We start from the raw sequence: 257,018 nt of genomic DNA, 5'->3' as shown, positions 1-257,018 counted from the left end.
ATGAATTCAAGGCTATTTTGTTAAGACAACAAATGCTGCACTCAACTTCTCCAAGTGCGTTAACATTTAGATATAACTATAGTTAAATTAGTTGCATTTTTTATTGTAAACGCATTTTGAATTGTTTTAAATGCTTTTTTTTTCAATCATCTGATGAGCAGATATGTATTTACATTAATATAAAAATTGACGTCATGGTACCCTGGAGACGGAACTCTTCGTTTTCGTCTTCAAGCCGAGGCCGCCAACCCAAAAGATGAGTGAACGGACTCAAATTAACAGCAGGCTACAACTGGAGAAGAGTTGCAAAGCATAGATAACAGAGGAAAAAAGGCCTTTGTCAGTTACACCGAACTCCGAGATGTAGTCAATTATTTATAAGCCATTATATTCCATAACTCTATATTAAAATCATAGAGTTATGGAATATAATGGCTTATAATTATATACATAAGCCTGCGTCACTTGAAAAATACAAAAATACTACAATTCCAATGTTTGGCATAGATTAGGTAAACTAGAATCTAAAACAACGAGACACGCTTTGAATTTTACAGATAAAAGCAAAAATACTGCTAAAAGCCTTATTTTGAATTTAAAAAATGAGATTCCTACATGGGACTCAAAATCAACCGTAATAATTTATTTCGTTTTTATAATTTAGCCTAAAACTAAATTCGTAATCACTAAATCTGACACAGTTCTCGGACTACATTTTTATTTCAAAACCTTATTAATGTTCATGCTTAGGCAATATATATTTCCCTTTTAAAACATAAAAAATAAAATACATGTTTGTATGCTGTTAACAATAGGTTTCCAATATGCGCCTACGCATCAAATGTCAGATCACCTGTAAAGGCGGGTGAAAAGCTCGAAAGGCGAAGGCTCTATAGTTATTAGTTGTAGTCTTGACCAATCGGAATTAAAGGGCGTGGCGATGCGCGCGCGCCGCCCGCTTGTCATCTTGTTGTCAGTGTAAACGCAGCTGCCGTTTCGTCAATACGCACATCGCATTCTTTTTCTTATAGACGTTTTGTCGTGTTTAACTGTATTTGATAGAACAATTCGAACTGCCGGTGAAGGAGATGTTTTAGTGAAGTGGTCTAGTGACATTTATAGTTGAATTTTTCAAAATGATGATGGATCAAGCCCATTTTAGTGAATACTTGCTGAGACAGCAAATGCTGCACGCAGCTTCCCTAAGTGGATTGCGTAAGTAATAAACATAATATATTTAAAACATGTCCTCATGTCATTCATTATCCAGCAACTGCTGGATATTTATGCTGGACATTTTGAAGATTCCACATAACTATGTGGAATCTTCAAAATGTCAAAAGATGATAGTTTGTAACGGAATGTAATTTGTAACTTCAATTTTTTATATTAGGTACTATGTAGGTTAGGATTGTAAATATACAATTGTAAATATACATACTTTTTTTTCTTTTCAATGTTATGTTTAATTAGATGAATAAAATATTAAGGTTAATAAAATATATAATTCTTTGTTTGTATTATAAAAATACTACCTATTACTCACTCTTATGTTTTGTCTTTATCACTCTCGTGCAATAAAATAAATAAGCAAGACAGAATATTTTTTAGCCAACGCCTTAAGAATGTTCATGTATAAGACTGTATGATTATTATATTATAGAAGAATATGTCTAATTTTGACAACTCATTATAAAATATAGGCACAAGTAAATAGGCACGTAAATCGCATGACAATACTAGTAGAAACAGAATAATAATAATACTGGAAGAAATTAATGATTGGTACATACAAATGGAGCGGCGCGCGTTGATGTCTTTTCTACTAAAGCTGAGTGATAGTATTACAATGCTAAAAACAAATTAATGCGAATATTTCTATACAAATATGCTATAGATGTAACGCTGGCAATTTTATTATTTAAAAATCATGGAAATAAATGTATCCAAGTGTTCTTCCTTGTTAAAAACAAAAACTACTTCGACTGGACCAATTCGAGTAGTTTCAATTATTTTTTTCCGTGTGTATGTATTTAACTATGTAGCTACTAAAAAACTAGGTTAAAGAATTAAATTGAAACGAAGTTCTAGGGATCAGCTAGCACTATAACTATACAGGTATTATTTGTGATGAAATAACTATTAAAATAGAATAAAATGTTTTGCATGGCTTCAGTAAAACTTTATTGTTTGCTGACATGATAAGTGAACCATTTCTTGGTAGTTTTAATATTTCTATATTATTGTATTATTATATAAATTGCTAAATAATCATATACAATCAGTGACATTACAGGATATTAAAATAGTCATCCCTAACTCATTCTCTAGGTCTAATAATTTACTATCTTTATATCTTATATATACTTACTTGTAAATGTCTAATAGCATGATAATGATGTTCATAGTTTTCTTGCTTCCGCAGTAGTAAGTTTTAAAATTAACAACAACCTACATCTATTGTACAAGCTCGAAACAAAATATTCTTAATAGTTTAGCTTTTGATGCGTAATTAACTAAGTACATAATCTTCGACAAATTCGATTAGGTAACAGCAATTATATGAAATGATATTGACAGTGTCATAATTTACGTCCAAGTTATCAGTGCCGTTTAATCATAATTACTTTACTTTCTATTAAAATTGCATCCATCAATGATTCGTTTGGTCACGCATTTATCGATTAAAATGCAATTCACTTGTTTCGATTCACGGCAAAACAATTCTTCCTATAATTCCCGGCATCCTGTTATGAGGTGAGCAAAAATAATTTTCTATGTCGTTACTTAAGTTCAAACTTATACCTGCTACGGAGAATCCAGTCACGTTATATATTTGTATCAAAATTTAAAGATAGTTTTTTGTGTTTATAATTAAGTCAAATATATTATGTTTTTCTTTTTTCTTGTTTTGGACTGGGGAATATTACTCGAAATCACAAAGGCCTAAGCACTATTATGACAAAGACGTATGATATTCAATTATTACACAAAAATCAAATATTTATACATTTGATCTATGATATATATGTTACTAGCAGACTCGGCCAAGCGTTGCTGTGGCTAAGGTTTTTGTTATATTACATAGTAGTAAACTATTCAAGGGAAATGGTTCGAGAACGTATGTGAAACGTTGGTCCTTTAAACACAGCGCCATCTGTTAAAATTGTATTAAATAATAAACAAATATTTGCTATAAAATAATATTGCGGATATAAATTTAGATGTAAGCTATCTTATCTTTTAAGTTTATTTATTTATTTATAAATAAAAAAAATGAAGTTAGATCAAACTGCACACAGTGTGCAAATTTGGTTGATAAACAACGTGACACGTAATTTATATATATTAAGATGAACAAAATGATATCTGTAGATATATTCTAACAGTATTTTCATGTTCAATTTCAAAGTTTTATACCGTGACTGCGCGAAAAGACCTGACTCGCAATATGAAGGTCATCAAATCAAATTGTACCGGTCAAAAGCCAGAGAGAATTGGCAATGGTTTAATACTGTTTGATTGCTTCCTACGTGAATCATAGATTAAAGGCACCGCGCATTTTGCAAACGCTTATTTGCGTATGACAAAATCTTATATTTTGATCATGGCTCGATTTTCACTTTGGATTATAAAAAAATGAATTATTTTTATATTTTAATTACACGAACAATATAATAGTAATATCAATTAATAAAAGAGAAGACAAATTCCAAATTTGTTTATTAATTTAATAAGAAATAATCAGCGATTATTAATTGCACTGGTACTCCACTTGGAAATGATTTTAAGTATTTATATATTTAAAATATAAATACTGCTGTTTTATTTAATACTATAAAATTTGTTGTCTAATTTTTCACAATTAAGTGTCTTAATATGGACTAAGAAAGAAACCAAAATATATATAAGATCACAGGTATAATTTATTGGCTCAAAAAAGTTATTGTCAAAGTCTCTACAGAGGCACTTACCATATTTTGACCTCATGCAACTAAATAACTGTAATTTCCTTTTAACATAATGCTATGATTAAGGAAATGCTCTAGTAAAGCTCTTGTGAGGAATTATATAACTTAACCTATTTTAATAAATAAGTAATTAATAATTATTATGTAATTCCATTTTATGTTCCATCCCAAGCATGATGAATGCCATGGATTTTTGAGCCTTAATAATTATGTCAATCCCAACCGATATTAGTTTAATTTTTTTATGTTATAGATAAGATATATAAAGAATAATATAAGAATATATATAAGAATAAACTATCCGACGGAAAAAAGTAATTTAATCTAATAATATAACACGTTTTTTTTATATCTGTATTATTCATTATTTATTAATATTCAGTTAATCACTTTAATTATAAGAAGCAAAAAGGGAAATGAAACAAAGATAAATAAGAATGATACCGAAGAGAAGACATAAGAGGGGATGTCAAGAAAGAAGATGAGCAAATTGCGTACCAAAGATATGGAGGAGGCTAGACCTATGCGGCTGCCAAGATAGCAAAATTAAAAATAAGGGAGGCCTATGTCACAGGACAACCTGACCATAAAAGTGGTTGTTAATGAAATGTTATCATTTGTTTTTTTCTTACCAATTATAGGTTTATAACCGGTCAGAGAATTAAGGCTTTTTTTATTTATTATAATGACTTTAATACTTGTTTAATAATTTTTCGGTATTATTATTATTATGGGATATATCTATGATATTTTTTTAATTAATATTGTCAATATATTACAACAATTAACCAAAAACTAACATATAACTTATCATTGTATTTTTTTATAGAACACAGAGTAGGCGCAGACGCAGAACCGCCTGTATGTGAAGCCAGACTACTGAATGGTGATCTGTGGAGACGGTTTCATGATATAGGCACTGAAATGATCATTACCAAAGGCGGACGGTAAGTTTATAACCCTTTTTAAATATTATTACAATTGACATCATCACCCAAGACAATTAGGTATTATTTAGTTAAGTGTTTTAATACATATTTTTTTATTAATTTTTTTTCCGTTCTATGTTTCGTAACTTAGAAACTTAAAACTTAAACCCTTTTGTATATATTATATAATCCATATACGATGACATTTATTTGTCCATTTTTAATACATTTTAATATAGTAGGTACTCATGAATCAGTTATTTGAAATAATTGTATCAAAAAATATAAAATTCTTCCTGTTTTAGATTAAACATAGATAAAGATGTAGCTTTCATATCATGCAAAAATTAAATATACATACTTTTTATAAAGCTTTTCGAAAAAAACATTAATTTTGTGTGTGCAAAAGTTCAACATTTTTAGTTAAATGTTGATAATTAAAATTATGAAATGACGAGAAATGTAATTGTAATCTAAATTCCATTTGTAATTAGTAACACATTTCATAACCAAAATCCGAGATTAAGATTAATATAATGATTTACATTCAGATTTAATAGTAACACATATTTTTAATACTAAAACAAAGTACCTACATCCTTTTGGTTAACAATTATACAACCAGTTCATAATTAGTCAATTTATACAACAGTACCTTGTAAAATTGTATAAACTCATTTATTTTAACAAATAAAAGAACATTTTGTCTAAACATATTTAATATCGCTATAATTACTATCTAATGTCACATTCACATGCATAAAAATCTATCTATTAATCTTAAACTATTTGTTATAATCATCTGAACAGTCTTTACAGTTACTAATTAAAATTATAAATGGACAATCATAAAAATTGTTGTCTAATTTATCACAATTAAGTGTCTAAATATAGACTGAAAAAGAAACCATAATATATATAAGATCACAGGTATTATTTATAATTAGTAATAAATCGGTATTATATGCAAAAGTATGTAAATTTGATAAATGTTTAAGAGTGATGCGCCGAAAAGAAAAAAATCTGACTTGTACTGTGTACTTTTTTAAATTAAGAATAACATATCTATTTGTAAAAAGCAATCAAATAAAGCAGCTGTCATAAAATAGCCTCCAGCACAATCTTAAAACATGTTGGTTATCCGCCATTAATTTCAAAATACCAACAAAAACTTAACGAAAAGCCATTAGGGCTGCCGAATCTGACGCGGGGCTTGTTAACGGACAATTTGGGAGTATGGCCGGACCTCCATCATAGACAAAACAAACAGCTGCCTCGACAGCAATTTGTGCATTTCTCTAAATGGTCGAGCACAAATTACACCTTATTATAAGCTTGTTTGCTTTACGACTGTACCCCTACAATTATTTTTTTTCATCGATAATGTTAAGCGAACACAGAAATTACACAGTCGTGGCAATCTCGGCGCCTTCGACGTTTCCTGCTCTCAGGAGGGCGTTTGTAGGCCCATCTGTCTCCGACTGATAAGACTCGTTCACAACCGCAATGACAAATCGCAATTTTCATTGGAAGGAATCCTTTCGCATTAAATTGCAGCAATTATCGGTCAACGATAGCGACAAAACGTGCAGTTTGCAGGACTCAAAGATCCGGTGAACTAATTAAATGTACTCCGAGAAGTGCATGAGTTTTTGCAGTTGAATAACGCACATGCGCGGTGGATGTTGTGTGGCAATGCTTTGTTGTAGCGACGCACGAACCGAGCTTTTTTACGCGTAATTAGCCGCTCGTCTTAAGCCCTGTCATATTCTACACGTTTTTTTTCAAATCGCTGCCGGCGGACCACCGCGCTGGACGCCAGAATTTCGATAATTTACCGCTTTATTCGTGAATCTCGTTAACTGCGTGCGCCCGCGCCGGTCCAGAGGTCACTTTTGTTTGTTTTGTATTGATGATCCCGGCCCAGGGGCGCGTCGGCGCCGCTCGTGGCGCCACATCTCGAAATGGGTCAAAAATATTCAACTCTTATTAAACTAGGTACACGCACATGAAATTGAGTTATTCCATTCGAAGATCACGCACACATTTGGTGTTAAACAGCTTAAATTGTTGCGAGCTTTTCGATGTTGTTTGATTAAACTGCTGGTCTGGGGGGAGGGTTCTATAAAGCTTGAGTCGTAAATAGAAAGCGCAAACAATGAAATTTGGGCGGTTCGTTTGTGCAACGTGGCTCGTATATAGGCAGTGTTAACACCTGCCGATACAGCGGCCATGCGCACGACTTATATACAAAGAATATAGAGTTTTCTCACCTGCTAACAACAAATATGTAAACTTCAACATAACATGACATCGTAAGATAGACATCTCGGTTCCAATTAAAACGGCAATTGTTAACGCCCTTATAAAAAGTTGACATTTAAGACCCTGTTCTATGCATACTTGTTGGTGGTAACACATTTAAGAATAATGGGTAGCTACAAGTCACGTAGCCATACAAGATAAGTAAAATGGCTCAATAACTTTAATAAGTTAAAGAGATCTATCCGGCTATATTATTACGCAGGGATCAATTATCTACATCATAACTAATTGACAACAACTTTATTCGGTGGTAATTTAAATTAAATTATGTTGCAAGTTTACCTCGTTACTTTTTAATATTTTCATTATATCATTATTAATTACTTAACAGCAAACTGGAATAATGTTAATTATTAGCTAAACAAAAACTAAACTGATTCTTTGAAGCCGTTTTTAGTGAACTTATTATCTCAAATGTCGCATTTACATAATCTGAAATATGGTCTATCCATCTAAATAAATAATCTTGTCTGCAATAATAAACCACAAAACTGTAACACGTTCCATCTGCTATCAGAGATAATACAAACCCTCAATAATCGTTGTACAAACAAACAAATGCTTTGACTAGTGCCTTTTTTCAAAAAAGGAACGAAATATGACAAATGGGCGAGGCGCGCCGGCGCAGAACGCTCGCGTGTCGTCGCGCGGACCTCCCGCCATTTTAAAAACAAACAGACAGTATAAAAACTCGTTATTTATTCCCGTGTTATTCAGTGGGAAGGGAGCGCCCAAATTCGCTTAAAAAAATCATAAGTTATAATTAAATTCCTGAGATGTTCTCTACCGTCGTGGTTAATGCAAGTACCGACTATATGTTAGAAGCAGGCGGCTCCAATCGCTTTAACTTTTATCGATGTAGAGTTTTATGAGATTGGGGAGATTCGATGATATCGCTGAGATCTATCTACAGAATCACGTTCATAACATACGCTTGCCGCTTGTCTTAACATAAATACCGATTAATTGATTTGATATGTGTCGTAATTAAAATGGGTGCTTAGAGCGCGGGATTCGGCGCCGGCGCCTCAAAGCGTCTCTTCCAGCATTCCTTTTGTTTTACCATAGGTCGTTTGTCGCCTGCTTGCTGAGTGGGTATCCGCCTTCCCTGTCTGCCACATTGGCAAAGGAACGAGTGCGAGAGAGAGGTGCGCGGGCGCCGACCTCCTGCGGTGCCGTCGGCCGCCCGCCGCGTGCTCCGCCCAGCGCATGCAGCACTAATAATCAGATTATGACAGCCAACTCTCAAGTGCTCAATACTTCTACTCGTCACTCTTCACTGTCTCCTGAAAAATTGACAGCAGACATCCACATGCCCATTCCTGATCAGTTGATAATTGGATGAGCTGTCTTTCGCCAAGGATATAGTGCAGTTATACCCTCAATCTAAGAGAATATATATTCTAATCAAGAAATAATTAAAATATTTTTTTTAAAATCCAGACGCAACTTCATCTGAATAATAAAAATACTCAAATGGTACGGCACGTAGACAGATAAAAATCGTTGAAACATTTAGTCTTTGAGAACGCTAAATTGCTTAATTTTACTTCACGCAATCACTATAAAATCCTAATATCCGTAAAACGAAGTTGTTTGTGCGACTTGGGAGAATTGATTGTGACCGTTTACAGTAATAAAGGCTTAGATGACGTAAGATTGTCGTTGAGACAAAAGCGTAACGTCATTGTAGGTAATTGATAATTCCGTGAAGGGGCAAGAATCTAAAGCACGCGCCGAACGACGACGCCACCGAATGATCATATCGCGACGTCCCATAGGAAAACGAATTCAATCCCGATTAGCCGGTAAAAGCAACGTAGATTGCTAGGTCATTAAGCAAGCTGACTTAACAGTTGTCTCAACGCACCCGCAATGTATACATAAATCATACAAAAAAATATTGTCAAGAATTTTGATATTGCATCGTCATCACCGCTCCCGTGGCTAAAACAATCGACTGAAGTAAAAAAACTAATACGTGAAGAAGAAATTGAATTGAGAACTAAAAAATGTGGTCCGCGTCATCTCTGAGCGGCGCATGATTCATTTTTTGCTAGCTCGGTCTGATGATAATTTCTCATTAGGTTATAACATTTTTGTCAGTCGAAACGTCGTAAATTCCTCGAATAATTTAGGGAAGAAAGTGGTCGTGTGTTTTGTTTTTATGGCGCCAACAGGCAGCCGGCTTAGATCGGTATCTCTCGATACAAGCGTTTAACCCATGTTACGTGGAAGTTCGGGATTCTCACGGACCAAACGGCGGGCGATCATTTGCTAACGACATGTAATTCACCAGAATAAAACGATTTACATATTTCTTTGTATCGTTCGTAGAAGAACTGTATTTGGGCAATTTATGTATTAATTAATAAATAATGCGCTTTAATACGAATCGGTGTCAATATAAAAGCAGACAATTCGAAAGGGCAGATATTCATTAAAACGTCATGCCTGCATAACTTAAATGGACAATTAAAAGGCGTCTAAAAAGTTGTATTCTAACAATGTATGTCTGCCTCGTCCTCTCTTGTCATTAGCAGTGTGTACAAAACATTCTGTCATTCTAAAACATAAATATTTCATATTCGCTATCCTAAATATCTAGTAATTTTTTTTGCCTGGCTTACATATATAAATTATAGTGTTTTTTTAATAATACAGTGCATACCTTTATAAATATTCTTGAATGGATTAAAGTTACTATTATTAGGTTTAAAGACATTTAATCTCATAATAGGCATACACTTACATGAGAACACTTATATGCTAACGTTACAATTTGAAAAAAAAAAGAAAAAAAGAAACTTGGTAGAACTTGGATGAACTTTCATTTCTTATTATTTGTTTTTAATTTGTTACTGTTATTATGTTATGTATGTTATGTATTGATTTATGTTATTTAAAAAACTCTTTGTATGACACATCTAAATAAACTTCCTCTAATGAAAATGGTAATATTAATTATATTTTATATAATCCGACACACCGAGCTGTTCGAAATAGATTTTTTATATAAATTAAATAAATTGGTATATTTTTCTTTCATCTCGTTTTAAACTTTGCATAATATATATGTTTAAATAAAAATGGTAATGTCAACGACACTGACACTCCCATTTTTAAATTTTAAGCAACATGTGATGTTATCAGACTCATAATATGTTTAAATTATTATAATTTGCGTTCAGCAAATCATAAATTCGTTCTGAATATTCCATGCATGGAACGTCAGGTCAGGGTGTCTTACACAACTTTTAGATGTAACACTAAGAATACTTTAATCACGGAACAATTGTAATCTTGTCACCCAAAACTCCCAAGAATGGGGACTAGCGTTAGATCAATTTTGTCACAACCATATTTTTATCACGAAGAATGTTTTATTATCCGATTTAGAACATGCTGTATTCTCCACAAATATAATTTGTTATTCATATACCAACAAGTTACAAACAAAGCCAGTAATGATAATTCCCTTAGTACCATGGAGAGCCACCCGCGCGCGAGATACCATCAGAGGACCCATCGCGACATCACGCTATGATCTGTATCAGCAATGCTACTGAAGCATTCAACCCTTTTACGCGTACAAACAAAAATGAACCCTACCATATAACAATAAAGTTCAAAGTTCCGCTCTATACACCGTATGGCCTAACTTAAAAATGGGTGAACGAGCGCAATACAGCACGATTTTTTAATAAAAGTGTCAGTCGGGTGTCGTTGTTACCCACTCGTTAAGGTTGTGAGAATACCGTTCGTGATAAGTCATGCTGCACAAAAGCGTGACATAAATGTTTATAGCTCACAAGAACTTGACCTTTGAGAGATGGCATCATATGGTAAAACTGCCATCAAACTTCGAGTGAGGAACTACTTTTTTTTATTTTGCAGACACCAGCAAAGGTTCTTGAACAAGGTTTGACTATGGTACAATTCAGAAACAATTTAAACGTGAGCCAACTTAATTCAAAGGAATCTTGTTTTTTTTTTTCTCAAATTGTAACGTTAGCATATAAGTGTTCTCATGTAAGTGGCTAATGTCTATTATGAGAATAAATGTCTTCAAACCTAATCTTGCATATCGTTTTTAGACCTGTTTATACTAAGTTCTAGAACACGATTGTTTCCTGGCAAAGTTTCGTACTTCCATCTCTTGGACTTTTAACTTATAAGCCTTTCTTAGCTGACTGAGCTTTGATACATTATATACCTGACTCGCTCAGTGGACAGGATTGAGTGTGTACTATTTTATTCTCACGAAGTAAATTTCTTTGAAATATGTATTTCAATGTCAACTTGGTATGATGTCGCAACATATCCACTAATTACTGTGACAGGGGCGGTGCGTTTGAGTCCAACACATTACGCAACCTTGGCGCGATTCCTCGTATGACTGATCATTTACGCTTGGGATAAGCGAATAGCGAGATGGATCTTTTATTCTTCCCACTGTACATTGTCAACATTCGTGACAACGTAATTAATAAACGAATTATGAAAGAAAAAAAACAATATTTATTCCGATTGTTAAACGTATTGTTTGTCATATTTATTTATTTATTTAGTAATCCTACTGCTAACATAAATTATAAATAATAACAAACAAATACACTGAAAATATAGCCATAGATGGAATACATGATACATTTTACATACTATAAAAAGATTTAGAAAAGGGAACAAATAAAAAGTATTTAATACATTTAACTAATTGTGATTTAATTTATTTAACTAAGCCTAAATTGGCTGTCTTATGATGGTTTAAAAGTGTGGGTATGTACGTGATGGTGTGTATGTGGGGTGTGCTCATGATGTAGGTGATTTAGCGCTACGGATATTTGGGAGCTGTACAAGTTCATGTTTGTATAGTGACATAACTAGTGACAAATCTCAATAGATTTTGACTCAATGAGTAAGACTGATGTATTAGAAGCGCTGACTTGAGCCACACACGCCGAATTAATATCAATTAACACACACGAACTTAATTGTGAATCGAGTGCGGTTCGCGTGCGGCGGCCTCTTTGTCGGCACAGCCCTCCTGCGAGTATAATTCGCGAGTATCTCTTCCTTGAAATGTTTCCTAAAATACAAGCGTTCCAAGATCCGATGAATAATGAACCCCGGTACATACGTTTGTAATTAGTCCTCAGGGTTCTAGGTATTGCGGTATCACGGTACGGTAACCGCAGATCCTGCACTTGATGGATTTGCTAATCACACTATTCTTTAAGACTGACTTTTCTTGTATGCTTTCATCTTTTAATTATCATTTAAACTCCCGTGAGGATTCGTGGTAAATATTGTGAACGATAAAATTGATATAAGAATACTAAGACGCGTGTGAACATTTGACTTTCGAAGAAAATATACAATATAATGCCACTACATCATCTCAAATAAAATTAATTGTGGCTCACTTATAAAATTTGCAAATTGCATTTCTATATTCCTATTTACCTGACGTGTAATCATGCTTTCTTTCACGTTGCTCACATCAACACCAGCTATGCAAAAACTTCAGTTTTGTATAGCGCAGCCCGGACATAGAATTACTCTAAATCACCTGCAATATGAGCACACCCATATACACACATACACACCCTCACACAGAACAGCCAAATTAGGTATTACATATTTAATATTTTTTTTACATTTTCCTATCGTAAATTTTTCCTTTTTCCTTTTTATATATATCTTTAGCTATATGATTAGTATGATTGATTTTTGATGTATATAATTTATTTTATCAGTAGGATAACGAAATAAATAAATAAAATGAAGACCCCTAACATAACAAACAGATATAGAATACAAAGTATGTACATCTTAACATTTGAGAAAGAATAAATTAATACAAATGAAAAGTTAATTGAAGATATCAGTTACCAATTAGAAAAGTCATAATAAAAACTAGCTACTATCTTCAAGATCGCCGTTTTAGATAAAATCACCGTTTACATGTGACCATCAATTCTTTCTTATATCGCAGCTTTGACAGGATTATAATTAGAAACTGTCCGTCCTTATGGTTTGTCGTTTTTAATGTCGCTAGTCTGGTCCCATACTGTGCTCGCATTTCATTAAGTTGCGAGTTAAAAAATTGGGAGCTCTCATAAAACTGTTTGATTTATGCGAAGACGGCAGCCTAACGATCGCCGCCTTCGCCACCGATATTTCTGATATCATTTTTATTCATTTTCTCTGCGGGAAAAAGATGATACTACAAAAGCATAGTGAAATACAATAATAATATTGACTTATAATATTTATATACAAGTAGGTGATCCTTTTGTGACTGACACATGTCGGGTTTTTGTTAGAAGACATGTGAGTTTGTTTACATGGAAAGAGAAATACATTGAGGCAGCTCTTAGAACCAGGCCAGGTTTCAGACCAGGGTTAAATCCACTAACCAACCAAACACCAACACTGCTGCTTTATACACACATTGATAAATAATCTTTATGGTACAATAACAATTAATTTTAAAAGATATCTTAAATTAGATTAGATTACTTACCGAGCTTTTAATTCAGAAAACCAAATACGGAAAACTAATTAATTGTCACAATTTTTTTATGAACACCAAGAACCTTGACTCATGAAATAAAATAAAATAAAAATATATTTTTTTTATTCCATATATAGTAGTGTCATGATATAAGTAACTGTTAAGCACATTGAATGATATATGACATAAAATGATATGTATAGACTACAAAAGATCTCTTAAAAGCAATAAGGGTGCAAATTGCCCTCCTTTTTATTTAATTATATCAACTGTAATAACGAACTTTTAATAAATAATTATTCCTGCATCTCGTTCAATAATATTAAAACTAAAATACTTTTTTATTTAACGGAACATATTTTCATACCCAGTAAACGAGCCTAGTACTTCAACTACTATAAATGAAAATCCATCATAAAAGTAGTAACATAGTAGTCTTAAGAGGAACGTAGTTACACATTCAATGCAATGATCAAAATGCTAGTATTGATTATCTTAACGACCTGTTGTGCGCATTGGACGGCGTCAAAAGGCGAATAATAGACTTTAGATGCGGCGGCGAGATAAGCTTTGTCCTATGGCGGTCCCGTACTAACTGTCAACTAAATTACTGAAGGATTGCCAGCCGGTATCGTCTGTTGCAATTTAAGCCGCTTTGTGCAACTGCACCGGCGCCGAATCGACAATGTATACATTGAAATGTAATTAAAAATTGCGATTGAGTTTCACTGAAACGTTCGAATTTTAAATTTTATTTACACGTTTATAGCTTGTTGAGAAAGGGTTGAGATTAGTCGGATAAAATTTTTGATATTCGATGCGTTCGTGCCAAAGTTTGGGTAAAAGGCGCCGGCATGACAGTAAAAAGATTTAATTTCCGCACGTCGGTGTTTGGGGTAGTTGTAAATTTGGTGATTGGCACATAAACATGTCAGGCAGGTGCGCCGCGTCGCCACGGGGATTCTTTGTGCCATCACGCCCATCGGACAATCATTCGTCACAAGAGCAACTAGCTTCGACGTCTAGTTTCGGTTCTAATAAGTCTCCAGTAAAATGCAAGCATTATTTTACAAATTTTTAGTAGAATAACAAAGTAGTAGTAGCTTTGATACCTATTGTTAAATTGTGACTAAATGTTTTAATAACTTTAAATACTAATTATAGTTTTAGGTGTCCGCGTTGCAGTCATCTAGTTAAGGAGTGTATAGAAAATTAAACATATACAGTAGCTAATATTTAATAAAACCTCTACATAGTTTAGCAATAGCAATATTCAAGATATTCCTTCGCTTAATTAAATACTGAGCATTGGCTGTATATTTTTTGCGACGACTCGGTCTAAGTTGCCAATAAAAACTATAGCAGATATCTAAAAAAAATTGAATATATAGAAGCTCATTTCATTGCCACCTGCAGCCTCGGCAAAAAGCTTCCAATAAAATAAGTTTTTGTCACGATCGTTATGATTGAAACCGCTGGCGCTGATTTTAAACAAAGGACGACAGATAGAGGTGGCCATCAATATGCTAATACCGATTTACTCAACCCGGGCGATACTTTTTTGTTTCCCAACCCAAATTGGTTTATTTGTATTGTTAAGAACGGCTCTCGATGTGAACTCTATTTGTATTCACCCAACATGTGGAGTGGATTTGCTTTTTGTCCAAAATAAACGAGCGTTTGTAAAAATTTTACGAATAAACTCTGGAACAATCCGTGTGAACCACCCTTTACATGTTCGTATAGACAGCTTCATTGATGATATTGGTATTTGCTGATTCATTAACATGTTTCATATTAGCAACGCACTTACCAGCCAACATCCATGCCCGTTTAGTTGCGATACTCGATTCACGCTTGTGTGCTTACATAAGATTGTAATTGAAAATTACTGCCGATGTTCAAAGCACGCGCCTTGTATACTCGAAGTTCAGCCTTTGAACTAGCCGCCTTCCTACTGCTAATCATTATACTTTTTAATTGGATTCAAACCGTTAGCCGATGATTTTTGAGTGCGATGGCCAGAAATCCGTTTTCAAATTATAAAGCCAAAGTTACATAGCTCTCTTGTGTCAACATTTCTATAACGTTGTAATGCTAATCACAGTCAAAACACACTGGATGGATCTCGCTGCGATTCTCACGGCGGCTCACAGGCCGTAGTGAACAATTTGACACATCCAGGTGTCCAATTTTTTATGCACCCACACAATGGAGGTGGATTTGTTTACCCAGGCTCACATCTGGGCGGACCAAAAAACCGGCTGGACCTCTCGTATGAACGCTAATGAGCTCGGCTTAAACACACATTCCTCTCTTTAACCTCTCGAGAATTAGCGTGTAAGCTTCTTTTGTAAAGCAACAGATGCCACAACAAGAGGTCGCTTGTCGCATTAACGAGTTTTAACATTGAACTTGACGATAAAATACACATCAAATCAACTGTTAAGATAATTAGTCCTTGTGGGGTAGGTTAGGGATGTTTATGACAACGTCAATACAGAGACAGTGTTCAAAGCAATGTTTATGAAAGAACGTTATTAATTTTGTGGTTGACTGATAAGGCGGTGATAGAATAAAGCAGCGGAAAGAGAAACGTTCCATTTCACGTTACAATAAATTGTTATGTTTACACATGTTTGGATATTTAACAGTCGTTTTTAATAAGCGGATACGATTGTATAAAATCGCAGTTCGTTTAACATTTCGAGTGCGGATGCGAGAGCGGATGTTAGGGTTTCTTCCCGCGCTGTTAGCGCCTCCGTGCGGCAATTGGCAAGTTGTTACCGATTTATGGCCCACTCTAAACTTTATACAACGCGATTTTGGTGGTCCCATTGTATTCCACTAAGTCCCTTCCCGCCGCAGCGCAGTCATCACAGCTTAGCGCGCCCTCGAATGCCTTTTATGGCGTTGTTTTATAGTCTCCTTATTTCATTTGCATTTGTAAACGGTATCGTTAAATAATATTCGGACATTACATTTATGGCTGTTACAATATCGTTAATTCGAAAATTAAAATTTTGACACTTTTATATCCAATACCGAAATGTAATGAAAGTCGGCTAATTTACGAGTCACGTTCATAACTGCGCTTACTCAAACGTTCTCTGAGATAATAAAAGTTTTAAAACAACTCGAAACCCTAAATGTTACAGTACAATAAATAACATTCGAAGAGAAATCGGCCCGTTTCTTAGATTACCGATATGGTTTAAAATTTTTAAGAGGATTGCGATAACAAACTGTTATTATCATATTTAATTAGTTAAGCGGCTCGGAATGTGAGTTACACGGCAGCAAAATGCGAAGGGAATTGCGTACATTAAGGATATCTTAAACCGGCATTTAAGAGGTCTTTTTCTGAGCTGTAATAGGCTTTTAAAGAGGTGCATGGGGGTTTTCGCATAAATTGCACGTCCATCGTCACCTTTGTCGGCGGCTTCAAAGCTGATATAACTGACGTGATGTGATAAGAGCCGTCGAACGGTAGCCGGGGATTTGTCGACGTACGGTCAACATGCGCCCGCGTCGATAGTGGGCAAGTATTGTAAGTACATATTTGTGTTTGTTCCCAGCGTTTGTACGGAGGATTGTAAATATTGTCGATGGATAAGGGTTTTGGATTCTCTTAACATAAACACGCTGGCATATTAAACCTTGCATATTTATTTTATTGGCAGAGTTTGTTTGGTTTTTTCTCGATATTAAATTAATCTGAAGTGGTAGCTATCAATTTCAAGCTCATGATAATATGTCAATTAAAGTGATTGCAATACTATTGAATACAATGTTGTAACTATTTTAAATTGTTTCAGAGTGTAGTTTACGCAACCAGTACTCTGGTTGGGCCCTTTATCCAATCGATACAATCCACACCGCAACGTAAGTCAGTAGCCGACGTCGTAAAGTTTAAATGGAGGCTAATTTAGTGTTCTGTTAATTGTGTCCCTGTGTCGGCTTCTTATCGGAGTGCATTAGCGCGCCCGGCGGCCCCAAGATACCACTGTTATGACGGATGGACTGGCGCAGCCACTGATAAATGACATTAGGTTTATGTGCAAGACAAATTATGGCGTATAATCTAGCCGCGTGCCATCCAGTATGACGTTTCTACTTATGTTTGGTAATGAAAGATTACGTTCAATATTATGACCTACAAAACTAAGGTAGACTAAAAAGTTAGTTTGTAGTTGTATTTATTATGCAAATATTTGGTTCAACGGAATTGATATACATCATAGACAGTTTAGTTAATGTGGAGGTAATATGTGTGACATTTTAAGGCTTAATTTCGGCTCTGTACATCGAGAGCAAACTGCCGCGGCTAATAAAAGTCGCAGTCAGTAATTAAATAGTCTAACGTTAACTAAATGAAAAGTAATTATTATACCATCCACAGCGATTTTCTAATGTAACATATTAATATATTGTTTTATAAAATATATAAATATATTAAAATATAGTTACACAAGTCAAGAATAAGTTTTCCGCAAAGACTTCAAACTTATTTGCACCGGATTCCTGACTTCAGTTAAGCTTTAATTCTTCAAAGTAAGTTTTCAAATAAGCTTCAAACCTCTCATCCGAACAAAAACCCCATCGAAATTCAAATCGACTCAATTCGCTCATTCAAAGTTCACATAAGTTTATCTATAGTATCCATTAATGAGTTAGATTAATATTAGTAGCACGTCGGTGTAATCTGCGCCGGCGCCGTGATTTCAACCCTAACGGGTGCCAAAAGCTCGTTGACCAACACTTTTACTCCCATCAAATGCTTTTATAATCACGATAAAACCTAACAGAGTGGCATTGTCCACTATCGTCTCATAGCCGCCGTAATTTTATTATCGTCTTCTTTGTTCGTGCGCGGTTCATTTTACGGTGCAAAGTTATCTTTTATTGACTGTTAAGTGCTTGTTTTTAATTTTATTTTGTTTATTCAAATTCAAAGGTGGAAAGGAATGTCAACCGTGTACCGAGCTAGCTTAATTTATAGGTTAGAAAATAAGTGACGCCAAATTATCGAATTAGTTTTTGGCGTTCTATCGAATTAGTGGTAACTGTTCAGGTAGAATAATGTAGTGGAATAAATAAATAAATGCTTAGCATTAAATTCGTGTCATAAAAAAGTTATTGGCACAAACTCCTTCATAGATATAACTTGTAATATTTATTGATTGTGTATGGAGTTATTACAATGTAAAATAATAAGGGCAGAAATTAATTTTATTTATTTTATAGTATGGTTTGAAAAAGAAGTTGTTTCTAATTATAAAATCAATATTAAATACATTACATGCACAATATATATTATATTATATGATGATAAAATTAATATAATACTTAAATACTATTAATATTAATTTAATTATCAGTTCTTTTACTTATAACTACTTTGTTTCAGGCGTATGTTCCCTTCGCTTCGTGTGTCTCTGAACGGCCTGGACCCTCGTGAAGAGTACTGTGTATTACTAGAGTTATCCCTCGTCGGTCGACGCCGTTGGCGTTGGGCGGGCGGCGCTTGGGCGGCTGCAGGTGGCGCTGAACCTCAATCACCAAGAAGACTGATGCTCCATCCTGATTCACCAGCCCCTGGACACCATTGGACGGCGAACCCGATCTCATTTAGCAAACTTAAACTTACAAATAACACCATGGATGCACAGGGTCATGTAAGTATTTTTTAACTTACAATAAAGTATTGCTTTGGTAACAGAAACTGGTAACATTTACTGCAATAGTATATATAATATATAACTCCATATATATGGAAATAGATTAATAGATATCAAGGCAAGATTGCCTTAGACCCAAAAAGTCGCCTATCGGGAAAAGGCTGACTACAGGCAAGTATATTTACTACGTACCTATTTGATTGACAGAAATTAAACAGACACAGAAATTTCAGGCCTGAATTTAAAATAGGTTGCGGCGTCACTGATTTATTTTCATCATACACATACGTATAAGAGTATTTTCACGTGTAAGTCAGTATTGTAAAATTCCTTATGAGAAATAACTACATAAAGTTGTTACAGGATATCACTGTTAAATAATTGTTAGTTTGTACATGCAAACTAACAATTTAACGATACAGGTGGTCTTACGTAGTATTTGTAATAATATAATTTGTATGGACCACCGCCTCTGCTGAGCTTGTCATAATTACAGCTTACCTCCAATTTTTCACTGTTACATAAAGCAGTTTATTTTTATTCCACTCCATACTTGTCTTTCACATACAATGGAAACGCCTACCTGACCACTTCCACTATAATTGAAACCTGCCTTTTATCAAATTTTAACTCTGTCTCTCTGTAAATAAAGGCCAATTTTAATGAATATAAACAATTTACAGTTACTAATACTGGTGAAACATGAAATTTGTTCTTTTCGTGATAATGTCATAATCAAAGTTCAATCATTTTGAGATTAAATTTGTTTGTAAAAAAAAATAATTTGAGCTTTTAGTTTCGTTAAACGTTGATCAAGATTAAAGACGTTAGTATTGTAGTGAATTTTTATGTTTAAAGTATTTTTATACAATCTTCACACACATTGCACGAACATTGCACACATACGTATTCTAAAATAAACTTAGCAAAAGACATAAAATACCTATTAGAAAAAAAACTTGTTAAAATGTTATAGTTTTGAATTATAAATTTTTGAACAGTTTAAAATAAACATACAATATTAATAATTTTAAATACATTTGACCAGATAAAGCCTATATTATTATATGTTATTACTTATTATTGTGTAAGTTACAATATGTTCTAAATATTATATTGGTAGGCTTGCTTCATTATATTTATCAAATTCTTAAAAATTTATATACCTACACACATCACCGCAACAAAACCTTCCTATTTGAACAGAAAAAACATCATTGCGTCATTTTTTTTTGTTTTTATTTATTGATAAAAAGCTTGCCAACGCTTGGCACATTGTTACATCGCTAAAAAAATCACAAAATACAATTTTTAATGTGACAAGCACTTATAGGTAAATATGACATACACAAAGAGATCTAATATTAAACAAAACTCTTCTTTAAACATCAACTTCTGTTCTCTATAGCAACTTCACGATAACAATTTAAAATAGTTTTCTTGGTTTAATCTGCAATTTTAAATAAAGCGTTTCATACATGCAAACATTTAACTCTATAATACAAAAAAGTTAAAAACCATTAAAACACTCACTACCATTTATAATAGAGAAAATAAGGCATCATTTGTCTATCAAAATAAATAGCCCTGTTCATGGCTATTAACTCGTGAAGGAAAGGGAACTATTATGACAGGTCAGGAAAAAACACTGCACGCTTGGATGACTCGAACTTCTATTGAACATATCATACACACATTTTTTGAGGTTTGCAATGTTTAACATCATTTCAAACTGTATTGGAGTTGGACATAAAAAACATAACTACTTTTCTTACATGACTCAATGTCTGATCACTATGTTTGCTTTGGATCCAGTAATCTATAGTTTTGCTGTTAAGTTTTTTAGGAGTTGTATATGTTTCGGTCACTATTTAAGGAGTGTGTAGGAACTTAAACATAAACAGTAGTTTATATTTTATTGTGCGCGTGTCATAGACAGATCAAAAATCATTTATTTATATAGGTAACACAATGTACACTTATGAACGTTAAAAAATATATATGCATTAAATGCTTCTAATTTTACATTTACTGCCAGTTCTCAAATCAAGGGCGTAAAACGGAAGAGAACAACTGGCAAAACGGAAGAACAACCTTACCGATTGTTTGCTACACTCTGTCTCAATGCAAAACGTGTGCTACACATACACCCCTACAGTTTCAATCAAAAACAGTTATACATTAAGATTATATTAATCATATTTTTACAATAAATTAACATAACAATACTGACATTTTAGCCCAAAATTAATTGTTTAAACTATATTTAAAGAAAACACTTTTTTAACGGTATGAAGTTTTGTATTATTGAAAACTTCAATCCGTTAAAAAAGTGTTTTCTTTAAATGTGTAAAAGTTATGTTAATAAATATATATTATTATATTTAATAAGTAATTGCGAAAGAATACAAATCTTTATTAATTACCTCCCCGTGTTTAGTAGGAAATGGTTAAGTAAAACCTTCTCACGGTAGGCATTTCAAAATCATATCGTTATCAGCGTATGCCTTGTAAGGCACTGCAGGCGGCATCGCAAAGTACCCACAACAATAGGCAAGCTACCGAAGCCTCGTCGCATGGAAATATACGCATCGCTTGCGCACTTGAGATTTCGCCACCTGTAATAAAAAGGGATCCATTGTTCCCGTCAGCTACCTCATTGTTTGCTTTTTAACGCAACATCAAAGATACCTTTGTGGTAGTACTACCTAATTTTATTGCGGATTATGTTGCGAAGAAAGGATAACTGTAATTTTGTTGTCTATAATACAATCCCTTAGAAAAACTTGCTTAATTAAGTTTTACTGTGAATTTAGTACTTACTGATAACGTATCTAAATTTAATCCTTTAATGATTAATTTGAATTTTCTCGTGTGATTTTTTTTATAAATAAATTAATTCAATTCCGTAGAACGTCAAAACCTACATCTTGGCCCAACATCTGCGTCGTAGAAGGCTTTGTACATTTCAGAATATTAACATTTTCCAAATTCAAAGTTGAAACGAGTACTTAAATATAAATTGCAATTTATATTATTGTAAGTTATTCATAAAATACAGTTTCTAATCTACTGTCTCTTCATCACAGTGTCATCATAATTTGATAGAAAGAGTCGTAAGATTTGAATAAGGGGAAGTAAATGATTAATGACAACATTACATAAGGGAAATTGCATTTAACTATTTATTACAATGAATTATTAAGGCCTGTCGAATACTAAAAATAAAAAAAAGATTTAAAAAGGGTCTTACATTGCCAACCCCTTTTCAAAAAAATGAAGGGATGTTTGTTCAACACATTAAACATTATCGCTACAAACATCGACGACCCGTGTCAATCCAGGAGGAAATACATGTTTTACACGAATCTTATCTTTATCTTGTTGTGGTAATTTACATTAATTTTCGTGTTCCATACAGTAAACAGGTTTAACTAAAGTTTCTATATAGATAATTACATATGTATATTTATGTTGCCTTAATAATTAACAAATTATATTATTCCCTAAATTAATGATAATGAGATTGTCCTTAATAAAGGGTATCAGTAGTAACTTATAAAATAATAAGTGTTATCATGTATTAAAAGATTTTCACAATTCATCGCTTCAAAATAAGTAAGTGTATAATCGATTCTACGGATTCCGCGATTCATTTAAACAATTTAGATTTAATAAAAAACAAGCTTACTAACTCAAACAAACTCAACTAGAAAATATGACTCAAATTACGAGGTTGATTTTGATATAATATACTAATTTTATCTATAAAATAAGGCACGGCTAATATAGTGTAAATTTTCGTTTTTCGCAATACATTGGCGAACCAAATAGTTAGCCTCTTGTCCATGTGTACAAAACTTTTTATAATCTAACAAAAAATTGTTGCTCTATTCTGTGCCCTGTCTCCATAGATTGTTAAAAACTTAATAAATATTTCATGAAATTCTTTACCTGATTAAATATTTAAAATATTACAAATTTCTAACTACTAAAATGCTCACTTATCAGATACTTCAATCGATTTTGATTGAACGTATGTCGGTTTGATGGACGAGAACAAAAACGTGAAGAAACGTTATTATGTCGGTTCAATATCATTCCCATAGTTTGTCAAAATCGAAATGTATCTCACGTTTGTATATACATACATGAAATTCTCTGTCTCTTTTCTATGAACACTAGCGATCGGCTGATTTAAAAAAAAGTTTACCACTGAAGCAATTTTTTAAATTGGTCAAGTAGGTCAATTTATGTAATACAAATCTTTCGTGATTAGTGTAATTGATACATACTGAGCTATGTTGGCCTAGTTATGTCTAATTTTATGTTGTTTGTTTTCTTACTGATTTGATAAAGCAATAATTATATAACTAAAGGTTTTTATAACAAGATCCTGACGCTTATGCCCCCATTAGTTTACAGGACAACTTATGTAATTATTAAATATTATATTTATCCTTACAAACAAACAGTTTAATGTTTCGGTTTCTAACCATAGTTAATTATTGTAGCATTTCATTCTATATTTGCATCTTTTATTTCTTAAATTCGATTGGCGCAAAAAGAATCTCGAACGCCTTTAAAAATATATGACATCGCACTATGAAACAGGAAAATATTAAATAATGACTTAATTACACGTAATATAAGTTATTACGAGTTAATTAAATTATATATTTCCCCAATAGTGCCTTATAAAGTTTTATTTAATTGTAGATGTAATAAGTGCAGTATTTATCTTTCGTTTTTTTATGGATCAACACGTTTATACAAATATCATTTTCATGGTAAATAAAACTCCATTAACGTAATACGTGAATTTTGTTAGTTAAACTGCTAGAAGTTTCGAAAGCTGCACTACAATAGTGCTTAGTGGAAAACCAAAGACAACGTACGGAAATATCCCTTTATTAAAAAAAACCGTAATACCCCTTAATCATAGATGAAAATCAATGTAACTATACATTTTGGTTTCTACTTAGTAACTTGCCTAATACAGATAATGTTCTTAACAACGCTTTTTTTTATAACTGATTTTGACTGTATTAAAATCATAACTAAATAGCTGATGTAGGTGATATGTTGATAATGTTGATAATGTTGATAATGATACCAAATTTCTATGTTAATGTGCTAACCGAACTTATCATAAGAAAAATCATATTTCTAAAAGACAAAGCATGTTCCAAATAATTCACACATATAAACGCTGATAAATCTCATCCCTTTAATTAAGTACAAAACAAAAAGCGAGCGGTATCCGGGACCACAACCGATGTCAAATCTGTGATCACGTTTATTTCGGCTTTCTTTATTAGGAATAATTGCGTTAACTGCTATAATTAAATTAATTAGACCCACAAAAACAAATGATTAATGTTCTGTACATGACACTATACATGTTAGTTTTTGGAGTGTCACAAATATGTTATCACCATCGTTACTCGGAAGATGTTCAAGTGAATGTGCACGGCATTCGACGTTGATGGCAGAATTTCTTTGAAACATGTCTAATAAATTTTAATTGCTCTGATTTGCCGATACTTGAATTTATTGCGAGTATTGATTTTATTCTCTTCGATTAAATTCTTACAATATGTCGGCTGTTTATGTTACATCCACCGAACTATGGTGAAAGTCAAGTAGGCTACTTCACAGTTAATTTGGTAAACTACGGCTGCAAATCATATAAATAAAACTTAAAAATTTTTTTATCGTTTTGCGTCATTTATTTATTTTAAAAAAATTACTGCTGCTATTTTATAGTCATGGGTATCATTTATTTAAATTTAAACTATTTAGAACAACGGAATGCAAACTCGCTTACATATATATACTATAAATAATAATTGTAACCGTTTTGTTTAGTTAATTTACCGAATAGCCGTGTTGGTATGTTATGGTTTCATTAAATGCCACTAAAAAATTCCATTCTAACTTTTGTAGCTCTGTTAACTGCCGTAAAAGGAGGAACACACATCTGCCTAGTTTCAGACTAAATAGTTCGTCATAACGGACTGGACTAGCTCACGATATTGCCATATAAGCTTAATTTTCAATTAACACTAGCGGTTGAAATGGTCTTATAACTTGTGTGTTGCCATATAAGGGTGAGAAAAAAGTCCCAATATAATTAGTATGTGATAAATTTTCCGCTACAACATATGTTATTCCACATCTTCTAGGTAGTATTTAAAAGAGTATTTATATTTTATACGCGAAAACGCTAACTTGCTTTAGTTGAAAACTCAATTCTACAGGTCAATTTTGGCGCGGTGATTTTTTTCAAATTGTTACTGTTTTTACGCAACCAAATATTATTTAAATGGTTTCGATTACCCCGATGACGGAACAGATCAGTACAATCATAATATTATAGGACCTGGATGACCGTGCTAGCTCGGTATTTTTTTTTATAAATCGTGTTTTTTGGAAATATTATTTAAGTACGAATTACATATTATGAAATTATGAAATATGAATATAATTATCAACAACAAGAACAAGACATCCTGGTAGTCTTGCGAACGGATGGCGTAGTTTTGCTCTTTCGCGAATTTTGTAAACGTTTTTGACATTCACAAGCATGCCTTAGGTCGCATCTGGACTGAATAAATGAATTTTGATTTTGATTTTTTTGATCGAATAAAGATAATTATATTCATGTTTAAGTTTTAATTTGACTGACATCTTTAAACGAGCAATTCTATATATTGATAAAACACAAATAAAATAACATTTTCTAGAAATGATTCCTAGCTAAATCGATTTATCGCCCCCGAAACCCTCTGAATACTAAATTTCATGAAAAACGTTGGAGCCGATTCCGAGATTCCAATTATATATATATATATATACAAGAATTGTTCGTTTAAAGATATACCGTTATAAAAAACTGTTCAAAAGATGTACAAGAACTACTAATACAGTAGTTCCTACAATATAACCATATTTCAAACAGTAGTTAAAGAGAAAGCATAAAAAGTGAAAAATATAAACCAGAACCCTTTTCCGCATGGAGTGGTTTCGGCGCCTACGCAGGTAGCTTTTTTCAAGCACCAGATAAAAGTGCGTCTGTCGCCAATGTTTTTTAACTATTTGAAAATATTACCAAACGAAAATAAATAAAGCATTTCTCATACATACCTACGCGTATTCTCTTCGTACTTAAACAACTTAACTTAGTTTATAAGGTATAAGCACGCAAATACTATTAATATTAATTGATAATTATTGTTTTACAAGTTTTTTCTCGTGAATTTGTTGCATGTAAAAATATCTATGTAAAGAAAACTGGGGTATTTATTCAAATCAATCTTAATTTTGGTTTTAAGTCGATTATATCTAATATTATAGTATATAGATATTATAAAGTTGTATTTTTTAAATTGTATAATGTATCTATATATACTCAGTCGGTTTTGATGGTAGTGTTATCATCCTTGGAAGACGCAAAAGGGCCTAGAAATTTGTGTAACCTGTAGAACATACAACTATACATATATATTATGTTTTAAATTGATACCCACTTCGTCGTCGTCGAACGAACGTCAACGCAGCACCAGTACCAGCACAAAATACCACAACTGAGCGTTCGTCAAGGCAGTTTTCCCAGCACTATGTAGAACCACTGAAGTAATTCCAAAACAAATTCGACTTCCATAAAAGTAACAATTTTTAAAAGGCCGGCAACGAACTTGGGAGTATTCTGGCATTGTGAGTGTCCATGGGCATTATCACTTAACATCAGATGAGCCTTCTGCCTCCCCTTTCATCCTGAATCCCAAACATAATAATGTGGTGTTCAATAACGCTATGTAAAACACAGCTTTCATGCCTGTCCTTTTGCACGTAGCGGGTGGGGGCTGCTCTTCCTTCGCGCCGGAGCCGTTCAAAAGCCAACAGACAAGACTAGACCACGTGGAAAGTGGGGTGCTCTGATAAGGGTTGTACTAACTATAATATTCTTACAGATGGTTCTAACGTCGATGCATAAGTACCGACCGAGGGTCCTGGTGGTTCGGGCTCGTGATGCCGCAGCCCTGGCGTGGGGAGCTCCTCATGCCTCCTTTTCATTCCCTGAGACTGAATTCATAGCTGTTACAGCTTACCAGGTAAATTATTATGTGACTATTGGATAAATATATATCATTTACCTTTTATGTTTTAATTGTATAAAGATACGATGAATAAAAGGCCTGTATCACAGGTATATATTGTAAAAGAAACTAAGTAAAATTATTAATTATTATACTTATGTTTTTATATTATATATTGCTTACATTGCGTAAGTTACTTAGATTTAACGGAGGAATATAGAAATAATTTGCTATTAGCAAATATATTGCTGACTTGAAAATGCACTAACGTTAATACAAACACAACCAACGCGTCTGAAGACGTTGATTTAATACTTAAAAAGGCAGTTATCTAAAATTACGTTATGTGATATCTAGAAAACCGGGGAAGACCCAGGTTGTATTATCGATACAATCTTATTTCTTCCCAGAAACCGTACTACGTTTCTGGGAATACAATTCGCAGTTATGACGCACAGATTTTTTCAACAAGGCGCCACTACCAAACTAGCAAAAAATTGCGACGCCGTCGAGTGGTCAATAGAAACAAAAGGGAACTAATTTAAAATCTCAGCGGTGTGTTTGTTCATGAAATATTGGCTGTGTTATCAGATAACGAATTGGACACACTACAGTTTTAACGGAGAATCTAATAACGACCATTTTTTGTCTGTCTGAAAGTGTGAATAATGTGTGATTATGAATCATAAAACAACTGAACTCTATCCAAAAACATTTTTTTTTTCATGTTTAATTTATTTTTAGTAAAATTCAATACAGTTTAACATTTAATATATAAACTATGAATAATCACAATATTATTTGCCAGAAAAGTTAATAAAAAACTTTTATGTATAACTAGTGGTTTCTTTTGCCTGATTCATAATTTTGTCTAAAAAATAAAGAAGAAACTTCAGTAATTGAACTTAAATAATTATGTAGATTTGTACTTGGGAGATTGTTATACCTCTTCACCAAAAGGCGCCCCGCTGTTTGTTTTCTTACTACGTCCATGCTTTTGGCGCTCGGCGCAGCGTGTCCTATTCTTGCATAATCCATCGTTCAGTAATTAGGTCGAGTCGGCGTCTTTACTCCCGCGGCGTATTTAATGTTGACTGCATCGAGGCGCGAAGGGCTTCTCGCCATTTATAATTACAATTACAGCCGGCAGCTTTGTGGGATAATCCTGGAATTGTCCAAGTAACGGGACGCCGTCTGGACAATGGTCGGCAGTGTATCATAGCGCATTATAACGCATAAGTGGACGTTGCGACTGATGTATTGTTACGAATTAAGGACGAATTAGAAAAAGACCTTTGTGATCACCGGCAGCGGCTATTCGACGGCGTAGCTAGGTGGCAGACTGTATTGTCACACAGAGGGATAATGCTATGTTTCATTTCTTAACTCGTACTCGCTAGCGCTTTGAAATGCAAATGAAACAGTAGTAATACTAAATAGTTTTTTATAAGAAAATTCTAGCAAATAATATTCTGAATATTCATAGTTTATTTAGTTTAAAACTTCACTCATTTGAATACATCATATAAAGTGATCATTCTCCTGATGTAACTAATTAATCAAAGGTTGATAATGTTAGCGTCACTGAAGGAGTTATTTTCCAAATATGCCTTCCAACTGCAAACAACAACAAATCATTCTATAACTGTTTGTTAATCATATAATCCCGCCATTTGCACCCGATAACTAAACTAAATTTGCTCAGACCCCTAATTATACATAAAAAAAAACTGGCGACAGTCGCAAATATGAAATATTCAGCAAAAAGCTAGTCGCGTGACGTCACGGGCGACAGGGCGGGCTCAGGGCGGCGTCTGGGCTCTTGCGGTACTTCAGTTATTCGTCCGACTTGAGATGCATGAGAGCTAATAACAGGCTTTTAGCACACTCTGTTATCGGCTGGCCGTGTTATCTGGTAGTGCGATGAGCAAGCGCACCCGCCGGCGCCGCCTTATCGAGGCATGTAAACAATCATTTACGAGTGACTTCACGTCAGGACACTGTTTGCGGTCAAGATTTGGCTGGGATAACCCGAAGTGCCAAATTTACAACGTATAATTTTTTTATTGGAGTTAGATTAGACGTGAACTGAAAAATTTAAAGCATAACCTTTCAGTAAATATATTTTAATATAAATTTACGATTTACGAAAATTGTGCGTGTACAAACTTTCTAAATGGTTTGTTAAGGGAAACGTCACATCAAATATTTAAAAGGGATGAAGTAGCAATCAAAACCATGTGACAAACAGAAGTCATATCGGATTTCGTTCTGCACTAGCTTTGCGTTTTGGCGCCATAACGTATCGCAACGGGCGGGCGGCTAAGGCGACACGCCATACCATGCTAATTGGCCTGTCGCCAACCACACATGCGCAACAATTATCCCTTACAAGCTATTAGTAACATGTATGCGGAAACGGATGTTTAAATTGCCATCGCGAGATAAGATATACCCAGACGCAGAAGCCTTAAGTTTAAGAAGATTATTCCAAACTAAATGAACGAAAAAATAATTTCTGTTAATATTTGAAACATTTAATAGACAAATATCATTCATGTGTTAGATTAAGCGAAAGAGGTTGTATATTAATGAGATTACATAAAGGAATAAACACATACACATACAATATACAGTCAATATACTGAATAAATAGGACTTAATATTAATTGACTGTTGGAAATGGCTCTAGTTCCATTAGAAACTGTAATGCAATATAATTGCTGATAATTTCCTCTATTTCATAATACTAATTACTCGACGCAAAAAATACAACTAATCAAGTCAGTTATAACTCATTACTAATTCTTGACATTAAATTTCCGTTACTAAAAAGTTAAATGTTTGGCATCGTATTTCAATAATTTAACTGCGATGTTTTAAGATTCTAAAAGCGTCTAGACAGATGTAATTAACAAAAATTTTATATCGCGTCAATTTTCTATGAATGATTTAATAAAATACCATAACATTCTATCGAAATAATTGTTGCCTTTTGCCTATTACCGCTAAAGTGAAATATGTTTTTGAGGAAACAAAATAGTAAAAATGACGCTTGTCTCAGGAACATTTTAATTTAAATAAATAAATCTTATTGGCTTAGTAGGTACTATTAGGTTAATGTATTTCAGTAAATAAAAAAATACGTTAATCAATTATTCATCACATAGATAGCGAATACATAACTTTTTTACAAATACATATAAAAATTATAGTCGCCATAAAATTCAATTCCTATCTTTCTCTACCAAATGTTATTAAAACCGTTAGTGACAGTTATACTTTACATACGTAGACATAGTTAGCTGCAAGTTATGTAATTAATAATTATTTATTTGTTCACAGAACGATCGCATAACAAAATTGAAGATCGACAACAACCCATTCGCCAAAGGTTTTCGCGCGTGTGGACAATCGAAATGCAAGAGGAAAACCTCAGACCCAGAAACCGGATCAGAACCAAATGAGTCTCCCGAGCCAAAACGACCTTGTTCTGACGCCGCATCATCGTGTTCTGAAGAGGGTAGCCTTAGATCTACGTCACCTCGATCGCCTCCTCTCATCGACTCTCCAGCTCCCTTGATTCGTCAAACACCAGACTTTACACCTCCATTCTACCCCGAATTACCATATATGCCGCTACATATGCCCGTACCACTTGGCATGTGGCCAAGTGGACCGACTAACCCATTTCTGCCATCGTGGAGTCCACCTCAAGCACCAGTTCCTAGGATACCATCACCTCCAGAACCAGCCCCCTGTCGACGAGTAAAGAGCTTCACAATTAGTGCTTTGCTCGGTGAAGGCTGAATCTGAAGTTAATATAACGGGAATTACATGCAATGTTTAGTCAGCTGTGACTGACACTTCTGTGAACTTTATGTACATAAAGTATAAATAATATTGGCTTACTGTCTAGTATTAATGCCATAAGTCAGTCCTTTTGTCTCTCGGAAATTAAGTGTATTTTGTTATTTATTTGACAGGCCATAATGTTCGAATATCTTTAAAATACTTTTAAATTTTAATGAAAATAGCAAAATATAGGTTAATTTTAGAGTTTAAGAGTTTGTAGTGAAGATAAATTATAAAATATTTAAGTATAATGTATACTTACTTATAAAAGTCTACCTCGTAGTTCGAAATCATGTAATAATAATGGTTTTGTGATAGTTGTGCCTTAATTATGTAAAAATATTACTTTATGCTAGAATTTAAGTTTAATACTGAAATCTCACTGTTAGATTAAGAACAAATGTATGTATCGCGGAAATATAAATAATGTACATATGTCTTATAAGCTATTTAAATATTACCGTTAATAAATATGTTTATACAGATTAAGGAGGTTTTTTTACACATACAGCTAATTTTGCCACAAATGCCACTGTATCTTCTTACCTCTGTAACAACCAGCCCTGGTGCTAAGTCTTGCTCAGAATACCGGCACTATTTCCAATAATACAACTAAAAATCAAATCCATTTAACTGAATGATCAATGAAATGAATGAGTTGACTGAATTGGAATCTCTCAGAACAAGACCTCCTGGTAGTTTTGCACTTTCGCGAATTTTGTAAACGTTTTTGACATTCATAAGCATGCCTTAAGTCGCATCTAATTTGAATAAATAAATTTTGATTTGATTTTACGGGATTAACTGCATGGCATGACTATACTATGCAGCGTGTATAGGTAATTGCCATATTTAAATATTAGATATTCAACTTATTTAAAGAAGAATATATAATTATATCTGATTCATTAGTTAACATCCGGTAACAGTTTTTTTTTATATTTCTTCTAGCTGACCCGGCAAACGACGTTTTGCCATGGATATTATTTCTAGAAAGCATCTTTTTAGTTTAATAAAATAAACTATCTAGTATTATAAAAACAGGGGTTGATCATAGAGGGGGATCGTGAAAATTATGTGTTACGTATTTCTATATGTTGTATCTAAAAAATAATAATACAGAATTGTTTAAAAAAACAAAGAATTGAGGTCTCGTCCCATAACAATAAAGGTTTGAAATATAGATAGTAGCGGATTGCCAGACTGACTGAGTAAGAGTCGTTTCGGAGGAGTAAGTGCAACGAACATTGTGACACGAGAATTTTATATATAGATTAAGCGGAGAAAGGTAGGCAGTCCCCTATATGTAACATTTAATGACTAGATAACCCAGGGAATTTCGTATCAGTTGTTAAAAGATGTCAAACATTCAAATACCTTTTTTTTTAAATATTCGAGGTGGAAATGCATTTGCGCATTTCCTGCCCTAGAAAGATGCAGGGAAACATTCAAATACCTACAGATTTGCACGAACTTAAAAATATGAAGGAATATAATAAAAAACAAGACTTCAAATGTTTTAAATCTAGAATCGAATTGTATTGGGTTATAGGGAAACGTGTATGGTCATCAAAATCGAATCGGTACTTTTCGAGATCCGTTAATTTTTATAATCATAGCTTCTGATAAAATGCAAATCTCTAAGTTGCGTATAAAATATAAGAATACAGAGCATGACTATCGGTTAATAATTATTTATTTCTGAACCATTATAATGTTATAGCTGTCTTCAAAAAAATATTTGATTTTTTAACAATGCTAGAAGTGCCATCTAGTGAGTCATTAATTAAGTATACATACAATGTTTCGTTTAAACGTAGTAAGTATTGACTACGCTTCATAGGTGGCGTGGTGACAAATTTAAGTTAATTTATATAATAAAATATGACCACAGATTTCAGTTGTGAATAATTTTGAATAAAATAAAAAGGCTTTTATTACAGATTTAATATTGGAAATTGTCACAATAGCCACATTTTAATGTACATCAAAAAATCATTAATCCCCAATCAAGTGAACTGCAAAATAGAGGTAGTTTGTTCAAATTGTCAAATCCGTGAAATGATTATTTTAGAACTTGAGAATTTCTAATGGAACATAAATATACAAACACTTTTAAGATATATTTGGTACTATGATTCAGAGTTAAGTCATAGATTGGCTACGTCTTGACTCTAGAATCTTACTCATACAATCAACAACTAAATTGTACACAATACAAGTTGTGATGTAAAACAAGGCTGCAAGTGTAACATCTAAATGATTTCATAAACCTAAAATTATTAACAAAATATTTTTTTAACATAATTAAAGTCTATGATTCAATGTTTTGTTGAAGTACTCAAACTATTTAATATGATGTTCACATACAATTGCTTTTACTATGTAGAATACAATGAGTAATACATATTATGGTTATGACACAAGGCTACAGGAAAATCATCCCATTGCCATACCCTTGAGCACAAATTGTAGTTTTCCAATTACTATTCTTTAGGTATTATGCACTTTTAAGGCAGATAAATGTTTTTATTACAAATGAAAGTGTGCTCTACAACATACATATTATTTACACAAAACATTTGACAAATTATACAGATATTTGAATTTCTTACTCATGAACTTGTCTTAATTATCTAATATAAATATTCTTTGACTATCCGGCTACAAGGTTTTGTAATTCCGCAGTTAACTCTGAAGGGTCTATATTCACTTTAGCATTGGACGCTTGCACATTTGATTCTCTATTGCAAGCTTTTTTATGCACAAACCAATGCAGACGCTGGCATTCTCTATCACAATATTGCACTGTTTTACATTTCGAACATTTTTTTGCTGGCGTTTCTTCACCACAAGTACTACAATAAGGAACAGTGTCAATAAACCCTCGCTGGCCATTGATAGTACAATTAATCACCGAAAAGGCAGGTGGTGGGGCTTTACTTGTCAAAGAAGTAACCATCTGATGAAATGTTGTACATTCTCTGTATGGAAACTCCCGAACACAATCTTTAAGGAATGCATCCATCAAATCTAATGAATATCCATCCTTTCCTGGTTTTAAGAGCTTTTTAGTAAAAATTTCTACTATGTCATGCTTCTTTTCACTCTCTGAGATAGGTTTTTGTTTATCACGGATATTGCTTATTTCTCTTAAAATATAAGCGAGGTAGTGATATTTAAATGCCATGACTTCATTGGTTTCACTGCCTCTTGTCATTTCCTTTTTACAAAGCATCTCAAGGACCTTGCTTACTTTCTCAGCATTGTCTAACAGACAGGAAGCATGTTGTAAGTTAAGAGCTAATCTAACTGGATGAATATTGACACCAAGAACAAATTTATGCAGAGGTTCAACAAGTAAAGCTGGTAGATAGGGTTCAGTCTGTTGACCTTGAGGAGTTGAAAAGTAAGATATTTCATTACGCGGTATGAAGTTATTAATAGTTGCCACAGTATGATGGTTTCCTACAAAAGCCGCCATCTGAGCTGCCGTGCGCCCAACAGAATTAGTAGAATTGGGTTTAGACCCCGCATCTAATAGGAGCTTACATACTTCTGAATTCCCAGATAACGCTCCAAAATGAAGAGCCGTATAATTGTATTCGTGGTTACCACAATTGACATCCGCACCCTGTAATTTATGGGGTTATTTTATCAATACTATACTATCATTACAATAGCAAAATATGTATTGTTAAACGATCATTACTTACCCTATCGAGGAGCAATTGTACCATATCCTTGCACCCCTTATATGCAGCGTGCTGGAGGGCAGTCATACCATTTTCGTCTAAAAAATCGACACTGCCCTTGTGTTGAGCAAGTATATTCTTAAATTCCGTTAAATCTCCTTGTGCAATAACAGTGAATATTGTTTTTTCAGGAACGTTTGGATCGTCGTTTTTGTTGTCCATTTTAATTAATGAATTACGTTTAAACTACTGGGAAACTGGGATTTTTAACAAATTGATACGAGTTTCCAGACAAACCTCAATCACATAGCACATCCACGGTTCACACTTCACAGCACAGATAACTCTTAAACTCAGTAGTCTGTATTCACAGAATGGCAAAATCTGAACACAGAAAAACAAAAATGAAAGTAAAGCGAAAAGTCGTTGGTATTACTGTCAATTGTCAAATCCCACAGATGAGTGGCAAACATTCTGAATCTGAATTTCTCGTGGCATTTAGATCCAATCCGCATCAAAACTCGCATCGCATTTAGAATCGGATGGATGTATACGATAGTATATTGTACCGCAGTGGATCCATTCAAATCTTTATAAATATCGGTTACTCAAAGTACAATCAAGATCTTTAGTTTTATTTAAGTTTAATAGCTATTATAATAAATGTAGTTGAAATATCGGTACTTTACGCTTATTTATACTTGTATTGGTGACTGATTAAACCTCATACAGTTATTTGATCACCTTACTTTATGTTAAGTTTGTTTGTTTTGTGAAGACTGCTCTAAAAAGTTTTTGAGTTGGAAGCGTTGCTTTTCTGGATATTACTAATTATTGGCGTTAAGGCCTTTACAGCTCAGCTCGGGCTGTTTTGGCAAACATAGCTCGGCCGCAATGGGGCCCACGTTTTTTGAAGTTTTCTTTATTTAAACAGTTGAAAAATAAATTAATTTTGGCCTACATTAGCTTCGGGTGTTGCAGGGTCAATAATGAAACATCAAGGAGTACAAACAAATTTATTCACTAAATCAATTGTCACAATGGCTGGTATGACAATAGATTATAAATATGTATTATTAAGATAAATGTATAACATCTTAACACCAAATTCTACTCATTCTACTATAAAATGGATACAATTTTAGCCAACTATAAAGCTTGTCTTTGCAAAGCGATTTAAGTGATTAAAGTTATCCTTATTAATTTAACACGTAGAGAAAAAGTTATATACGAATATTTAAAACGGTAGAGAAAAATCCTACAATAAAGTTATATTCATCAGCTACACATCAAACGTTTAACTGCGACGTGTGGAGACAACCTTATCAAATAATGGAAGATCCATTGATACGAATCATTTTACACTTAAACATACATAAAACATAGTAATACATTTCATCAGTCCGCATTGCCCATCGCGGAGTGAGGAATTGTAAAGTAACATAATTTAAGTACTAAAAATGGAACACCACCAAACAGCTTACCACAACACCGAGAGAGAAAAATTCTAAGCTATAGCGAATATACTTTTAATATTTTTTTCTTACTAATCTCTACTTCTATTAAAATGATTATAATAACCATATTGTGGGTATATGAACTTTGCACAACATCAAGTACGACATAAATATTCCTTTAAGGTAAATATAGGCTTAAGATATAAATCTTCTACATTTACTATTATCTACACAGCATTCCATATTCCAAATCGAATATTCTAAAGTTTTAAAATCAACAATAGTTACAACTAGGTTTTAAGCAACTTCAACTGCCTCGTCTTAAAATATTAATTTATCTTAAGAAACAGCATTACACTTAAAATGTTAAATATGTGAACTATCCCTATTGCAAGACTACAGAAGAGTATTGACAACAATTTTCTTCAATTTTTATTTCAACATTTTAATTCTATTCTTTATGACGATCGAGAATCGCGACGCTTCCAATGACTGATGACTCTTTTAATATTTTGACATTTATGTATGCATAATATAATTCTTGTCTGGGGTCCAGTGTACAGTTACGTGTAGAACTAAATTGTGAACTTCGTACTATTTCTAATTGTTCCAGCTTCAACCTTACGCTCAGAAGTATATTTAATTACACTTACATATATTTACGACGGTTTGTTGGCGGTTGAATGGCGCAAACCACCGCATTAAATTATTTACTTAGTACGCTTAAAATTTTCTACATTAAGCCAGTTATAATTACTGCAATATTATTGAGTAGCTACTAGCTACTGGATATTCAAAATAATGATTACATTAACTAAGTTGCCCTAGTTTTTACTACTTTCTAATCTTATAATAAAACTTACTTTAAATAGCCCGCGCTATTCTGAGAACTCTGAAAACATCTGTCAAAATTCTATTCAAAGCAATTACCTACAGCTTGACATGACATTGCTCAAGGTCTATGGCTTGAGATATACATAAAAACCCGCCCGAAAAGAACTTCCTACTGTAATAATATAAGCTATTGAATGAAATTAACATTTAAACATAGTAGACGTCGAAGGAGAGTTGGGCTCACACAGGTGCCGGCTGTGAGCCATTGGGGGTGGTCGCTGGTGGGGTAGTGGGGGTGGTGACAGCTGACGTCAAACGGACCCCGCCGCTCTCGGAAACAACTACCCCATTGTGTACAGCGCGCTGCGAGTCCGCGTACGGGGTTGTCAAAATGTGAAGACGCTGTTGAAGATAAGTGTCAAAATGTACATAAGCTTCTCTGAAAAGGTATAAGGTAAAGGTATTCAAAAGGTTCAGTTTTAATGATATGCATAAAAAAATGCTTTGGAGCCATTGGATTATATTATTATATTTTAGATTTTTTATTACTTAAAGATGACAACTAACTAACAAATTTTCTTGAAATACACAACTTAAAATAATTAAATTAAAAAGAAGCCTAGATAAGAAACTAACACATTAGGTACGTATGAAACATATATATACGAACACAAGTGTATTCATCACAGATACAAAGAAATAAATACCTCGAAAAAGGTTCCTTTGGTCGTCAAAATTTTATATATGGCAACAGTCGGGATGCAAATGACACTTGAGCCAGCTATAGCCCATCCGAGAGCGTTAGCCCACCATGGATATATATAGCCTTCGTACTGCAAAGGTTCGTAATCCAAAAGCCCATACACCGTGATAAACAGGAGAAATGCAGGTGCAATAAATCGCCAGCAGATTCGCCAATAAAGGCCAGGTTTAAAGCCGATCATGTCTTGAATATCTTCGCAGAATCTTTCAGTACCTGTATTATTTATTTATAGTCAATGTTTTTAATATAAAATAAAATTTAAACAGTCTTTTGGATCCTCTGCTCCAAGGATCTCTAGGTTTATTTCATAGACAATTTGTATGTACAAATATTTCTACCTTCACCATTCTCTTAACGAAAATTTAATTTTAATACAAAATTACCGTAAATCCATGACACGGCAATTGCTTCAAAGAAAACAGCGACCAGCATAGAATACCCCGCGGCATATCGATCCAAAAGTTGAAAGAAGTAGAAGCCACCTTTAGTGCACGAAGTTAGACCCACAAAGAAATATAACGTGAAGAGGCAGGCCACAAATATCTCCCTGTGACGACCAATTGGGGGATATTCGTCACTCAATGCCGTTATAATCGCTTCCGAACCACCAAACTGTAGATCAAAGAATATTGTTTTGAAATTTTCTTTGATGTCCTAGCCTAGAACTTCGAGTTGGTGGTTATACACCAATTGACTGAGATATAAATGAATATACAGCCTTATTTAAGACTTGATTAGCTAAAGTAAAACCTTATTTACTAAAAAGTAATCTATTATAAGAAAGTTTCCAACACAATTTAGGTTCAAACAGTATATTCGATCCCGTACTTATGAATAATACTTAGCAATAATAATAAAAAAAATTAGTTAAACGTGAAAAAACGTTTCGTAGACTTTGGTTTACTTTGTCCATTTAATTTCTCTTATGGGTATTAATCAAAAGTGTAATTTAAATGCCCGATTTGATTAATAAAAACATAAGGCAGCACTTGTGTGAGTTTCCGATTTGATATTCATTTGAAGGTTCAACACGCACACAATTATTAATTACAATTTTAGATAACTCTAATGACACTTTTATAAGTAGGTATCGATACTAACAAAAAATATATATCAAACAAAACTATTGAAAACTAATTTAAATGTTTAGTAATTAACTATTCAGTTTGAATAAAATTTAAGAAAAATATTCAGTCGAGATATTCGGTAAGTTGACTTTAAATCTGAAACTATCTTAAAGGAGGATTTAACTCTACCTTAAAGGATGTAAATCAATGAAAAGTACTTACAGAGCTATCCAAACCCAAAGTTAGCAACATCATGAAAAATATTAACGCCCAAAATGTAGATCCTGGCATAGTTGCTATAGCTGCCGGGTAAACGACGAATACAAGGCCGGGCCCCTCGGTTGCCACATCCTGGACATCTTTACCAGTAGTATAAGCCATGTAACCCAAAACGCTGAATATGACGAAACCAGCCACGAAAGAGGTGCAAGAGTTTATAACGCTCGTCAAAATGGCATCCCTGGAAAATTTGTCAGTCATAAAAAGATGAAGCAGAACTGAATTTCTTGAAAATTTATAGAAACTTGCATTGCCCTGTACATAAAATAACTGAGCGTTATCATGGATTTGGGTTAGACCTGTGACGATTGACGGTTGACGTTTTGGTAAAAATCATAAAAAAATTGTCATCTATTGTGATTGAACCGTGAAAAAAATATTTTAAACTTTTTATATTGGTATCACTTTGAGTAATACAAATTCTTCTCGAAATTCAGCAGTTTTTGGTGAGTTTATCTATAAATTTTAATTCTAAAACTATATCTAGGAAAACTTTGACCTAAGTCATAGATAACCATATTGGTTTCTAAGAATTCTAGACTCCAGTAAAGTAATGAAAAATAGAAGAAATAATATCAAAGTTAATTAATTTAATAACAATTAAAAACTATGATTATATATATATTATATAGTAATTATGAGTAATACTTGTAAACGTTGTTGTGATATTTATTGTACGATGCATATGCCAATAGCACTCCAAAACCCGGACCCAAAGAAAAAAAGACTTGCGTGGCAGCGTCTACCCACACCTGAAATAATATTCTAATTACTGTTAATTCTTTCACATGATTCAACTCTTTATAGATCATTCAAATTCATACAATAACCATTATTAGCAATGTTACGTTACTTATTATTTATCGTGAATTAGACCCTCATAGAAACACTGATAACCTATTTGATTACACTAAAATATAGATAGAAAAAATTTACGAAAATTTTTTATTACTCAATGCAGCCTTAGTTCCCATATTCCGTATCTCAGGACAGCAGTGAAATAACTGTTAATTAGGTACTCGTAGTATATTTGACTAGAAGTTGGCTACTTTGGTTTAAAATTCGTTGAAAACTTTTAAACCAGGAAAATATTAGTAATTTCGGTATAAAATTGTGTTTATATAATTAGTGATTTTAATGATTATTTATACATCATATCTGATATCATACCTGTGGCTGTCCTATTGCTTCAAAATTAGGACTCAAATAATACGCAATTCCTGTCGCTGAACCGGGAAGAGTAATCCCTCGTACCAAGAGAATTAGCAACACAGCATATGGAAATAGTGCCGTAAACCAAACTACCTACAATAAATTAGTTGATTATTTGATACTAAAGCAAGTATTCTAATATGAGTTAATATAGGTTTAAAAAAGTAATATGAACGATGACCTAAATTACGGCAAATGCTGCTCGGATTACTTATTAACAGGGGCGGATCTAGTTAAGAGCTTTTTGGGCCCCCGTTGATACAAAGAGTTGGAGACTCTTCTGAAAACGAATAGGCTATATTTTAAAAAGCAAAACAAATATCCGAAATTTTTAAAAATTGGAATCTCTGAGATTAATCAAGGTGCGATGCGCGACTATCGAACGAGTATCTTCCCCGTCATAGCCCGTAGCCCCACAAATTCACGATCCGCCCATGTTTATTAAAAACTAAACCATGATCCGGCGCGTCATATGCGAGTACGACTTTGCGTCATGACTCTTCTTTTAAGTTCTTGTACATTATTAGAATCTTAAAGAAATCTGAGAAATATTGTGAAGTTGACCTAATTATGCTTTTTTAATTAAGCTGTGCAATGCTGAAACTTAGATTACGATATGTAAGTTTAGATTTTGCTTGCATGTAGCTAATAAAATATGTACTTACTTTGCCAGACGTACTAATACCTTTCCATAAGGAAAAGTAGCAAATAATATAAACAGCCAGCAAACATAAAGCCATATCCCATTTAATCGCTCCCAGATCGTGAAGCCCTTCACTGTCTTGTAGTTCCAGTATTGCCCGACTAAAAAAATAATTTGTTTTAGTGCAAAATTTTCCTAAAATATTTACCTTTGCCTTATGGCATATACATATTTATATGATTTGCCCGATGAGTTTGTCAGAGTGGATTTTTAGATTTAACAACAGCTGAGGTCGTCTTCTTATTCGCTACGCTCTTGACAGAGCGGTCTTGATCGCTATGTGGTATAAGGCGCAGATGTGATGCGCTTTGTCGTTCCGCCATAGTTGCCTATTGGAGGTACAATAGGTAACAACTGAGGTATGGAAATATTAAATAAATATCTTACTTGAAATATTCTGATGCTGCTGATGTGAATGGTGTAGCTTGAGGTGCCAGGGATGAGCTATTACGAACCCGGCTTGCATTTGCTGACTCCCAGTTGGCTTCGAACTAAAAATATCCTTAATTGAAATCATATTGATTACATATTTCAAAAATTTCGCTTTTATTATTTCGAAAAGTAGATTTATTCAATTATTTTATTGAGTCATAGGTTCTATTTCCGTAAATATAACAATTGTTTCGGTATCATAATCGGTCTTTTATCGTGTGCTACATATTTTTTTATAATTTTTAATATATCCAACTTACTGGTTGACAAGCCGGTGTGTTCCATTCATTATCGCAGTTGGTCCATGGTAGCATGGTAGTGAAAGAGGCGAAGAAAAAACGAAGAGCCCAAGCGATGATGACGTTGTAGTAGAAGTCGACGTAGAAAGCAATCAAAACCACGGCGTAACCTATGCCTACATAACAAATTTGATACTCATATTAATGGAAATTGTAAATAATAAATGGCTCAAATATATATGTATTTTCTTTAACTATCATTGTCATCCCTTTGGAGTAGTGGGGTTCAAGTGCACAGGCATTAAAATATTTAAGTTAACGCCCTGGTAGATACCGGCGACCCCTCGCTCAGGAGGAACTACTGCCAGCATTATAGGTACACAGGTCCAAACTTTGTAAATTTGTTTTAATTTTCTATTTATCGATTTGTAATTATTATAATAATTATTACTACGTGTAGTAAGTTCTCTTTAATTATAAAAAAATGTTTATTAACAACTGTATTTATTCATGTACATTATCAAACATATTTGTCTAGTTATAAAGCAAATGTTTTAATAACTAGACCAATACAAATTATCATAGTTAAAAGAAATTGACAAACAATTATAAAATTAAAAAGTAAAGTATGCCAGGACGGTAGTAAGTGGAGATACGTGATCTCTACCTCTCTTCGGGAATATGGCGAGGTGACATTAACAAATACATTAATTAATTACATTTAACTTGAATTTCACACATATAAAACTTTTTCTGTTCATCTACTTATACCGGAATATGGTCGCACCACATATTTTGGACTATTTACAACACTAAAGTAAATTCTGAGTTGAGGGAAATAATAGCAGTGGACACAGAAATACCTGCGAAGGTTTTTGATTGGTGAGTAAAATGAACGAGATTTTATAGAAGACGACGGAGACATGATATTTTATTTATTCTATATGTTAGACTTTTCTGTTACGTAATGATTACGTATTCAAATAATGAGAAAAAAATTATTTCCTAACTTATAACTAAATTCCCCGTTACAAAGTTGCAATAAAAAAAATGTTATTCTATTATTTCCAGACCATTAGATTCTATCCCTCTAAAATCATATCATACGCCACTCAGCGCAAGACGTGACAATCGAGTCAAATAAAATCATTGAACGTAAGCCTTGCAAATCTGCGCCTTTGAAAATCGTATGGCAGCGGCGAGCACTTAAGGGGGGTTGAAATGATGTCAATTATGACGTAGGTACGAGTAAGTGCTTGGGAATTACGGTCCACATATATCTAAAATTATTATATTAGGACTAGTGTACGAAGGCGACGTTGTCTGTAGGATTGGAATAAAGCGTAAATATATAAATAATTGCTTCAGTTTAATACACTTAAAAAGTGTAAATTAGGTGGAGAAGAAGAAGCGCATGAGGTGTACGAGAGGTTTTTGTGGAAGTGTTGTGAATAGTTTAGTTCAGAAAAAGAATTATTTATGATATCAAGAATATAACTATAATTTACTTTATAATTTATAGTTCTATCTAAGTTTATAATATAAGGTTGTAATATTTTTCTTATTAGTCTTAACAACGCAATTTTCCGTAAACACTTTTCGTGGATAATAATATTTATGAAATTTTGTTTTAACTTACCCTTAAATAACGGAACGAGCCTGCCCCAGCAAGTAATAGCGCCTTTGCGATGGAACTGACCCAAAGCCAGCTCCATGTAGAAAAGCGGAATGCCCCCAACCACCAACATGATGCAGTACGGAACCAAGAAAGCCCCTAAAATAAGGAAAAACAGGAAAGAGTGAACCAACTAACTGCCCAGCGAAGATTTAACAAATTTAGTATGTAATAAGGGATCCCAAGCTTTCAGAAAATCGGATTGTTATTATAATTTAATTGAAAATAATTAAACGAATAAATTCATTCAGATCATTAGATACTATTATTGTCAATCTTAAATTACTATTGTTCCAGGAGTTGAACCTAAAACTGTTGGCGAAGTAAGAGACTATGTTCTAAGTTCGCTGTAATAGTCGCAATAGATTATACTAAAAACGAAAGTCTAAAGAAATCCTCTAGGGTGATAGAGGATTAAAAATAATATAAAACCAGCCAGTAATAAAATTAATATTTTCTACAAAAAAAGTAAATCCTCTTAAGGTTAAAACTTCATTCATTCTATGATCATGGGTCGCAATTCTCGGGACAATAATTTCATATTGACGGGAGGGCGAAGCAAATTGCGATAATTGGCCTTTTAAGACTCGCATTCCGAGCTTTTATGAAACTTGAGACATTTTACAATAGTCACGACTCTCTCTATTTTACTTCCATTGTCGTTGATAATGTAGTCAATTACTATAAAAATATTCCCGGACCTATTTGACGTTTTGTCGCAGCAGTCTGTCACACTTATACAATTGAAGCCTGCACTATAAGTTAGATATATCTACGTTTATCACATATAAACTTCATAGTAAAAATAAAATACGTTTATTTTGGAACATAAGATCATCATGGTATCACTTATTCCACGTCATTTAATTCGAACCTGTTGGTATCCTGACATGACTCCTCGGCAAAGAAGATAAAGTGTTGGCCGATAGAGTAGTATTCAACTCATATAAATATTTTTTCGATTAATCTTAGCTACAGACCTGTTAAAAGGATCAGTAGCTATTTTGTGTGAAGAATTTTTCAATATACAATAACGAAACACGCACATAGCTTTGCGTTCATGTAATATACTCATACATACATACATATTTCAGGACATTAATATTTATAGATATATAAACAAAATCATAAAGTACCATATGATTGTATACCATATAAAATTAAATTACATACTAGAAGATCTAGAAATAAAATCAATCAAATGAGATATCGAGCCATATAATTCAAGTAAACTATAGTAATTTCTGTCCTACATTTGTGAAATGAGATGCTTCCGTTAAGGACCAATCAGGGGCAATTTGCAATTTTAACACCTACATATTTTCATATAAAGCGTCTGTCTCGCAAATAACTTTTAAAGGTCCCTTAATATTTTAAAAGACTATTATCACCCATGTAGTATAGTAATAGAAAAAATAAATAAAACCTGGAAATTATCAAGAAAAAACAATTTTTAACTGCTATATAATATGTTAAAGCAAGTTTTAATACTGTGAAACCATTGTCTGTGTGAGGTATATATTTCAATTTCAAAGCCTCTATTTTAACTAATATAAGAGAAAGTTTTCAAAAATATTTAGATATGAATATAAAAAAATATTCTTTAAGAAGGTTTTGTTGCACAGCAATCCTCTTGTATATCTTGCCTTTGTGGCACAAAGGCCTCTTTATATTGCTTGCTATCTCTGGCAAGTTTTTGCCATAGAAACGGCGGCTTTAGTCATCAGCCCACCTTCCCATGGTCACATGGTGCACATTGTCTTCCTCTCCTCCGTGACTCTTTTAGACCAGCTCTCTGGCCTCTGAGCAAGTGTCCTGTCCATCTCCATTTCAGCCTTTTGGTTTTGGTCATTTCGTTTTCCAGTTGGTGATCCTACCTTCGTGTGTGCATTTTTTTATATTATTTAAAGATCGAACAGAGATCGCAATTCAGCGAACTTGTCTAAAATTATACAAAGATTGTATTACAATAGTTTCAAGTTACAATGGAGTAACAGAAAGTCCTGCTTTAATTTCAAATCTTGGTTGCGCTATCGCTTATAAATCAAGTAGTATCTGAAGGGGAGAAAATGGCAAGGATTTACTTTATTGCCGGATGCAACAGGTCGAGAATAAAGAGGATCTCCGCCTAAGTCGACCAAAGTGTCTTAAAAGTTCCCCGCACTTAACTCGGGTTGAGTTATGCCTTATTTTATGTCACGGTTCTCACATGGTTGGAGCTTTTGTCGTTGAATTGTGGGGATTTTCCTTTAAAGATAAGAATTTAGCGTATTCTAAATTTAAATTCAAGTCTTGACATACATAACATATTGATTATAAATTTCCTTTAAATTATTAAAGTCAAAAAATTGGTGTGATCCCCAATAAACATACATTTTACTTTAATAGAGGTCTCAATAAGATATTAGATAGTCACAAAGACAAATAAAACAAACTTATTATTGTCTTTGGTCATATTATGTAACCTCTTTGTTATATTTTTGGTTAAATTAATAAAATTTTGTATCTGTGAATTTCGTACGTTGCTCTATTAATCTAGTTATTAACAATAAATTTCTTTTTAAAATTCAATTTATCATCCAAATATTCTTGTAATAGAATCTCAACGCAATTCCCCAGTGTAACAAGTACCGGTATCCAGATGATTGGGTATTATGAGATTTCCTTCGGAACTGAATTAAATCCGCAAGGGTCCGATACTTATCGATATTGTTTCCATTTCAAGTGGAAATTAGTTTATTGAAGTATTTAAGGTTCGCTAAATAAAAGTTTCAAATTTTTCACTTCATTTGTTTTATCGTAAGTTAGTTACTAAGTTAACTTACAATCGAATCGTGAATTACATCTTTAATATGTATGTCAATTGTCAGTCCTATTTGATTGATTTAATAAAGTACTCTTTTGTTTTGTCATTTATAATTTCGCTTACATTAATTACGATACAATAATAATTTTACTTGTAATATTTATTAAATTGTAAACACCCCTAAATAAACCTACATAACCCCTAATGTTTTATGTTGTACCTACAAAAGAGATTATTTGAAATATTTCAAGTACCTAGTATAAAATTTCAATTTTGGATTTTTGGTTATGTATTTTGTTTTATATAAATTGTATAGAATAGTGCGTTTTTAAAGAAAAAAAATCGCATGTAGCTCCTAAAACTTCCCAAGGCTTCTTGATTCCCCCAACATTTGGAGGGAAAACCTCAATTTTAGAAAAATTTAGGGTTAGCCGTGATATATTTTTCTCCAAAGTAAAAGTTATTTATTTGATTGTTTCGTTTACGTTGAAATGAGTAGAAACCTTATATAGATTCAAATAAGCAATAAGCAGCAGTTTCAATATTGAATACCTATACAAATAAATACATATTACATTTTATTCAGACAAATTAAATCTTCTATTAAGGCATTTGCCATACGCAAATCCTCAATTCACTAAAGATGTGTCAAGTGCTTCACCTGACGATTTGATTTGGCTGTCTCTAGACAAGTAATTCGCAACCTCTTTGGTGCCACGCCTTTCTTAAATTCTTATGACCTCCGAATCTAAAATAATTTTTATTATTAAAAAAAATAATTGGTCACTTAAGATTGGTTAATGTTAGGTTTTAGGAAGAAATTACTAGAAAATTGTTAACGAAAAACGGTAAGTAAACTTTAAAATGTAATGAAAAACTGCAAATCAATACCCAAATAATTTTAATAAATTTCCGTATACAATCAAATGGCTCCCCTGTGGGGCGTAGACCCTACCTTCCGAAGCACTGCTCTAGACTATTCTAAAGCATTTGAAACAGGTAAATAATATAATAAATACGTATTTAATCTCAAGATTTCCTTTACAATAAAAAAAATAAAGGTGATATTATGACAATCAATTTTCCGTTAATGAAAGTCAAATCGTGAATGCGAGTTCGGTTACTGACGCGTGACTGATGTATGTGACCCTTTCGTATGATGAAGGGGCACAATCAATTAACGACCACGCCGACCTTTACTACATTCGAAATTGGTTTTTAATAAATGGCACTAGCCAAAGTCTGACTATATTATGTGTATGAAATAAGGTCGAAATAAAAATAATCCAAAATCATAATTTCTTCTAAAAAAATTCTAGTGTAATTCGATTCAACACGGTTTTTAAGGCATTTTATGCCGCGCACCACCAATATACGGAATCACTAGCCCAATGAAATATTTCCGAAGTAATTCGACTTAGAGTCCTTCAAGAAAAGAACGTTCCAATTCTTAAAAGACCTACAAGGCACTCGCGATCCCTCTGGCATTGAGTCAGGTGATAATATGTAGCAGGCATTCAGTGTTCCCGTATTCCGTCCGTAACATCAGATCATAAAAAGTGAAGATATGCGAGCTCAAATTCACAAACTTAATATTAACGACAATTAAATGTCCGAATCAGTGTAAATTAAAATATAATATCCTAACACTTGTTTAGGTTGAGGTTATTTCACAAAAACTTGTCATACATCGTATGTGACAAAAAGATATATGACAAAAAGTCCGACTAAAAATGATTGCAGGATAAAATGTACATAACACCAACACAAGGAACAAAGTTAAACGGTCCAGTGCTTCGCGAAATTGAATTATTCACAGCTAAAGGCGACGTCACAGGCAAAGACCACGATAAATAAATTTCCGGTGCGATCTCCGTCACAGGCCTTCAAGGATTATAATATCGCTATATAATTAGATCTCGTGCCGATCGGACCTCCTCTCTCCATTACCTTATTACCCTCCCATTATTGCGTTACTAATTTTCCTGCACGTCGACAACTAACGAAGTTTCGGAGCGCGCTTTGATTGTCAATTACATCTTGGACGGCAAAGGGACAAAGTGGAGGAAAGGGATGTAATTAGTATTGGAAAGTTTGTTTTTGAAGATGTGAGTTCCAAATAGGCCAATGAGTTTAGTGCGTACCGACCGTTTCTATATTTTGCTTCTAATTGAATACCTACACGAAATAAACGGGCCAAGATGTGTGGAGTCAACTTTAAAACTTTTTATATTTAATTAATATTATCACTCAGGTAAAAAAAATTTTCAACTATACACGGTCGTCTATTTAACCATTGAAATTGATATAATACATACATATTTATACTCTAGTTTTTTTCAGTATGATTCACAGCGAGAAATTCCTTACATTTTTTTATAATTTTATATTTAGCATTTACTTGTAACTATTCCATCTATTTTATCTCCCTTCTAAAGGAAAATGTAATTCCCAAACGCGTTTAACAATTACTTAATTATTTAATTACTTTATTCTTTTATTTCTTCTCTCAGACTCTCTCTTATTACTCATAGTGTTTCATTAAGTTAACACCAAGTTTGTGTGTAAGAATCTCTTTATAAATAATCTCTCTCTCTCTCGTCTAAATTCTTGATATTAATTAACAGATAGAATAATTAGATGTCTGTTTTACAACAGTCTACCACCAACTTAGGCTTTTAACTTGGGTTTAAGTTTTCATTTTGTTTATTTATTACTGTTATTTTTTATCCTTTAATTTTTGTTATTATTAATTTTTAACTTTTATCTTTTAGTGTTATTATTATTATTTTATTTTTGTTTAATTTGTGGTCGTTTGTTTAGTTTCTTTTCTTTGATATATTGCTTATGTTCTAATGTAATTGACATGTGTGTTAAATTTGTGATGTCATATTTTCTTCTATTTTTAGGCATACATATTGTTTTAGAATGTATATATAAATAAAAGAGCAAATATAGCTATTGCGTCACGCAAAAGCGTAGCAGGAGTAACACGTAGCAGAACTTCTCTTCATGTCAATGATCGTGACTTTGGCCCCGCTCTCGATCATATGGCAATTGCATAAATCGAGCATACATTTTCCTTGCACACGGTATCTCCATTACCTTGAACTAGAGCTTAAATCCGAGGGAAATATTTCGTGTTCAATTAGTACAATGAGCGCTCTCAAGCAACAGAGGCTTAGAAACAAGAAGCTGTCGGTCGGTCATTAGACTTCAAGGGCACTATACACGTCCTGCATGCAATCAGAATGTACTGCAAGGTATAGGTATTGTTCACAATATACCTAAATAAAACCGACATTTTAAGAATAGAAAGATGTACATTAGTATTTGTACTTTTGGTATTCATCAAACAATGTGTTTCTCAAATACGAGGTAAATACCAGTATTCTTAAACAAACAAATTTTTCCTCGTATTTAGCTTAGTAGCTATTTTTTTTGTTTTGGCTGGACTTTTGATCTTAATAATTGATTTCAAAAATGAGTACATATTTATAGTTCGTATATTACGAAAAAATATAGTTTATGGCTCCAAATTATTGATCATTTTCAGAAATGAACAACACCAGTTTGTCCAAGTTTGTTTGTTGATTAAAAAAAATGAGTTTGAATTTGTTCAAACGTTGTTTGTTAGATAAAAGGAATATTTTTAATAGATAAGTTTATTTTTTAATAAAGCTGGATAAAAATAATTGTTCCTTATTGTACTCTCGGTTTCGTCATATAGTAGGTATATCAAATATTTTTACAAAATCAGCTGAATTATTTACTATTATTATTAATTTAATTAAGTTTAATTTTGTTAAGTATTATCAGTTATTAATCTCACCCCATATCTAATACGTATTACATCGATGTATTTTATAAAGTAGTCAGTCAGTAAATAGACTGTAAAAGTCCCAGTAGAGTTACTGATATCAAAGTGAACACGACTCAAACTAGCAATGAAGCGACAATTAGCGTGGCAAGTGGTGGCGAGAGGCACTTATCTAAGGTCGTTTCACTCGCTTGTACCGACCCTTAGTAGTGTCTGCTTCTACTGAAATGTATTAAGTATTTCCATAGGAAATTCGGACATTTTATATAAAAGACTTTGATTCGAGTCGTCCCACTGTTTTTGATTTAGGTAAATTATATATTTTTTTTAAATTTGTAATTAATGTCTAGTTACAGTGTTATGTTCGTAATCACATTCAAAGAAAATAAACGCTAACTATGGAGAAACATCATCATCGGACGTCGAGGCAGAAATTCCACCCGTATCACCTCGACGTCCACCGTTCCACAACTGCGCGTTTTTCTAGGCAGTTTTTGCCGCGCACCACCACTTTGTGGAACCAGCTGCCGACTGAAGTATTTCCGAACCAATTCGACTGAGGGTCCTTCAAGAAAAGAGCGTACCAATTCTTAAAAGGCAGGCAACGCACTCGCGAGACCTCTGGCATTAAGAGTGTCCATCAATCCGGTATCACTTATCATCAGGTGAGCCTCCTGCCCGTTTGCCCCCTGTTCTATATAGAGAAACGTATCTACTCATAACAATGTATTTTAAGGAAACACAAAATGTACGAGTATTTAGAAAAAAACGTAATTGATTGTCGACGCTGTAATGGTAATTAAAAACTGCAAAAAAACAAATGGAAATTCCTATAGCTTCATGTAAACGAAAAGTTTAATATGTTAAATATATCTATTATCTTCAGTTACGTAACCAATTTTTTTTATTCAATACTTTCGCACTGTATTCTACTTATGATTACTATTCGAAGTATTCTCTTGAACTAATAAGCTTACCTCCTCCATTCTTGTAGCAGAGGTAAGGGAATCGCCAGACGTTTGCGAGGTCGACAGCGAAGCCGATGACAGAGAGCAGGAAGTCTACCTTCTTGCCCCATGTCTCGCGCTCGCCGCCCGCCGGAGTCGGCGTCTTCAGAGACATTCTAGAGGAAGACACGCCGCCACAACCTGGAAAAAAAGATCATGTCAACTTTGAACCGGTGATATTAAATTGGCTCACCCCATAAATGGAGTTTTGATACATTTTCTGTGTGTAATTATATTTAGATAGGAAGTTAGCGCGTCCCGAAATATCCATCCGCCATGAGGTCCACATTATTAGGTACTTCCAAAAATTACTTATCGTATTATTTATATCGAAATCGTATTATAGAGAACACATAACATTGTCTACTCCATGAAAAAGTCGTCTTAAAGTCAGGATGCAAACCTACATTATAGGTTTTAAACAGTATTTACTAGCATTGAATAACATCAAGAGCAGTGTTGGCGCAGTGGCATCAGCGTGCGACTATCATTTCTGAAGTCGTAGGTTCGATCCCCGGCTGTGCACCAATGGACTTTATTTCTATATGCGCATTCAACATTCGCTCGAACGGTGAAACTGAAAAACGTAGAAAAACATCGTTTGGAAACCGGCATACGTTACACCTAAAAAATCGACGGCGTGCGTCAGGCACCTACTTGCCTATTAGACTGACAATGTCATGAAACCAATACAGATATCTGAGGCACTGATGTCCTTTTTTGAAGTAACATCATGTTTTTATTAATAACCAAGCCTTAATCATTAATTCCATAAACCTTCAATTGTTTTCAAAATTGTGTGCACAATTCTTTGTGTCAACCCTTAAATAACTCTCATTGACTAAGACGATTGTATCACACAACCAAAGACAATAAAAGTAAACGAAAATATCGAAAAATCAGGCGCAGGAAGCTTTATCCCTGCAAGATAGTTAAAACTGCAAGCGCCGTTTTAATTTGGTGTACCCGTGAAAAACTTATAATTTCTCTATATTATTAGCCAATACGAACATATAATTTTGGAAAAATTTGGTACCGAACCCAGAAGAAAGTGCCGTACCGTCGAATAAATCAATCGATTAAATGCTCTGTAATTTATGGCCACAGTATTTCTTTTCTGGGAAACATATTTCAAGAAGTGTTATTTTCCATTCCTGACCGATCTAATATAATTTAATTACCGCTTCAACCGTTAATAACCCACAATTGTTCCCGAAATAATCATGGTCCTCTCCATTAGCGGTGTTGGAGTGGAGTGACAAATGTACCGGGATGACTGAGGACCCTCAATGAACTGACCTCTGGCTAGGGTTGCCAGTTTTATAATTGAATTGCAGCGTAGGTAAAAAAAATCACTCATATTTCCAATCCAAAAATAGGTTTATCCATTTTTCAGTAGGAAATCTATTCTATATAAATATATAATCTTTATTTTAGATTTTTTTGTGGTTTTTATATAGTTAATACAAAAAGCAAATCACAGTTGTCTAATATAAATTCACATGATTGGAACAATCTACCTGTGGTAGCTACGAGTTTATTATCCAATATGTTCTTTAAATGTGTTCTTTGTAAGGAATAAAATAGTGAATGTTAATAATCCTTTACCAGGCATAAAAGAAAATTGGATAAAAACTAACAACCCTATATCCCAAAATGTAAATCGTCGAGTACATGTCATCGCCAACCCGATTTCGAAACAGCCTTCTCATGGAGCACTTCTATCGCGTTCGTTAATTGGATTTATTCTGCATTATACACATTTTCATCGGAATTTTTATTTATACTGTCTAAACCAACCATACCACTGTCTTTTATTGGCCCGTTAATTATATTGTTATTTACATATCAGTTACTCAATGACGTTCAAAATATATTTATTAACCAATTTTTTCTGGTTAAATACGTAATTTCGTTCAGTTAAAAAAATGGATTGATAAAAGAATATTTATTTATTTATATTAAAAAAATCTGCATATTCCTAAGATTGAATACTTCTCGTGCTTAATATATTTTTAGAGTACAAATTCATTCTCTTTTATATTATTTGAGCATTATTTGCTTAAAATAAAATAAAAAGTTTAATAAAATTTGTAATCGATAAAATATACTATGTTTTTGTCAGAAATTCGTGGTTGTAACTGAAAATAAAAAATTTTCTGTGATAATACTTTATTTTAATTATAAACGATTTAATTTTTAGAACGAAGTGTCAAACAGCATATCAACATCGCTACATCCACTATCGTCGAACCAAACGTAAAGCCAAATTTGTTTAATTCGTAAAGTTATAATTTTGTAGTAAGCAGTCATTATTATTTTAATTACAATGTAAATTAAAAAGTCAAAATATATTTTAGTTTTTTAAAAAACTCAATGACTCAGCTTTGGAGCGATATGAAACATTTTTTTTTATAAACACCACTGGTTTATAGGTGTGTGTTTTTGGAGCCACAAAACATTGTTAGTACCTATAATAAATGACCTACCATGATGAATTTATGATAAAGAACCACCACCCAATCTTTTCAACCTTCCCAATTAAATTTACTTTATTACTACTTTTTTCACGATAGCAAATTATTTGTGTATTATCTGAATGGGTATAAATTGTGTATTATAAGTACACAGTACTTAAAATCAGTAATTGCAAGTTTTTAATTCCCAAAAATATTGATTTATCCTTTATTATAAAAATAATTGAATACAATTGATTTTAAAAATAGTTCAGTAAGACGAGTAACCTAAAAACAGAAATATATATACCCTTCAGGTCTGGGACTAAGCTATCTTTAACCGTTTCATGATCTATATTTTATAGGCAAGAAGGTGATCATTCTTCTGTATACACGCCGTCAACTCTTCGGGTCTAATGCCAGTTTCGTCACAATACTATTCTTCACCGTACGACTAAGTATTAAATGCGCACATGGACATTAAGTCCATTGGTGAACAGCCGGGGCTCGAACTAACGACTTTAGTTATTAGAGTCGCACGCTGAAAACACTAGGCCAACAATGACATAAGAGTATCCTAAACTGTAAGTAAAATTGTACACCAATCTGCAAAACTTGATACAAGTAAAAAAACTTACGTGCGGTTCGGCGGCCGCGCCATCTCCAAGCGCCGCGCTTCGCTGCCGATGGAACAGTGACACTCGCATCCCGCGATCCAGGTTCCTCTATCCAGAGGGCGTGCCCAACGAGACCACGCCTAGCATTTTATCGGAGCTTTATACATTTGCTTAATATGCTCCATTTCAATGATCTAGACATCACAATTACGCTTTAAAGCAGAAATAGCTTCGGTTTTGTTTCAACAAAAGAGTTACAATAAGAGCATTGCAAATTGCAACATTGCAACTTTTTTTTAATGGACCTACAACAATATGCGGTAATGATATGTAATAATAAACGAGTCTTGTTTTAATTAAAGAAGTGTCGCTGGTCGTGTCCACATGTTTTAAGGACGACACCGCTTTTTATATTTTCGTATGTAAGTTAATGTTGACATGTGTTTGTCCTAATTTTGTGGTTCAAAAAATAAATAAAAATAAAAGTATATTTCATGACGTAAACGATAAATTTCGCGCTAAGTTTGACTCCTGTATGTCAAGAAGGATGTATTTTGAAATACTTAAGTAGTTACTCGATAGTTTGTCTAAGACTCGAGTCTGTTTCGGGTTTGAGAAACAATGAAAAAATAGATTTTTTTATGTAATGAGGCTCACCTCGTGTTAAGTGACACCGCTGTCCAAGGACGCTTACATTGCCAAAAGGCTCACAAGTATGTTGCTGTCCTTTTAAAATTGGTATGCTCTTTTCTAAACAATAGATATTTAGAAACTAGTGTTATAAAATAAAAGTTAGAGGGCATTTACTAAAGATCCAAACATTATTCGTCTCAGAAGCTAAGCTAAGAATTTCAAATAAATTCTTTAAAAATAACTACTTTTCCCATATCTAACCCTTTTACGATTCACGACAACATGCTGGCAGGCCCTTGCTTGAATCAGTAAATTATAAAAATATCAGTAAATTTCACAATTTTATGTCGTCGCACGAATATAATGATTATTTATTTAAACGAAAAAAATTGAAATACAAGGATTCGTCAAGTTTTGTTTTGTTTGTATTTAAAGTCACGCACCCATAACCATTTACGCTTATAATGGCTTTTAATATTGGTACTTAAGGTTTATTTTAGCTTTATTTTAATTAATAATTTTAAAACTATAATTCAGCTTGATTAATGGCTCTATTCCTAATTTACAACAGCAATGGAGTAAGAAAATTCAAATTAATTACTTGTTTCATACGTCCCAAAATATTGTAAAATACAAGACTTTTCTATTGTAATAAATATATACCGTTTGATTCTGTTCACATTTAGTTAAATTATCGATGGGCGGGTCTTAATATGGGCGTGGTATGCTTTATAACTCCAACCACTTCACAGATGTGATAACGAACATATGATTAAAATGTATCTATAGAACCAATGCTACTTTAACCTTTATAAAATCACACCCTGAATCCTTGATCTATTTTATCTACTGTTCTACAATTGCGCTCTTAGAATTCGGGTTGTGCTATACAAACTGGGACGACTGGAGTAAAAGGCAGCAACGGCAACTTGCGAGGCAATGTGAGCGTCTATGGGCAGTGTCACAACATCAGGTGAGCATCCTGCCCGTTTGCCCCAGTTATTTTATTAAATTAAAAAACCACTTTGTACCCTGCGCTCTATGACTATCAACATCAGTCAGATATATATCGATCTCGGGGCAGAAAGAGCAAAATATTCAAGGCGCCCTCTGGACTCCCAATATCCACGCTGTCCACTACATTCTATAAATAGATTGCGAAAACGTCTTTGCTCTGTCTTACTGAGTCTAAAATATCCTCTGCGGGGTATGGTTTAGAAATTTGTGCCTTGGGCGGGAGTTTTCATGTCAGAGAGGATGTCTGAGAGGATGTCTGTTCTCGTCGCCTCGGGTCGCTTGAAGAAACGGAAATCTATCTACCTTCCTGGCTGCGTGTAGATTGCTATGACTATCCGCGATTCTAAGCGTGCCTATATTCGTTCCGTTCCTTATCACATTGGAAATGCCGTCTCCTCGATCACATTCAAACGGCTACAGCTTCCCTGTTTGAAAGGTTCCAGCCGCTTTGGATACTCTGGATGCCGTTGCTGACTCTGTTACCGAGGTGGTCCTGCATGGTATGGAACTGTTAATTCCAATCTCTACGGCATCGGTGCCGTAGAGATTGGAATTAACAGTTGGGCTGTGACAAGTCCCAGCCTAACGCTCTTGTAAGGGATCCTCCTCGGAAGTGACATTGCTTTAAAGCTTAAGCAGAAGCGTCGTCATCTTGAGATGCAATAGGTTCTTACTCTAAAACTAAAAATTCAGCCTTCAGTCCCTTTAAACGGGAGATTGCTAAGACAAATTCAGAATACATTGCCAGATGAGGAGAGAAATTAGCCTTCCTCCTTTGTGGGACTCGAGCCATTTGGTCTCTTGCCAAGTTCAAGGAAATGTCAATCAGACCTCCGTTCCACCACTGCACAGGGTAGATGACTCGTTGGCCCAACTAACATAACTAAGCTTGAGTTTTAATTTAAGGTTTTTTGGTCTCTCCTATCGTTCATTAAGTAGGAGGGTTGGTAGTGTTTCGTATGAAAGTAAATTACTTATTAAAATTTTCAGTCCTGTGTTTCAGACTAGTCTTACCACTGAGAGGCCGGCCGGAAGGAACCTGAAGGCTGTTTCTTCAGCCTGATAAGTTGTATCTATCCTTAGCGATTGGAATATAGCGCATTTGTAACCGGAAATGTTGATAATCAAAAGTCAATCTTTTATATGATTACAAAATTTGCTAAGCTTTGAATGATATCGCTTGCATGGGGGAACAAATTCATTTTTTTTTATTTATTACTAGGTTACTACTTCATACTTGGTGGCAAATCACGTGTTGGGTGCAAGAAATTGCAACCCTACTGTAAAGACTTCTAAGGCGATGTCAATGTATTGGAAGATGGGAGCTGCAGCAGCCAGTCACGGGGTCTCTTGGTAGAATGCTTACGCGACCCCAAGTTACCCCAACAGCGATGTGATTGGGAGGGGTTTAGTGAGTAGGGCTTTTAGAGCGAGTCCTTGACTCTGTGCAGAAATGCATTTCCCTCAATAAAAAAAATGATACTACTTCATAAAAAAAAAATCAGTGGTGCTACAACCTTTTTAGGTCTGGGCCTCAGATTTCTGTATCTGTTTCATGATCATTTGTTAATGTAACAGGCAAGTAGGTGGTCACCGACTTGTGCCTGACGCACGCCGTCGACTATTAGGATCTAAGGTATGCCCATTTCATCACGATGTTATCCATCACCGTTTGAGCGAATGTTGTAGCAATACCTACATAACATTTACATATATTAAGTATCTATCAAATAACTGTATTTTTATCCTATTTGACAATTTAAAAATGTTGCTAAATATTTTGTGTTAATAGTAAAAAAATAACTAAATGAACAAAACAGTAATTTATCTAATACTAAAGAGAAAACGCGTTTTACGATTGTTTCACTGTTAAAACGGACGACACAATGTCTACAAACTAATAATGTATTTGCATTCTTTTCGCGGTAATATTATAACGGGTATATTATATTATGTATTACTACTTTTTATTTGTTTTTGTAGCTCTCTATTTCAGGAAAGTTAAATTAGGTAAACGGGTTTTCCGAATTAAGATAGTATCATGTTGTTTTTAATTAAAATATTTTGCAAAAGTTCTAAAGTTAATTACAGTTAACCAAGGAAGTCAAAAATAAGAAAATAGTAAAACAATCGTAAATCTGCTTAACAATTTTGTTCCCCGGGGCAAGCGACATACTATGTCTATCTAATTATAACTATTTATCCTCGAACTACATACAATTTTAGCTAAATGAGGTAAATTTTTCTAAATAAATGTTTGTGAAATTATAACAAAAGGACAAGAACAGGTTTTAATCTCCTTAATTTTAAAAATGATTAATTTATGTTGAATTTTCTCGAATTTCTAAAATATAAAGTTGTATCTTGTAAAAGATCGGGCAAAATGTTTTGTCTATATTCATTACATGTGGTAATTATTATCAGTACTATAAAACGTAAACATGTTATTTAAAAACATTTTTTTTCATTTCAACGTTTTATACACCTAAATTCTAATGTAATAAACTTATATAAATATAACTTATAAATATTTGTTTAGTTATTAAGTTCAAAAGAATACGCATTCTTAAAAATACTAAAAAATAGGTCATTTAACTAATATTAAAACAGAAATTATACATACAATGAAAAAAATATGAGAATAATAATTATATAATATTTAGTATTTACATGTGTATAGAATATAGATACGACAAAATTGATAGTAAAAAATTTAGATTACCATAAATTAAATTTTGGTGTTGTCAACACTAAAATCGGTATACCTATTTTTGATTGGTGTAGATTATAACACTTTTTAGTTTTAACCAATACTGTCAAACCAAGCATACAGCGTCAAAATGTCGTCAAAGTTGTAATCGTAGCAATAATATTCTGCGTATTTATTTATCGTTAGCGTGCGGGCTTATTGTGTATTAGTTTATAAATAACGCTCAATTTTTAACCAGATAAAACTGCGCAATTTATAAACAGGTATGTTTCTCCCAAATTTAAATTTAATACTTTCTCTTGGGACAGCTGATGATAGCTTGATATTTTTTATTTGTAAATAAAACATAATCTAAACCAGTTTATGTTGAGTTCCGTGCTAAAAAAACAATCAATTTAAGTGTGTCTTTTTTGTTGTTCAAAATATATTAGCGTCAAACAAATCATACTCAAAGCATTCAAATTAAATGGGCGTATTGTATTTAATACGTAGCTAATTGTTACAGTTATGGGCGACGAATCTGATCCTTGTGAGTGCTTGTGGAATCATGAGTTGGCAATGCGAAGGCTTATTTTTATGGTAAGTCGTAGTAGAACCAATTTCTCCTATTCATTATAGTTGTGATTAAAAAAGAAATAACTTGCAATATCTGAAATCAACATCTTTTACAATTTGTATAGTAAAAATATTCTGTACCCTCACATATATATGTGTGTATATATATATATAAACATGTTTCCTTATCACTTGTATTTCAATTATTTACAGAAACAATTATTTCGCAGCTATAAAGTAGTTTAATGTTATCAAATGTATTAACAAACCTAATCACTTAGCACTTAAATAATTTTAAGTTGTACAATGTTTTATAAAATATGTGTCTAAAGCATTCTTTATTATATTATACTTCCAATCATTTTGAAGAACAGAATATTTGTAACATTCAATCATTTGTCATGCTGAAATATTTTCCTTTATTAAATTAAAAATCGCTTTATAGCTCAGGCAAGGCCAATCATACTGTACAGATGGCGAGTGTCTGGATGAAATGCCATCATTGCCGCAACCAGAAAATGCAGCAATCAATTACACATTTATGTTCATGATGATGGCTATGGCAATTGTTTTGTATGTCTTACGCCCACAGCGCAACCAAATTCAGGATACTGCCAAGCCCGCTCCTAACCCTCGTGTAAGATAAACAAAATTTATTATAATAATAATATTAACAGTTTTAAAAGCTAATCATTTATATCAACTTTAAGGCAAAAACTATGTTTATTCTAGTCAGGTCTGGCTATCTGCACCAAGCTGTAGTGCATACATCTTCATATGCTGCAACTGAAAATAAAACTTGTAAAATGTTTTAATGAAATGTAGATCAATATTATCTTTTCAATGTTATATAATACTGGTTAACACACATCATTGACATGTTAGGGAAGTTGAATAATAAATAATTATTCTATTGTGTTGTTTAAAGTGGCAGATGTTCTCACCTTGAACTTAATTAATTTCCTAGCCTTGTCAGCATTTGGATTTCTGTGTTTTAAATTTCTTTTATATTACTTATTTGTTAATATTTTTTTTATCTGATAATTATAGTCTCTTTCAACATTAGAAAATTGAAAATAAGTTTTTGTATTTTAATACTTGGAATTATGCATAATATAGTATTTTTTCAGGACAATGATGGAGCACCACCAGCACCACCCAGAATTTAATGCATTGACAAAATACATCAAGTGTGTATCATGTGTACCATCAAAATAATATGTATCATATATAACAGTTGAACTTATAAAGATAATTAACATCCATTGTAATAAGTATAAGTAATTAATGTAAGTGTTAGACAAAACTCGAATAGGACTCTCTGAGGAAAAGAAACATCTTGCCTGTAATTAAAGTATTCAATTTCATATCATTCCATGTCTATCGCATAGTTTATTTGTCACAAAATAGTGTAATTGGTGCTAAGACTTGAAAAGACAAATATTAACAATTTCACAACTTATGACCAATTGTGGTTGTTCACAAATAAATCTTAATCATCACAATCATTAACCAACAATATGGTTGGTATAGATCTGCAAAAATTATCTTACTTTACTATATTTTTTTTATGCACTTTTTGCAAGAGTTGCACTGTTTTTTCTTATTTATAAAACAAGACGGTTTAAGATACATTCTTCAAACTTGTGATATTTTATATTTTTATTTTAGAAATTTCATGGGTATGGGTTTAGTTCAATATTACTTTAAAACTTATTGCATTATACATTCTTTGACTAAGCATATATTTTGAGATTGTATTTGGAAAAATAAAAGTGATATATAAAGAAGCTTTGTTTGATTACAACCTGTATGGGAATGTTAAAGTTACTATTTCATATATTGTTAATATTAGGTCTTTATAAATTGGAGATGAGTATAAAATTTTTAAATAAGTAAGTCTGTAAAAGCGTTTTGTACTGCTCTGAGGTGTTGAATTTAACAATACTTTTTTTATAAAATTAGAAATCAGTTGGGTTTGGGGGGTCTGGTAAGGAGGGTGGCAGAGAGCTTCCAGCTTTAACTTTACAAATATTTTGCGTTGGTCTAAAGCCGGCAGTACACATGGGGCCAATGTGTTGGGCAAAAATGATGGAAACCAGGATTCCTGTTCACACATTGGCTTACTGATCATTCTGCATTGACGCTTCAAAGATGGACTTACAAGTTCTTGCAGCCGCGGCAATATATTTATACAGTGCATTTAATTATTACGTACATGTGCACCAAAGTAGAGTGACTAAGAGAAATGGCGCAAAAGAAGGTGGTGGATGATGACTATTCATCGGAATAGAACGAGGTACATATATGTGTTATTAGTTATTACTGATATACAGGCTTATAATAATTTTGCAAAAAGTTAGAAGGTCAGTGTCACATTTACAATAGGTAACTTTCTCTATGCAGTCCATGTATGAACTGAACAAGACACCAACGTGTGAACGCTGTTTGCGGAGCGCGCCAAGATCCTTTGATGTGTGCACTAAAAACCGACACTATTCGGATGGCCTGCCAATGTTGGCGCCAACTAGACCAATTAAGCCAACATACCGCCAAGTAGCTCTCTACACATTGGCCCCATGTGTACAGCCGGCTTAACGTGAAGTGTCGATTAGCGCTATGCATACTTCGACGTAAATTTCGCTTTTAGTCGATTAGTTCGTGTGGCAACCACTAATCAGAGAACTTTTTATCTTTCTCATTTTACGCAGGTGCTTAATGTTGTATTTGGTTCAAACTCAAAAGCCCACAGCCGGAGATTGAGTTGCATCCGCTTCCCTTTATCGCCATTAGTCCGCGACTCGTTCAACTCATTTTTTTTAGACTGGAACCATTAAAGGACCATGTTTGTGTGTGTGAGAATTGTGCACGCATGGTTCCGTGCGTGTCGTTAAAGTTTGTATTGATTGCGCAGCGTTAGAATCTATGTAAGTACTCATAAATTTTCAGTTTAAAGAGGCGCTAAAAACTACCACATTATTAAAAGCAAATGACTAAATTTGAATTTGGCACGAATCCGTAAATAATAAAAGTAGACACTGGTTATAGAATCTTCAAATACATATCAATAAATTTGATTAATACATTATTAACTGTCAACGTTATTATCATTTTAATGCAAAGACAAAAAATACTTTTCATTTTAATTGTTTACCTTTTAATTATATAGATTCTGAATAAAACTACAAATGTGTAAAACTATATTTATTTTTAAAAATGTACTTCTGGAAGATACCATATACATAGTAATGGTAAGTCATAATTTTATATAATTTTTGCATTGTAAAAAAAAAATACACCATTATTACAATAGTAACTTCGGCTTAATTGTGTAACCACCCCTTATTGAGAGGTGGTAGACCCAAATCATGACTCTTGTATTCTATCCACTTCACTTTTGACTTTTTTTAATAGGCTACAAATTTTTTTGTATTTACCTACTGAATTCGGAAGATTTTCAAAGTTGATAATGTCACAAATGTCTTTCGCGAACTTATCGTCACTTGGTAATTTCATGAATGGAGATGCAATGTTCAAGACTGGTGTACCATAAAGTGTTTCCTTGACTTTGCCAGTTTTTACTTCGGGCATACTTGATTCTGATGGTGTAGGAACTTCATCAGCTGGTTCAATTGTTGTTTCTTCAGCATGTGCAGTTTGTGGTTTCTCTATTATGTTACTGATATCCTGTTTAGAAGCTTTATCTTCGTTATCTGATTCCAAGAGAATACACTCTTCTACTATTTCCACACTTTCATCTGCAGTACTCAGCGAGATATTTTCAACAATAACCTCTTTAGACATCTCGGTGTCGGTACCAGAGTCGTTCGCAATTTCAGCACTCTTAATAGCATCTAACAGTTGCTGTTTTTCAGCTTCTAAATCATCAATGGAGGGGCTATTCCTACCACTCAATGGTAATGTTTCCTACGAAAACAGAATCACTAGTAAATAGTTTTATTTATAAAAATCTGAAGACCATATATCATTGCGATTTGCAGTCCTGAGGTCGGAGGTTCGATCCCAAGCTTTGCACCAATGGACTTTCTTTCTATGTGCGCATGTGTGACTTAAACTTTGTTGGAAATCATGGCACAGGCCTTAGACCCAAAAACGGCGTTCGTCAGGCACAGGAGTTTGATCATCTACTTGCCAATTAAATTAACAAATGATCTTAAAACAGATTCTGATATCTGAAACCCAGACCTAGCACCACTGTTTTTTTTTTAATATTTTGTTAACATAAAAATATATTAGCTTTATGAGTTGCAAGACAAATTCTTTAGGGACAAACAGCACAGATGAAAAAAAACAGACCAAACACCAAAAAAATTTGTTCTCAACTTACATTTAATAATATAAAAAAAGAAATTACTTACGTCATCATCATCTATTGTTATCAAATCATCTTCAGGCATAGGTATATCTGGCACCAGCATCACTTCAACTATTTCTATGTCATCCGTTGATTTATTGTCTGAATTATTCTCTGTGGTGGATTTAGATGTTTCTCCAACAGATTGCTTCTTTGATATGGATTCTTTTGATTCTACTGATTTAGAATTTGGAAATTCTGAACCAATTGTTGCAGGATTTTTTAATTTTTCTGAATTTAAAGATTTTTTTTCCGGTGTTTTGGACTTCACAGGCTCTGAAGATTTTGTAGGGGTTTGGGTAACTGATGGTTTAGGACTAGAAGGCAATTCCGGAGGGGGTGGAGGTGGAGATGGTCGGTACGGAGGTTCATCGTCAGGTAGTGGTGGTACAGATGGAAATTCTGCCATTTCTGTAATGAAAAAATACTTTTTATTATAATATGATAATTGAAGCGGCTATTTTATAGTTAGTACATAATAAATTAATTAACAAACAATACATCATAAGTAAAACTTCGAGAGCAAAATGTAATTTTATTTTTAATAACACTTTCCACTATCAAATAATATATTGTTAAATTTCACAAATAATTATGACAACGAACTTGTGAGCCTTCTGGCAGAAATCGGCCCTTGTGTGGTGGTATCACTTCACACCATTCACCTTTTTAGTCCCTTTTTCATAAACTACTTTCAATAAAATTTGTTTTGCAGAACACCAGTTTGGTGTTTATAAATGTGTATAATATAATCCTAATATGTATTACATTTATGGAAAAGCACAGTTTGAATTTATATTGTTTATCTGTGTATACGCAGTATTTGACCAAGGTAAGGCGATATGAGTTATGATCTTCTTTTTAATTTAATTTTTAGAAAACTTACCATCACCACTATCTAGCTCCATTTCTGCTTGCCCTTCTTGAGAATTGTTTGCAGATGAAGGAAAGAATGTGAGTTTCTTCCGTTTGTATGCCTTCATTGCATTTGGTGCTAATCTTTGCAACATTATAAATTTACTATCTTGTTCCGACAATGGTGGGAGGCCATATAAATGTGATTCCTAAAATAAATGTGATACCAAAAAAAAATTTATTGTAACAAAATAAATTATCTATAGCAACATTATTTATTTGTATACATATAATCATATTATATATACATATACATTTATATCTGTTGATAATGAACAATACAATAAAAAACATACTATTGTAATTGATATGAAAAAGTAATTTTAACATTTAATTCCTAAGCATTTTGAATTAACAATGCAAAGTTCAAATAAAAACATACTATTTCTATAGTATGTTTTTATTTGATTATTATTATGTACATCCATAGATACATTCACACAAGTTTTGTAAACCAATGTTTACAAAACAATTTTTTTAATTTCTCCCTTTAAGCCTACATACATATAGCATAGTAACATACAATAATAATAACTTACCTCAATATATGTAGAACTTGTGGGAACATTGAATCCTGGAAAGTCATAAATTTTTTTAATGTCATAACGGTCTTTTGTTCCTGGTTCAAAAACTTCACCATCTTCTTCTCCAGGATCGAGTATTCGTGTTCCCTGAAAAAAAAAATTATTTACAACAACCATTAGTGGTTATATATATATACATATCTACCTTTAATTACTATTAGTTACAAGGTCTGTGCAGTGTACACACCTAAACATACAATTTTGGATAACTTTCTACTTTCTATAAATAATAAAAAATATATGTTAATGTTATTTAAATAATCTTTATTTCTTCTCTCACATATACATACAAGGTTATTATGATTAAACTAAGATGATAACATTCGAGTGACAGATAGCCAGCCTCTCCACCACCAGACCGGAACACATACAATCAGGTCAATTTCATAAGATACAATACATAGAAGAAAATAAGTAAATGCTAAAAGAAAACATTGCAAACGGAGTTGTAAAAATAAAGTGTGTGTGTGTGTGTGTGTGTGTTCGTGTGTGCGCGTGTTGTGTTTCTATATGTGTGTGTGTCTGCGTGTATGTTTATATTTGAAACTTTAGTGCAGAGAACTGTTGGTTTTGATGTAATAACTTAAGATAGTGGTAAAGTTGGTTGAAAATATTGATCAAACACTCATTGGAAGGATCTACAATCAATTGCAAAGGCTTATTGCAATAAATTTAAAAGATATGGATGTCTTATGTTCTTGCTAAAAAGTACATGAAATCAGTAACTTTACCGTGGAATCAAACATATTGATGCCCGATGGTAAGATCTTAGCTTCTTCCATCCAACCACATGGATACCCTAGAAGCCTCATTCTGTAAATATACAAGGGAAGCTCATATCTCTTGATACCCAATGCATGACGCAGCTGTCCTGAAATTCTTCCAGGAATGAGGTGGCCATATTTTTGCTCATCTTCAACATGATAACGTCTGTAAAATGATAAATGTGGTTTACTATTACATAAAATCTTAAGTCAGAATGCCACTTCCTTATGAAAATCACACATTGACAGGGGCAGTAAAGAAAGGCGCTTATAAACACTCCATCAAAGTATTCACGTGACGCAATAATTAACAAATATATAAATGTTATATTCTCACCCAAGTTTAACACCTAAGTTTCTTCTTTTCTCTGCAATTCGAGAATGATTTCTAGGCTTTCTACAATCTTTTAATTGGTGTTCTCCATCACAGTTAAAACATGTAAACCTTGGCCGCGTAGCTTGTGTCTCATTTACTTTTAAGTCATCTTCTTGGATATTGGATATTAACTGTGAGGCCTTAAAAAGTAAATATTTATAATAAGAGGAAACTTCATTTATTGTAAATTATATTTAGTATAGGATACCTATCTTAAGAATTTACCTGTTTATACATAGGTACATCAGTGTTGCCCCTACAAGGGGCCGTGTCCACAAAAAATAAGTTATCATTGTACGAAGGTACTTCAGTTTTGTTTTCTGTACTCTCCGTTGGCCAAATATCTAACTCAGGTTCAGTATCACTATCTATAATTAGGCCCTCATTATCATGTTCTTTAATTAAGTCTAACATAAAGTTTTTAATTTTACTTTTATATAATTTTGCAAACCTTTTATCTCTAAATTGAATGCTTATTAATGGTGTTTTATGCTCAGATTCCACTATACTTAAATCACTGTTGGAGGCTGATGAATCTATTTGAATATCTTCATTAAAAATTATTGTGTTAGGGTGTTCTTTCTTGTCTTTAGTTTGACCTGAACCATTTCTAGTACTCATATTTCTGTAATTTGAATTACTCTTTAAAACATTCCTGTCACTTTTCCCTCCATTTTGTGGTGTTATTTTTATAAAATGTTCATGAACTTTATCAGCATCTTCAGTAAATTTTTTACTAGAAGTGATTTCTTGAACCACCTGCTGTCCCGTATTTGGTTTTGAAATCTTTGTTTTTGAGTTTTTATGCTCGTCATCGCTACTTCCAGATAAATCCTCATTATCCAGCTCGTATATAATATCCTTCATACCTGCTTTCCGTTTCGCCATATCAATAATATTTACATAAATAATTCATTTAAACACTAAAGTTAAATAAACACACTTAAATATTGTATAGCATTCCTGCAAATATTTTAATTGTTGACATACTTAATCTATATTTCCAAAAAATAATTCATTCATTTTTTTTTTCAATTTATCCCTAATGGGAATAATTCATTCATTTGTATTTTGTCAGATTTGATCCAAGCACCGACAATCCAAATGCCATAGCATGTTAATGTTTACTGGTCATAGATTTAGTCTGTGGAGAATCTAGTAAAGACAAGACGCTTTAATTTATCATGTAATAAATGGAGTAAAGGACAATACTAGTTTCTTTCACAAGAATATTTCTACAATTAATACTCCATACATTTTTTATGTGACAAATTTTGTTGTATTGAATTTGTAAAGTTTTTAAACAGGTCGACTCGAAAGATAGATCAGTTTTATAAAACTTTTATTAATTATAGGGAAATACAATACTTTTCTGTAAGACATATTTTAAATCAACTTGACAACATGACAACTTTACTACATTTTTCTTATAATAGGTTTGTTGTCAAGGCAACTTCTTTTATGCCAGTATTTATATACTTCACCAGTATATACATACTTCACAGAATTGAACTCATTAATTTTTTAATGAGTTTTCTGCTTCTAGACCCCATATCTCTCTGGTAGTGTTGGTTTATATTTGAAAGTTCATGTTTCACAGATTTTTAATTATTTATTTATTTAACACCTTATTAACCTTTAGTTCTCCACCTCCTCAGACACAAATTAGTCGATAGTTCCCATTCTTTTTTCTTTTTTTTTATAGAACAGGGGGCAAACGGGCAGGAGGCTCACCTGATATTAAGTGATACTGCCGCCCATTGACACTCTCAATGCTTGTATAATGCCCATTCTTGTTAATTGTGTTTTGATTTCAAATAGAAAATAAAGATAAATAATAAAAGAATTTGAATAGAACAATAAAATCTTTAACTTGGCTGTTTTAAGTATGTTGGATGGAAAAAGAAAACGACACGAACACATTTAATCCATATAGTGCTGCGAATGCCAGGTTGGAGGTATATACATATCAGGCAGCGTACATATATATATATATATGTATATGTACGCTGCCAACTTGCATAGAAGAAACAACATGTTCCTTGGCTGCAAAAAAACGTGATATTGTACAACGCTTTTGAAATCGGTCAAGAGACTAGGCCCCTTATGAAATGTGGATTTCTGTATTTTTTAGCATATTACAAGAGTATAATTATAGCATCTTCCTAGAAGTTTTGTTCTTCCGGTAAAGTTATTAACTTATGCAGGCTACAGGTTCTCTGTCGAAAGGGTTCAACCATCTTTGTCTTAGCCTCTGACACGTGACACTTGACACATTAGCGATTAAGCGAATCTGAGTTCTAGCCTCTAGGTTATGTTTATTTATTATAAAATTAGTAGTTTCTGCTAAAATCATGTCACTGTTAAAAATTATTCGAATTAATACAAAACATATTTTTACTAAACAAAATGAAACCCATACACTCTATATTTCAAAAAGAAAATTAAGCATAGTACCTTCAGTCTACGGTTTGTATTTACGATGTCTTTCAAAATTCTAAATTTCAACGAGGATATTATCGTTTTATGTGTTTCCTGTGTTTTATAGATCAAGAAAATCCTGCTCCAAAGTTTTTTTCGTCTGGAATACAAGTACTGTTAAAAAGATTGACTAGACCAGAGTTTTCCAAAGTGTTTCGTAAACGCACTAATAACAATACCGCAGTTCTCAAAACGCCCGTTTACAAATTTCTTACTGACGAAGAGCTCAACGTAGAGAAAGAAACGGCTAAGACAAACGCCGATCGCTTGTTGCAAATGCCTCCAGTAGTAAAGGTAATTTTTTAAATTTCTTCTTTCCAGTTTACATCTTAAACAGAAGATTTATTTTCAAACTTTCTGCCCTAGGACATATAAACCAAACTCTTGAATCATTTAATAAGACTGAATAGTTGGTTCAGTTATCTTTATCTTTGTTATAGTTACATGACCAAACAAATGATGTCCTCTCAAAAGACCCAGCACTAGTTGGGTATGATAATTCAACATACATGTTTACAGACATTACCTTTGGTGTTGCTAATGAGCACAGGATTATTGTACAGAGGTATGTAGTCTCTCACGTATTTGAATAAATAGGACTTATATTACAGTACTTGGAAAATATACAGAATAAATAGTAAATAATTCATTTTGACATAATAATAAAAATGACCAATCTTACAAAATAAAATAGATTAATACCTGTTATTATTAAATATAATAAGCTTTTTAATTTTTTAGAAACCCTGATGGTACTTTAGAAAGTTGTGATCGAGACACTAGAAAGAGGCTCAATCAGGTAATTTTTTAAGTGGATAAATTGTGATCTTTTTTTTTTGCATTAGTTTATTAATTTTATACAGCCTCTCTCTATATACAGGCTCTCATAATCTTATTTTACCTGTGTGTTTATGTCTTAGTCTTATATTCTTTTATGAAAATCAATTAGAAATATATTAAAATAATATTATGTTTTCCAATTATTCTACAGATCTATTTCCCGATGCAAGGTCGTAAGATTAGAGAACCAAAAGTTTTCTCTGAACCTGAAAAGTTAAACAATTTATTGGAGGGTGAAAAATATGAGTATATTCTTGATAGAGCTTGTGTGCAATATGAGCCAGATGAACGCAAGTATCAAGAGATCACCAGTATTACTTATCAACATATTGATTTGCATAGCAAGTTTAATTTTATCAGGTAATTTTGTTTCATTGAAAATTCAAAAATTCATAGGTACTATATAACAGTCTTGCTTATATTGGCCGTGGTTTCATTTTCTCAAATAATCTAAATAGGTTTGTTGACTTTCCTTTACATTGAACTATGAATAATAATAAAAAATCAAATGTCTCTTCAGATCAACTCGTCACTTCGGACCAATGGTCTTTTACTTAACATGGCATCAAAGCATGGATCGCCTTATGTTGGAATTAGTCCAAAGTGGTGCAGTACGGGAAGCTGTTCTGTTAGCAGCACTGAGACAGGCCATACACAATGATCTTAGCAATGGAGAAGACTATAATGCTTTGGTCTCGGAGGTATGGCACTTTTACATACAATTTATTTTTCATAAAGCAAATATTAGTATTTATTACAATCCATTATTTTTTATAAGATGTAACTATACATCATTGTCGCAAATTATAATTTGAAATTAATCAGGCTATGGTTAATTCAATACTATAATATAGTACATATTATGTATTGTGTTATATTTGATTTTTTTTTTTTATATATTGTATATGATATATATTTCTTACAACAAGGGTTTTTTTCAAAATAGTATAACATCAAGACAAATTAACAAGTAAAAATGGAACAGGAAATTAAATATAATTTTATACTCTCTTTGCCACTCATTCACTCAAAAAATTTGAGATAAACCTTGTATGTCTGTGTATTTTGCTCTTATCACTATATGGGTAATTGTGTTTTCTAGATTTTACCAAGACCGATACAGCTAACCAAACCAGAGATTCTTTCGGAGGAAGATATAGCATTGGATACAAAGTGTACTGAATTGGTTGATGCCTATATTAATACATTATCAACTATGAAGAGTCAACAAGCACTTGCTTTACAGGGCTTTAGAGAATATTATCAGCAATTAGTAGACCTTAGTAGGGGCTTAAAGAAGGCTCATGGTAATGCATAAATTATATGCTTAAATAAATATTAGAGTAAGGAGTTGTGTTTTATTAGAATATTTTAGGAGTGTTTATTATAATAATAGTATTTTATCTTAATGATTGAATATAGTTTCTGTTTTAAAATAAGGTTTTCGTTTTGTCTTCTTTGTTACCTGTTAATAACCGATTGATATGAATAGTGTTTGTTTTTAGTTTGGGTGGTGTCTGACAGTATGGACCCACCTTTATATTATGTATGTTTTGTTACAAACTAAAACGTATTTTTTTACTGTAGAAGGGTAAGTGAAGGTAAGACAACAAATCCTCTATAACACCAATTTTAACTTATTTGAGTGCTGGCATTTTTATTAAAACCACCAGAATCTAAGGTTCCAAACCACAGTAGAAGTTAGCCGCCCATAGCTAGTGGAGTGCGTAAATTTGGATAATTTTTGCGTCGTGATTTTTCGTTTAATCTTACCCCGTGTACAGTTACTTTAATTAGAAGATAGGTGCGACCGTTTCATAGGAATAATTATAGCTCCCTGTTCTTATTTACGAAATCACATCAAATTATTTAGGAAATATCTCAACTTTCCATCTTTACTCAAAAAAGAAATTACGGGGTAAGATAAATATACTAAGGTTTCGATTTTACTGCATTCCCAAGTATCATACAATTTTTTTTTAACTTTATTTCATAAGTTTATTATTTTAATTATCTCTTTATTATTTTTCATTGCTTACCTGCCATGCCCCTGCGAATATGTCATTGACAAACATGCAATGTTGACACGGTCAAAAACTGTACTTAAAGGCTTTGAAATGTCTTATATGTTTTTGTAATTTATTTTAATTTATAATGCCATTTTACCATCACCCAAGAAATTTTACGCCATTATCAAAAGCAGCTGAGAGAAAAGCTGTTAAAAATGGACTACATCACAGTATATTTACATCGAGATTCGATCGATACGTAGGTGACTGGAATAACGATTTAAAACAAGGTAATAGGTGTTTTATTAATTAAAACATATCTTAATACAGAAAACAAACATGTACCTTTGAAACTATTCGAGATTTCTTAATTACAGTTCCCAAGCCGGTAATATTCAGAGATTATGTTTCACAGGTAAAGGCTTATTCCTGACATACACTGGAAAATTATACGAAGGCGATTGGTTCAAAGGATTTCGGTATAGTTTGCATAATGCTCACTAGTATAACATACCTAGGCATTTCTTCTTCTTCTTATTTTTTCATACAAATATACATTAACTATGGTAGATATGTAAGTTTATATCTTAAGTATTTTAGTGCTGGTTTTAGAGCTAAGAGTTCAGTATTACTCTTAGATATACCTATGCAATGTTTAGTTAAAGCGCAAGCAAAATGAAAATGACTTTCTTAATATGATAAAGATTCATTGATAAAAGTAGTTAAATAATGTAACACAATATAAAACATAATCTGTAAAAAAATTATATATAATAGCTACGAAAAATTATATAGATACTATAAAAAAATAATTTTATTCTTAATAATAATCCAGTCTGTAGCCGTCTTTGCCACACACATTTACATTTGTGCCGGTAATCATTAATTTCAAATTGCGATGCTGATGATTTTAATTTCGATGAAGTTCTCACAATAGCAGCCCTACTGCTATAGCTGCTACTACAGTCACTATTCCTTTGATCATATTAATCCTTTTACAATTGACAGACACGGCTACGGTACCCTTAGTAATAAATTATCAAACGGGACATATAATCTAGAATATAGGGGAGAGTGGGTAAGGGGTAAACCAGAAGGCGCTGGCTGGAGGTACTACGAGAACGGTAATGTTTACTTTGGGTTTTGGAGACGAGGCCAACGTCACGGCTACGGAAAGATGTGGTATTCAGATGGAACATTTTACGTTGGCTATTGGAATATGAGTAAGAAGGAAGGATTGGGAATGTTTGTTCAAGGTACATAGTCCCTTAGCACGAAGAATACTCAAAATGATATATCTCAAGTAACGGTATACATTTAACACTATACATGTTTATATAACTAGTAGGCCGTAGTAGGTTTTTGTATAGAATTGGTCCATAACGGTTGTAGGTATATAGCAAAATTAGGAATCGTATTTAGATAAAGATCATAGCTAACGCGAATCATGTATTAGGTACCTCTCAATTATTCAGTCTAGACAAGACAAAGATAAGACAGACAGGTATTTTTTGCCTTAGATATGAAATTTATATGCTAACAATAAGTATATAGGTATACGATAAATGTAATACTTAATGTATTTTAGAAACACGGTTATATATTAAGGCCTGTTATCGCGGTAAGTAGGCCGTTTCGTTAGACAACATATCAAGGGCTTAATCCCACTAAGCCCATTCAATAAATACAATTATTAATCTAGGTTTATAACTTAAAAAGTGCAGTGTTGGCCTAGTATTTTCAGCGTGCGACTCTTATACCTGAGGTCGTAGGTTCGATCCCCGGCTGTGCACCAATGGACTTTCTATGTGCACATTAAACATTTGCTCGAACGGTGAAGAAAAACATCGTAAGGAAACGTCTTAGACTCAAAACTCAGTCTTGCCTATTAGATTTAAAAATGATCATGAAACAGACTCAGAAATCTGAGGCCAAAACCGAAAGAGGTTGTAGCGCCACTGATTTGTTTATAACTGAAAATAACATCTGTATGAGAATATCTCCACTATCTTATAATTTACTTTTAATCTGAAGAGTAATTGCACTTTCTTCAAGAGGTGCGAATGATAACTATTGACTAACACTATGACGTAACTTGTTTTTAGTAAATGGTAACCGTTATGAGGGCAACTGGCATCAAGATATGAAAAACGGAATTGGCCGTTTCTACCACCTTCACGCTGGACAGTTGCAGGAAGGATGCTGGCAGGACAACATTTGTGTTATGTCTAAGATGTCAGATATAGAGATTCGACAGTTTTGTTACTTTCCTTCTGAATATCCTATACCACCTGTAAGTACCTTGTGCAAAAATAAGCACACAGGCTTAGTGCTTTTATTATTTATTTCTTGTAAATCGTACATATATAGTGAGTGTAGACTGTATGGAGAGTTTCTGGCCCATTTTTCCATATGAAACTACCTTTAAGCAGGGGCAACTAGTCATTTTTTTAAGTGAAATGTTGACATTAATTGTAAGTGCCTTTTTAATAGGCCTAATTGAAATAAATGATTTTACTGCTAAGTACGTGTAGCCGTTTATTTATTTGTTATATATATAAATAAATATGTTTATTATATTATAAACATATACGCGAAGTTATGTGTAAATTTTAAAATAATCCCTAAACCATACATTCAATTATGTACATGGTTTAAAAAAATAACACAGCTTATACATTCCATGTAAGTGTTCCTCTTGATATTTCCAGGAAACTTTACGAGAGTCAAAGAAAGTACTTGAGGACAGCGAGTTCTGGCTGAAACAAAAGATAGGGAACATAGACAATAAATTAAAATTTTGTATTGATAAAATGTAATTTATTAAAAATCTACGTCAGATCATCAAAATTTTAACATTTTTATAAAAATTATAAGTACATTTAAAAATCGACTCACTAACATTTTCATTCCGACTTTTACTGTTTTATCACATCATTGTAATAGTTAGCTCTATTAAGTTAACAAAGCGGTTAAGTAAATTTAGGTAGGTACTATTACAACTACGGAAAAGACTAGAGAAGTCGAGAGTTAACAAAGTCATACTTTGGGTTAATTTTCGACTCATAGTCATAGATAACAAAGATCCGATGCATGCTACGTAAAGCGTACGAAAACAGTTGCTACAATTAGCTTTATATTCATTAGCTATGCTTTAGCATAAGATAATAGGTACCGGTAAAGGGTTGCGATTCATTTGAATTGCAAAACTTGCTTTTTTAATATATATGGTATAACCAATATTATGATAGGTTTACCTACAAAGATAATAGTGGTCCAATTAAATTAATTTTAGACGATGCTTTTAAGGAATGGTAAGGTACTTTTAAATCTTTTTAACGGCAAAACTACACAGCTTTAAGCAAAAAAAGTGCTCTTTAGTATTAAAAATTGGTGTTTTTTATGCGAGTATCACAAAAATACACTGGCCATATCAAAATACGTTTATTTTAATACAATTTTACCATTCTTTTTTTTAATTATACAATCTTCCTGCTGTGCACGAGCATCAGGAAGAATTAGAATAAATAAATGTAACGTAACGTCATGAAGTCGTATTAACCTACAACTTTATTTTTCTTACTAATATATCGCCCCACTTTCTCAATATCATTATTTCTGTAATGGAGTATTATGGCTATAATTAAACATAGTCAATTCAGGTATCGTATCATGTGTTGTATGATACAACACATGATACGAAAAATGAGGTCGCAATACACGATACAACTTGTATCGTGTATTGCGACCTCATTTCTTATGTTTCAAGGTCAGTATATTGTACAAGGCCGTTTGACGTAAATTTGAAGTTTGACATTAAACATAATTTCTTTTACTGTTAGATTTCTTAAAAATATAAATCCAAGGAATTTTTACCCCACACTTGCAAATTCAAGCATAATATGACGAAACATGTAAATGATTTATTATGTTTATCTTTTTTACAAAAAATAAGAATATATTACGTACAATTCATTTAATTTATTTTGAGTCATAATATATAAATTAAAATTAGTTTAATAAGATTATCACTAAAATTTGGTTGTAGATTAACTATTAATTATGATATATTAAGTAAAATTTTAGGATTGAATAAGGTATTATTAATTTAAAAGGAATTTGTTATGTATTAAGTCAAATATTGCTTCTTTAATAGAGAGATGCAAGAGATTCAGTTTAATTAGATAGGTAATAGAGAAGGTATAACAATTTCACAAAAGTGGCTGTGTGTTTTTGGTTATTAAACCAAAAGAATATATAATATAATCTAGTACAACCACTAATTGGCAACTTAAGTTTTAAGTACAATTTAAGTATATTTTTTGACCTACTGTAAATAGTAACAAACTATAGATTATAACATTCCCATATAAAAATACAAAATCACACAACTCGGGCCTGATCAAACAATGGCATGTTATTCATTCGGGAGTCTTGATCACCTAGTTCTATTTGTTCTTTCAAAAATTCTAATTCCTTTATACCACAGTTGACAACTTCATATTTATGTGTTGCTAATGACATGTAAAAGTGTATGGCGAATGCCAAAAAAACTATCATTACTGGAATTAGAAGAACACAGGCGGACCAGGCGGCTGTGGGGCTCAAATCATAGAACTTCACCCAGCATAGAATAGCAATTTCTACTAAGAATAAGATAAGACCTAACAATGTTGAAAAGGCCCATGCAATCTCTATATACCAATGTAATCTCTCGTGGGGAGATTCGTGAACTAAGGATATACTGTGGAGGTTGCCAATAGCTTCAATGTTTGGTAAAATACATGTGCTGATCATCAAAGCCAGCATGTGGACTGCTACCAACAATGTAGTACAAACTGTGAATGCTACCAACATACCAGCGGGAATTGTTGTTGGCGTATTTAATTGGACCTCAACCATTGCCACCTGAAAAAAAATATCTTTAGCAAGGTTTGTGTGTGTAAAAACTGTTTCAAGATAGGTCAATTTAAATTAATTATATATAGTCATATATGCTTTTAAGAATTGTAATTGATCAAATATAGATCAAATTACTAAAGTGAATAATATAGCTACCAATTTTCCTCTCAATTTCTACATTAAATATTCTATTGTATATCCAGTGTTTTGTAGCTCCTGCCCTTATTATTAAACATAGGACTTAGTAAAAAAAGTACTGCTGTATTCTCTTTCACACTATAATTTACCATTGCAAATCCAGATAAGAGTGCTGATGTTTTGCTGGAAGCCTTAAGTTTAGCTCGACTGAGCTGTAACTTCCTCCAAGAGAGATACGCTGGCGTGTGTAGGGCGTCATCAGCATTTATAGCGCCCTCGTTCGCCATCACGCACTTATGCTGTAAAATATAACAGAAAAATTATGAGTCAGTCAAACAAAAAGTATCTTGATATATCATATAGAAAATGACCCTTGTGTTGCAAGGTTATATAAAGGCTTGAACTTCTTATTATTTTTTGCTTCATTGGGTTTTATATCATCCTTAGTATACCATAACAGTGTGTAAAACCAACCCATGATCATGATGAATATACCCCTTAATTTTTTCTTTTCCAAATAATATATGCTTTATTAAGCAGCTTTTATTATTATAATATAATCAAGTTAAATTTATGTCAACCATTAAGAGGGTCAACACACTAAGTAACAGAATATAAATTTAAAAACAACTTTTCATAAACAATGATGTATTGTTAACATGGCAGTAACCACATAGTTTTAAACTGATTATGTTTGAGAAAACATTTATTAAAAGAATTAGCTAGAGCCATGATGCCATTTACAAAAAGAAAACCTTGTTACACTCTGCAAATTTTAAGAAAATAAAAAAAATCTGTAAAACTAATAAATTTACAGAACCAAAACAAAAAAAAAGTTGCCAAACACAAATAATTATTCTGAAATGACAAGCTGTATGAGGCCAATTTAATAAATTAAAATTCATAAATATCGATTATAGATGAATAATTAGTCATACCTATCCAAAAAGCCACTTAATCATATAGTTTACAGAGAGACAGAATTATATGAAAAGGCTATGACTTATTAAATTTCAATATTTGTATAATATTGAAATTCATTTCAAGCACATAAGTCAAATGATAATAGATTAAGTTGAAGCTGTAATTATAATAAATAACATGAATACATGAACATTGTACTTAACTTATTTATTAACCATATAATTTTTAAAAATATTATAAACAATTGTATACATAAATTAACACAAAACCAGCTTAAACACCATTGTGAACCACAAGCAGATGATTAAAAAAAGGCTAACAAAACTTTAAATAAGATTATTTACATTTTCAAGAAGGCATGATATCACTAAAAATAATAGACCTAAATGATTGCTCCCTCACTGTAAAAAAATATATAATTTTATAACTCACTTTTTAACAGGAATTTAGGGTCCGAATTTGACTGGAAAAACAATAAAAACCCCCTGATAAGAAACTGTACATGTGTTTACACTTCAAAAATAAACAATTGCAGGAGATATGCTAAATGTATGTAATGCTTGTTAAAAAAAGGCAAACAACAAACTTAATCAAATGTGAAATGCAATTTGAAATCAATTAGTTTCTAAATTAAGAGTATTAAAGTGACCTATACAAATGCAGACATGGAATTAGAGGACTCATACCTTGGTTGGGTTTGGGCACCAATTGTTAGAATGAGTATAACGACTGGGAGGATGCCCGAAGTGGTAATTATTGCCGACTGTACTAGCTGACCAAACCGACATACCTAAACAATACACGATAGACCTTCAAGTCGCCGGGGTCACTCGATTAGATTCCCATGCAATTTAATTCTATATACTATATTTAAAAATATATGTCGGTAGCTTCGGTTTACCGCAGTGGTGTTATTTATATGAGAATAAGAATAAAGTAATATCTAAAAGCAAAACAATTAACATGGTAAGTACAATAGGTATACAAAGATAAAATAAGTTATATTAAAAATATTTACGGAGTAGAGACTTAGAAGAACGTAGGTAGATATTTAATCAAAAGTCAAAACGTAATACAGATGTCAACTTTCGTAACTTATATCATGCACGTCATTGCACATTACGACGTTTAGTATTGACAGTGAGTACTTGTAAGATATGTCATAACGGAACGCCATTGCTATGTGAAAGAGAAGGCTATAATTATCTCACTCATTTTCTAACGGTATTGCGTCCGTGCGGGAGTGTCCAAGAAATTAGGAAATTGGACGAATGAGAATGATAAGTCACTTGTCTTATTTGTGGATAATGTAGGTCGGATGTACTGTTTGTTTTGGTTTATTATTGGCTAAGCGTTAAGAAGAACTTGCCTAAGACCAATGCAGAAGAATTGAAGCACAATTGTTTGAAGTACTGTGAGAGAAAACTGTAAATATTTTATTTGTGCTGTGGTTAAGTGGCTTCCCGTTTGTTGTGTCACGATGGCTGAGGCTGCAGCTGCTACCACCACGAACCCTAATGCTGAAATAGTGCGAGGACAGGTGTTTGAAGTTGGACCGAGGTATAAAAACCTCCAGTACATTGGCGAGGGAGCTTATGGCATGGTTGTGTAAGTACTTACCTCATCACCATTTACAAACCCTGCTTATATTTATTAAAATAAACCACAATTGTAACTATATGTGGAGTTTTATGTATATTTTTATGTGGCAATTACTTCAGTTTGGTAAAAATAATGCTTTTTATTGTATAAATAAAGTTTAGTTGAAGGATTACACATGGTTAAAAACAGGTAGCAATGATTATAATCAATCATACATATTAAACAAAGACAAGCTTTATTGAAAAACTATTTATTTCAAAATTTAGTTGACACTTTCATTTGATTTACTATAGTATGCATTCATGTAAAAATGTAAAACCATAAAACTGATAAGATATATTTGAGTTAGATAATCATACTAGTTAGTAACATTGTCTCCAATAAGGCATAAGTTATATTGATTGTGAACTTATATTAGAACCAGAATAATAATTATCAAGTTTTTGTGAAGTTTTACAGTATAAGTGCTGTAAATAAACAATAATATAAGTACAACATTAACAAGGTGCATGCAGATATTTTATTGCTTTGAAATAATTCCGTTAAATAGTGACAAATTATATGACCAACATCTGTTTATGAACATTGTATGGTTAGGCTAAGGTTTTGTACAGATGTTACTTAATAATATTAATGTCAAGTTTATTTAGTTTTTGTTAGTGTCATGTACGGTAATAATTCAATCATCATCTTTTTGGATTAGATTTTTATTTCTGGTATTATATATAATATAATGAAAAATTACTTATATATAATATATAAGTAATTTTAGACATTTATCTCTGCTATGTTAGTACATATCTCAGGAGATACTTATGATAGTTTGTAAGTAATAATAATTGTTAATCAGTACAAAAAAAAAATTAATAATAAAATCATACTTTATATAAGTCAAATTCATTAAGTGGACCATAGAAACTATTAAAAGATTTATGAGGAAAATAATTGGATATTAAGGAAAACCCTATACATTTATGCTATGGATACAAATATTCTTGGTTAAAGATTATTTTGCTTCTGAAGTTCTAGTGACGTAGTTAGTCTAACTAATATATAAAGAGTTCATAAAATTCAAAATATATTAGAAATCATTAAATTAAATTTAAAGTTTTATAACTCTTAGCGGCTGGTGTTGCTTCCTTATCCTTTATTTATTTATATAACCTTTGATGAATTGTAGTTAGTGTCTGAGTAAGACCATCATAATTGTATACTATAGGCCTCAATTAGTATAATATGTTTTTTTAAATACTTTTCTAAGTTATAAGTGAGAATGATGTATAATTTAATAATAAAAACCCTCAACCTAATTTGATTATATTATTAAGACATTTAAACGTTATATCACTTTGCCCCATTGTCTATTACCAGACCGGAAATAGAATTTAATATATCTAAACACTATTTCATTCCATTTACATATTAATTTATGAAGCCAAGATAGTCAAATCTTTGATAAAAACATATACATATACATAAGTATATTTAGTATAGATAAAGGAAAATGTATCTAACATTTAGGGTGGCTATAATCTATTTTTAAATACGACAAACATCTTTAAAAAAAATATCACAGAGTATTGTCTATTAGTTTTGTTATGAGAAGGAATGTACGTGATCGGAGCACTGAATACGCGATGATGTCGGCCCGACCTTAGTTATGCCACATCCGTTAGTCTAACACCTTAATATCCGAGAATTCTTGCAATTATATCTTGGGATATTAAAAAAAATGTGAGCCGCACGGGACGCCTGGCAGATGTGAAACATCGACATAATTTTGGAAAAGTAATATGCAGTAAAGAACAGATTTTGATAGGAACTAAATAATGATAAAATAAAATATTACGATTTTTTCCAGATAACAATGACTATTTATTGAATAAAAATTTATTTTCATTAAATATTTTTAATGTGAAATTTACTGTATTGACTGTATATAGGTATATAATATTATGTAACTACTTTTACATGCATTTATCGCGCTCCTAAACAAGACTGCTATGGTTACAATTAATACAAACCACAGCGGTTTTTAATGGAGTCCACAAGGACACAATGTGACCGATCACCTGCGTTAATTTGCTAGTAACGAGATGATAGTATAGGGTTTCTTATTCCTTAATAACCGGACCGTCCTTTTTTCATATATCGAAGATAGCTGAATCTTTTTACTTGCTTTGCATAGTATGTGATATAAATTTTGGTTTATAAAAACCTTTTCCTGAGTAACAAACAAAAAATTCATGTTTGATAGTTATTGACGTAAATTGGCGAATCACTTTTATTTATATAGATAAGCTTTTACAGGTTCGTTAAACTTGTTGGCTGAACTCATTTTAATTACACTATATTTCACTTGTACTAGTGGTAACTATGAGATATGTACCTGCTGTAAAAACTATATTCCGTTCGGAATGTATATCTAACAATGCAATCACCGCTCAAAATGTTTTTAGTTCTTAGAAGTGTAAAGAGGAGAAGATATATTTTAATAATTTATTAAAGTCATTCACTCGGTCATCGTCGGTCAGAATATAATAATTAAACAGACTCTCTCGTCTGATAACTTTTCATATTAGCATGATAAAAATTCTTTTTGGAACGTATTATTTACAGTTGATTACACATGAAAAGCTCAGCGGAGAAAATCTAAGATAGAAATCTTGCACTGAATTTAACTTCGAACTAAAATAGTTTTATAAGCTAGGTAGGTAGGTACTTAAACGTTGTTTTACCGAAGTTCAAAGTTGGGAAAACTTAGATTGGTAACTTTCGTCAAAAGAAATGGAAAAGAAGAAATGTTACAAATAAAGGGTACTCAAAAAAACTTTTGACATGTAATCCATTGATGAATATCAGAGGTCTTATTCCATTAGGGATATTAAGGCTCTTCCATGATTTGTGTCGATATTAGCTCTGACCTCACAAAACATGACTTAGCTATAGTTAAATTGACTCGAATCTATGTTACGCTCCTGGACGGTAGTTACAAATTTACTATTCGCAGCGCTACAGTATGCATTTTGCTTTAGTGACTATGAATCCATAATCCACAAGGCAATTCACACTTGCACCATTGAGACGTCTCGTTGCACAAGTTATTCCACTAGATTGCTTTAGACATGCTTCAGTACCAAGGGTTCGTTTCGAAGTGCTAAGCCAACCATGAACATTAAAATAATTTGTCACTTCACTGATTCGTATCTAGTGTCTTGGTGTAAAAAATTCCGACCACTTCCGAAGTAATTGAGAATTGTAGGGCTTTCCTTTCCGTTGGAGGTACCTACCTACTTGTTTGGTAATATCATATTTCTTTTGATGTTTTTAAAATGTAATGAAATCTTCATAATTATTTTTTCCTTCCTGAATGCGTATTTCATTTATTTCGTACCGTGAATCTTTATTGACTTGACATTATGGGACTGCGTGAAGTTTTTTAATGAAATTGAATTTTTATCTAAGTTTTATATAGAATTAATGACTTGTTGAAACAATAACAGATTTAAAATAACTGCTACAGTAAACTAGTGTGTACGATCATAATTAAAAAGCACGCCACAATATCGATAGGTCAATAACTTAATTTATGGTGGAATTGCTATAATCGATTGATCGCATTTATCACTCTCCCTGCCAGCAATATTCCTCGGGTTAACCTACCGTGCTATTAGATACAATATCGATACGTGAAACGTGACTTCAGCTCGAGAAATGTAATGATACCGCTGTAAATATTTTCTAAAATGTTTGCGTACGGTTTGATGACACTGCAATATGACACGTAAAATTTTAACATGTGAATTTTTAATGAGAGAATTAATGAATTTTTCGGCTCTTATTCAATATCTCATTATTAATATTACACGTACATCATTTTATGACCTACTTATATTTAAATAGTTAGGACAGAATTGTAACTAAAAAATTACCATATAGGCTTATGATTGTCTGCTTAAATAAATAAAATATAATCATTATTGCTGTTTCTAACCGGAAATAATCATTGTTTGTAGGTTTTTTTATAGGAGATAGATAGAGATAGATAGATGGGAGGTTTCCACACTACGCTTTTGTCATGTGCGTTAACCACGAAGTTATGGATGAATACATGCAATGAATGTGTCTTATTGATAGTTTGTATTATGTTAAATGAAATTCCTTTCATAATTATACATTTCTTTAATAAGCTTGGAAGCAGACATAACATTTATTACTAAAGAAACACACACAGAAACTCACAAAATAATAAGAATAACCAAAAAAGAAATCAACAAAACATTACGGAAAGAAAATGTGTACATACCCTATAACATTTTCGTTGTGGTTGTAATTAGTCCTAGCATTATGCTGTGGAGTAGACGTGTTCCGCAGCGCTGGTTATTTTGCCAGACACCACAACAGTTTCTTTGCGCTTCAGACGCAAAAAAAAAAATATAATGTAATAATAATAGCAATACATACATATATACTGAATCCTAACCTACTCAATATTCTATAACAGTTTGGATAAATTAAAGAAAAACTTTATAACATATACATGACTCAATATAATAGAGATCATTTAATCATCAATTAATTTTTAGGTTATTACTAATTAATACATCCATTTTTACAACTTACTATGTATAATACCGAAGCTTTCTACACATATTCTTTGAAAAACAATACAATGTATAATACTTTATTACGGGCCAGCTATTATTTGTAGTTATTAAATTTTCGAAAATTTATTAGACGTTTGCTTTGAAACTCTGGAAGACTCAGCCTTCGAAATTGGCTTTAATTAAATATAATTGACAAAGCCATAGTGATTTTAATATAATCAAATTCTGTTGATATTGGGGATATTGAAGGTTTGTTTCTCAAATTTCGGACTTAGAAATATGAAACTCGCGAACATTGTTTTGTCAAGGCATATTTGTAATACTTAACAATTTTCAAACATTTGTATTCAATTTACGTTGTTACTCTGTTAGCTTAATTTGAGTTGACAGTTTTTATTTGACTTAACAAATTGGAGCTTCTCTGAGTTTTATTTAATTAATAAATTTAGTAATTTGGATAATTATATTTTTGTATTACTATAGGGTGTTCAACCGGATTGTAATATTACAATGTAATCATTATAATTTTAGTTATTTGATATCATTAAGCATAAAAGCATTAAGTTCCAATTAACGCGAACTTTATACATAATCAAAATTATATAAAATATTGCAAAATGGAAATTTGTGTTATTTTAATTTGAAATTAAACCAATACTGTAGTTATTACTCAATATTCTGAAAAAGCGGGACGTTTAAAATTCAAAGTTATTTGAATCGTTACTTCACTTAATATAGGAATTGCTAGTAACGAGAAATGCGAGCGGCATTGTCAGGTAGTATAAATCCAACACTGGCTGTTAAAATGGTGTCACGGAAGCATAGTTAGGTATGAGCCATGTTATTTGTATGAGTCATTATATCCTATTGTTTCGTAGCTTGGATTGTCGCGTTTTCCTCGTTTGAATCGGGATATGTTCATCCGTTTTGCGAATGTTACGTGTTTTTTTTCTCGACCTTTGTTTAGAAAAAAAATAATTGTGTAAAAAAAAACAGTTTATTGATTCATACTTTTTTTTTCACGTAATCATATGTTTCTGTAGATATAAATTGCCGAATGTTTTCTATTAAGTAAGTGTATTAAAATTTAATTTCGATATTTATAAAAAATATAATGGTAGAAGCCTGAATATGTTTGTAATAGAAATACATAATTAAGAATTAGTTTATTTTGTATGAGGAGTTGTACAGATTTGTTTAATCTACTAGAATTATTCCTTTAAAATTGTGTTTAAGACACCAACGGTGTTTCTAATGTACGTAGATTATACATTTATACTAGAAAAAATACAAATAGCGGACGACTCAGACTGGGAATCGAACCCAGATCGTTTAGTTACGCGCCAAGAGCTGTACCAGTTAAGCTATGTGAGACTTGCACCTGAAAAATCAGTTGTATAGAAAGATAACCTAATAACCTGATTTGTGAATCTTAACCATCGAGGGCGCCAACCAAACGCATACAAAAAAACATTCAAATCGGTCCAGCCGCATTAGGAGATTCAGAGAGGAGTTCAGTGGCATACACACGTACGGTAGATTTTTTTTATAGAACCAGGGGCAAACGGGCAGAATAATATGTATATAGATTTATGAAAGAATATTTAATTACACTCCAAACGAAAATTTATATACTAATAATTGACGGGAAACGCCCTGTTCTTTTTAATGCTTTAATGTATTTTCTAATAAATATATTAAAATGAATTTGTTGGTATCGTTAAAACGCAATGCGACAAAACCCTCGGCATTATTTTTTTTGGAGCTGCAGTTAAGTGCTAACAGCGTAGATATTACTAAAATTAATATAGAAGCAATTTCACCAACCCGACAAGGGTTTGATGTGGGTATGAATATTCGTGATTAATTGTGGGTATGGCATTATGTCAATTATAACATTCACATACTTGGCGTTATCAAGATATAAGTGATATCAAGTATATCGGCATCGAGCACTTTAACTATTATTATTAAAATTCAATTGCATGCGTATATTACAATTTTAATAAAAAAGAGTACCAACGCTTGCAGCTGTATCTCAATTTCGATGTCACATCACAATACCTGTCAGTCAGCTGGAAGTGTTGGTCTAGGCTTCAGGGCGAGTTTCTTATCTCTGAGGTCGTAGTTTCGATCCCCGGCTGTGCACCAGTGGACTTTCTTTCTTTGTGCGTATAAAATGGTGAAGGAAAACATCGTGAGGAAACCGCTTGCCGAAAAATATGCCTGCGTGAGAGGCACATAGGATCACCTACTTGCATATTATATTGCTTATTACTATTGATGATGAAGCAGATATAGAAATCTGAGGCCCAAAAAATAAATATATTGCAGCGCCAGTAAAGTGCGGTGGCGGTTCTTGAAGAGATTATGATTATGAGAATGAGGGGTAGTGGGTTTGCGACGCTAAAATAAAACTAATTTACTTATTTAAAGATTCTTAAATCTAAGTTCACTCTTACCTATAAAAGAATATCAGTGTAGTCGGCCTATTGGCTATTCGGAAACGAGGGTGTTATAACTAGGTAAGACTGAAAACGTTTAGAAAATAAATAATGGCCCAATGTAGAAAGTTGCCAATAGGTACTTTTATTGTTTTTCGAAGTAATCTAGGTTCCTGTGTAAACATCGTCGCATTCGATAGAACCACTGAGAAAAGCAGTGGGCCCATTCTTCCTTAGGGGTCTCTTCTATGGCATCATTGTATGCTTTCACCGCATCTTCAGGGCTCGTGTAGCGAATACATTGAATTTTATCTTTTGTTCTTGGGAATAAATGAAAGTCGCAGGGTGCCAGGTCGAGTTCGTATGGCGGATGACTCATTATTTCGCCACTTGCCATAGTCAAATATTCAAAAGACCGTTTTGCGGAGTGCGCTGAAGCATTGTCGTGGTGAAAGAGGATCCTGATTCAAGGGCGCTGCTGTCGAACTTTTTCCAAGACAACAGACAACATATATATATTGATTGATCTTCAATAGTCACTGTTAAAGGACGTCCCCCAGGAATCGCGTGAGCGCGGATCATCATTAAGATTGATACATCCACGCTTAAACTCGTTAAACCAATTTTAAATAATCGCAGCCTATCATAGTTTTGTTGTTGAGTAAGCCCACAATGAAAGACAGAATAAATAATTGAGGGAAAATTTTCTCGCGTTCATTTTCACGTGTAACAAGAGTTTAAGATTTGCCGCCAATTCACAAAAACAAATGACAAATGAATGCAATATACTACATAAGGTTACCAAAGAGTTCAAGGATCAAAATTCAAAAAGTTTTCATTGCCAAGGTTTCTTACTGGCCAGTTCTAAACATTTTCAGTGTTACCCACGTATTACAAAATATGAGTGTGGGAAAAACTAAAGCTCGCGATGATTGATAATATTTGGTTTTCGCTTCTAATTATTAACTAAAATATATATGTAACTTAAATAATATTAGGTTACATCACTCGCCACTGATTTATTTTTAAACCGTACCGTATAGATAAACAACATCGGTATCGATAATAAAGACTGTTTTCATGACAAAGCCATATCGTTAATTAAGATGTCGTAACAATGTCAAAGCTTAAGGGCCCTCTGTGACGTTGTTATTGTCAATAAAACTTTTATACTCACCGATGTGTAATCTACCAATCAATATTTCTGCATCTGATGTTTGACAAATAAAGCAATTATGTATATGCATGTCTGGCAAAGAGTGCGTACAGGAACCATACAATGGTTGTATCATTCTATGTTCGATCTTGTTCACATAAAAACTAAAATTTGATGATTTTCTTATTTATTTATTTTTAACAAAATAAAATTACAGATTACTTCAATTCAATAAACTATTTTCATTCATATCACATAAAGAACAATACATACAACAACACAACATTAAACAGTTATATCTTAAAATTTACCAGACTACTATTTCTTACAGTATAGGAACTAACGTGAAACAGACATGTTGTCATTTCACTTAAAAACGTCTATTAATGCTAAATCTGCATACAGTTCATTAATTATTTCCATACATTGTGCTGTGATCGTGTTGCGTGTCACGTGTTTTGGACTAGAGAAACTCTGTTGTACAATCAAAATCAAACGGTTGCGTCTTTTGTATCACATTCTCACACCCTTCTTATCTAACCTAATCTGACGCACATGACTAAATTCTATACAGTCAGTGAATGTATTTAATTATTATCTATTCAAGTGACACACACACACATGTAAGTATGATATTTGATACTTGATGGATTAATTGGATTTTTGCGTGATTGCGAAACGGGCGATTATAACCTGACGAAATAACGATCCATTAGTCACCGGCCCAGCCTACATATTTTATCACAGCATTAATTAATGTTGTTTATGATGTACTCAGCTTTCGGTAAGAGGTTCGTTAAAATGACAAGAAATATTTATGCCGGGAACCTGTGATTTATTTGTAGTTTAGTTCACATAGTGCCATGTTTAATTTGGCATAAATAACGAGTGTCATAACATGCGTGTGACAAGATTTTTTTATCACTTCGGCTATTGTGTACATCAAGGAGTAACTAATATATTGATAAAAAAAAACTTTTTTGAAGACAGATTTTTGCCTTATTAATTATTAAATTTAAATTCATAATAAATATTTATGTGTTTTTTAGAAATACCTTCGTAACATGCAAACCCTTAAACTCTATTTAGGGGTTAACCCCGGAGGACAAAATGTGTGTCGTCTACGTAAACATGTATGTAGCAATATAAGGCAATAGAGTCCCTGATCGATATAAAACCATATGCATATAACCTAAAGCCAATCTATTTTGAATACTTCATTGTTAATTACAATTCATTAACATAAACACTGTTCCACTTTTGGTCAAAGGCCTGTCGCTTTGATGTCGTTGACCCTTGTGGCAGGTCTCCCACGCTTTTGTACTTTGCATACAAAAACATTAGCCGTGCAGCCTTTTCCACATTTCTGTGATGCGTATAACAAGTAATTTAGTTACGTAGGTAATATAGGTTGTATTTATTATAGAATAGGCGGCAAACGGGCAGGAGGCTCACCTGATGTTAAGTGATACCGCCGCCCATGGACACTCAATGCCAGAGGGCTCGCGAGTGCATTGCCGGCCTTTTGAGAATTGGTACGCTCTTTTCTTGAAGGACCCTTTGATTCTTGTTTTTATAATTCAAATACAATTAGTGAAACAGATGAAAAGATATGCCTTCAGTAACATAATCATATTGTATGATTCATAATTGTACTGTATATTGTATAAACGTATGCCTTATGTAGTTTCAATAATTAATAACGATATAAACGGTAGCACAGAAGAGATATACATATATGCTTGTTAATATGACTGCCTTTTACCAAAAGTGAAAAAATGTTAGTACAAAAGTTATCTTTGTTGGTTCTTAAAACATTGGAAGTATTCGTTTGAATTCTTACAAGTATTTCGAGGTCAAGTGAAATGTAAACCTTTGAGGGTGAAATTGCGGGAATTGAAAACGGCCCAAGTGGGGAAAACTCGTGCATGTTTGTAATTTACATATATACCAGCGAACCCGACAGACGTTGTTTTGTACTTGTGTCCTTAAATAAAAAAAAAATTGCAAATCTAAATCATTCTCGTGCCCAAGCGGATACGAGAATGATTTAAAGACAAAATGGGTCTTGCTGTTACATGAATATATATCTTATATATAAAATTCTCGTGTCACAATATTAGTTACCATACTCCTCCGAAACGGTTTGACCACATTTATAAAATTTTATATACATATTTATTTAGTTGGTCTGAAAATCGGCTACTATCTATTTTGCATACCCCTGAGCGATATGGGGTGTCCACCTCAAGATTTTTTTTAATATTTTCGACGAAGTTTTTTGTTTTTATTTTTATCATACGACCTGATACATACAACCCTTAATATTTACCCCTCTATCATTAACCCCTTATTCTTTATTTAATGCTTAAGGACTTTGAAGTTTGTCATCAGGGTAGCGTAGCAAAATGTTCCATGTTGTTATTTATATGTAGATATATGTATAAAGATGGTAAATTAAATATTAAAATATGTTTTGATGAGACCCAATTAATGTCTATGTACCATAGTATTCAAAACCATTGGTAGAGAAAAATATACTAATAACCTATCAAGTTGTATTTAAATTTCTCGCAGTAATCTGGTATAAAATCTCCCTCAATAATAATCTATTATTTCGTTCGTCCGTAAGGCGTCAGTATTAGACTATCCTGGAATTAAAATATGCCAAAATTTAAAGTAATGCATAGTCAATATTATTTGCGGTTTGAACATTAAACACATTAATAAGTGAGACAAAACCCAACAACTCCCCTTAATAAAAAATATGTATCTTCAAATCACTTCTTTCGTCAAGCTGTTTTTTGACCTAGGCGTCTAGAGCGTTCCATCACGTTCTATTTCGAGCTTACCTTCGCCATCTCATCGGTACCGACCCATCTCTTTAATTGTCTCTTCCTTGTCTAAGATATCATCAGCTTTGTCCTCAAAAGTCCTGTCTGTCATATTTGATTTAATATCCATCCGGCATGTTGGCAATTTTTGTTTTTAATTAATAAGCGTTTGTTTTTAATTAATGTGAGTACGAAAACTAACATCCAGGTATAAAAATACATATACTTAATAACACTGTTATAAAGTGCTTTTGTTAAGCTTTAATTACGAAAAGTTCACAATTTAATTAGAAAACCCGTAAATATCCTGTAAAAGCAGCCTTTACGAACCTTTTCCGTTTGTCTTCGATTCCATTAAAATGTTTGATAAACACCAACATCATAATAAGAAAGAGAGATAGTTTGTTTATCGAGTCTTCGTTAGTTCTTATTGTTTGACGAACTATATTGAACATTTATATTGTTTTACTAGCAATTTTATAAAACCCTTCTAAGTAATAGACTAAATAAATATTTACGATTATGTGATACGGTAAAGTAAGCAGCGAACGCGGCTTATCTTTCCCTCGTAACTCTTCATTTTCGATTCATAATGGAGGGAAAAAGTGGCGTCAAATTTATGGATGGTTACAGGAATGAAAAATCGTCTGGAAATTTGCAGATATGCGATATCTCTTGCGTATTATATTTTTATATTTTTGGGAAACAAAATTGTGTTCACTGTTTTATTATAATTCAACTGTTTTAGTATGAAATTGATGTGAGATTAGTTGATTAATTTAAGATATTAAAATAATTGATGGACGCATTTATGCAAAATTAATAACGAAATAGAAGTCCAGCATAGCGAAAACAACTTATGTTGTGTGAAAAACTATGACTTTTATATACATTCTTGTATCTAATATATAGCATATTTTGTTGGTTAGTTAGGTACACCCACAGGCTTTCCTGCCGTTACACCTTTTTTAAACCCACCGAGAGACATTACGGAGGGTGGATAGATACCTTATTATTATTATTAGTTTTGGTTAGTGTATTGGGGTATAATATTTACTTTTATTTATTAATTTATAAAAACACTCCTGCCTTAACAGGTGACCCTAAATTGAGAAGAGTGCACAATAAGTGATTAAAATTTACAGACAAATGGACGGACACCTTCAACCCAGAGTTTCAAACCGCTTCTGAGGTAATATTTAAGTAAAATCAGTTTAGAAAAAAAATATCTAAAAAAAACACTAGTGGACTTTATAAGCATTGGCCTCAGACTAAGTTCTCTGATTTTTATTGTTTATTGGTTTTCTTATACTATAAGATATGCCGGTAACCTCACTATGTCCTCTGTTTGAAAATACTGCGCACATAAATACAAAATACGTATCGGTAAACAAGCGTAACGAATGTACTAACAGCGTTCTTATCTATGGAAAATGATTTTTTATGTGGTTTCAATTTAGTGGAGGTAAACTCATAATTCAGTTCAAGTGTGTAAGCATAGAGCAATAATTACAAAAAAAAATATACATTTGTGTACTACTGAATATAAATTGAATAATTATTGTATTTACAATAATGAGATAATGGATGGGAATTAGGTGTTTCATTTGATGTTTGATATTAATTAAATTACAACATATAGAAGTCATATGCAAACTTTTTTTTACGTAGAAGTAGGTACTGTATGTAGTGCTTACAAATGGTTCTCCAACATGGATCATTAGCAAGAAGGACGGAGTTGCTCTCTCTAAGAAGAGAGCGTACCAATTCTTAAAAGGCCGGGAACGCACTCGCGAGCCCTCTGGCATGAGAGAGTCCATGGACGGCGGTATTACTTAACATCAGGTGAGCCTCCTGCTCGTCTTCCCCCAGTTCTATATAAAAAAAACAACCATTGATGATGATGATTATGACTGATAGAGTATGTGTGCAAAAAAGTTCTACGGGATTTGAGTTCGCTTCAGTGCTAAATTACCTTTTTATCTGGCAGTAATTTACGTCATTATATTTCGATATTAATTATCTTAATGTATATAATTTTTGAGAATAAATTAATTGACGCGCAAATAAGAATTATGTTAGAGCATACAGTGTTTTCTCATTAAAAGCCGTCAAATTGTACAAATCCATTTCTTTTAATGTTATGACGCCGTCTAATGTACGATTTTACGACTCATTTCATTCAGTATTCCTCTGTGTGTAATGACTATATAAAAGCTCTCTTAAAGTTTAACGGTTTAAGTAATGTCTGTCCATCGAAGCTTTTTATTTGTACATTAGCGGTAATAATATTATGCATAAATTAAATCAGACCTTCTCTATACTTGTTACCATGGTTATGTTATCTGTGGAATGTGATTTGATGTTAAACGTCATTGAGCGCCAATTCAATAGAGACATAGTTCACGAACAATTGAACATCGTCCTGTCAAAGACGACAGACATTAGAATATTTTTGCCATTCATCATTTTTTAATGACTAGAGCTCCCAATATAACAATAATAATAAATATTTAAGCCATTTTATATGCGAAGCTGAATTTCTTTTAGTATTTGTTCTTTGCTTCCTCTATCCATGCAGAAATCTTTATGATGTCGCCATCCCATCGCTTTTGTGGTGTTCCCACTTTTATTGTTCATGTCCTCACCAAATTCGGTTGGCTTCGTCGGCCTATCTGTACATATAGTCGTGTCTAGAACGTTCCTCGGATTCATTATCCCGGGATGATAGGTACACGTTTTCTGAAACATCACAACAAAATAGTCTTATGTTAAGCGAGTTTGAAAATAATAGTGAAACTTGAAAATATTGTATGAAATATTTAATTCTTAAATTAAGGTGAGTGAATAATGTATTTAATTACTCTAGGGAAAGTAATTCATAATGACACTTTATTGCACAATATTCGATTCAGCTCTAAGGTAATTTACCTCCATTTGAAGAGTCCCAAGAGTTAATTTCCAACGGTTTGTTTACTTCTCAAAGGACGTCTTGAGTGTTTACAAATAATAACTTCTCATTTTTTACCAGAGGCATATTACATCGCAAAAGTAAATTTCTTTAGAGATCTTATAAATTTTGTCGATATTTTAATTTAGGGCGAATCTTTCTTGAGCAGTGTTGGCCTAGTGGTTTCAACATGCGACTCTCATCCCTGAGGTCATAGGTTAGATCTCCGGCTGTGCACCAATGGACTTTCTATTACATATTTAAAATTCGTTCGAACGGTTATGGTTCGATTGTGAAGAATCAGACATGTCATAGACCCAAAAAGTCGACGTCGTGTGTCAGGCACAGGTGGCTGATCAGCTATGCTAGCTTGACTATTAGATTAATTAAATAATAATAATAATTATTTATTTATTTTCTCCCTTAAACATTAGCAATAATAATTCATAATATAGTGACAGTATTGGGAGACTGGTTTCCAAACTAGGTAAGAACCTGTAATATGGATAACCAGGCTTCCATTCCATAGCAAGTCATATACATAACAAAAAGGAAGTTTGTAAGGGATTGTGTATGTAGTGTGTGTGTATTTGTGTGTGATAGTGGGGAAGGGTACGCATGCGTGTGTTAGTGAGTGTTAAAGGGTGTTTGACATGACAAGAACATATTATGTGAAAATTATTATTTTATTACTTCTAGTAGAATTTCAGTTTGATCATAGCTCAAAGTAATTAAAAATTTATGAATTGTTTGCTTTACACATTTTTTTGTTTTAGCATATATATTCAGAGTTTTGTTGAGTTTGTTATACAAGGTTGGGCTGTTAGCCCAGAAAAGAGAACGATCGTTGAGAAAAATTATGATTATATAAATGATCATGAATTCAGAAATCTGAGGCCTACTTGTAATAATAATAATCAATAAATCGTTTATTTGCAGAGAAAGTGGTACATTAAGTATAAAAATATAAAAATAGGTTAATAGGCTGTTCATTATCATGTTATTTATAATTCTTGTCGAAACTTATAGTCTAATTTTTTTCCCAGACTGTAGGCCCTTGAAACATTGTTTAGTAAGCCCGCATACTTACTGAAGTAATTGTTTTGATATATTATAAGGAAGAGAATTTTTCCTAATGCACAACATGTTGCAAAAATATATTTTTCATTTCCAAACAATGTTTGGCCAAGTTATATTAAAGTACGAAATAAAATGCTATTCGTATTTGAAGAGTGAAACTTGACTCTGATTGTTTGCGGAGTCAATTGAAAGTTAATGAAGCCAGCGACTCTATTTCTTTTCAAGGTCCTGTTAAATGAAAAGCTTGTTTGATAGGTTCGCGAAGTGCCTCTTAACAAACTATTTGTTTTACTGCGGTAGAGGTCACACAATATTGACCAACTCTTAAAGATCGACAACGCACTTGCGAGCCCTTTGGTATTGATAAAGTCCATGGGTGGCTGTTTCGTTTAACAGCACAGCCTTCTGCCCGTTTGCCCCAGGTTCTATAAAAAAAAATTTTTTTGTTTTTTTTTTAAAGGGTGTTGAAACATGAGAAAACTTTATTTTAAAAATTTTATTTTTTACCGCGAAAACTTTATCTTTGCCTCGTCCGGTTTTTTATTGCCAGACAAATAGTTAATTGTCAGTGTCCAAAACTTTCAAGTCATTGTGGGACGAAATTTTTATTTCTTCATAATTCTTAATTAATTTTTCTTCATTAATTTTTAATGATTGTTGTTTTTCACTAGAAAAGGATAAAACCAGAAATTCCGGATTACATTTTGATTAAATCCAATTTCGTATTTAAGGTGATTTATAAGAAAATGTTGACTACATTGACTATTTATAATATGTAGTTCTTTTATAACTAAAAAATGTAGTTAATTGAGCATTCGAAGGGACGGGTTTAACCGACAAATGTTTTCCATGAAAATGATGATTCGCTTTTGTGTTGAAATTACCTTATTAAGTATTCTAACGATGCCTTTGTGATTAATTAAGCTTTACGAAATAAGGTTTGTTTTTGTTTTAGTTGATTGCCGTGGAATATAAAGTGCTTTGAAGCGATCCCTGAATAATGGAAATTTTAGTTTTGTAATTATTGTTAATTACAAGTCATCGATTAAATATTAGTTTACCAAAATACCTAAATAATAATGTGTTTACCAAATGTGCATCGCAGGCTTCCTTTGTGTACGGTATTTGATGAAAAAAAAAGATAAATGAATAGAATATATAATAACAGAGTAATAGTAATCAGTGATAATGTATCTTTCAAATGTTGAAATAATTTTTAAAATCGGTCCAGTTTTCGAGCCAATTCGTTACAAACATTCTTACAAACAACTCTTTCCTCTTTATGATATTAGTATAGATAGCTAATATACTGTAGAATTATATATGATGTGGTGAACTGTAATACGTACCAAGAGTTTTTTTACGCCGGCTTTTTCTCTCGGCTACACCCTCTGTGTTATTTGCCGATGAGTAGGGATGTCTACCGATACAAATTTATTAAGTATTAGATAAACATATATTTTTTTTAATAAACACAACACAACACATCCCCACACAACACTGAGAATCCTTGTATGGGGGCCAGTGTACTTTACCTAAATATCCTGTGAATTATGTATATAATATAGATAAATAAATCAAGCAATCAGCTTTGTTAAATTCTCAGATATTATTTTTTTATATAAAAGGGAGGGCAAACGAGCCTACGGGACTCCTTAAAAGGACAGAAATCGCAGCCCATAGACACCCATTTTTAGGAGGTGCGATGTCGGCTTTTGAGAGAGGAGTATACTCGAATTTTGTATAATAATTTTAACATATTGTAAAAATAATCAATGCGACATATGAAGCAAATGTGGAAAACATTTTTTATAGGATAAATTGAATATTTATGCAACGATTTCGTGTGGGTAGTAGAAGACGTATATTTATTGCCCAGTTTTTACATTTCTGGAGAAAGTTGTTAACTTATTGGAGAGTAATAATTTATGACTAACATTATAAACTTACGAAATTTTGATGTTTAGTCATCGGATGATTGTATGATGTTCTTGCGAAGGTGTCGCTATGGTGATAATTAAAGCAAACGTGACTATACATGGCGGTCTAACCTAACTGCCGCGCAGTCGCCGTCCCAGTGGAAATCAAGAGAAAGTACCTCTGATATCTTCTATTTTGCTTAAAAGACTATTTTATTTTGAACAGTAAGTAGGCATGCATTCAAAAAAAATGAGTGGCGAAAAGTTTCTTGCCAGTTCTTCTTGCCCGCTCTACGCCCTTGACTTGCGAACTGGTAGTAAATGTAAATTTACAATTAATTTAATTTTTTTGAAGTTCATAAGTGTACTTATTAACCTATATGAATAAAGATATTTTGATTTTTGACCTTTTTGATTTTTTTCAATGATTTTCTAAAAATTACTTGTCTAGTCTGGGAATCGAATGTAAAAAAGCGACACCATATATTTAGAAATAATTGTGATTATTATTTTGTGAATCGGTGCTAGATTAATTCCCAATAATAAGTTGTTCCCATAAAGTTTAAGCTGAAAATTTGTCTAAAATTTCAATATCAGTGAAATACACACAAAAACATACCATGTTTGAGGAACTTCACTAATTAAAATAGAAATACGATTTCAAGCTAGCAAGATTAATGCGAAATTTATGCTCTAGAAACTCAAACTTGAAATTGCTCTTTTAGCGGTTTTTCGGAGCGCTGACGTTGCGTTAAAATCTAGGGCGTTATGGCGTTATGAAAATGTCGTTAGGCAATTTACTGAATTCGTTTCGGACCCGTCTTGGGGCGGTGAAGCCTTAGGCGTCCATTGTTGTAACGAACGCGGTCCAGATTATCTTGAAATCCAATTACATAAAATTAAAAGACGGTTAAGCCGAATGTAAGACTGAGATTAGATAGAAATTGTAATATTTCTTTGGATAAATTGTTCCACGAATTGCTATAGAAAGGGAAATATCTATTAAAACCAAGACATACATAGAACCGTATACACAAGTTGTATAATGGTAATAATATACACAAACAATTTTGTAACACTATCATCAGGGTCATGAGGCCCTTGATCCGCCCATGGTGATGGTAACTAAGCGGAACCAGCATCAAACAAGTCGGAAATTTCAGAAGTGTAGTATTTTCGGAGTTTAAGATAGAGCTTTCTTACAAACAGCATCTATAACAATATAAACTACGTAATTCATATTATTCATAAATTTTATTTTGACGGCGTGTCCGGTTCCTGAGTCATCAGGGTGCTTTAAATAATAGAGGATTTTTGCTTTTAACACTTGCGTAACAAAAGATTATAAGCTCATAGTATTATATATAATACTAGCAGACTCGGCCGAGCCTTGCTGTGGCTAAGGTTTTTGTTATATTACATAGTAGTAAACTATTCAAGGGAAACGGCAGGAGAACTTATGTGAAAGGTTGGTCATTTTAATACAGCGCCATCTGTTAGAATTGTATCAAATAATAAACAAATATTTGCAATAAAATAATGTTGCGGGTATAAATTGAGATGTAAGCTATCGTATCTTTTAAGTTAGATCAAACTGCACACGGTATGCAAATTTGATTGATATCAGTTCGGTAGTTTAGGAGTCTATAGCGGACAAACAACGTGACACGTTATATATATTAAGATGTAACGAATTAATTCAATGTTGAAGAGAGTGACTACGTCTGGCTATATTCTCGGGGCGTAATTGACGATTTAGGTAATCGCTGCTCTTATAAAACTAAGAAAGCCTGAGTGAGCGAAATTTCAGCCTTGGTTCGTACACGGTGTTTCATATAAGTAATTGCAATTGAATGTCTGAGTCAAAACGTTATAATGATGTCAATATTGATAACAGGTGTTATCTGTTTGCTTTAAATTTTTCTTATTAGATTAAGAGTTTTTGAGTCATTGAGAGTTATTTAGGGCATAATTAATTAGTTTAGCATACATTCAATCGGAACAATGTTGTATGCATGGATAGAGTAAATTCTTTTTATATTAGATCCTTTTACAGTTTTATTACTAGCAGCGCAGCCTGCAGATATCTCAGACGTAGTTTGAGATGGATCCGCTTCCACAATAGCTGTTAATTGTTCTACTTTGGTATCCGGCGGTCCACAGGGCTTAGTCTGCAGGTCGAAATTTCTGGAACAAAAAACGCACTGTTTTCTTATGCGACATCGACGCCATACACAACATTAACTCTTCGAGTGGTTTGTGCACTTGTGGAGCCCGTACTCGTAAATAACGCGATATATCATGTTTTCATTTTATAAATGTGACGCATAGAAATTGAAACGGGAAAAATGAATCATAGTTTTTAGAAAATAAATGTACGAGTAAGTAGCTGTAAAAAATTGAATTTGGAATTCCTAACCAAAGAGGAGATATTTGAGGCCAAAGTACTACCAAACGCCAATTTCATGTGTACGGACCTAATATCGATATTCGGTGGCTTACATTCTCAAATAATAAAAAAACAATACAGAGGAGCTACAACTCTATATGGGCTTTGTTCAGATTTCATCCGTTTCTTTGATATTTTTTATAGACAAGTGGGCCCTCTGTGCCCGAAACATGTCGTTTTTGGGGTTTAAAACATGCGGGGTTCCTCTCCGAGCGATATTGCGCTCATAGATATCAATTAGTGTACCGTAATTAGTTCGTGACTCAGAGTTAAGAGTCGCAATAACCTGGGCTGCTAAACCCACTAGGCCAACACTGCTCTATTCTTTATACGTTTGTTACTTTGGTGGAACCGTAGCCAGCAAGTAATAGTTCTAATGAAAACATTTATGTATTATATTCTATTTACTAAAGGCATATCGACTAAATTATTGTGAAGGGAATACGGGAATACTTAAGTAATTAAATATAGATACTATTGGTTATAATAATGTATAAAAAATCGACTTTAAAATGCACTAAATCTTATTTTTATTGATTGGTCTTGTATTACTAAGAGAATTCAATGTATTTATAAATTAATTTTTTTTAAACGGTTTTAAAATACTTTAGTGGACAACAAAAACTACATTACAAAAAGCTCAGTTGTGGACAAAATATAATAAAGTTTCTATCAAATAAAGTTATTTATTTCTTTCTTTCTTATATCGGTGCATTATATTATACTACTGCCTCAACAAAATAACACGTCGAATTTTCGTTTTTTAATTAGCAAATAATACATAAATAATAAGTATGTATAAGGCATCTTCTAATAAGTCCCATATGTATTATTCAAACATTGTGTGACGTCAGTCGACTCATATCCGAGCCGGACATAATGAGAAGATTTATTACTTCCATATAGTAGAAACTCTATAGTGTAATAGTTTATAGTACGTGGACTTCGAAAATAACATATAGTAATTTTGAGACTTATTTGGACCATTTTCATAGCAAAAAAATCAGGGCCTCTGTATCATCGAAATGTTCTAAGTACTTTCAATATCCGTAGCGCTGTGCGTCATCAGCGAGCGCGCGGAACAAAAACTCATAAGTGAGGGGATAATATTGACAAAAAACAAAACAAACAAGAATGTATACTTTATCCATAAATTTTGTATGATATTATTAGAAAATATAACAGTTGAATACAAGTTTCTTAATGTGTCAACAGTTTTAAAGATTGGTTTCCAAGTTAATCAGCAAATCTTACAAAGTGTACGCATCGTTGCTATGCAATAAGTTCGTTTAATTTATTCAGGAATCAATTTCGGTTCTTCAGTCTTTTCTTATTCGACTCTTACTGCTGTAAGAGAGTTCTTTGTTCTTTTATATATAATATAATTTATTTTTAGTGTGTACATGACAACGTCTGTCGGTTCCGTTAATTTAATATTATAACGATGACTTTTTTTTCAGATCCGCATATGACACAGTGAAACAATCCAGAGTGGCCATCAAGAAGATTTCACCATTCGAACATCAGACTTACTGCCAAAGAACTTTAAGAGAAATCAAAATTCTTACAAGGTTCAAACATGAAAACGTTAGTATTTTTAACTTATAGTAACTTATGATACCAGTGTTGGCCTAGTGGCTTCAGCGAGTGACTTTCATCAATGGACCTCGCCTTTAATATTCGCTCGAACGGTGAAGGAAAACATCGTGTGTCCATCGATGGCGTGTATTAGGTAAAGGAGACTGATCACCTACTTGCCACTACTGCTACTTGCAATTCTTAAAAGACCAGCAACGCATTCGCGAGCGATTGAGAGTGTCCATGGGCGGCGGTATAACTTAACATCAGGTGAGCCTCCTGCCCGTTTGCTCCCTGTTCTATAAAAAAAAACATACATAACAGAACATGACAACAATTATTATAGGGATTATATTTACACGATTTAATAGATTGTTACGATACCATTAAATAACACAAAGTTCCATTGTTTATTTCCAAAGATGTTTGTTAGACGACCTTGTTGGACATTTTTATTACCGTTAGAAAATTGGGTCATAATAAATATTTGTTTGAGTATAGAAATCTGTTTTATTATAAAAAAAAACAAAACAATTGCCTGTTTCCGTGATATATGTATTTTTTATTCGTAAGTAGATGATCAGCATTCTGTGACTCACAGATACCATCAATTGTTAGGATCTAAGGCAAGCCAGGCATGGTGATTATATTAGCGAGTAAAGTGCATTCGTGCACAGCCGGAGTTCGAACCTACAATCTCAGAGGTGATAGTCCCACGCTGAAGTCACACTGCTTCCTATCTGCGCTTTCCCTGTATAAGCTGTAATCAAATTGATAACACAAATTAAAACAAAGGCGATATAGATTCGTCATAAAATCCTGAAGAAGGATTAATATAAATTTTTGACCTGCCTATGAACTCTAGATTAAAAGGGCGATGCCCCATGTCTGAATAAAACTTTAATTTAGCCCATATGTATTTGTTTCAGATAATCGATATTCGAGATATACTAAGAGCAGAGACAATTGAACAAATGAAGGACGTTTACATCGTCCAGTGTTTAATGGAGACGGATTTATACAAATTATTAAAAACACAGGTAAAATACTGATATCTATGTAGGTTTTCCAAAGACGCAGCTAATATTTTAAAATACCTATATATTAACGTATGTATTTTTAAAAACAAATAATCGATTCATTTTGATGTAAAGTATTGTAATTTTTCTCTTTTCGGACTACGCTAAACCGACTATGGCAGGAGCATTAACATCATAATAAATAAAAACTAATCAGTACCGCTACGAACTTGCGTATTATACAAATAGGTGTCAGAACATAGAACAGCAAATCTGTTAGGGCAAATTCGAACGTTCAGCCAAGCCTCCAGGTCAAAACTGCTGGTTTAAATGAAAGATATATAAATATGTAGTTATAAATTGACACGTGTTGTTACAGAAACTAAGCAACGACCACATCTGTTACTTCCTGTACCAAATCCTGCGGGGGTTGAAGTATATACACTCGGCGAACGTGCTTCACAGGGACCTCAAGCCTTCTAATCTCTTGCTTAATACGACCTGTGATTTAAAGGTACGCATATCCTAGCAGTATTTTTATAGAACCAAGGACTGAAGAATCTAATATATAAAACTCGTTAAACGTAAATTTATCAATAAATCTTTTATAAATTTCAAGATTATTTAAATGATCGTAATCATCTTCCTTTGAAGATTATTTAAATGCTTTCTCAAGTTCAAACAATTTGTATGACTCAAAGTTTAACGATTGAAAAGAGTGGCGTAGAGTTTTTTGCCACTTCTTGTTGTACGTTGGTAATAAATATGAATTTAGAATAAATTTAACTTTTTTTGTGACGTTCATAAGTGTACTTCTTAAGTTACCTATATGATTTTAGTTATTTTGAGTTTGTGCCCATGGACCTGCCAGGTGACTGTGTTGCCGACTTCGTTACATTAGTTATTTTTCAAAGGGAATCAATTTCGTTATACTTGCTTTGGATTTGCATTTTTGCTTGAGACGAAAGCATTTAACCCAACAAACTTCAGATATAATTATGGAGGAAAGTAAAGTTAACATCGCGCTTTATTTCCTATTGGACGAAGTTTTATAATTGCTTGCACAATTATAAATGGCCCGTGGACCCTTTAAAATCCTTGTGGGTCTACTTTTACATGCCTTGATGTGACATCCTAATATAAAATTCCAGTCTTAGTTGGTTTTTCTTTAATTCTTTTTATTGCTTAAAAAAATAACTTGGAGTACGATAACACCAAAAAAAGACCTACTTGTCTGCTGTGCTTTGAAATAGTCGTCGCTTCTATAATTGTATTAATCCGACCACTGAGCGTATATGAGGATAGAAATTAGTATTCAATTATTCAGTTAATATACATAAAGTGGTTGAATGATACGCTCACCCAATCTATAATAAATTAATAATATATTAACCAAATAGGACCATATAGATTTATTGACTCTATTTTTAAGCAGTAGCTACATACAAAAATATTTATATGGTAAAAAAGTAGTCACATAGAAGTCAGATATTAATGTGCAAAGCGAATAAGGCCACCGATAAGACTAAAAATTACTGGATTCCTAGCAATGATTTGACTAACTGAAGGGTGGTCTTGTAAATAAATTGATAATTAAACTTCGTGGAACTGATACTTGATTTTCTTCGTAATGAATACTTCATTAAAGTTAACATAATTGTCATATTTTATTTAATATTGATATTCTGTGAATAAAGTATGCTTGAAATTCGTAATTCAAATACGTATTACGATTAGATTAAAAAAAAGCCTCATTTTAAGCGTAGACATTCTGAAATTCAATTCGAAAATAACGATAGCGAATCGTTGACGACTCCACTTAACCTCGCGCCCTAACGAGAGATGTTTTAACGATGCATAATATTCGCAATATTTTTATGTAAATTTATTTAAATAGTTAAAGCTTGTCACGCGACAGTGTGTATCACTCAACGACTCGAACATATTTAATTAAGTTGACGTTTTAATAAGTATTCAAATTGACAAGTAATGTATTTACTTACCTACTAAATACAGCAGTATCAGGTTAGTATGTAAGTCTCTTTACCATACATACATACATACATAGATATTGATGTATAACTTAAACAATACGACCTAATATTTTTACATGGTATTTGCAATTTAATTGACTGCCCTGACTTGTTGTCGCTTTTGCTATTTAAGACCCCTTCATCACACAATATAAGACAAACCCAATTATTCCAAATTCCTCGATCTAAGACCAACTATTTACGAAATTTGGTTATGTATCGTATACCTACAGATTACAACATAAATCACAAGCAAATCGATACATTTAATGTCACAAAAAAAACTTTAAAAAATTATTTTAAAAACTCTGTGGTATCTTTTACTAATAATGGCTTTGTTTGTTCCTTCATCTATCAATCCATTAATCTTAGAACTTATAATTTAGTATGAATTTGTGCTTTGTAAAACTGTGATTTATGTTTATGTGTATTCCGTTTTGGCTTTTGTGTATAAAATAATTATTTGAATATTGTTTTATGAGTAGCTGTAGGAATACGTTAATAAAATAAATTAATAAAAGACGCATTTCTAAAGACTATAATGTTCGCAGCAAACAGAAGCCGTTTCGTTGATGTTTAGTATATTATTTTACTAGAGAATCAAAAGAAGCATGCTTCTATTTAGTCTGGTCCATTAATTTGGCAGAAATTTCGTTCGTTCTAAATTTAAATTTGCTATTGCCTAAGCAAGTTAATTGACCCCAATCGTAATCTGTAGACTGATTCCAATCAGAAGCTAACAAGTTACTATTATTTTTAATAAAGCTAACAGACCCTTAACTTACTTATTGAAATAAGTATTGCTCTATTAATATATAATAGCTTTCCTCGATCGAATCGCTGCTGCAAAACCTTGAATTGGCGGGTCACTGAATAGCATGAACAGCCTCGGCCATATGACATATGGCATTTGCTATAAAATAAAAACAAACTGAACAAAATGTGTATTTCTTTTTTACAACTATTACAAATTCAAAATTTAAATAAAATGTAGTCAATGTAAAATAAAAGAGTTTAATTCTCTGGCTGGACTAAAACGTTAGTTGAAAAGACCTCTTCATGAGTAAATGCCTTTTCCAGACCACTCCATTTTTCCCTTTCCTTCGTCAAGTCTAAGTTTTTCTCCAAGTGGCATCGTTGCGTCGAATGTTTGCGTGTAATTATTTTCTTTTCGTTTGGCGTTTCTTATGTATTTACCATAACGATTTATGATTAATATACTATATTCTATTGCTCTTTAACACGTTTCTATTATTGTACTATTTGCATTACGACTCACAGTCTCTTTCCCATACTATACATGAAGCAAACAGGAATCTTATCTTTCATTTTAAGTTACTAGGGTTTTTTCCAGATTAAAGTCACGCGTTTCTTTACTTTGTCGCAATGCTTAGAACTTATAAATGACCTTGCCTAGGTATTGTTCTACATAACCTAAAGTCTGACTTTTATCTTGTATCGGTTTTTCTTTGTGATTTATTATATTTTTGTTTTGCATGTATTATGCCTATAATTATCATTACGAACATTGCAAAGCTTGTAGATTATTTACTCTGGCTGTAAAACCGATGCCGAATACAGTATCAGGAACCTACACTTCTTTTGAATCAGTTCAAAATTTTCATTATATTTTGAAGATAAATAGCGGTAGCGATAAAGGGTCGTACATATATTAATTTTTGCGCCTCGCTAATTTATTCGAATAACGCTCTTACAGTATGTCATTTATACTCTTTTGTTTTCATAAGCAGTACGTCACATTCTGCAAAAGCTTTCCAAATGTTACAGTGTGAACTAGAAACAAATGCCTTTGTATAATCTGTATTCGATTTACTAATTATTATTTCTCTATGGTTTTCTCTAATACGAGTATCTGTCTATATTGGAAAAAACTTTTCTGAATCTGAATATGATTCTACAGTTTCGTACTTGTCTATGAGACCGGATATTCGATATTCGAGTATGTAGCGAACACTTGGTAGATGCATGTATGAAAATCTATTTGCCTATGCTCGGCTGCATCCAAAGCGTCTCCTTTTTTTACAAAATAATTATAAAGAGTAAATCTATTTTAAAATTCTATTTGACTAAATGATCTCGTTAAATAATGTTAGCGATGGTGTAAGTAAGAAGTCCCGAGTATCATGACCTCTTTTGGGATGTTATCCGGCCCACTATTCTAAAACGATAAAACATCTAATATTAATCGAATTACAATACGGCTATCACACAGTTGGTACTTTTACGTTTACACGTGTAAGCATATATGATTAGTTTCGGGGATTTTGTAGCGCGAGACGCCTCTTTGTTCTAATGAATGCATAATTAATTAACTAATCCATAGGATAATGTCTGTTTAATCAACTATTCCGAGTTAGAGGGTGAAAGACGTGTGATTTATCCCTGGGTCGGAATTCAGCTATTGTATATAAAATGATATTGTATACATTTTTAAATTTTCAAGTAATTCACTCGTCCATGTAAATTATATTCACCATCGAAAAATCTCATTTTCATTATACAAATCAGTATTGAAACTGCAGATCGCCGTGCGGCGACCGCTCTACAGCAGTCGGTCTCGACTGCATCATACGGTTCGTATATGGCCAGCGTTTAAGAAAATAGCGCACCAAGTTTTAAAGTACCGGCACTTACAAGCTACCTACCATTGACCATGGGTGGCGGAATCACCTATCATCAAGTGAGCCTCCTGTCCGTTTGCCTCTGCCCCTATTCTATTAAAAAAGAGATAAAATGTTTATAGTATAAAACTTTATCTTTCAGTACAGTTTTCCAGCTAGTGTTAATGTTAAAAAGTATCATTATGTTCATATTTTGTTTTAAAAAATTCAGTGGCGCTACAACCTCCTTAAACCTGAGATTTCTGAATCTGTTTCATAATTATTATTCAATCTAATAGGCAATAGCTGGGTCTAAGACACGTCGGCTTCCTCGCGATGTCGGCTACCTTCTCTACCGGCCTCTGTCTTGGTGAAGTAGGTTTTTTTAATGCGTGGGCTCGATTCTTAGCAACATTTAAACGCAATTTCTTTGTGAATCATTGTTAGATATTTTTATATATCTAAGAAATATAATGTCGAGGGGAATGATTTTATAAGAGCGTCTGTTGGCAAATGTTGGTTCATTTTCATCAGCCGAACGAATCTTTTGATTGCTATTTATGAATAGAAAATGAATTTTCATACATTTGCTTTCTTTTGTATGCCCGTCGACGGCATTGAAATTTATTTTTTGAATATTTTGAAGCTTAATGAGCATATTTAACCTTTATATTTGAAGGTCAAGTTAAGCTAAAACACGGAGTACCTGTTCCTAAATAAAAAGATAAAGCCCTAAATAGGCATTGAACATTTTCTTTGTCACACTAATTAAAAATTAAAATAATGCTTAAACAACTTATATTATATTTATGGACAGAACTTGAAGGACCTAATCATCACAAATAACTATTATATAAATACATAGACAAGAGGTCCTGGGTTCGAGACAAAAAATGTTTATATTGTACTTAAGTGTAGGTACTACCTACTATGCATAAAGATGTATAAGTCATACGCATTTCAACCACACATTCACTCGCATGCACCCACAAACGCCCTCATACGTATGCTACATAGGTATTTTTTCTTAAAAGGGTAATGATATTTGTACTAATTAATAAATAAACATATTTTTATTTTTTAAGTAACTATAATGAACTATACTTGTCTGTCACTGTTCAATAGTGGCTAGCTACAACTCTTGGTTGTTCTATCGGTGTCCGCTTTGTTTTCTTAATAAGCAAGTTCATGCCTGACACACGCATGGACGTTTGAATAAGTTTCCCTTAATATATATAATTCGAAGCGCCTGATACCAGTATAAATATATATTTATACTAGCGGATCCGACAGACGTTGTCCTGTCTATACGTCTTTAATTTGAAAATTTCAAACTTTTTTTAATAAGCTAAAACATTCTGGACCATTTTGATGAAAATTATTATTCAAATGTTATGACAATATCTAACGATCCAGCACATGGTCTACAATGATAACAAAACTTTTTTTTAATTTGATCGCAGCGCTAACTGTCGGGACAGACTAAAATTAAAATTCGAATATTATTTAAAATTTGACAGTGCGATGGTAGCGCCGTCTGTCGGATCCAATGTAAAACATTCCAAAATCAACAACTACTAATTAATTAAAAAAAACATTGTCCAGCGGACAAAATTGTGAATCTAAACCATTCTCGAATCTCCACGAACACACACAAAAAATTTCATCAAAAGTGGTCCAGTCGTTTAGGAGGAGTTCAGTCACATACACACGCACACAAGAAATATATATATTAAGATAACAAAGAAAAAAATAAATGTATAACAAAGAAAAAATGTGATTCAAAAGAATAGTTGATATATATATATATATATATCTCTTCCAGATATGTGACTTCGGACTGGCAAGAGTGGCGGACCCAGACCATGATCATACCGGTTTCCTTACGGAGTACGTGGCTACACGCTGGTACCGCGCACCAGAGATTATGCTCAACTCTAAGGTAAGTTTCTGCCTTGAACAAATATATTTACAAAAAATTCTTTTAACAGATCGAACTGCCTGCGAAAGTATTGATTGTTAATTTTTTTTGTTTTGTATTGGTTCAGCAATGCAAGAACAATTAATTGAAAGTTTCGTTCTAATGAAATGTATTATTTATTTATTAATACTTTCACGTCTATTAAAGCTATACATACCTCATCGCTTCATACATGCTCGTCGGCTATGGGCAATTATAACTGGTACATACCAACATGCAACATTTTGCCATACTACCCCAGAAACTGTTTGGTTTTCCGGAATGTATATATATATATTCACATAACTATTTTCCAGTAACGATTACTATGTGGAATTATTACAGTTTCTTTGGATAAATGAAAATAATGATCCGCAACGATCATTCTTTGAAGCTTTTTGTAAGAAAACTTGGAAAATGGCTGAGTGCTATTCAAGAGTTTTCAAACAACTGTAACCAATAGGTAGTTACAGTTGTTTCATTTGTTAGACCTAAGATTCTCTGATTAAATATGAATAAATTTATTTTCACGCCTTATTTATATTATTATTTATATAATATATATTATTTATATAATATATATATAATATTATATATTATTACGCGTTTGTCCCGATGAGGCAGGCTGACACCTGGAATCTCTACTTGCTACGGTCTTGACATACTCGTTTCATCCACTTCACGACATTTACCATGCATGCTCATCCGTTATGGATACTTTTAACTTGTGCCTCCTGAATTTGCCGTAGGTGTGTACGACAAGGCCTACCCAACCCGATTTTACCGTAACAAGTATAAAGGTATTTCATCGTTGCCATAGTTACGTTATATATTCGTGAATTCGTATGAACCAAAGTTTCAAAGTAACGTGATCTTCAAAAAACATGAAACTTATCTAACACACGCCTTTTAAGCTTAACGAGTGATCTTATTTGCCTCTTCTGAGATATTACTTGAAACAAAGGCTAAATAATATTATGTAACGTTTATAATGAGGTGAGGTTTATTTTTCCCTACACTGCCAGTTCTTAAATATACTGGCAAAGAACACGCCGCCAGTTCTTTTGATGGGCAACTATTTTATTCTACAAGATCCTATAAGAGGATACAGTTATTACAAATCACTTCACGTGTCATGGAGTGACAAATTAAAGTAAATATTAAAAAAAAGAAGCCTAGTATGTATTAACAGGAGACAGGAAAAACACGCATTTTCATTCAAAATAAAATCAGTGGCGTTGCAAATTTTTTTAGGTCTAGGCCTCAGATGTTAATATCGGTTTTATAATCGCTTATCAATCTATTAGGCGAGAAGATGATCAGCCTCCTGTGCCTGTCACATGCCGTCGACCTTTTGACCTTCAGTTTCCTCACGTTGTATTTATTCCCTTCACCGTTCGAGCGAAAATAAATGCGCACATAGAAAGTTCATGGGTGCACAGCCGGGGTTCGAACCTAGGGATTTCCTTCGATCTCCCCTGAGATGAGGGTCGCACTTGGAAACCAAAACGCCAAAACTACTTATATTCAGTTGGTACAGTGAGAAGAAAAGCCATCACAAGTTTTATATTAAAATATTTAAAAATTTAAAACAAAATTTAAGCCTAGAATTTGTTGTGCTTTTAACAGTGCATTTAGCCATTACTTCGCCTTTAGGAACCATTTAATTAAAAGCTTATGTAAGAAAGAATTAAGGTTAACCAGTTTTTCTTGGCAAAACGGAATAACACTCAACGGTCATACTAGTGGAAAACTCTCGTTCATCATTCGTTCAACCTTTTGCAATAAACAAACTTTTCTACTGTCAAGAGTATGATTGAGTTCAAATAATAAATGCTATTCGAATGGGATTACTAGTAAGATACATTATTTTAATTCATTTGTTTTAAAAAGCGGTGTCGGTCTAATGTTTGAAGCAGATCATGTATGTGGAAAAATTACGATTTTTATTTGAATCATTTATATTTTTTTAAATAAAGAGATTGATTATGCGTTGGTTGTTTTAGCCAATGTTCTCTTCCGTTTGCGATTTTGCTATAGATGAAAAAACCTGTGGTCACGTAACGAAAAAAAATAACTTCACTCGAAAAATTAAAAAAAAAATTATAAAAAAATGCAATTTAGTTTTGTTTTAAAGAGAGAGAAATCGATTATTTAGTTATCCATTCGCTCGAATATTTTCCCTCCAAGTCACATCCTACAATGGAGGTAAATATCGCGAGAAAAGCGGCATTTTGTAAAACCAAATATCGAGTCAGTGTCAGTAGGCTCTAGAACATAAAATAGATAAGCAGTTTCTAAAGAAAGTTAAAAATAATTGTCTAATTGTCTAGTATTAGGTGAATTTTAATGACAAGTTTTCAAACAATATAACAAAACAGTCTTTGCATCCAACGCATTGTACATAAAGATTGCCGTATTTGAAAAGTTGCAGCAAATACAAGTAACGTTTTATTCTAAACAAAATCGACTACCTGAACTTAGCCTTAAGAAATCCATTAATGATCCTCATCTCGTCATTTCTATTCAAAACAAAAGATTTCTTTTATATAAAGAGTGCACGGCCTGGAAATACACATTTTCTTTTAAATCATCAACGGGATTTTGCATGAATAGAAAGATGTTATATGGTAAATATATTGGCATTCAGTTTTTTGGTTGAAAATTAAAGACAGAACTAGTGTAATATAAGGCTTTCAAAAATAACACAGTCAAAAAAAGTTAATGTGAAAATGGACCAGTCGCATGGCCCGCCTTTGTGGATACAGATGGGTCAAAAAGACCCTTACTTGGTATGGCCCAGTGGTAAGAAAAAGAGCAGACACACACCAGAAACCTGGGAAAATTATATAAAAGAGACAGCGGGGAAAATAGTAGCGAAATTGAGAGACAAATGAAAGAATTACGAAGATTCCTTCACTTCGTCGGAGGTTGTGTACTAATTAAATAAACATAAACTTACTGTGATCCTTATTATAGTACTCGAATATAGGCTATTTTTTTATTTCATTATATATTAGGGTGGGATGAGAAATAATTATTATTTCTTTATAAGTATCGAGAAACCAGATATTGAACCGCTGGGTTGAGTTAAGTAAAGCGAAATAATTAAGTAATTGCGCCAGCGGAAGCGGTAATAATAGTATGAGGTAATTCCCCGACATTTCCAACGAGTCCTGGATTTTCTATTAGAGAAAAACAATTTAATTCATTTAGTAATATATGTCGTCGAAAGCCATCAGAATAATAAATACCATACCATTTGGATTAATTAATTAATTGTTAAACGATTTCCGACGAATTTATTGGTCAGCTAACAGTGTAAACTTAATAAATTACACCTATAAAACTAACAAAGCATGCTCATGCATTTTATATAATTAGACTTCAATATAAAAAGCAAGCTTAAATAAATATATATAGTCAAAACCTGTTATAACGACATTGAAGGGACTACTTATATTTGGTCGTAATAACCGATAGTTTTAATAGGCGATTACGTTGTTATTGAGTACCTAATACAATAGAATTCAGCCTTTAATTTTGGTCAATATAACCGGTATGTTATTCTAAACGATGCCGTCGTAAACGGTTATGACTGTATTTAAAAAATACGACGATTCTACGACATGGAAAGAAGATGTGATATATCTATAGCTAACGTTTCACGAGTCTAATAGTCTAATAGTCTAGTGTGTGTAGTTAATATTTAGTAGTAACATATTAATTAGTTGCCTTAATGGTTACTAATCAAACAAAAACAGAAATGTCTATTTACCGAAACACAAATAAACAGGACTTCAGCCACATAGTAAAATCGAATAGCTACAAATAATCTATATTTTAAATTATTGTAACTTTTCTATATTTATATAGCGATAAGGGGGGAAATTAGCTATTTGTGCCACCAATACGACTTTCAGTAATGAAGGACGCGACTAGACATGAAGCGATATGATAGCCTGTTGCATCTAATAATTTATGTTATCTGTTTTTTTATGTTCTCAATTTTTATTCATACAGTAACTTAATACTATATAACAGGAAACTTATTAATACAAAATTTAAACTAGGAACATATTTAATAATAAAAAAAGAATAAAACATAAAACATTATACCTTTTTCAAAAGAAATATATTTAACGTTACGAAGTTTAAATTAATAAAATAACTTTGTATGTATGTACGTAATTTTAATTAAAATTAAATAAGCATTCTGGACCGATTTCGATATCTTTAGATACGATCCCTAAGTAACATAGGCGTGAGTAAAAGTAAAAAGAAATGTCCATACAAATGAATGGCTGTACCTTGTATAGCTATAGTAATAGGCTTACCTGCCGACCATAGCATCGACCTCTGACATATAATGAGGCTCTATTTTAATTGAATTGCCGAGACGTGAAGCGTGTAATTTTTGATGCACGCGCTGCATTGGATTATGAACGGCTTTTTATAAATTAAAAATTTGTTAAGCGAGAATGCTTTTCCGTAGTTTCATTTTTTTAACCTGTTCTTTTGTTTTCCTTGACACATTTGCTTCACATTAGTTTAGTGCAGTTTCGTTTTAATTACAATTTAGTATTCGTAACATTTTTGCCTTTTTTTCGATTTTAACTGGTCCGAAAAAGCTGTGGCGGTACAACTTAGGTATCTGTTTATTCTGTTCGGTTTCCTCGCGAAGTATTTCTTTCACGGTACGTGGATGTATTCAATGCATAATATGTATTAGAAAAAAGCTGTGATTCAATCGCACGAGCTCAGTGCTTAGAGGTGAACGCTCAGCCCGCTATGCTAACTTTGCTACTTTTTTACACAAGCTTCGCCGAGATTTTGAATTGAAATTACTTTATGAAAAAAAATTACCGTCACATTTTTTCGTTACGCGCCATCTTTTTCTTGTCCCTACCACGGTTGATGCGTTGAAGAGATTCGTAGCCATTATTAACAAAAATATATAATAATGATAACAATGATAGTATTAATTTTATTACAATTAATAAAATTCTGCAAAAACTCCACTTAATGGTTGAAGGATTATGTATTTAATAAATCGTAAACACAGTGCAATGACAATACACTAGTGTTTTTTCTTAGGGAATTACCTACCAGATATAATTTTATCGCATTTTAAATGTGACAATAATTGTAAATATTTTAATTTTATTTTAAAGAGCACTTGTTCCATATTGTGATTGTTCTCACATACTGTATTTTGTAAATAAATGAGAATGAATGAGATTTTTATGAAGTTGCTACCATTTAAAATAAAATTAAAAATAAGGTCATAAAGAAGTTTCACTTCTTACGTGTGTTCACTAGTTTGGCTTTAAGAGTTGCAAGAGCCTACAAATCGTACGTCAACGAAACACACTTAACGTAACATTATTAATTTTGGTAAATTTTAGTTTAATAATATAGAGAAAAATGATACGCTTAATGATATATAGAAAAGGCTTCGTAGGAAACCCTTGCGCTTTGACCTTGATACACGATCTGACGGTAGCTGTAACAAGAAAACCCTTCTAGATATATAAGTCGTTCCTACATTTTGCCTCGTGTGCCTCGAATAATAATTTTTAAGTCGAACCATTATTTAGGTTCGTTGACGGTTGATGGAGATGTTCAAATAAAAGAAAGTCTTTGTTTGAAGATCTGGTCAACAAGCTTTAAGCGTTTCGATACATGAAGCTTATAACTGACATAAAATTAGGGGTAGTTGGGTTGCAACGCTAACATAAATTATAACTAACTAAGCACAGGGCACATATTATTCGGTGTATTAATTTACTTAACGAAATACATAGGTAAACGTACCTTTTTCATTGTCCGTTGAGTGAGCTGGCAAAAGTTATATCATTTGTTAGTGCCTATAGTAGTTAGTAACTTTTTTGTAGTTTTTATAATGTAATTTCATGGTTTCGTCTCCATTTTTCATTGTAAATTAAACCTTAATATAAAGCAATAAATGCCATTACAACACGAATTTTCTAAATGAATGATGTGGCCTCTGCTAAGATTTTCCATCAGGGAAATTAAGGTTTATTAGTTTATGGCTATGGTATGGCAAATAAAATATCTGCATGCTTTGTCACCATACTGTTCCAACATAAATTTATACAATATATTTTTTTAGATACAGAGACGTAGGCTGTACGAATACTAAACACAAATATATTTTCAGTAACAACGTGTAGTTCCTCGGATAAGTACGCTTAAGCAAACGTGCACTCGTTAGTTTTAAAGTATAATATAGATATAGGTACGTTAAAATATTGAAATATTGTCGTTCCATAGATAGCCGATGCAAGAAACCTGTTCTTGCGAGAATTCTCATTCTAATACATCCTGTATTCCTATATTCGAATTCGTATAGAATATAGGAATTAAATAAAGATGATGATTTTCTAACCCCTCCCTCCCTCATGGTGATACGTAGTGGGTTTTTAAGACTAGCATACATTTTGTCCTGCATAATATATAATTGTTTGATTTAAGTAATATTTTTTTTATTTACTGTTGAATTTACACTCCTTATTTTATTAGTATGTAACATTTTTAATTTGATTTATTTATTAATTTCTACAGGGCTACACCAAGTCGATAGATATATGGTCTGTAGGCTGCATCCTAGCCGAGATGCTGTCAAACCGACCCATCTTCCCGGGCAAGCATTACTTGGACCAGCTGAACCATATCCTGGGAGTGCTAGGCTCACCGGGCCAAGAGGATCTTGACTGTATCATCAACGAAAAGGTATGACACATCTCATGAAAGAGCAATTTTCATTTAGTTGCTATGGCATACATTGTATTTGTGACATAGTATATAGTGTGTCTGTGTGTGTGTTCAAATCGAAAAAATCTTCTCCCATAATTGGTATACTCGGTCTCTATTTAAAATTGTCACAGCCATAATTTAATTTAAATTGGTTTTTTAAAATATGTTATTTATTTGATTACCTATTTAAGTATTTACACTGTTTTGTTTATAGAACTTTGTTAAGTAAGTTAAGTATCAACATATAGGAAAGAGCGTTCATCCCTAACACAGCTTCTAGAACTTAAAAAAGATGTACTAAAATTTAGATTTAAGACTATTTACTTAATAAAGGAAATTTTTGTTTTTTTTTGTTTGTATAATAGCCCGGTGAAATAATCTTTGAATGTGTACATTAAACAACACTACACCTACATATCTTTAAAAACAAAAATCAGTGGTGCTACTACCTACTTTAGGGCTGGGCCTAAGATTTCTGTTTCACGATCATTGGAAATCTAATAGGCAAGCAGGTGATTATCCTCCCGTGTCTGGCACACGCCGTCGACCTTTCTCGTCTAAGGCCGGTTTCCTCACGATGTTTTTTTTACCGTTCGAGCGAATGTTAAATGCGCATTGCGTACATAGTGAAATGCCACTGAGTCGGGGATCCAACCTACGACCTTAGGGATGAGAGCCGCATGCTGAAGCCACTAGACAAACACTGCTCTCTACAAAAATCAAACGTACTACTAAACATACACAGAAATGTCTAAAACATATTTATCCTAAATATGGCTTAGATTTCTGTATCGGTTTTCTTATATTTTAAATTGGCAAGTGATACCTGCAACCAGACACGATGTTTTCCTTCATCAAATGTTAGTGCATGACCTCATGAACGCAGCTTCCCACGCTCAAGTCACAAGACCAACACTGCTTCACCACCATCATTATCGAAAGAAATATAGGTCGATGTGTAGGTGATTTATTTTATAGAATTTATGTTCAAAGAAAAGAATGGCCGAGCTCGAACAACAACGAACACAAAGACTGATGCTATTTTTCACGGCTTCAATGGAAATATATCATTCATACATTTATAACGCGCCGTAGGAATAAAAACTCTTTTAATGCCAGCACATTTTCTTTTAAAAATATTTTAAAATGAAATTTTCATACGTTTGACGAACAATACGTATCGAATAGTGAATAGAAAATATTTTTACCCCCGAAGCAAAAAGAGAAGTGTTATACTTCTATCTATACGCAACTCTCACACTCCAACTATATCTGTACTATATAGTTGGACGTGTGGGTGTTGCATCATATTTTAAAATTGATCGATTATCTTTTTTGTTAGATTGTGATCATGGCCGTAGTTCGATGTGTGTGTGACGTAGCTGTGTGAAAGCCAACGAGATCGTAATGCTTTTATAATGACAAGCGTTTGATATTGAAGTTATACTTCTTTTTAGCGCGTAAGGGAGAAATGATGACAATACATTTTTACGCGCCCACTGTCACAAAAAACCGACACCCTGAAGTTAGCATAGTCAACATTATAAAATAAAACTATATGGATACCAAAGAATTGCTTCTTTATTTATGTAGTAGTAGTAAATAATTCTTTGTGATATTTATTTTTGTGTATGTTTGCATAAGGTAACGAAGTGTGAATAAATAAATAATGTTTATTATTTATTTAATGGATTCGTTTATTACGCATGGTATACTTGTTTCGGGTTTGCACAGAACACCGAGCCTTTAATAACAAAAAAGACGCAGGGAACTGTTCTTGCTAATTGGAGCGTGGAAAATCATTTTTTTGGTTCAGACCTTTATAAAACTCATGACATACAGGTGAGCTTTGATGTTTTTCCCCCAACAGCTTATATAATCAACTTCTGAATATATTTGACGTACAAATCATTCCCCAAAACCCACATTAATTCAGCTTCGTTTAATATACGAATCACGAAATATGTTTAATGGAACAAAAATCAATTTACTCTGAATCAGTATTTTGTTACTAGATATGCGGTTTAATACGGAATATGTTTGGTTGGAGCTGAAATCTAAATCGTTAAACCTCAGTTATAAATTGAAAATATTGATTGATTCTGTGCAATGTTATCTGATTGGGCACGATGGAACCATTTACGAGCCAAGCCATTTAAACCGTATTTACCTCGCTTTAAAGATAAGTGTATACCTACATTGAAAGTTTTATTATAACGCATTATATAGTTAAAGTTTATTGAAACACAAATTAATTATTTCTAAATAATTAAAGAACCATTTCTTTGGTTTACCACACATTTTTTACTTTTAAATTTTGACTATACTAACTACAGGGGTTGGTTTTTTGTGACAGTGTGCACGTGCATCGTTAAAATTTACTCTCATATTTTTCCCTAACGCGCTAATAGAAGTATAACTTTAAAATCAGGTTACATACATTATTAGGATATTAGCCACTGAGGGAGATCATGAAAACAATAGATTTAAGCAAAAACATAAAGGCCATAATACACTTATATTCTAACCTGCCTTATCTATGGCTGCGAAACTTGGCCACTCTGTAGACAACACAGGGACATGCTAGCACACTGCTAAAGAACCATGGAAAAAAGTATGCCGAGAATAGTAATTAGACTAGCAAAGAAACACAGACATAAGTGAGAACAGGTGGGACAGACATTCTCAATAAGATATGCTACGCTAAAAATGAAGCAAAATGTTGATGGAATGGTGCCCTAGAGATGGATAGATGGTGCATTAGGCTACAACTGATGAAGAGTCGCAAAGGATAAAGAACAGTGGAATGGGTTAGTGAAGGCCTTTGCCAAGAAGCACTCCCTATTCTTCGACAAAAACGCTGCACATCTTCGTGACGCTATTATTATTATTATTGCGGTTCATGCGCAAAAATTTAAGAAGTTTTATTTTAAAAGTTACAACATAATATATTAGCATCCCAATTTGTTAACATTGTAAAACAATGGTATACCATACCATATTCATTTGTATTGTGTCTTGTTCCAAGCAAACGTAAACAAATCCTAAATTTCACATTACCGCTACAGCCAATAAACAACCCCAAACTTGCTTTTATGCGATGATTAATTCAGGTTGGACCAATATTTTACCTTTGAACCTGTCCAAATTTAATACCAACATTGTAGAGGTTATTATGTTTTTATTAAAATATTAAATTAAATAAAGCGCTCGTAATTAGTAAATACTATTTTGTATTCATTACATTTTCAAATGGCTGTGTAATTATACTCTATTTATCATGGTTAGGCTTGGTTTCAGTACAGCATGGGACCATTGACATAGCGTAATATTAATTCCGTTTATTGCTACGTGATAAATGCAGCCTTCTAAAATGTATTAAAAAAAATACGCAAACACATTATTATCTTTGACAATTTGTAATAATGAATTAATAATGTCGTACTGTATCGTTTCTTTTCTTTATTTTTTTTTATTATTTTTTAATAACGGGCAGGAGGGTCATCTGATGTTAAGTGTTACCGCCCATGGAGGCTCACCTTGTCAGAAGGCTCGCAAGTTCGTTGCCGGAAGAATAATTGATAGGCTCTTTTCTTGAAAGGCCTTACGTCGAAGTTTACAAATAAGTATATCTATAAAGCAAATTTATTATATCTGGTGGTTAAAAATGCGTCGCGTCAAATTTAGCTCGAGTCAAGAGGCTGTTTGGGTAATGTTCACAGTCGAGACTTAGCACCAACTATAACTGCCTTATGGCAATTGTTTTTTTTTTCATTAAGGAGTTTCATTTTCTGTCTGCATATCACTCTGAATGTCCGTGGTCCTTAACAAATGTAATAGCTGTTTGAAGGGTAAAATTTTGTTTCTGCTTGCTTTCGCCAGTCAGCCAACCGTTTAATATCTGTGTGTAAAGTTTTAACGAGGTTTTTAGTGTTACGAGTTAGTTTACGAAATTGGAAAACAATGAGAATGTTAATGAATTTAGATATACATTTTATTTAGATAACTGTTTTGATATTATCTCAACGCATTATATATGCAGGAGTGAGATTCTTATACCATAAATTCGATGAACTTGTTTTGTATAGAATTTAATAATTAAAGCAGTGACGACGTAGTGTAGCTTCGTGAGTTCGGCAAACAGTCGGTCGATCGCCTTCGTTTAAAAAAAAATCCCAAAGAAAGCTATGAAATCTGCGACCAAGACATATAGGGTTGTATCATATCAGATTTTTTCTAACAATACTGTTATCATTAGTTTGAAGAATCATGTCTTGGAAATATATAACTTACTAGCGGCCCGTCCCGGCTTCGCACGGGTAGAGATTTATTTTTTTATCATTTTTTGTAGATATCGATATGATATTTGTAGATATATTATAGCTTATATTTATCAGTGATAATGTAGCATTCAAATGGTGAAATAATTTTTAAAATCGGTCCAGTAGTTTTTGAGCCAATTCCTTACAATATTTATATGTAAGTAACATAAACCTTTCCTCTTTATATTATGAGTATAGTAAAAAAATATATAAATACCATGATTTCTACAAAACAAACGTGTGTAGTTATCTGTTCCAACCATTACAAATAGGATTTTCCAATGAAAAGTCAAATATTGTAAAATTCTATTCGCTTATATATAAATCCATGCATATTATAAAAGTGGGCGTGGGATTTGACTGTTATAACTGTGATATCTTTAATAATATTTATTGAAATTAAGTGGTCAGAAGAAATTTAGTTCGGATTAAAATAATTGTAATAAAAATGCTTTGATAGTATATTGGAGTGTTTTGCTTTAGTACTGATAATTAATAACTTGTTCAAGGCTCGGGGTTACCTGGAGTCCCTGCCGTACAAACCACGCGTACCCTGGACGCAATTGTTCCCGAACGCGGAGCCGCGGGCCCTGGACCTGCTGGACAAAATGCTCACCTTTAACCCTCACAAGCGCATCACTGTGGAAGATGCGCTTGCGCACCCATACCTCGAACAATACTATGACCCACACGACGAGGTTTGTATTAGATATTAGTAAGTGTAATAATTTGGTTCCTACGCTGACGTCACAGCTTCCTTGAGTTTTTCATATAAAATTACATAATACATAAATAAACAGGTAACAACGAGATTCTGACACGTTAAGCACTCGAATCATTAAGTGTTGTAATAAATGTAATTTCACAATTTCATTTGTTGAAGTGAAACTTCTTTAGAATCGTTATCATTTGAAAGGAGGCAAACACAATATGTTATTTAACACGTGAGAGAAAATGAGATAGGAAGCATTTTACAGAGTATAAGGATAAACTTTAAATTCGTGTGTATTTTATCATTTTCTGGATTAAAAAAAAAACATAGATGTCCAATAAAATAAGTTACTTGACTTTTAAAAGCCCCAATAGACCAGTATATTTTCAAGTATTTGTATACCTATATTTATACACTTAATACGTGCTATGAATAATATAAAAAAAAACTGCGTTTACAGAAGTCGCTATGCGACAGAATTTCCATATAAATTACTAATATGTAACTACTAAACGAATACATCAACCATAAGCGTCTATTTTCTCGATCTCCCTTTCTTACTCTCTCTCTCAATCGGTCTCAATCGCTCTGTCCCTTTTCTTCGATAAAACGCTGCACATCTCCGTGACGTTTCATAAAAAATTTACCCTTCTGCGCCTAAAGAAGTTTCACTTCAATAATGTCATTTTATAACACGACAATTCGGCCATCTCTTTCATATTTTTTAAAGGATTTTCCAATCGAACAAATAGAAATGTGATTACTTTCCTGGATGTGACAAGCAATCAAAACTTCAAGTCACGTGAAGTTGTTTAAGAAGGTCGTTAGATATTCATGAAGGTATGACAACACACGAACGTATAGACTGAATATTTATCCAAATGACAATTTACTGTAATAATATAACACTACATATTTTTTATAGATTATTTTTCACGAGGCTTTGAGGCAACTTAATTTTTAGATCCTTCGAATCCTTGTTTGGAATGAAAAGTGAAATTACAGAAATATGCCTTTAATTTAAGATCCATAGTTAAGACATCGAGGTCTGAAAAGAAGTTAACTTAACAAACCGTGTCTCAAATAAACATATCTTCGATATGTCTAATATTTTTTTTTTTTCACCAAAAAAAAAATATTGATCCCGATCTAACAATATTAAAAATTAAAAGTATAAAATTAAATACGTAGGACACAATATCTCCACTATACACTCACTCTGCGAACATATGTTCGCAGTGAATCAGTTCGGAGTGAATGTATAGTGGATATTTATATAAAGATGCCGATTGTAAAGGAGACAGCATTCAGTTGCCGCAACATTTTTGCTCACCGGGCGACAGGCTAGTGTAGTTGTAATGTTCCTTTATTTTAAATACCTACCGTAATTTGTACCAGTCGTAGATTCTATAGAAATGAATACAAATTTTCTTTTTTGATGTACATATTTACATTTAACTTTCCAGCGATAATGTTACAAAGGTTTTGAATGTATTTAGGAAAAACCATTTGATTGGTTCATAGACTAATAAAGTGGCGTCATTAATCTTCACTATTGTCAGTTAAAATGACCGATTGCAGCAAGTTTTACTTTTGAATTTAAATTCTATTCATTCTACAATGGATTGAAAACTATTTTTTATAACCTGTTTCTCTTTTCTCTCTAAACAAAACTACTACTAGCTGTCTTTCCTGGAGTGACGCGGCTGGAATTTTTTTAAATTGGATATTTTGGAATTAATATAGCATATTATGTAGCGTATTATATGATGTAGCATTCAAATGGTGAAATATTTTTTTTAAAGAAATCTAGTAGTTTTAGTTTATTAGTTTAAAAAAATGTGTGTGTGTTTCTACATTATTATCAAATAGATGACCCGGTGAATATTTGCGTGAATATTTAATACACAATTTTTAAAAGATACCAAAGAGATCGGCACCCATACTACAATTGTGAAACATACATTTCTGAAGGATTCTATAATGACAGTCAAGTAGCAATATTTATATATAAAAATACATAAGACAGTCACAGCTTTCAATTGTCGTTTTTTGTATTTTATTTACTTTTTATGTATTATTTACGTTTAAGCCATCCCTGAACTTGCACAAATATTTTAAGATCACAGTTATCCAAATCCGTCATCCTTAGTTTCATAACGTCAACATTACTTTTGTCCTGACGTGAGAAGTAATTATAATATTCCTTTGTATAATAAATTTGTGAAATGAGACCGTCTACTTCAGGCTTGTAGCGACCTTTTTACCCTGAAGCTAAAGATGAAACGCCACAAATGCAAAAGGCAATGCTCGGCTCGCATACGAGCACATGCCCTATAATTTTACCCGTCACTTTGTATCTCTTTTAATGGCACGACTATAAAGTGGCCTCCTATTTTTAGGTTTCTAGATTTTAAATTTGTTTCTTATAAAAATCATCCTAGATAAACAAAGAAATCTAGAAACATCTCTTTTAACGTTCGTTATTGTTTTTCTTATTCTTACCCATAAATAAATGATAATTTTAATTGCTATACTTTTTGATAGGATTTCTAAATTCGTGACCTATCTTTTTAATGACATGATAAAAAAGTCACCTCATATTTTTAGAAAGATTTTTAGATTCGTTTCTTCTAAAAATCTTCTTAAATAAACAAAGAAATCTAGAAACATCTTTTTTAACGTCCATTATTATTTTTCTTATTCTTACCTATGAATAAATTATAATTTTAATTGCTTTACTATTGGATAGGATTTCTAAAATCGTGACCTAATTCTCAAATTTTCATAAAATTAGGACATGTCACACACATTGTAGACGTACTAATAAATCAACCAATTCGGTCCACTATGTTCCCACACCCAATCGATAAATACCCACTTGCTACTTTTTCTCGTCTCGCTTGGTGCCTAGAACTACACCTATATCCTTCATTTTATAAAAAATAATCAAAATCATTTATTTATTTAGGTAACACAATGTACACTCAAAAATGAAATACATTTGAAATGCTAAATGCTTCTAATTTTACACTTACTACCAGTTCTCAAATCAAGGGCGTAGAATGGACAGGAAGAACTGACAATAAACTCTCCGCCTTTTTTTAAATCCCCAAGTTTTTGTTTTACACAATTCTTGTTAGGAGATGCAACCATTGCACCATGATCCACATGATATATTAAGTTATATTATTAAACAATAGAAATAGTAATCAACATTACTTTAAATGCAGTAATATTAGTGTTAAGCCAATCGATCTCTGTCAGATAATAAAAGACTTTAAGATAAATTATTTAACATGAAAAATATGGCCAGGAGCGAATATATGAAGATTACCCATTCTGTATGATACTGTAATTACTACGTGTGATTCCGGCGGATATTAAAACGTCTCCCTCTTCCGATGACTATGAGTGTTCGCGTTTACAGATTTTCTGATTGGGTATTTCCATATTTGATTTAGTAGTACAGATACCCGCAAACATCTTGAACAAATTTTCATGCCTGGGCAGAAGCGTTTTAGGGAGTGACGTGTCGATCGGGTGATTGGTAAATCAGTTGACGATTGTATCCCGCGATACGATGCGCAAACTTTCCCACACTCCTTTGTTTCATGCTCAAGAAGTTTGCCGGTATCTGTAATTAATGTTTATATAAAATAGCTTAGAAAAATAATACTTATTTACCCTGAGACTATTCAGTCAAGCGATATTATCAATCGTTTTTTCAAAATATATTCTAAACTGGATTTTTCTTTCTGAAACGGGAACGTTTAATTTAAGAAAAGCGTTTTTAGTTAACTTGTGACGTCTTCCGTTAATTTCCTAATGGCTTGCGGCTAAGTTAAATCGTACTTTCCGAAGATAATCTTGCAATTGTTGTAATCGCCTTTGGTTCAGACAACGGAGTAAGGATGCAGAATGATAGCGGTGAAATGCTTGATTTTCAAACAATCGTGAAACACTTCTACAAAGGGATTGTCGCTTTCGTGGCGAACTGTATTTGAAGAATTTTTAACAAATTAATATTCGCGTTTAAGTGAGAAAAACATTTATATTTATATAAAATTCTGTAGCCAATCATTGTATTTAAAAAATATATCTGACCATTGTTTTCCCTTTATAATAGAAAACCTTTCTCTAAATCGAAATACCTATGCGAACCCGTGAAGCTTTAAGAAATATGTATAAAAAAATCGGTTGTCTGTAAAGTCGGTTTACTGACGATAGTCGAACGTGACAACGTCATAAGAAAATACTGACGGAGTGGTTGCATTGTACAAAAGGAAAATTTAATTTTATTTGTTTGATAGATATTTTGTATGGATATAGAGAAGGAGGTATATGGAAATCACAATTGAATTGATCAAGTTACATCTATTTGTACCGAGTTTGGCTGCTCGGCCAAAGTAGGAGTGAAAACATGTCGAACGCTGTCGAACGCTTATGCCTCTTTGTCGCTCGTTCCGCGTTCTCGCTTGCACTTCAAGCATTAAAAGGTACGCCTCAGAGCGAGGTAACGCCGAACACGACATGTTTTTTCGTGCGCCAGCCGGCTCCATCGAATTATAAGACGTTGTCACGTCAATCATCCATAATATTAGCATATCCATAATATTATAAGCATATGTATATCACAGCCAACTAGCTTAATTAGCCGTTCATAGACATATATATCATATATTTATTATTTTTTAACAATATTGAAAATCTACGCAAAATATTATATTAGCTCATTTGTAAAGCATTCAGAAACCTTATTCCCAAAAAAAACATATAAAAAATGGAGGTTATATGTTAGACCTTTTTGTTGGCATTCGTATAAGAGGTGACCCGTTACGCATGACATAACGATTGTCAAGGGTCGCCACACGCCTTTATTCATCTTCGTCCGAAGAACTCCTGGAAATAAGAATGTTACCTATGTTTTTAACGAAATTTCTTGTAGTGAGAACTTTTTCCCAACACTGAGTTTGTGTAATACCTTCAATTGTATTGAACTAGATCACTTAAATATTACAACGTTTTAAGAACTAATCCGTGAACACTGAAGTTCAAAGTTACAGGTCATATTTGATAAACTCTAAAATGGCTAAAAATTCATAAACGTCACTTAAACTGAATTTAAGTAGATGTCCAACTCGATAAACTCGACACACATACTCAAATCTATTTCTCTCTTTTTTCTATGAGAATGCAAAACAATCCTAAATAAAAAATGTCCGCTCACAAAAACATCTTAAACTTTTGTTTGTATTTTTGGTTGTCAAAGTCAAAATTCATTTATTCATATAGGTAACATAATGTACATTTATGAACGTCAAAAAAAATTAAATGAATCTAATTTTACATTTACTGCCAGTTCTCAAATCAAGGGCGTAGAACGGAAGAGAAAGAACTGGCAATAAACTCTCCGCCAATCTTTTTAATCGCCAAGTTTTTTTTTATACAGTGTTTGTAAGGAGCTGCAACCACTATACCATGTTCGAATAATAAAACAAATTAAAAACAAAGATTTGTCCTCTATCAGCAGGAGGCATGGTGAAATAGGAGCACGCACCTACATACTCGTGAGAACAACACGCAAATACGTAGTATAAACAACTAATATCACCGCATACACGAATTCAAGTACGACAGTCACCACAAGTAGCACCCATTCACGAGTATGACGCATGGCCAGCCATCGGCCCCCTCGCCATATTTTAGGGAGAGAGACAACCCGACGCATGGACGCCGCCACAAACAATGACATTTAAGTGAGCATGACGATCCTTGAAATGTGGACTTGGCTACACAAGAAAATAGTAATAATACTAACTGTACACACACCTTCGTTTACTGATATTGTCGTTTAATTTAATTTATCAACTATTCAATATTTCACACAATACCCCTCCCTGTCACGTAAACAATATGATAAACCCTATTACACGCGTCATGCATGCATGTTAATTAATTAGTCGGACTATGTATATTCATAATATCATAATTCAATTTACTGAGTCTCTCGAAGGTAATATTATTACTAGGGTATTTCTTCACTCATGTTACAATTATGCAATAAATTTACATATTTTAAGCGTCGGTTTCTCAACATTGAGCGTTGAACATTAGAATCTTGTATTCATAAATATATAGAAATACATATATTTCTATGTTCTCATTTAACACTCGCTCGGACGGCAAATACATCATGACTCAAAAATCGGCGTATGTCAGGCACAAGACGCTGATCACCAATTATGAAAAAAAATCCAGAAATACGAGGCCAATCGACGGTTGTATCGCCAATAGTTTTGTTTCTTATTTATTTATAAAGTTTACTACATCATATTTTATCTAAATTATCTATCTAAATGGATAGCGAGTCACATATATCAGTATATGTGACTGAAAATTATGGTTAACATAAATGTTATACAAAATAGTAAAAATATATTATACTTATATTGAAGGAAAACATCGTAAGGAAGCCGTGCTCATTTGCGATGTGCCATGATACTGCATTTCGTCAGCGTGGTGTAAGGTTGCGTCTTGGAGATTAAAAAAATTGTTAATAATATTGTGTCAAAAGTCAAATATCGCAATAAAACTTTAGTAAGGTTTTGGTTTGCAAGATTTTGGGTATAATTTACAAAATTAATCTTTGTTTTTATATTGATGCAAAAGCAAAACCAATCTAAAAACAATTCGTTATTTTATTTTTGTTCATAAACGAAAAAGGATTAATATCGTTTAATCTTTACAAATCTCCAAAAGTCCAAGAGTTTACTCATATTTGGTTGTAAAAACCGATAGTAGTAACAGCTGATGACGTTCTTATTAAGTACCTAATACAGCCGGGAACTTTGATTTTGGTCAATATAACCGGTATGTTGTTCAAAACGATGTCGTCGTGAACGGTTTTGACTGTAGTAAGAAACCTGGAGAAAATTGTATTTAAACATAGATCTCCCAAGCGGGCTGACCCAACGACACGGACTAGCGGCTCTAGCATAATTAATTAAACTACACCGAGTTTCACTACTGAAATTTTGTGTAATTAAATGCTAAAGCAAATAACTCAACTTGGATGCCTACATTAAACTAGTCAGAGGATTTTATTTCAAACGAATTTTGTAGTACAACACGCAATTGCAGGTAGCCCTTGTACAAAAAATATTTTATTATTTATTTTTTATGCCCAAAGAGAAAAAGACCGTTGTTTTAAATATTAAGTTAGTTAGTTCTTCTGGCGTTGAAAATTTAAAATTGTGTTCATACAGATACGATGCAATTTTAGTTTTTACTACGTATTTATATAATAGTAGACAATTAAGTTTCGTTTACTGTAATTTTTTATTAATTCTAAATATTTATTCTTATTTAATTTCTAAATAAAAAATAATTAAATTTTTATTAAAAGTATACATGTATTCGTGTAAATAAATACGCGTGAAGTGACTTCTGGATTTTTTGTATTAATTATTGATGATTTTTTTAAAACCGTTGTACACAGCCAAACAATAAGAATTTGTTGACAATAAAGAAAAGATTTTCTAACTTTTGATAATTAATTGAAGTAACAAGTGTAAACATTGCCGATTTTGTAAAAAAAATAATATAGCATTTCCTTGAGAAATATAAAAGTTCAACTATAAATATACCACTAATATGGTGATACGTACTTTATGAGAAAAGTTTCACTGTACTGATGGTCTACAAACACGACTTATTTCAATATAAATATTTTCCAGTACAATATTTTACGTCTCCCACGAGAAATTTCTATTTGATTTGCAATATTTCGCTGGGGAGCCACACAATATGTGTAACGTGAAAAATGTACTTTCTATTTTTGCCGTTGATAATGTGAAACAGAATATACATAGATCTCCATATCTCCAATCCAAAATTATATATCTATTAAAATAAAAATGAATCATAAATTGTTTCAGGCTAAATATTCCGAAGCATTTTTCTAGTTACGGTTACGGTGAAATTTGTATTGCATTATTTTACTTTACACAATAAAGTTTAATCGACAATTTACAAATTGTTTAATGGATGCATATGACGACGATCAAGTACTTAAGATAATTACTTAATAACTAAGTGCAAGTAAAACAGTTGATTGCAACATTTTTCATATAATATTTTGTTCGCAGCCCGTAGCAGAAGAACCTTTCCGGTTCACGATGGAGCTCGACGATCTACCGAAGGAAACCCTGAAGAGCCTCATCTTCGAAGAGACTCTGCTTTTCTATCAAATTCAGAACTCGTAAACTGACCATGGTAACAATTGCTGAACGTTTTTATCGTTTTATTGCAATGACGGGCTTCAGCTGCAATCCACAGATATCATATCTAATCAACCCATGATTACCAGAATCGAATTTTCTCGAACTTCACATAAGTGTTTATTATGACGTCCGTCGCATTCTCTATTTTTATTGCGTGGTGCTGACAGCTATGACGAGTGTTAAATAATTATATTCTTTCAATATTATAATTTGACTGGTAACATTTAATTACAAATTACAACTAATTTTGAATAAATAAATGGATTTAATTTTAATACAAAAAATATTGCTGGCTTCTCATGCTTAAATGAATTTTAAATATGTCAGTGTCATTATTATTAAGATTATATGAATTGTTTTGTCTTCTGGTATGACTTGAAAATTGTTCTGTTTAACGTAGGTATTATAAAAGTAGACGTATCTAGATAGGATTTTTCTGAAATTTATCAAAGTTAATACCTAGTCGTTCTTTAGAGGTTCGAGACGACGAAGTATTTTTCAGTATTACATCAACGTATTGAGACTAACTTTATCGAAGGTTTTAAATCGATATATATAAATGCATGAATGCACTGTTTTGGTCTTCGTTAAAAAACTTGTGTTATACTGTCTTCCCGTCTCTCGTTTGCGCACAATATGAATTTTAGAATAACATTCATATCAATTTTAATGTACTTTGTGTCTTAGTTACGTGCGTAGGTTACAAGTTTTTCAACGAATGCTTATTGTGATGGATTGTGATTCGTCAACACGTAGGGAAACACTGTCATTTTAATAATTGGATTTTAGAGATAAGAACTTCGCAAGAAAAATGATTCCGCATCGATGAGATTACTAAAATACTCAAACGCCAATACGTGGTAATGCGGATATTACATAAATTTCGGTTGACGAATCACATGGTTTCTTATATTGTTACTCTACTCTACCAGATGTGAATTGTCAAAGTTTTGGATATGGATAGTGAATATTTACTAAGAAGTTGTTGAAAAAGGGAGCATTAGTCTTGATAGTTTGATATTGTGAAACGTTTAACTTTTGTCTTATGCCCACTCATGGGATTTAATGTTGTGATTTCGATTACGATGTTTATTAGCTTCTTGTCAACGTTAGTCTGCGAAGATTATGTATTCAGGAACTTAGTCCGCTAGTTTGGAAAATGTCAGGTAGCGCCAGCCATGTTTGCTGTCAATGTCAAACAAACGTTTGTCAACTTCACCTAAGACGATCTAATAGACTACCATACTAAAAGTATTGTCTTTGAATTTTCATAATCGCATTCCTGAATCCTCAAGTATTGACGTAGTCTTGCTTTTAAAGGTAAAAGTAAGGCTCTGAATTGTCGCGCTATCTGTACTAAATAATAATAAGAAATATTTATGCAGTATTTTCATGTGACGCAGACTACGTTGTAAATTCGCATTGTTTGAGATTTAAACCATTTTACTCTATACGTTACTAAATGTGTACATTTTAACACCAATTAGCGACACAATTCGATTGTTCAAAATTGTGCAGTTAATTAGTTTAAGCTTCTCGACTCGTAGACCCCGTATCCCATACCCCGATTTTGCCGACAAATTTATGGCATATTAGAAGTCGTATTTAATAATGGCTGTCATTTCTTGTTCGTTGACAGCTGAAGTTTCACTTGTTAAATATTTGTATCGTAATTTAAATTATTTTTCGAAATAAAAGTTTTAGGCTAATTAGTTGACATAAGAATTTTTTCCTTCATAGTCACTTACGCTACGTGAAAAATTACTAACAGTATGAGATGACTACAGATTTCACGTATGTATTGTTAAAATATGAGTGTTGCCATATTTTCTTAAGTCATTATGTACAAATTGGATATTGTAAGATCATTTGTTATCTGTCAACAGTTGAATTGAATATTACGAAAATAAAATTTAAACAAGATTTGGTGTTTTTATTTTTTACCCGAAGATTAAATGAATGTTTGGTATGGATATAAAATTATTCCGAAAGAATTGCTGGTAATTTTCCATACAAATGGTACTATTATTAAACTCTGAACCCAACTCGAACGCCGTAACGAGAGGCAATATGTTAGTGTTTTGTTAGGTGTTCGAGAAATAATGTTGAACACACAAACACTATTGTAAGTACATAATATATGTTTAGAACAAATTCCTGATTTAGATTTACTCTATTAAATTGAGTATTTCATTGCTGTATTTTAGATTAGCCTTTTAAAGATGTTAAGGCGATTGGTTTGTGTCCTAGAAACTAAACCTCAAAATTGAATTTTATAATTAAACGATCTGGAAACCTCCTGTTTAACAGAAAATCGTCCTTGTCATACTTACACCTGAAGGCATTGGATAGGAAATCATTTATTTATACATATCTTTAATTATATTACAAAACTACAATGTCTTGCTACGAGGGAAAAGCTGGAGAGGCGGAGGCTGTCCCTGGAGCAGTTCACGAATAAGTTATCAAAGTATTAAAAACCAATATTAAACTCGTATGTGAAAACCTATTTCAAGTCAGCAGCATAATAGCTGAAACAGCAGTTTGTCAAGTGGGGAGTAGTATAGTAGTCTGTGTAAAACACAACTGTTTAGCCAGTGTATTTTTACTATGCATCACCTTATTTTTTTTATTCTGTGAGATATTAGAATTTGAATTCATTGTTATTATCAAATGTTAAACACTAACGTAACTAGAGATAAAGGTATAAACCTTAAATGATAGTGGAGACGGCGCAATATTAATTTGCCGCAAGCAAAGTTGTAGCGTTAATTAACACTGAAACTTGTTATTACAAGAAAATGTCTAAAACACACGATACTGTCAGTGTCCTCTTTGTCATTATAATGCAAGACATATCAGAGACTTTGCCTGCGATTTTATCTATAGAAACTTAAAACTTATGAATATCGTAATCGAAGACATATTATAAAAGCTTACTTGGTATAGATAAGAGTTTAGTAGTTTGACTTTGAATCTGTAACATTCCGCATATTTATAATAAATTTATTTCAAATATAGCTGTCAAAAGTTTGGGAGCTGTCATTTATATTACTTACCTGACTACTTATTTTATATAAAACATCTGATAAATAAACTAATTTTTTTTTATTTCAATTTGTTAAAGCAATTTTAAAAAATACTTCATTTCGTAGCGTAGGTATATGGACATATTTTTTACATATTCAATACTCTTAATGAGGACGGACATGTAGACTTTCATAATATCTTATATTGTGTAGCATATTTTGTTTGAAGGAAATATCCTTCGATTTGATAACTGATTAAATATAATATTTATATCCGCGACCGAGTTGTATAAAGAACTATAAAGTCATATGATAAGCTTTATATTTGTATGATATCACATACGTTAGTACGAGACTTTTAGTTTCTCCACATTATTTAAAATTCACAAAGGTATTATTGATATTCTATGACAATGAAGCACAGTCTTTTTTATAACCATAATTTGTTAAAAATTCTGGTATAGCACAAACTCTATAATTGATATATAATTGACAAACTTGAGACGGAAAAATTACAAAAAAAATTTTTTTCTTGAAATATATAAATAATATCTACCGTAGTCCAAAATAATCTAGTTTAATAACTATAATAGAAACTCTGGAACTTAAAATGGTATAATATAATAAAATAAAATAAAAAAGCCTTTTAATTCTTACAGCAGAACAAGTTACATTAATTAAGTTTACTTACATACTAGTGTTAGTTTTGTTAGTACCTAATTAAATTTGTATCCTAAATTTAGTTGTGTTAGTTTTTCCTATTTTTAAACTATTATATTTCTGTAAGAACTCCTCTATGGGTGAAGGATAATCCTCCTCCAAAGATAGCCAGTCCTCTCTCGATTGGGCTACTTGGATCCAGTTCAGACCACCTGTTTTTTTATTTCGTCTTCCCAGCTAGCCACAGGTCTCTCTCTCTTTTTCTTTTTCCCTTAAAATGGTATAAGCATAAAAAATATGTCTAATATTAATACAGTTCACCACACACACACACATTAAGACCACAGAAGATTTCTTTTCGCGGAAATCGAACTCGAAAACTTTGAATTAAATTATATCAGCATCAGTTGGCCCAGATGATAAATTGATTAGGAGCTTGTCGTTATCCATCTTAAATGCCAAGAACTGCTGAACAATGAATGATTAATAGTTTAGTCCACCTAATCTACCGTGCCAATATTTTTGTTAGATTGGTGACAACTGTGGCGGTCTTCGATTTTTAAGAAATAAGATTAACATAGTTTAGATATGTCATACAGTACCTACGTTGTAAAACGAAGTAATGGTAGTTCTATATAGATAATAAGAATGATAAGGGGCTCATCTAAAATGTTAATGTTTATCACTACTTAAATTTACGATGTTTTCTGTTTTGTTTCTGTTGTTTTTTAGTTTACATCCATTTAGCATTCCCCTGTACCTTATAATTTGCATATAAACTTTAACTCCAGCCGTAGGCAAGTAGCTCCCTCCAACAAACACCTATGAACATATAATAAAATCTTTAAAAAGAATATGTTTCCGATATTTACAATCATATTATGTTACGAAAAAATTATAGTGCTATTAACAATTTTATCTTAGAATTCAATATTTTATTTTAAAGACTCGTAACGTGGGAAACCTTATATTAAATCTTAGATTTATAGGTTATAATAAAATATAATGTTACTTTCCTTCAAGTATCAAACATTCTATAAAACATTTACTTATCGTCTTAAGACACCTTTAAATTTCTTATGAACTAAAGAGTAACAAAAACACAATAAATACGAAACGAAAACATTACAACAAACCGGGTGAAGCAATTTCAAACGATAATTCATCGTGTTTTTATGAATTAGGTAGATTTTAAATTCACCCTTTTGAAATATTTATTTAATTCGCAATTTACGCAATTGCCCTAAAACAACATATTTATTACCGAGGGAGTTAAATAATGGCCACAAACAATACAGATTGGCTCGAATGTTTGTCGTCGCTATGAGAGGTCTATCCAATTATTTGTTGCTAACTTTCTATTCCCTTTGATCGGCGCTGTGTTATTCGAAAACATACGAAATCGTGTTATTTTTGAGAAGGAAAATACACTTTTGCTAAAGTTTGCAAAGAAGTTAAAGATATAAATAGTCTTTACAGTTAGTCTATGCTCTAAAATATGCATCTTTTTTTTAAAGCCTCTCCATTACTGGAGGTTGTCCGTCAGTCTCTTGTCCTGGATAAATAGCTTAGTGACTAATATGTGTATTGTACCACTGATTACAATACAAAATTATGTAAAATTCCAAAATATATTCGCAATTATGAAACACTATTAAAACATATTCGTCAACACGATAATATTTAACAACATTCACAAGACATCAAATTTATTTTGCAACCTTCGTTTGTAATTTAATTAAATCCGAGGTCCTCAGTTAAAAATTACGCACCACACGGGCTCGTATAATGTTATTTTACAAAATTACATGATGATTACGTGTAATGTAATATGTGAGGTATGTTACGCTGTAAGCGACCTGTTTATTGTTAAGAATTCTGGGGACGCAATTGTTCCCCCATCAATAAAATTAATACTTGGATTCTATTTAGAGCAATTAGATGGATCAGAGCAGTGTTGGTCCAGTGGCAGCAGCATGCAAGTCTCATCCCTGAGGTCGTAGATTCAATCCCCAGCTGTGCACCAATTGATTTTTTTTCTATGGGCGCATTCAACATTAGGTCGAACGGTGAAGGAAAACATCGTAAGGAAACTGACATGTCTTAGACCAAAAGAGTCGACGGCTCTAGAGGACACCTACTTGCCTATTAGATTTAAAAATGATCATGAAACAGATTCAGAAATCTGAGGCCCAGACCAAAGAGAGGTTGAGAGGTTGGTAACGCCACTGATATTTTTAGATGTATTGTTCAGTCCTTTCTGAATAATTCTTAATAATACCTAATAAAGGTACAATTTTTAACAACATACAATTGTACGATAGAAATTCAATCGCAAAATTCCAATATCTGCAAGACATCCCAAGCTCTCAAAGCTCGGGGCTACATCGTAGCTCGTGTCGTAACCACGTAGCAACGTAGCGGCGTAGCATTACTGTGGTAGCCATTGGGCATGAAATGTATAAAAGAATAATTGTTCAATAAGATCTCTTTTGAAATTCTTCATTGAATATCTGGAATATATGAATATTGTGTAGCGAAAATTGAATATATACTTGTTTTTGTATGAATATAGCGTTTTATAACTTTATGCTATGTATCTCTATCCTATAAAATATTTACATCATAATGCTTACATTAAAAAAAGCCCTATATGTGAAACATAAAATTGTAGACAAATTGTTATTGCGTTTTAGAAGATCTTACACAAATATTATTATTATATTATTAAATTCGACTTAAGGTCCTTCAAAGAAAGCAATTCTTAAAAGGCCGGCCACTCTTGAGCCCTGTGCTGAGAGAATCCATAGGCATCACTAAATATCGGGTGTCGCTCTGCACAAATTTTTAAATTTCTTTCGATTATTGTACCCTATATTTCTGTACAGAGGTACTTTAATTTTGTCTCATTAGACTAAAATATTTTTCTTGATAAAGAAAATTTTTCGCTAGATTGATATGAATGACTGAATTTCAGAACAACTGCTTCACTGCTCGACCAAATTACTTTCAGGACACTTAAATGCAGAGAGGAAGGTCCATAATGGCGGGAATGTGTAATTAAAAGTCTTTCTTTCGCAGTAATGTAACTTTACTTTAGTGCTCATTACAGCAACCGAGTGACAAGTTGTTGTAGTACATACTATATTCGTTTCGTGTTGTCCAAATATATGTGTTCTCATCTTACATCGTTTCTTGATAACATAGTTTTTGACTTCTAAGGATGCTTTTAATACATACATATTCCCTTAATATTATGATTTCAAATAGATAGGTTTCAATACGGAAGCGTATTTTTTTGGTATTATATTTAGACAGTGGCATAGTTGTTTAGGATAGCTTAGCAATATTTTAATATACAGAATTATATTTAAATTATATATAAATTTAAAGAGCAGTGTTGGCCTGGTGGCTTCAGCGTGTGACTCTCTTACCTGCGGTCGTAGGTTCAATCCCCGGCTGTGCACCAATGGATTTTCTTTCTATGTGCGCATTTAACATTTGCTCGAACGGTGCAGGAAAAACATCGTGAGGAAACCGACATGTCTTATACTCAAAAAGTCGACGACGTGTGTCAGGCACTGGAGGCCGATCACCTACTTGCCTATTAGATTTAAAAATGATCATATAACAGATTCAGAAATCTGAGGCCTAGACCTAAAGAGATTGTAGCGCCCACTGATTTATTTTTTTATATTTAAATTATTTATTTATTATAATTAAAATAATTACAAGTTAATAAAAAATATAATTAAAATGAACTGAAAAAGTTTGGTCCCTGTCGCAGTGTACCATTAAGGCTGGCAGCATTTCCTCACTGTATTGTGATACTTATTCGTAGAGCGAGGAAAACAAATATTTAATGTTCTGATTATTAAATACATGGCTATGACGCTGCGAACCATTTCATAAACAATTTACCATTGTACAAAAGCAATAACCACAACAATTAAATTAAGTTCAGTGTGTAACCTCAGTTTCCAATATACGATATATTAAATTCATATTTCTATTATGTATCAAAGTTACCTGAGTAACTTAAACCTATATTAATTTCTGTCGGTTTAAAGTCTGTAAACTTTGTATTACTACGTAATTTGCCGCGTACATAACTTAAATATTCAAGTTATACAAATAATTATCAAAATTTCTATTGAGGTAGACCTATTTGTTTGTACTTTGTACACTGACTGAGTTCACAAGAGTTGCTTGCTGTATTGTTAATTAAAAGATTTAGGCATATAAATATATTTTTTTAATGCTTTTTGTAGGATAATTGGTGTTGGTGTTATTTAGACGTTCTATCAAATTAGTAGTAACTGTTAAAATAGTATTATGTAGTGAAGAACTGGCAACAAACTCTCCGCCACTCATTTTAATCGCCAAGTTTTTTCTTTTACACAACGTTTCTAAGGAGTATGTCTAATATGACATCTTGAGTAATAAAGAATAATAAAATAAATTAAAAACAAAGATTTGTCCATCAGCAGGAGGCATAGTGAAATAGGAGCACGCACTTACATACTCGTGAGAACAACACGCAAATACGTAGTATAAACAACTATTATCACCGCATAAGAAAGTTAACGAAATAAATAATATTAATTATTTATAAATTAGTATTATTAAATTTAGTGATAAAAACACTTAAAAGTGGTAAAAGATGTTATCAATTGAACGTTCCCGCTTAACAAATTTAAAAAATGTCGTCCCTCTGACAAGGGCAGAATTTCATGTGATATTTATCTGCTTTAAGAAAAGCGCTATCTAAATTAGAGGCTGTCCACATAGCCTAATAGAATATTGTTAAAGATAATTCATTCATTGTTTTTCTGATTATTCGTATATCAAAACATGCCCAGATATATTAAAAAAAATGAGCTTCGTGACTGTAAAGGGATTATAGTTGAGAATTATTTATTTATTGATTGAGGGTCTTGAATTGAATAAGTTGCAACAATAAGACGTGCGAATCGTATGACACTTTTATTTGAACTTAGAGTTGTGGACTGTATACATTTTTGGACAGTGAATGTTTGGGAAGAATGGTTTTTTATTTATTAGTTTCTGAAAATTATAGTAAGGATTTAAAAGAATCAATCAAGACACACGCCTTCGACTGTTTTAGGATTATGACAAGCCAATTTCCTTAAGACGTTTTCCTACATCGTACAGGCAACTATTAAATGTGAGTTTATTAACTCACATTTAATAACACTATTGTGTTAAAAGACACAACCGGGGTTTAAACCTCATCACCTCAGGGTTGAAGTAGAACACTAAAGCTAAGCCAAAACTGCTATTTTATATGGGACTTACTAAAATTTACTAAGTACTTATTTATTAATTATTCAATAACAAGTCTTAAATACACAACAATCTGATCATGAAAATGTATGAGTTGTTTTAACATTTTAGTAAAATAACTCTATTTTCATAGGTAACACCTTCATTACGTATTCTATTCGCAAGAATGGAACAGAATAACACGCTATTAATACTACATATACAGATACGTTTACTTTAGTGAAAATGCTTTTGATTTAATTATTAAGTCGCTAGAATAAATTTATTCACTGCCTCTACAAGAGACTGTATGGAATATATCCCCTGTATCCGCTTATGTACCCGACCCTGCTTGTTCTGGGTATGGTGGGTTACAACCAGCTATTTCTCAGAAGAGAGCTAGCTGTATAAGTGTATTTATATATATTCAGGTCGGGTTCGTAACCTGGATATAATGGAGAGAATACTACGGGTACCAAGTACAAACCTGAGGCTTCCGTCTAAAGTTTTAGGTGTACCGCGCTCACATTCCAAGTTGGTTAGCAAAGCGCCACTCACGCGAGCGATACAAATAATTAACAAAATTAGACCTATTTGTTTGTACACTGGTTGAGTTTATAAGAGTTGCTTGCAATATTGTAAGAAGATTTAGGTATATAAATATAATTTTTAATGTTTTTTATGTAGGATAATTGGTGTGGGTATTATTTTGACGTTCTATATAATCAGTAGTAAATGTTAAGGTACAATAATGTAGTGGAATAAATAAATAAACTTGGAAATGAGGTGAGCAAAATTTTTTTTTCGGGTACTACGTTCTCATTTATTACATCTTTGAGAGGGATGCTTAATCGAGATGTTCTAAGCTATTAACTGTAATTCGCGCAAATACCGTTTTAAATGATTCTAAATTTACTTTTTTGAAGACATCCTTATTCGACGAAAATAACGAACCTCTGTTCTAAAACTATTAACAATTGACGCAAGCCTATTGTTACTTTGGTCTGTGAAATTGCAATGTTTATTATTAAGTTAAGAACTTTCTAGAAGCCAATATTTATTATGGCTTTCAAGAATATTGTAAAATTAAAACGTGCCTTGGCTGGCTTTTAGAAACTTTACACCAATTTGTTGACACCATTAAGAGAGTTTAAAATATAAAATACAGAGCCGGCAGCCTCGTTATGTTTCCATTCTGGTTTCAGGATTTGTTGACAATAAATATAGTGGCTGCACTTTGCAATTTGTAACACAAAATAAAAATAGAAAATGATTTTAAGGTTTCTGTCTATTTATAAAAGTTTTTTTATATATAGAATTATAAATATAGAACTGGGAAAAGAGTACCCATGGACATTCTCAATACCAGAGGGCTCGCGAGTGAGTTTAAGAATTGGCTCTTGTCTTGAATGTCCCTTAGCCTCATTTATTATAAATAAAGTTTATACGTTTATTTGGACCATAAGATCATCATGGTATCACTTATTTGATTTTAAAAAAATCATTTTATTTATTAAATTTAGGTGCTTAGTACCTTTCTTTGTTTGACTTTGAAGATATTTACAAATAGCGACGCACGGGTGGGCATTTATTTTTTAAACATTTTTTTGTAGATTTGTTCTTTAATATTGTGGGTATTTCATTCTGTTCTATCATTAATAGTTTTCGCAGCGCATCCGATGAAAGATAATTTAAGGCATTATTTTTACACTTTGGGTAACATTATTGTAGTTAAAACATACAAATTTTTCCTGTTAATAATATTAGTATCTTACATTTGCCATTGTATTATATTTCATTATCACTAATATAAATCTCTACTTTAGACCTCACAATATATTTTAATTAGTGAAACCATTCGTTTTAATAATTTAATTTGTTCAAAGAATTAATATTTGATGTCGTTCCGTGAAATTTAAGCAACAAGTGAAATATTTAAACGGTAATTTGTAGAACCTTCCAATATGGGTCAAGGTTTTCTCGCAATACAGCCTTCGAGGCTTGTATCTGCTACGATCTTTTCAATGTCCCGCCGGCAGGCTTAGGCTTCGGGTTATGACTTACATCTAAAAACTTTTATTATTACCTGTAAGAAATACTGAGGGAGGTGCCAAGCATAATATCTATAGGATTTACTCGCGTGGTAAGCTTTTTAAAATAATAATTATACAAAAATAAAAATAGTAATACTACGCATACTAATAATCGCATTAATTAGCCATAATACTTTTCCTCCGATTCGCGGACTTCAACAAACTGCAATGGTTGTACACTTGGCCAGTAGACTATGAAATAAGTGTTTAAATGTATGTTTTTTTAATGAAATACGCGAAACGTCGGATAAATTTAAAACTATGTAAATAATTATAAGTTTACAGTAATACATAGCTTCAATCCGGTAAAAAAGTGTTTTCTTGTCTGCCAATTTTTGTTATGTAAGACCTTTTATGCTATTAACAATAACGATAAAAAAAAGTTATACAGAAATCTAAAGCTAAGACTATCGAATGTAGTATCACTTGTATTTATCACTTGTTTTTATGTTATCTAAGTATTTTTTTTATGGGACAGAAGGCAAAATCGGCTGCCTATGGACACGTGCAAAACCAGAAAGCTTCCAAGTAGGTTGAAGGCATTTAGCATAGTAGAATGTAATCGTAATAACTGAATGAACACATAGGTCATGCGTCGTTTTTTGTCTCATCAGGAATTCATTGTTTGTTGCTAGCGACAAAGCGCAATTTGAATTGGAAATGACCATCCTTGCTCGTTGTCGTTTCGTTTCACGTATGTACAAAACATCGGCGATATATAACGTTCTTGTGTATGTATAACATGTAAAAGATACCGTGATATTAAACAAACACAATGTTTAGTAGTAGATAATAATTTTTTGACTTTCAATTTCATTGGCAATGTCTAAAAAGAGACTTTTATATCTATTTGTATGACTTTTAATAAACAAAACCTCTAGTACAACTGCTAGTTCTGAAAAATTATACCACTAGGTATCTACAATACTTAAACCATTTTAAAAATGAAAAAATGCTGCGGTAGCTTTGCTTAGCTTTGTTCAACAATGAAAGCTCACATTGTACCATTATTTATCGGAAAATCTGTATTGAATTTAGTTGTAAAGTACTTTTAAATTACCCATTACCCTAATTAGAAACTCGCTCTTATATGCCTAAGTTTAACATAGTTAAGGATACTATATATAGACCGTCCCTTTAAATGCTTATAAATCATACTGCGTAAGTTTCAATATTTCGTATGCATATGCGTAGATTACTAATAAATAATTAAAATGAACGAGTGGCGCTACAACCTTTTTGGGTCTGGGACATAGATTTCTTGATCTGTTTCATAATCATTTTTCTAATAGGTAAGTAGGTGTTCAGCCTCCTATACCTGACATAAGCCGTCGACTTTTTAGGGACAAGGCAAGCAGGTTTTCTTACAAGGTTTTCCATCACCGTTCTAGCGCATTAAATACGCACATAGGAAGAAAATCCATTGGTGCACAGCCGGGATCTAACCTACGACTGTAGGAGTGAGAGGCGTCCATACATCGGGTTGTCTCTCTACCCAATATGTGGCGAGGGGGCCGATGGCTGGCCATGCGTCATACTCGTAAACGGGTGCTATATTTGGCGACTGGTCGGACTTGAATTCGTGTATGCGATGATATTAGTTATTTCGACTTTGTATTTACGTGTAGTTCTCACGAGCTTGTAAGTGCGTGCTCCTATTTCACCATGCCTCCTTCTGGTAGAGGATAAATCTTTGTTTTTAATATTAATTAACTATTAATTACTTGAGAGGTCATGTAGAACATGTTGTAATTGCAGCTCCTTACAAACATTCACCGATTATGACTGTTTTATATAATTATATTTTATTCAAAAATACCAAAAAGAATATAGATTCACTTGGACTAGAAACGAGCTGTGTTTAGTAAGAATCCTTATTCTTTGAGGGTAAAACATTTATATACAAATTAAAAATTACTAACTATATAAAATAGTATGGTTCCATCCTCTACAAACATACTTTATATGTTACCGTAACTATTGATACTTATGTACATTTCAGAAATCAATTAAGGAGTTTAAGGGGATGATGTGGTACCTATCATAGTATTAAACTAGATGTGATAACCCGTTTACTGTAAATAATTATAATCTACATAACGATGGTTGATGTTCTAAGTTAGATAAAGTTTTGTGTACCTTCACAAAAGTATCGTTGTTACCTGTGGTAATTTGCCAAATTGCTAAGCAATATTGAAATTACGTATTTGTTTCAATAATAATTTCGTGTTTTGGCCTTTTGGATGTGTCTAATATACGTCTATTTTTGGATCTAAAACATACTTTTCACACTTTATATTGTTCTTTGTCATATAGTCTTCCAGTTTAGTTGTAGTCGTTGTGCGAACATTAAAGTTAAATTTGTCTAGCCGGAATTGATCACATGATCTCAGAGTTGAATCAGGGCAATAAAAAAATTATATAAAACGTAATTGCATAAACATTGAAGAGTTTCGTAAATCTCCATGCATCTTTTATATGAATCATGTATTTAAGTAGGTTATATTGAAGTAGTATCAACTCGAGCAAATATTTTTTAAGGATATTTAATCGTGGACATGAGGACTAAACAAGCCATGGCCAGGACATTGGCAGTAAAAATATATTTACTTAAGGCTGTCTTAATAAGTATATATATACTAAGTCGTAATTTTGCATACAACATCGCCAATATTTCTTGCAAAGTATAACTATATTGCCGAAATATTTTCCGAGAGAAAATCGTTGAGTTTTATTTCACTAATACCTGTTAAGCCTTTGCGTTAAGAATAAAAGCCTCAAGAGGAAGTCGATACGATACTTACATGTTTATATAAATAAGAAACGTAATAAATATACGGCATTATATTACACATACTTTAAATGTTAGTTAATACATATATCGTTTTTGCATTTAAAATACTTAACAATCAGGTTGACTGATCCCCCACAACTCCCCCCACTTTGAAATCGATTTTTGAATAGTTTTTATAATTCAATAGTTTTATTTTCTTCAATATCACTTTGCATATACATATATTTGCCTGTAATTGCTTGTCAGCTAAAAAATTGAATTCTATTTTTCTTCTTCCAATGTATCAATGTGCCGAGCGTTGGCAAACTCGTATGAATTAATAAATTGTAACTTACATTCATAGTTTACATTAAATTTATTGTTGCACATTTTTCTAGTTTTAAACATTTATATTCTAGTATTATTCGTTTATTACTTTATTTACAGAAATTCCCTATGATGAATATTCAATATGTATTACTAAAACTGTGTTATTTTTAACGAATAACACAGTTTTATACGAAGTTCATTTTATTACGGTGGTTATTATCTTTTTAAGATTAACTTCTAAACAATGTTTAATATGCATGCTTGTAATCTAAGTATACAAATTATACAAGTATACAAAGTATCCTTTCGAAATCCTCAATAATCCGAGGGCTTAGCATAAATGTCGGGCCCACAAATTGCAGGCCATTTCGGAATTACAGGCGTTTAAGCACGTTTCTATAGTGTTTAATTCATGTTATACACAAGAAAATTTGCCTCCATTGCCCATATTTATAAACGTATAGAAAGATTCCTTCAATAGATATAAGCCAGATTCATTTTCACATCTTCAATTCTATTATTTCAGCATTAATTGTCTTTCAATTTAGTGTTTATTAATTGTTGCTCCCACCACTATGCAGACTATAACTGTAGTGCAGTGCAGAGTAAGGTAGATGCACCGTTATTTCAACCTAAAGAGACCCTTGATTAGATGAACCATTGATGACGGGCCCGAAAATCCCTAGACTCGAAGCGATTCAGAGATAAAGAGATCACTGTCTCACTGTAATCGTAGATTGTAGGTGTCGCTACAAACTAATCCCAAAGATACTATAGTCTTTTTAAATATATTTAGAACAGACAAATGCTGAAAAGGCCGGTAAAGTACGTGCCTTCTGGAGGTAAATTGATTGGTTGGATTTGAACAATGCTTTTTTTTATAGAACAAGGGACATACGGGCAGGAGGCTCACCTGATGTTAAGCTATACCGCCGCCCATGGGCATTTTTCTTTTTTTTGTTTGCATTTTTCTTCATCATTTCATTCATCATGCTACTATAATATATGCATCATTGTTTTAAGTTTATAAATAAGTGCATGGCTCAAAGGTGATTTGAAAAAATAAATGTATTTCTTAAGATATATATAAGAAAAGTTAAACACTTATTTTTTGTCAGTAACGAGATGCTACAAACTTTGCTCAAAGAAAATAGTTTAATAAACTTGACTCATTTTAAATCCATCATTCATGAACTAATCTCAGTAATGCGCGAGGGTTTTCAACAATTCTCTTTGTAAATTATCTATGTATCTGGGAAAAACTCAACTCGAAGAAATGCCCACATAAATCATGTACATTGTACATACACTTGTTTTACAACTTTACATTTTTCATACCATTAATACATCGCATTCCACTTGTGGGCAAATTTTTTGCTTTGTTTACAAACTATTTTATTTCAGTTTAATTTTTTTTTTGGAAATTTCAATTAACTTTTGTCCATATACCTTAATTTACGTATGAACATTTCTTAGAATAATAAAAATCTAGCCTCGGTAAGGTCGACGACACTTAAGTTATAGCCTTGTTTAATTATAGTCTGTAAGCTGCCATTACGAGCGCTGGCACATTGCTTAACCGCGCCTACAAATTACACACATACATATTATGAATTATAATAGAAGTTGATATGTAATTGTATAATAAACAGATATAATGTCGAAATATCATTGGATGTAAAGAAATGAGTAGAAGTCTAGAAATTCACATAGATCAGTATGGATCCCAAGTTTAAACTCCGGATTTAGGTTGGTCAAAGTTTACACAAATTATTTGATGATATTTCCAGTCAATAAAAAGAAAATTAATGCAAATTTAAAAAGTTTGGTGTCTGTGGCAAGGTAGACACCTTTAATGCTGGCAGCATTTCCTCGCTGTATTGCGATACTTACTCGTTGAGCGAGATATTCACCGGCTCTGGGTTCACCAGTACTATCAACGAGTACCAGGCGTAAACTTAACTCATTAATTAGCGCCTGTGCAATTGATCTCCACGGCCCAAGCGACTACTAAAGGTAACAAATTCGAAGTTGGAAATAATTTTTTTTTACAAATCAAATATTTTATTTATATTTTTATTTATTCATGTTACACTTGGGAAAATAAACAAACGTCTCTAATGTCACGTCCAAAGAAAGGGCGCGATAATCTGATAAGATACTCCTTATAATCACTAAGTATTTTTATAAGCTTTTAATTAAATAATATGAACTAGAGCTTTGGCGCCAGGAGGGGGTCACATAGTCGTGGTCAAGTCAAGAACTTATACGTTTCATTAAACAAAGTTTAATAAGTAAAAATATTTTATTAAATTAATTGAATTCTAGATGGTGACAATATATTGAAATAAAATCAACCAGCGTTCAATGGAACCAGCTCATGGGGGCACGGATCCGCCTTTGAATATAAAATATGTTATTTCTAAAAAAATGTGATCAAGAAGACATTTCAAGCTATTCGAATATAATAGTAAGTGGGAATGGGTGCTGCTTCAGCTTGATAGTTTTTTTATAGCAAATACAATACAGACATTATTTAGTCCAAAGACTTTCGCATTCTATACTTAAACTGTATCGTAATGTGATGAAATATTATGTATAATATAGTAATATCTATTTTTGTTAGTACAAACACATTCTATTTATACAAGTAGAAAATTATTGTCTTTGGTTGATGAGTCACGCAATTTTTTTTTTCACGTCTCACCTCCCATGGGGTTAAGAACTGGATATATTGAGTTTAAAAATCAATTGTAATATATCTCGCTACGAAAACTCTCATTTATATTCTTATTACTATTCTTTATTTATAGGAACGAAATCAAAAGAATTGGATAACGAAGTGAAGGAGTTGGAGTTACAGACGTCTTTCAGTCAAAAGCCTATTCCTATAGTAACATTCATAACCGTAAAAAACCCTTCAGTAAGGTTGAATAGAAACTCTGTAACCTTTAACAACGTAAATGTGAAGGCTGTATTTAATAGATATGTACTATTATTCATTCAATGCTTTAGGGATATGTCCATACGCATAATTAAAATATATTGTCTAATTTTAATATATTGTATAAATCTCCTGTCACGTTGTTTGTCCGCGATGGACTCCTAAATTACTTAACCGATTTTAAATTAAATTGGCACACTGTGAGCAGTCTGGTTCAACTTAAGAGATAGGATAGCTTAGATCTTTAATTATAGTCGCAATTTTATTTTATTGCAGACAGAACAGATTTTAAGACAGAACGAGAAACCTGTTAGACCTAGACTTCTGGCCTTTCATGTTAGAGCGCATTCAGGGTATTTTGGAACCGTTACGAGTAAGAGATCTTCTAGAAAAGTCGCAGGTCACATTAAAGCCAAACAACACACTTACAAATCTCCTTGCCTTGGTGGATGGCGGTAAAATTAATTTTAAGTTCCCGCTTGCGTTTTCCTCCTGTCCCATTAAAATAACAGTAATAATAGGAAAAACTCCACTAAAGTCAGAAATCGAATTCTAACGTAAAACAAAACCGGTGTTCGGAATAATTCAAAACCTTTTATGGGTTAAAGCGAAAGCATAAAACTGAAGCACTCTGGGCATGAAAACATTGAAATCCCGTAAAAACAAATAAACAGCGACTCCACAGGGACTTAAAAACAGTAGGACTGTTATAGAAAAAGGATAAAACAGCTACAGTACAGTGTTGAATATTGCTAGATTTTTCTGTTTTATTGATGAAGATTACTGCGAATTGAAAATACACGTTTTCTGTAGTCGGTTAACCGCGAGATTAGATTTGATTTTAGATTACTGATTAGAGTGTTCAGAATGACGCTCTTCAGTTTTAACTGCAAGAACAACTTGCTTATCAATGGCATAATTGGTAGTTATTAACACGACAGAAAAAATAAGAAAAGACGTAATGTCAAACATAATAATGTACCTAATGATTGAAAAACCAGACTTTGAGTATTGCAACAATTCTGGTAGCACAATTATACTAAATAACTATACTGTACTACTATTAACGGCGCCTTTACGCCGGAACATCACCTACCATTTCCGGTTCGTATGTCATGTATGTATGCGTAAATCAAAAGCGACAATTGTCATCCATCTTTGACTGACACCGATTTATCGCAAACAATAATCACATATAGCTTACAATAATTTTAATAAATGTACTGTTAAAACTAGTTGGCCATGCTTTGACATTTTCTTGGATATTATTCAAATGAAAATAAACTTAAATAGTGACTTTCTATGATTGTATATAAACGTACGTAATAACGCGATACTAGAAAACCTGTGATGTCATATACGAGACAATGCTTGACTTATACGAAGTGTTCTTAAAGCAGATTATCTAGAGCAGTCGAGTACACCTTAACCTAGACTTTCCGATACATTAAACTTTATGGCATCTCATTCGAGTGAATATACTGACTTCTACATTTCATTTTGCGTCGCTTTTACGGCTGTATGAAAGCTTTAAATTTTTAATAAATCACATTTATTATGCATTTATCGCTGAATTTATTCTCAATGGTTCAATTTAATAATGAAATAAATTGAACCATTTTTGTATCGTTTATAAAAATTTTATATAGTCATGCTATTCAGTGGCGTAGCTACCTTGGGTGGCTTCCGGTGCGGAAGTTGGTGGTGTCACCCGATCGAAAGTGAAAAGCAATAAATTTTATAAAGGATATGGATCATTTATTAGAAGATTGCGAGTATGGGACGGGGAATCCCCAACGACAGAGTCAGGCTCTCGTGCGAGATTCCCCGAATTCTACATAGAGCTCACCTAGTGCTAGTGGAGGATCCCTGAAAAATAAATTGTTATGCTAGTGATTTTTTTTTGTTTGTACAATGTTCTTAAAGTTGAAAGACCGGGTGGGTGTCACCCCAAAAAAGTGACACCCGGTGCGACCCCGCCGCCCCCCTCCCTTTTTACGCCACTGATGCTATTAATGTTTTGATACTTTTTGATAATTTGTTAGTGAAACTAATGATAACTTTTTATGATACAAATCAGATAAATATTGTGTATAATCTTATACGGCATAACTCGAATGTATAGAAACACATATATATATCTTAAATTGATAATATGTATATAATAACAATATGAAACGTCATCGTGAATTTTGAAAAAGAAATTATTTTAAAAATTCACTTTTCACAATTAGCATATTAAATTTTTTAATATGCAGTAATTGTTATCCGTCGTTTTTATTTACACTTTGACAGTTTAACATTAGTGTCAAGTTGTACGAAGCGCGACACTTCCGTTTCCGCTTGCAACTTACTTGCGGGTCACAACTTTTACATCTCTACCATCAACCATGAATTAGAATGTCATTAGAGTTGAAATATATATTTATAAAATCGTAGGGTTCTTGAAAACACGATTTAACAGCGATTTTGCCTACAAATATCTTACGCAGATGTATTTTTTTACCACTGGAATTGAACCATCAGACTTAACCATATTTACGAGACATCTAAAAATTATGTAAATAATTGTTCCCTTCAAACCTTAATTTAATTGATATTATAACTTCCTTTTCCCTCGCTTCAAAAACTTAATTCCCTTAACGAATATTAAGAAATTTCCTTCAGGTAGCCTCAAAACTTTGACGTAAGGTCAATCTTTCGTTTATATCAAAACTGCTGCTTGAAACCCCAAGATAATAAACAGTTCTGAACTCCTCCAAGTTTGTTAAAAGAAAATAAACAAACTCATTTCTTACTTCGACAAAATTATTCAGAACAGCTGTAATTGTTATGAGTACCTAATAAATTATAGGTTTTTAGAATTTAAAAGTGATATAGTTTGAGAAGAGTTGTCTTTATATATTACTTATAATGAATATTAAACACTACGTCTCCCACCATGGTAGCGCTGCGTTGTCAATTGACAGCCCCCTTCAAAATTAAAAAAAAAGGAAATTAATAAAAGAAAATTTAAAAGGCTGTGCCTTCTCTAGGACAGAATCAGAATTTTTGTTTTTTTTTTATAATGTAACGATATATGATATGCACGCTCGGCAGACCTGCATTGTTTCTTTAAATACCCGCGAACGACCGCAGGAAAATAGTTTGCCTTACAGCGCTGCGTTTCCTATTAAGAGCGCTACAAAAGTGTCGACAAATAAAAGTGTGCTCTGTCATTTGCTTGTATCTACCTCTTTGTCTGTTGCTGACTGAGGCAGACACCCCACGGCCACTGATATTGTCAAAGCAGACCATTTTGAATGTTATTTATTTAAGTTTTTTTACTTTTACATGATTTCTTCGGAACGGAACTCATATTATGTTCTCAGATCAATAAAAGTTTGATAACAAAATAGAAATAGTCATACTACTATTAATCACGGTCATAGTTTTCCTCAGATACTTTAATGAACCGCAATGATTAAAGTCAGCAAGTAAAATGTCTGCTTTTTTATTCAGTGCTAATAATTAGTATACAATAATACAAGCAAGCAAGAGTAACGCTTTTTTAACATTTTTACATCTTTCTTCTGTGATAATGCGAGAGACCTGGATGACCTGAACCTCCTGTGAGACCTGGATGTATGTCTTATGGATTTTCATTGTTATCTAAATGGTATTGACCATTTACCCCAGACCCCGTGTCTGCCACAAGCAATTGACTTAGTATTATTTACATATTTAAACCCATGAAGCTTAGAAACACAGCAACGTACGACCTTATTAATAAAATTGTTTTGTATTGATATGAACTTTAATTTCTATGAATTCGAAATACGAGCAAATCATACACTTAAACGGCTCACCAGCTTTAAGAATAAAGCAAATTAGAAAAAATAGAAATCATGTTATAAACAGTGGAGATCTAGTTTTCCTTGTTCTTAGATATTGAAATATGTATTTAAACATTAAATATTATTTTAACGCAGACGCAGAGTCTGTGGAGACACGTAGATTACTAATCCACTTTTATTTTTTTCTTTACCTTATGATTAAATAATAGTTACTAGAAGCCCATACGCAAATAATATAATTAACAATATTGAACCGCAATCTTCCAAAAACTTTGATTATTTCATTAACTTTGTTTGAAATATTTTAAATAAGATAGGATCTTACCTGGCCTCAAAAAGTAACTTTGTTAATTTAAAGCGTCCAAGTTGCGCCTTTGGGCAATAACTTGGGAAAGTCTTGTTTACACTTGCTAGTTAGATGTGTGGTATAAAGGTGTCACGTATGAAATTACGTTCCTGAAAAGCTCTACGGAGTCACGACCATTAACGAACTAGCGGGGCACAAAGAGAATCCAATATATAGGTCAAGGATGGCAATGTCGGCCACTTTGCAGCAACGCTCGCGTTACGCAAGCTATGATTAATTATCATTATTTGTTACTAGCCTGGATACAAGCTGTAAATGACTATAGCATTAATAAGCGTGTAACCTAGACAATATTAAAAAAATAATAATAACTATATACAGCGATTAAAAACACGTGTGTAAACAAAACGTATCTGTAAAATAAATTTATTTATGGTGGTAAAGGTGAAACACCACCACCACTGTAATATTTTTATACTATTATTTGCCACAGACGTATATATTTTACGATGTCGCTTAATACTTTGTCGAAATGCCTACCTTCTGTTTTCTTCCCAGACACAGTGTCTAGCTAAAGTTCCTTCGTTTCTAGCATTGTTCAAGAAGCACATTTTCGAAACATATACATAAATTAATTGTTGCAATTTTATTTTTCTCAATAGTAATTTTATATATATTAATAGCGGATACATTTTCTTATGTTCCAGTCTTAGTTTTATCGCGAGTGCTCATTTAAATATCGAATATTTATAATTATGAGTGAAATGCATGACTAAAATACTTATAGATTATTTAAAAAAAAACGACTAGACATACATTTCATGCATTAGAAACACGAGGTCTATAGACACTCAGCGTTATTGCAATCAGCTGTATTTTTGTGGAACAAAGCTGTGTTCTGTATAAAAGGTTCTGAACAATTTTACAGTCGGTTAAGCTCTCTGTGATAATCACATTAGTGCCCAAGCAATTGTTTTTTTTTACTTATATGTATACATTTTTGTATTTATTGTTCATTTCTTTTATTTGCTAAATATGTAGTTTTATACATTGATAAACTAAGCTATACACGGCCCTTGAAAAATAGAGCCACCTTCATTACATTTTAACTCCTGTTCGGGCACCATGTCGCGGGGCTTGACCTCGCTTCTTCCAGAAGGTTCGGGCATTTTCCTTTGATCTGAATATCAGGATCCAGGTAAAATGCCAAAGTAGCTGTGGAGAGTAGGCATCAGTACTCTTTTATATACAACTGAAATATAATAACTAATAATAGACATCTTATATAAACACAGCCATTGAGTGACGTAAAAAAAAATTTTAAAAGGGTTCAAAAGCATGCCAGTTCTGAGGATATTATACAGTATGTAAATGAAATTTGCTAAATAACGAACGTTTATATATCTGTAAGTGTGCTATCTATATTATCAACTCCAAATTGTCAAGTCATGCAACACAGATGTCGTTAAATAAACAAAGATGTCGCTAAACACAGTAAGGATGGATGGAATCAGTAAGCAGTATCGAAACCGCATTTGTACCTTCTTGTATGAGCTACATCAAATAAAGCACGAGGTAATGTCATTCCAATACAAATTTCGTTTAGTGTAAGTGGGTCACACCTAGCGATAGGTGATTTTCCCTCAAACCCCAGGATGGGTGATTGGTATATACCAAATGAAAACTTAAATGTTTGAATGTATGGTGTTAATGAATTCAGATACATGCAATTCACTTACTTTGAAAAAATCTTAATCACATTCTAGGTATAGAACATATTATCTCTTATCAAGAACCTATTGTGAGTTGTAGAACCCAAACCAAATTCTAATAATGAAACACCAATATGTGTAAAGTTAGCTACTGCTAACAATTAAAGCCGAAGCACTGATGGTGCTTTTTTTACAATAATATTTTTTTATAATTTCTTTGTCATTAATTATTAAAAAAAAACCCATGCTCATCAGTATTCAATTTTGAAATATATATAGTAAGTTATTGGATTTATAACTATTGAGTGTAGAGTACAGGCACAGGACCTGCAAGATAAACTTTTTATAAACCTTAATTGGTGGGTTGTTTTTTTTTTTCTTTTTTAATTATAGCCCACACAGTTTGTGCATTGTGGCCCAGGGTTCAAACAGGGAAACGGGTAAATTGATAAGAGTTTAAAACAAAAACATTCCAAGGACATAATTCTTCATTTGTTAAAGTAATAAAACCAAACAAAGTATTCATTTTGATAATTGTTACCTATATACAAACTATGTTATTTAAAATTTACATATCTATTAATATTACAGTAAACCCTCCCTTTTCTTCCATTCTTCTTTCAGCTTAGCTTTTTTCTTTCTTTTATACTCTGATTTTTTAAATTTATTTTCCCGTAGTAGCTTTTTTTGAGAGCTTATACTGTCCTCCCCATTTACAGTATCATCTAGTTTTTTTATAAGCATTTCTCGGGCAAGTTTTCTGTTTTCATCCTGACATCTACTGAGGTGACATTTAACTGTGACACCTTAAAAAGCATAAGAAGCTCAGGAAAAACATTTTATGTTAATATATATCTAATATCTTATGTCATTATAATAAAGTAATATTTTTAGAAGTATGCAAACAAGATAGCAGTCTAGGTATGACATTTTTGAGTCATATGCAATATTGATGGATGAACAAGATAAATAAAATTAAAAACAGTTTCAACAAACCTGAGGGAATATGAGTCAAGACAACACAATTAGCATTTTTATTGACAGCCGAGCCTCCTGGACCACTTCCTCTAACAAATTGTTCAGATAACTCATGTTCATGAATTTTAGGTACTTTTGAAAAGTCTAATGTATGTTTTGATGCACAGCACACCAGCCCTGGTAATTTTTGTTTAGTAAAATTGAAGAACAGTCTTGGAAACATTCTAAACAATAGAGCCTCTTTGTAAAAGTGCTTGTCCTTTCTGAAAATGAAATATTGTTCAGTTACTAAAAAAATCTGGAGCATATAATGTTTAAATTTTCTGTCACTTTCAACCTCAACAATTAAATTTTATGCAGAGGTATGTAAAATAATACACGTCGAATAGATACCCGTCTCCTTCAGTTTCTATTAATTGTTAGAAAGCAACATTATAACAATACCTTGAATGCGTAGCGGATGTCTTCAGGTTTAGTGAGTGTTTTATTTTTTAGAAATTCGTGATTAATCCTTCTCCTGTAGTATGCAATGTCTGTAAATGATAAAGTCTTCGAATAGGACAATAAGTTTTTGTATAATTTTAAAACTTCTGTTCTAGTTACAGACATTCTAATACTTTTAAGTGAATAGCTTTATATTACCACATGTAATATGAATAAAAACTTTAGCAAAAAAAATTCTAAATATATATAAACTTTGGTTAATAAAAGGTCAATCTCATTTGACGCGCAATGCTTAATATAGAAAATTATAAAAATAATAGGAGTGCGGAGTGACAACTGACATAAAAATGTCAAATATGCCTAGGTATTTCAAGTCAGTATTAAATATTAACTAATAGGTAATTAATTTACTTCTGAAATCTGTGGTCAAGTACCACTAATCAATGTAATGTTTTAAATTTTAAAAGAATCAGATATCAGATCCTAAATTTCTAAATTGATTTAAAGAGATACTTTGTAGAAATTATGGCATAAATTTACGTGCCGAATCTCGATAATATTCATATACCAATGCGAGTGATTCTATCAGTCTGAATACTACTGATCTTGTTCAGGGAAGTACCTATTATACCTTTTGAATATGTCAGACTTAATTCTTCAAAACATTAACTCTATAAATTTGGACGTGGTCCTAAAAATTCAGGAAGACTTGGACCCTTACGATATGACATCTCTTGTGTTTCTTCTATATGATGTTCCAGATACTGCTCTTCAACGTTTAATAGTGTATCAAAGAGTGTCAAAAGATGTCAATGATAATATGAATTTGCTTTATCATTGGGTTTCTCACGCTCAGATGAGACCGACCTGGAAATATGAATTTTTAGAAGCATTGTGTATATGTAGACAATATAGTGTGATCAAAAAACTAGGTTTAAATGTATCAGCTGTAAAAGAACACTACCTTCCAAATAGTATAAACTTTTGCATTCACATAAATCCACTTAAAAAGATTTTATACAGATTATGTGAAAGTATTAATTCAGACACATTACACACTCTTAAACAAACTTTACTTTCATTTGACCAAGATGTTACCAATTTTGAAAGCTGTGAACTAGTTTTCTTAGAATTAATGTGCAAAAAGTTTATTTTGGACCGAAATGACTTATGCAACCACACTAAAGTAGATTATCAAAAACTGACTCAAATCCTAGAACATTTTCCAGTTTTGAGTTCATATTCTATTTATATAAGTGAGCTAGAAAGTAAGCTCAATAATACTAAGAATCCTTTTATAAGGGATATGTCTAAAAATAATCCTTTACAGAATACAGCTTCAGATGTAAACAAATCTCATGTTAATGGCAAGTGTGAAGGTACTGACCTAGATGAATTCTATGAACACTTAAATCAGTTAAAAATAGAAGATATTGATGATGATTTAATGACAGATAAAAAAAAATGTGATGATTCTTATGATATTTTTAATTCAAATCGTATTGGTGTATGTTGCATAATTAATCAAGAAGACTTTTATCCATCAAAAGAGAATATCACTAACAGCATTTATATTAATCTTACAACTAGGTATGGATCAACTAAAGACCAACTTGCATTACAAAAGACAATGGAAGCATTAAACTTTGAAGTTGTAGTTTACAAAAACTTAAATTCTAAAGATTTTATGAGTTGTTTAAAAAATGTACTGAGAAAGAAAGTTCATAATGAGGACAGTGTTTTTGTACTATGTGTATTATCACATGGTGTTAGGGGACATGTTTATGCTGCGGATTCTGTGAAAATAAAAGTTGAAGATATTCAATGTTTGCTGGATTCTGATTTGGCCATCAAGCTATATGGGAAACCAAAGGTATTGATATTACAAGCTTGTCAAGTAAACGATGAATCACCATTCATTCAGAATTTAGTTGCTGATGGGCCCTCATCAGAGCATTTCTTACGAAAATCAGATTTTTTAATATACTGGGCTACTGCACCTGAATATGAAGCTTTTAGACAAGAAAGTAAAGGCTCCCTCTTTATTCAATTCTTATGTGTAATTATTAAAAACAATGCAGACCATGACCACATTCATGATATTTTCACTAAAGTTACAAAAACAGTAATAGATGTTTGTAGTAGAGTACAAAAAGTACAGGTACCAATCTTTGAATCTACATTAAGAAAAAAGTTATTCCTTCGGAGGTAACAGTTAAACATGTGTATGATGAAACATTTAAATATATTTACATAACCAACATTATATTATAACTAACAAAAATTTTTTTAATAAAAGATTTTACATTAGATTGTCTTTAATCATAGATACATCAGCTCTTGTAAACTCAGTTACAGCAATTTCAAGGGCTTTTTTATCTTCATCACTATGCAGATTTGACCACATTGAATCTAAAAATTTTCTATGATATCTCTGAATAAATATAAAACTATGTTTAAGAGTTGCTCCTACATGGTGAGTTTGTAAAGTCACTTCGTACTGTCCTAGTTTAGTAATAAATGGAAGGCTACTTGTAACAAATTGGTGTGGACCATGTCTACACCTAATTATTGCTATTCTTGTATTCTCATTACAGTATTTCGTAAGAAATCCGGTCCGTACTGCAGCTACACCAAAATCTCCATGGAGTTGTTGTATTTTCGCTAAAATAGCTTCGTAAACAGCCGTTGGCTTCAAATATAGGGGTTGTCTTTCAGGTACTTCAGGTGATGCTATTTCAATAGTAATATATCTAGAATAATAAAAAAGCAACATGAATGTAAAATATATATATCCACTTTATAGTGCTCTATGATACACTTATGCCCTTACCTATTCTTAAATCTAACCATTGTTAAATTGTATTAAAAAGGTTTAATTAAAAAAAAGTATCAAGTAGAAGTTAATTATATCGTACTCGTAGTATATTTTATTCCTCTATGTTATAACGTTTTGAAATTTGAAGTTCAAACTTCAAACACAGAGTTTGAAAATTAAAAATGTACACGAACCATAGAATCGATAAAACGTAACTTGCTTACATAGATAAAACACCCAAGTATGGAGATAGAATTTAACTTTTTATAACCTATGGAATATGGATGTTGTTCAAAGTTCAAACTTCAACCATTTATTAATTATTTTTTTTACCATGAACCGATTACCGATGTCCAATTAAGAAATAAGTTATCAGATCAGTTGCTTCTGAATAATATAAAATTACCTGATATTAACTATTTATTCCATTTTCCAAATTATGATATACCTTAAAATTTTAAATATGAAACGTACTTATTAAAATTTATGTTCCTAATTCATATAAATTACAATGTTCCATGTTAATTACATTTAGACAATGTTAGGTAAATAACTTTTATCTTTTTAGTTGATTGTGAAACTATATTTTTTTATATTCTTACAGTACAATAAACATTATCTGTTCAGCTTGATAGAAAATTTAATGTTTATATAGGTATAACAGCACATATGATTATGTACTTACATATTATTATATCTTTATTACTTACATTTTATCTTACTAACATGTATAGCCATGACATTTAGTATTAAAGTCATCAGTTTAAAGTTTATCTTTGTACATATCGGTGGAATATTTTAATTTTAATTTTTGTTTTACTAATACGACTTGTTCACATTGGAAACAATATTTTGCTTGAAAACTGAATTTAAGAACACCAATTAACAGCACATTTTGATAGAATGGATCAAGATATATTCTTTATTGGAGTAGATGTTGGATCTGGAAGTGTTCGTGCAGCCCTTGTTGATGAAAAGGGGAGTGTAATAAGAAGTTCTGTAAAAAATCTTAAAACCTGGAAACATAAACCTGGTTTTTATGAACAATCATCAGATGATGTGTGGCAATGCTGTGAATATGTCATCAAGGTAGTTATATATATTATATATATAAAACTAGTTTTTTGGGCATATTACATTTATTTTAAATCTATCTATATTTATAATTTTTCCAGGATATTTTAACAAGTATTAAGCCTCAACAAATAAAAGGATTAGGATTTGATGCAACTTGTTCTTTAGTTGCACTAGATGGTAATGGTAACTCTATAAGTATAAGTGAAACAGGTAATAATGACCAAAATATAATTATGTGGATGGATCACAGGGCACATGAAGAAGCAAATTTAATAAATAAAACTGGACATGAAATACTCAAATATGTGGGAGGTAAAGTAAGCTTAGAAATGGAAATACCTAAACTACTCTGGATGAAGAAACATTTACCTCAAGTGTGGTCAAAATGTGGATATTTCTTTGATTTACCCGATTTTCTTACTTGGAAAGCAACTGGTTCACAGACACGGTCATTATGTTCATTGGTGTGTAAATGGAACTATGAATGTTTATCAAGTGGTGAACATGGCTGGAATGCCAATTTTTTAAATGAGGTAGGGCTTGGTGATTTAGTGGAAAATGACTTTGTTAAAATTGGCAAGAAAGTTTTAATGCCAGGTGAATTTTGTGGGGGCTTGTTACCTAATGTTGCAACAGCCTTGGGATTGCTAGTAAATACACCAGTGGCAACATCTATTATAGATGCCCATGCTGGTGGATTAGGAATGATTGGAACTGTGGGAGAAAACATTGATAGTAAAATGTCAAGTCGTCTTAGTTTAATTTGTGGTACCTCTACATGTCATATGGCAGTAAATAAAAATCCCATAATGGTAAATGGAATATGGGGACCATATTTCAGTGCGATGGTGCCTAACATGTGGTTAAATGAGGCAGGACAAAGTGCCTCTGGAATGCTCATAGATCATGTAATATCAAGCCATCCTGCTGGAATTGAATTATTGAAAACATATTCTACTGGAAAGTAAGTATTTTTACAGTTATGTTTTTTTATTTTTTTCAGTTAATTTGATTTTTTATCTCTTGTTTTAGTCTTCGGAACCATTTAAGACAGGTGCTTAGTAAAATGGCAAAAGGCAAAGGCTATCAAGATGTAAGTTTACTAACCAGAGATTTCCACATGTGGCCCGATTTTCACGGAAATCGATCTCCACTAGCAGATCCCACCTTAGCTGGAACAATTGTGGGTCTGAAAATTGATAATAGTGAAGAAAATTTAGCACTCCTCTATCTAGCTACTCTGCAAGCTCTTTCTGTAAGATGTTTTCTAATAGAAAGTGTAAAATGATTTATTAGCAAAAATTATAAATCTCATCTCTTTTTCAGTATGGAACAAGACATATTATTGAAGCACTAATGCTGGCTGGATATGAACCATTTAAATCACTATTAATTTGTGGAGGTTTAGCTAAAGATCCTCTGTTCATTCAAATACAAGCTGACGCAGTTGGATTACCTATTTTGAAGCCGCTTGAAAAAGAGTCAGTTTTAGTTGGCTCTGCTATATTAGGTGCATGTGCATCCCAATATTTTAATAACATTCAAACAGCAATTCAGAATATGGGTGGTAAATCTCATGTCATACAACCTAGTTTAAGTATAAAATCATTTCATGACAAGAAGTTTAAAGTTTTTATTCAACTGTTTCAAGATCAGATAAAGTATAGAAACATAATGAACTAAGGTGTAACATTAATTATAATTGCTATAATGTTGGTAGGAATAAAATTCATAATATCTTGTTACATTGAGTCTTATTTATATGTACATATAGTTCTAATTAATAGTATAATTAGTGAGCTTTTCATGACTAGATTAAATTAAATGGTACATTACAGTAAAGTTATTCCTTAGTTAAATTTGAGATGGACTTAACAGGCTTTGAGCGTAGTCTGGCATTCATACGTAGTTTTTTCTTCAACTTCTTTAAGGTGGTTTTAAATAAGGAAGCTTTTTTAGCATTTTTATAATTTCTTTTCTTTACAACTTTTTCTTTTTCAATAATTCTTTTACGCCGTTTGTCTAGTTCTCCTTGGAAATAAATCATATCTGTGGGGTCCGCTGGCCTAGAAGTTATATCTTTTTTAGATGGTTCATCTTTGTTTTCAAAAGCAGACTTAAAAATATCATCTGGAATGTTATTCTGAAAGAAAAATGCAATTTGCACTCATTAGTCAGATTTCTACACTCAATGGCTTCAAATATAGAGTTATAACTTACTATGATTTCATTAGTAGTATCAATGAGATCAGAGAAGTCTATATCAAGAAGCAAACTGTCAGTTATTTCTTCAGATATAGTAGATTCTTCATCATCTTCAGTAAGATCAATCTGTAATAATGAACAGTATATAATAACATAGATGTTAGCAAAGACTTTGTGAACAATTATATATTAAATTCCTTGCCTTGGGAACAGCAGTTTTAAGAATGCGTTTTATGCCCTTATCAGTGACATATAAATCACTTTCGCGGAAGTGCTCTGAACAAACAACACTTGATCTATTTGGTTTAAAGTTCTGCTGATTTCTCTGCCGGCCAACTATTAGTGCCCATTTTGCACATTGAATTGGATTACGAGGAAACCTGTAAATCAATAACATCAAACAGTAATCAGGCTTAGAACTTGACAAAGAAATTTAAATTTGATAAATCTACCGAAAGTAGGATATTCCATCACTCTTTTTAAATCGGGATGTTACATTTCTACACTCATTGAACGCACACTTCGGCATTTTATACGAGGCCTACAAACACTACTAGTAACCCGTTTAACAAAATTATTTTTAACTTCATATTTAATTGCGATGCTATAACACCACAATTTCACACCCAAATAAAATTAAATAAATTATTTTTTAAATGGATTTTATGGTCGGAGATTGACATTTGACTGAATTTCCGCTTTTTGATTTTTCATAAGTTGACAGTTCTTATTTCATATGGGGAATGACAGATAGCAGCAGGGTTGCCAGTCACCTCATCACTTGAAAATTATACAAAATAATTCAATCTTTTACGTTTTGACAACAAATTTAAAACTTGACGGTTACCACGAGTAAACAATTGTACAAGGTTTGGATCACTAAATTTGGGTTCGCACACAAAAATGCCACGTGAAGTCGAATTATAAATATCGACGACTATAATATAAAATGCAATCGATTTTTTGAATTATTAAATTCTATAATTTTTATTATTTCATGTTAAAATTGTTTTTTAGTATCTTTAGACTAACATAAAAAATATATTTTTTTTTGGATAGATTGAATAAAACTTGCGGTAAAGGTTTGACTATGCTATCAATCAGCAATCTAAGTCGAGCTATCGATGCAGCAACCCATAAAGAGCGAATGGGCAACACTGTTCACTGTTGGTTAATGGTTAGATTTTTTGTGCGAGGGTGGGAGAGTCGAGTTGGTACTTGGTTACGTTTTCTGTCATTAGAAACTGTAGAAATTGTTTAAGCTGCTATTTTATAAATAATTAAAAAAAATGGTTAACTTTAGCGTGGTTAGTTATCGTAAATCCCTTCACACTTACGACATATTAATTTAATAGAATTTTATTAGGTTGTCATTATTGACAAGCAGGTAAGTGTATTAACCAACCAAACGTTGAGAGTTTCTATTTAAATGCGATGTTGCTTTTATAAATGGCATTTGTATTTTCCTGCCTAATATAATCAATAGGTATTTCTACATACAAATTACAAGTTTATTTCTTTAATATTTAAGGCCAAGATGTCGAAACGTACAGCTGAAGATAGCGGTAATGGCAGCAATCAACCGCCGATTAAAAAGGTTCACTTTGAACCGCACCTAATAGGTCCAGTGTCCACGCTGGAAGAAATGGACATAAAAGTCCTACAATTCCAGAACAAAAAGTTAGCTCAGGTGATTATATCCATTTTTTGGATTGAAAGTATTGATAGGTATTTCTTCTATGAAAATCTTTAAGTATGTAAAACAAAGCCAGTAACTGCTGTCTTAGATGTTAGATGTAAAGCTGTGTCTTAAGATGTTTTACTTTCTGTGTAGTTAAGAGTAGAACCCCATTAAGAAAAGTAAATTAAGAATAATAGTATTGTATAGACAATGCACAGTTATCAAAAATTTTATTCATATAAAATGGACTATTGTTAATAATTACATTTTTTATTGCAATTATTTAGAAATTCTCTTGTATATATATATTATTACTTATGTTTCAGAGAATAGAACAACGTCATAGATGTGAGGCTGAGCTACGAGCTAGGATAGAACAGTTAGAGAAGCGCCAGACCCAAGATGATGCTGTATTATGTGTTGTCAACAGATACTGGAATTTATTAAATGAAGATATAAGAGTATTGTTGCAAAGGTTTGACGCAGAAACAGCTGATGAATCTGAGAACAAAAGTAATTAATTTACTTTATATAATTTGTATAAACAATGTTTTATAACAGCAATATATCTTGAAAAAATAATGTTTATATTATAATATTTTTTAGGCTTTTAAAATACTCATTTTAAAAGCCTAAAAAATATATTATAATTATACAGTAAAATGACTAAAACTTGTTATAGTATAGAAAGATTACAGGATTTGTTTGTATTACATCAACTGACCAGAAACCATATTTTGTAAAAAAACAATTGTGTAATCTTTTCTTAGAGTTTGGATTGTTTAAAGTTACTTTGTTAAATCAAAATCATTTTATAGATGAGAATGAAGCAACCACATCCTTTCTTATGCAATTATCAACTTGGGATAAAGAAGAACTGGATGCTCAACTGGCAAACAGAGTACAAGTGAGCAAAAGAGCAGTAGCAAAAGTGTTACAGGCTTTTGACAGGCTGCAGCAAAGAAATGATAAAATATGGAGGGCAATAAAAGGAGAAGGAGAAGGTACTTAATTGAATGATAATCAAATGAAAATTATTGTTTATATATATTATTAGTGAGGAGGCTCCCCTGATGTTGTATCACTGGCACCCATGAAGAGTTGAATAATATGATGGTATAATGCCAGAAAGCAAGTTCATTAAAAAGAATTCAAGTTAAATAATTTCCTTTTGCATTATAATGATAATCAATTACTCACCTGTAAGTCTGAATTTCATTATAAAATTAAATTAACAACACAGGTGATTTGGTTACAATGAAACATGTTTTTACTTTAATTTTACAGACTTAGTAGATACAAGGCATAACAACAAATACCTTGTGACACAGGTTTTACGTTGAAACTCCTTAACAATATGTATTTAAAAAAAAGCCTAATCCCTAAGTGTATTCAAGCCAAAACAATTATAAATTAAAATGAATTTAGAATGTCTCAAAATCTAATACATATTCCTGCATCTAGAAGGTGCCCCAGCTCCATCCCTTGATGAAACAATAAGGGCAACAAATGAGGAAGTTACCGCAGAGAACCGTCGGCTCCAAGCCCTCAGTACCACTTTACATGAGAGTCATCATACCATGACATTGAGAGTTGCCCAGTTACAGGATGCAGTCAACAGTCGGGATACTGAGAATGCAGAGTTGAAGAACCAGATTGATGACCTGCAATATGAGTTAATGAAGGTATTTGATTTTTGTAGTATAGTGCTGCTTTGCTAACACTAAACTAAAAAACATCAATCAATTTAAGTAATAAGTGAAAGTGTTAGTTCTTACTTCTGATCGGAATTCAAGGTTCAGTTAATATGGCAAATTTAATCAAGTTTTTTTTTGTATGGGTTTTGTGAATTACTTGTGAGTGTTGTTACCACTATGTATCACCTTGTAAATGCAAAAAACATACATAGTTATGTCTACTCCATTTAAAAAGTACAGACTTTCAAACTTCAAAGTTCAAACATATTGGGAGAAGCGGATTATTACATACTAATACTATTGCCTATTTTAGATTCGTTCCAGAAATGATAAGCTAGAGAATCACTTAGCAGAAGCAATTGAGAAATTAAAGAGCTACCACCAATCAGGCACAACAGCCACTACTACTTGTGCTCCCACACCCCATTCAGCATTGGCTAATGCCAAGTTGGAAGACATAGCGGCAGAACTGGAAGAGCAGAGGGAATTAGCTAATAATAGACTGGCGGAACTGGACAGATTACATAGACAACATAGGGATACACTGAAGGAGTTGGAGAAATTGAAGATGGATGTAAGTAGTGAAATATAAATAGCTATCTTGAAAGTGTAATTATTAATATAAAATATTAATTATATTAATTAAAAATAATACTTTACGGTAATGAGTAAGTTATAGTAAGCCTACTGCCCGTTTGCCCCGTGTTCTATAAAAAAATTAGTAAGGTTGCTGAATGAAGCATACATAAATAGAATTGACTCTATTTGGACAGTGCTGTAGAAGATTAGTTTACACCTCAGGAACATGATAGCCCCAAAAACTACTTGACTGATTTGAATGGTTTTCAACAGTATAGTGTAGTAATTTGTTATGTTTAAATGTAAACTGTGTGTGTTGACTTGATAACTATACTAAAGAGGAGCCAAAAAATAAATTAAAGGTAATCCATGTGGGCGATAATTTCATTGAATCTATAAAACTGTTTTGTGAATCAATTATATCTCTTTGGCTTTCCGTTATTATTCTAATTAGTTACTTAAAATATTGTTATTATTTATGTCTGTAAGTAAATTCAATAGAAAAGTTTTGTAATAATGGGTCAGCCATAAGTATGCTTAGCTAGTATTAACAAAGTTAGTTTTTTTCTATTTTACAGTCAAAAGTAGATATTTATAAATCTAATAAAAATTAAAGTGTTGTTTTATAGTTTCTGTAACTATAATAATAATAGCCTTTTTTTATCGGACATTTCGACGTATTCTTTATTTTTATTTTTCGTAGATTGATTCTTTCTTCCATTTCTGATTGTCCGCTTGCCAGGTGGCAAAGGCCTCCTCCAATCTACTCCATTCTGGCCCTTCTCTACCCCATATTGTTCCCTAACCTGGGTAGAGTTTGTTTACCGTTTTCTTTATAATGCTGTTTTTTATTTATTTTTGGAGGGAGTTTCTGTAACTAAACCATAATAAATAGTTTTACAAACCTAAGACTAAAATATGAATTTACAGATACGCCAATTGCCAGAATCTGTGATAGTAGAGACGACAGAGTATAAATGTCTTCAGAGTCAATTCTCTGTACTATACAATGAGTCAATGCAAATGAAGACTGCATTGGATGAAACAAGACTACAGCTACAAAATGCTAAGAACCTACATATGAGACAAATAGAAATAATGGAGGTGAGATTTTGCCTATTTTGATTACTAGCTGCCCCCGTGAAGTTTTAGTACATACCAACATGGAACATTTTTCTATGCTACCCCAGATGGTTTTCTGTGATTTTTCTCTATGTAAACCTCAGAGTTTAAATTATGAGTTCTTAACTAACAAATAAAAAATAAGAGGTTGATTGTAGAGGGCAGATGAAAATTAAGTGTTGTATGTATTTTTGTATGTTGTTTCATAAAAATATAAAAACAAAACAAATCTTTTAAATTTTTTTTTTTAATCACATAAATTATACCTGGCCTTGCCGGACCTGCAATTGTAAAATATAAGAATGTTTTATTTATTAATAAACATTTGAAAATAAAACCCTTAGCAATTAATTCACAGTGCTAAAAATATAGTGCTTCGTATAATTATAACTTTGTTAAATGCAAAAAATAATTTCAGAGTGAAGAGTTGGCAAGGCAGAAAGCGTTGCGAGCAGAAATGATACAATTGGAGGATGTCCTCGGGCAACTCCGGAAAGAGTATGAGATGTTAAGAATAGAGTTTGAACAGAATCTCGCAGCAAATGAACAGACAGGACCGATTAACAGGGAAATGAGGCATTTGATAACATCCCTACAGAATCATAATCAGCAATTAAAGGGCGAAGTACATAGGTATAAGCGGAAATATAAGGATTCTAGTCAAGAACTAAATAAGGTATGTTTTTATTAGATTTGGCAGGACGAATGCTATTAATTAATATTTAACCAAGTTTTTTTCTGTTAAAATAAAAGCTTTAATGTTTGTGTTTCTTAATATGTGTCTAATCTACCAAATCAGTGAAATAAAATAAAGGTAGTAAGTGCGTTGCCGGCTTATTTGGCGCTTTTGTCATTTATCTATATGTACTATAAAATTATGTCTTATTCAGTTGCATAATAACAATTGATCTGACTGCTAAGAATGACATGTTTTGTCTGACATTGACGTCACTAACTCGCAAACTCTCACACTAAAAAGTAACAAATTTCACTGAATCCCATGATAACCTACTTAAAGTCGTGTATATTTAAACTGACGGTTTGTCTACTTGACTATTTACTAAAAGAGTTATGCTAATATGTTCATAATCTGAATATAACGGAGAGGCTGGGCGTACGTAAAGTAAGAGTACCCAAATAAGAATGAATAACTTTAGATAGTATACTTATCACTATTTTTGTCTACACACATAACATTTTCATAAATATACTAGCTGACCCGGCAAACGTTGTTTTGCCATGTTTTTGTGGCAAAAATTCAAGCTTATAATTAACAAAAAAACATAAGGGATGATTGTAGAGGGGTGAAAATTTACTTTAAAAATTTGCATGTATTTTAAAAACGAAAAATTTTGTCTAAAAAATAAATAAAAAAATTTAGGGGTGGACCCACCCTTAACATTTAGGGGGATGAAAAATAGATGTTGTTCGATTCTCAGACCTACCCAATACGCACACAAAATTTCATAAGAATCGGTCGAGCCGTTTCGGAGGAGTTCGGTTACTAACCCTGTGACACAAGAATTTTATATATAAGATTTAAATACTAAATATCAACAGCTCCGGAAAGAGATGGAAGAAGCCAATGTTAGACCACCACCAGACCAACCAGATGAGAAACCCCTCGCTGTTAAGAAGGAAGAGCCAGATCCTGAGGTAAGTTTAATTATAGGCTTTGCTTGTGATGAATATTAAATATACAAAAGCTGGTACGGAAAAGCCATGATCACAACAAAGGAACTGTAATGGTACTCTGTAACTTGTATCGCGCCATACCAAGTCGACATCAGTACTATGAATACTGAAAGAACTACATTAAATTGTAAATATCCTTTTGAATTTACAGAGTACCGGTGCTAGTTAATTCTGGTCGTGGATAACTTGTTGACTTATATATTTTAAATATTGTTTATAGGATAATTTCCTTTCAGAGTGAAGAGGGCGCCAGTAGCGGTGGCGGCGAGACTAAACACTCCGTACCGAAGGACCATGGACGTGCTAAGATACAGGAACAAGAACTCATTATTAAGGATCTCAAACAACAACTCAAGTAAGTTTTGGAACCTTATAGGATTTTTAAAAAATGTTTTGTATTTTTAAAAATAAATAATTTCTATAAATTAAACTAATATTTACTTATAGGGAGTGCCAAAATCGACTTATCATTTATGTAATCAGTATACATATTAGATGAACTGCTTATTATACAATATTTCATCAAATTATATTATACATTTCATATTTAAAAACTCAAAATTCAGTCAACAAAAAAGGCGTTAATTTTGAAAGGTGCTACAAACTTTTAGATTTCTGATCGGTGATTATTTCTTTATATGCAAGTATGTGGTCAGCCTTACTATGTCTGACAGTTTTCAACTTTTTGGGTCCAAAGTGGTTTTCTCACATATTTTCCTTTACCGTATGAGCGAGTATTAAATAAGCCCATTCGTTACGTTACGTATACGTTAAATACGTTTATTGGTGCCGCTAGGGAATTAACTTAGTACTGACCTGTTTTTTTTTATAGAGAATTATTGGATCATTTAAAGACATACTTATTTTTTTTATTTTTTTATTAACACTTCGTTGCATTACATAAAAGAAAAAAAATGTAACATAATTTAATGAAAAGCAACTGGCGGACTTATCGATTTCGAGCGATTTCTTCCAGACAACCACTCTTTTTTTGTAAAATATGTGTAGTTTTATTATGGATCTAATTTTTAGGAAGGCGGTAAACGAGCAGAAAGAGCTGAAGCTCCTCCTGGATATGTATAAAGGCGTGAGCAAAGAGCAGAGGGACAAAGTGCAATTGATGGCCGCAGAACGAAAAGCCAGACAGGAGTTAGAAGACCATAGACAAAAAGCTAAAATGGCTCAGGTATTAAAAATTCAATTAAGCTATCTTAGTTTTTATGTATTTAATATTAAATATATTTGAGTTCTTGAAAATGGATTAATTTATTTAAAAAAATTTTAGTCATATTTTTCTGTGTCTGTGTTGTATGAGTAAATAAAAATTTGCAGGAAAGTAAAAGGGAGCGTCGTATGGCAGACGAAGACGCGCTGCGGAAGATCAAACAGCTGGAAGAGCAGAAGTACGAACTCCAGAAGCAGCTCTCTTGCGCCCGGCCTAATGCAGATCCCTTGCATGGCTTCACCAGGCCTTTTGCTGGATCACAGGTCTGGGTCTTTATGTAATAATCCATTACCCACAGCTTAAAAGTTTTTTAAAAACTCGTTTCTTAATGATACTTCAGGTTCTATTGTATTTATCGTTAAATATAAAAAATATTTTAAGAAAACAGTTTTTTAACGGATTGAAGCTGTGTATTATTATAAAGCTATAATTATTTAACATAATTTTAAATTTTTCCCGACCTTGCTCGTGCTTTACAGCGTGCGTGGTCACGGTGACTGAAGACAAAAGGTGTTGAATGTCAAAAAGTATCACAGCTGTAGAAAAAGTTATATTATCTGTATTTACAACTCCGGGAAATAAATACAGATACTATAACTTTTTATACAGCTGTGAAACAAAAGTAAGAAAAAAGGTGTTGAATGTCAAAAATGACATTCACAATACTAAAAAAAAATTGTTTCCAAAAAATGTCTTAAATTTTCAGCTCCCTAAGAAAAGTAATTTTGATAGATTTTTTACTAATACAAAAGACGTATTTTTAACACCTTTAATTTAAACCAATAAAACAATTATAGGAAGAAGAAGCCCTACTCAATGAGATGGAGGTGACGGGTCAGGCGTTCGAAGACATGCAAGAACAAAACTCCAGACTCATCCAGCAATTGAGGGAAAAGGACGATGCCAACTTCAAACTGATGTCGGAGAGAATTAAGGCCAATTCTCTGCATAAATTACTTCGGGAAGAGAAGCAGCTTTTGCAGGAACAGGTAAAATATAGATATTTTAATGACAGTTTTGTGAATATTTGTATGATTTATGTTTTATTTTTGCATATACGGTCCAATTCGATGATAGAATATGTATATGAGAAAAAGGGTGTGTGTACTTATGTACACGCGTATACTTATTATTATTTTTGGCGTATAAAAAAAATAACTAAAATGCAGTAACGATTAACGATACATATTAAAAGTAATCAAAAATATTTTATATAAATATAATAAATTATTAGTAAATACTATTACCGTCGTATATGAAATTGATTTAAAAACACCAAAAATTAATATTTATTCACACTGTTTAATTGTACTGTTACGAAACAAGTTCTAAATATAAAGAAAAAACTAGAATATACAACTTGAGCATAATTATCGATTTCCATGCCACCTAGACCTTACTTTACGAAGTCGAATTAAGGTGTTGGTGTGCGCCAAAAGAAGTATAACTTCAAAAAATAATCCGAATCGAGTTAGGTTCGGTGGCGGTTTTTGTATGGAGATTTTTTAATAAAACTCTTTGTTTGAAGCTGGGTAACTGTCTTTAATGGTTTATAATATTAGGTTTTAACTCACACAACATTAGTAGATGTTTGCGATGCTAAAATATAAACTTGGCTCATTTAAGAGTTCGTAAATCTAAATGACACGTAAGACTTAACGATAATGTTAAAATATAATCAAGTGTACGATGATTGTTTCATTTGTTTAGGCTTCTAATTTTAAACTGAAATATGTATGTACTTAATTAATTTACACAACATACACATGTTAAATAACTATCAAGACTTTAATGTTTTTTACTAAATGAATTTCACGTACAATATGTATATGATAAAAAATGAACTGAAATCAAGTTAAATACGATTTTGACACATGGCAGTTTGTTTTTGATTGACAATTAGCCACTATTTCGTAATATATTTTCAAGTAACCAATTTAATTAATAATTTAATGGCTGGTTCATGTTGGCTCAGACTGAAAGTAGTTTGTTTGGGTGGAAAATTTTATGCCTGATGTGCCTCACCACCACTATGTTAAACCAGCTGGCCACTGAAGTAGCCGACCAATTCGTCTTAGTGTCCTTCAAGAAAAGAGCGTACCAATTCTGAAAAGGCCGCCAACGCTCTTTCGAAGTGTCCATGGGCGACATATCTTACCATCAAGTGAGCCTCCTGCCCGTTTGCCCCGATACATAAAAATCATGTTTTGGGATTGTTGTTTGTTATTCAATGTTTTTTTTAATTTTGTTATTTTTAAAACTAAATATCAGTATTTCATTTCTAATAGATTTCAATTGCCGAACGAGCAGATGCAATGTGTATTAATTTTTTGTAAATATATATTTTTATAAATGCCTACGATCATTAACAGGTGGTCACCCGTGACCAACAAATAGAGTCCATGGGTCTGGTGGCCCGAAGGTTAGAAGAGAAAGAGAGATTGCTCCAAGCAACTCTATCTGCCGTGGAGAAGGAACTGCTTCTTCGGCAGCAGGCGATGGAAATGCACAAGCGGAAAGCGATTGAATCCGCTCAATCCGCTGCTGATCTCAAATTACATCTTGGTATGACATTGAAATTTAATAACTGATGGGTTGGGTTTTTGAGAATTGCAATTATAAAGATTTCTTTTTAAAATAAAATAAAACTTGACTCAAAATGTAGCTTTTTAATTTTATTATTATTATTAAAGCTTTATTAATCAATTTAACAATTGGTTAATATTAATTAAGCTAGTATAAGTTTTTTTAAGTGGTCTAGTTTATGTATGGCCTATTTATTAACGGTAAAAGCCGTCTCCATATTTTTCCATTTCTCTTTGTCTTGAGCAAACATTCATCCAGTTTTTCCCCGCTAGTTCTATAATGTCATCTGGCCATCTTTTCTTTTGTCGTCCATCTATCTAGATATACATCTCTTTCCAGTAGATGACTGGACCTACTGGAAAGAGATGTTTAAGTGGACGTTAAATCGGCTGAGTTTTCAATGTAATGATTATACTAAAAAACCTTCAGAAAAGTACCACGCACAAATGAAGGAGGCGCAACAAGTGGTCGCCGAAAAGACGAGCGCGCTCGAAGCGGAAGCGTACAAAACAAAAAGACTTCATGTGAGTGACTTTATTTATAATTAATACTAGCGGATCCGACAGACGTTGTCTTGTCTATACGTCTTTAATTTGAAAATTTCAAACTTTTTTTAATAAGCTAAAACATTCTGGACCATTTTGATGAAAATTATTATTCAAATGTTATGACAATATCTAACGATCCAGCACATGGTCTACAATAACACAATGATAACAAAAAAATTTTTTAATTTGATCGCAGCGCTAACTGTCGGGACAGACTAAAATTAAAATTCGAATATTATTTAAAATTTGACAGTGCGATGGTAGCGCCGTCTGTCGGATACAATGTAAAACATTCCAAAATCAACAACTACTAATTAATTAAAAAAAAAACATTGTCCAGCGGACAAAAACCATTCTCGAATCTCCACGAACACACACAAAAAATTTCATCAAAATTGGTCCAGTCGTTTAGGAGGAGTTCAGTCACATACACACGCACACAAGAAATATATATATTAAGATGTATACGCGTATATTGTATGGCATATAGTTGGCAAGATGTGTTTTTTGTAGCAAATTAGGTCTTCTAAAAGTAAAGACAACACTAACCCAAAAATATAAAAAAAACTATGAATTTTTTATTTGTATGTCCTCATTTAACACACTCGTACGGTAAAGGAAAACTTCGCCTAGAACCAAATAAAGATCGCCATGGCATGAGTAAGACCTAAATCCGTGTCAGGCACTGAAGGCTGATAATTTACCTGCCTATTGAGAAAATTTATCAGAAATGAGGCCATCTGGTATTAAAAAAAAATAAAGAGTATTTTTATATTATAAATATATATTTATAATTTTGTATAGTTTCAATTAAAAATTAACGTGACTTCATAAAGTCTAAGAGCAAGATTATTCGTTCGTTAACTATTAATTTTAATAGCCGTGTTAAAAGTATTATTAGCCGTGTTATAAGTGTTATTATTCAATTTTTAACAATAGTGTTAGCTTTTATAAGTCAAATTGAAGTAATACAGAATACGTAAAATCAGTGAAGTGAATAATAGTGAATCTAATCAAGCTATGAAGTGCCATGGCTGTAATAACGTATTAAATGTCGATCATTTTTTAAAGTGTAATAATTGCAAACGCAAGTTTTGTTATGAATGCCTTGATGTTGCTGCCGGGTCGACTAAGCAGCTCAGTGCTGAGCAATTGGCATCACTTAATTGTCCTCTGTGTCAGAATGTAACTCGGCGTAAAAACAATGACGATAATACTCCTGTCCGGCGGGGTCGCAATAACCAATCACCAAGCGCCTCCTCATATATAACGACGTGTAAAGAGCCGGAGTGTGATTTTGCTACGAAAACTTCTGCAGGCGCTGACTTTTCTAAGCAGCCGGTTACGTTGGACAGTATTAGCAAACTTATAGACTTGAAACTGTCCCCTGACTCATCGTTTATGCTAAATCTACGGTCCGCGCTTAGAAAGGACTTGAAGGACATGGTGACCGACGAGGTTAGCCGAGCTGTTGAGTTGGTAAAGGCTGACTTCACGACGACAACGGATTTTATCATCTTAGAACAAAATGATTTGAAGTCAAATATTGCAGACAAAGACAATCGAATCAGGGTACTCGAGACTGAACTTACGAAATCTCAAAACACGTTATCAAAACTCCAGAGTCGTTTATTTACAGTTGAAAAGATTTCACGTGACTTAAACCTCGAGATTCACGAGGTACCCGAAAGCAAGACTGAGAATCTGATGGAGTTATTCAAAAAACTCTGTGAGTGTTTAAATGTTGTGGTATCTGAGAGTGATGTTAAAGCATGTCGTCGTGTAGCTAAGATGGACTCAAACTCCAAAAGGCCGCGAAACATACTAGTTACCCTCTCAACGCAGCGTCAGCGTGATACACTCTTGTCTGCGTTGACTCGCTTCAATAAGTCCCACCCTGACACCAAACTATCTACTACCGATATTGGTATTGGCGGCTCGTCGTCGAGCAGGATATACTTGTCTGAACATTTGTCTCCTGAAGCTAAAGAGTTACACCGTGCGGCACGTAAATTTTCTACTGACAAGAACTACAGGTTTGTTTGGGTGCGATATGGCCAAATTTATGTTCGTAAGGATGAATCAAGCCCGGCCATTCTAATTAAAAGTCATGATTCCTTCACTAAATTGTCTTAATTGTTATTACTACTACTAATTTGTTTGTTTATCATTGCTTAGTAAGTTACTTGATCAATTTTTGTTTTTATATACTGAATCACACGTTGTTTCCACAATGATTAATATATTTTATCAAAATGTAAACAGAATTCGTAGCAAGTTAACTCAATTTTCTTTAAATCTGTTAAATTCTAACTTCGATATTATATGCTTGACGGAAACGAACTTAAATATGAGTGTTTTCGATGGCGAAGTTGTTGACGCCCGTTACAATCTCTTCAGACGAGATCGTGCGGATTCCTCCTGTGCTAAAACCGAGGGAGGTGGAGTTTTACTCGCCGTCCATAAAAAATACCAGGTCATCCGTCAAGCATCGTGGGATAGTGATATGGAGGATGTCTGGGTTACTCTTATTCCTGAAGCACGTGACACTTCTCGCATAAATTTATGTGTTTGCTATTTGCCTCCTGATATTAGAATTAACAAGCTTGAACTCTTTTATAGCCATTGCCAAAATTTACTTCTTAATCGTTTCCCTTTGGATAATTTCTTATTAATTGGTGATTTTAACACACCTGATTACTCTGATTCGATTAATCCCTCTCTGTCAATTTCCCCTAACCCGAGTAAGAAGCTCCTTCTACTAAATGAATTAATGTCACTGTGTAATCTAAAACAGCATAACTTTATCACAAATGCAAACGCTCGCTTGTTGGATTTGGTGCTTTCTAATATAGATTGTATAAGTGTCAATGAAACACTTGCATTAAGTTTGTTAGATAAAAATCATCCCGCAATTTTGATTACTCTTTCTCCGATTCAGATTTCTAAAGGGCTTCAACGCGCTAACATTAAACGGCTTAATTTTGCTAAATGTAATTTTGAAAACATTAAATCTGAACTCCAGTCTGTGAACTGGTCCGAAATCTTATCGTCCCCTTGTATTGATGAGTGCACCGAAGCTTTTTATGAGCTTTTATTTGAAATAATATCAAGAAATACACCAAGTTGTTGTAGCAAATTCTCATCTTATCCAGTCTGGTACAGCAAATCCTTAATTAAATGTAATAAAGAAAAAAACTTATATCATAAACGGTTTAAGAGGTTTGGGAATCCCCGCGATTACGACGTTTTCTCTTTGCTGAGGGAGAGATGCAAATTTCTTACCAAGATTTGTTACGACAAGTATATCGCATCCATCGAGGACTCGTTGGCCAAGGACATAAAATCATTTTGGAGATTTGTGAATAATCGTAAAGGCCATATTTCAGTGCCTCACACCATGACACTTGAAAATACTTCTGAGACAGACGGTCAGGGGATATGTGACCTTTTTTCGCGATACTTTGGTTCAGTTTTTGACGATAAAACTAATAAAACTATATACACTGACCAATCTGGTGCTGTAAATAACACGTATTTTAATATATTATCTGGCTTTTCTATTACGGTAACAGATATCAAACGTAAAATAGATAGTTTGGATATTAACAAAGGGGCGGGTCCTGACCTTCTGCCTCCTATTTTCATAAAAAGTTGCGGAAAGGAGTTGTCCATTCCATTATGTGTTCTCTTTAATAAATCGTTAACTAGTGGTGTGTTTCCTAAGCGCTGGAAAACTGCCCACATAATACCTATTTATAAAAGTGGTGATAAGTCCAATTGTAAAAACTATAGACCGATAAGTATTTTATCTTGCGCTGCTAAATTATTTGAGTCAGTGATGTATACTCATCTGTTCAGCCATTTTAAGCCTGTTCTTTCAGACAAGCAACATGGTTTTGTTAGAAACAGGTCTACGGTCACTAACCTTCTGGAATACAAAAACTATCTCTGTCAAGTGTTTGCCACAGGTGGCCAAGTTGACTCTGTTTACACTGACTTCTCTAAGGCTTTTGACAAAGTAAATCACCATCTGCTCTGTCATAAGTTAGCGTCACATGGTATCCACGGCAGTTTATATAGATGGATCTGCTCATACCTAGACTCTAGAACTCAGTTGGTTGCGTTAAAGGGCTTCATCTCTGCACCTATCGCAGTTACATCGGGAGTACCTCAGGGTTCCCACTTAGGGCCATTATTCTTCGTAGTTTTTATTAATGACCTTATTCAACAACTGTCCTGCAATTGTCTCTTATATGCAGATGACTTAAAAATATTTACTTCTATTACTAATTTAGATGACTGCTTAACATTACAGCGTGATATCAATACCGTATCACTATGGTGCAAGACGAACTACATGTATTTAAATATAGACAAGTGTTTTGTCATATCGTTTACTAATAAACGAAACAAAATCGTATGGAACTACGTCATAGATGGTCAATTAGTTAACAGATCAGATGTTGCAAAAGACCTAGGTATCCTGTTCGATGACAAGCTTTCATTCCGTGCCCACTATAGTCACATCACGTCTAAAGCAAACCATCTACTGGGTTTTATTCTTAGATCCACAAAAGGTTTTAAAAATCCTCGTAGCACCTTGTACTTATACTTCAGCCTCGTAAGAAGTATATTAGAATACGGTAGTCCAATATGGTCGCCGAATTATAAGGTGCACATTGACGATATTGAACGAATTCAGAGGAAATTTCTCAGAATTTTATGTTATCGTATAAAACCTGGCCGGTCTAACTTAAATTATTGCGATAGACTCCTGAAATTTAAAGTTCAACCATTAGAATCCAGACGCATAGTCTTCGACTTAGTTTACCTTTACAAAATCACCCACTCCATTATAGACTCTCCCGAACTACTAGCTCACATTAGCCTTAACATTAGATTTAGTGCCCGTAGAGCTAACGAAGTCAATTTATTTTCCCTTCAAACTTATAAGAATAACATCTCTTTTTACAACCCTTTGACCAGGATGGCTCGTCAATATAACGAGATGGCAAAGAGCAACCACTTACTTGTGGACATATTCTGTCGCAACATCAATAAATTCATTAGTGTCGTTAAAGACATCCTCCATCGTAGGTTAAGTGCTGACCCTTGTGGTCCTGGTTAACGTTACGTTAAATTGGTGTCGAGGAACTTATTATTATTATTGTTTTTTTTTTTACTATGTTACCTTTGTTAGTTATGAGCCTTTTATTGATGTAACATTAATTTTGCAGTGTGCACATGGTTTTACATTAGAATCCTGTTCATAACTATTAGTTTTAAGTTTATTTTTGTAAAGATTATAATGTGTTTTGTGCACCAAATAAATAAAAATAAAAATAAAAAATAAAATAAAAAATTTGCTCAATTTTATATCAATTATTTATGATTTTAGGAGGAGTTAGCCATACTCCGTCGAAAGGCAGAGAGAATGAAGAAGATGGAGCAGGCTGGAAGCAGTATGGATGAGGTGTTGCTAGAAGAGATACGCGAATATAAGGAGACCCTTACTTGCCCCTCTTGCAAGGTATGAGTCGTTTTACAAAGTTTGTAATTTTTGTTAAATTTTAAAATTTAAAAAAAAATTACCTACTACATACGATTATCTAACTTTTTTCTTTAGATTTTATTTTATTCAATTTTAGTTATGGTTGCATGTTTTGAGTTTCTTTTCGTTAATTGATTATGCGTTTCTTGTACTTTACCCTCTGTAGGTGTTTCTTTTTTTAGAAGAAATCGCCCGTTGCCTTATAACTTATGAATAATTATTGCAATGAAGTATAAATAAATTTAGTTAATAATTTCTTACATATAGAACAAACTAATTTAAAATTTAGAAAAAAACAGAAATAACTGCGTAAAACCGCTTAAAGTTAAAAAAACAACGTTTAATACATCAATCTATAGGTGCATATTCTTACTAATTAGTAATTTAAATTATAGGTAAAACGCAAGGACGCCGTGTTAACGAAGTGTTTCCACGTCTTTTGCTGGGATTGTCTGCGGACGCGTTACGAGACGCGGCAAAGGAAATGTCCAAAATGCAACGCCGCCTTTGGGGCCAACGACTACCACAGATTATATCTATCGACGTAGATGACACGGAGACAGGTGGATATTCGATTTTTGAATTAAATGACATTGACTAGTCGTTTGTCATTTAGTTTTTTTTAACCGTGGATACAAGTCCTTCGGTTATTCACAGATTTTGCTATGTGCAGTGTTACAGCTGATGGTATAACTATTTGTATTGTATAATTTGTGATTTAATCAAAAAGTTATGGTTTAGGCAATTTGACTCAAGACGGTTTAGTAAAGGTAACGCCCAGTTTCATCAACTGTTTAATTGCACATCGAACAAATTAAGTTTCTGTTTATTAAATTAAAACAATTTAAAGGTTTAGTTCTTATTTAATTCTTTAAATTAAAAGTACTGCTAGAGTCATTTATCGGCTTGATATTTTAAACATTATTAGATATATGTAACGACATTTTTTATCAATTACATAAATGTTCACGTCGATGAGCTTTTAAAAAATGGGGTTACCGATACCTGAAGCCATTTCATGACATTTTTTTATAGAACAGGGGGCAAAAGGGCAGGAGGCTCACCTGATATTAAGTGATACCGCCGCCCATGGACACTTGATGCCAGAGGGCTCGCGAGTGCGTTGCCAGCCTTTTAAGAATTTAACTTCCTAATAAGGGGTAAAAGGAAACATTTTGTTATTGGAAATTTAATTTGACAAAGAGTTAATACCACCGCTGCAAACACGTTTAACATGAATTTATTAGCAGCATATGCTATACAAGGAAATAAGAATATGATCTCAAGTCATGTTTTGTATTTAAACTTATTTGGAAATCATTATTATTGATAATATTCGATAACAAAGCCGCATAATATTTGCTTACATTAATTTATTTAAAAATATCGCTTAAGAACTATTTTCGGCTTACATATAATCTTTATGTACATAGATTTAAATTCTGAATACTATTATAACTGCCTTAAATTTAATATCTCGCTCCTTATGTCATGAGGACACTATTGTATTCATTACAAGATTCTATTGTCTATAGAATAGTGATTTCAATATGTATAATAAATATTTTGATAGCCGATTTAAAAATGACGGGGAGTTTATTGCCACTGCTTGTCCATTCACATATGGACTAGGAATCCACACTTTAGGAACTAGGATTATATCTTAGATATGCAATAGGGAAAATATTCTACATCTAATCATAAATCGCGTAGTAAATACTTGTCCCTTGGCATATTTATTTATGATTTAATCTAATCTCTCGCTGGATTTACAATTTGAAAACTAAAATAAAGGTAGGAAAATGTTTTGTGGTGTAAGAAATTAAATATTTTTTGAAGTGAAACTTCTTTACGCACGCTTGACTTGGGGATTAAGCTGGCGAACGCGTGACGTAAGCGTTACGAAAAGTGTGATCGGGCAAGGCGAACGGAGGTTGAGTGGGGGATATAAGCAAGAGACAGTAGTTTTTACCAATGAAAACATGAAATAAATTTAAATATTAGTAGAAAATTAATATATGTATATGTACATTCGTGTATATATTGTATACACACACAACATATATATTATACATACAGATGGAGCGAAAGAAGTTTCACTTCAGTCGTGTGGTCATAAGCATACTCGTTTTTTTTCGTATTGTTGTGTCTGTTACGAGAGATGAAGATCACAGAACGGGTCGTAGCAGAGTTGTGTATAAGTTAAATGATAGCTTTTTCGAATAATAACTGAATTTTCGAGTATTTGTCCGTGAAAAATGTTTTAATATACGGGTCACATAGCTCGCGTTAAATTCTCTTGATTCATTGGATTTAAATGTTTATGTTATAAACTTAATGTAGGTAGATAATAGGTAGTTAGAAAATTAAACGCCTCTGTAATCGATGCTTTCTGCGTAAAATCGATAGCGATTTATTGAAACGTATTTTTTTAAATAATCATTCTTGACATACAAAGCGCATACAAAGAACTTGAATAGCGAATTTCGATGTTGCTACAGTATTTGTACTGCAGATTTAGTAAATTTGCGAAAGGAAAAAAAATGAATAGCTATTGAGTTTACGAGGCTGTTTCAAAATTAATATACTTCATTTAAAATTACGTTGTTTTTCAAGTTTTGATACATTCATGTGTTTTTTTAGTCGAGTCGAGTAAAGATCGAGGCAACAATTCATTCCGTATTATAGTGAATTTTCCATTAATGATGAAATCGATTAATTTATGCATTTGGCGATTGTTCGCCCATCTGTCGTTGTATATTGAGAAAGAATCGAACAAGTATTTTTTATTTATTAGTTTTAAGTGATGAACCGGAGATGTGTTGTGGGCTTATGATAAAAACGCTATTTTTATAAAGGACATTAAGATTACTACTAAAATTATTGGATGCAAATGGCTTAGTATTAGCCTAGTAAATTAGTTGTGCGTTCATATTAACATTCTCATTTTCCTCTAAATTTACACTTGGTAAAGGAAACGTTCGCAACTATGTCGTAAAACCAATCGACGTGTGTCACACAGAGTTGACCTATATGTTGATACATATATGAAGAAATTTGATATACAACTTCTCTGTTGTATAATCAAGTTTAAGTTTTGTATAATTGTTATAATAAAGGGCTACTGATGAAAAGTAAGTAAAAAAAAAAGTATGAAGGAATGAAGAAATCGAATTTACCTGTTGTATAATTGTTCTAATACGCTCACAACATATCTCTTTATTGTAGATAGACAAATAGCTTGCAGCCCACTGACTGATGTATTTATACTTAAGGTATATGTAGATGTTAATTCTGCTTAGTGAATGTTAGAAATTATGATAATTTTTCTCATGGGCCGCGTTATTAAAGTAAAATATTGTATATTTATTTCATATCACACTGGTGTAAACATTTTTTATTTTTGTATACTGCAAGTGGTAATTTTGAAGCAATATATATTATATATCGTATTCGTATATATTACTTATTAATTGGTAAAATACTTCTTCAGTGAAGTGTAACACGTATAAGGATCTTTTAGTAGTTGATGGACCAACGTGTTTTGTAGCACCGCCCTTAGAAATAGGATTGAATTATTTTTCCGTCTCGTATTCTTTACAGCAATGATGAACACTTGTGTATTTTGGTTGATTAACTTAAGAGTAATACACGATATTAAAAAAATCTTTTCTATGTCTTAAACGCGAACGTTTTTAACTAGCAAAGATCCTTAGACTTGTTTCCCATAAAACACGACGTTAATTTCTATTTCGGGCTGTTGATTAAAATTTTTACCTTATGCTTCGGAGATTATCTGATTGTATAAATCCTTAGATTCGTGGTTCAGTATTTAAAGTTTCCGCTTGTCAAGCTTCTGTAGATAATTTAATGTTTATTATAAATCAAGTAAATTTAAGGATTGTAAATAATACGTTTATACATTGTATAATTACCAGTTCGATCTATCGTACTGTGACTTGTTCATGTAATTCACCGTGAAGGCTGCGAAATCTAAGTTAATAAAGTTAAATGTAAAGGCTGCGAAATCTAGAATTACCTTCGATGTAATAACTGGTGTAATAATTAAAAGGTCTCTAAAACAATACAGTTTTTTTATTAACTCCTTAAATTGCTGTAAATTCTATTAGTTAACTAAGCAGCTGAGCTTTGTGTGTGTGTGTGTGAAAACAAATTGTAGGTACCATAGCGACGACACTGGTTCTAGTGCAGAGTTTAATTCGGCTTATCAATTCTGTCACTTACTACCGAACTAGTTTTAGTTGAGGTGTTCAAAAAGCTCAGTACTGGTGTGTCCTGAGCTATCCAGGCTCTAATGTATACCCTCTTTAAGGTGCAATAGGAACAGGAAATGTGCAGCAATGCGTGTTTGTCTTCTTCATTGACACAAAGATGACAACCCTGGGACAGTTACTAACATGTTATTTGTGCTGCCCAAACATTATGGAGGCCAGTTTCAGTCGATGTCAGAATAGGCATAAACCATTTACCTAATGTAAATGGAGGAATATTCGTTTGAAACCTAGAAAATGTATTATGATTCAAATTATTTCTTCGGTCCACAGTGTTATAGACAATAATTTAGCTAAGTCAATCCCCGATAGTATGATAAGTTTCGCTGCATATTTAGTAACTTTAGAACTGCCATAAGACCCTTTTCAAAAAAATTGGGAAAGCTGTCTCGTCGCACTTGTTAAGGATGAGCCATTTTTACTGTTTGTGCTGTTCAGAACTAAATAACAAAATGATTCGACTAGTAGAGACAATTTAGGTCGTCATAAATAAAAAACAAAATATTACAAAAAGATATTTTATTTACAACACTATTTACATAGTTTCGTATTTATTACAAACGCAATGGAATCAAATCTATCAATTGTTTTATACAATCAATAGCACCTTATGCAAGCAAATGAAATAATATTTTTTAGCAAAGGGAAGTGATTTAATTAATACATAAAAATTAGCTGACGTTTGGCTTAGCTGGCCTTTTTAATCCTTTAGGGCCTAGGTTTGGATGCTCGAAGAAAAAATGTTCCTGCTTGTTAGTGATGAGCCTTGTCTAAAAAAATAAAAGAGATGCAAGCAGAGATGCACCTTCAATCTTAGCCCCGGAACAGAGCCGTATAGAATTAAATCATTCCCCTTATCAAAAATTATATAAACCAGTCTCATAATTACAAAAAAGTTACCTTAATTTTAAATTTAATTAAAACGGCAACAAAACAGAAAAGCTTACAAGCAAATTTGTGGATTGTCAATTGACTAGAGAATTCCTATTCAAAAACGTACTATAAACCTTAATTAGAGTTTTATAGTACGTTTACAATTTTGTCACTGCGTTTACATTAACACACAATGGCACACCTTACATGATTCGTGATCAAAATATTCAATATGGCAAAACAATTTTACAAGAGAACTTATATAAAAAAGAAAATACAATTGCACACAACACAATGCAGTATAAATGCGTTAGGAATGAAATATATTTAAAAATGCAATAAATATACAAAAGAAATATCCTAAACGTCAAAGAATCCTTTATAATCTGTAGATTATGCGAGATCCAACCAAGATGGCCGCTCGGCTGTCCGCCATCATTTCACCACGTTTGCGGAAACTTTTTTATCGGTTTCGCAACGTACTTGGAACATCCCCAAATAGAATTTAACCAAGTCACGTGTCAGTAAACATTGGTAATTTCGTTAATTAATCACATACACCAACTAGAACTATTTTATCAACAAGTCTCAACAATTTTCTTCTAACTAGATAAATGGCCGAAAGTGATAATTGTATACTTATAATATTTTCGCTTATTCATGAAAAATATGTCTTATTGCAATTCAACTAAAGTTCTTAAGCGTCTCTTTTCAGCACAGCGTAAACATAATTTGACGGAAAGAGACGAAAGAGAAGTGTAGTTAAAGACGCTGATATTTATGAATGATGGAGAGTCTGAACACAATAGCTACTTAAATCTCGTGATCGGGTATACACAAAAGCTATTTAATTTTTTTTATAGAACAGGGGGCAAACGGGCAGGAGGCTCACCTGATATGAAGTGATACAGCCCCGCCCATGGACACTCTCAATGCCTTCTGGCATTGTTTTATATTTATTTAATTTAGTCCACGTTTTATAAGGTCTCTTCTTCAAAGAGCGTTTCGTGACAGAAACAAATATTTTTTTTAAATATAATTAGTTAAAAACGTTGTATTACGAATAATTTAATTAATGAATGGCATGGGTAACATAACAATATGTAAATTTGGATATAGAGATATATTTTCATATTTATCAAACATCACTCCTGGCCTATCACAGTCGGACGGCAGAAATACAATAGACACCCCTTTAAATAACTTTTGTGCATCCGAACATATAGTGCGTACCGTAACCTGTGAAAAAGCTACATAAAATATAAACGTGAATTTTATTAAAATATCGATTTGCGTGAAATACAATTACAGCTAATGTCAGTCTGAAAATGCAGCCGTTAATGAAAAATATGTTCTTATTATTAAAAGCCTACGATTTATTTACTACTGGCAAGCACGTTTGACCAGGACGGATGATATGAAATTGAAGATTTAAAGCGATTTTTGTAAATTATCAGCTATTGTGTAAGGTTGTTCCATAAAAAACTTAAATTCTTATGACGAACAGATGGTTGTAAACGCTTCATAGAGTCTAGAAGGCTATTAGGATAATTTTCTTAGGCTGAGTATGGCTAATCCAATAAGTCTTTGACATTCAGAAGTCAGACTTATAGTGACCCATACTATTCTTGGCGGGCATTTTAAATTGGTACTACCGCCATTTTGAAATGTCAGAATGACATTGTTAGCAACAAGTAATTACTTCAACTTGTAATATAATAAGAAAAATCCTCTTAACTATGGAAGATGTTCGCGAAGTTTAAATTACAATTTGCGAGATTTAATTTATATCTAATAGTATTTTATCGGAACAACCTCTTATTTAAGTACAATTATTGATGAAATTTGAAACGATCCAGCCATTTTAACTCGTATTCTAGAACACAGCTGTCAAAATTTTTTTCTGTAAGAAGTTTGACTCTTTGACAGCGGTTAATATCGTGACTTGAGATACGTATTAGAATACTGTCTATACATTTAAAAATATTGTTTTTACAAGAGGAACGATTTTACATAAACGGAATTCTTAAAACCTCAAATGTATATCGTTTCTAGTTTATTTAGTTGATAGGAAACTTTCGACTTTCTATTGGTAGAGGTTTATAAACTTAAAAAAAAACAGAATTTATAATGACAACAAAATTTACACAGCATGTCAAATTCTTGCCTTACCACCCTAATAATTAAATTTAAAAGTATATGTGTGCGTTTGGTACACATTCACATCGCCGTGCAAAAATCTTCCTTCTTTACAGATGTAAAATTATCTATCGAAAACCATTTCTGACACTTGCCTTAGCTTAGCCCCTGTTAACCTTAAACCTTAAAGAGCGGATCTAGAATTCGCGTAATTCAAAATTTTATTAATAACAATAACAATCGAGAACCTGTATAGGTCCCAGGAGCGCATGACCCTACATACTCCTTCCCTTAATAGGAGATATTAAATATTTAGGTTTTGATAAAATAAGTCTACTATGAGTTTGACAAAATATTATAATATTTAATGAAAAATATTAGACTTCAAAATAAGATTTTTCATAAAAATATTTGCACAGAGTATTGACAGTGCGCGTAGACAAGCTCATGGTAGAGTTGGTGAGTGTTATTTGCGCAGAATAAACTTAATAATGTCAATAAAAGGCGCACATTAGAAAGAAAACTTAAATACTGAATGTATCAGTTCAGTTCAAAATATGTAGCCAAAATTCAGCCATGATTAAAATTACATGTAAATTTTGATGTTTCTATAATAATTATAATTGCGGCAGTTTATCCGCACGTTTCAGAGGAATTCAAAGTCATACCAATATAATTAAGTGCAGGCGGCGGGGTGTGGGGTTAGGGGCGAAGTGTTATGCGCATGCGCAGGTCTGGGCGGAGTGGCGAGTGCGAAAGCTAATCGTTCGAGACGTAATCGCAAAGGCATAAGTCGAGGCCAACCCAAGGATGAAAGACTTGACAGAGCGCCCTCTACGGCTTCGTAGCGGAGACGGCGTTCGGTTTCCTCACAGGATGACAGTTCCTGATGTTAAAAAAATATTTAATACAAAGATATAGTTTTGTTGTTTTAGTCGTTTGTAATTTAAAATCACGAGTAATTCTTATTAGGCACGTAATTTATATTATGAACAAATATGAGGTTTACTAAAGTTACACTAAAGTTTCAAGCACCAATCATTGATAACAACTCACTCATTCATAAACTAGGGTCCTTCAAATCAAGAGCGTACCAATTCTTAAAAGGCCGGCTACGCACTTGCGAATCTTCTGTCAATGTGTGTCCATGGGCGTCTAACAACAGGTGAGCCTCTTGCCCATTTGCCATCAGTAAAAATTAAAAATTTCAAATTAAGCTTTTGAACCTTATATAATAAATAATTGTTTTTTTCAAATCAAAATTGTCTTTACCCGTTCAATTACTTCGACGTCGTCCTCCTCAGTGGATTGGACCAGCTGATTTTTGAGCGTCTGTGAAATTAATTTCTATTAATTACACAAATCAACAAAACATTTGTTAACGAAGCTATACGAATGCTAAAGAACAACTATGCCAAAGTCTTGCGATCTTCTTCGTAAGCGTCGGTTTCTATTTACATTCGAACGGTGCGAGGTCGCGAGTCACCGCCTTCAGCTATGTATGCTCTCTATATACTGCTACACATATAATAAGCTTATAATACATATTTTATACGTATATATAATTGTTGAGGCACACTACAGAAAATAATTATCGCAGTATCCTAAGTGGATATAAGCAATTCTTTCAAAGACTATGTGTATGGAGAACGTAAATTAAGCCAAAGCATTATGATAAGACGTATATGTAACGTAAATATATGTAATATTAACGATTTTTAAACATACATACATAGTATAGAATATAGTCTCTATGTTATGAACTAGTATATTTGCCGAAATCAGTATTGATAGAAGATTAGAAATGAAAAATAAAACAACTATTGTGTCCCAAATCACACTAAATGGTTTGTTCAAAAAACATATTCATTAAAACGTATACCACATCAAACCCAGATAATTCTGAACGATAAGATTGAACCAAACAAAACGTGTACAAAATTACTCTATAATAAATTATAATACTATAAAGTGAAGTGTAAGAGAGCATACGTAAACGTATACGTGAGTGTGCGTCTATAAGCGTGTGTGTACGTTACGGTTGGGTTCGGACCTCGCATCTTTATTCTTGACTCGAGATCGCCAAGCAGGCCCTGAATGTTAACACCTGTTTCATATTAAAACCGTTGCGACTTGCGGCCCTACATTTTTGATTTCGAATTGGTTTAATTGTTAAATTTTTCAGCGGAATTTGCATGGCTATTAATATATCTCGTTCGCATGGAGTGTGTTAGAGTAAAATACTTAATCAGTCAATCTAATATATATATATTAGATATATATATGCTATGTATAACGATGGATTTTACTCTATTTGCTATTGACAGAAAATAATACTTATACGAACTACTTCAATATATAAAAAAAATACTAAAATTATGTAACGAATACACAACTCACTTCAATGGAGTGTCTGTACTGCTCCATCATGTGTTTTGAAGCATCAAGTTCCGCTAATTTCTTAACGACCACGTCTGCCACGTTTTTTTCAGTCACATCCAACTTCTCCCTGTAAGTTAGCGGATGTACTGAGCACCTAATGTGGAAGCGGTTTTGATACTCTATAGGTCAATAACAATGTTATGAAGTAGCTGTATGGAAATGCAAATAAAGTCCATCGCTAGCTTTGGCTTTAAAATAATACATATTGTGATGAAAATACATCTAATTTTATTCTTGACTGATTATAGATAAAACCGTCATTAAATTTGAATCGGTAGACATCGGCAAAGAAGACAGAGGGTGTAGGCCGAGAGAAAAAGCACTCTCGTAGGTACTCTTTTACCACTTATAACAATAATAAATAATAATAGTAATAATAAAAATAATAAAACACTTATTTTAAAACATATATCGCATATAAACTTCTAGAGCAAATGTTTTTAGTGAAATACCATATTTTTATTAAGTACGATGTATAATATAAATGTTAATCGAAACATAGTAGTGTTTTATGGGTTAAGGGGTTTTTTACGAAATGACTGTGTCTAGCCTAAATTCCAAATTATTTAATTAGTACGATATTGATTTTTATTAAGTACGATGTATAATATAAATGTTAATCGAAACATAGTAGTGTTTTATGGGTTAAGGGGTTTTTTACGAAATGACTGTGTCTAGCCTTAATTCCAAATTATCCCAATACAGAAAAATGGTAAATACGTTTGCACGTACCGGAGCGTATCAGCGAGCGTAGCAGCGGGCGCGTCCTTATGCCTCGCGGCGGCAGCGGCCAACGCGAGCGCTCGAACCAGTTCCGCCAATCTTTGGTCCAATAACACAACCTTGTCCAAAAGACATCCCCGAGCCGCCTCTTCCGCTTCCGCCTCGGACCTCTGCCTTTGCGCAATAGCCGCTGATAGATTCCGGAGCGATTCGCGTTCAGATCCGGAGTTAGATTCTGGATCTGTTTTATAAACAAACAACATTTTACATATATTTATTCCATATAAATAATAATTTTGTTGAGTCCATTGTGTCACCTAAATAAATTTTGATATTCGATTGATTTTATTTTACTTCTTACACTACTGGTGGTTGCTAATATTAAAGTAATCAAATCATAACGAAAAGACGAGACGACCACAATAAACAAAAAACTATTGTTATAAATATGATAAATAATCTTACAGAAACCGTTCGCGTATCTATACAAAAAAAAATGGAAATATATTAAAATAATGTGACATACCTTTATCAATGTCCCCGAAAGAATCTCGTTCGGGAGACAATTCTTCACCGCTCCAGGCGCCCGACCACCACTCTTCCGCACATTCTAAAATTGATAAACGGGAATTATATTATATTATTTAATAATTAGAGAGTTATGTGCTTAATGACTTAACCATGAAGCCAACCACCTCTTCAAGGCATCTGTACTAAAACAAAATAGACACAAAACAGAATTGTAAAGAAAAACCATGTTGTTTTTTTTTTAAAGTTAAAATAAATAACGTACCCGGATCAGTAACCAAACAGGGCTCCGTTTCGGAATCAAGTAATTCAGCTGAATCATTATCATCGGATATCCTTGAGCGATCATCATCCGCGTGCGTAAATACGGGCGCACTCGCCGCAGCCGTACGCAGTGCACGTACTACTGCTCCTAGGAGACCACCCCTAGATTCCTCTTCTGGGGACAGTGTATCGCCACTGTCACTACGACTGCAATTATATGAATTATATAAAAACAATAACGTGAAAATGGCGTAACACTAACAGTTCCCACTCAGCCTAGTAATGAATTTGAGGGTACAAAGATTTCGAACAAAGTCTGAATGAAATGATCTATTTATTATTACAATAAAAAAATAAGATTTGTTTATAGACATACCTGTACGCATCATTGTGAAAAACAGTTGGCTGAATAGCATGATGTGGCAACGCATAAGCCGTTCGCACCGCATCAGTCAACGTGCGTAGTTTACGTGCGAGTGCGTCGAGTGCGTGCGCGCTGGCGTGAGCACCACCCACACTTGCGCCCGTTGCGAAACGAGCACGAGCGGACGCGGCCAAAGCCTCTTGACGACGTTGTTCGCACATTCGCACTAGTTGACGGCATTCACCACGTCTGAAATGTTTTAATCAGTTTCAACCCACTACAAAGTACATATACAAAAAAAAATTAGAGCTGTCACGGGACGCCTGGCAGATGTGAAACATCGACATTATTTTGTAAAAGTAATATGCAGAAAATAATAGATTGGAAGAATTGGAGAATAGGAACTAAATATGTCATAATGATAAAATAAAATATTACGATTTTTTCCAGATAACGATGACTGAATAAACATTATTTTCATTAAATATTTTTAATGTGAAATTTACTACTGCATTTAGACTGTATATCATATAGCGTGGCGATGCGTCGCCACGGCATGCGTCGCCACGCCAGAAATCGGTTTTACGTGCGGCTATAGATGTTTCACATCAAATACAAATAAGTTTTAATTTAAATTTCTTAAAACAATTTTTTTAAACAAGTCCCACGTAATAATTGTAATCTGGGACTCCCTAGCGTGAGGACTAGCGCTAGATCGATTTTGACACAATCATATTTCTGTCATGAATAAAGTTATTATATATTAATTATTATATTATATTATTAAATATAATAAATATATTAGTTAATAGTTTTTCTATGAAACATCTACATCCTCTATATATATTATTAAACACCTTTAGCAACTTTTCGTCTAACACATTCACCTTCTGTCAAGATCTGCGTTGAGCCTGGCAATCTCAGTCTCAGCATCAAGGAGCGAGTCTCCAAGAGCACCGGTCTCAGCGGCCAAGAAGTCCTGCATTTCGGCCGCTTCACGCTCCGCTTCTGTCAAACGCGCTTCGAAGACGCGCGACCTTTCACGGGCCTTGCACGCGTCCTGGAAAAATATAATGCGTTATCTGGTGAATATATATCTATAACATTATCCTGTATGTCCTCTTCAAAACCATCAGATCTCTGAATATCCATAGTTGCTTGGAAATCATTTTTACTTTAATGTTGATAATTTATGAATTGATGTATTTTTTTTTCTCACTTCGTGTTTGTTATAGTTATATCTTTTCAAGCTTTTTCATTATTTTTGCCTGACGTTAGCATAATATATCAAGGTTAATACGTTAACCAATAAGACAGGCACTAGTCACTACACCTAGCTGTCTTAGGGACAACAAAAAATATTTATACGTATAAAATGGAAAAAAAATCATAACGACCAACTTCTACTCCTAAATGCTTAGCTCTCAAATTCAACGTCAACTTTCCAACTATGAATGTGACCTCATTATATTCTATTCAAGTTCACAAGGCACTTCCGAGTTTCAGATTTTAAATATTAACCGCATACTTAAGTTTCAATTTCCCTACGTAAGATTGTATAATGAAATTATGCTACCCACATAAATTAAAGAAATAATAATCTAGAATCTACATAAATAAAAATATATAAACCTTTCTGTTTCTATAACTAAATAAATCAAAATCATTTAATAAATATATAAAAATTTGCATCTCCTTTTTTTGTTTTTTGGCCCCGCTACCCTCTTCTTTATAAAACAAAACAGATAGTGTTTTGACAGATAGAACAGATAGATTTTAACTATTAAACTGGATTGCAGACAATATATGGGCAATATAGCATACAGCAGCATAGAGTATGCACTACTTAATTTAACTATGTACAAGTCAAAGCACTTTCGAAACAGTAGGGCAATTTATCAATAGCGGAAACGATTAGTTATAGAACTACTTACTGCATGTAACTTGTCACATTGGTCTCTTAACGAGTCGTTTTCTGCTCGCTGCCGAGTTGCAAGGTCTTCTGCGGATCGCAATTGCTCTTCCAATGCTCGTAGACAGCCATCGGCGCCTGCACCAGCACCTGAAATTTCAACAATTCTTTTAATATTTCCAATGATCCGAAATGCGCCCTACGGAAGGCATGACTCGCTATCGTAATTACATGTGACATTAATTAGGTCGTGCTTATCACTTTATAACTTGTATATGGTTTTAATTCAAGTGACACCTCAAATGTAAATAGGTAACCACGATTGCTGAAAAACTCTCAAGCATTGTTCGTAGTGGAAATAAGTTTTAAAAGCATAATACAGTATTAGAGTGTCTGAATGATGATTACTTTTAATTAAGTGTTAATCTAGATTTTTATTCCATTAAATATATACGTTGTTTTTAGCCATGGAGATGTATAATCAATAATACATAAATCTATTGAATTTCGTACTTCAACTGTTTTAAGTGTATTTGGACGATTTCTGAAATACGCCGCTAATTACCTGCGCCGGCCAGTTCCAAAAGCCGCTGCGAATTTCTTTCAAGCTCTGCGATAGCAGCCAATCTTGCAGTGCGTTCGGCAGCCAACTGTGCTTCTGCGTGTAACCTGCGCTCTCTTTCCTCGGCTGCAGCGGCCTCTGCTGCGGCCTTGGCTGCTGCAAGACGTGTTGTCTCGGTGTCTCTTGCACTTGCTTGCACTCCACGATGACAGCGATTCACTTCTACTCTACTGAAACCAAATAAAGTGTTAGGGTTAAATGAAATTTTATTAAGTTAAGAGTGTAAGGTTGTTGGACTCCACAAATCACTTCGCTGTTTTTGCAATTATAGCCAATGTTATGTATGAAAATGTACATTTATATATCAATTCTCTAAATTAATGTAAAAATAATAAGAATTAGGAAATAACCTTTCAATATTGGGAATGACGCCACCAAAAGCGGATTCAATATCGGAACCCAACAGAACAGTTTGCGATGTCTTTTCAGCGTAAATTTTAACTCGTGTCTTTGTGGCTGTTCTCGAGGATGCTGAGCGCGCGACAGTGGGACGTCTAGATGATGGGGGGCTACTCTCATGTTTCGGTGACATCTCTTGATCGTCCCTCCGCCTTCTCGGCAAGGTTCCATATTTATCAGCCGCCACACGAGTGGCGGCATCTGACACAGTGGCGAGCCTCTGGCTGTTGGTTGGCCATTTCTTTTCTTCAGTCTGTGGTGAGTTTGGCGTTCTACATCTAGCAGCGGAAGTTTTGGTTTGTTTGGCACGTAATGCGGGGCTCTCTCTGACAAGATTTGGAAGGTCTGTAGTCGGTCTAATTTTAGGCTTTGGCGTTAACGGCCGAGGCTTCTCGGGTGGTATCGGTTTCTCTCTGCTTCGGGCACGTTCACGAGTGGCTAGATTTGGTCCTCTAGGGGCGGTTGTCGGGCGAGGGGTGGATGTTATCGGAGAACTTCTCTTTGGCTCTGAGACTGTTACGTTAACACGTTTTCTTGGTCTTGGAGGTGCCCCTGCAACCGAAGAACTCTCTGAACCACAACCTGAGCCGCAGGATACTACACTTGATGCACAAGACCGCGATCCTCCGCCACTGCTCAACGCTCGGCCACATCCTTCTACTCCACTGTCACTACCCGCTGCCCCAAGCACCAATTCGTCCCCTGCCGCTAAACTATCTAGGTCACCTAAAGATCGTGCATCGTCTATTGTTTCACACAAACCATTCTCAATAAAAGAGTTCTCTTTAGAAACTGAGTCTTTGTCTTCAAACACTTCAACTATAACCCCACTTTCATTTTGAGTTTCTACTTTTTGTTCTTCATTTTCTATCTTTATATCAACTACCACTACACTGGACGTATTTTCAATGTTAACTTCAGCTGAAGCCCTGTTCCGGGCGTCAGTGACATTTACAGTTTCTTCCTCCATATTTGGCAGCTAAGTCATGATCTGAAACAATACATACATTATTGGAACAGATGAAAAAATACAATGCATTTTTTCGTTGTTTCCAACAGCTATTATTTCTGTAAGATATTAATATAGCTGCTAGGTAAGGCTTATTGGTTTCATCCCCAGAATATTCACACTGGCTTTTGTTTGGATTCTTTTATAGTGTCTTTGTTTTATCTAGAGAAAAGAATATTGTATAGATTGTAAAGCAAAAAAAATTGCTGATCATACCATAAGAATATAATATATTCCTCTGATTGCAGAGTGTTATCATGTTTGATGACAATGCACAGATAACATAAAAGTAATTATCTATAATATAATAGCTAATAGCCGCTAAATAGGTAATGTAAAGTCAAATAAAACGAACAGAGGAATTAATTCCTTTGAGAAACGCTAATGAGATTCAAACAGCCTCTCTCCTAGTTTATATTCATCGTACGTAGTTTTGAGCAATTGAACTAATTGAAAAGATTGCCTGCAGTTACCCGACTATTATTAAACTATTATCGTGCAGCTAGATTTATGAGCGACGTCTATCCATTAAACTTTAACTTGGCCAATTAAAAGCAATTTGACATCTGTACTCAGTTGACTCAATTATTATTATGTACTACTGACCCTCAGTACCAACAACAAACTATTGTTTACACTTCTTTTCATTACAAAAAAAAATTCATTACGTTTAACATGATTACAAGGCAGTTACAACATTATAGAAACTTATTCAAATCGTTGCGTAGGAGTTACTTCATAAGAGTTTAATGAATATTCAAGATTCGTGTCTTACTTGTTCTAGAATGGAATTAATTTTTTTTCGAACACATTTTGAGTCGCAATTAATTTTTTTCAATTTTTATTTGGAACAAAGGCTCCACCATGACATGAATGTCGAGACTATTCAAAACCACGGGCCTAGTGAAAAGGACAAGGTCTTAAGTGCTAAACAGTGGTATGTGAAAAAGCATAACAGATGTGTATTTCCTTTAATAGAGACTGTAAGTAGTAATATTGGACACTTTCGTGTGTTAAATATCCTTATTATTTATTTATCTTAAGTTAGTATAGAACGTAACGTTTTATGATGTCTCCGTAAAAACACATGGAAATAGCTTTTCAATTTTGTTTTAACGATAAATCTCTTATATATATGAAATGGCAGTAGTCAATGACTAATGAGACCTACAGTGGAATAAGATTCAGGCATTATAGGTGTAGCGTCAAGCAGTCTGTCAATTGTATATAAATGAGCTTATTTTTATCAGAAACCAACGGTCTGCCGACCGGAGACCGCTAATTATACAAGGAATGTCGCTATGACGTACCATTTTAAACTTACATTGCAATTGTGAACCTCTCTCTACTTATTAAACACCAGACATCACATTTTTAAATACTTTATTTATACCTGTTTGTGTATGTCATAAATCGTTAAAGAAATTTGGAATTTAGAGCGTAGAATGGACGATAAGAAACTCTCCGTTACTCCATTTAACTGCTATTTTGTAAATGGGATGTGGATAGTACCCAAAAAAAGTTCTAGATTAGAGAAAGAAACGGGTGTAAGTTGTCTATAGAACAATAATTGTAACTGGTATTTTGAAAAAAGAATTTGACGAAGAAGGTATACCTACATTTCGGAAATTTATCTCTATCTGTCTGCCCTGTCTTATCAAATCATCATCTATTAACAAAAAATACACTAACAGCTATATCAATGTATCGTGAGAATTATGAACAAAGACTGTGTTTTTTAAGTATACATTTTCACAAACTTTCTCAGTTCATTTGAACGGCATAATTACAATATTTTCAATGAATTTAATAAATAAATGTATCTTGTATTAAAAAAGAGGGTACTTCTTTTCTCTTATAACTTGATGAAATTTGTTTTATACACTTTTATGAAGTCAAATAGAAATGGCAATAGCTATGTCGAGACCTGGAAATCAGTATAAGGACCAAGATGGCTCATCCAATTGGCGATTGAGGAATGGCTGAATGAAAGGCTTTTGTGACTACCTAAACTCGCTTTTAGGACGGGTTGCCTGGAAGTAATCGCTCATAACTGAAAGGTCGCTCGTTGCACCATGTTTTTTTTAAGTTTATTGTAATATTTTTATTTGATTTGCTTTCTGAATTACGCTTAAAATATGTTTAAGGGCGTGGTTTGTAAATATGTATTAAGTCAACCCTGATAAGATAAATATTAACAACGCATGAATTATAAAGATAAGCTCTCTTAAAAGCTTTACCATAGTTTAACTGTCCTATTTCGTATAAAGCGTTGGCTTGAATCCATATGGCATAATACGATTGTCGAATCCGAGTAAATCGTTTTGTAACTGGGTTACTGCATATTGCAACAGTGTTTCAAGAAATCCTTATCCATCATTACTATGCAATAGCTGATAACCCTATAGTACTGTGGAATTCAAGAAAAGAGTGACTATACTTCTAATTCCACCAACCATTTTAATCTGGACTATCGGGAGAATATGTATAACACAATGTCAGTCCTCTGTATCTTTAAACGTTCGAAAGATGTAAGTATATTGTTTTTTTAATATTTGTGCGAACAAAAACTCATTATCGATATCGGGATCGTTGGAGGTATTTTGAAAGGGTTTATTTATTTTTATTTAGGTTATTGAAAGTTGCAAACACTTCAATCAAAAATATGTAGCGGGTGACATATATTATGTAGTATATAGTTATATGAGAATAACAATAGCTCACGTCGTAAGTTTTTTTGCAGGAATGATTTTAATGCATATAGGATGCAAGGCTATGTTGTTACCGTGACCTGCCTTGCACGATAGCTGGTGATGACGTTGGGTTTTAGTGAACAGTAGCAGGTCCCACATAATTCTCCACCACGAGGCAGTTGGGAAAGTTTTTTTAATTCATTTAGGTAAACGTAGCCGCTATAAGCAAAACTTAATTGATTGTATTTAATTATCTCTAAGTATAAATAAAAGGTATTCAAACAATTAATCCAGATATTCCTTTTATATCCGTTAAATCCAAAGCTTTATTCGTAAATCCTGTCAACACTAAATGCCTAGATTGTGAGCAAACAATGGGATGTCTACGCCAATATTTGTACTTGAGGCTTTCTTGGAAATGTTTACCAACGATAGACTTAATACTATGCGCATAGTATAATATTATGAATAGTATAATATATTTAATCTACAGTTAGCAAGAGAGTGATTAACACTACTTGTAATTATATGCTTATTTTGTAAGCAATTAAATTATAAATAACTAAGGCACTTAAACTTGTGTGAAAGTTTTATGTTGAGTTTCTTGCGGACTTGGAAAACCTATTTTCCGAACTAAAAGTTTTACGATTTAAAAGTGCTTTATTAAAAGGTTTTTTAAATACTCTGCAGTTAGTTATGAAAAATACTTCCGAATGAATTGATAAGCATCAAACTCGTTCAGAAATTTTGCACTAGTGACTATTTGAAGAAGAGATGGTTAGAATTCTCCTACATAAGGATGAACGCATAGATTGGTTACAGCGTTATTAAAATTATGTTTCATGCTAATTTAATGCTAATGTAGGCTTAGCCGCCTCCCTGAGTAGCAGAGAGGATATTTCGTATGAGTAGAGTCCAACTTATCCCTGACTTACGGGAAACATTTATTTATTTATTTAGTCTACTACATTTTGCGCCCCATATTGTGAACATGCGCCAATAGCATTTTCTCATGGTTTTCAAATACAAGGAACTTGTGAAGACGAAAGCCCCAAAGTGGCAAAAGAAAGAGGTGGTGAGAAGCTGCATTGAGGACCTGTAATTCCTCGTGAAAAAAGGCCCGAAATAGGTTGTGATGGCGAATACTGATAGCAGCTAAGACCCATAAAGAGATATCTTAATTCTGTACCATAAACAATTATGAATACCGGATGTCCGTATACGGACAGAGATCGGTTAATTTTGACGTAAAACTCACCAAAATAGAAATACTGTTTGAATAGCAACCGAAATAGAACAAAAGCCTTCAACGAGCTTTGTGCTTTAGGCCAGGCTTCGGGGCACTTATTACAATTTCATACAGCTTTCACAATCTTGTCTAATTAAGAACAATGCAAGGTTTAAAAATAAATTTCTTTGTAATCTACGAGGATTATTGTTAAACAATGTCAACTGGTTTACATTAATAGCGAATCCGAATTCAATGTAAGGTTTTCCTTCCAGGTAATTTTGTAAAACATAATCCAAAGGATTCGCTTAGACAAAGACATTACAATTTTAACATTCACATTAAATACATACATACATGTCTCGTATGTAAAAAAAATTAAAAATATAAAAAGTAATATAGATCACGCCAACGTCGTACGCTGTTGCATTATTCTACCAAAAAAAACTTGCAAAAACTCCCAATACGATTTCCTATCAATCGAAAGAGATACGAGAGAGACGAATCCAATGCTATTATTTCTTGTATCTCAAGAGGCAAGCAAAATATAGCTCCGAATTAGACATATCAATTGAACAGTTAAAAAATAATCTGTTGGATTTAATCGAAAATTAAATGGTTTACCAGTCTTTGGTGACAGGATAAAAGATGAAAACATACTTTTTATTATATACAAATGCGTCGGCGCATACCATTTATAATTGCAGTACATTGTTAAATTACTGAGGTCATTGTTACCACGTTATTCAAACGAATTCAAAATGGGAGCGCCAATGTAAAAAGCAAAGAATGGATTTTTTGTTAGACAAATTACAACGTGACTTCATTCCGCTTTACGGAGCGCTATGTAATTGTTAATATCAAGAATTCAAGTAGTATATATCATGATAACCACACGGTACATGCTATTTTTAGACAGTACACTATAGAACTGTTACGACTTTTCTAAAACTTATCATTACTTAGCTTACACTACTTTGTAACACAACTACCATCGTCGAAAGAAAAGAAAAACTTTTGTCTTGGGTCTGAACCCAAGACTCCTACGTCGGTACTACGTCAGCTATTAGCCGATTTCAATATTTGTACTTTATATGCATTCTTTAATAGAAACTACCATTTGTTTATCTACATTTTATTTGACACAAATAGTTTGGTATATATTTAAACATATTGTGCAACGCTCGGCCTTATCCGATGTTTTTATTAAATCATAATTCATTCCATGAGTAATAAATAGTAGTCGTTAGTAATAAAAAGAGTATCGGAGTTTCTAGCTAGGAGTTTCGTCCATAACGCTAAATTGATTTGCCATCTGGTTAAATATACATATGTAACTAGATAAGTACCTGTATGTAATATCCTCACAACACAGCCCCTTCCTAGCTTCCCAGCGTGGGGACTAGCGTTTGATACATTTGTCTCGAATATATTTCTGCCATGAATAAATTTTTTTTTTTTATAATAATCGTCCAGACAATTCCAGGAAATATACAACAAATTAATGGAATTAAATTAACCCAAAAGCCCCTTTTTGGTCTATCAAAGAAATTAATAAAGATAAATTCAACAATAGAATATAACTGTCTATCGGGCGCGTTTATTTGGCTTTCATGTCAAACAAGGTCTTTGCACTGCGATGATTAAAACTTCGATTCAAACCGGATGTATTATGGGCGGTAAAATTGTTTATATTTTTCACTATCGAGACGACTGATCACTGGCAGAGTTGTACCTATAAATAATAGGTTATTTGCAAAGTGGTACATTTAGATTGATTGATTATTTAAATAATACACAATCCACCATACTAATAGTCATGCAAAAGTCATATTTATAATCATATTGTTGTAATAATAAAGACGATCTAAAACTCTTCTTATTTATAAAGGCACCTTTCTTTTAAAAGTCGAATCAAATTCTGGGTGATTAAATAGTTTAATAGCTATGACAAATATGTCTATTGTGTCAAGTTGTTACATGCGTGAAACGCAACAATAGTGTTTATCATACCAATAAGTAACAAATAGCTTATTTGGAACTTATCCGGACTATGTGAAACAGACCCTTAATACGCCGAGACTATGTTTTTTATTATTTAAGTAATTTTGTTAATATCAGTGGTACTATTTGCCTGTTAATTTTTTAATTGTTTTTTTTATTAAGCTAAGAAGACTTTATTTATCTTAATATTTTTGTTTTCAGATAGGAAAAGTTAAAAATCGTCAAGTCTTAAGATGATATATTTTTTGCCAAATACATAACAACAACAGTAACTGTTGTTCGAAAAATAACATCGAATAGATTTTATTAGATATTATTATTTGATACCTACAAAACTAAACTTTACAAAGGATTTAGGCTATCACGTTTATAGAGATGATGTCAGTGTGAAGCTGGCACATCTGGAAAATAACACTCCATTTTATGACGTGTTGACTTTAGAAGTTCATTGCTACCAAGAACTGGTAGAATATAGAAATTTAAATCGTAAATATTTTGTAGTCTACTGAGAATGATTTTCATTAAAAAATAAGCGCCAGCACTCCGGTTGTTAGAGTGAGATGAAGTTTGTGGTGCTGGGCTTATTCAGAGCCCTCTGCTACTCAGGTGATTTCTCTTGCTTTCACTACATGTCATTCCAGCTTCCTTCGCCGACAATGGTCTCTTCTGGGTGTCCACGAATTTTGCCTTGAGGATTCCAGTCGTGCTTTATTTCTTACAGAGTGTTGATTTATTATAACGTCAAAAACAATTTTCACTGTGTATGGCCAGTTTGTCATGAGTGAACGCGGTCTTGGGAGCCTAAAGAAGAAAAGGATACGCAGCCGAATTTAAAAAAAAAATTCTTATAGTCTATGAATGTATCAAAATATTGATTAACACCGTCATGGCGTACCTATAGGCAGTGTATTGTGAATGCTCTTTAAAATAAATATTCGAGGAAATGGCAATCACGTCATTGTCTAGCTATATTTCGTCTATTGAAAACTTTCCTGAAATATCTTTGTTATCTCTTACTTTTGTTGATGTGCGGACAGTTTCAGGTCGAATCACTTATGTATTAATCGAATTAATTTTGAAATCCTATTTTGTCATTCATTTTTATTAAATTAGTCTTAAATACTAAATGCTTTAGAATCCTTAAACAAATATCTTTTAAACCTTGCCTTAACTAGAGAAATTTTCTATTAAGAAAACGATAACATATAACGTCCACACATTACATAACGAGTCGGACGTAACAAATACGATTTATGTCGAATTAGTTATGTAAATAACCTTGGCAATGATAAGGTTGTGTGATGGTCATTGTCCCACAGCCTACGATAAGCTTTAACTCTAACAAAGCGTCATTATTGTTGTATTATCCGATTTTGAAATGTCATTGTAATAATTAAAACAATAGACTTATTGTCAATATGATTTTTTATGTTTTATTTGCGGTATTTATTACCTGTGTTCCTGGATTTGTAAAACACGGAAAAAGCATAACGGCAGGTGTCTGAGAAATACCGTCGCCTGCCTCAAAAGACGCAGTTGTGGTCTGTGAAACGACGGACGTCGAGGAGATACGTTCGTATTATCGATGTCCGATGATGAAACTCAGCTGCAGGTATTAGTCCGAACAACTCTGAAAACTCTCTATGGTAAACGCGGTAGAAGATGCAGAGTGTACCCATATCTCCCCATAACTAAAGATTCAGATTCACAGTCGAGATTAAGCACTAAGTATTCTATTATATGTCAATGTGTGGGTGCGCTACATTTTTGTCATTGTTATATTTTATATTAATTGAATAAGCTGTAGGTATAACAAAATACATACATTAATAACGCTCTGCTGTTACCGGGTCCCGCCTAAGGCGATTGTTGGCGCATTGGGGTTTTAGTGGCTATGTTCAATAGCGAATACCACAAAACCCTTCCGCACCAAGCAGACGCGCCGCGGTAGGGTATGCGCAATGCATTTACCCAAGTAAAAAAAAGTCCACGATTTATATAAGCCCCTATTGTAGTAGAGGGTTTGGTTGCCCTGCGCTTGTAGTACATATTCGAAATTTAAATTTTTATAAACAAACGAACGTCGAGGCGAAGACTTTAATAAAACCAGAAGAAAGTCGAAAACACAGTCGTTTTATATTTTAAATTTCGAATAATTTGTGAATGTTAAATATACAAATGGTGTATAAAGCAGTCGTGTAGACTAAAATGGCCTCCAAAGCCATTAGCAATATCGTCGTAAAAAGGGGAGCGTCGCCACCGGAAGTCAGGATATGGAAAACACGCGACACAATACCTACAGGTTGATGCCTGGTATAAGTTAATTATACCTAACTTAATTACTTATCTAGGACTTATACCTATCTACTAATGACACAAACTTTTTCATGCCTTTCATTAATATTATATTTTCTTTTTTTCTGACACTCACATTGCCAGGGGGCTCGGCTCGCAAATGCGCCTCCGTCCTTAAAAGGGTTTATCTATATGCTTAATTCATATATGTATACAGTCAAAACCGTTTACGACGACTTCGTTTAGAACAAAAAACCGGTTATATTATTCAAAATCAAAAGCCCTATTCTTATTATATTCTATGTACTTAATAACATCGTCGTCAGCTGTTACGAATATCGGTTTTTACGACCAAATATTTTTTCGATTTCGTTATAACAGATTTTGTCAGTATATATTTTTATATAGATTTTGACGGGAATCATTGTTTTTTTAAAATACATTAGTACGTATTTTCTGATTCTATTAACACACACAAAGAAAGTTATCAAATGAAAATGATATTGCAAGTATGTTATCAACTTTCCTTTGTTATTTATCGATTGAGTCTCGAAGTTAATCCATGCTCATGATAACGTGACTTAATGAACATTTAAATAAAGCTGTAATTACTGATTTTATTATGAAAGTAAAAACTTGGAAAAATTAAATAGTCTTACATATATACATAGATCCTGGATTCTGTAAATTCCAAGTTTCTAAGGCGTCAGGTTTTATGATGACTCAGAAGAACTGATGATGAAGTAAGATATATACATATATAATAAATAGATTTAAAAATGGCGGCAACAGTTCACCGCAGTTTTTTGTCCATTAACGTCATCTATTGCGAAGAGTATTGCTAATACAGGCTAAAAAAATATCAAAGTCACCTCGTTAAAACAAAATTGCTGAAAACTCGGTTTCATAAATTCGTTAAAGCTTTCGTAAAATCAATATTTCGATAATAAGATCTATGGCAGTGTCTCTCAACGAGTGCCACGTCTCACAGGAGGAAATTTGGAAATAATAAGTGAAACCATGATGATCTTATGTTCCAAAAAAAAGGAAATCCATTCAAAAATTTATTAAAATTTAAACAGTTAAATTGTTTATATTAAAAATTATGTAAGATACATAAGGCGCATAATTGGCGCATGGGTCAGTCTGTAGCTAGGTACATTGGGAGCAAAACGACTGAATTAGGCGCATTGCGTGAACATATCTCAGGATTGTCCTAGATTCTGTTGGTAAGACAGGTCATCCGAGCTCATGTTTCTGATACGGCTAACAGTTTTTAAATCCTGTTCTACATACGCCTAGTAAAATCGAGTAGAGTTACATACTACGAAGTAATTACATTGAATGATATGAAAGCCATTAAAAGGTACGGTCGTTATTATTATACATAAATTGAGTAATTCTATCTTAAAAAAATATAATGTACGAGTGTAAGTACATACCTCATTAAATATAAAAAACGATTTAATGCTACAACACGTAAATTATTGATTTAATATTTTTAATTTCATTTCCCTCTTCACATTTTTGCGTCTTTACATATTACAGGTATGTAATAAAAATATAAAAGAGAATACTTTATAGTATTAGATAAAAAAACAATGTCCTAAATTGGCATTAGGTTTTCCTATAGTGGTGATTATAGGCTTGAGTCAAAAAATATAAACAAGTTGACCCACACATATAAAAGACGCGAACTACACAACATACTCAGATGTTTTGTGATAGTATTTCTGTTTTCCGATTTCTTTTTGCTGAGGGCAGACGCAGAAAGTATATTGGTGCACAGCCGGGGTTCGAATCTACGACCTAGGATAAGAGTCGCATGTTAGAACCAACAGGGCGACACTACTCTTATAACTGTATAAAAAAAAATGATGAACTCGATACACCTGAGTCATAGACCTAGACCTTGCTTCGACACTTGTAAGGCAGATGTGGTACCAATGGAGTAATTGTATACAAAAGTGGATTAACATTATATAACATGACAGTATATAAATGTGTGCAATGTTAGATCAATAAGAATCATGCGTGATCGCTATACTATATTAGTACTATGATTATTACGGTTCCTGTGTCAGGGTCAACCTTTATACATATAGTTACTAGTAACTTTAAGTTTCTATAAAATTCTTTTGGATTTTGATCAAACGACTTACTTAGACTTTTCTTAGATAAGTTGTCTTTAAGATTGATACGTTTCAACTTCACAGACAGAAAATTGCAGTTTTAACATACGCTCCGGTTTTTATTGTAAGATGCACGCATTATAAATCGGCGATGCATTGAGCATACAATTTTATATATAGATATTTTTCTGTATAATATTACTCTTATTAGGGAGGAAAAGTTTATTTTTTTATGAAGCTAGGCTCCGCCGTCACATGAATTTGTTTTAAATAAATAAAAAATATCTCTATGAGATAAGTTTTTTTTTGAAAATATTTTTTTTGTTATTATACATTTATTATTTATAATTAAATTACGTCAGTTCCGATGACAGGACAAATACAAAAAAACGTGTACCTAAAGACGTCTTTAAACCTGTGTAATTCATTGAAACCAAATCGCAATCTCAAGTGATTGCAGATAAATCTCGAAGGTTATGAAACAAAAAATGTTGCGTTTACGAAGGTCAATTGTCACAGATGTTATTAGAGACAACATTGGAGGATACAGTTTTATTATTCCAACTCTCCCCTTCATTTGGCGCCCCTCTTTACGGGAAACATTGATTATCGTAGCAAGTTCGGGAAAGAATTATTTTCGATACTTAGATCGACTTGATTATTTGTATTAAATGTTGTAATAATTTTACGATATTTTTTGACAGCTTTAGAGAAATTTCAAATATTATTTAAACGACGAAAGATTATGACAATACTAAGTATGTTAATAGTATATTAAAAATATGGAAAGAAAAGTCGATTAAAACTATACAAAATACTTCTATACAAATTAATTGCAATTTAGTTTTTTCGATATGATATGTCGAATTTCCTGTTAGCAGATGCTGAATTTAAAATACATGACCTTTGTGTAAAGGTTCACGTGTTATAGTAATGCCAATTATACGAATACCGGTTTTACTAACTATTAGATCATTATAGTAAAAAAACAACTCATCTTAAAAATCATCATACGGTACCTTGATTTTAAATTGGAAAAATGAAGAAAATATTCACAGCGATTTAAGTAAATAATCGATTTATTATTCGTATTTTATCTGAAACATTCGATTTTATCAGTTGATAAAAATTGAAGTGCTAAATAAATTTGGAATTTGAATAACTGATAAAGAAAATTCAATCCAAACAGATATACACATGTGTATCAAAATCAAAGAAAGTAATTACCTGCAAAACGATACAATCCAATTATCACAACTTATAAACAATAATGTTAATCAAACTACGTCAACACCGGACGCAAACACGATGTGCACTGGTTAAAAAGTACAGACCGAGCATAGATTGTAGAGTACTGACAGAGCTATGGTCTCCAAAGACTCGATGGCGTCAGTGACCGAGGGGTGCGGTGTTGTGCGTTCAGACTCACTGTATTTACAGTAGATATACTGTAGTGTGCTTTTTCAATTATACAGTTACAAAATCATTATGTTTTTTGTAATCATTGAAAATGATTTTTATTTGTTATTATACATTTCTTAATAAATCAACCCTGACTCTTGTGGTACGGGACCTTATTATATACACATATTTTACTAAGTAATTTCCTAGATATATACATATATAGGCGAGTCCCCTAACGCTTCTGATGCAGTGCTGTGATGACGTTTGTTATTCAAAATTATTTAAATACATATAATAAAAGTGCTATTTTTTTATTCATTATTTGTACCCTCTTAAACTATTGAAAAGCTCGGGGAATTAAAAGAATGGCGTCTCTTGCCAGTTCTCGTCCGTTTGTCCTTGATTGACCCGGTAGTAAGTTTATTATTTTTATTAACGTTCATATAAATATTGACATATATAAAATATTCACGTATATTTTAATAACAAATGATATGATTTGTTAGTATTTTTAGACATACATTGTACCGTTTTTGGAAGTGTCTTCCAATTGTGTTTATTTAAATTGGTTTGTTTCATTATTAATTCCTAAGTAAGTATATCTAATGTATTTTTATCTTCACAATGGTTCCCATGAAGACATCGCTCGATAAGTAATATTTGCTAATTGTTGTAAAATTACATCAATAAATAAATGCATTATTTTATTTTAATTACTGTATTGATACCATACAAATTGTTTGCTTTTTACATTAGGGCACTCGTCTGTGTATATTTTAGTTTAGCTGGAAACCCATACTTCGCAGCTGCATGTAAACGTACAAAACAAGTTGAATGATCTCAATGACTTCATAACTTTATTAGTTAAAGACTCGACTTAATTGCTGTACGAAATGAGAACGGAATTTGAAATTAGAACATATATTATTCCACAGAAGTTTTTAGAGAGAGCAGACTGATTATGTTACTGTTTAGAAATGCGTGACCTATTTGGACAAATATAAAATCATTTTTAATGTTAAGAATTAATACATAGTTTTTACAGAGATGTAAATGTATCTGTGGCATATATTTTTTATACTAATTCATAATGCATTGACTGATGCAAGATATACTTCCGGTTTTGTTACAATGTTGCCATGACAATCGGAACTCCCTTTGTGTTGATGTCGGGAACATTCTATTGGTGATCAATTTTATATACACACGCTTTCATAACACAGATTATTACAAAACTTACTGTCATTTATCTGGCATATGTAATCTCAACTGTTGTGCCTCGAACGTGTTATGTTTACAATTAAATGTTTTTTTTACACATACATTCACGAAGGTAGACCTTATTTGTTCGAAAGGAAAAAGTACTATTGGCGCTAACTTTTAAATCTGGGCTCCAAATTCTGTACCTGCAGTCTTCTGTGCCTGACACTCTCTGTAAATTATTTGGGCCTATGGTTTGCGGCTTCCTCACGATATTTTCCTTAATCTCATGCGAGGTATATAAACATATAAAATAGTATTTACTCCAAAGCTAAACATTATAAAGAGTTTGTTATTTCGGAAGACTAGTCCACTGACATTTAACATGAAGCTCTAAGTGATTAACGTACGTTTAAAATTTGGGATTTATGAAAAGGGAAAAAGATTTTTTATTCACTCAGCACAAAATATTACGTTTCTAAGTTGACACATTCTCGATAAATATCGTAGTGATTGAGAGTATTTGAAATGAGATTAGGCTCACAGAATCCGTTCAATTGAAACCAATTCGTCTCGCTTGCTTGATACTATTCGTAATTGTCGGTTTGCGTACCTTTTACGGTTCGTTTCACAGATTGAGCAATATGCAAAATTTCAGTATTAGATTATTTGCATAATATGTTTTTCTTTGACTTGATTGAAATTGTTATTTCTATTGATTTTAACATGCAGGAAAAATCGCTAAATAACAATCACATTTAATACAAAATTCCAACCGTATGTATATGTTCTCTGGTGTATGGGACCTCCGGTATGTGGGACTCTGTTTCCGCACTTAGACGCTCAATAGATCCGTTGTGCGTGAAGTCCTGGCTAACTAAGCCAGCCTAACTCCTTCCAAAAGCACAGAAGCTTCCTGGGCACTGGAAACAGTGAGGTCGCTCCATGAAGTAGGGTTTCTTTTATAAGTTTTTTGGAATTAAGGACACGATTTGAAATGTTTGCCTAACCTTTGGGAAGCGCCCTCAAATAAGGTATACACATCCTATATTTGATTGACAATTGATTTATGTTGTGAAAATTACCACATAAAAAGGTTTGGACACTCCACTTTTAATCATTTTGTTAATGTTTAATATAGTTTAGTTTTATTTCAGCCATTGGTTTTAGTCTGTTTGTTGATCTGTTTATAATCATTTACTTATTTATTTCGCCGAAGAGTTAATGTAACTGAAGAATATAGGTTTTCATTAGCATTAGCATATTGCTGGCTTTAGGCAGCATCGGGTTTAGCCCTAGGGCCTCTAGACTTTAATAAAAAGAATCTATACTTGGTTTCACATTAAACTATTAACTCGACTTGATTGTCCATTTTATTTAGAAAATAAATAAAAATTCCTTTACTCTGAAGCCTACATCCTAAATCCTTGGCCTCAGGACATACTTCCCAAAACTTTTACCAAGTGTTCGCATACGTCAATAGATACTTCACTTATCGCGTTTTCATACAAGATGTTTCTTACGTTTTATGTATTAAAGTTATATGGTCTTATTTATATGAAACGAATGTTTTGTATATGTATCTGACATCACATACCGTAATTCACTATTCGAAAAGCCTATCAATTTGCAGACAGCAATATCCTCCGCTAATGCAATTGGGCGCGGCACTGCTCATGTAATCTTGTCCGGACGCGTCTCTTCGATTTCAATTTACATAAAAACCTATACTAGTAGACTAGTAGCCAGTATAGCCAATTGTTTTTAAATTCAAACAACTATCTACTCAGTTTATTTTATTCCATAAGATATATAAATTTACGACAAAAACTTAACCGAAACTCCAGAATTTTCTATCTCTATCTTAGAAATACATATAAGTTACATTAAGTACTATCAGCTTAGTGGCTAAATACATCTCATTTTTATATTACTCCGTTTCCTATTTAGTTTTCCCGTACGGAGAAGAAAAGCACAGTACATCTTAAATATGATAACTTCGACGGCGTATGTCAAATCAAATAATTTATTCCAATTAGACCACCTAAAATGGCACTTTTGAACGACAATTAATATATAAAAATGATTCCATTTGCCCCTTCCAATTCCATACCTCCTTCGTGTGGAGAAGAATGGGCAAGAAACTCAACACTTTTAAAACAGGATTTACAATATTTGTATACATTACAATTATGTAATGTTTACAAATATTGTAAATCCTGTAATTATATATGTGAAGACAATGTATTCCTAGAATAAAATTACTATACAGGTCTATTATTGTATTGTTAGTATACATGTTCCTCACATATTTACAAATATCGAAACCGTAGAATATTATACATTAAAGAGTAATAAAAACAATAAAACAGTGTGTGAGATAAACATAAAATAATGCGTTTGTAGTATTAAACAACAAAAATTAACAAAATTATGTAAAAATTAGATCAGTAACCAATTGATTTTGTCAAGGATACCTACTACTACTACCTAGTAGACTACATACCTAGCTAAAAACAGATACAGCCGCCGTTAAATAACCACTGTTTGTATGGAAAACTGTCAATTGCATGGTAGACCTACTTAATACGTTTATTAAAATCCCAAAGATTGTGAAGTTCAATCCCAATAAAAATCAGTTTGGTCTACGAAAAAAATACACCTAAAAAACTTCTCAATATAGCCATTTTTAATAGAAAATCTCGCAAAGGGAATCCAATTTCGAATTCAATGCTTAAGTAAATAAGCCAATAGACTATAAAAAGTTTTTTAATCTTTCATTGTGGTCGTCGTCATTTCATTGGCCATTGGAAATTAAATTGGTGTGAAAATGCAGCTGCCGATTCGAAAGTGATTTCCAATCGATCGTGCTTAACACAAATGACTTGACAATAATTCAAAAGATTAAGTTTAACTACTGTCCCGGTAGAATGCGAGAGTGACCCCGGTGTCAACTACTACATTTTTTGTACTAAGTGTTATTATATTATTTTTATTTTTTTGTGACTGAGGCGTAAACTAGCTGCTGTGGTCTCTGGCAGAATGACGCTGTGGAACATTCTGCTCCTCAGAATAACGCTGTCAGGGGCCAACTACAATCACAGCACACACACAATACACACATAAAATGTACCTTATTCTTTTAAAAAAAATTGTTATCTCTCAATGTTTCTCTCAATTATATTTGTTGCTTTGATTATTGTTAGAGTGGCGGAGAGTTAATTGCCAGTTCTTTTCTTCTGTTCTACGCCCTTGAATTGAGAACTGACAGTTTTTTTTTACGTTCAAAGGTTTTTGTCATGTTGTGTTTCAAAAATCAATAAAATCAACTTGATAAGAAAGTATTTTTTTAAGACAAAAAGTAATAATGATACATAATAAAATAAGTTTAGCTGGGACGCAGATAACTATTTATTGTTAGGTATTCGTCACTAAGTTCGTAGCTTAAAATACGCCCCAGAACATACCCAATAAACCCCATTATAATACAAAATAAAAAAAATCTTGCAAAAGGAAAAACAATCGGTGTTTTTTTTTTAAATATTGAGGTTAGCACACAAAATGTTTTTAATTATTACTTTTTGCTTACTAAGCCCTCTTTTCTGCATGTTTGTGTATGTGGACTGTGGCTACTCCGAATAAACTTAGTAGAAAAAAACCCAGCTACATTATTTGTTAAGCTGTCTTGAGCTAGGCACAGACGTTGCTTCTCGAGAAGTTTAGAAATAACCTTATAGTTATTGTTTACACGTGGTTTCGCTGAGAGCTATGGCCTTGACCTGTGAGCACCATATGGCTCTCTTTGCTTCACCATATAAGGGCACTTGACATGAACAGACACGACAAACCAAAATTAGGTTAATTAAAATTGCGTGAAATGTCATTCAACCTAACTTTTTTTTGAATGTTTATTTATTTATTAACTTTAAACATTAGGTGGCCAATGCGTTGTGTTAATCAGTATGATTTCTTACAACACATTGTAATTGATTCAATTGTAGATTTTAGGTAATAATAATCCTCATATATTCCTTGAAACATTCACCTTTAAAGATACACTAAAAATTTTATTCAGTATAATTATAAATAAATATTAATTTGCCTGAAACGGCCACGCTTCTGATTTCTTCGCGGATGGGTTGCAGATGAGGCAAAGAGAGCTGAAAAGACTTGACTTGACAAGGCTCCAAGACAAGACGACAGTAAAAATTGTCAAACATGTAAACTAACCTTAGTAATACCGCGGATGGACTTTTCAATAATTTAATATGCACTAAAAGGGAAATACAGCAAAAAGAACGAGTCGAGCTCATCAAGTAAACCACTTAACTCCGCCCGCCACGGTGAAGCGTAATAGACACAAGATCTCTTACTTAGAGATTGAATTACAGAATTAACTTGAGTATATTAATATAGTCCCTGATAAGTTCGTTAGCATAGTAGTTATGAGATAGACTTTCGTCATCTGTTTGGAATTTGTAGACTTTTTACTGTTACGCGAACCAGGGAAGGAAAATTACAGTCAGCCCAAATCATACCGACCAATCGGACTTTTACCGGTATTGGGCAAAATAATGGAAAAAATGCTGGTGAAAAGGCTGAATTGGCACCTGGTCCCCCGACTCTCTTCCAAGCAATACGGTTTCACGCCGCAGCGTGGTACCAAGGACGCCCTCTATGCTCTAATGGAAAATATCAACTCGGGTGTAAAGAACAAAAAAGTCGTAACACTAATATCACTAGACATAGAGGGAGCCTTTGACAACGCTTGGTGGCCGGCCATTTGTGTGAGATTGACTGAAGAGCAATGCCCATTAAACCTTGCACTACTAGTGCATAATTATCTAAGCGACAGGGAGGTCCGCGTCGTTTACGGAGGAGCTGTAGCGACAAAACCAACAAACAAAGGCTGCGTACAGGGATCCATCAGCGGACCCACTTTGTGGAATCTGCTGCTTGACCTTGCTGCCTTCGCGGATGACGTGGTCCTCCTGTTTGAGTCCAACACGGCGTTGGAAACAGAAAAAGCAGCGAATGATGCACTCGCACAGATCTGGGAGTGGGGGCACAGAAACAAATTAAGATTCGCCCCCGCGAAAACCAAAGCGATGCTCATTACGAGAAGATTAAAATACGACACGCCACGACTCAACATGGGTGGCACACAAATTGACATGTCGGACAGTGTGAGGATTTTGGGTCTGACGATAGATCGCAAAATCACATTCAGCGAGCATGTCAATGCAGCCTGCAATAAAGCCATCGGCCTTTACAAACAGGTTTCCAAGACAGCTAGGGTCAGCTGGGGCCTCAGCCCGGAAATCATTAAAATAATATATACGGCTGTTGTCGAACCCATAGTCCTCTACGCGGCAAATGTATGGGCTGACGCGGCAAAAAAGAGGTACATGATCAAAAGACTGGACACAGTGCAAAGAAGTTTTGCTATTAAGATATGTAGGGCTTATAGGACAGCTCCACTCAGCTCCCTCAGAGTGCTGGCAGGCTTACTCCCCCTAGATCTGAGAGTACACGAAAACAAAACATTATACCAAATTAAAAAGGGGCATATGACCTGCGAGTACTTAGGGGGAGCTGAGGTGGAAACGAAAACACCTTTTCATAAAAGTCTTCACCCGGCAAAGACAGCACTGGAATATGTTATTCTAACAAACGAAGAACTAGCGATAAATAATGAAAGCATTCAAATATATACGGATGGTAGTAAGACGCAAGAAGGGGTGGGAGCTGCGATCTCCCTTTGGAAGGGAGAAAAAGAAATAAAGAGTCAAAAGCTGCCTCTGGCACATTTCTGCACCGTGTATCAGGCAGAACAGGTGGCGTTACAAAGAGCGGCGCAGATAGCGGTGCAGCGGAAGGAGACCGAGGTCCTCATATACAGCGACTCAAGGTCTGCATTGGATGCGGTTGCGGGGGGACGCTCTTTCGATCCCCTGGTCACCGAGATCCGCGAGCTTCTTACCCAGCACCCAGAGAAGAGCGTCAAACTTTTCTGGGTAAAAGCACACGCGGGGAGAAGAGGGAACGAAAGAGCGGACCAGTTGGCCAAAGAAGCCACTAACACAAAGCGGAGGCCAGTCTACGACCGCTGCCCGCTATCATACATTAAAAAATTAATACGCGCAGGCACGGTGCGGGAATGGGTCAAGAGACAGTCCGAAGAAACAACCGGGGCGACAACTAGGATGTTCTTGCCCGACCCGGAAGCTGCGTACAAAATCGCAAGGACCAAAGGGTTTAACCCTATAATGACCCAAATTTTGACAGGGCATGGAGCCTTCGCGGAATACCTCCACCGTTTCAAAATAAAAACGAGTCCCGCATGTGAATGCGACGAAAACACAATACAAACGGTGGAGCATCTCCTAGTGGAGTGCCCCATATTCGCCATTCAAAGGCACGATCTGGAGCAGACCGTGGGGATGCGGATGACACGCAATGTGCTGCCCGACATCCTTGCGGGGCACAGGACGGCCCTGGAATAATTTTGCGAGCGGATTCTGCGGAGGACGGGAATATTCAACGGCGCCCGGAATATTGCTACGCCCTGTAATTAATTCAAAATGACCAAAATGCTAAATTTTTATGAAAGTATGTAAAGTGAATGTAAATAAACAAAGAAAATAAATATACAATTTAAATAAAGAAAACTACTACACTATACTAGGAAATGTAAAATGTTAAGTAAATGTGAATGCATAAAGCTGCTGTAAGAAACACAATATAATATAACATAACAATATTAAAATAAAAATAAAAAATTGAATGAACAAAATAAATACAGCAAAAAAGGACCCTGATAAGCAAAAGTCAGGGGTGGGTTCGCAGCTCCATTAAAAAAAAAAAAAAAAAAAACATTACGTCTATTAACTAATCTGTTATTCTGATGAACAGTTTGCTTAAACACGATCTCAGCAACTACTGATTGATCATTAACGCCCAAACCCAATAACCTATCTCGATCTATTTTTGACCATTTCAGATAGATATTTAATCAAAATATTTATATGTGTGCGAATTACCAATCGACGGATTGTAATAGCCATCTGTCGATACAAGCTATTCATAGGAGGTCGGATCGGTGTATGTGGATGAAAATGACAGTCAACTGTGCCAATATTATATTTATAATATTTCAAATATATTTTAAAAAGCTATTTCATATGTTTTAAACATAGAAATTATTTATTAATTATATATATATATATACTAAAATATTTTAATATTATTTGTACGGTTTTATTCACTTTATATTGATTATCAAATATGAGTGTAAGGAGCGAAGAGATTGCATTCAATCCGCCGCCAAAAATGAATTGTCTTCGTAGGGTTTGGTATTTGGGGCATCCATAACCAAATCTCCTATCTGCATATACAGGAGATCGATCGACTGTCACGGTCTAATCTCAGATTGAAAAATTGTGGATTAACTATTGGATTCGGGCGTCTTTTTTCGAAGACATAACTAAACAGGAATGATTTCTATTTTTGTAACTGAAATATTTATAATGTAAATTATTTTATTAGAGTAACATACACAATTTCAATATATAACAGATATGTCCAGCCGTCTTAAACCGGGACCGGACGCTAGTTATAGATAACTAATCAACGCAAGTGAAACAGCAGACTACAGCTAGTGAGGTTATAAGGGTATTCATACATTGCGCGAACTAAGTCCTGTATTTTTTTATAGGTATACCTCACCTCACTTACCCTTAATTATACTCGTAGATCAGCAACTGACCTGCAAATATAAATTTGTAATTTTATTAAAAATAATAAAGAATCACTAAACTTTAAGTCCTAATTATTTATGAGTTATATATAGTTAACTTTCAGATTTAGTAATGATTCCATCATCCCCTTTCAAACAACGCTCTAGAAGCACGCTGGAACTTCATCCCTTCGTTGTTGACATGCCTAGGCCTAGGGCTAGACCGCTGCACTGGTTCGGGGTTTTTTATAAAACCAGAGATTGTAGCGCCACCTACAACTTCTCTTTGTAATTTAAATAAAAAAATAATAATAAAATCAGTGGCACTTGGGCTCAGATTTCTGAATCTGTTTCATGATAATTTTTAAATCTAATAGGCAAGTAGGTGATCAGCCGCCAGTGCCTGACACACGCCGTCGACTTTTTGGGTCTAAGACATGTCCGTTTCCTCACGTTTTCCTTCACCGTTCGAGCAAATGTTAAATTAAACTCCATTGGTGCACAGCCGGGGATTGAACCTACGACCTCAGATATGAGAGTCGCAGGCTGAAGCCACTAGGTCAACATTGCTCATGTAGTTTTAAATATAGAATCTATTTTATTTTAATTATGACCTACATCACACTTAATAGCAGGTTTGTGATGTGTCAAGTCCTGTATGAAAATAAACTTATATTCACTTAAAAATCCTTATCGTTGACGTAAGAATGATGCCCGGCTTGGAAGTATTGCACAAAACGGAATGAATGTTACATAACGTTGCACATCTATGTCAATGGAGCATTGTCTCTCCATTTAACTCAATTTAAAATCACGCGAAATCAGTACAAATTAACGAACGCTCGGAAAAATTAGATTTCTTTGTTAACGACATGCAGCGATGATGGAAGTGGTTTAGAAGACCACGACATATTGCCAAATATACAAAACATAATAATCATCGTAAATAGCATATAATTTAATTATTTACTACAAAAACAGCCTTTGACGTTTTACGGTACCCGGGTCACCATGCTTTAAATAATGGAGGATTTAAGTTTAAATATATATATGTATAGCACCTGTATCTAAAAAAATAAAAATAATAACTCTCTCCAGAGTAGTTTATCATTTAAAACAATCAAATACACAACTACACGCATTACTCGTCGAGCGAGTTTGCTTATCTTGCCGAAGCCGCGTACAAATTATTTGAAGAAGTCTATTAGGTATGAGGGTGTGCAATTAATCAATTACCATCTAAAATTCGCAATACATATGTTTGACAAATTCAAAAATGCAGTAAAGATGCATGTTAGAGTGAACACAGTTGACTAAAATTGAGACGGCTAATGGCGACGTGTATCTCGCTCGTATATATACATATTAATATTAAGTTTCTCATGTACATAAAATATTTTTTTGTAATGAGAAGTAAAGTTACATTAAACAATATATAAGCGAAATATTGAAATGTTAATAGCTGAATACAATGTTACAGTCGAAGAGAGTGTCCTAGACACTCTCTTCGACCGTCCGATAAAATCACCGTAGCGTCGACTAACATATTAGGAAAAACAGATATAAATTGTCTCGTAAAAGAGTGGTCTACATATATTTTAGCTAACACAACAGATAATCCATATCGGTTGAAATGTATAACGAAACAAATGTGTTTCTATCTCTTGGGTCTCTAACCATAACTATGTACAACAATATATGTTTTTATACTATCGGACCCGACAGCATGATATGTAATGTCTGAAAGTATGAACGAACCGACTGCAGCGGCATCGTGCTGATTTGTGAATCTTAACCATCCAGGGCGCATGCATGCAAAATAATTCATTCAAATCGGTCTAGCCGTTTAAGAGTATAGTAAAATTATATATTTAAAGATATAAATGGTAACATTATAACAACCAATGCCAATTACCAAATTCAGAGCAGTATGTATGTATTATAATGACTGAAGATGAAGGTTGTAAAAAATTACGCAACTTCTTATGTCAAACATAATATTTTTATCTCATGAAGAAATGAAGGAATATAAAATTTCATGTAACATAAAGTTTATGCGTTTGTTACGAAGTCCTATACCATGGAATATGCACTTCAACTTATTATTTATTAAGTATTACACGTCCGTGAGGTTACACGATGTCAGCAGTATCGCTATGTCGCAATTTATAATAAGAACTACACGTGCCTCACGTTGTGCTTTGTAATCAATTTAGCCTCTTTGTGTCTTTTATTATTTTATATAATGTAGCATTCAATTTCCTCACTTCGGATTGACTAGCTGTAATTTTAATTATAATTTTAATTGTAATTTTTTTATTTTAATAAATAAGTTTAAAACATTTGGTTTTTTTTGGAACCTTCGGCTGTGGCCTTCGTAATTGGCGCAGTCGGTAGGATTTGTTCGTAAAGTCAGTGAATCGATCGCGGACCGGGCAAATTCGGAAACCTACAAGAGCCTGCAGACAGAGGGAAATCAAGACATCGATTTATCAAAGAAACCAGATGTGGTGAGTACCTAGTTTTTATCTAGACTTGCCAAATTATCCTTTAAGTTTTTTTTTATAATCCTATACCAAGATTTTCCATCCTAGAGAATCACGGACCCCTAGGTTAGGTATTATACGTAGAAATTTAGAATTTGATATAGGTAGAAATTTAACAGGAAATATGTCGGAGCTTTTAGTTGACAACATATTTAAGGCTTTACGTTTAGTTCCCGAGTTTGATGGTAACCCTAATGTTCTTACAAGGTTTATTAATTTATGTGATCAATTAGTGGCGAAATTTATAACAGCGGAACCGGGTTATGAATTAAGTAATTTAGCACTTATTAATGGTATTCTCAATAAGGTTACTGGACCTGCTGCGCGGACTTTAAACTCAAATGGAATTTCCGAAAATTGGATCAGCATACGTAATTCTTTAATAAATAATTTTGCAGACCACCGTGATGAGACCTCTTTATATAACGATCTGTCTCTTATAAGTCAAGATTCGGGGACGCCTCAAGAGTTTTATGAGCGTTGTCAGAATCTTTTCAGTATAATAATGACCTATGTTAGCTTGCACGATTCCGTTCAAAGTACCATTGAAGCAAAGAGAGAGTTATATAAAAAACTGACTCTTCAAGCCTATTTGCGTGGCCTTCGTGATCCACTAGGATCCCGAATAAGATGCATGCGGCCGGAGTCAATAGAGAAAGCTCTCGAGTTTGTACATGAGGAACAAAATACGTTATACATCCAACAACGCAACCAGAGTTGTACAGATAGAAAATTATATAATAGTGATAATAATCCTCCTAACAGCCATAATTCTCAGCGTAACTTTAACTTTGTACCTAATTTTAAGCCAGGACCCTCTAGATTTTTGATCCCGCAACCTAATAGGCCTATGCCTATGCCTATGCCAGTTATGAAACCACAGTTGCCTCGTGGTCCTACTAGAACTCAGCAGATGTTCGGTGCTCCTCCACCTAATTACCGTCCTCAGAGCAATGTATTCAGATTACCTCAACAGAGACCAATTAATAATGGTCCACAACCGATGAGTGGTGTAAGTCATTTTGTTACTAAGACCTCTCAACCTAAACCCGTTTTTACCGGGCATGATTGGTCTAGACATGGTAATCCACCACCTTCTAATTATTTTAAATTTAAAGATGTTAATTTTAACGAATTATATGACCAAAACGACTATGACTTTTATGAACATGACTATTACTATGACCCTTATTATCAGGAATATTATTATTCAGAGCCTGTTTATGACATGACTTATGAACAGTATCAAGACGCTAATGACTATTCACCTCCTACTGTTGAAGAGCCACAAGAGAGTTCAACTTCAGATCAGGATTTTCAAAAAGCGGTCAAGTTAGAAAAGCTAAAATAGAAATTAATTTGCATATTCAACGACAATTACCGTATATTCAAATTTACAATCCACCACTTAAGTTATTAATTGATACCGGTGCTAATCAGTCTTTTATTAGCCCCGAAGCAGTAAGTAATTATTTTTCAGATATACCTTTGACATTTGATCCATTCGAGGTGACTAATGTCCATGCAACTACTAGGAATAATTATTCAATTACTTTACCTTGTTTTTCGGAATTAAATAATAATGAAGATATTAAATTATTTTTATATAAATTTCATGATTATTTCGATGGTTTGATTGGACTCGATTTACTCACTAAATGGGAGTCTAAAATTGATCTTAAGGATAAGTTATTAGTAACTAAATTTGGTTCGAATCCGATTCATATGTATAACTCTAGAAATTGTAATTTGTATGAAGATATAATACCTGCTAATAGTACTAAATTAATAAGAGTTCCTATTGATACGCTAGATGGTGATGTTTTAGTTCAAGAACAAGTTATCTGTAATTGTATTATTCATGAATGCATTACATCTGTCAAAAATAATCGTGGTTATTTAGAAGTAGAAAATCCAACAGATAATGATATAATACTTTCCTTTGATCATGCCGCACATGCTGAAATATTTAATGTTGAAAGCTATGATTGTCTTAAGCCTAATCGTGTTGATGATGTTATCTCTCGTCTTCGCACAGACCATCTTAATCCTGAAGAAAAAGTAAATTTAGTATCACTTTGTTCTCGTTATGCAGACGTATTTTATATTGAAGGTGAACCACTTACCTTCACGAATAAAATTAAACATCGTATTAAAACTACTGACGAAGTACCAGTTTATACAAAGAGTTATCGTTATCCATATGTACACAGACAAGAGGTTAGAGATCAAATTGGCAAGATGTTAGAGCAAGGTATAATTCGACCTTCGGACTCAGCCTGGAGCTCTCCTATTTGGATCGTACCCAAAAAGGCTGATGCTTCTGGGAAACAAAAGTGGAGACTAGTAATAGATTTTAGAAAAGTAAATGAAAAAACTATAGATGATAAGTATCCCATACCGAATATTAATGACGTTTTAGATAAGTTAGGTAACTGCCATTATTTCACTACGTTAGATTTGGCAAGTGGCTTTTACCAGGTCGAAATGGACCCTCAAGATATTCATAAGACAGCTTTTAACGTAGAACATGGGCACTTTGAATTTTTAAGAATGCCCATGGGTTTAAAGAATAGCCCTTCAACTTTTCAGAGGGTTATGGATAATGTTCTTAGAGACCTTCAAAATGTTATATGTCTAGTTTACCTCGATGACATAATAGTTTTTAGTGTTTCGTTACAGGAACATATGGTAAATTTAGAAAAAGTTTTTAAAAGATTAAGGGAATCAAATTTCAAGATACAAATGGATAAATCCGAATTTTTAAAGCTTGAAACTTCATATTTAGGGCATATAATTAGTAAAGACGGTATTAAGCCGAATCCTGACAAGATAGAAGCAATAAAAAAATTTCCTTTGCCTAAAACTGCCACTGAAATAAAGCGTTTCCTTGGTTTAGTCGGTTATTATAGAAAATTTATTCCTGATTTTGCTCGTATAACAAAACCTATGACGCAGTGTCTTAAAAAGGGATCTAAAATAACGTTTAACGATTCAAATTACATTAATTGCTTTGAAAAATGTAAGTTATTATTGATAAATGATCCTATCTTGCAGTATCCTGATTTTAATAAAGATTTTATTCTTACGACTGATGCATCTAATTTCGCTATTGGCGCTATACTTTCTCAAGGAACTATAGGTAGTGACAAACCTATAGCATATGCATCAAGGACACTTAATTCGAGTGAAATTAATTATAGTACAATAGAAAAAGAACTTTTAGCAATAGTGTGGGCTACTAAATATTTTAGACCGTATTTATTTGGCAGAAAATTTAAGATTGTCACAGATCATAGGCCACTTCAATGGGTTATGAATCTTAAAGAACCAGGTTCTAGGTTAACGCGTTGGAGACTTAAATTAAGTGAATATAATTTTACCACCGAATACAAGCAGGGCAAAAAGAATACCAATGCCGATGCTTTATCTCGCGTCGAAATTCACAATGAGGACGTGAGTTCCATCATAGTAAATACATCTGAAAGACCTCCATCACAGTCCGATTCTGCCACTGAAACAGTTCATACCAGTGACGAAAACCCAATTCTTGAAGTTCCTATATCTGACGAACCGTTAAATAAGTTTACAAGACAGATATGTTTTGTCCTCGTAGGTGATATTAAAAAGCGACCAACTGTAACGAAACCTTTCGAGACACATACAAAAACGACTATACAAATTACTGAGACTAATATTGACAATGACGTTATTAATGCAGTTAAGGAATATGTAAACCCCAAGGTCAAGACAGGAATCTTAATCCAACCCCCATTAGCTATGTATAAAATAATCCCCATAATACAAAGTAATTTTAAAAATTCCGCAATGAATCTTATTTTAACGAAAACAGAATTAGAAAATGTTAAGGACTATTTACGTCAACAGGAAATTATAAAAAAATACCATGAAGGAAAAACAAATCATCGTGGTATTACAGAATGTTACTTAGCATTATCTTCCAGGTATTATTGGCCTAAAATGAAGGATAGCATTTCAAAATATATTAACGAGTGTAATATTTGCGGTCAAGCCAAATATGATAGGTGCCCAATTAAACAGAGGTTCTGTATAGTTCCACCCCCTTCTAAACCCTTTCAGACAGTTCATCTCGATCTTTTCACAGTTCAGTCAGAGAAATATCTTACAATAGTCGATGCGTTTTCCAAATATGCACAAGCTTATCATTTGAGAGATAGCACAGCTTTAAGCGTAGTTCAAGCTCTTCTTATATTTTGTACCCATCATGGTATGATGTTAACTGTAGTTACGGATCAAGGTACTGAATTTACTAATCAGATATTTTTAGAATTTGTTCGTCTTCACAAAATTCAGCATCATAAGGTTCTAGCTCATTCTCCGAATGACAATGGAATCGTTGAGAGATTCCACTCAACTATCCTTGAACATCTAAGAATATTAAAATTAGAGAAACCAAACGAACCGGCAATTAATCTTATGCCATATGCCATTTTAGCCTATAATAGTTCTATTCACAGTTTCACGAAATGTAGGCCATTAGACCTAATTACAGGACATTTTGACCCTCGTAGACATAGACTTAACCGAACATTTATTACAACAGTATTCTCAGGACCATAAAAGACGAATGACTCAAGTATATGAAATTATTAACGAAACCTCCTTACATGACAGGACTCAATTGACTGAAAACCGAAATAAAGACAGAGAACCTGAAAAAGACTATACCCCAGACCAACAAGTTTTCATACGTAATCCCATGGCAGCCCGACAGAAATTAGCACCACGCTATACGCAAGACACAGTGCTCGCGGATCTTCCCATTCATATATATACAAAAAAGAAGCGTGGTCCCGTTGCAAAATCACGCCTTAAGCGAAGTTCTAAACATCCCACTTTGTTACAGGATACTACTATGGTTGACGCTTTCTCTATTTGATCCTCATTTGAGACAGCTTAATAATAAAATAGCTGTAATTTCAAACGAACTTAGTATGTTTGAGTCAGTACGTCGCAAAAGGGAACTCATTGACGGTCTAAGTTCCATTATTAAAAGCATTTCTGGTAACCTAGATTATGCGATAATGAACATAAGTTAGAAACGGAAATTAACAGCCGTGTTAGTTTAAATAATGTTAAAGTAATGATAGGTAAATTTAGGATTTTATACTCTAGTGATAAAGTCCTTGACGTAGAATTTAGACAGTTTTATGAAATAATTAAGTTAGGATATTTTTACTCAGAGAGGCAAGTTGTAATAGTAATAAAAGTTCCAATTATTGTATCCTATACCTATAACCTTTATAAATTAGCTGTTGTCCCGAATAAAAACCATTAAGTCCTTATTCCTATCTCTCCATTTTTGGCAATTTCTGGAAAAGACTCTAGGTACATAGAGACAGAATGTCCGAAGTTGAATTCGTGGTTTCTTTGCACCTCAAAGCCAGATTATAAGAAGGTTAAACATGATTGTATCTAGCAGTTGATCACCCATCAGGAACTCAATCAGTCCTGCCCCTTAACTTCAGTTGTCCTGCAAAATGAGGCTTTAGAACAACTCGATGACAGGCATTATACAATGAGTTTTCCAACCTTAACGAAAGTTAAATTATTCTGTGGACAAGAACAATATAGGACACTACAAGGCACCACCATTACCATTACTAATGTGAATAATCAGATAAAAGGTCATATTGTGAAGATATTGGAAATACCACAACACATTGAATCTAAGTATAGTGAACAACCAATATTAAATCTGGCATCTGTAGACTTGAACACTTTCCACAGTCTTAACACGAAGATGTCTATGCAGCCTCCGGTACATTTAAACCAATATGAGGATATAAGTTTATATCATACTACAATACCTCTATATATAGTATTGGTGATTACGATTATATTAGTTGGTATCATAACATATAGACGAATGGGAATTAAATCTGAAACAAAAGGACATCCTGGAAGAGAACAAGTTCCTGAAGACCCCAGTCTAGTTAAAGTGAATCCCGGACACATTTCATCAGCTACTCTCTCAAACAAAGTTCTCGAATAGTCGCTGATTTTAGGAGGGAGGTGTTACGAAGTCCTATACCATGGAATATGCACTTCAACTTATTATTTATTAAGTATTACACGTCCGTGAGGTTACACGATGTCAGCAGTATCGCTATGTCGCAATTTATAATAAGAACTACACGTGCCTCACGTTGTGCTTTGTAATCAATTTAGCCTCTTTGTGTCTTTTATTATTTTATATAATGTAGCATTCAATTTCCTCACTTCGGATTGACTAGCTGTAATTTTAATTATAATTTTAATTGTAATTTTTTTATTTTAATAAATAAGTTTAAAACATTTGGTTTTTTTTGGAACCTTCGGCTGTGGCCTTCGTAATTCGTTTCGTTTCTCATAATAATATTATCAATAAATTATACATCACAATATCACAAAACAAGTATAAATGTAACTAAAGATGCTGCTGATCACTAGAAGAACTTCTAATCAACGATTTGTTTATAATCAAAAATAGTAACCTAATTAAGTCAATCGTGCGTAAAGACGTAAGCGTGACTTGGCTAATGCATATTGCTAATCATACACTTTGACAAGTGCAATTTTGTCGTGTGAACTTTTGTTAGAACATTGACCTGAGATTAATAGCAAGCGATATTGCGTCACTTAAATCGTAAAATATTACTACAACCGCCAAACATACATAGCTGAAATAATTTTAGACAAATAGCTAATTATTTTAATTGTTACACATTCATACGCCGAGCATTGTTGAGCGCTTGAGCGAGCGCCTCTCAACCGTGAGGATTTGCGTTCGAATCAAGTCTGTGAAGCGATGAACATTTTTCTTAGTTAACACTCGTACGTTGAAGGAATCATCGTGAAGAAATTGGCATGACAGACCAAAAATCGGCGGCGTGAGTCCGGCAGTCTGATCACCTAATTACTTAGTAAGAAAAAAATATCACGAAACAGACATCAAAATCTGTCCAAAGTCAAGCCGTAAAATATTATAGCGCTACATTTTTTTTTACTTCTGCGTTAACTTAAATTATTTACGTTTATAGTATTGTCTTTAATTAACATAACTTTTACACATTTAAAGAAATTTTAACGGATTTTGTCACCGTGACCACGCACGCTGTAAAGCACACAATTTAAAATTGTTTAAATAATTATAAGTTTGCAATAATACAACTTCAAGCCGTTAAAAAAGTGTTTTTCTTCACTACGTTTATTTAATGCACGCGAAAAAGAACAATGAAAATTTATTTAATGATTGAGATATATTTAATCAAAGGCTTATTAAGATAGTTTTTTAATTGTGCTCAAAATGTACCCTAAAGAAAAAGCAGTTTCTAACCGTCGCAATGTATTAATCGTTGTTTAAGAAGAGTTTGTTTAATCGCACTTATCTCACTGATTCACACACACAATAGTTCGACAGTTCTTTGCACATAGTCCATAGGCTTCAGGCTGACAAACCTCCTACTTACTGAATAATTGAGAAGTGGTGAATGTTAATGGTGAACGGAAGGTCTACGGAAAGAGAATCGTCGTGGGACTTCCCCCAGGTCCCCCCCAGAGGTAATTACCTAATATATGGTGATGTTAGTCACGTTACGCTATAGTTAGCTAGTAATCATTTGATAGATAATATATTTAATTAATAATTGTTTCGCAGTTTTATAAATCCATTATTGTTAATTTTATTCTTCTTAAGGTATTTATGGTTATCTTTAGGTGGAGATTGTAATTAATACCGTTTTTAATTTATTGTAATCATAATTTACATTCTGTTCAAATACTGTAAATCTTCCTAAAATGCAATAAATAAATATAAAAACATTTCGTATTTTTTTTAATCACGCATAGGAAATATATATTTATATAAGTTCCCATAACTACCACTACGGCTCTGACGAAAAGTGGCAAAATATACAACTAGGCTAGGATTAAGACTATTACAATATGTAAGAGTAATAAGATACTAAATTAATTAGAGCATAGAGCGTAACTGTCCTTTACGGATATTGAGTTCTGTTGCCTTCTGTTATATTTACTCCATGTCATTTTCTTGGACTGTGCGTTTGCCATAGTAATTGCTTATACTACTCCGAATGAAACAGAAATAGAAAACGGCGAATAAATGTAGCTAATATAATATTCTCAGTGTAACCAAACTCAGTAGAAACAATTTTTTTTTTGTGTGTCTGACAATAGGTAGGACTATTTAGCATTGAAAATCATACATATAACTCCACTAATTTAAAGAAACAATTATATTCTAAGTTTTTTTATTATATAATAAAATTATTTTGTACGTACAAACTTTAAAAGCTCAGGAACAGAATACGATTCCGATAGGAAAATAGTTTCTCATACAATTCAACAGGCTGAAAGTGTAAGTCAAATGTGACACACGAAAATCTCTGTTCCAAGCCGCGGGTGGCTTTGAGTCGCAGTACAGCAATACAATAAAGTTAAAGTATGAGCTTTATTGAGCTTTCAAGACCGTAGACGGATAATGAGTTGTCTTTGTTTTTTGTCTGGCATCGAATCGTATCGATCTTTAAATGAGATGCTTTCACTTAACAAATCATATGTTTGTCATTGATGTTTTTTTTAATTTTATGGATTAATATAGCCTCTTTTTCTTAGTTAACGGTAATGTTCCTTTAACGATTAAAAGTAATGTTTTTCAATAATATTTTTTACGACCCAAGACTCTTTAGTAAAGTTGTGAATCAGACTTCGAAACAGACTCAAAAAAGTTAAAGTGAACATGGGCTGGTTACATTGCCCATTTTGTGATGATAGGTGTATCAAAAATACCCTTAATTAGGAGTGGCCCAGTGGGAAGAAAAAGAGTGGAAAATGGTATGAGTACGAGAGACAAGTGGAAAATTTGGATGAGGCCTTCACTCCGTCAAATTATAAACATAATGACGTGGACTTAATGTAATCCTAATAAGGATTTATGTAGCACTCAAATACATTTTAAATTTATTTTAGTTAGTGGTTGCCTGGAAGAAATCACTCGAAAGCAATAAGGCCGCCAGTTGCCCTCCTTTTCATTTAACTATGTTAATTTCTTTTATAATTTAATGCAACGAAGTGTTAATAAATAAATAATTCTCACACACGCAACATTAAGTTTAGAGACTTAAAAACGTATATATTAAATTTATTAATCATGTCTAGACGGAATTAAAAATTATTCAGTAAAGTTCGTATCAAGAAAAACCGCTGACATTTATTTTATCTTAAAATTGCGAATCTTGCCAAATATTCGAGCGTAAAATTTCATATCAACCCTTCATCTTTAACATATTGGAGTCGAAACTCGTTTTATAAAACTGACAAAATTTCTCTACGTGCTACAAATGCACAAAAATGTATTATTAATAAAGTTAAATTGTACTTTATTTATTAATACATTTGAACATTAGAAAAAGGAACTTTAACATACTATAAACACTAGCCCAATACAGTTTCATCATCAGACGTCGAGGCAGAATACGAAATTCCACCCGTATCACCTCGACGTCCACGTTCCACGACTGGATGTAATTGCCGCGTACCAGCAATATGAGGAACCACTGAAGTATTTCCGAAGCAATTACACTTAAGGTCCTTCATGAAAAGAGCATACCCATTCGTAAAAGGCCGGCAAAGCCAAGGCAATGGGCGGCGCGGCGGTATCACCTAATATCAGGTGTTAAATAATATATTCTACTTAAAACTTCAAATATATTTCAAGTAAATGATATTGATTTGTTTTTAATAATACATTGTTATAATGTTATTAAGTGAAACTTTTAAAAATAATTTTCAATACAGCGCTGTTTATGCTATGTTTTAGCTAAATCTTTTTGTAAAGATCTTCGCCACAGATATTTTTTTTATTACATCCGGGATTCATTTAATTAATTACACAATAAAAAATATCTATTGTACCATGACTTATCTTACTTAAAATAAACCAATTAATATATTATAAATTCTAGCCCAACGTAAAACCCGTCCGTAAAATTAAGAAGTTTCGGACGAAAACTTCCGAATTATGTTCTTCTAAATTAAGCCCACCTGAAACGCCTGTCACCTAGATGTAACTCAAAACGGTAATTAACTTGTCAACGCGACATAATAGCGTAATTAAAATGTTTGCTACAAAATTAGTATTTTTGATTAAAATACGTCATTATCGCTTTTTTATATGTTACTTAATTCTCTTGACGCCTCATGGCACATAGGAGATTGTCATTTCATAGGAAAAACAAAATAGCAGATTTTGTAAAATAATATATTTAATTATTAAAAGTATGTCTAAGTCTATCTATGCATTTTGGCATGTTATAAGTAGTTCGTTGAGCCCTTTATTAAATAACCAACCTGATGGGAATCAATAAAATGTTTGAAGGTGGTTGGTTACGACTGCCTCAAAAAATTAAAACGGGAAAATGAAATGAATTACGGTATTAAAAAAAAATGCACGAGTAAATTGTAGTAAAAAATTAAATTTGGACCTCCTAGATATGCGGGGTCATAGTGGCCAGTACGACAAAACGTCAATTTTATATGCAAGGCACCAATATTTCCACGTGTACAAATCACATAATTACATACATTTTACGGAGCTGGATCCCCCTGATGAAAGAAATTTGTATTGAAATAACATAGTATGGATTTTTATTATATGGTATAGGATTTCTATTTAAATTCTGATCGAATCTCTCTTGATAGACATAAGGATACTTGAAAAACTACTTTTAGCAGATTTTAATTGATCATCTTTTACTGTACTTTTTCTCCTGTTTTGCGTCATCACCATGAATAGTGTTATTATTATTTTTTATTAAATAATATTATTATTATTAAAAATATAAAATAATCTGTAGCCTTTTTAGTTCTGGGCCTCAAAACTTCTGTATCTATTTCATGATTTGTCAATCTAATGGGTCAACTTCTTGGGTCTAAAACGGCTTGTTTCCTCACGATGTTTTCCTTCACTGTTCGAGTGAAATTAAAAGTGCACAAGAAAGTACATTGGTTCACAGCCAGGGATCGATACTATGACCTAAGGATGAGAGTCGTACGCTTAAGCCACTAAGGCCAAAACGGCTTTTATTATTATTACTTTAAGCAGATACAAATCCAGCTATATTTCATGTGAAACGTTAATAAGTCAGGAAAGATTAGCTATACAAAAAATAACGCATAAATTTATAAAAAGATCGTCTGTTGTTAGACAAAAAACTCAAGCAAGTCTTGTAAAAACATCCATTATGCGTTTAAGTTGTTAACATTGACTGGTCAATTAAAATGCCATGTCACATGAGAAAGTCACTTCGATTTATACAACTAAGCGAATTTTTAACGAATAAATGTTTTGAAAGTTGTACTCAATATACTGTGTTACTTTAGCCGGTGAATATTAATATCGTACTTATACTATTTACCTTATGTATATTTTATTATTTAGCTAAGAGATGTACTACGCATCAGTATAAAATAATAATTCACTAGAACTCATTTTCCCATCCGTCAGGTTGTCAGTTGACACATTAATGTTTTCGTTACTCTGTGACTAGTGTAACCCATCACTAGTGTCCCGAACAAGCACGTTTATTTGAAATAAAAGTTGACCATCTGCACTACATACTAGCGATGTAATTTTAGTCTATGGAACATTGTCTGTGCACAGAATAGTTTTACCGCATTATTTATAAAAGGTAAACTGTCGATCTCTTCCCATCACAGCGTAATGGCATTTTGATTTTTGTCAGAAAGAGTTAAACTTTTGGTTTAGTTCGTAATTAGATTTTTTTAATAAGGCGGAGAGATTAAGATGTTTACTTTAATTTAAAATCTACGTATTTTTTGCTTTGTTATTTGTAGCAACGCTGAGAAACACAAAAAACCGCAATGTACTTAAAATTCCATGTATCGTTTAGATTATTATACATGAAGGGGTGTTCCAATTATAGGCCGCCGGGTCCCCCTGTCGCGTTCCACGCGCGTCTCGACATTCGCTAGAACACCTATGTAATGTAAATTATTGAGCACAGTTGAGGCTTGGAATTTCTTGTCTTCCAAAAAGACCAATTCTAAATTTATATAGACGGCGTGTCTGTGTAAAATATACGAACAAATTTTCATAATTTCCATTCCGTCTTAGTACACTTGAACATTTCAATCGAAATTTTTATGTTAGGTATGTCACACTAAGAGATTTTATTTCAATACGTTTATTATTTTTTGTATTTAATAAGCATAAATTTGTCTTTGTATGTTATATGGACACAGGACAAAGCTCTACTTGGATAAGACTGGCAAAACAAGAAACTGGAAACCTTCGAGATTGGGCGATGACTTATTTAACTATCAGCTGTGGTTGACTAGCATAATTGAGGCCATACTGTAGGCCTTCATCCAGAAATTAACCATTAAAATATCTGTTATTTTTTTAACCTAAAATACGTGCATTTTAAGGCTTGTCCAAAAACCTCGGTTCGATTGAAAATGCAGTTATACGTGTTACATTAATTTTGTTTAAACATTTTGTTTGCAAATAATACTTGTTTATAAAGGCCTTTACACACTCTATTGGGTAAATGGATAAAACCGGTCATTACATTCTTGAGCTTCCTAACAGGATAATGCTGATAGGGTGAAGGTCAGGTTCAACGAGTAAACACCGTTTTGTAGTCATTGTACAAGGCTAGTATTTTATGAGATACCCACTAACCCAAGGAATAAAATGAGAATAATCAAAAACTTAGCAATTGTAAACGCAAAAAATGCAGTAAGGTTACTACGACTAATTCCCATAAAATTAAACATACACATTATATATGTTATTATTTATCGACCAATGTATAATAGAGAATACTGATATTTTAGGAAATCAGAAGTCGAGTCTTCATAAAAAAGATATTATACTACTACATAGATCAGTGTTTCCCAGCGTATCCGATGCTCCATCAAGAACAAGTTGATTGTTAAGGGAGCCCCCTTTCGAAAATGTATTAAAATTATTCTTTACATATTTTGAAAATTTACTTACTGTGTTTCGTTAATAAATTCCTAGTAATATCAACATAAAAACTGTCAGTCAATTAAACAACAATTTTTAATATAAAAATTATGATTGCATCACTGATTTAGACTCTAGTATTAATTATAAATGATATAAATATTAATTACGTTATGATAAAATAACTAAAAATAAAATTATGTTGCTACCACAATCCGTTGATAAAGACCACACGCTAACATTACACATGCATACTGTATTAACACGTGTCTGAATTAACGGTCATAAGGAAGTGATAATAAAACAATGTTTACGGTTATGGAAGCTTCTAAACAAGGACTACTGAAGTAAACGGTTTTCTGGTTCTATATATATACAGCAGCGCTACAGTCTTTTAGGCCTGGACCTCAGATTGCTGCCTGTCTCGTGATCATTTATTTCTTATTGATCATGATTTTTTACACACCAAATTATTTCCTATTTGGTTTCCCATGCGTCGATTCTGGCGGCATTTTAACACTAAAGATCTCTATTGGCGACATATAAGTTTAGCCGGATAAATATTATACAGTATCGTTTATGTAGTCAATATTATACATCGGTATCGGTATGTGGACTCTGTTTCTGCACTTAGACGCCCAATAGGTCCGTTATACGTAAAATACTGGCTAACTAAGCCAGCTTAACTCCTTCCAACAGCACAGAAACTGCCTGGGCACTTCGCAGGCTTCATAATATTATACTTAACAAAAATAATAATTAATTAATTAATATAAATAATACTAAATTCAGATAGATCATTAACACATGTATATTTATATCATCTCAATCTTTTTAGATATATATGTGTGCCATTTTCAGGCATTATAAACAATATTATTTTAAATGGGAAAAAATATATTTTTCGGATTACGAATTTATTGAATTTTAAAAATGACGTACACAATTTACATGAAAGCGGTCGCCACTGAGAACCGTTATGTCCGCCATATGAGTAAATAAATAAAAAATGGACGTCAAAAACGCTCAGCACGTGTAGTTGCACGTGTGTAAACAGTTACGTCCAAACATTTTGAGATAGCGATCGATATTATATATATATATATATATACATATATTCAAGTATTAGAAAATTATAATTACATACTTACTTCGACGAAACGCATCATTCGATTATTTAGTCGCACGATGCGTTTGCCAGATGTCCCGTTTTTCCCGGGATGTCCCGTATTTTAGGATTTGTTTAAAATGTCCCGGTGATCCGAAATTTGACGTGGAGGAAAATTATTCGAGCTATCTTACTGTACTGACCGTGATAGACATGAGTTACCGACCCAGAGAAACTGAGTTGAAAGATTTAGGACACTAATCTATTGATTGATCTATGGGAGATGTGCAAGTGTGCACACTGCACACAGACGCGTGCACACTATTTTATATCTTTCTCGTATTTGTTATGGGTATCGCAGAATTATATCCTCTACTTCCTACATTAAGCAGTTTTTTAAACGTAGATGTTACACCTTTTTGATCGGAACAAAACACATATGTCCATTTATGATATAATTTTAGTGCCATAAACAAACACTTATCCTAGGCTTCTGATGTATTAAGAACTGTATCAGAGCCTGTACCTTCCCAGGAACATACAGGTGTCGAAATATCACAATATATATAATATGAATTGCTGTTTTGTTTCGCTAAAACTCAAGGATGGCTGGACCGATTTGGCTAATTTTGATCTTGAAACATTTGTGGAATTTCAAGGACAAACAAGTTTGAAACATGACCTATATACTATACTAATATTATAATGAGAAAATATTTGTATGTAAGTATATTTGTAATTAGCTCAAAAAGTACTGGACCGATTTTTAAAAATCTTTTACCATTTGAATGCTATATTATCACTTATTAATATAGGCTGATATAAGGATCCCTACTAAAATTACAATAATGTTACCCAAGGTGTACAAAAAGGCCAATAAAGTATCATACATCACATGCGCTACAAAAACGATTGATGTATTAAAGAACATATCCATAAAACAATGTTTAAAAAATAAATGGCTAACAGTGCATAGTTGGGATGGGCCGCTAGTATACAATAAAAAAGGCATATAAACATACCGTTTTGCTGTCAAATATATTATAGAAGATTGATTTGTATATGTCATTTAGAGTTTTTGTGATTACAGTCCTAAACCGACTTTTATGTTTAGTGTGTTCAAGTGGATTCAAGTGATTATTATTTACGACCTGTGTACAGAACAACGTCTGTAATATGTTAATTTTTTTAAATATGTAATGACATATAAGTAATCTATTTGTTATTTTATTTATATCGTAATCATACAACATAATATAAATCAATATCAATTATACTAAAGATGTAGCCAAAGACGGAATAATTAATATTTTCTTTTGTCAAGATGTGTAGGAATGTGTCATAGACAACACTGTACTCGTAATCAACACTCGAGTTCCTAATGCACCAGGACAAAAAGTAAACAATCGTAATTATAGATCGGAACTCAATTGCATAACAGCGATAGATCAACTCTGTACTCGCATGAGTAATAAGCTATGATGTCATAAAATTAACGATTGAGAAACGCACGCGCAAATCGATCTGCGATTATTAAATATACATGTCACTTATTATTATTTCCAAACTAATTAGACTTTCCACTACATTTATTTGTTTACTTACTTAAGGTGTTTCTTAAGATGTCAGCAAGTTGCGAGCCTTTTGGCAATGCGTGTCCATGGGTCAATGTCCTATTAGCCCCGTTCAATAAAAAAATACTATAACAGTAGATAGACAAACATTATTAATATCTGTAAGATCTCCGTACGCCGTGGCTATAATAGTCATGATTTAGGGAATGACCCAAGATAGACTAAAGAAAACTATTGGAACTGTAACGTCAGATATGAACATTGCAAATAGTATCTGTATACACAGAACAAAAGACGACTAAGAAAACTGAGAACGAAAATTCCATAACTTATAGAGACAATAAAAGGAAGAAGGTTAGGTTGGTTGGACCTTTTTTTAATAATTTATATCAAAACGCATAATAAAAAATCAGTGGCATAGCATTCTATTTCATTTGCTTCATGATCACCAAATCTAATAGGCAAGTAGGTGATCCTCCTGTGCCTGACACACGCCGTCGACTCATTGAGTCTAAGGAAAGTCGGTTTCCTCACGATGGTTCTCTTCACCGTGCGGGTGACTGTTAAATGCGATACATAGAAAGAAAGTTCGTTGGTGCACAGCCGGGGATCGAACCTACGACCTCAATGATGAGAGTCGCACGCTGAAGCCTAACACTGCTCTATTCTGCTAGATTGTTTATTAGTTATGCATACATTATGTTAAATTATTTAATTTCAACCACACAATACACAACAGGAACAAGCTAAAATAAGTGAAATTCATAGCGGCATGATTATTCGCAAATTATAATTACCTCGAGGTCACTTGTTAATGAGACATTATGTAATTGTAATTATATAACGAGCGTGATTGCATTTGTACCAATAACAAAGTAATAACCCAGTAATTATTAAGCTCCTATTCATAAGCGTATCTAGTTTTGAAGTTTATTCTTATTGAAAACAGTTTTTATTTATTTCCTTATTTCCTACTTATACAGTAACTTAATATAATTTAAAACTTATTTAGATAAAAACCAAACTAAAAATATTATTTAAACAAAACAAGTAATCATAAAACCTCAACCTTTTTATAACTAATTGATAATCATGCAATTCTTGTGAATTCAGCCAGTGTGCAACTAAATATATCTGTTTCACATTCAATAATATTCAGGGTATTCAAAACGAAAAAAAAATTTAATTTATTAATAAGTAGTTTAGTCTAAAAAGCGATATATATCTAGATCTCGTATAGTTGTCCTAGTCTACTCAAAATTTCATACAATCAATACCTAAATCAATCTCACAACTGCAGTCAAAGTTAAGCGCGTGATTCATTAGTAGCTCGATATGGTGTTGCTAGCAAATCGGTTATGGCAGACCCTTCCTCTAAGGTCATTGCACCTTGATTGTTTTGCATCACGAACCCGTCTGCAGTTATCACGTGTTTTATAATTAAGAATCAACTCGATCAACTTTCTCCAATTGGATTTGTTTTCCTGAAGGTATTATTGGACTCCAGTCTAATGAATCTATAGATTCTTAGTTCTCGAGCGCCTTGTGGGTCGTTAATTCCGGGGCTTAATACAGTTAAAATCTGTTATAAAGACATCGAAGGGACTTTCATATTTGGTCGTAAAATCTAATAGTCCTAAAAGATGACGTTGTTATTAAGTACCTTATACAATATATAGGTAATTCAGCCGGGACCTTTGATTTTGGTCAATATAACCGGAATGATGTTCTAAACGATATCGTGGTAAACGGATTTGACTGTATCGTCCTTTTTTTATAGAACAGGGGGCAAAATTTATTATTATTGCATTGCTATCTTTTAGATAGAAATGTAATAACTTTGCCCTATAAATATTCACAGCTGGCCTACTACGTACTAAAAGTCGTGCCGGATTATTTTTGCCGATATGTGCGACGGCGAAAGCCAAGGCTGTTTGCGATACCAAAGGCCAGAACCAGTCTGTTGCACAGATCCCCGTTATCAGAGACGTTGCGCCTACTGAATGCTATCTCCGATACTATCGACATATTTATATGTTCGCTGAATGATAGCGATGATGTATATATTATGTAAATAATATTTACTTCAATATATTTTAAATTTTCTCGAAATTATCATATTGGCATAGTCTGTAAGAATGTATGTATTTGTGTTAATAAGTAAATATTTCGAAAACAGGCCTAAAACCAACAGTATACAAACATACGCTATCAGCATTAGAAGTCATAATCCTCACTCGTCAGTTACATCCGGTTTCATCCGTCATTAAAGAGCCATCGGCGGTTAGACAAAATGTTATTTAGAGTAAAGTGGTACCGTGGTTACGTAATACAATTTGCAACGGTTGCTGTTAATAACAACATAAAGGAGAATTGTCGTCTTACTTACTACTTACTATCTTTATAATATAATTCTATTCTACGTGTGTATGTCGCTGAAGTCCTCTAAAACGAATGGACCGAATGAATTTTTTTGTATGCGTTAGGGTGGCGCCTTGGATGGTTTAGATTCACAAATCAGCTTGGTAGATGGCGCACCAGTCGGTATTTTCATATTTTATTCAATATCCTAATCGCTTGAAATATCATGCAAGACAGCCTGTTGGGTCCGCTAGTTTATATTACTTATAATTGTAATCTCTATAATAAAATAGCAAGAAATTCTCAAGTTCATGAAGGTTTTCACAGCTAAGGTTAATAAAGTAATGAAAAGTATATTGCAAGTTTTTCTTTATATAGAATCTGGGCAATCGGGGTAGGAGGCTAACTAGAAGTTAAATGATACGGCCTATGGACAGTCAATGCCAGAGGGCTCGCGAGTGGGTTGCCGGTTTTTTAAAATGTCATATAAAGGAATTAGCGTAAGATTTACTTAGTTTTTTGTGGACGCCATAGGGTACTAAAGCTGTATACAACCATTTAGGATAAACAATTAATCTTCCAGTCCAAGAATCTCAGTCGAGGCTCAAGATAATTTAATGTATACAATAAAAAATGTAGTGCAACGTTATGTAGATTATATGCAATTGTTTATGGTCTTTACTGATTGTGCAAAGGACATTACAAAAGTTATATAAACTCGCGGTGGGTGGGGGAATCGCAGCAGTGGCGAGCACGCGACAATCTGGCGTCCATCTAATAATTCCTTAGCAAATTTGGTAATACTAATATCTCTGTTTTGATAACAGTGTTTCTTATAAACTCTTCTGATACGAAGTCTTGTGGAGTAGTTTCTGCCTAATTATATGATCGATTTTTGGTTTTTAAATACTGATTCCCTCATGTTTTCTTAATCGAGCTGTTAATTATGCCACAGAAAATCTTCCTTAACTTACTTTTACTTTTTAAAGTAATTCGAATAATGAGCCTGCCAATTAGTCATTGACGGATCAAAGCAGCTTGTAACTTTAAAAATTTTCAAAAGGGTTTATTTTTAGGGGAAGTTTGAGTAAATAACGCCGACATTTACATTGACCACGTGTTACAGTTGTTATCGAATTTACACCAGCGCCCTCGTAGACAATAAACATGTCTGAATATAAAACAAGATCCCAAAATATCTGTTTCCAATTAACACATGGATTCCAAGTTAAATAATCAACTGTAAATAAAATCTAAATATCTTAGTTGGCAGATGTCCAGTGGAGACGCAAAAGAACTCATCAGAGATTGATAGGTATTTCAAATCTCGAATATTAAAGTGCCTGAAGTCCGGTGCCACGTATTTTTCTTGGCCGGTGGCTAAAATTGGTACGACGGCTGGTGTCAGGCACAGAAGGCTGATCACCTACTTGCCTTGATTGACAAATGATCAACACATACAGAAATATGAGGCCCATACCTAAAGATGTTAAAAACTATCAAAATTAAAAACTTATAAAAATAAAATCAAAACAACTTTAAAAAGATGTCCCTGTGGCAGTTCAACGACTAACCTTAAATGCTGCTAGCGGATACTGTATTATTGTAATATAGTAAATGTGTAAATACTGTATATTTAAGTGTTAGCCGAAGACCTATTTCTTTTCCAGAACACTCGATCATCGATGTCAAAAAGCTGGTCTTTTGTATCTATGTCTTGTCGTAAACATAACAAGTCTCAAAAGAATATAGGTCAGAGCAGGCCGGGATCGTTCCGCTGCAGGAAATTAGTTGTGCTCATAGTTTATGAGAATTGCTCTAACGGCCAATAATATTTCACTGTTTATGCAAATATTCTATTATGAACGTCGACGATTAACTTTGAATGACTTTAAAAAGAAAGAGAGAAATACAATATTTCTCTCTTTCTCTACACTTAACACTTCGTTGCATACGAAAAAACAACAAAGACAACGAAAAAGGAGGGCAAGTGGCGGCCTTATCGCTTTCAAATCATGTCTTCCGGGCTGCTAATGTAAGAAAAAAAAATTGATAAGGTAAGCAAAAAGTGCAAAATACATAACATATTTTATTAGACAATACTAATAGAACAAAACAAATCAATTAAAACATATTATGTAAACAGTGACCAGAACAGACATGGAAATTAGTTTTGTTTCGATTCTACAACGGCTTCATTTAAAATCGTAGAATTTTAAATATAACTATTACAATAAATATTTTCTTTATATTGGACAATTAATCAAAAATAGGAATACTTTAAAAATAACTGTTTTGTCTATAGATCATTTTGTTTGAATCTCTTTTGCTGCTGAATATTGAGTTGTTGTATTTAACATACGAAAGATCCACAACTGCATCGTCATGAACAAATGATTCAGTCACTATTTCATACTATGCGGATTGTTATACTAAATTAGTTAGATTATTCATTGTGATCTCATTAAATGGCGCCAAACCGACAATAGATTTATTCTTTACCAATGCATTGGTATAATAAATTAAATATATTTACTTCGTGTTTAGTTTAGACAATCCCAAATCTAAACAAGAGGTCAATGTTCTAATAGGGTTCATTGTCCTCAATAATTTGGTAGTTACGTTATATGTATACTGGCCAATACTGTTGAACAATGAGGAAGTCGAACTGCAACTTGCAAATGCTATAAAATAAAATTAGATTAACACTACTGGGAAATGTATGAGGAAACGCTGTGTCGCTGAAACGCTCCAAAGCACGTACGATAAGATAGTGGATTAAAATCATCGCATTTTTTGCAAATATAAAAATATGAACAGGTATTGCAACTATAAAATAGTTTTATGGTATAAATAAACTAAAAGGTGTCAAAATATTTTTTTTTTCGATAAATTATATATTTTTTTATGTATGTCAACACTATTGAAATAGTTTTTTTTACGTATTTCAATATATCTCTTTATTTAGTGTAGCTGTATAATTGTCATTAAATTTTAATTTATTTAAAACCTAAATCATCTTTGATTTGTAGTTCATTATTATGTAATTAAACAAATAGAATATACTTATAATCTTTCAAAAGCCATAGCTCGTATCAAGACTATCTAATCTCTCTCTCGCACCACTATGTTTCCTGTATGTCAATAAACGGATTTTTCCTATGTTCAGCGCTAAGTGTCAATAAATCTTACCATAAGAATATTAGTAATTTTTCTTCAATCGAAATCATATACATATACGCGTCTAACTTAATTTAAATTTAGTTCATTTCAACTTTTCAATGTTGCTAACCGCCATAAAACATGTTTTCATTTAAAAATAAACAGTTTTAAATATTTTTTAACTAACTAAAACCTTTAACGACGAAATCAGATTTAACTACATAAATATGAATAGACATGTTAATCAAAATATAAATATTATTAGCGTCTATTTCAATTTTACTTAGTTTTATAATGCACATAGGATAGGATGTTTAAATCAATCTATAAGACATAAAATATATACTTACACACACAATCCAATAATACACGAAACACACACTAAGCAACACAATATGTTCAGACAAAGCTCTAAATAGATAGCCGACGCGTCCGACCGCGCAGCTCGTCAAAACGATACTGCAGGCTGCAGCTGAAATGTAAGCGAAAATTGACTGACGTACAGTCAACTTGAGCAATTGTCATTAAATCGCGGGATTTATCTATTAACAACATTAACCAAGTTCAAACATTATTTAATTAACCTTATAATAAGTAGGTCAAAGATTTTTCTATTTACATTAAGGTAGTCTAAACAATTACAACTTCTCTGTCCATGCCCTTAGACGAATGTACTCGTCTTTTTCTGTCAAATTGTGTTAAGGCTTTCATGGAAAGAGACATATGCATACTTCGAAACGGTGCAATAACACAAGTTATATTTTGACCCAAGGTTGTTTCACAATGACTGTCGAAGAAAATAATATAACTATTCATGACAGAAAAGGGAGCCTGCTGTAAATAGCCCCTGGTAAAAAGATTACGATTATTTCGTGGTACATGTTTCGGCTTAAACATACCTTGTTTTTGTCACACAGATGCAATTAAGGACATCAGTACACTATAATAATTATACCAAAGAAACAGCCTAGCTACCAAGTATAAGCAACTTTGAAATTATCCCGATACTGTCAAGTCGCATTTCGCATTTTTCATGATAGATATTTCAAAGGCCAAGTTTGATATGGAACCACTCCAACGCTTTGATACAAAGCAATCTTCATTCTGGATAGCTTTATTAATTTTCATCTTCAATCTTCGATATTGCATCTCTCGAACACTGTTCATTTCAACAGTATTCTTTATTAGTAGACAATTTTAGAAATATAAGATATATTTTCAAATTATATATAATATATAGAATTGTGTATGGTTATCACCATGTATGATGTATATTATGATTTTTGATAAATAATATAATTATGTTATTTTTAATGTTATGCAGGTCAACTGTAATGTAACGTAGTCATACCTTAGACATTGGATTCGGTGTCTAAATTATTTTGAAAAACTATTATTTATTATTAGAAGCTTTTACATAATATATTTTCAGTTCCTACATTTTAAGGTTAGTTATTGTTTTTATTGTTGATAGACTTAAATATATCTAGGCCGCAAAAATCCTGTCCGAAAGACGATTCACGCATTTTAAACTTTTTTGGTAGCCTCGACGAAAAACGCATTTACGATTTAACTACTGGTTAGTCATTTAACTATAGTTAATGTAACAAATGGTTAAACCATTTTTAACTACGGATCAAAAAACTGGCCCTAAGCTGTGAACACAGCATTTTTTAATTTAGACGCCTAATTAAAGCTTCACAGGTACGACTACGTTATATTTCTGTTGACCTGTATAACATTAAAAATAATAAAATTAATTAATCAAATTAAAGTCTAGTTTGAATTTTATACCATTGTACCATTGGCTATTCTTAATGATGTCTACACATGAATGTATGTCATATATCTTCCAGAAGTAAAATGATGTGTAAGTAAAATTGAGCTCTATAATTAGCTCTAAAGTGTGTTTGTGTGTCAGACTATGAGTGTCCGGTTCTGATACTACAAACTTCCAGGGAACCTATCATTGACACTTCTTAGATGATTGCATACTTGAGTATTTTTTTACAGCAATAAATGATAGCTTTATTTCAAACACATATTTATAGATTATTACAAGACAACGGGCGACTAACCAATCGTAATTTCTACGGGTCGTAAATTATTTTACAGGAATTTAAGATTTAAAGAATAAGTTCACTTAATCGTTTAATTATGCTTGAAAATAAAATATCATTATAATTTAAAACAGTTTTTATATTAGTGAATGTCAGACATATTTCTGATAGTCTTCTGTAATATTAAGCCTAATCTACAGGACTCCCCTCTACCGCCCAAAAAAGAGTCGGTATTTAGGTATATTGATTTCAATTTGTTTACATTCATTTGTTTTTCATCCTTTGCGACCTGTGTACCGTACCTACAGTAGCAAAGGAATTGGTTTCTAATTTTTATAAATAATTTGATACGTAATATAATTCGGTTGTGATGTGTGATAAGAAATTGAGGGTATTTATTTATTTATTTATTTATTGGGAAACCAAACAGAGACATCCTTAATAAAAACAAAGTCAAAAATAAAACAAATACAAACACACTGGATGCCTCCACAACAGGTTACACTTATATATGATACAAAAAATAATACATGACAAAAACAGACATAATAGTAATATAAAGTTATGACATTAAGAGTTGCTTTATTCTATTCTTAAACAAGGCAGTAGTGGAGTGCGAAAAAGGGTCAATGTTTTTGATTGAGTCTAAGGAAGAACACATCCTGTGAAGAGGCTCGTGGAACCCAATGTTGGTTCTGGGAGTCTGAAAATTAAAAGTTCTATGTAAGCGTAGAGACCTGGCAGGAACATTAAATGGTATGAGTTCAAGAAGATCTGGACAACTTATTTCATTTACGCATATTTTTCTCACTGTGACACAATCTATTAGATTACGCCTAGTACTCAGAGAAGGTAATTTATATCTTTTTAAAAGTTCCTTGTAATTAGCCCTACCACTATTCATCCGATAATTTAAAATGCGTAAAAATTTCTTTTGTACAGCCTCCAGTTGTGCGACATATATAGCGTAATGCGGATTCCAGATTGGACAGGAGTACTCCAACTGGGATTGCACGAGCGTCCTATAAAGGTGGATGTATGTGGTTTTGTCTTTGAAGGGTCTGGTGACTCGTGTTATGAAACCTAACATGCGGTAGGCTTTATTAATAATTAAGCCTATGTGCTTATCTAGGGTTAATTTGGAGTCAAAAAGGACACCAAGATCCCTTACAGACCGCACACGTTCGAGGGCATGGTATCCAAGGGTGAAGTTGGCGGTGATTGTGTTATGTGTTTTTCTTGTAAACACGATATGCTGACACTTACTATATTTCAAGAATAATTTGTTTATTTGGCAGTAGTCATCAATGTATTGGTATGTAATTGTGTGGTCATAGATTAGATTTATCGGAACTATAACTCAATGACAGACGGGAGTCTGACTTAGAGCTACTTCTTCAAGCTAGTGGTTGTCTGGAAGAAATCGCTCTAAAGCGATAAGGCCGCCAGTTGCTTTTCATTAAATTATGTTTAATTTTTTTTTCCTTTTATGTAATGCAACGAAGTGTTAATAAATAAATAAAATACTTCTCGGTTCTTAGTCACCCTTAGCCCTAAGTTAACGTAATGACGCACGCGAGTTCGCACTTAGACTTGGGTCGGTATCTAAACCCAAGAACTGTCTAAAGGAAAAACTGGTACTTGTTGAAGCTAATGATAAAATTAATACACGCAGCAACTATCTCTCTATAATACAAGTTTTTCTTGTAATCTTGTTGTATTACACACGTAAGGTCCAGTTCGTTCAGTAATGTCAAAGTCACGTAATTATATGACAGAGGTAATGTCTTACGCCATAGTAACCTTAGCTCAAATTAGGCTACGAAATACTGCAGTGAAAATAATTAAAACGTAAGTAATAAAGAACTTTTGGTTCATTTCACAGTGCTCGGAAAAATATTTTTCGAAAGACAGTTTTTCAGTTAAAAACCAAAGTATTTTGCTTTAGCAAAAGTGCTAGTGATAGTCTCAAAAAATGTGTCGCGGTCTCCGATTCTTCATAAGTATACTAATTATAGATTACATAATATTTGTTTATAAATAAATAAAAATTCAACGTCTAAGATTTGCCAAGCATTTTAGGTAAAAATACCTGTGTATTCCCAGCTCTTCTCTTACCTTAACAGTTAAAACCATTTTTTTTTCAATTACAATTTCGACTTTTTGTTTAAACTGTCTACAACAACTTCTCCCACTTTTAAACAAAAAGCATTACGCAACGCGTAACACTAGTATAAATAATAAAAAACTCCTTTGAATTTCAAGTAAATTTGTCAATCAACATAAAAAAGCCACGTCCCTTGTGAAATCAAAACAGACCCACGAGAATACGATATGTATGGCCACTATTTGCGGCTTATTTCCACTTTTCCAACGTTTTAGTTGCAAAATCCCCGACGGTCCAGTTACAGTTGCCGTGCATTGATTCAGTAACAAATGACTATCGGTTACAGTCGGTTGACCCACATGTGGTCTGTGACTGCCTGATAGACCTCAGCAGTGTTACAATTTCAACATCCCATATGAATTGCGCATCGTATTTTAGCTTCTTATATTAAGCGGAAAGCTTTTACTGATATATCTTTTTTTTATATTATGGGCGTATAAAGTTTCGCAAAATAAGGAGCGATATGTCCCATCGTACCTACTCTATCTAAATTATTGGAAGTAATATTTTTCAAGAACCTGCGGATTTGTACTTAAAAAAGAAACAATATACGTTACACAGTATTATTACTATTAGTAGTATTGTTACTAGATTCAATAATTTAAAAGATAATGATTGCATCTTTTAAATTTTTTTATTTATATTCATTTTTAAAGGTAAGAGAAATGTACATTGTTTGATTTTATTACACTAAAACTATGATCTAAATTTCACATGATATTTTAGTCTGATTAATACGCAATTTTTCACAAATCCGCCGACGTAATTCTCTTTAATATCGCCTAAACATGCAACAATAATTTACCGTTACTTCACTAAAGATAAGAAACATGTCGATATATCATGTGAGTGTCAATAAAATTTTTCCCACAATAGTTTCATAAATTGCGTATTCGTTGTAACTCCACAAAAAATTAAAGTTTATACCATATACCAATGAACGCTTACTAAATACAGTAACCCTCTTATAACGCATTGATCTTTTTAAATAATTTTCATATTACGCGATTTCAGTCCCTTTTCGGTACTTCCCCATATATTTTTGTCTTAATAATAATAATTTATTTTTAATGATAGTTATTATTTTAATATTAATTTATGTTGACTGTTTAGGATTACTTTATATTAGTTAATTCCTAGTTTTTTCTCAATATTTTAAATGCCCCTTAACGAGAATTGTTAAACGTGAAGCATTGGTACATAACGCGTTGTAATGGAACATAGAAGTGCGTTAACGAATGTCCTTTAACGCGGAACTAACCTTTCCTGTTATAAAAGGGATTACTTTACTATAAACAGTATTTAAAAATATTATTCACTAATAAATCGCTTACAACTTAAAATGTAAAATTCGAGAAACAAGATGGCGGATGTGACCTTGATTATTTTCAAATTGACGTGATTTAAAATGTTTTGGATATCCGAGATAATTACTTTTTTATGAGGAAGAATGTGGCCAGATAAAATAATTTGCTTCTTCATTCAGGTCTACAATATTTTATCAGTAAGAAGAATATTAACAATGGTTAAACATCCTTAACTTTCTCTTTATATCATATGATAAATAATGTTATATGTCGACCGAAATCTAAGAAAGCTATATCATAAATCTGAATAGTTTGTTTGAAAGCGTTCATCATGTCATCAGGAATTGGTTCAAATTATTTTGTAAAACAACAATTAAGTAAAACAACAACGTTGCAACTCTCTTCCCTGATCCCTGACTTCGAATCTCAGATGTGCACCAATGACCATTTCTGAGTTGGTGCGCAGTTAACACTCGCCGTACGGTGTACGCTTATGAGAAGGCCGCCATTAAAAAATGGCGTAGGGACTCCGAAAAAGTTGACAGAGTATTTTCTTTAAAGAAACAGATACAGCAATCGGAAGGTTCCGGGGGTTCAGTTCCAGCAGTTTTGTATAATTAGTACACGTTACATTATTTAATTGCTCATTACTCTATGTAATAAGACTCTTCAATGTAAAAAGCTATTGAATCGTAGAAACTAAGGACGTGTTTGACTTTTCAGTACATAACAATGTTACACAACACTATCTATCAGCATATGACAAAAAGGTACTATGAGATTATATAATTAATCGCTTCCTTTGTCGCATAGCTGTGCGGTTTGTTGATTTACTTTCGTGTTTTTATAATCGCACGGAATTCCTACATCGCGAACAACACGGTAACATCTCCGGAGAATTTTTTCTTCTCTTTAATCAATTGTTTTTAAGTTTGGTAGCAAACTTGGTTTTGACGAAAATTGTTATATTCAGCGTTAAATTTAAAGCTGCGCTGCTTTTTGGGACATTCATTATTTCTAGATAACATAAGACTAGCCACTAGGTTTTGCTCCTAATGAATTCTAATTCTAATCTATATTATGTTAAAGCCTTGGAGGGGCTAATCCGTCTCGTCGCCAGACGAACCTTCAGCATTAAATACGCAATGCAGCGTATTAATTTTTATAGGAGATAAACGGGCAGAGCGTATCTAAAACTTAACTTTATTTAACAGAGTAATATAATAATGCTACATTATAAACCCGCTGTGGTTTGTATAAATGTAACTATAGCAGTATTGTTAAGGAACGCAACAAATGCATATAAAATAGTTTTTAATTTAAATTAGTCCTCGCTACCTAACATACACAACAATTTATTTATTTAAGCAGACAATCATAAGCCAATATGGTTATATTGTAAGTTAGCATTAAATACATTCAAACATAAAATTTAAGGGCACGTGGAATTAAAACATAGAGAATATAAACTTTGACTTAGTTTTGCAGTAACAATTTAGTTTTTCTTTGAAAAATTTAAGTATTAATTGTCATTTGTTTAATTCAAATTCAAAAATCATTTATTCATATAGGTAACATAATATACACTTATGAACGTCAAAATAAAAAAATATACATTAAATGCTTCTAATTTTATATATAATGCCAGTTCTGAAATCAAGAGCGTAGAACGGAAGAGAAGAACTGGCAATAAACTCTCCGCCACTCTTTTCAATAATGTTAATGTTAAATTATACTTACTTATGTTTTCTGTTTCAAATGTATTATTTATCGATTTATAATTTGTATGTTAGCAGTAAGATTAATAATAAACAAAACAATTTGTTCTCCGACCAGGAATAGAGTCACGGCCCTGATATTTATCCACGAGAAACTAACTGCATCGTGTTGCGATCAGATAAAATCATATGGAAAGCAATGCATACAAAATTCTGACCCGAAATAGCTGAATAAAGAATTTAGATGACACACTTGATTACTCTCACGTTCGTTTCGGTTCGGTTGAAAACTTAAATAGACACATTGTTAGGTGAAAGTTTGGAGAACATTTATAGGATATTATTGTTAGTATAAGATAACATCCTGTTTTATAATTATAGTTGAAAGAACTCACCGGTTCAAAAAATTATCTTAGATATAAGAGAGTAAGAGAAGTGGGTACACCCAGGAAAGAATCGGACCTTGTGAAAAGTGGAAAGACGCGTACAAAAATAGGATATATAATAAAATAGGGGCATATAGCAACATGCAAGGAGCAAGGGGAATAAGGGTAAGAGGGTGCCCCTAAAAAGAAGAAATAGAAACGGTAGCAAGAAGCGAATGGAGAAAGAAATCTATAGACAGAGTCAGTTGGAAAAATCTGAATGAGGCTAAAGGTAGCTAGGATATAGGATATAAATAATTATTATAATAGAAAAAATTCTAAGCTTAATTTAATCTAAAAATCGTGAATGGAAATGAATCGTGCATTTATTATAACCATCCAATATATAAATAAATTTTGTAAGGGGCTCAGATATCCTTTACAAAGTAAATAAATTTAATCCTGAAATCGATACAAGTTCACTAAGCCGAAACCACTATAAAATACTACAGGGGGTAATACTATACATATTACATTTATTTATTGAAAATGCTTTTACATACGACTACCATTATGGCTTCGGTCGTGTAGATATAAACTTTAGTTAAATTAATTTCAAACGAAACCTGCCTCTATAAGCCATGTGTTAATACGTCGATAGATACACAAAATAAATAATAATCGCCAAAAGTAGGCTTTCCTGTAACTTTGATCCCGTAGTCGGGTTCAAGTGCATAGGCGCTAATTGAAGATGTAAGTTAGCGCCCGGTAGACACTACCGGTGATCTCAGAGTTGGCTGCTTTTCTTGCTCAACGAATAAGTATCGCAATATCGGAGACAATGCTGCACCACAGGTAGCAAATGTTTTTTTTTATATTTTTATGTGTGTGGCAATATATTTTACCCTTTGCCGCCTCGTCTCGCAGGTCACTAGTCCGGCGCGTTTGCGGTGCGACGCCGCGCGGCGACACAATGCGTCGTGTGGCATGGTATAGCAATTTGTTGTGTGAGGCACCGCATCGTGTGGCCGCGATCTTAAGAATAATATTTAGGCATTAAACGGAAATTAATCAGTTTAATTTTTTCTATAACTGAACAGTCATGAAATTAGATGATCCTGACCTGACTTGATCAGTCAAGATCAAGAGCTCATTGGTACCTACCGCGGGTATAAGTAAAAAAACTTTACTTATATATGTACTTATACAGCGTACGGTACGAACGCACTATAACTGAGTGCAGCTACTTTTTCTAAGCACGTCCTCAAACTCGTCTAAGGAGCTCCGACTAGACGTTAAGCTTGGGACACATTAACTTAACCACAAACAACCTCTCTTGGTTTCTTTACCTTATGGGTACAATTTGTAAATATTATTAAGAAAGAGGGGCATGCCGATAAGATGGGATTTTATAAAACAGTTAGCGGGTCGAATTTGGATTCGAATCGAATAATTACATAGTCCAAAAATTCTAGATAATATATTGGGAAGTAGATACAAAGGCACTGTCAATATAACTTTCACTTTGGTAAAACTAGGGTGTTGAGTGTTAATTAAACCGCGGATATGAATCTGCGCGTGCGCTTGCATCTCGCGATCAAGGAAATGCGTTGTGGCTGTGTATTGTTTATAATTACTGGTAATTATATAACATCTATAAGGATGAATTGTAAGTTACAAACATATCATTAAAGTGTAACATATACTATAGCATACTTTGTGATCAGAGTTCTTACTCTGTAACTTGTAATCTCGACATTTTTGAGTTAAGTAGGGCTGATGACGACCCCAGATACAAAAAATTTAATTTGACCAAAAAGCTGCAATTACTATAATGCGATAACTTTACATCACATACAAAACAATACATACACATAGCAAAAACTTATTTTTGTACTCAAGTATTCTCTTTGGAATTCCAAACTCAATTATGGACAACCAAGGCTTGTCAATCTTTCTAGGCCACTGCTGCTTCACGAAAACGCCTCAACGTAACCATCCTGAGGCCTAGGCCCTGGAGCCTTGCTGGATTATATTACTTTCCACGTAAGAGTAATTTTGTTGCAGAATTTCAGATACGATCATTAATATCTCTCGTAATCTAAATAGTATATAATTAATAGTTCACGAGGCTATACAGACAAGAGTATTTACATATTTATCGTATTTACACTCAAATTCAGTTAAGTATTAAAATAACGTTTTATTTATGTGATGATCGTTATTTATTCTTAGTTAACACTCCATTCATTGGCGTGGGAACGTCCATCTGAGATGTTCGATAAGAAAAATACATTATTAGACGAAACACAATACAATTTGATAAGTGTATACTCGGTAGAGTATGATACAAAAATATCTTGTAATATTCTCTTCATTATTATTAATGTTATTCCCATACAATTTGATATCGTGAAATCAACTCCCGCTTCGTCACGTGACCTTCTCAAAATTATTGTGTCTCAAGACCCTTAATCAATGATTGAATTGCTGTAAATTAAAGCTACCTTTCGCCAACTTTATGCCAACTATATTTAACTTTACAACATATATTACTATACTATACCTATATACTTATATTGAAATAGTCTAACGAATGCTCCTCTGAGAATGTCTGTAATAGTTTTTTTTTATAAATCATATTGTAGGTAGTAACTATTTACCCACGAAAAATAATGAAGAGCCTGTCAAAAAGCGATTTTGACTCAAGCTCCAGAATGGTATTGAGACGACTTTTATGACTTGTACTGAAGTGTACTATATCTGTACATATGTAAATGTATCCGATATCCATCCATCCGCCAGTATGAAAACAACATGTACTCTATTTTGTACGTTCCAGGAAGATGGATGGCACGTACTAAAGGACAATATGGCTAATTATATCCGAGCCACTCCACATATCTGGCATACCTAGGTCCATCCTACATTAACTAGCCACTTTTATATATATAAACCAGATAACAGATATCGAGGAGGGGAAGGGAACGAAGAGCGTACAATTTATTGCTATTTTTGTGAGAATATTTAAAGGGACAAAACCATTGGAATAACTGAGTGCGCGTTAGCCTTCACAGACAACAGAATGTCTTCTCTTTCATAGAGATTGTAAGTAGTGGACACTTTCTTATGTTAGATGACTTTGTGCATAGACAATTTATATATTAGGTACTAGCTGACCCGGCTAACTTCGTTCTGCCTTATAGTCTCATAATATCGTGTTAACTTTAGTTAAACGTATTTTAGAATTTCATTAAGGTTTTTTTTTAATAGAACAGGGGGCAATAACATTGATACAAGTTTATTCGCAAATACAGAAATGTTTATTGCTTGCCATTGCGAAAGAAGAATGGCAGTTTTACGCTTGTTAAAGCATTTTCTGATTACAATTTTTTGATGAGGTAACACATGTCTTCGATTAAGATCAAAGCCTGGTTTTGCTCATTCACCTCAAGATCGGAATTTCTTGAACGGACACGAATTCGATGTATAGCCAGGCCATTTTGAGTTAGTGTTGTAACTACCACGACTTCGTTGGAAGTGACAATTGACTGTTTAGTTACGTCACATTCGTAAGTTTTATTTATTTATTACGAATTTTAAATGATTCATTTGCGCGAACAATAATCGATATTAGTCTTAAATTAATGCTAAATTTCATTGTGCGTTCTATCGCGAAACTCCGCTCTTGCGTTTCGTCTAATAATACTGACTAGTAGTACGAACAATACACGAATGCCTTATGTTACATACACTATTCATAGTCTTTATTCAATTTATTGCAACATCGATATCGCAATAGTATACGAGAACAATCGCTAAGTTTTCGTATAGGTACTTAACTCTATCGCGAAAGCTGAATATTTAGCAAAGGAAAGTGTTTTGTTTTATTATTCTGCATGCAATTGACTGATCTCTTTTAACCTATATTAAAATGAAGGTTTCGCTTTTATATGTAAGTTCGTATATACACAATACATACCTCGACCATTCATAAAACTTTTATTTCATGTTTAATATCAATTAGACGAAAACTTAATTTTGCGCAGTTGCACTCTCGGTTCAAATTTAGAATATCAGTGTTTACGTGATATGTTCTTGCATGATTTACAAAACGTGAAATGTTTCATCTATATCTATACTAATATTATAAAGAGGAAAGGTTTGATTTTTTGTTTGTTTGTATGAATTGAATAGGCTCCGAAACTACTTGGCAGATTTGAAAAATTCTTTCACTATTGGAAAGCTACATCATTCCTGAGTGACATAGGCTATATTTCATTTTCAAAAAAAATAGGCATCCTTACTAAAATTACGATAACATTAACATTTGTTTATTATTTGATACAATTCTAACAGATGGCGCTGAGTTAAAGGTAGTTTAGTTTAGGTCCGTGTCGTGGTACCAACGTTTCACATAAGTTCTCCTACGGTTTCCCTTGATTAATTTACTACTATGTAATATAACAAAAACCTTAGCCACAGCAACGCTTGGCCGAGTCTGCTAGTATCACAATAAAACTTAATATTGCACTATCTCTGTGGCAATTAATTTGTCAAATTATTCAATACAGGTTATTAACATGACAATAAAATTGTCGTCTGATTTATCGTCAATCGATTAAACTGGATTCAAATGAAATAATTGACGACCAATAAAGTGCGACGAACGTGTACCACTTTTTCTATATGCAAATGCAATCACTTTATGATTAACAATTCATACACTACGCGACGTGGAAATTACATTAAATGCACCTTTTGCCGCATGGATTAATTACCCGAAATGTAAGTAAAAGTTATTAAGCTTAGTATATAGAATTTCATTAAGATATTATAATCTATGGTTTTTTAGGGAATTTATTATCGTTGTAAGAATTTCTGTTGTCTTAGCATAGATAGCCTTATACGAAGTTTAACAAGAAAAATTATTTCAGATTACCTTTCAGCATTCCAGGCGAACAATAAACACTGAACGTATTGTTATAAGAATAATGTCACCAGCACAATAGATCGTATGAACTTATAAAATATAACTAAAAGGTTATATGCTGTAAGGCTGAGAAAGGCCATTATAAGGTTAATGTGTTCCTTCCTATGACATTCCCATATAGGGACTTTTATTATTTTTAATAACTACTGAGCTATTTTTAATTATCACGACCCTCGTTACTACTAGGTATGCACTTCCTTATTAGAGCTTAATTTCTAACCATATGTTTTTAAATTATAAAAATTCTTATTTCGTAACGGTTCATATGTTTCAAGGTTTGTCGACCTATTAACACAACGAGTAAAATATATTATAATCTGGTTGGAGGGTGATAAATCAGTTCTGGGTTCCTTACTATCACAGTTCGGTCTCCGCCCTGTGAAATATTCTTACACAAGAAACAATTAGTGTATTCTTACTACTTCGAGAAATTAGAGCAATATTTGGATCGAGAATGGACTGTGAGCGATATTATAGTGAAAATCCCCCATATGGTTACTTCCTGAATCATACATTTATTACGTTTAAATCATACTTTACCGTTTGCGTGGGGGAAGGTTCGAGATTTTAGTAAAAGTTAAAAAGCTCATGGCATCTGATGATTATGGTGTTATGTCTTAAATTCAACCAAGGGAATATTGACAGTCAAATATGACTTAATTAGCGTAAGAATTAATATAAGCATTGTATGATATGGAGTTTATTTGACTTAATAACTCAATTGTCATTATTGTCCCATAAGACCGTATACAGTCGGTAATAAATAGCCGCCTACGCGTCGAAAGGAGACGTCAAAGAACAATAGAGGAGAAAGTTAGGAAAACATTGAAAAGTGACCTAAAACACTTGATTTATATCCAAACATTGGACAGCTTTATTTATTTATACTCAGCCCAAAAAATATCTGTGTGATAAAACTTATAGAAAAAAAGTAGTAGTTTGTTTGGGAGTTTATTTTGATGTTATATTATAGAGGTTATACATATATACTACGAATATTTGTACTTTTAGAGTTTGGTATAAATATTTTAAATAAATGTAAAGGCTCCTTCTTATTCAATATAAAGAAGTTATGATTCTAAGGACCTAAAATTTAAAATGTTTAGTTATGGCTTTTTAATAATTTTGACAAGTTTTTAGGTAATATATGATTTGACATTTCAAAACTTTTATAGGCTTTAAGGCTCATTAAACATTAAGTTTCATGCAACAGTACAACCTAACAAAGGTTCAAACTTCAACAATATATTCTTATTCTAAAATTGAGCATGAATATTGAGTTCTATTCTAATTTAATAGATTAGATGTTATTCATAATAGTAGTAACATTCATGCACATTAACTATGTATTAGTTATGATTTTAATATCACATGCTGAAAAATGTAAGGGTAATTATCTTCATAATTCTATAGCATTATTAACATAATGCAGCAAAGGATATTTGCATACAAGCCTCGACATTTTTTTACCTAGAAATGTAGACCACACCCATTAATTTATGATTAAAAGTACTAGTAAAGTTTGGAGTTTATAGGTATAATTTTGTTTAATTAAAGGGTCTTTTACTTTAAACAGCCAAATATGTGTAGTACAGGAAAACTAACTAAACTAAGTTAAACATATTCTGGCTGCTCTTTAGAATACAGAGATAATTCTTTATACTTAGGTTGGTTTCATTTTAGAGTTTATTATTATTATTATTAAACCAAATTACCAAATAAACTTTAGTAAGTTTACCATAGTTGGTATTTTATGGTTATTGAATAGCTAACATTTAAACTATTAAGAAACTTATTTATTTATATGTTTACGTTAATATTTCTTATGTGATAAATATATAACATTTAAATACAATGTATATAACATATTGAGAATAGAACTTTAGCTTTTACGTATAAGATAAACCACTTTAATTCATAATAGGGTTAAGCCCTTGGGTAGTTTCTGAATACGACACAGAGTAAATAAAAATTTCACAAGTAAATTGGTAATTTACCTCAATAAAGCACAACTTACTTTACTAAAATTTAACAGTTAAATAGTAAATATCTTACCTTAGACATAAATATATTTTCTTTAATGGAGATATAATTAACACGCCTTTAATAACCGAACTGTAACGTTATGTGTTAACTGTCTATAATTATTTAACAATATTTTAAGATAATGTCCACACAATTACAATGCAAACACAGGCAAAAATATTTTTCAAAAATAGGCACCAAAACAATAAACACGCAAGTGCTGTGTGCATACAGTATACACGCACTAATATTGACTATTCGTTAAAAATGAATTGATTTGTTAAGTGTTAACTGTCTCGTTTGTATTTGCAGGTGCCATGCACAGAATGACGCAAAATCACAATCGTAAGAGGCGTTAAAGTAATCGAATCGAAACACATCGATTTCTTTTAACGAGAGAAGTCAATTTCGTAAACGTCAATAGACTATATAAGCATATACATTTTTTATTATTAAGTTAAAAAAATTTGATCGAGTTATAAATAAGCTAGTTTAAATATTTTTTGAAAAACCTTGATAATCTTACAATCCTATATTCTAAATAGAAACTTGTGAAATCATTAATGTTTAGTGATTTAATAGGAACTATTTTGTGTCTTTTCTGTTTTCTTTGTTGATCGTAACTGTAGCTTGAACATGATACAAATAAGTGTGCGGTCTTAATAAGCATTTGATTTCATTTGATTATTATTGTAAGTAGATAGTCTAATAATTATGCTGATTACTTTACACTAGAAACATGCAAATTTATTGTGATTTTACTTGTCTGTGCTATCGCCACAGAAAACATTACTTTGAGCTCGATTAGGAAAATCGTAATTTAAACCAAAAAACCAAACGAAATGTCAATAATGGTCTAAGAGTAAGTCATAATAAACTAGTGAGTGGTGATTAAAATTGTGATCTAATTGTTAATATTTCGGCAGCCGTTGTGTATGTACATATATGTAATAATTATTATTTTAATTTTTGTAGATCAAATAAGGAAAACTTAAGTATAAATCCCAAATAAGCTTCTTTATTTGTCCTGTGCAAACAGTGCAGTGTTTTAATTTATTAGTGTTATTAAAAACAAAATTTTAGCTATTGCAGCAATAAAAAAATTAATTATTTAATAAACAATGTACATGAATTTAGTCCTAATGATAACGCGGCACTTATTTATTTGCTCCAATCAGGAGTAATCCTGTTTTTAAAAGAACATTTTTTGAGTCTATCTAATATTTTTAATGTTTATTTCAGAATGTCTTTAATATGAATGTATGTATGTATGTATGTGGACTTAGCTTAATGAAGTAATATGAAATAACAATAAGAAACCAAAATGGAACCAGATTCAACCACATATGATACTGAAAATTCTAAAAATGAAACCTTTCCTTTCAGTACAGGGCCCTGGTATGTTTTTTATACTCTATAGATTGGTTAAAAATAAACTTATTCTCTATAAATTAATACTTTTTGGTAGCTTCAAAATATAATAAAAATATATTCCATATTTCATCTGCATGAATAAACATTGCAAGAAGAATATAATTATTGTTTTAATGTAGCATGAATCAGGGAAGGAGCTTTCAACATTATAACTATTTTAATTACAGTAACATATCTTTATATAAAGATTTAGTAAAGGATTCTGGACAAGGCCTAGTGGAAATGCAAATTGTTGAAAGGCTCCAGGCATTTGGTTTGCTTCCAATGGCGATGGAATGTGTGCAAAGTGAACCTACTTGTGAACTTGTTTGTAAGACAGCAAGAGTTGTTGATAGGTAATATAGTAATAAATAATATAGCATTGATTAACAATCTCAAAAGCTACTGGGAAAATTCAAAATCTTTTACTAAAAGTTCTAGAGGCCTTTGATTCAATTTACTCCTCTGTATTTGAACCATTACACATTATTATTGGTTATTATCTAAGGTGTTTTATTTTGTATTACATTTGCTGTGGAATATATATTTTCATTTGGTCTATTTCTAGGAAAATTTTACCATGGAAACCTTTAATCTAAATACAAATAGTCACATAATAATATTACAATGACATTGTACTTAAAAATGCAGTGTAAAAAACTGTAATGTAAGTCTCAATTGCACTAAACTTAATTTAAAACACTACATAAAGAAGTGCATTTGATCTAAGTAAATGCTGTATTATCCTAACATCCTATCCATAAAAGCACTTCAATGATATAGATAATTGTGTATTTTAGGGTCCAATGGATTTGCAAAACATGTAAGAAGCGTCAACCTATCCGATCAGGCTCATTTTTTCTCAAACTTCAGTGCTCCATTGTTCAAGCACTGCAAATGATATTAGCGTGGTGTGAAGATGCAGATATTAATGTTGCAGCTGAATATTTTGGTATAATTTTCTTCACTGCTAGATGTAAATCTATCTATAGTTTTAATTGTGCATAAAAATTGTAATGTTATGTAAAATTTATCATAAAAGATTTTTTATTTATTTATTATATTTACATGCATACACAGAACAAAATTGGTAAGTTCTATATGAATAAATGACACCGGTTTCCACACTTATAGTGCTAGCCAACAAATACCTCTAAGGTAAAAAAATCTTGGTTAAACCCACTAAGGGTTTAACCAAGATGGAGTATGTCACATAGAAAAATTAAATATATGTGTTATAAAAATTAAAATGGTCAATGGATCAAAGTCAAAAATTTATCTGCCCGATACTATTCAGAGTTCTTTTTGCAATTATTTAACCATGTGGTATATGATGAAAATTAATGCTCGCTCAGTTAGAATCTTGAAACTTCTTCTTTTATATTTCTATTTCTTTATATTTTTCATCATATATAGATGTAAAACCACGTGTTGCTTCACTAATTTATGACAAGTTAGATGAAATGGCAGCAGCTGAAATAGCAGTTAGTAAATTGGGTGGCCTAGACAGTGTTGTACTGACAGAGATGTACCCGGAATGCCTTAACCGACTCTCACCTGATACAACAGATCAACCACACATCCATCCCATACTTATGATTGCTGATACAAAGGTAATTAATATTTATTACGAAAAATTCTTCTGTATTTACATCTTTGAGTTAAGACATATTCTCAATTGTTTACTGCAATTTAAAGTTTATACATGAATTTTAATCTTTATATAGATTATAGAAAATATAGATATATTTCACATATTGTTAAAATTAACCTCTTTGTTAGTTAGACTGCCCTAGACATGGTAACATACAAAGGTCCAAATAATAATTGTTATGGTAGTTAATAAATTAAACTTAACAAGCAATTTTATATATATAAAATTAAGATATATAATAATTTATGTATTGTAAAGTTATTATTTAAATTTTCAGCATGTACCAACTCAGTACAGACTACATATTATGAAAGAGCATTTGAAGAAAAAACCAAATGTGGATGGAGAGGTATAATTTTTTTTAAATTTGATTTCCCAAATCTTTAAATTAGGACCAGATAATTTAATTGACTGAAGACTGATAACTATTAGCCTATACATTGTGAATAATATTTACTTTCCGAGAATCAGATTTGGTTTATTTAAAATACAATATATTTTTATTTTGAAAATAATGTATTACTAAAGGTATATGAAAATTAGTAAATTAGCATATCTTAAGAAAGTGTTGTATTCCAACACTAAACAAGCATTCTTAGTAAAAACTAAGTCAGTCTTATAATATCGTTTTAATTTCAGTACGCATCTGTATCTTTCTGTCACAGTGTTATTACAATTTGACAGAAAGAGAGGATTTTTTTAAAATGAAATATTTATTAAGAACATAGTCTTTACAGTATATGAAATCGGAAGTAGATCAAGTATTGGAGAATATAACAGAGCCTGGGTCGTTCCTTGTGAGTGGGTCTACTTTGCCACCAATAGAGGGCGCGCACGCACTATCGCAACTCACGCAAAATTGTGATATGGATATGCAGAGATTTTGTGAGTATGCTATGGTTTTGTTTGCTATTTTATACTCTAATTTTTAATTCCGTAGAATTCTGACAGCTATCATTTTCTGACATGTCAGAGATAACAAACCTTTTTGGCCGGGCACATTTTTCAATTTCGATACGAGTCTGACCATCTGACTCTGTATATTGTATCTGTTAGTGAATGTATCAATTTTATTAAGTGGTTTAATGGAACAAACCCTGGATCCTAGCTAAAAATCATCGTCAATACAGTAGTACTAGCTTTACACACACAACTTTATACTATTTGTCAACCCTTACAAGTTGTTTCTTGAAACCCCACAACGCATAATTTAACTCATATTACAACACATTATAGTGTTTTAATTGATCATCCATAAAAACCACACCGAATTTCTCGCTTTTCTAATATTATTTCCATAAAACAATTATTACGTATGTCAGAGAATATTGGTGATTTATTTTTAATTGATTAAAACAAATCACCAATATTCTAATTATAACGAAGTATGGTCCTTAAATATCAGTCAGGCGTTGCAATATAATATGTTTTATTAGAAATTTTGTACACTCTCCCATTTATAATTTTTTTAATTAAAATTTCAGTAACAAATCGCGTATGGAGCCAGGCATTATTATTGTGCAACGCATCCCGCGATATTTGTAAGGGTCTGCCTTCGTTGTTTTGCGCAGCGCAAGTACAAAGATATTTAGACGTTTCTCTGTATCGTTTGCGATTTGGTGACGGCTTTTTCGAGCATATGCTGAATATTATCGCGGAAAAATTTACTGAAAAATACGATATATGTACTGAGGAGTGACAGATATTTCAACTAAATATGCCGTTAATCATGACGATATTGACGATAGCTAATTAATTGATAAGAAACAAATAGAAATATATATTGCGAAAGTTTAGTACCAGGAGTGCTCAATAAAAAGTGATTAGTTATCTTTTCATCATCATCATCCCGTGTTTTTGGTCCTTTTCTGGATGTAGGCCTCTTCACTCTTCCTCCAGTACTGCACTGGTCCCTTTGCATTTTCGGAGCCAACTAACAAAAATTTGTAAACCGAAATTTCATTAAATTTTATTTTATTTTTAATCCTCGTGAAACCAAATTTTAAAGACTTCCCCTCACCATTGCTTGCGTAGTTTCTCTCGCATTCTGTCGAACAGTGGTTCCATGATTCAGGTATTCTATCATTGGCTGTCAAAAAAACCAGCCCTCGATTTTGCAGAGGATGGAATCGCCTTAAACTTGGCACCCTCCGCACTGACATACTCTGATACTCAAATTGGGTTGGCTATAATATGTCGACAGTTCCAATAGAAATCTTTACTTCTTCTGCTATAAAACAAACAACGACGATCCGCCAAGAAATTGTTTTCTGTTTTTGTATTCATTTGTTCGGTCACTACCGATGAAAGCGGTCCCGTTCGGATCGTCATTAATATAAGTTCTTTCTTGCTTGAACTCAGTGCACCAACACAGACGTATCGAGAAGCTTGAATGTTGCTCTAAAGTCTTGATTTACGAGCTCCTTAGTAGTGGTTAAGCGGAGGTATTTTATTACCGCGGGAATTTAAATTTTATCTCGTTCCGCGGCGTAAATGACTTTTTTTTTTAAAGATGTGTTCTGTGCTATGCCTGCCAGTATTTATTTTTTCTTCCCAAGGAGAATCTATATCATTATCACAATTTATTGAACATCCCTCGTCTAAACGTTCTTGGGTATAATTTTTATCTTAAAAAATAATTGCCGGAACCAAATTATTTACTGACTTCAATAAACAAACCTATAACAACAGACATGTATAATTTAAATTTGCTTGAAATTTCTGATAAGAAAACAGTTTAAATCATAAATCATTTCTAGTTTTTAATTAGCGTTTAATAGTAGCGATAAAAACATATTTTTATACTCCTTTTATAGTTAATGTTAAACAAAAATATTATGACAGAATTTATAATTTTGAACTGTCTTCCATATACCTTCCATTTAATGAAAAACAGTGCCTTAAATATTATGTATATTGTATAGATTAAGGATAGCCGGTGAAATAGTTAAAATATAAATTGTAATAAAATGTGAATAATAATTTTAAGATGTTTCTTGGAGTATGGATAAATTTATTGCATTACCACGATTATAAACAAATAAAATAAATCAATAAATACTATATTCATGACAGAAATATGTTGTGACAAAATTCATCTATCCGTATCTATCCAAGTCTGTTAAATATGATATATAGGTTCTATGATGATATGATGAGCCGCGGATTCTTATGAATATATATGTATTTGTAAGTTATAATTTAAGTTGTCTTCCACATATGTGCCTTGGAAAAGCTCGATATTATATAGATATTATTTTTCTGTTATTTTATTTTCCTATATTATTGACAAACGTCTGAGAAAGATGTTTCAAAAATCATTACCTGTGTTTTGCATACAAATATTTTCTATTGTCTAATTGCTAAGTTTCGTCTTATTACTAAGACTAAAAGAGATATATGAAGTAATCATATATCTCTTTTAGTCTTAGCGAAACTCAATATGTCAGAAAGAGACGAAAGAGTACTTGAAATTTGTATTTAGGCTTATTAAGTTTGTATGATAGTGGCTAAATACTTTTCATAATTATTATAAAGTTATGTATGTTTTTATAAAGTGATTATGTTAAAATAATAGGATATTTCCTATTATTTTAACATAATCACTTTATTTTAGTAACTATTGAAATATTAATGTAAGAGCAAAATTTGCAGTATTGTCAATTATCTTATGAATTATATTATAGTGGATAAAGTTTGATATTAAAATACATTTTGAGGTTGTTATAAATGATTAAGAAATCACCGTTTGGATTGTGTTAAAATTTATTTGATAATTAATGTTTTATAAGAAATAAAAGTATAATTAGTTGGAGCTGTTTTATTTTACCTAGTTGTAAATATAAAGCTGACTTTTGCTTAAGACAAACCTGGTTTATATGAGGCTTTAATTAATAAACATTGTTTAAAAGTTATACTAAATGGTTACAATGCCTCAATTACGATAAAACTGAGAAACTCTTGGTTATAAATGAATAGATATAACTACTTGTAGAAATAACTATTCGACAATATATAAAATTGAAAGGAATTTATTTTATTATTCATGTACAGATATAATATATTATTAT

General features: G+C 32.8%; 16 protein-coding genes across 26 annotated transcripts; 8 read left to right on the top strand and 8 right to left on the bottom strand.

Moving 5' to 3' along the window:
• Positions 1 to 994: 994 nt before the first annotated feature.
• LOC110996892 (T-box transcription factor TBX6) lies at positions 995 to 31,838 on the top strand. The gene is made up of 5 exons (XM_022264773.2): positions 995 to 1,215; positions 4,801 to 4,918; positions 19,156 to 19,423; positions 27,403 to 27,543; positions 30,874 to 31,838. Exons 1-5 carry the CDS (start codon positions 1,137 to 1,139, stop codon positions 31,336 to 31,338), a joined length of 1,071 nt encoding a protein of 356 aa, XP_022120465.1. The 5' UTR covers positions 995 to 1,136; the 3' UTR covers positions 31,339 to 31,838.
• Positions 31,839 to 33,313: 1,475 nt separating this feature from the next.
• Positions 33,314 to 35,425, bottom strand: LOC110996888 (ankyrin repeat and MYND domain-containing protein 2). Its single transcript, XM_022264769.2, has 2 exons — positions 35,100 to 35,425; positions 33,314 to 35,017 (listed from the first exon to the last, which is right to left on the bottom strand). Exons 1-2 carry the CDS (start codon positions 35,298 to 35,300, stop codon positions 34,040 to 34,042), a joined length of 1,179 nt encoding a protein of 392 aa, XP_022120461.1. The 5' UTR covers positions 35,301 to 35,425; the 3' UTR covers positions 33,314 to 34,039.
• Positions 35,426 to 36,102: 677 nt separating this feature from the next.
• LOC110996907 (sodium-dependent dopamine transporter) lies at positions 36,103 to 54,509 on the bottom strand. The gene is made up of 12 exons (XM_022264808.2): positions 54,467 to 54,509; positions 51,343 to 51,513; positions 43,704 to 43,838; positions 42,086 to 42,240; positions 41,781 to 41,884; positions 41,356 to 41,494; positions 40,649 to 40,783; positions 40,127 to 40,230; positions 39,422 to 39,659; positions 38,516 to 38,744; positions 38,077 to 38,345; positions 36,103 to 37,771 (listed from the first exon to the last, which is right to left on the bottom strand). Exons 2-12 carry the CDS (start codon positions 51,485 to 51,487, stop codon positions 37,610 to 37,612), a joined length of 1,815 nt encoding a protein of 604 aa, XP_022120500.1. The 5' UTR covers positions 51,488 to 51,513; positions 54,467 to 54,509; the 3' UTR covers positions 36,103 to 37,609.
• An 8,040-nt stretch (positions 54,510 to 62,549) lies between these two features.
• On the bottom strand, positions 62,550 to 67,371 carry LOC110996890 (zinc finger CCHC domain-containing protein 8). 2 transcript variants are annotated; one of them, XM_022264771.2, is made up of 8 exons: positions 66,600 to 67,371; positions 66,336 to 66,514; positions 65,966 to 66,164; positions 65,190 to 65,321; positions 64,622 to 64,799; positions 63,918 to 64,146; positions 63,740 to 63,884; positions 62,550 to 63,287 (listed from the first exon to the last, which is right to left on the bottom strand). In XM_022264771.2, the coding sequence occupies exons 1-8, from the start codon at positions 67,260 to 67,262 to the stop codon at positions 62,727 to 62,729; spliced, it is 2,286 nt and encodes a 761-aa protein (XP_022120463.2). In that variant the 5' UTR covers positions 67,263 to 67,371; the 3' UTR covers positions 62,550 to 62,726. The 2 variants fall into 2 exon arrangements, with proteins under 2 accessions (XP_022120463.2, XP_022120462.2); XM_022264770.2 differs by having other exon boundaries at positions 63,740 to 64,146.
• Positions 67,372 to 68,652: 1,281 nt separating this feature from the next.
• Positions 68,653 to 71,043, top strand: LOC110996862 (28S ribosomal protein S22, mitochondrial). Its single transcript, XM_022264733.2, has 7 exons — positions 68,653 to 68,843; positions 68,923 to 69,149; positions 69,296 to 69,420; positions 69,597 to 69,654; positions 69,847 to 70,055; positions 70,216 to 70,396; positions 70,798 to 71,043. The coding sequence occupies exons 1-7, from the start codon at positions 68,729 to 68,731 to the stop codon at positions 71,011 to 71,013; spliced, it is 1,131 nt and encodes a 376-aa protein (XP_022120425.2). The 5' UTR covers positions 68,653 to 68,728; the 3' UTR covers positions 71,014 to 71,043.
• Positions 71,044 to 71,649: 606 nt separating this feature from the next.
• On the top strand, positions 71,650 to 74,667 carry LOC110996885 (MORN repeat-containing protein 3-like). Its single transcript, XM_022264766.2, has 5 exons — positions 71,650 to 71,994; positions 72,120 to 72,183; positions 72,713 to 72,960; positions 73,810 to 73,997; positions 74,416 to 74,667. Exons 1-5 carry the CDS (start codon positions 71,850 to 71,852, stop codon positions 74,521 to 74,523), a joined length of 753 nt encoding a protein of 250 aa, XP_022120458.2. The 5' UTR covers positions 71,650 to 71,849; the 3' UTR covers positions 74,524 to 74,667.
• A 466-nt stretch (positions 74,668 to 75,133) lies between these two features.
• LOC110996884 (calcium release-activated calcium channel protein 1) lies at positions 75,134 to 78,776 on the bottom strand. 4 transcript variants are annotated; one of them, XM_022264763.2, is made up of 4 exons: positions 78,687 to 78,776; positions 78,355 to 78,611; positions 76,894 to 77,043; positions 75,134 to 76,612 (listed from the first exon to the last, which is right to left on the bottom strand). In XM_022264763.2, the coding sequence occupies exons 2-4, from the start codon at positions 78,454 to 78,456 to the stop codon at positions 76,088 to 76,090; spliced, it is 777 nt and encodes a 258-aa protein (XP_022120455.1). In that variant the 5' UTR covers positions 78,457 to 78,611; positions 78,687 to 78,776; the 3' UTR covers positions 75,134 to 76,087. The 4 variants fall into 4 exon arrangements, with proteins under 4 accessions (XP_022120455.1, XP_022120456.1, XP_045486201.1 ...); XM_022264764.2 differs by lacking the exon at positions 78,687 to 78,776 and adding an exon at positions 78,101 to 78,131 and having other exon boundaries at positions 78,355 to 78,680; XM_045630245.1 differs by lacking the exon at positions 78,687 to 78,776 and adding an exon at positions 78,101 to 78,131 and having other exon boundaries at positions 78,459 to 78,680.
• Positions 78,777 to 78,871: 95 nt separating this feature from the next.
• On the top strand, positions 78,872 to 129,942 carry LOC110996883 (mitogen-activated protein kinase 1). Its single transcript, XM_022264760.2, has 8 exons — positions 78,872 to 79,276; positions 100,170 to 100,296; positions 101,217 to 101,327; positions 101,686 to 101,820; positions 107,786 to 107,902; positions 114,509 to 114,676; positions 119,532 to 119,720; positions 127,885 to 129,942. The coding sequence occupies exons 1-8, from the start codon at positions 79,149 to 79,151 to the stop codon at positions 127,999 to 128,001; spliced, it is 1,092 nt and encodes a 363-aa protein (XP_022120452.1). The 5' UTR covers positions 78,872 to 79,148; the 3' UTR covers positions 128,002 to 129,942.
• A 21,517-nt stretch (positions 129,943 to 151,459) lies between these two features.
• LOC110996882 (mitochondrial translation release factor in rescue) lies at positions 151,460 to 152,704 on the bottom strand. Its single transcript, XM_045629966.1, has 4 exons — positions 152,575 to 152,704; positions 152,412 to 152,500; positions 151,986 to 152,230; positions 151,460 to 151,795 (listed from the first exon to the last, which is right to left on the bottom strand). The coding sequence occupies exons 3-4, from the start codon at positions 152,188 to 152,190 to the stop codon at positions 151,575 to 151,577; spliced, it is 426 nt and encodes a 141-aa protein (XP_045485922.1). The 5' UTR covers positions 152,191 to 152,230; positions 152,412 to 152,500; positions 152,575 to 152,704; the 3' UTR covers positions 151,460 to 151,574.
• Positions 152,705 to 152,841: 137 nt separating this feature from the next.
• On the top strand, positions 152,842 to 154,719 carry LOC110996855 (caspase-8). The gene has a single exon (XM_022264725.2). It carries the CDS (start codon positions 153,052 to 153,054, stop codon positions 154,621 to 154,623), a length of 1,572 nt encoding a protein of 523 aa, XP_022120417.2. The 5' UTR covers positions 152,842 to 153,051; the 3' UTR covers positions 154,624 to 154,719.
• LOC110996857 (ribonuclease P/MRP protein subunit POP5) lies at positions 154,640 to 155,403 on the bottom strand. The gene is made up of 2 exons (XM_022264727.2): positions 155,245 to 155,403; positions 154,640 to 155,164 (listed from the first exon to the last, which is right to left on the bottom strand). The coding sequence occupies exons 1-2, from the start codon at positions 155,262 to 155,264 to the stop codon at positions 154,714 to 154,716; spliced, it is 471 nt and encodes a 156-aa protein (XP_022120419.2). The 5' UTR covers positions 155,265 to 155,403; the 3' UTR covers positions 154,640 to 154,713.
• Positions 155,404 to 155,936: 533 nt separating this feature from the next.
• On the top strand, positions 155,937 to 158,051 carry LOC110996854 (FGGY carbohydrate kinase domain-containing protein). Its single transcript, XM_022264724.2, has 4 exons — positions 155,937 to 156,318; positions 156,405 to 157,270; positions 157,339 to 157,561; positions 157,633 to 158,051. The coding sequence occupies exons 1-4, from the start codon at positions 156,133 to 156,135 to the stop codon at positions 157,987 to 157,989; spliced, it is 1,632 nt and encodes a 543-aa protein (XP_022120416.2). The 5' UTR covers positions 155,937 to 156,132; the 3' UTR covers positions 157,990 to 158,051.
• LOC110996856 (THAP domain-containing protein 3-like) lies at positions 158,044 to 159,213 on the bottom strand. Its single transcript, XM_022264726.2, has 4 exons — positions 158,964 to 159,213; positions 158,714 to 158,891; positions 158,527 to 158,637; positions 158,044 to 158,449 (listed from the first exon to the last, which is right to left on the bottom strand). Exons 1-4 carry the CDS (start codon positions 159,038 to 159,040, stop codon positions 158,150 to 158,152), a joined length of 666 nt encoding a protein of 221 aa, XP_022120418.2. The 5' UTR covers positions 159,041 to 159,213; the 3' UTR covers positions 158,044 to 158,149.
• Positions 159,214 to 159,673: 460 nt separating this feature from the next.
• On the top strand, positions 159,674 to 179,281 carry LOC110996871 (E3 ubiquitin-protein ligase Bre1). Of its 2 annotated transcripts, none has more exons than XM_022264746.2 (17): positions 159,674 to 159,898; positions 160,043 to 160,201; positions 160,519 to 160,705; positions 161,011 to 161,196; positions 161,660 to 161,877; positions 162,203 to 162,463; positions 163,399 to 163,572; positions 164,009 to 164,266; positions 165,151 to 165,246; positions 165,522 to 165,640; positions 166,318 to 166,471; positions 166,618 to 166,773; positions 167,308 to 167,499; positions 168,883 to 169,075; positions 169,526 to 169,620; positions 175,046 to 175,177; positions 175,594 to 179,281. In XM_022264746.2, the coding sequence occupies exons 2-17, from the start codon at positions 160,049 to 160,051 to the stop codon at positions 175,744 to 175,746; spliced, it is 2,727 nt and encodes a 908-aa protein (XP_022120438.1). In that variant the 5' UTR covers positions 159,674 to 159,898; positions 160,043 to 160,048; the 3' UTR covers positions 175,747 to 179,281. The 2 variants fall into 2 exon arrangements, with proteins under 2 accessions (XP_022120438.1, XP_022120437.1); XM_022264745.2 differs by having other exon boundaries at positions 161,657 to 161,877.
• Positions 179,282 to 180,352: 1,071 nt separating this feature from the next.
• Positions 180,353 to 250,196, bottom strand: LOC110996880. 5 transcript variants are annotated; one of them, XM_045630004.1, is made up of 13 exons: positions 249,912 to 250,196; positions 211,459 to 211,489; positions 189,708 to 190,747; positions 189,301 to 189,527; positions 188,758 to 188,885; positions 187,711 to 187,883; positions 186,836 to 187,072; positions 186,461 to 186,666; positions 186,194 to 186,277; positions 185,677 to 185,908; positions 184,903 to 185,011; positions 183,775 to 183,834; positions 180,353 to 183,388 (listed from the first exon to the last, which is right to left on the bottom strand). In XM_045630004.1, the coding sequence occupies exons 3-13, from the start codon at positions 190,724 to 190,726 to the stop codon at positions 183,179 to 183,181; spliced, it is 2,685 nt and encodes an 894-aa protein (XP_045485960.1). In that variant the 5' UTR covers positions 190,727 to 190,747; positions 211,459 to 211,489; positions 249,912 to 250,196; the 3' UTR covers positions 180,353 to 183,178. The 5 variants fall into 5 exon arrangements, with proteins under 5 accessions (XP_045485960.1, XP_022120448.2, XP_022120450.2 ...); XM_022264756.2 differs by lacking the exon at positions 249,912 to 250,196 and adding an exon at positions 235,597 to 235,718; XM_022264758.2 differs by lacking the exon at positions 249,912 to 250,196 and adding an exon at positions 235,597 to 235,718 and having other exon boundaries at positions 189,301 to 189,524.
• A 524-nt stretch (positions 250,197 to 250,720) lies between these two features.
• On the top strand, positions 250,721 to 256,208 carry LOC110996895. 2 transcript variants are annotated; one of them, XM_022264790.2, is made up of 8 exons: positions 250,721 to 250,814; positions 251,124 to 251,279; positions 251,483 to 251,650; positions 252,095 to 252,246; positions 252,711 to 252,907; positions 253,226 to 253,297; positions 253,686 to 253,833; positions 254,433 to 256,208. In XM_022264790.2, exons 2-8 carry the CDS (start codon positions 251,206 to 251,208, stop codon positions 254,645 to 254,647), a joined length of 1,026 nt encoding a protein of 341 aa, XP_022120482.2. In that variant the 5' UTR covers positions 250,721 to 250,814; positions 251,124 to 251,205; the 3' UTR covers positions 254,648 to 256,208. The 2 variants fall into 2 exon arrangements, with proteins under 2 accessions (XP_022120482.2, XP_022120478.2); XM_022264786.2 differs by having other exon boundaries at positions 253,677 to 253,833.
• The last annotated feature ends 810 nt before the right edge of the window (positions 256,209 to 257,018 follow it).

The sequence above is a fragment of the Pieris rapae genome, chromosome 11, assembly GCF_905147795.1.
Source record: "Pieris rapae chromosome 11, ilPieRapa1.1, whole genome shotgun sequence".
Taxonomy (NCBI): Eukaryota; Metazoa; Arthropoda; class Insecta; order Lepidoptera; family Pieridae; genus Pieris; species Pieris rapae.
The sequence above is the reverse complement of the archived record's forward strand: the minus strand, read 5'-3'. Positions and strand labels throughout refer to the sequence as shown.

Bases quoted from the DNA above. Each gene is read 5' to 3' on its own strand.
- LOC110996890 (XM_022264770.2), bottom strand. From the start codon at position 67,262: ATGGCGAAACGGAAAGCAGGTATGAAGGATATTATATACGAGCTGGAT. The intron at 65,322-65,965 runs GTAAAGTTACTG...TTTTTTTTTCAG, and splicing joins TCAATATGTTTGATTCCACG to GGAACACGAATACTCGATCC. The intron at 64,147-64,621 runs GTAAGTTTTCTA...TTTTCATTACAG, and splicing joins GGAGCTAGATAGTGGTGATG to AAATGGCAGAATTTCCATCT.
- LOC110996884 (XM_022264763.2), bottom strand. From the start codon at position 78,456: ATGTCGGTTTGGTCAGCTAGTACAGTCGGCAATAATTACCACTTCGGG. The intron at 77,044-78,354 runs GTATGAGTCCTC...TATATTTTACAG, and splicing joins GGTGCCCAAACCCAACCAAG to CATAAGTGCGTGATGGCGAA. The intron at 76,613-76,893 runs GTAAATTATAGT...ATTTTTTTTCAG, and splicing joins TCTTATCTGGATTTGCAATG to GTGGCAATGGTTGAGGTCCA.
- LOC110996892 (XM_022264773.2), top strand. From the start codon at position 1,137: ATGATGATGGATCAAGCCCATTTTAGTGAATACTTGCTGAGACAGCAA. The intron at 1,216-4,800 runs GTAAGTAATAAA...ATTTTTTTATAG, and splicing joins AGCTTCCCTAAGTGGATTGC to AACACAGAGTAGGCGCAGAC. The intron at 4,919-19,155 runs GTAAGTTTATAA...ACTTTGTTTCAG, and splicing joins ATCATTACCAAAGGCGGACG to GCGTATGTTCCCTTCGCTTC.
- LOC110996882 (XM_045629966.1), bottom strand. From the start codon at position 152,190: ATGTTTCCAAGACTGTTCTTCAATTTTACTAAACAAAAATTACCAGGG. The intron at 151,796-151,985 runs GTTTGTTGAAAC...ATGCTTTTTAAG, and splicing joins CTTGACTCATATTCCCTCAG to GTGTCACAGTTAAATGTCAC.
- LOC110996880 (XM_045630004.1), bottom strand. From the start codon at position 190,726: ATGGAGGAAGAAACTGTAAATGTCACTGACGCCCGGAACAGGGCTTCA. The intron at 189,528-189,707 runs GTTATTTCCTAA...ATTTGGTTTCAG, and splicing joins GTCATTCCCAATATTGAAAG to TAGAGTAGAAGTGAATCGCT. The intron at 187,073-187,710 runs GTGAATGTGTTA...AAAACATTTCAG, and splicing joins AACGCAGATCTTGACAGAAG to ACGTGGTGAATGCCGTCAAC.
- LOC110996862 (XM_022264733.2), top strand. From the start codon at position 68,729: ATGTCACTGTTAAAAATTATTCGAATTAATACAAAACATATTTTTACT. The intron at 68,844-68,922 runs GTTTGTATTTAC...TGTGTTTTATAG, and splicing joins CATAGTACCTTCAGTCTACG to ATCAAGAAAATCCTGCTCCA. The intron at 69,655-69,846 runs GTAATTTTTTAA...ATTATTCTACAG, and splicing joins CTAGAAAGAGGCTCAATCAG to ATCTATTTCCCGATGCAAGG.
- LOC110996883 (XM_022264760.2), top strand. From the start codon at position 79,149: ATGGCTGAGGCTGCAGCTGCTACCACCACGAACCCTAATGCTGAAATA. The intron at 100,297-101,216 runs GTTAGTATTTTT...TATTTGTTTCAG, and splicing joins CAAGGTTCAAACATGAAAAC to ATAATCGATATTCGAGATAT. The intron at 114,677-119,531 runs GTATGACACATC...AACTTGTTCAAG, and splicing joins ACTGTATCATCAACGAAAAG to GCTCGGGGTTACCTGGAGTC.
- LOC110996907 (XM_022264808.2), bottom strand. From the start codon at position 51,487: ATGTCTCTGAAGACGCCGACTCCGGCGGGCGGCGAGCGCGAGACATGG. The intron at 41,885-42,085 runs GTAAGTTGGATA...GGATATTTTTAG, and splicing joins ACACACCGGCTTGTCAACCA to TTCGAAGCCAACTGGGAGTC. The intron at 37,772-38,076 runs GTATTTATTTCT...TATCTTCAACAG, and splicing joins CCAAAGGAACCTTTTTCGAG to CGTCTTCACATTTTGACAAC.
- LOC110996854 (XM_022264724.2), top strand. From the start codon at position 156,133: ATGGATCAAGATATATTCTTTATTGGAGTAGATGTTGGATCTGGAAGT. The intron at 156,319-156,404 runs GTAGTTATATAT...TAATTTTTCCAG, and splicing joins GCTGTGAATATGTCATCAAG to GATATTTTAACAAGTATTAA. The intron at 157,271-157,338 runs GTAAGTATTTTT...CTCTTGTTTTAG, and splicing joins AAAACATATTCTACTGGAAA to TCTTCGGAACCATTTAAGAC.
- LOC110996857 (XM_022264727.2), bottom strand. From the start codon at position 155,264: ATGGTTAGATTTAAGAATAG. The intron at 155,165-155,244 runs GTAAGGGCATAA...TTATTATTCTAG, and splicing joins ATGGTTAGATTTAAGAATAG to ATATATTACTATTGAAATAG.
- LOC110996895 (XM_022264786.2), top strand. From the start codon at position 251,206: ATGGAACCAGATTCAACCACATATGATACTGAAAATTCTAAAAATGAA. The intron at 251,651-252,094 runs GTAATATAGTAA...TGTGTATTTTAG, and splicing joins ACAGCAAGAGTTGTTGATAG to GGTCCAATGGATTTGCAAAA. The intron at 252,908-253,225 runs GTAATTAATATT...TTAAATTTTCAG, and splicing joins TTATGATTGCTGATACAAAG to CATGTACCAACTCAGTACAG.
- LOC110996871 (XM_022264745.2), top strand. From the start codon at position 160,049: ATGTCGAAACGTACAGCTGAAGATAGCGGTAATGGCAGCAATCAACCG. The intron at 164,267-165,150 runs GTATGTTTTTAT...AAATATCAACAG, and splicing joins CTAGTCAAGAACTAAATAAG to CTCCGGAAAGAGATGGAAGA. The intron at 166,774-167,307 runs GTCTGGGTCTTT...AAACAATTATAG, and splicing joins GGCCTTTTGCTGGATCACAG to GAAGAAGAAGCCCTACTCAA.
- LOC110996856 (XM_022264726.2), bottom strand. From the start codon at position 159,040: ATGCCGAAGTGTGCGTTCAATGAGTGTAGAAATGTAACATCCCGATTT. The intron at 158,892-158,963 runs GTAGATTTATCA...ATTGATTTACAG, and splicing joins GATGGAATATCCTACTTTCG to GTTTCCTCGTAATCCAATTC. The intron at 158,450-158,526 runs GTAAGTTATAAC...TTTTTCTTTCAG, and splicing joins ATACTACTAATGAAATCATA to AATAACATTCCAGATGATAT.
- LOC110996885 (XM_022264766.2), top strand. From the start codon at position 71,850: ATGCCATTTTACCATCACCCAAGAAATTTTACGCCATTATCAAAAGCA. The intron at 71,995-72,119 runs GTAATAGGTGTT...TATGTTTCACAG, and splicing joins GAATAACGATTTAAAACAAG to GTAAAGGCTTATTCCTGACA. The intron at 72,961-73,809 runs GTACATAGTCCC...ACTTGTTTTTAG, and splicing joins ATTGGGAATGTTTGTTCAAG to TAAATGGTAACCGTTATGAG.
- LOC110996855 (XM_022264725.2), top strand. From the start codon at position 153,052: ATGTCAGACTTAATTCTTCAAAACATTAACTCTATAAATTTGGACGTG.
- LOC110996888 (XM_022264769.2), bottom strand. From the start codon at position 35,300: ATGGACAACAAAAACGACGATCCAAACGTTCCTGAAAAAACAATATTC. The intron at 35,018-35,099 runs GTAAGTAATGAT...CATAAATTACAG, and splicing joins TACAATTGCTCCTCGATAGG to GGTGCGGATGTCAATTGTGG.